This window comes from Misgurnus anguillicaudatus, chromosome 18 (assembly GCF_027580225.2).
Source record: "Misgurnus anguillicaudatus chromosome 18, ASM2758022v2, whole genome shotgun sequence".
NCBI classification, from domain to species: Eukaryota; Metazoa; Chordata; class Actinopteri; order Cypriniformes; family Cobitidae; genus Misgurnus; species Misgurnus anguillicaudatus.
In genome coordinates this window covers 8,872,927-9,161,284 of record NC_073354.2, presented here as the reverse complement: position 1 = coordinate 9,161,284, position 288,358 = coordinate 8,872,927, and the positions used below count along the sequence as shown (strand labels likewise).

The following is a 288,358-nucleotide window of genomic DNA, read 5'->3' as shown; positions in this document are numbered from 1 at the left end:
GGAAACGTGTTGGTAGGCTAGTGCTTTTTGTCCCTCTCTGCTTTTATAGTTTATCAATACGGCAGAACAACATGGAAGCCTCCTTGGACTTACCCGTTCAATGTAAGTAAAGAGAAAAGAAATTTTAAGCTTATAAAGAAAAGTCAGATCACTGGCATATGTCATTTGACACCAACGATGGCATGAATAAAGACATTTATTTTGATTAATAAAACACTTTAAACCCTACTTACTGTCACTTTAAATATTTGTGAAATATGGTTACTCTACTCGACCCTCCAATCATAAACCCGACTGCTGAAGCAATTTAACAACGTTGCAAATTTAACAATTTTTTGCAGTGCTACACTACACAAAAATGACTTTCTTACTTAGTATTTTTGTCTTGTTTTCAGTACAAATACTTAAAAATTCTTAAATCAAGATGCATTTTCTTGGTGAGCAAAATGACCTAAGAAAATAAATCTAGTTTTTAGACAAAAAATAAGCAAATTTGTGTCTAAAAGAAGCAAAAACAATCTGGCAATGGGGTAAGAAAAAATCTATAAATAATTTAAGAAAAATAAAAAATAAAAATTCTTACCTCATTGGCAGATTCTTTTGCTTGTTTTAAGCAAAGTCACTTAAATTTGATATTTGATTAAAACTAGACTTATTTTCTTGGGTCAATTTTGCTTACTAAAAAAATACATCTTGATTAAATTTTTTTTTAATATTTGTACTAAAAACGAGGCAGAAATACTAAGTAAGAAAGTCATTTTTTGCAGTGTATTGTTAGCTGATGTAATCATTTATATACAATGTGACAATATGACTATATTTAATGTTAGTCAATAATTCAGAATAAATCCAAACAGGACAATTTATTTGCCAGGTAAATGTTTCATGCCAATCACATAACCAATTCAAGGATTATGTAAGGAATAATTGACGACAGCACTACAAAAAATGACTTTCTTACTTAGTATTTTTGTCTTGTTTTCAGTAAAAATATCAAAAAATTCTTAATTTAAGATGTATTTTCTTGATGAGCAAAATGAATGAATGATGACCTAGGAAAATAAGTCTAGTTTTTAAACAAAAAATATATAAAATTTAAGTAAATTTGTGCTTAAAACAAGCAAAAAATATCTGTCAATGGAATAAGTAAAAATCTTGAATTAAGTGTTTATGAAAAAAGTAAAGTTATTTCAAGAAAATATTTCTTAATTCATTTGGCAGATTTTTTAAGCACTAATAACCTTAAATTTGATATTTTTTGTCTAAAAACTAGATTTATTATCTTAGGTCATCTTAATTTAGGAATATTAAGATATTTTTACTAAAAAACAAGACAAAAATACTAAGTAAGAAAGTCATTTTTTGCAGTGAGGCCATTAAATTATTAAAGCAATAAGCCCCAAGAAGCAGTGGGTTACCAGTGCTCTGCTTCGCGCCGTGCCTAATAACGCCCCTTAGCTGTTATAAAATGCACTGTAACCCCACTGCTTCGAGGGGTTTATTGCGTTTATAAAACGGTTACTTCATATGCATAACATTAGCGGGATTTTATTAAAATAAAACACAAATAAGTTGTAATTATATTAGTACAAACTCTTCCGCCAAACAAAGTAGTTCCTCAGAATCAAGTGTGACTGAAACAGAGCGCAGTTCACAACCAACACAGACGCAGCAAAGACACAATAAAAATATGATTTAAGACTGTGGTGTTTATTTTTATAAATCAACATTCATCTATATATACATTAACATTTATATCATGCAACTGTTGAAGTGATGATCAAATATGCTTGGAAGCATGCTGAACTCTTTCCCCGCCATCGTTTTTTTTTTTTGCCACCCAGTTTTAGTTTAATGCCTTGTAGAAAAATTGTCTTCTGTAAATAAACATAAAATATCAAATGAAAGAACAGACCATCCGCTTTCAAACAACAACAACAAAAAACCTGTTTCATCCTACCTTCATTTGTTCTCTTATCACCTCTCAAATTTTTTAGCTTAAAGCGGAGATAATTCCATTTATGTGAATAACTTTTGTAAGAGATCAGATTCAGAGCCTGATCAAAACACGCTGTTTTTAGTGTTGAGTGAATGCGTCAGTGTTTAAGTTTTGTAAGATCGCCACCCAGTGGATAGCGGAAATATGAATTTGAGTTAGAAACTCCTCAGGGAGAGTTTTATCTTTATTGATGAGATGACTCAACAATATTTATTGACATTTATCTGGATATCGCCATAATTGTTGCAATTGTATACAAATGAAAAATATGATTAAAGACTGTGGTGTTTATTTTCATAAATCAGTACGCAGCAACAGTGGCGCAGTGATATTCCTGTAATGCGGTCTGAACCGTGGGTTTACCAGGGTATCTTATCATAGCTTAGAACGCGTTTCAGAATGAAGAACCAGAACTGCCTGTTTTATAATTGAAAATAATGCACACCCAAGGTGGTAATGCAGCCCCGCAGGTTTCAATTCAAAAGATGGGAGTCAATTGTTCCTCTTATACCACGGTTACCACAGACATTACTCTGGTGGTTATCTAAGACATTTGACAGGTCAGGTGTGTGTTTTACAGAAAAATTATTTCTCAACCAATCAGAATAAAGCATTCAACAGCCCCATAGTACAACAATGAAACAAAACATCAAACACTCTAAGATGCACAACACTATGGGTTAATCTGGATACAGAATCCCCAAGTGAATAAAGAAATACTGAAAGCACTAAACAAAGCACTGTAATAATGAAAGGAATTTGGTAGTGATTGGGTCTTGTGGACCCAGGGGCTGCATCTCATGGGTGATTTGGTTTACATGTCTAAAGCGGGAGGTGTGTCCCAACATTGGGTGAAGTTTGCCTAATTTATTTCTATACTTTATTATCTGTTTCTGTTGTTATGGGAGTGAGACCATTGTACCAATCACACTGAGATGTTTTAAATGATATCAAACATGACTATTTAGATTCTTTATGCATGTCGTGCACAGTTTATGACTTATGCTACGTACACACCAAACGCGTAGCATCGCGTTGCTCGCTCTAGATTACTCGCGGGATTTAACTTTGTGGCATGCAAATTTTTTGCTTGAGTTGAATATTTTCAACTTGCGCGAAGGCGCGTTTGAGGCGAATAGCGGGTGTTTCCGCGGTAATCGCGCCCGCCCAATTCGCGTAATTCGCATCGCGCGAGGACACATCTGATCGCTTTGCATTGACTTTGTATGTAATCTACTCGCGCAAATCGTTGAACTCGCATCTGGTGTGAACTTACAGTTAAGGTGACTTTCATACTTCAGTGAATTAAGGTGTAGAGAGAAGGGAACAGATGTGGACCTGTACGTTTTGTTGGGTTGTGCTTTCTCATATAGGGGTGCGAACTTTGTGGGGAGCTCACTCCGCTCTCTGTTTCTTGCACCGTTGTGCCCCCTTGATGTGACACCATGGCTCTGGTCTTACCTTACGGGTGCACTTCTGTGCCAGACTGCGATAGGTTAAAAACATACAGAAGGTAGCTCATCAACCAATCGATGCTTTGGTACCTGACTGTGATTGTTTAATTTGCAGAGAAGGGCACGTCTGTGGTCGATCTCTCTGATGCTGGTGATATGTCATCTTACGCTACATTAGCACGTAGCGATGGGACGTCACTCTACCTCACCAGGTGTGTATCTAGCCCCCTCTTAACCCGAAATGCAGACACAGTATTGTTAAGGTTAAAGAGGTGTTTTCTTGCTGTTTATAAAGGTTGTGATGTCATTTCAGAGACATCGCAGCAGCGCTGGACAGAAAGCGGAGGTTTGACTTTGATGAGATGATCTATGTGGTGAGATTGGTAATAGATCAGAGTTACTCTTGATGTCTGTCACTGTATTTATTTACTCATGATTATTTCCTCTTTAAGACAGATAAGAGTCAGACTGTACACTTCCAACATCTCTTTCATATCCTGACAGCTATGGGACACCAGTGGGCAAACAGGTACACGTGTCATCACCTTTGTTGTTTCTCAAACAAAGACTCAGTGTTTACATTTCCTTGAAAAATTAAACACACACCTGTTTCAAATCCCAGCATAATTCTTGACTCAAGTGTGTGTGTTTTAGATGTGCTCACGTGGCATTCGGTCGGGTTCAGGGCATGAGCACACGGCGGGGTGAGGTGATTTTTCTGGAGGATGTGCTGGAGGAGGCTCGTAACAGAATGCTCGACAACATGAGACAGTCCAGCAGTAAGAAATCACATCAGGATATCACACGAAATCATTAACTCATGAGATTATCTGAGATGTATTTATCTTCGTATCTATATTGTCATTTTGTTGGTTAAGTAAAAGTGTTTGTCTATGTTGTGTAGCTTCAAAAGCTCTTGAAGATCCTGAAGAAACAGCCGAGAAGATCGGCATCAGTGCTTTAATAATACAGGTAGAGATGAAGGACCGGTTTCTCATTCTGTCGGTTTCTCATTCGACTGGTTGTTATTTACCTGTCAGGCTTGATCTCATATTCATCTTTTACGATGTGTTGTTGTTATAATTATATCTTTATTGTGTGCTAATGTGTTTGTAAGGACTTTAAAGGCCCTCTGATGTCAGATTATAAGTTTGAATGGGATAAAGTCCTTCAGGCTCAAGGAGATACAGGAGTTTTTCTACAGTATACACACGCTCGACTCTGCAGGTATTAACATAATACATCAAATCCTCTCATTGAACAACGCTCAGAGATGCTTGATTCTGATTGGTTAATCAGCAGTGGAACACATTTATAAAAGGATGCTAAACTCCTTAACTGTTGTGGTTTCATGTTTGTCATTTAAATTAGGATTCAATACACATTTATTAAAATCATAAGCTGGATTTTTGATCATAAGAGTTCCTGTGTGTCTGTGAGAGAATGAATGAATGAATGAATGAATGAATGAATGAATGAATGAATGAATGAATGAATGAATGAATGAATGAACACCTCTGAATCAATCCCATTTGTAAAACACTGTTGTTGTATGTTAGTGGATGTGTGTGAATCTGTGTGTTTGTGTTCATCAAACAGTTTGTTGAGCAAATATTCACATGAGAAGGAATGCAGTGACTTCTCACCTCTTATGGACAACAGAAGTGTTTGTATTCTTCAACACCTGCTCAGGTGAATGAGACACACACGCACACACACACACATGCACACACTTCACATACATCTGTGACAGATCTCAACAAAGCAACAATACAGGCTGTAGGTAAATGAAATATACTGGTATATAGTCCAGCCAGTAAAACTTGTCTGACAGCACACATCACACATGCAAACACACACAAACACACACACACACACACACACACACACACACACACCACACTTACACACATGCTTACATTTGTAGCTTTGTTGTATTTGATATCTGAGACAATTATAACTACAGTGGTGTGAAAAAGTGTTGGCCCCCTTTCTGATTTTTTTTTCCATGTTTGTCACACTTTAATGTTTCAGATCATCAAACACATTTAACTATTATCAAAGATAACACGAGTAAACACAACATGTGTTTTTTAATGAAGATTTTTATTATGAAGAGGAATCTAAATCCAAACCCACATGGCCCTGTGTGAAAAAGTATTTGTCCCCTAAACCTAATAACTGGTTGGGTGGGTCACTCTTAGCAGCAACAAATGCAATCTAGCATTTGCAATAACTTGTAATGAGTCTGTTACAGCGCTGTGGAGGAATTTTGGTCCACTCATATTTGCAGAATTGTTGTAATTCAGCCACACTGACCACATTTTTAAAGGGGTGGTTCAATGGTATTTCAAGCATTCTTACTTATTAACACAGTTATAGAGTTGTTTCCTCATGCTAAACGTAGGCAAAGTGTCAAAAAAGCACTTGGGCGTGTTACAGAGTATTTCTGTGCCGAATGCAGGTCGTTTACAGGTCCAGCTGACGTTTCGGGGGTTTCTATACGTATCACTGTTATATATGGGCACTTCCCCCGGAAAACCCAGCCCACCCCTCAATTAGCAGGAGACGGTAGAACTTACAAACATCTTATCACGCGACACAGTTTTGTTCAATTTCAAAACTCAACAATGGCACGAATGAAGAAGTGTGTTTTTGGATGTAAGGAGAAGAAAGCCTGCATTATGGAAACAATGAATATAGTTTGTTATCAGGGGTAGCAGCGGAGTTTTGCGTGTGTGTTTGATGCGGTGGAGTTTCCCAAACAGGTCATGAGTTGCACGCGGTAAGACAGACTTCTGTCTTATGTTGGAAATAGGCGCGTGCATATTATAAAATGACACAAACATGTAGCGAATCATAAGTTAAACAGTGTTGTATAGTGTTGCATGACTTGTACTCGCTCCTCCCGCGGTGTAACTCCTCCTTCTTCATTTTATCGTACGTTATCGGAAAGATTCGGTAAAGCTAATCTTTCTTTCATAAATCTGATTAAACTAAAGACTCTTCGGAGATATAAAGGATGTAATACTATTCTATAGGTACTCCAGATTAACATCAGAAATGCAGAAACAGCAGGTGTGTTACGTGAGCTTTAAGGTCATGCCAAAGCATCTCTCAATAGGATTGAGGTCAGGACTTTGGCTAGGCCACTCCAAAGTCTTTTTGTTTTTCTTCAGCCATTCAGAGGTGGACTTGCTGGTGTGTTTTGGATCATTTTCCTGCTGCAGAATCCAAGTTCGCTTCAGCTTGAGGTCACAAACAGATGGTTGGACACACACTTTTTAAAAAGTTAAGCTTTTGTCTCGTCAGTCCACAGAGTATTTTCCCAAAAGTCTTGGGGTTCATCAAGATGTTTTCTGGCAAAGCTGAGATGAGCCTTTATGTTCTTTTTGCTCAGCAGCGGTTTTTGTCTTGGAACTCTTCCATGCAGGCCATTTTTCCCAGTCTCTTTCTTATGGTGGAGTCATGAACGTTGATCTTAACTGAGGTAAGTTAGGCCTGCAGTTCTTTGGTTTGTTGTTGTGGGGTCTTTTGTGACCTCTTGGATGAGTCATTGCTGTGCTCTTGGTGTAAATTTGGTTGGCCGGCCACTCATGGGAAGGTTCACCACAGTTTCATGTTTTCGCCATTTGTGCATAATGGCTCTCACTGTGGTTTGCTGGAGTCCCAACGCTTTAGAAATGGCTTTATAATCTTTTCCAGACTGATAGATCATAATTACTTTCTTTCTCATTTGTTCCTGAATCTCAACATGATGGCTGTTTCTCAATTCCAAGAACGGAAAGAACAGACTTGCGTTCGCGTGAAGACCGGTCTTGCCAGGCGACCTTGGAAGAATGAACACAGAACGCACTTGTTAGAATCGAGATGTGTGCGATGTTCCTGTTGGTCACCTGACCTACCCAGATTTCAGCACGCAAGTCTGCACTCGATGCATCCTCGATATCAAGAACACATCCGGGGATTTTCATGCGTCCTCTGTACTTGTGTTCTTAAGAATTGGAATTGAGCTTCAACAGTTAATGATGACGTAGAGCGAGAACACAAAGAAGCAAGATCGCTGAAGAACACATTGAGAAACAGCCGATGTGTAGCTTTTAAGGATATTTTGGTCTACTTCACTTTGTCAGGCAGGTCCTATTTAAGTGATTTCTTGATTGCGATCAGATGTGGCAGAAATCAGGGCTGGGTGTGGCTAGAGCAATGCTTCCCAATCCTGGTCCTGCAGCACCCTCTCCCAGAAAGTTTTAGATGTCTCCTTATTTTAAACACCTGATTCAACTGATCCAAAATGATAAACCTGTCTCCCTAACACGCTGCTGAGTTGAATCAGGTGTGTTCGGTGGGGGGCCATCTGGAACTTTTTGGGGGGGGGTGCTCGGGGACCAGGATTGGGAAGCACTGGGCTAGAAAAACTGAACTCCGGTGTGATAAACCAAAGTTAAGTTTTAACCGAGGGAGCAAGCCCTTTTTTTTACACAGGGCCATGTGGGTTTTGATTCATTTAAAAACTGCATGTTGTGTTTACTTGTGTTATCCCCGACCAATATTCAAATCTGCTTTATGATCTAAAACATCAAAGTGTATCAAATATGAAAAAAAACATGTTGTTCTAAACCTGTATGAATTTCTTTTTTCTGATGAACACAAAAGAAGACACTTTGATAAACGATGGCAAGCCGACAGCTGATAGTAACCATCGACTTCCATAATAGGAAAACAAATACGATGGAATTCAATGGGTACCATCAACTGTGTGCCCACCATCATCTATCAAAATATCCTCTTAGAAAAAAATTAATTCACACAGGTCCAGAACAACACGTGGATGAGAAAATGACTTTTAATTTTTAGGTGAACTATCCCTTTAATCCTGTTCTCAGTAATAATGATGTCTGATTGTATTTTTAGATATGATGAAATTCTTCTTCAGTCAGAGACGGACCTGCAGCCCAGACATCTTGTGAACTTTCTCATGACTCTCTGGTGTGTGTTTGTGTCTTGATGATCCCTTAAAGATCAGTCCATGTTTACAGACCAGTCAAGAGAAATTCTTGGGTTGAGTTGTGACCTTTCACCAGTAATTCACCAGTACTTGTGTTTGTTCTGTGTTTGCAGTCATCTGGTGGCCTCCGCCCATCGTGAGCTGCCTGTGAAAGGAAGCTCAGCGCAGGTGGCTCAGGTAAACCAACACTTACATCTAAACCTTTGATGATATCTGTTCACCATCACTAACTCTTTCTCTTTTTCTCTCATGTCTGTCTGTGTGTTATTGTTTCCTAGGCCAGACTTTGTCTGTTCAGTGGCTGTCGCTCAGTTCTGGCGAGTGGAATGAGGATTCTGGGTATCACACCTGTGGACAAAATGTGAATTTCTTTTTCTTATTGGATGGCTCTCAATATAAAGTTGATTAACTCGCATCATTAATGTGTGTGATGATTTATTGGCCATATATACATTTACCAGGTTATTACATATGCCATGTTTCCATCACCATGATTGCATCAAAAATTAGTGATGAAAAGCCAAATTTCAATTAAAAATCCCTTAATTTGCAAAAACGTTTTTACGCTCGTTTGAGGAGTTTTTTTATTTATGCGAAAAAGAGTAAATGAATAATGGGAGATGGAAACGCATTTACCAAATTAATTCTGATGTAGCGTGACTCACGTGACTGATCGTCCAGCCGTTTTCGCTGTCGTATATGGGGCTCAACGTCATCGTAATGCCCTTGCTGCTAGTGCCTTCATAAAAATATGCTGCATTCCTTCTTCCGTGCACAGCATTTATGTAAGGAATAATTGACGACGGGCCATTGAATTATTTGAAAATAATGCACACCCAAGGTGGTAATGCGGCACAACACAGCTAAGGGGATCGCACACCGGCCGTGCAGCTCAGCGCGCGTCGAGTTGCATCTAGGACAACTCGGAGGTATTGTAAACCGGAAGTGCACATTAAATAGCGCAATAGCATCTACTTCAAAATGCAAAATATACGTTAGCAGCCAATGTTAATCGTTAATGATTTGGAACAAATATGATGTTATTTAATGTTAAACTATGTGTGTGGCGCGACACGGATTTGAGCAACTTCCTGAGTCACAGCTGGGCGGCGCCAGTGTGCGTATACTCATAGAAAACAATGTGTTAGATTTTTTTTAGAACCGCGCCGCCGGTGTGCAATCCCCTTTACACTGCAGGTGTGCATTATTTTCAATTATACCATGGGTCTGTTGAATGCTTTATTCTGATTGGTTGAGAAATGTTGCACAAGTGTTGATTATTTTGCTGTAAAACACACACCTAACCTCAAATCAAATGTCCCAAAACAACCACCATAGCAATGTCTGCGGTAACCGTGGGGAAAGAATGATTGACCCCAGTCCTTTGAATTATTCGAAAATAATTTGCACCCCACGCTTTTTTTACTATTTTGGGTGTGCATTATTTTTGAATAATTACTCCTTACATAATTTAAAGGACCAAAGTCAATTATTCCTCTTATACCACGGTTACCACAGACATTTCTCTCATGGTTGTTTTGAGACATTTGACAGGTCAGGTGTGCCCTTCACAGAAAAATAATCAAGAGGTGTAAAAACTTTATCAACCAATCAGAATAAAGGATTCAACAGACCTGTGGTATAAATTAATTTATTTTACAAATGCCTATTATCCAAAGTGACTTACAAATGAGAGCGCATTTAACATTTGTGTAGCCTTATTTTAATGGTTAATGTAAATTTAAGGTCAAGAATGATGTCACACAGTCTGTGTGTAGTTCGAGCAGCTTTTATTACATGCGTGTCCTGTGACATCATCATCAGAAGTTATGGGAATCATTTCCTCCCTATTAAAACTTCTGTTTATTTTGTAGTTGTGTATTCAGTTACATGTTGTTTGCATTCATTATTTTCCTCGCAATTCACAACCACGTTCCAACATGAAGTCCAAATTAATGCTTTACGCACATTTAATATCATAATTGGATTGAGACTCATGTGTTCATCCCTTAGTTACAAATCACCAAATTAAATAAAACCTTTGATTCCTTCAGAGATTGTCCTAAACAAAGATGTGTACCCTTACCAGAGAGCTTTACATTGTATTGATCATTTATATGGCAGTGTAATGAATGTGTTTGCTGACAGGGTTTATACGATCCAGACGCATGTGGGTCACCTTATAGAAATGTTTTTTTTTAAAAATATTCATAAACCAGGCTTTCACAAACACACATGTACAATTGTGGCATAAATGTCAGTCTGTTCATTCAAACATATAAATGAAATTATAAACCGAACTGATAAAAAACACACCTCCCAGTCCATTTCCACAGCACCCACCCTTCCTTCAAAAGATCATCTCAAGTCTTTTACTTCATTCTGATGTTGATGTTGAGTTTTCTAGCGATCTGATGGTCGTCAGTGATCATCTGCTGTAAACAGATCTATCAGAGCGTCTTCAGTGATGTTCACAGTTTTTCATTAAAGTCTCGTCAGACAGATGTGAGTTTCTGTGTTTCCTCTTTGTGTGTGCTTGTTATTTTACTGGTGTCTTGTTTTGGCAGTCCATACATGTAAATAGAGATACACACCAGCGTGGTTCCTGTCACAAACGTCATCGCTGCGGAGAACAAACATACATCAAGCAAAACAAATTTAATATATCTATACAACTACAGTCATACAATAATCACAAGAAACTCTTCTGCATTGCATTGAAATATAATACTCTGTATAATGCATTTATTACATTTCAAATATTTGACTGCTTCTACATCATGTATGTATATATATGTATATGTAAATTATATATAATATATTCTTTGGGCACCATGCTACCATTAGATTTGTTGTTTTTCCAATGTTATAGTAATCATATATAATTATTTCTCAGTCTCTTTAATAGAATACATCCAGAAAATACAGGAAATGTGTATGTAGTATTAAAAACTGTATAAAAGTATATGCTGAAGTGTCAAGTATTTAGGGTAAACACCCCTTCCACTTGAGCAATAGCAGGAAACTGCAGGATTTCTTAAATCGAAATAAAATTAAATCCTTATTTCTAATTCTAATGACTTCAGTCTCCTCAAAAAAGCTCAAGATGTGTTTCGTGCCTAGACAGGTCACTATTGACTGATACCTGAAGACGACATTTAGTTGTGAAAATTGTTTTGTTTTTAATTTTATGAACATATTTCCTGTATTTTCTGTTTGTATCTTAAAAAAAAGAGTGAAAAATAAATATTGATGGCCATTAAAACTTTGCTAAAACAACAAAGCTGCAGGTTGTGGCCTAAGACTTTTGCATAGTACTGTATGTAAATATAAAGTGATAGCTCACCCAAAAAGAAAAATTCTGTCATCATTTACTCATCCTCATGTTGTTGTAAACCTGTATGAATTTTTCTTTTTTTGATAAACACAAAAGAAGATATTTTGATAAATGATGGTAAACACACAGCTGATTGTAACCATTGACTTCCATAGTAGGAAAACAAATACGATGAAATTCAATGGGTACCGTCAAACAGTGTTGGGGAAAGTTACTTTTAAAAGTAATATTTTACAATATTAAGTTACTCCCCCAAAAAGTAACTAATCGCGTTACTTTTCATGGAAATTAATACTTTTACTTTTTTATGTTACTTTGCGTTACTTTTTCTTACTTGTCTGAGGCTTGATCTCTTTTTTGTTTTTTTATGACTAAGAAGTTCTGCATTCAGAAATTGCATATTTCCATCGCAAAAATGTCAAGCTCTGGCCTGCCATCTCGGTTTCTGACTTAAACTGTTCCCGCTCAGGCATGCACACATTGAGTGCAAGATTTGACATGAGTACATTTTGTTTAATTGAGTACATTATTATTTTTTTAAATCAAATTAAACTAAAATGTAACTCACATTACTTTTTTATAAAAGTAACTCAGATATTAATGTGTACATTTATAAAGTAATGCGCACTTTACTCGTTTCTTCGGAAAAATGTAATATTATTACGTAATGCACGTTACTTGTAATGTGTTACCAGCAACACTGCCGTCAACTGTGTGCTTACCATCATTTACCAAAATTTATACTACGGGTCCGTTGAATGCTTGAATCTGATTGGCTGATGAACGTTCTGAGGTGTGCAATTATTTTCTGGGAAACGCACGCCGAACGTAGTGCCAGGCAGCTCTCTTGACTGCATTACAGTTCCATATCACTTCACATAGTTAACTGTAATAACGGACTAACAAAAACAACATGACAGAGGATTTTCCGAGGCAGTAACAGCGCTGTTTAGAGATGCACAGAGTTGCCTCGTTCACACAGCTATCTCTCTCTAGCTTGCTCGCCCTCTCTCTCTCTCTCTCTCGCTTTAATAACTTAATTAATAACTGCATTAGAATGCTATCAACGGCTCAAGCCTCCATTGCCAGCTTTAAAATGACGTTTTGAAACAAGCAAAAGAGCCGTTGGATGAGACGCGGAAGAAATAGTACTACTCACAATAGCGATTTAAGTACAAAAACCAGACGAATCCCTTTAAATATATCATGTGATCCATGTCTTGAGGTGTCGTAAACGTAGTATAAGCGGAATAATTGACTCCGGGCTGTTGAATTATTGAAAAATAATGCACACCCTAGGGGTAATGTCCACGACGCGATTACCACCTCGGGTGTGCATTATTTTTCTAATAATTTAATTCCGCTTATACTACGGTTACCACACCTCAAGACATCTTCTTCATCATTCATCACAATACTTCAATAACTTTTGTTTTCCGTCTATGGATGTCAATGGTTACAATCAGCTGTGTGCTCACCATCATTTATCAAAATATCTTCTTTTGTGTTCATCAGAAAAAAGAAATTCATACAGGTTCAGAACAACATGAGGATGAGAAAATAATGACAGAATGTTTATTTTTGGGTGAACTATCCCTTCAAGGTTCATTGCTACTGAGAATAACTCCTCTCATACTGAGTTTAGTGAAGAAGATGAAGAACTCACTGATCTGCAGACCGAAGAGAATCACAGACGCTATGGTGGACAGAATGATAGCAGCTGCTGCAGAAAAGCCCTTCATGATGTTATCCGTGTATTTCACCACCACAGATGTGTACATTCCTCCAACACTCGCCAAAACTGCAATCACAAAACAACACAAACCTGTTTGACCACCAACGTCACATTCACAAAATCACACCTGAATGCACACAAATTAATTGTTGAATTCATGTCCTGTAAAAGTAGAAACACTGATATCATTACTCACAGACCACCATGCAGACCCAGGGCGTGTATCCGTAAAAGAATCCTTTCTCCATTATTTCAGCCCCGTCTGTCACGATGACACCAATGAACGTCACAACTATCCCCGACAGGTACATCTGAATGTTTCGGACCCACAGAGACGTATCTGCACTCTTTAGCACCTTCTCAAAGTACACACCTGATCCAAACAGAGTCTCTCATCAGAATCAACACCACCATTATCTGTGCACATATTGATGCGAGATCATACCTGCGAACCCCGAACAGACCACTGCCACAGCGATCGCCACAAAACCCAGGAGTGGATTCTGCTCCACCTGTTTCACAACAACATTAAGATTCACAGACGCAGAAACTTTCTCCAAATGTTAATGCATTGAGCTTGATATTATCAACACAAAACAGACCGCCTATAAATGTTTTTTTTTATCAGGCATTATATCCTAATGTACGGTACAGATTAATCTTTCAGTCATGTTATGAATCTGCTTAATCACAGAAGATTTCAAACTGTCTGAAAACAGAAAGATGGATGTATGCTAATCAACAAGTTAATGTTGTAAACCTCAGGTGCATGTAAACTGGATCGGATGGTTGTACCTGAACTTTAGTGGACTCAGGTGGAGTCCACTGGACCAGCGTGACGCCACCGCAGAGCAAAAAGACAGAAAACCACTGCATACGACTCAAAGAGCGATTCAACATGAGGACGGTACACAGAGCCGTACACGGGATCTTCAGCTGATACGTCACCTGAAACAAAACAACTTCACTTTATTTATGTGGCACATTTAAAACAGCCACCAGACTTAACAAAGTCACTAAAAGACAAACGTTGTGTGTGTTTTTTTTCTTCAAAATTTACATATACAGGACAAACAACAAGGATCCAAAGTTTAAAGTACAATACACCATTAAATTACATACATTGTAAAAGGGGGAAAAATTAAGCAAATAAAACAATAACAAACAAATAAAATTGGAGAGCTAGGGCTTTTGATCTAGGACATTTTCTTTAATTATGGAGAAAAGTTTAGTGGCATCTTAAAGATAAAGGGTCAGTTTCCCGGACAGGATTTAGATTAATCCAGGACTAGACTTTAGTTATATTAGGACATTTAAGTAGTTTTTACAAACAAACCTTACAAAAGACAATACTGCTGTTCATCACAAGACAAAACAATGACACTAAAATATGTTAAGATATGTCAATGCAAGGTGTTTTAAAAGAAGGCAGCCGAAATATGCATTTCAGTCTGAGACTAGAATAAACCCTGTCTGGGATAATAAACCAAAGATGACAAATAAATTTTTAGAAGAGACTTAAAAATTGTCTAATCTCTAAAGGCTGTGGCCTGATCACAGAAAAACCTCAATCTCCTCTATGCCTCTATGATGGCTTTAATGCTTTTTAAAAGAAATCTGTCATGAGCATTTGGACCAATTGAAGGCGATCAAGATGAGTTTTGGAGATTCCACAATATAATATTTATTAGCCTTTTTATTAGTCGTGACTAATTGTTTGCAGAATAAAAGTTTTTGTTTACATAATATATGTGTGTGTACTGTGTATAATAATTATGTATAAATACACACACACACGCATGTATATAATTAAGAAATGCGTATAAAAACATGTTTATATTTAAATAATTTATATTATAGCAAGAAAAATGTTTTTTGTTCTTAAAATTATACATGTATGTGCGTGTATTTATATACACATAATTATTATACACAGTACACATACACATATTATGTAAACCAAAACTTTTATTCTGCAAACGAGAGGCAGAATTAAAAATAATGAATTGCAGTAATGTAGACGAGAGGTCATTAGAACATGAACCACCATTTCTAAAGTTTGGTCGGTTAAAAAAAAATCCTTGATTTTTAATAGAAAAAAACCTGCATCCAACCACAGTGGAAGTTCATTAAGGTTTAAAGACTCGTCTAATGCTGCGTTTACACCAACTGCGTTTCAGGCGTCAAAATCGCGTCTACCGCGCCTAGTTTGCCGCTTGAACAGTTTGAATGCACTCGCAAAAATCAAGCATTTGACGCGCGTCAGAGGCAAAATCCGCTTCTTGTGGGAGCGGCAAGTGCTGTTGTCTGTTTGCAGGATGGCTGATGTTGATTGTTGTATTTGGTAGCCTTACTATAGGGGGAAAATAAATGGCGCGGGTCGATAAACGTCACGTGACTCAAAAGTGAAATGTGTATCCAGGTTGCCCAATGTCCTCACTGACACTCTTCCAAGCGAGGTCCTTTTTATTCCTGCTCCTCTATAGAATAAGAACTTGTGTCGTATCCTGGTGACTGCTTACGGACAATATCAAGCGTTCCTTCAGGTTTAATGAGTGACTCCGTGCGGGGCTGCTGCCACAGCAGCAAGCAGGCTTCTGATTGGTTAACGCGGCGCGAAATTCCGCCAAAGTTCAAATTTTTCAACTCGGGCGTCAGCCGGCAATTCGCAGCAAACTCAAAATGCACAAAAAGCACCGTTCGCGCAAACTAAATGCACGAATGAAGCGGAATCGCATCTTCCGCGCCAAACGCCTCATCCGCACCGCCAGACCTCCAGACGCATGTGAACGCGTCTTCACATTGACTTAACATTGAAATCACTCGCGCTTCACGCCTCTACCGCGGCTGGTGTAAACGCAGCATAAGAGAACACCCAAAATGTGTACCCGCCAGTGGCGCCCGGTGACTTCTTTTTTCGAGGGCACATGATGCGAAGTTCGTCACAACATGTATGTAGTCCGTCGTGTGTGGTTCCTTTTTCAAAATGTGTGTTCTGCGCTTTGAGAGATCCTATGTGCATCACGTGTCTTGTCAAAATAAGTCCCTGCTGCAGACGCGTCTAAAGGGTTTATGATAAAAGAGACGCTCGCGTTTGCCAGATACTCGCATAATCTCATGCGTAATCAGAGTTTACTGTTAAGGGAGTGTCTTGCGTGTATTTTGTGAACGTGAGTGTCTCTTATATCATAAATGGTTTTGACGGGTGTGCAGCAGGCACTTATTTTGACAAAACACGCGATGCACATGGTTCACATAACGCAACAAATGCATATTTTGCAAAAACAAGCAACACACATGACACTCCGAACACATATTTTGAATTTGCGCCCCTCTGAAGAGCAGTCACGAGCCGCCACTGGTACCCGGAGAGTCTTAAGTCAAGGCCAGTAGCTTGTGCATTGACCTCGATTTTGTCTTTATTTAAAAGTAAAACATTTTGAGCTAGCCAGGATTAAACCTCGTCTAGGCACAATACATGAGATGTAATGGACAACACACAGACAGACATCCACATCTCATCTATTAATAAATCACACACTTAACTGTTAGGAAAATCATCAGATTAGATTTAACCCTGTCTGTAACATAACATACACATGAGTACAAAAATATAGGACAGGATTTGATATTATACACGAGTCTCTACACGACAGGAAGATGTGGACAACAGGTGGTGTTGAAATATTTAAAGAATTGAATCAAGAGATGTTTAGCGTTGGTTTAACATGTATCAATGACATGTTCACAATACACTACACTTGTTTTTTCTTTCACTGCTATACATGTTGAGAACATGTGATCATGGCTGCTGCTATATACAGCATCTTCGCTATGATTCATGATACTACACATCAGTACAACACCACACAAAACCTCTTAGAGGTCACATTTGATGCCATGTTGACTTTTAACTCTTTCCCTGCCACTGACAAGTTATCTTGTTGATTAAGAGAAAACATTTCACTGCCAATGACGCTTTCCTGACGAGTTTTTACAGTAATCTGTAATCCCGCTATTATCCACTAGATGGCTCTAGCTCTTACCCAATTTATAAAAAACTGAAGCAAAAACTAATTTAATTAATTTTAAACTCCATGTATGTTTTGAACATCGCTCTAAATCTGATCTCTAACAAAATTCCTATACAAAAATGCAATTATTTCAGCTTTTTGCTCAAAATGTGGTATTTTAAGAGGTTAAACAGAGCAAAGATCTGCACTTTTAATGGTAGTTGACAAAACCACATTCACAAACTTTTCCAGCACATGTTAGTTCATCATGAGAGCGCGTTTACTTTCATCTAGGTTTATTTGTGAGTTTTAATACCTGGTACACAGCAGCATCCAGGTTACTTAAGGCTACGAAGGCCATGTTGTTTTGGATGGCGTAAACCAACGACGGGACGCTGAGCTTCAGGAGCTCCCTTGGACTTCTGAAGATGTGTTGGACCAGAGAAGCTTTACACCTCGTGACATCACCCGTCTCCCTGTGTGAGACAGGATAACCGTGACACTAAACACAGATGACAAACATCTTCAGACAGCAAAGATCTGATCTGAGGACAGACGAGTCTCCCTCACCAGCATCACCAGACTGAGCAGGAGTTTGATGACCTCATTGATGCAGACTGCAGTGGTGGAGAAGTAAAGGACTGATGATGCGGTCCTGGTGTATCTGAGCGATACTGTGTATGTGGCAGCTACCAAAGTCATGACGGTTAGACAGTAGAGCTTGAACCACGTGCTTACAGGCTCTGGAAAAACACACACATACATAAAAAAAATACTCTCATTTACTCTCTTTATTTCTCTCTGTCTCAACAGGTGTTGTCTCTAAGAAATGTTAAAACTTTGTAAGCTGAAATTAACTTTGATAAAATGGTCTTAAATGAGAGTTCCCCCCAATTCATATCAGTCATATGAATTTATTTTATTACTGTTAGCGTGTCAGCACTTACACACACACGCCCGCGCGCGCACACACATGCTGTCAATCAATGACCAACACTTAACATACTGTGCTCTCACACTTATTTCAGTGATTTCATTTATTGTCATAAACATCTGATGAAGCACATGACACGTGTTGTTATTAGTAAATGTTTTGTACTGTTACTAGTCTAATGTCAGATCGTTAAAAAAAGAATATTACATTATTTCGTTATTATAAGATAGTAAAGATTACTTACCGTTCGCCATTAGTGTATGTTGGTTAAATAATGATATTTTAAATAAAAGTAATAATCGATTAGTTATCTCGATATGGTTACGACTGTCTGCATTTCTGTTTTACAAATGGAATGAAGATCCTGGAGTAACCAGGCACAGTATACACAACACACTTCCGGGTTTACACACACGCCACGCCATATTTCAAGGTTCAAAATAAAAGTCTCTTTATTATTCCTGCCAGTATTTTACAACTTATTAAAAAACAACTATACAAATAAACTATGTAAGACATTTGACAGGTTAGGTGTGTAGTTATCGAAAAATTATACATTTTAATTTTAACAGAATAAGTTTGACCTTTAAATACAAATGCATTTTTATTCCTTAAAAATCCACAACCTTGTGAGAATACAGGGCAACATTTGAAGAGTTTCGTTGCAAAACGAGATAAATCAATATTTTTTACATTTTTGTCAAAACATGTTTATAATTATGTTTTCATGTTATCATTTTGTTTTATGGTGCTACTTAGCTGTATTTTTTAAGTTATGAAGGTTTAAATCAAAACAAACCAACTGCAGTTGCATTGATATTAATTGGAATACACAACCAAAAAAATGAGATTTCTGAAAAAAAAACGGAGTTATCTCGTTTTGCAACGAAACTCTTCATTTGTAAATACGTCTATTTAAACCCATTAGTATGGCAAGCCATTTTGACTTCCACTCGTTAAGTTCTTGATATCAACAATTACATTTTTACTAGTTAAAATTTTAATTCTTGATATCAGGAATTACATTTATACTAGTAACAATGGCAATTGTTGATATCAACAATTAAATTTTCACTAGTAAAAATGTTGATCAGAAAAAATTATTGATATCAGAAAATGGATTTCTACTAGTAACAATTGCTATTTTGATATCAATAATTGAATTTCCACTAGTAAAAACTCAAATTGTTGATTTCAACAATTTAATTTTCACTAGTCAAAAGTCACCATAGGCCACCACTCAAATAAAATTTTTGATATCAAATATTATATTTCTGATATCTAAAATTAAAATGTCTGATATCAGAAATACAATTCTTACTAGTAAAAACCTTTATTTTTGATATCAATAATTATATTGTTACTAGTAAAAATGTGAATTATTGACATAAAGAGTTCAATTGTTACTAGTTAAAAAGTTAATTCTTGATATCAATAATTGTATTTGAATGGCAGCATATGGTGACATTTCACTAGTGATAATACAATTACAGATATCAAGAATTATCATTGTTACTAGTGGAAATGTAATTCTTGATATCAAGAATTCAATTGTTGATATCAAGAACTTAATTGTTGATCAAGAATTAACATTGTTACTAGTAGAAATGTAATTTCTGATATCAAGAATTAAAATTTTAACCAGTGAAAATTGAATTGTTGATAACAAGAACTCAATGAATAAAAGTTAAAACGGCTTGCCATACATTTGTTTGTTCCGCTTTTATCAAACAAACCTTTTAATACTTTTTTAAATACTTTGCTCTGTGTGTTCATTTTGTATGAACACTGAGGTGTCCTCTGAGGTGTTCTGCTCGTGAGAAACACTTCTTACACCGTTTACACTGGTAAGGTTTCTCACCGGTGTGTAAACGCATGTGTCTAGTCAACTGTCCGCTGCGGGTGAAACTCTTTTCACATTTACCACAGTGAAAGCGCTTCTGTCCCGCATGTATGAGCGCGTGACCCTTCAGTTCACTTGTGCTTTTGAAACTCTTTCCACACTGAACACATTTATGAGGTTTTTCTCCTGTGTGAACTCTCCTGTGAACTTCAAGTCTCCCTGGTCGTAAGAAGCTCTTTCCACATTGATGGCACTCGTGTGGCTTTTCTCCGGTGTGTTTGTGCGAATGTTCCTGCAGGTTGTCTGCGGTTCTGAAGGACTTTGAACACTGGGAACACTGGAAGGGTTTATGTCCGCTGTGGATGCTCGTGTGTCTTGTTAACTGGGCTTTCAGGGTGAAACTCTTTCCACATTCTGAGCAGTAATGAGATTTCTTCCCTCTGATCTTCTGTTCCTGAATCATCACGAGCGCTTGTAAAAGTACAATATGAAAAATCTTCAATGCACAAAACTACTATTAGTTTAAAATGTAATAATACAATTAAATTGGGATATCACTGGCTACGGCCCTGTGCGTCTGATCTCACTTATAGTGATACAGAATATAACTATAAGCTGAGCAACAAACAAACTGTTGATATGTTTGAAATGTTTAATATTGAACTGATAATGTCTGATAATATTTACCCTTATCTTTACTTCTCACTTCAAACGGCTCCAGAGAATTGCCATCCTTATATTCCTCCTTTGGTTGTGTCATGATCAGTCATCAGTCTGTTTCACTGGAAATACAACCAGATTCAGAATCATTCATTTCTCTAAACACTTCTATAGAGCAGAATTCATTCATTTCTGAATGAGACATTACATTTAGTTGTAATTCTTTTATTTATAAAGCACATTTAAAATAGTCCCAAAGTACTGTACAGTATAAAACAATTATAAAACACAACAATATCAGAGAAAAAAAATCAAAGATAAAAAAAATTAAAAAAATAACACATTTTTTAAAAACGATCTCCAAAGCTACAATTTAAATGCCAAAGGCTAGAGAAAATAGATGAGTTTTTAATAGAGATTTACATTTCTTTACCAAAAGACAGCTTTATGATTTTAGAGCAACATTAGAGCGCCATCATCAGGATGAATCACGTAATGACACTACACGTCTGCAAAAAGTAACTAGCACCAACCATCACTGTCTAACACAAAGCAGATAACACACAGACATCTGACATACTGTGAATATATATATATTTAAAACACATTTAAAAGTTTACACAGGACAGATTTTTGTATCATACTGCTCACTATACAAAGAAAACAGATAAAGCCTTCAGGTAAATATCACAGGCCATTGATTCATGTATATGAAAAAAAACATTATAGAGTTTTCTTTGAACTGTCTGTCATGTTTACATCATCACTTACACCGTCACGTGACGCGCGTCAGAGTTTGTTTGAGAGAATAAAAAGTTTGTAAGTCAGACACTTCACCAATCTCGTAACTTAGTCCAATCGACCACAAACGTCAGCAGTGCCAGAGATCGCGTTTGCGTTTAGGGTTGTGAAACGTTTCTGTAAAGATTATTTAGCTCTAATAAAGGAAAGCGTAAAAATATGATGAAATGTTAATGAAGTCAGAAAAATATAAAAAGCTGATAAATATACAAACTACTATAAGCCCATTTATGAGTTTACTTTTTCTTCTTGTTAATTTTATGGCAGATTGCATCCATGACTTATCATGGCATAGCGCCACCTACTGTATCGGAGTATGTAGCATTGAAATTAATCTACTTTATATTTAATAATAGAAAAACTTCCTAAATCTTATAATACATCCACTGGTATTAAAGGGATAGTTCACCCAAAAATGAAAATTCTGTCATCGTGTTGCTACAAACCTGTACAAATTTCTTTGTTCTGATGAATTTGAAAATACTATGGAATAGGGCTGCACGATAAATCGCATGTGTTTGTCACGCGCATCACGTCAGTAAAGCCGGTTCCTTGATTAGTAATAAAGGGCCAGAGAGCGAGGGAGAGAGAGCATAGTGATTGTTGTCATATAGTATATAGATAGTATAGATATCTATCTATACTATAGTATTTGTTAACACATAGTGATTTTTATAGTATTCGTTAACACATGTGATTGTTATAGTGGGAAAACAGTCATTGTAACAGGGAAAAGAAACATTTCTACCACATTAAATGTTTTCTTTATAAATGACATATTTTGTCTAATTTCAGGTGGCAGAAGTTAAAATGTCATGCCATTGTCACAACAAAATGTTTTGTGTTATAAATTTCAAATTGATAAATATAAAGAGAAATTAATTAGATTTTAAAAATAGTTTATATAGCTGCCGTGACCGGAAGAAAAATCTCTTCAAGGGACCTCTGCCCCTGGAACCTTTCAAATTTGGGCTAAGCCTTGTCATATTTTAACTATATTTAACTTATTTGAGCACTGACTGAAGGAAAATGAAGAGAATAGGGGTACAATAAACATGAATAAATGTTAATATAAATAAAACAGTAAACAGGGTGATGAGAAATGACACACCTAACACTGATGATACATTAGCTACGTTTACATGCAATCAAATAATCTGCTTGTAATCCTATTGATGGCTCAATCGGATTGAAAAGCCTTCATGTAAACACTTATGGGAGAGGAATTGGGAAAACGGTGAGGATCAATACAATACAATACAACAGACGAGGATCGTGACAACAATACAATTGTATAAACCAATTTGGTTTATACAACCAAATTCTGAGCAATCCACTTTGCAGCATTAAAAATAATAATCATTTTTAATGTATTTTCTGTGTTAATGTATTTGTAGGTATTTTAATTTAACATTAAAATTCCTTTAGTAAAAGTATAACTCTCTAAGATATTAAATAAACACACATATATAAATATATATAAACAGTAAAACACAGTATAACTGAATATATAGAGAGAATGAATAGATGGATATATGTTTACACATTGTTTAAATGGGGGGCTTATTTCTTTCGGTTAAATTAGAGTAAATAATAAATCACATTTCCCAACAAAACTCATCGAACTTGCAGTAAACATTTAAGAACACGTGTTATGTAAATGTGCTCTATGTGTTTGCCTTATATATTGGTACCCCGCGCCATTCCTTATGAAGATCATAATAAACCATGTATTTTACCAATTATTTTTTTCATATATTTTTATTTAAAACAACGAGAGTAAAGAGAATCATAAGAATAATTTGATAATTTCAAGTCTGGGTTTTGTTCCCTTTATTCATTAACAGTTCTAGTTAAATCAACTTTAATCATGTTTGTGACGTGTCCTGTCCCTCCTCTCAGTCCAGTCAGATAGATCTGAGGTTTTGGTACATTACTCTCTCCATCTTTCTTCGTCTGGCTGCTGGCGTGTTTAGGGAGGAACGTCTGTGTGCTGTTTTGCCGTCTCATGTGACTCAGATCAGTCTGTATTGAGCGTGTCACTTTATTTCGTAGATTTGCCTAAGACACAATAACAGGGTTTGATTAAATAGTCTGGTTTGAATAGATTTTCTCCCCTTTTATATTCTGTACTTTTTAAAAAAAAATCATGATTTTATCTCTTGTAAATGTACTTGTTTTTTACAACTATATACTGTATAGGACAGGTATGTAACATGCCCTCAAAGGGATAGTTCGCTTAAAATAAAAAAATATGTAATTTACCAAACCTTATGTTGATATAATATCTTTGTGCTGCTGAATACAAATGAAGATATTTTGACGAATATCTGGGGCACTATTGACTTCCAAAGGAAAAAATAAATACTATAGAAGTGAAGAAGTGAATCAGCATTCAGGTCTGTTTGGGACATTTTTTTAAATATCTTCATTTGTGTGTAGCAGAACAAAGAACTGATGGATGTAGTTTGTTTATCCGCGGTAGCAGCAGAGTTGTGTGTTTAACACTGCATTTTGTTGAACTGAGGTGGTCCCAAACGGGTCATGAGTCACAGGTGGTAAGTAAAACCATATCAAATGTCTGTATTTTGTTGTCAATCGGCAAGCGAGTGCATATAATGTAAACAACACGAACATGTAGTGAATCATATGTTATCCAGAGATAGTGGGATCATGTTTTGTGTGTGTTGCTTGCTCGTGATTCGTTCCTCCCACGGTACGCCTCCAGAAGCTTAAAGGGTTTTATTGGAAATGATTGGTACAGCTGATCTGTCTTTTATAAATTTGATCAAACTAAAAACTCTTCAGAGATGTGAAGGATGTAATACTACTCTATTGGTACTCAAGATTAACATGAGATGAGCAGAAACACTGTGTTGTGTGAGCTTAAAACAAAATAACCTAACAGGCGCAGCTTGTCTATACTGGCAGGTGGGGCAGTGCCCCATAAAAATTGAAAATATAGAACTCTATATATAAACCTAACTCTAATAAAAATGATATATAAATCTAAACTGTTAACTCAAAAATGTGTCTAATACTTTTTGATAAATATGTTTTGTTTCTTGACTATTTTAAGTCGTAAAAGTGAGATATGTTTGGAAATTGAGCGCATGGCTCATTTGGCTACAGTATGTAATGCCCTCTCGAGCTCCACAGTGCCCCACATTTTCCCCATGTAAATTTGTGATAAAAAATGGATACGCAGCAAGCCCTAACTGAGAGCAATATGGGCAGATCTGAATCTGCCCCTCTAGCTTTTACGTTACATGAAACGTAGTTCTGGACAATGCTATATCATTCTGTGTAAGCAAAGTGTATATCAGTCTGCGTGACAACGTTAGTACGGCTGATTATATAGGCTGTGAGCATCACAACAAATCAAACCGATTGTAATAATGTAGAGTTTTTATTACAGAATTTGTTTGTCAGTTAATGAGAAATGGACATAAAAAACAACTTTGCCCTGACAAGCCAGATAAAGAAACAATTGCAACAGCCAAAAAAGCAATTGTAAGATGTTTAAAATTTAAAGACTTTTAAAGGGTCATGGCAAATGAATCAGCATTAAAGCGCCCCCGTCAGGCTAAACAATGGAAGGACAGTGTTATGCATGCGTTCAGTCATTTAAATGTAAAACTTATATTACTAGCAATTGTCCTGTGTTCCAATATAGTCACCCTAAACAGTGTTCAGTGCTATTAAATATTGCATTTGACTCTATGACATAAAGTAAGAGTGAAATCTGCTTGCAGAAAGCAGTTCAGTGATGGACAGTGTGAGCCTGATGTTTATCCTTCACCTGGACTTGACTTTGGTATTTGTTTTTTAGTTTTGTCAGTTTTCAAAAAACTTGTCAATAAATAAACCAGAACTCACAAAAGAGTATTTTAAAGACACTCTGTTGTTGTTTTTGATTTATCAACAAACTTGTGCCATCGAACTGTTGTATAAACGCAATATCGCTCTGGTAGTCGTGTGATATGTCTTTATATCAGCCTGCGGCCTCGTGCCTTTTACTTAATCATAGCCGTGCTGATATATAAAGCCATATCAGACTTCTACTCCAGTGATATTGCTTAAATGTAACTCCAAACTCACCAGTTTGATGGCTTTTCTCCTCAGTTCCCATTCATTCCACTCATAGGATTTCATGATGTTTGTTTCCAGTGGATGGATCTCCGTTTGTGTGCTGCTGTCACTTTTAAGGATGGGTTTTACCAGAAGCTTCTGTCCTGACTGCATCTAAGAAGTCAACACAACTCATTATTACACATGATTCTGAAAATGAATGCTTGCTTCTGAAGATTGGCCGGTCTCAACACTTGCAGATTTGTTGTTCCCAGATGCTCAAAACTAATAACACACGGTAACCTGGATGCTGCAAATCATTTTGACAGGTACAGCTTAATATTACACAAAAATTAAATATAAATATCTCTTTTAATAACACATATGACATTATATTTACAAATGATTAAACTAAATAGTGTGTTCATGACATTTTTAATGTCAGATAATACTGCATAGTCTTTACTGTGTAAATTGGATTCATCCTTATTAAAGTAAAGTTATTTATTCAAGACAAGGAAAATATTTTCTTTGTCTGTGGTTTGATTAACATTAAAAACAGCATCAGGTCTATACTCTAAAAATACTGGGTGTACTGTCACTTTAAATGCATGGATCCAATATATTGTTGCACACGCATTTCTTAACTGCATATATTTATTTAATGTGTAAAACACATTTTCTACTATAATCACAGCGTTTTGAGATACTTTTCTCCTCTCAAGTGCAAGAAAAAAATTACCATCTTTACCATCTGCTTGTACACTGTAAAAAATGATTCATTGAATTTAATAAATTCCCTTAAGGTAAGTGGTTGCAATCAATCCATTTAAGCTACATTTAAACAAAAGTTTTATATTTTATTTTACTTTACTAATCTTTTTTGTTTAAATTGATTGCAACCACTTACCTTAAAAAATTGATTAAATTCAATGAATACTTTTTTTTCAGTGTACTAGCAAGCTATCTGAAGCCTTGAGATGCGGGTCACGCTTTAGAGGTGCGCTCAAACAAAACTTATCAAACAACGCGTGAGTAAAGTATTGAAATCTTAAATATTTAAATTGGCCAATCGGGTCAGTGACTGTTGCATCGCTGCTAACAACACTGAGAAATCAGTTATACATACATTAATATATTCATCCATATATATATAGTTAGCATAATTAACATGAAGCTAGCATGAAGCTAACATGATTAGCATAAAGTTAGCATGATTCTAACATGATTAGCATGAAGTTAGCATGATGCTAGCATGATTAGCATGAAGCTACCACGATGCTAACATGATTAGCTTGATGCTAGCATGATTAGCATGAAGTTAGCATGATGCTAGTATGATTCGCATATATCCGGTGTTGTGGATGCTAAAAAAGTTATCGTTATAGTTAAAGTTGTAGTGTGAACGGCCCTTAAGGCCTGTGGTTTACCTCAGAGTATGGTGTTACACAGGCAAACTCTTGATGGAGTTGAAGTAGCTGTATCAGTTCAGCTGATGTCTTTGCGATCTCTGCCACAGCTGTTATATATTCATCTGCTCTAGAGGCAAACTCATATGCGGCACTCCTGGAGCTAAAGGCGTAAAACTTCTCCCTGTACTTCAGAACCCCAATGTGTGGATTGCCTGAGAAGAAGAAATAATCATCACAAAATTATATATGAATTAAGGTGATTAACTGTCGAGATGTTTTAAACAAGCCTGATTTTCTGAGGAACTTCCCAAAGGTAAAATTATGACTGTACTGCTTCATTCTCAGATTATGAAGAATAGTTATTATCTGTACCTGGCACTAACAGGCCCTTCTTCTTTACAAGGGTCCAGCCACAAACACCCTTATACTGCAGAGGAAGATCTTCAAAGTTCACTGCAGTGTCCGGAAAAATCCACTCATACCTGCTCATCTCTGACACCACCACACGCTCTGAAATGAGGATAGTCTTAACGGGCTTTACTACCCAAAACCCAAATACTTAAGTAGGAATTACAAATAAACTAAATTAGTTTGAAGAGAAACTGATAGATTATCTTCTCTTGTATTATTATAAAAAAAGTGAAAATAATAAAATTAGGGCTGGGCATAGATTAATCTAGATTAATCTCATACAAAATAAAAGTAATTTTTTGTATAATATATGAGTTTGTGCTGTGTGTAAATATATGTATATTTAAACACACACACATACACATAAATACATTTAAGAAATGTTTTATTTAAATATAGTTTTTATTTATATATAATTTAGAATATATAAAAATATAAATAAATATTTACACACATGTAAATGTTTCTTAAATACATACATGAATGTGTGGGTATTTGTATATACATAATAATTACACACAGCACAAACTCATATGTTATGCAAAAAATTACTTTTATTTTGTATGAGATTAATCTAGATTAATCTATGCCCAGCTCTAAATAAAATGAAAATCTAAAATAAAAAACAACTTAAATAATGTAATAAATATAATAAACATCACTTGCAGCTTCTTTTTTAAATTTTGGGTTTTGGTTTCAGTAGAATACAGTAGTATGTCTGTGAATACCTGCTGTCATAGAGCATCTCTCCATATCTGATGACACCTGGTGTCCCTCCAGCAGTCGCTCCAGCTGATCTGGGCTCAGCAGAGATTGTGCTGATAGAAAGGGCCTCAGACCTGACACCACATTAGTCAGCATGCTCAGTAACATCATCTCTCCCACAAGACCCGCCCAGAGTTGAGCCAAAGCTATAAAATGAGGCTAAAAACAAGTGACACAATTTACAAATCGCCATTATTATGTATGTTTATATATTTGTGAGAATGTAGTAAAAGTGTGTTTTAGATCATTAACTGGTTATTGTTTATTCTAAGCTTGTCATTAACCGTTTCACTAGTTACATTTCTTCATCATTGCAATGTGAGAAATTAATTTTCAAAGTACACTTGTGACTGTGCAAATATACCCTCATTACCTAGCCTTACAACCTGTGTACAAAACGGATGGGAAGGGGCGGTCTATAGCCATAAAGAGACTCTTTATTTAAAGAGCAAGCTACCTAAACCGGAGGCAATCTGAAACAGCTTCATTTGAGACTCAGCTCACAACAAACTGGCTGCATGCTTTATTTCTAACCTTACTGAGCTTGCAGACATGCAAAAACATAACTAAAATGTCAGGTAGGGACGTACACTCACCTAAAGGATTATTAGGAACACCATACTAATACTGTGTTTGACCCCCTTTCGCCTTCAGAACTGCCTTAATTCTATGTGGCATTGATTCAACAAGGTGCTGAAAGCATTCTTTAGAAATGTTGGCCCATATTGATAGGATACCATCTAGCAGTTGATGGAGATTTGTGGGATGCACATCCAGGGCACGAAGCTCCCGTTCCACCACATCCCAAAGATCCTCTATTGAGTTAAGATCTGGTGACTGTGGGGGCCATTTTAGTACAGTGAACTCATTGTCATGTTCAAGAAACCAATTTGAAATGATTTGAGCTTTGTGACATGGTGCATTATCCTGCTGGAAGTAGCCATCAGAGGATGTGTACGTGGTGGTCATAAAGGGATGGACATACTCAGAAACAATGCTCAGGTAGGCCGTGGCATTTAAACGATGCCCAATTGGCACTAAGGGGCCTAAAGTGTGCCAAGAAAACATCCCCCACACCATTACACCACCAGCACCAGCCTGCACAGTGGTAACAAGGCATGATGGATCCATGTTCTCATTCTGTTTATGCCAAATTCTGACTCTACCATCTGAATGACTCAACAGAAATCAAGACTCATCAGACCAGGCAACAGTTTTCCAGTCTTCGACTGTCCAATTTTGGTGAGCTTGTGCAAATTGTAGCCTCTTTTTCATATTTGTAGTGGAGATGAGTGGTACCCGGTGAGGCTTCTGCTCTTGTAGCCCTTATGCCTCAAGGTTGTGCGTGTTGTGGCTTCACAAATGCATTGCTGCATACCTCAGTACGAGTGGTTATTTCAGTCAAAGTTGCTCTTCTATCAGCTTGACTCAGTCGGCCCATTCTCCTCTGACCTCTAGCATTAACAAGGCATTTTCGCCCACAAGACTGCCGCATACTGGATGTTTTTCCCTTTTCACACCATTCTTTGTAAACCCTAGAAATGGTTGTGCGTGAAAATCCCAGTAACTGAGCAGATTGTGAAATAGTCAGACCAGTCTGTCTGGCACCAACAACCATGCTAGCCTCAAAATGGCTTAAATCACCTTTCTTTCCCATTCTGACATTCAGTTTGGAGTTCAGGAGATTGTCTTGACCAGGACGACACAACTAAATGCATTGAAGCAACTGCCATGTGATTGGTTGATTAGATAATTGCATTAATGAGAAATTGAACAGGTGTTCCTAATAATCTTTTAGGTGAGTGTATAGTTAGAGGGCTGTGTTTCTCATCACTATGCCAATGTCAGCAAGTTAGATTTGATGCAGGTAAGGAGGGAGTGAGGAGTGTTGTGGAGTGAGATCAGGAGAGGATGTAATGTGGAGTGAGATCAAGGTGTGATCTGGAGTAGTCTGATCTATCTCTATCTCTATCTGTTGAAATTGGTTAGTAGTGTTCACTGAAGACATATGAGAGATATCAGATTACATACAAACACTTGTAATGTGGGCACTGCAGCCATAGATTGCACCACGTCCTGCACAAGCTTCATTCTGGAGGTCAAATCAGACTGGAGGCGCGTCACTTCTCTCGCACACAGAATCAGGTCAGCCTGATGGAAACATCATCACCAAATTACTACTTAAGCTTTTTTGACACATTTCCTGAATTTGATCCTGCTGGAAAACCTGGATCATAACATTGCAGTATCTAAACCAGCTTAGACCAGCTGATGACTGGAAATCATATAAGTTTTCACCAGCACAGCCAGTGCTACTTTAATGCACATATGTATTAGGCATTGAATGATCTGCCACTACAGATGGTGAGCAAAAATATCATACAGTAAATAACCTGATCTGTAATGTGGAGATAATGTGATTACCCTGTCGCTTGTTGTTTAAAGATAAGAATTTGGCCACATATGTGAGTGTTCCTTGCTTGTTATTCCAACAATCTGACCTTTACTAAATGCAAGTGAGTTTGATTTTCCTACTATCAGTCACATCTTCTAACATGTCATTTCTCATCTGAGGTTTATCTGCAGGAGAACCTAAAGGTTGCTTTCCTCCACAATTCCATGATGTGTTGATTCACATAACCCACCAGTATGAGTTTGAGGAACGCTTCATGTTGCCGTGTGTTATAAAGAGCCTGTTTAAGGAGATGTGGTTGGACAGGGTTGTCTGTATCCTGGTCAATGATCTTCTCCAGCAATGCTGTGTACTTCCACGCCAATTGCTGAGATCTAGCCAGCTCATCCTCAATGTCTTTGACCGCGACTGGCAAAGTCTCATTCAGGATGACCGGCACTGCAGACAGATACACATTCCCATTAATGCATGTACATGCTACTTATCAAAAGAGTTACCAGAAAATATGAGAAATATAATGTTACAGTTAGAAGCAAAAAGAGACATCATGATTCAAAGTTAGCTGCAATGTAAAGAAATTTCTCTTCAAGAACTTCATGCAGCCAAACATGATCAGAAGTGCCATTGGATAAACGCGTCTGCAAACTACATAATTGTAGTGATATACTTTATTCCGATGCTCCACATTAGAGATTATGTTAACTATAAGTAACTCTCATAAGAGTGTTAGTTGACGGTTAGGGGTAGGTTGATACAAAGTTGTGTGTTAGAAGATATTAAGCACTACTAACTGTATATCCATACCGCCACAGACTTGAGCTTCCAAAGAAGCTCAGGCTGCCCGGTCAAGGACGCTCGTATGTTTCTCTGGAATCAGCCAGCGAAGATCGTCTAGGCTATAATCCGATTGGTTCCTGACGTTTTGCCACTGCTCGCCGCTGAACCACGTCATAGCTCATTACCATAAAGTTGAGCTTCTTTCAACTTTCTGATTGACGCTCTGGTTGCTCAAGGTGCCCAAAACGCGACTGAGAGAGACCAGCTTCCATTGTAAATGAATGACTCCCGGTAACTTTGGAAGCTCAAGTCTGCGGCGGTGTGTACGTACAGTAATACTCTAATGAAATGTTGTTGACATGTACATGCAACTTCTGTCAACAGAATATGAAAGGAAAACATCAAAGTGATAGCTAATGTAGATAAAGAGGAATTTGATTTGAGCTGGTGTACCGCTGGGAATGGCTTCTCCTCCTCTGCCGTTGTTCTTGTTGAAGAGTCGTATGCCGCTCACGATCAGTGTGAGTTCCTTTAGCTGCTGTTCTTTGTCTTGTTTCAGTAAAGACATGAAGGTGCTGAGCTCTGACTGTGGAAACACACTCTGTAGAGCGGCTGAAACCATACAGATCCATTAAAACCTAGAATCACTGTACCACTGTGACCATCTAATATCTTCACAAAGACAACATTGAGCCCTGGGAACATACAGTACAAATGACCCCTGGTGTCCCCTATCAGACTTTTAAACTAGTTTTACTAGAGTTGCTTACCTGGTCAACCAGCTTTGTTAGTCATTTTTGCTGGTGAACAGCATAGCTACTGTCTGTATGTTAGTGGACCAGCACTAACCCAGAACTAACTATCATAAACCATGCAAACATATGCTGGTCTAATTCATTTTTTGTTTTCTACAGTAAAGGACGTTATTGATTTTATTTTAATACTGTATTTGTATTTATTAATGTAAGGATGTTATGTAAATGCATGTATTAACTCTTTCCCCGCCAGCGTTTTTAAAAAAGTTGCCAGCCAGCGGCAGCATTTTTCATGATTTTCACAAAAGTTTAATGCCTTCCAGAAAATGTTCTTCTTTAAATATATAAACAAACAATATATCTGCTTTCAAACAAAAAAAACTTTCATCCTACCTTCATTAGTTCTCTTGTAATCACCTCTCAAACATGGGTAGGTTACTTAAAAAACACCCAATTTTGAGCAAGAAGCTGAGATAATTCCATTTTTGCGAAGGACTTTTGATAGAGATCAGATGCAGAGCGATCTTTAAAACATGCACAGAGTTTTTTCTCTTTCACGTGAGGCACTACTTCCGGGTTGTATAAGTTGCGGAAGTGCGCCACCTGGTGGATAATAGCGGTATTGCTGAAAGACGGAAAATCTCGTCATTGGGAAGCGTTTTCTCTTAATTGACAAAATATCTCGTCAATGGCGGCGAAAGAGTTAAAGGGACAGTTCACCCAAAAATGAAAACAATGTCATTAATGACTTTATTCAGTATTCTCTTTTCTTCTGCGTCTGTTGTGAAGCGCATGCGCGAGACTAAAATCACGTGACTTCAGTGATGGGGATGACGTGTTATCCTAAGACATGTTTGTGAAGTTTTTTTTTCAAACTTACAGCGTAGGTCTTCCTCAGATTGTAAATGAAGACGGGCGCACACAAAAAACAGCTGGGGCACACCAGATAACACCTCAGCCGCGTCACGTGACTTCACAACAGACGCGGAAAAGACGACAATGCTGAATAAAGTGGTAATTTTTTGTTATTTTTGGACCAAAATATTTTTTCATGCTTCAACACATTGTAACTGACCCACTGATGTCACATGGACAACCTTGATGATGTTTTTATTACCCCTCTGGACATGGACAGTATACCGTACTTAGATTTACAATGAAGGGCCAACAAGCTCTCGGACTAAATATAAAACATCTTCATCTACGGATGCTCCGATCAATGCCGATCTCCACTAAAAATACGTGCCTGATCACTATTCTGAATCGGACAGCCGATCTTATTCACAGCTATTTCATGTACTACGGCTTTTGATCAGTAAGTCCTTATCGATCGGAATATCACTGTAAGTTTGAGTCGTTTATAACATGCATTTGAAAAAGCAACACTCATCAAAAATAATTATTAAACATATTCTTTATTATCATGAAAATACCTGAAAAGGTTTTAAGAACAGCAATATAAATGTATCCTTAAGACATTTCCTGGAGCTGCGTGTCATCATAGCTGCGTTTGTATTGTTCTTCGTCTACAGAGTTTTTGCAAGAGAGCGCCCCCTGGCTTTTGGATGTAGCGGCATTTCGCCGTTATTCATTGAGAAGCATAGCAAGCATTATCGGCCAATCGATCGGAGCCTCCCTATCTTAAACTGTGTTCTGAAGATGAACGGAGGTCTTACGAGTTTGGAACGACATGGGGGTGAGTCATTAATGACATTTTTTTCATTTTTGGGTGAACTATCCCTCCAAAGGTCCAGTGTGTAGATCAGGGATGGGCAACTTCGGTCCCGGAGGGCCGGCGTCCCGCAGAGTTCAGCTCCAACTTGCCCAAGCACACCTGCCTAAAAGTTTCTAGTATGCCTAATAAAACCTTAATTAGCTGCTTCAGGTGTGTTTAATTATGGTTAGAGATTAAATCTGCAGGACACCGGCCCTACATGACCAAAGTTGCCCATTCCTGGTGTAGATTGTTAGTGGCATCAAGGGGTGAGATTGCAAATTGTAACCAACAGCTCAGTCCACAGCTCACCCCATAGATATACATAATAAAGGCCACAGGTACCACAGAGCCCACAGGAAAGCTTGCCTGTGACAAGATGGCCGCAGATGATGACATCAGAGACTCTGCTGTAAGACATCTAGCCTTTATTATGAATATCTATATCACTTTCGAAATGCATAGAGAAGCTATGGTAGCTCCCACAGGACAAACAAGTTGTTTTCTGTAAAGCAGTTTGTCCTTTGGGGCTACTCTAGAAACATGACGGCACGAAATGGTGACTTCCATGTAACCCATGACTTGCCTGATTTTAGAAAAAGAAATATTACATTGCATATCGAGTATCACATTATTTAGCATGCTATCGCATGTTTCCTTCAATATCACACACCCATCTCTGTGTCAATGACGAGATGTGTTGATCATTTTGTGTCCGTATGATTCAATTAAATGTAAAAGGGTTAAAATAAAAATTGTATATATACATTTTTTTTATGATTAGGCTTACATGCCATCAAGGTGGATAAAATATTTAATATTTCTCATTCTTTGACCCAATTGGCGGTTACACCATTTGACATTTTCAGGTCCATTCAGTATTAACTTAAATGCAAATGCATGAAAGTGCAAATGTAAATTTTTGTGCATTGAAATAAACCTGATGCATGCTTTTTAAAAAAAGATTTTTGAATTTCTCATCTTGCCAAACGATTTTTGTCACAATACAGATTAGCACAAAAGTTCCCAGTGTATACTATTTGAAAGGTCATATTTAAAGGGATAGTAACCCAGAAATGAAAATTCTGTCATCATTTACCCACTCTGATGTTGTTACATGCCTATAGTATATATTTCTTTGTTCTGATGAACATGTAGGAAGATATTTTGAGGAATGTTTGTAAACAAAATCGTTCATGGGCCCCATTCGCTTTCATAGTATTCTTTTTTCATATTATGAAAGTGAATGGGGCTCATGAACGATTTAGCACCTACTCAATATATATCAGCTTATATTTGACTATTTTGAGATGAGCACATCAGTTGATCTACTTCATAAGTTTAAGTATTGAGATGTCTTACCCGTGGTCTCTCTCACGTTGTCTCTCTCTGTGTCTGTATGTGAGCCCAGGTTTGAGCTCTGTATGATGTAACGGACAATCTTCCCATACAGACCCTGCAGCTCATCTCTGCTCTTCGCTCTTGTGTCTGTGATGTCTCTGCTCAGCCACTGCAGACGCGACTGCAAGGCCTTCGTCTGGACATCTGCAAACTCACCTGTCAACATAAATTCACATTCAATAACGCACTGTAAAAATGTGTTGTGAGTAATATGTGAATTCATGTGGTAAATAACATCTGAATTCATTTGTTTTGTTCAAATTAAAATATGATTGAATCAACCTGAACACATTAGGTGACATTACAGTACACAAGTGATTATTGATTTTTAAAATTCAGTTTTTTTACCAAGGTGTCAATTTTATTTAGTAGTTTGGGAAACACAACTGTTTGTAAAGAGACAGTGTGTCAGTCAAAAACACATAATAAACATTTTGTCTTTAATGTGTTTTATCTGTCACTTACGTCTAGATGTGTAGTTCATATCAAAGTAAACTTGCATCTTAATGGTGTGTAGGGTTGGACTCTCTTCATCCATCAGTCTATCAACACAAAGCTAAGAAAAACACACAAACTATTCTCACTGACTGTAGACATACTGTAACACACAGCACAACACATTACTAATATATCATAACAACACTGATATACACCAGCTCATATTTATAAACTATAGTTCTTTAAAACGATTAAAATAGTCAGTATGATTCATTTCATGTTTACCTCGATGAGTTTTTGTACGTCTTGTTTTGTGAGATTCCTGTCCTCGTTAAAATGATTCATGGGGTCTAAAACAACAGCTTTAACCTGAACACAAAGTAATGTAGCACATTTAATATTTGTATAATAATGATCTATATATTGTATAATAATAAAGGTTTTTCTTCTGTCACTCACCATGAATGCAATAAGAGTTTCACTCAGAGTTTGTCCTCTGCTCAAACATGTTTGCGCGATCTCACGGATAATGTTTTTAATAACACTTTCAGCCTGAGTACGGGACATGTTTTATCCGATGGTCTACAGTAGATGTATTTTAAGAAAACACGGTAAGGATAATTTAAGTGTACATACAGTACGTCTGTGTGTGTGTATCGCGCGCAGGTGGTTGTTGTCATGGAGATTCACTCTATGTTTTGACCCGCGCCGGAAGAGGGCGCTGCTGAAGCACAGCATAAAGAGCACTGCAGAAGAAATCGCTGTAAATAATAATTTTATCACATTATTAAAGTTTTTATTTAATATTTCGAAAATGTGCCTTTACTTACTAAGCAATTTTATTTGATGACTGATGTGCCAAAGATATATTTTTAATGTAGAATATGACTGAAAATGCACATGTTGCTGTATGTTCAGATTAATTACGACATTATTTAGCTTTTTTCCAAAATGACCCATACGGCAAAAAATATACTTTCAAACATAATTTTTAAAATATTATAAAATATACAAAAAATGGCCAAAGATTTATCTACTAAAATACATTTTGAAATATGTTTACAAAAATGAATTTTTCAACAATAAATATTTTTGTATATTTAAAAATATTTTAAAAATAAAGATATTTTAAATCATTTATATTCACGTTGTGATGTTAACAGGTTTGAAAAAATTTACATTTATTTTCAAATGCAAAATACACACTTATACATTTTATACTTACATTTTATACAAACTCTTATAATTTGGCTAGGAAAAATATATTTTTTGACATATGGGTTGTAAAAGTAGAAATGTTTTTGTTGCCCCGAAATATATTTTGAAATATATTCTCATATATGAAGGTTAAAAACTAAATATATTTTCAAATTTAAAAACATATTTAATAGGCTTTACTTTCTACAAATGTGTTTTTTATTATTATGTGAACTTCATTACATTAAATGGGACTGAACTTGTATGTTATGTATGATAAATGTACATTTATTGTATTTGTGTACTAATAGGGCTGGTATGTGAGATGTTATGGAGAGCTAATTGTTGTATGAATGTATGTTTTATGTGTTATACATTGTAAATTGTTGTTTGTATTTCTGTTTGTTTTAAGGACCCCCTCAAAAACGAGATGGTGCATCTCAAAGGGTTAACCTTTAAATAAATGTCAAATATTTAGCATATATTTCAAACATATTAATGGACCAAAAATGTATTTTGTTACCATATGGCGACTGTAAGGCACAGTACATATCATATACATTACATCTACACCATCTCAACACTGAATCTACAACATATAATCTGTATTACATCAACAACCAGTGGTAGAGATGGCAAACATTCACTGAGGTGAACAACAGAAATCATTCTGAGAAACATGAGATACATACATACATACGTTTCAGAATAACTTAATAAAGCAAGAACAATGACATTAATGAGACAACAATAAGAGAATCATGTAGAAGATTTTAGTAATTTTAATTGATAAACTGATTCATGGTTTCATTCTTTACTGATTTAATACTGTATGATGTATTCATGCCAATAAATATATATGTAAAAGAGCATTAAGTGAGAGAAAGACTGTATGTATAATGACTTTAGATAATGAATTATTATTCACAGCTCTCTGGAATAAACAGAAACATCAATAACTAACCATTCATCATCTAATACAACAGTTTTAATTGTAGTGATAAATATTTGAATTAAATCTTTCACATTTAGGATTGTAATAGTTTAGTCAAAGTTAATTTGCCATTTAAAAAAGTAAACTTTATATTTATCTAATATTTATATACTGTATACTATACATACATATAAATAATTTATACTATATACATTTCATTTTAAATACAAATTTCTTATTTTTTAGTTCTTTGACGATTAGCATACAGCATTTAGTTTTTATAACCTCAATCTGAACAGTCCTGAAACGGCAATAGATTCATTACAGAATGATCAGAAAAGACCAAATATTTAAAGTCCATATTTTCAGAATAAATGATAAATAAGGCCATTAACTATATGGTAACCGTAGGCTGTTTTCATTTGCCAAACAACACAACAACCTGATATATAACATTGTGTTCAACCTAAATAAATTCAGTTTAGTTTTGTATCGTGCTTTTTGGCATCTGACAATGCTTTTCCAAACACAGCCAATGTTTGCAATCCTTTTGACCATGTATGTAAATGTTCGAAAAACCAAAGGCAGGGTTAATCAAACAGGAGTTTACTATACTTCACATTTCAAACAAAAATCCTTCATTTTCATAAACTTGCTGTTCTCCGTCAATGTGAGAACAAAGGAAGTGTGTAGTGTTATTATCTGTTTTACAGTATATAGTCTTTGACACATACTGTACAGTAGTCAGGTGTTTTGTATAGTTTATTTTGGGTTGCTTTGGATTATAAGGCCCCAGTTTCTCTCCATCTTGGTGAAGTCATCTTCCTGCTCTGAGCTTTCCTCTGAACACTGTCTTAGGATGACATTAGGTAGAAGAATAACTTCATCTCTCTCATCTTTCTCAGTGTCTGTCTTATCTTCATCCTCTACATCTAACAGGCTCACCAGAGGGATTTTCAGTTCACGGGTGTCAGGATCCCAGTCCAAAAATATCTGCTCTTCTTCATTGTCCTCATCTTCTGTCTGTATCGGTTCAATTGTGTTGCCTTGTGACCTGTAGGTGTCGATCTCGGTCCCACGCAGACCTGTCACTTCATCTGTGCCCCGGACTACGATGCCGTAATCTCCAGCCTCATCGCTCTGGGGTTCCTCCGGCCACGGCTGCACATCTGTGCCTTCGGTCTCTGAGGATACGTCCAGTTGGTCTAAAGCAGCGTGCACTAACAGGTTCTGCTGCGCATAACATGGCTGAGGCATGTGCTGAGACGGTGCCTTTGCTTCAACCATTAACGGCAGCTGATCTACAGATGAGATAAGTTTGGATTCCTTTTGGCCCATAAATAAAAACAGGCTTAAAACGGTTGGTTCAGGTTGTAAAGTTTGAGGTTTTTCACTTAAATGAACCACATCCTAGAATGACAAAAACATTATAAGCATTTTTGTGTGTGTGTGTGTGTGTGTGAGTGTGAGTGAGAGAGAGAGAGAGAGAGAGAGAGAGAGAGAGAGAGAGAGAGAGAGAGAGAGAGAGAGAGACAAATGTACATGCGTACGTGTACTCATCTTACCATGTTCTCGGGCCTGATCTGTTTGTGATCAGTAATGTAACAGTGGATGAGACCCCCGAGAACAGCGAGCACACACAGACAGAGGGCAGAGGGCAAAACACCACCCAACATAGCAGCCAACAGCTGATCTTTAAACACATCTAGAAGAGAAAGTAAATCATCAAATAAAATCCATCATAAAGCCATTAGGTTAAACATTAACACATAGGCAGGGTCTGAAGTTTATAGACTGACACATGCATGAGGAAGTCCAGCTCAGATCACGCTGGGAAAACACCTCAGCTACAGTGAAACGGCACATGGTATCACATAATGATAAGAAGGCGTTTAAAACCATACCAAAGGTTTCCTAAACTTGTCTTGTGAGTTTACAGATGAAAGTATGAGACCAGTCCTGTCAATCAAATACTGCTCAAACTTGTTTACCTTTAGTCAGTTTAAAAGTGAAAGACTAAATGAATTTGGGTAACAGTGGTACCTTTAGGAGTTTCTGCACATGTGCGCTCGCTGGGTTTGCTGGACAAATAGAGAGACTGAGACTGAACCTGGACCACAATACAGACGTGTGTGGAGAACTCCAGAGGACCCAGTCTCAATGTAGATGTTTGAAGAGAATAAAATGTCTGGCAGAAGAAAAGATGATTTTGTTATTAGAACTGACTGTGTAATGAAATTTATGGGCAGAGTTATATCTATAAAGTTACATCTACTTTACAGAATTAGATATACTGTATAAACTAATATCCATAGCTATAGTTCTAGGCTATTATATGAAGAGTTTTGTTTCAAAACGCAATAAATCCATTTTGACTAATTTCGGTAAAAATGTATTTTCTATACCAAGAAAGTGACAAGATGAAAACCACTATTTTCTGTTACAAACTTTCACATAGTATCTTCACTTTATAATAAGATTAAAAATTCAAATCCATGATTTGATTTTCAAAGATTTATTATAGAAACTGATTATTTTTTCCACAAAATGCGATAAATTCATGACAAGTTTTTTTTCCAAAATGCGATAAATCTATTGAATCAAAATATAAATGTGCATTCATCTTTGCCATGTTACATTCATTTAGTTGACTAGTGGTATACACTGAATAAAAAACAAACATTAATGGCATTAATCAAACCTGCTGTTATCCTTGGGACGTTGTCGCTGAACTTTTTTGAAAGGGATCAGCAGTGATCCTGCTCGATTTTCGTTAACTTTGAGTGAAATAATGGAAAGTTTTTCATAAGATCCCCTGGGGTCAATGTGTCCGCATGACAGAAGCTTAATCCTGTTGTGTGAGAACAAGCAACAGCCGGCATGTTTCTGTCTCCCGAGTGCCTCTAACGTAAATTATTCGATTTTGATGGCTTGCGTTTCTTTCCTGTCGCAGAAAACCACCACAGGTTTATCAATGCCATCAAAGTATTATAGTGTTTTTGTTTGTTTGTTGATCACAAAGTACAAAGTAGATGAGGAAAACTAGGATTATGTGTGTATTCAAAGCACCGCCACTGTTGTTTACAATGCGTGGAATGATGCGCTGTGATTTGTTGAGCAGATTTATTGCATTCTGCAGAGAAAGAGGAGTGGCGTTTGTTGCGTTTTGGGATAAAAGGGATAAAGATGACAGAATAACATGGCGGATATTGGATTTTGCGTAAAATTAAGAATTTACTTTTTAATTCTGACACGATACAATACTGATTTTGGCGGTAACGCATTTTGGAACCAAACTCTTCATATGTACCTGTATAATCTTTAGAGTATTTTTTACAAACAGTTAAACAATTTTTTATAATAAGCTAGTAACATATATCAAATCGATATTTTGTGTAATTTATTTACTCATGTGACAAGTAGCCTTGTGGAATACGTGAAATAACATACAGCCAGCCGAGATGTTATCGCGAATAAATTCCTTCAGGGTGGGACAAGAGCCCTCCGCTCAGGATCATAATCACCCTGTCAGAAAAAATTCGGCAATAGCAATCGGATGGCTGTAGTTTAACCCTAACTTACATCTAAAGAAACCGATTTTTTGTGAAATACGATGAGAAAGAAGCACTAACCGTGTGATTGCTCTTGGTGTAGTAAACAGACACATTATACATCAAGTGTGGGAAGATTTTCCATAGGGATTTTCCTCCCTTTGTCTTTGTTTTGTACCTGAAGGGACCCTTCAAACTGATATCGATGGAGTTCTGCACCACATTCACTTCCACCAGCGGAGGTCCGAGAATTGCTGTGTGACAGAGATTATAAATCATTAATTTATGAATGATTTCTGTGACTGCGTCATGAGAAACAATAACAACATAGATTATACAAAACAAGAAGTACAAGAGATCAGAAAACTTATGTTTACTCCAGCACAATATAAATATGACATTCACAGATAGTATGTTTATAATCCACCCAAGCCTGGAATGTTTCCTCATTCAGAACAATACAATTTTGAAGGGTTGGGCAATACCGTAAAAACATATTTAGGTATATATGTGTCAAATATTATAAGTAGAATTCATTTGAACAATTTATCTGTGCATTTAATTCTAAATCATGCTGTAAAGTTACATTTTTTTCATGAGACAAAACAGGTTTTGTACCGTATTTTAATACACATTACTTTTAAAATGTGGTAACCTTTATTGCCTCTGAAATTACGTTTCTGCTTGTGTCACCAAATATCTAAAACGTGAGAAAAATCATATGAACCAATAATATCAGAGATGCACTGTACAATCCGATCAATGTCTTTAAGTTATGTCATGTCTTTAAGTAATATGACATCCCATTTATTAGACTGTTGGTTATGTACTGTAGTTATTGTTGCATCTTATGACAATATGTTAAATGCTCCCTTGCTCATTTGGGTAAAAGCATCTTCTGCTATATACATACATGTGATTACATTTCTGCATTTATTCAGTGACCTCTCATTGTCAAACTTACTGTCGGTCATGGGGCTGAATCTGGTGCTCTCTGTCCAGAGGGATTGTGTCTGTGGACTAATAGCCTTTACTCTGGCGTAGTATTCGTCAAGGTGGTTAAACGTCTCCTGAGACACATCACATTCTGTCTGTTGGATGAAAGTACACTGCTTCACCGGCCTCCATCTCACCTGCTCACTGTTAGTCTCTTCTGCATCACCGTAACTGTGGTAAAACAGCACATTACCCACAGTCACACACACAGAAAAATCTCCCTTAAAATGAATTTTTACACTTTTTAAATGAAACTTGTTTAATTGCTCTCTGCAACACTTCTGATTCAGAAAATAATCTTTTTCTTGTCATGAACCATTTTGAACAAATACGTGTCAACCTGAGAAGCATCGAAAATAGTCCCCAGCCTTCGAAAGTTACCAAAGGGGACTACTGCGTAATATTGCGCTTGCCGCAGCCATGGTATGGCAACAAAGTCCTTGATTATTACAGCAGAAAAAGAGTATAGTTCCTAGCCATATCGGCCTAGATAACTTTTAATTTTCAGTCGGTCTTAGTACACGATGTAACTACAGAAGAGTCAAGTTTAAATAGGAAAAATATCGAAACTCTTTGGTTATTTTTGAGCGTGATGCTAATGGTCTAATCAGATTCAATGGATTACGCTAAGCTATGCTAAAAGTGGTACCACCAGACCCGGAGATTGGCTAAATAGACTCCAAAACGCTAAAATTAAATTGTTTAACTCTAGGGGAGCTGGAAAATGAGCATAATTTAAAAGTGGAGTGTCCCTTTAAAATGCAAATGAGTTGATCTCTGCACTAAATGACAGTGCCGTGGTTGGATAGCGCGAATAAAGGGTGGTATTATTATAATAAGATCCTCTTCTGACATCACAAGGGCAGCCAAATTTGAATCACCTATCACATGGTTGCAGTGAATTAACCAAAACTAAGTTACTGGGTTGATCTTTTTCACATTTTCTAGGTTGATAGAAGCACTGAGGACCCAATTATAGCACTAAAAGGAACATGCCCACATTTTGGGAATTTAGCTTATTCACCGTATCCCCCAGAGTTAGATAAGTCCATACATACCTTTCTCATCTCCGTCCATGCTGCAACTCTATCTGACGCAGCCCCCGCAAGCTTAGCTTAGCACAAAGACCGGAAGTGAATGGCTTCAGCCAGCAAACCGCTCCCAACAAGTGACAAAAAAACGCGAACATTTTCCCATTTATGTGTTGTGACTTGTATAGTCACACCGTGTACAATTAACAAGGTGATATGAGACACAGCGATCTTTTAACAGTATACATACTGAGAACTATATTCTCAGAAGGCGCAGCACTGCTACTGGGCGGAGTGATTTGCTCGCAGCAACCGAGAAGCCCCTGGTGAGGAGCAGCGAGTTCGGTCAGAGTTGTGCAAATCACTCCGCCCATGTAGCAGTGCTTCACCCTCCGAGAACACAGCTCCCAGTATGTGCACTGCCAAAAGATGGCTGTGTCCCACATGACCCTGCCATCTGTACAAGCTGTGACCATACAAATCACAACATATAAATAGGAAAATGTTTGCGCCATTATATCACCCATTGGGAGCAGCTTGCCAGCTGGAGCCATTCACTTTCAGTCTTTGTGCTAAGCTAAGCTAGCTGGGGCTGCGTCAGACAGAGTTACAGCACGCACGGAGATGAGAAAGGTATGTATGGACTTATCTAACTCTGGGGGATACGGTGAATAAGCTAAAATCCCAAAATGTGGGTGTGTTCCTTTAAACATGATTTCATTATATGAAATCAGACATTTTGAATGTGTGATTTCTAATTAGATTTAGAGTTTGACTGATGATCTTCTCACATAGCATATTCCACAGTGTAGCTGGTTCCATTGGAAAATCCTTCTCCTGGTGTCCATCTGACCATGTTCCTGAAGTCCATTGAGTAGAAGTGGACATTTTGGGGTTCATTAAGTCGTTCACCTGATGCTACAATTATAAGAAAGAATAATTTTCTGTCAGTCAAGGAATCAGGAGTTCAGACTTACCGACACCTCATTCAGACTTTGCGTCTCAAATTGACCACTCGTGCACTATTCTACACATGTATATAATATAAATAGTCTGAGTAGAGCGTTTACACGAAAAAGTCAAATAAAAAAGAGGTGTACTTTAAATACCCGGATGATGCACTCATTCAACCGATATTTTGGAGTGTTCAAGGCTGGACACCATGGTTGCAGTTTTGCTTACGTGACAGAAGAAAGGTGGGGCTATCAAATGCCGTGAAAGGATAGCTCAACTGCAGAGATGATTACTCTTCAGTGCCTTAGGTTAGGTTGGACTAAACAGATAATACTGACATTAAAAGAACAGTGTACATTTTGATTTTAAAAGACTTTTATTGTACTATGGATTTGACGTCATCTTCCCTTGTCTGGGAAACTGTTAAATGTTTCTTTTAGGACGATACCACCTTTTCTAAAATGCATACACTAGACGGTTGAGTACATAGTGCATAGTTTAAGTGCATACTGCATAGTTTGTCATTTTAGACACAGGTTCAATTTAAACTCCACTGAATAAAGTACCTACACTGTTTGACTAATAAATTAAAGCGCTTACATTGTTTTTAAACGTTATGTTTTGAGGGCAATGATAATGTTGCATGTTGTGATATTTTTATCACACTGAAGGTTATTTCTGTATGTGACCAAATGAGGAACATGAAGTTTTAGGTACAGTGTAAGTACTGTGTTAGATGATTGAGATCATCTGTGGTTCACCCTGGCAAAAATCACACGAGAACCTACAGAGTTTAGACATCTTTTCAAGCCACAATCAGTACATTGTGAACAACATTATTTAAGTTAGCACTTACAAGATAATGTAATCAATATGCAACAATGCAAAATTTAAAGTAACGGTTAATATGCACTTTTAAAAATACAGTGGAAATACTTCACATACTGCCTTGCTTTGTGTACTCCTTTAACAGATTGTAGAATAACATATTTAGCAAATAAAAATAAATGCTAAAATAAATGAATGATCTTTGTATGATCTTTAAATGTATCTACATCACTTGATGTTTTAATGTTAAAGTGTTAACAGAAAGTAAAGAGAAGCTCATTTATAATTGTAATAAATCAGATTTTATCAAACTATAATAAAGTGCAGTGCACGAGACTGATATGCTTTATAAAGTTAACATATACAGTAAATAAATGTACAGTAGTTAGTTACATAATAACATAAACATCATATGATCTCTATGTCTAAACAGAGATCAAATCATGTAAACTGATTACAGTCAATATTTCATGAACAAATACTGACCAAATCTCTAGTCGATTATCCCGTATTTTATGAGATTAAAAAACAAACAAATGTATCAGATAAGTTCTGGGCAATAAAGAAGATATGAGACTCATAAAAACACACTAGTAAAATTTAACAAAGTTTCATGTCATGTTTCTTCTCATTATGGAAAATAAATTTCATTGAGTAACTTGCAATATAAACTTTGTTGTTTATAAAAATAGCATGTTTTTAAACTTTGCCCATTTGTGTTAATTAGTAATCAAAACTGGACTTCGCAATCGTTTCAAGAATTCAAAGAACTGAAATAAGGATTTTTTTTACCTGACGCGCTTCCAAACAGCAGACACACCGCGATCACTACAACTCCATCCATACTGGCACAATTGTCACCATTCTCTCCTCTCTCTAAATAACTTTACATTTCACTCAAAACACTCACATTTCACTCAATAACGCTACATTTCATAATGAGGAGACACAGAGCGCGCGCCTTTCGCGGTAAACTGTCTCTCTTCTGACACTTGAGTCTTGACTCATGTTTGGTGTCGCTCAGCTGCAGTGGGCGTGGCTTAATACAAAACAAGACTCATAGGACGTTACCAAGAAACGTCATCACAACCTAATTTATATTTATGAGCTTAGTTTTCACAATGATTTTGGTGTCGATTGGAGTTTTAAAGTTATTTTAGTTCTAATACTTTTTAACTACTTTAAATAAAAAGTTTGGTCGCATGAGTATTTAGTTAAGGATAGTAAATGTGTTAAAGTGTAGTTTGGTATGACAGTAGACGGGTTAAACCAGCCTGACTTCATTACCCAAATGACAATCAGTAAGTTACACGTGCTAACGTTACGAGCGTCAGTCTTCTGTCTGTTCATGCGGAAACAAATCTTTAAATTATTTCACTAGAAGGAAGATACTTCATGAAACACTCCATAACGCACTAACTTATCCTTACGAAAATGAACCACGGTTTTACTAATAGTAATCAATACAGCAAAAAAACATGGTTACTACACTTTTACCACACACACACACAAAAAAAACATGGTTAATTTTCGTACGTGTGGCGAGTCAATTATTTACAGTGATAACTTTTAGATTGATGGTAACTATCTTATGGTAGTCACTGTTTTCAGCAAATATTAACTGATAGGATTCAGGCTTTAAGTGTGAATGTGAATTAATCTCTGATATTTAGAGGGATAATTTTTCAGATAAAAAAAGATGTTGGAAAGTATAGACACCCTATGCAACCTCTATGGTGTGGTTACATAGTTTTCACGTAACCCTGATACGAACACTTGGGAGATGTGTAAAGACTGTGTATAACCCCTAGTTATTATAGAGCACTGCAGGCAATTAAAAAAATGTAGCTAAAATTGTGTGTGGGGGGTGTAAGTTCAGAAGACCCTCAAGACTTTGTTTTCATTTTCACAAAATGGCTTTATGCAAACAAACTATATAAAGTATAAAAGTATTTAAAGGGTTAAAATTCTGACCGTGAATGAATGTTTCATATTTCAGGTCTGATTCTGGGTAAAAAGCTGAAGTCGGTTAAAGTGTAAAAAAGATCATATATAATATTTTATGTCAGTTTTTGACATGGACATTTTCGTCCTCTGTTGAACTAATGTATTTTTTTAAACAAAATCTGAAACTGTTCACAAATAAAAATGCATCAAAATTAAGGTTGTTGTTAATCACATATCCAAGACTGTAATAATTAGTATATGTAAAATAATTTAAAAACATTATTAACATTATTTTCATAAACAAACAACTGTGGCATCATGTAAACAAATTGGCATTTAAAGAGTTAAAATTCTAAAAAAAATTAATGCATGTTTGGTATTTATGATCAGAAAATCATAACTATGAGAAAAATATCAATAGTGCACTGTTTTAGGGCACTGACATTTTTGTCCATTTTGAATGTAAGTATAGATTTTTAAATTGATGCACAAGCCACAAGGGTTAAAAAGAGCCCAAAATTATAGGCCTCTAGACCAAAGAATGTTATATTAATTTAAACGTGCACCACTCACACTCAAAAAGAGCCCTTTGCCAGGTAGGGGTACAAGTAAACATGTAATTCATCTGTTGAGGATCTAAAAGTAACAGCTCGTTTTACAGTACAACAGAGCTGTATTCTCTCCTCTTATGCACGCACGCACGCACGCATGCACACACACACACACACACACACACACACACACACACACACACACACACACACACACACACACACACACACACCAAGTAGTGGGGATTTTTCATGAACTTTTATTGTTTTTACACTGAGCTAATTATATGTAACCCCAAATCTAAGCATACAGATCTGTACACATTTGTAGATGTTTTTATTAGTTAAGCATGATTTAGTACATGTATTACGACTTTTCTCGTTATATAATTCTCCAAACTCTGTTGACACATTGAAAGAAAGATAGGCAACTTGCTTCAAACAGTATATTTAATATTTATTTATATATAGATCTTAGAGCACTTTTAAGAATGTCTTTATTTTAATGTAGTGAGATGAACTGAGGTAAAAAAAATAAATAACTTTATTTTATTGTGTACACTTTATTTTTATTACAGTTTTTTCAAATTGCTTACATGACTCCATTTCTCAAAACTCTACACACAATAATACCACCAAACATGCACACAAAATGCAAATTGTCACACATCTCTTTCAAACACTTCCAACACAGTTGACACTTCATTCAAAACTATTTCAACTTTTCTATAAATGGTATAAATGGTATTTCTGTGTAACTCTACACATAAGCATAACATAATTAGCCACATACACACAAACTACACACAGATGTGAAAAATGTAAATGTAACTACCCTCTTGTGTCTTTTGCTTGTGATGGGGCATGCCAGGGATGGATACTTTAGATGCTACTTTAATCAGAGAGAACAATGCTTTTAGTGTTGATGAGGTTTCATATCGAGACCCAAACAGAAAACAGCATCCAAACTATTTTTTTTATACAAAGAGCGCAAATAAGAATTCAGAGGCACCCTGATAAAGATAACTTTCCAATATAAGTGTTTTAAAATATATATATTTTTAAATATTTAAAAATATAGTGTGTTATTTTTTTATTACTGAAAAAATATCTGGGCAGGAACTTTCGCTGTGATTACTTGTTTCACACCGGACTGTTTCAGCGGCGCACCGGCTCAGTTTGCGTCTCTTCAGTTCTTCTGTTGTGTTCATGAGAGCATCAATACTGCACTAATTCATCATAAACCAACACACTTTACACATGGATGTTTAAGTTCACGATTTATTCTCCTGAGAGCATGGCGGTGCCAATGGAAAGTCAACTGCAGAGTATTTTTGAGGATGTAGTGGTGAGAGATTTTGTGTGATCATTTCATCAATTTATTCAATAGAGAACCTGATGTTTCATTTAATGTATTACAAAGAAACTTTTATGCATGTGACACTATCTGTTAAATCCAGGCTAAAGTCCCATAATCTAATTCTGTTTTTGAATTGACCCTATTAAGTCAATATTAAAGATATAAAGATTATATTTTCACAAAGTGTTCTTTACGTTATGTAAGATGATTTTATGTAGAAAACATCCACTAAAAATTGTCTTTAGCTGGGTGTTAGAACAAAAGTTTAGAAAGATCGATTTGAGTTGGTCAATGAAGAACAGAGACAGAGAATGACACAAATACAAGATGTATCAGTCAAATAAAGTCAAAGTCTTTATTTCACGGGGGTTCATTTACAGATAAAAGAGGAAATACAAACAAGTCAAAACTGATTATTTAGGAGAGAACAGGGAAGTAAAACACTAAACAAAACGGTTAATAATAAACTTATAAACTTATAATATATTTTTAGAGCCTAAACAAAAACAGCCACACATAAACACAAGACAACAAATACATAACACAAAAGACATACAAATATAAAATACAAATATCAAGTAAATGCTACCATAAAAAATGAGTTTTAAGACGAGATTTAAAAGTGCTTTATCTCATTCGGTAAAGCATTACATCGTTTTGGAGCTAATGAAGAGAAAACCCTATTGTTCATCAAGCTCAACCTGGTGGATGCAATACTTTAGATGGGGTGCATGATTTTTGAAAAACACTTTGGAACAGGGAGTCAGGTCGAGTACCAAAACACACTTGTAGCCATTCAGCAGTAAGGGGTGTGTCTACTAACCAACATCGTTGCCTGGGTTGCGTATGTGTGGGGTGGGTCTGTCAAAAGAAGGTCCAGATTCTATTGGGGTAGGGGCGTGTTTGTTTAGGTGATTTCAAATATCAACATTGGACTTCAATGATCATGCACCCCGCCTTTAAAAGACCCGTTTCAGATGAAGGTCACACACTGGACTATAGGGAATTAAAAGCTCAGATAGATATTGAGGTATGCAACCGGGCATTAGCTGGTCAGCATATGATAGACAGCAGGAAATATACTGTATTTAAGGAATAAAACTAACAGTAAAAATTCACTCAATACAATACAGTTGATATGATTCAACTTAATATGATTGTTCTTTGCTATGATGAACATCATTAATATAAGTGTGGATGAAATCTTAACACTGGGTTTTCACAGGCCTGGGTCACATACATACATACATGTGCGAAAAATAAATACATTTGTTTTGTTGTTTTTACATCAGAAAACTGAAGTGATTGACGAGGCGTTTTCTGGGTGAGTAAATGAGAGAGATTTTAAATGTCTGCCAGAATTATGAACCTGATAACTTGTGATGTATTTGTGGGTTGTGTGTTATATTGTGTATCTGTGTCGTTCACAGGATGTTTATGGACAGTCCTGAGGATGAGAGAACTAAACTAGTGAGCTGTTTAGGAGCGTTCAGACAGTACTGGAGTAGTCTGCCTCAGGTCAGTATATATAACTCATTTTCATTTAAACAGTGTCATGAAAAATATATTTGATTATACCACAGGGCTGTTGAATGCATTATTTTGATTGGTTGAGAAATGTTCCAGCGGTGTTGATTATTTTTCTGTAAAATGCACACCTGACCTGTCAAATGTTTAAGGAATGATTTCTATGTATTTATTTATCTATGGGCGGACTGAGCTGTTGGTTACAATTCACAACCTCACCACTAGATGCCGCTAAAATCTACAGAGTGCATCTAGTGCATCGCTTTAAAGACAGAAACAGCCATACATTTTAAAATAAATTTTATTTTGGCCAAAATGGTAGTCAATAAGGCATTGTTCATATATTTCCCAACATTCAGCTATACCTCAATGATTCAGTTTACTTTACTTTTCCATGTGTGATGATGTACCATTGCCGACACATTTCTATAGGGATTAATGTGTGATATCTGGAGTGTTGTGAGGTCTCTATATATGTAGTTTATCCAGGACTAATATGAAGTGTGTGTGATGTCACTACAGGAGTCACATGACCAGTGTGTGCAGTGGATTGTGCGCTTCATTCATAGTCAACACAGTCCCAAACGCATCTCCTTTCTCTATGACTGTCTGGCAATGGCGGTGGAGACCAACCTGTTGCCTCCCAGGTAAACACTGCTCGGGTCTGTTCTGATGTTACTTTAAAAATGCGGCCTCTGACCGACCTGCTTCTGTCAAAATTGATTAGACCCTGATTATAGACATGGACATTATCACAGATGAGAAGAAGGTTTGTGTACTCAAACATAATACAAGTAGAGGTTCAAATATTTTATTTATTCATTAATTCCAATCTGAAACATAATGATTCAAAAACATCTGTAAGTTAATGACAATGAAATTCCTATTCTGAATCAGGTGATCAAGAGGACAACTCATAACGATATAATTGGTTGGGTTGTATGTCTGCTGAAGTGTATGATTGTGTTTTTTCAGAATGGTTTGTCAGGCGCTCATCAGTTCAGACAGTTTGGAGTGGGAGAGAACTCAACTTTGGGCCTTGACCTTCAAGCTCATCCGCAAAATCATCGGTGGAGTCGACTACAAGGTGTCAGATATTAGTTATTAATCTGTGAACATTAACAGAGATGTCATTGAACGTAATAAAAAAACCCTGCTCATGAAGGTGCTTTTTAAAATCTCAGATTACAGAATGCTTGCATGGATCAGAGGCATTTTTAAAATAATTAATATCATGGAATTTACATGTTAATCTGTTTATCATCTTTACCGTTATCAGCCAATGATATGTTTGTTTGTATGTCTGTTCAATTATTTAAATGCTATTGTCTGTTTTTGTTTATCAGGGTGTGAGGGATTTACTAAAGGCTGTGATGGATAAGATTCAGACTGTCCCAAACTTTGTGAGCTCAGCTGTGGTTCAGCAGATGCTGGCGGCACGAGAGGTAAATAGACAGACACAGAGACACAGACAGACAGACATAGACACATTCAGACATGCAGGCAGACAGACATACATACAGACAGAGACACGCAGACAGACAGAGACACGCAGACAGACAGAGACACGCAGACAGACACACAGACACGCAGACAGACACACAGACACGCAGACAGACACACAGACACGCAGACAGACACGCAGACAGACACGCAGACACACAGACAGGTACGCAGACACACACGCAGACACACACGCAGACAGACACGCAAACACGCAGACAGACACGCAGACAGACACGCAGACAGACACGCAGACAGAAACGCAAACACGCAGACAGACACGCAGACACACACGCAGACACGCAGACACACACGCAGACACACACGCAGACACGCAGACAGACACGCAGACAGACACGCAGACAGACACGCAGACAGACACGCAGACAGACACGCAGACAGACACGCAGACAGACACGCAGACAGAAACGCAAACACGCAGACAGACACGCAGACACACACGCAGACACGCACGCAGACACGCAGACACGCAGACAGACACGCAGACAGACACGCAGACAGACACGCAGACAGACACGCAGACAGACACGCACACAGACACGCACACAGACACGCACACAGACACGCACACAGACACGCAGACACACGCAGGCAGACAGACAGAGACACAGACAGAAACACAGACAGAAACACAGACAGAAACACAGAGGCAGAAAGACAGACAGACAGACAGACAGGCAGACAGACAGACAGACAGACAGACAGACAGACAGACAGGCAGAGACACAGACAGGCAGAGACACAGACAGGCAGAGACACAGACAGGCAGAGACACAGACAGGCAGAGACACAGACAGACAGACAGACAGACAGGCAGACAGACAGAGACACAGGCAGGCAGACAGACAGACAGAGACACAGGCAGGCAGACAGACAGACAGACAGACAGACAGAGACACAGACAGACAGACAGACAGACAGACAGACAGAGACACAGACAGGCAGACAGACAGACAGAGACACAGACAGGCAGACAGACAGAGACACAGGCAGGCAGACAGGCAGAGACACAGACAGACACACAGAGGCAGGCAGACAGACAGACAGGCAGGCAGACAGACAGACAGACAGGCAGACAGACAGACAGACAGACAGACAGACAGACAGACAGAGACACAGACAGGCAGGCAGACAGGCAGGCAGGCAGGCAGACAGACAGACAGACAGAAACACAGAGACAGACAGACAGACAGACAGACAGACAGGCAGGCAGGCAGACAGACAGACAGACAGACAGACAGAGACACAGAGAGAGACACAGACAGACAGACAGAGACACAGGCAGAGAGACAGACAGACAGACAGACAGACAGACAGACAGACAGACAGAGACACAGACAGAAACACAGAGGCAGGCAGACAGACAGACAGACAGAGACACAGGCAGGCAGACAGACAGAGACACAGACAGGCAGACAGACAGAGACACAGGCAGGCAGACAGACAGAGACACAGACAGGCAGAGACACAGGCAGGCAGACAGACAGAGACACAGACAGGCAGACAGACACAGACACAGACAGGCAGACAGGCAGACAGACAGACAGACAGACAGACAGACAGACCGAGCGTTTCTGGTGTTTGGTTGTTGTGATGTTTTGTTGATGTTGTTTTGTCTTCTATAAAGGTTGTGGAATACATACTGGACCGTAACGCCTGCCTGCTTCCGGCATATTTTGCAGTAACAGAGATCAGAAAGCTGTATCCAGAGGGGGCGCTCTCACACTGGGTAAAGAGATATGTGCTTAATCAGTGTAATTCTTTCAGATGTGTTTTCCTCTAATTTTGTTTATATTTCGGTAGGCTATATTCTCTGTAGAATACATTTGTTTAATTTTTTTGTTCTCAGCTCTTGGGCAGCCTGATTTGTGACTTCGTTGATAGTTTCAGACCTACAGCCCGAATAAACTCCATTTGCGGTAAGATAAATTCATCTTACAGTTGTGGAACGCAGCCTCTCGTATCCCATTATGCCCCGGGGCAGCATGTTACATGTTTGCAGAAGGATATGTTTGTATGTTTCAGGTCGCTGCAGTCTTCTGCCAGTGGTTAATAATTCTGGAGCGATTTGTAACTCCTGGAAACTCGACCCAACCACCCTGCGTTTTCCACTGAGAGGAATGCTGCCATATGATAAGGTACAACTGATAAATGCTTTGTACTCACAACTCGAATCCTCATCTTTTTTAATAAGCTTCAGCGAAACAGATCAATCTATAAATCTAAATCTTATGCTTACAAGTTACTGTTGGATTGCATCATGTTGTTAATCACGGAGTGAACCCTTTTCTTTTATCGAAAACTTCAGAGAAAAAAATATGATTATGTGCCATGGACTTTTTATGTCTATAATTGTGTAAATACAGTGGCAAGAAAAAGTACCTTTTGGAATTTCATATTTGTTTTATAAATTTGTCATCAAATGTGATCTGATCTTCATGTAAATCAAGGGTATTGACAAACATTAAGGTGCGGTTTCCCAAACAGGGATTATCTTAAGCCAGGACTAGTTTAATTAGAAAATATAACTAGTTTTAACAAACATGCCTTACTAAAAACATTACTTGTGTGCATTTTGAGGCAAAACAAAGGGCACCGATGTATTTTAAGGTATGTTAGTGCAAGTTTGGACCTTTTATTTTAGTCTAGGACCAGTCTAATCCCTGTTCAGAAAACTGCCCCAATGTTTCTTAAAATAATAACACAAAAAATTCTGATCTTTCATGTCTTTATTGAGAACAACCAAAAAAACCTCATAGTGCTTGCGAAAAAAGTATGTGAACCCTTGAGTTAATGACCCTTAAAAAAGCTTATTGGAGTCAGGTTTTAGCACACCTTGAGTCTGGTTAAGATAATAGGTTTGGAGGTGTGGACTACAGCTACTTTATGGATAAAAACCCCTCAAGCTTTTGGAGTTTGCTCTGTACATGAAGGACACGCCTATGTGAACCATGCCTTGCCAAAAAGGAGCTTTCAGATGAGCTAACATCAAGAATTGTTGCTTAACCTAAAGCTGAAAAGGGTTACAAAGTTATTTAAAAGACTTTAGAAATTCACCAGTCTTCAGTTAGGGAAACAATCTACAAATGCTACTCTACCAATAAGTGGGTGCCCAGTCAAGATGATACCAAGAGCACAACGAAGACTCATCAATGAGTTAAAGAAACAACCCCGAATGACAGACAAAGATTTGAAGGCATCATTGGAACTTGCTAGCATCTCTGTTCATGAGTCTACAATACGCTAAACACTGAACAAGCAGGGTATCCATGGCAGGACACCACGAAGGAAGCCACTGCTTACTAAAAAGAACATTGCTGCACACCTAAAGTTTGCAAAAGAACACATTGACACTCCACAGCAGTATTGGCCAGCTTTTAATCATTAAGGGAAAGATGAATTCCCAAATATATCAGACAATTTTTCAGGATTATGTGAGAACGGCTGAAATTGTGTAGAAGGTGTGTGATTCAACAGGACAACAACCCCAAACACCACAGCAAGTCCACAACAGAATGGCTTCAGAAAAACAAAATTCGCCTTTTGGAGTGGCCAAGTCAGAGCTCAGACCTTAACCCAATAGAGATGCTATGGATTGACTTAAAGAGGGCCATACACATGAGACGTCCAAATAATATGACAGAGCTAAAGCAGTTCTGCCAGGAAGAATGGGCTAAAATTCCTCCTCGATGTGCAGGTCTGAACCACAGCGACAGGAAGTGCCTGGTTCAGGTTATTGCTGCCTGTGGTCAACCAGTTATTAATTCTAAGGGTTCACACTTTCCTTTTGTGCTAGAGTAATCAAAGTCACAAAATATCATTAACTAATTTTCAAATCACATGCTAAAGGATGAAATCAGATTCTCCAGTGAGTCTCTGTCTCTTGTGTGTAGGATCTGTTTGAGCCGCAGACGGGTCTGCTGAGATATGTCCTGGAACAGCCGTACTCGAGGGATATGGTCTGCAACATGCTCGGCCTTAACAAACAGGTAACCTCATCTCTTCTTCCCTCCTCTGCCCTGATTGTCCATCTCCTGAGGTGAACACAGAGACGTGGACAGATCAGGTCCTCGTAGTTTCAGTAGTCCCAGCAAACCAATGACCAAAGCTGCTTTGTTGTTTCTGCAAGGCTAATCGCCACAATACTCCCTGCCAAACTAGCTCCTTTATAAAGCGCTGGCTAGATCTCTTTCTCTCTTTCTTACTTTCTCTTTCTTTCTCTCAGTGTTTCTGGTAGATCATTTTGTTGTCTCTGCTGTCTGGTAGGGAGTATTGCCCCACCTATCTCTCTCTCGTCTCTGGGGGTGTGGTTTGGCTTGAATGACGGGGCCTCCTAGTCACTGTATTTGTGTTTTCTTTTCTTTCTTTCCTCCTTTATTTTTGTTCTGTCCTGTCTTGCCTGCCCATCCTCCTCCACTGCTCTAGACCCTGAACATTGCTCAGGTATGTTCACAATCTTACTGTTGTATTGTGACTAACCACAAGACATCATAGCCAAACCAAATTATTTCATCTAATTACAATTGAAAAAGGAAGAAACTCAAGTTCAAGAAGAAAAAAACAAACATAGGGCTTGAAATTACTGACTGCCACAATGACGATTTATAAACTGTCTGAATTAGTCTTCTGCACTCTTTCACATTCTTCACTATTTTCTCCACAAACTTTTTTATGTTCAATTATTTGCAATGATGGACATCAAATCTATTAAATTTTCATTTCTCTACTCTGACATCTTGGCTAAACATTTTGTTTGAGATCACAAACTCAATTCTTTCCAAGTGTGTGTTTAAAGGTCATTTTCAGGAAAACAATGTTTAATCATTTATTTAAAGATTACTTTTGAGTTCTTCCTGCTTTAGATATTGAGGAATTCATCTTTCAGGTTTGTGAGGATTTCTATGGCCAATTCTTAACCTATCTTAGCTTATTTTAACCGTTGTTTTATTTTGCATAACTAAGTCATCTTGAGGTCTCCTTGGAAAGCTGTTGAGGCTTAGATGATCCTATAGCAGCTGTCAGGTTGACTCTTACATCTTTAATGTCCCAAAGCATCATAGGCCTTTTGTGTTTTTCTAACCTTATACTTCTTCATCACTGATGTAACTGGTTGTTGCTGCTTACCACCTCTGTTTTAGGTTAGTAGGGCAAAGCTTCAGGTACATGATCATCTTCCTCACCAACACCTTTACAGTAGAGACTTGTACCTCATAAAATAAGCAGTTATTATATTAAGTATTTATTTTCTACGTTGCTAGAAGCATTGGGAACCCAATTATAGCACTTAAACATGGAAAAAGTCAGATTTTTGTGACATGTCACCTTTAAATAAATTATATATACTGCTCACACATGATATGACGCTTTCCTGAGAATGACCCTTAATCTCTCATGATTGGATTTTAACAACAGTTTCTAAAGTGGATGTCACTTAAATGATGAACATTATACTAAATCTATTTATATATTCATTTTCATCGCTCTGCACTAATATTTGGGTAATTTCCAAAATAAAGAAACAATGTAGAAGACAAAGAATAAACCATAGTCTTTTGTACTTGTAGTCTAAAACACACACACACACACACACACACACACACACACACACACACACACACACACACACACACGCACACACACGAGTGTTCCACTTTAAAGCGTACCTGAGTATGAAGACAATCTGTTAATTTCAAGCCCTGATCGGCGCATGCTGTGTGTGTTTATGCCGCTGTTGTTCTGTTTGTTTGTGTGTTTGTTGGCTCTCTGGGTGTTGTGTGGAGATAATTCACTCCCACATCCCATAAGTAACGTTACTTACACTGTCAGAATGATCCTCAGTAAACATGGCTGAATTTCACAGACATCTGATATTAAAACCCCATGAAATTATTTAGAGTTTTCTGGCTTCTAGTCCATGTCTGTTAGCTTTGTGATCATCTATAAGTACATTGGAATTATTTTGTAATAATCATGTGAACAGTCGCATTAAGTTGAGTAAAGCTTATCTGCAGTGTCCCTTCAAACCATAGTTTAATACTGAAGACCATTGGAAAAACAATCGCCCTTTACCTCCTGTTCAAAAGAAAATGTTTGTCAAGCCATTAAAAATGGTTGAAATAAATGGTTAATGAAATCTAACACCGTCAGTGTTGCTGATGCACACCCAGCAGGGACACAGACAGTAGTGCATTGATCAATCCCTGCATGTTATCTTACAGGGGAAGCTGCTGTATCAGATGGGGGTCTGTGATCTGTGATCTCTTTTATTCTGCACCTGTTGCGCATCAGTATTGACCAGCAGGAGGCATGCTTTCCTCTGCAATATAAATACAGACTGATCTGAGGCCAGACTTGGTATTATCTGTGTGTTTGAAGCACAGATTATTAGGTGATATTTTGCAGCTTTCCCTGCGATCAGGGCTTCTGTGAGCATCTTCACATCATGCGTGTCTGTTTGTTTTGTTGTGATGAGAACGACACCCGGGCGTCCCATTTGTGTTTCATCATCTCGTGTGACCTGGCTGGCTGTGATGATAATGATCTGTGTTCAGTGAGAAAACATTATTATATCCTCTGTCGGTCTCTGGATTGGCTATTACTATAGGAGACCGGAATCAGGATGGTTGTTGTCAAGTCACATTCATGTGCCTGATGCATCATAATGCTGGAGTCAATCCTAAGGCTATACAGTTTGGTCAAAAATTATACTGTGATTTATGTGTGATTTTGAATTATAAACATTTAACATATGTTGTTATGATGGTGAGATATAAGCTCCATCTGCTATATCTGTGCTTTACTCACACGTCGTCATCTTCAGCCACCTGCTATGCAGATCATGACATTAAACATCACATTATTGCTGATCTATTATTTTTGAAATCTAACTTGTGTAATGCTCGACTAATGTGACCACTGTAGCCCAGATCTTATCAAAGTTGTTATTTACTAGAGACAGCAAAAAAAAATTCACTACATGCTGTTATCTCGACTGATAACTCGTGCAAATTAAAACACAATAAAATGACACATGCTGTAAGTAAAGCACAGAAGGTAGAAACTTCTGTGTCTGCTGCAAAGCTTTGTATAAAGTCATAAATGATTCAGCTGGAGGTCTGCTGCCGACAGTTTTTCTGGTATGTGTAAACATGTGGTTCTGTTCCAGCATAAGCAGAGATGTCTGGTTCTGGAAGACCAGCTGGTAGATCTGGTGGTGTACGCCATGGAGCGGTCCGAGACGGAGGAGCAGTTTGATGACGGAGGCACCAGTCAACTCTTGTGGCAGCATCTCTCCAGCCAGCTCATCTTCTTTGTTCTGTTCCAGTTCGCAAGCTTCCCTCACATGGTGCTCTCGCTCCATCAGAAGGTGCAGCAGTCACACATCTTCGCATGTCCCAAATGGTGCCATCAGCCCTCACGGTCCAAAGTAGTAGTTCAGCCAGAAATTTAAAGGCGGAGTCCATGATGTTTGAAAGCCAATGTTAATATTTGAAATCACCTAAACAAACACGCCCCTACCCCAATAGAATCTGGACCTTCTGTTGATAGACCCGCCCCACACATACGCAACCCGGCATTTGATTTGATTTGATTGGCTATAAGTGTGTTTTGGTAGTGGGCCCGTCTCCTTTTCCAACGCGTTTTTCAAGCATCGTGGACTCCGCCTTTAAATCTTTACTCGTTCTCATGTAGTTTTAATCTGGTCTGCTGTTATTTGTAAAGTATGCTGTAGAGAGACTATCACATGATAACAGTATAAAGTAACATAGGTTGTGTCTTAATCCGCTCCCTAGCTCTGAGGTCGTAAATCAGTATATATCGTGTATGCAGGTTCGGACACTGGTAAGGACTCTAGCTCACTTCAAATTGGGACACTGTTCACTTATTTTCCTGTAACGTGGCTGCTTAGACGCATTGTGATAATTCAGAGCTGTTATTCATAAACAACCGGCAAAACCAACATTTCTTAATTTTTAAACAAGTGTTAAAGTATATTGTGAAAACGCTTTCATTATTCTCTTACATATGTGTGCTTAATATAGAGGAATATTATATTAAAATATTAAGTAGATTGAGGTCCTTTCATGTCTAGCAATGTGCGTTAATATTAAAACTTAAGCAAACATTTGTCTTTATAAACGCATTTAATGAAGTTTATTGAGTTGGCTCATCATACAGAAGATGAGCGACAGATTGCCATAGCTTTCAATTCCCAGTCCATGTGTGCATTCACACGCAATGACATACAGTATGGGACCTGTGCTGCAAAGACTCAGAATGACTCACAAATGAGTTATTTATATTTTGACATTCTCTATAAAAAACACAGCTACACCTTTTGAGAAAAATCGAGTTGAAGACTTTTTTAAAGCTCACGTAACACACGCTGTTTCTGCATTTCTGATGTTAATCTGGAGTACCTATAGAGTAGTATGACATCCTTTATATCTCCGAAGAGTCTTTAGATTAATCAGATTTATAAAAGAAAGATTAGCTTTACCGAATCTTTCCGATAACGTACGAAAAATGAAGAAGGAGGAGTTACACCGCGGGAGGAGCGAGTACGAGTCATGCAGCACTATACAACAGTGTTTAACTTATGATTCGCTACATGTTCGTGTCATTTATATAATATGCACGCGACTATTTCCAACATAAGACAGAAGTCTTACTTACCGCGTGCAACTCGTCATGACCCGGTTGGGAAAATCCAGCGCATCAAACACACACGCAAAACTCCGGATAATAAACTATATCCATTGTTTCCATAAGGCTGACTTTCTTCTCCTTACATCCAAAAACACACTTCATCTTTCGTGCCATTGTTGAGTTTTGAAATTAAACAAAGCTGTGTGGCGTGATAAGCTGTTTGCAAGCTCTAGTGTCTCCCGCTGATTGACGGGTGGGCGGAGTTTTCCTGGGGAAGTGCCCATATAAAGAAGTGATAAGTATCGGAAACCCCTGAAATTTCAGTTGGACCTGTAATCGAAAAAAAACTTTCCGAAACTTGTACGAAACCTGGCAAAGTGCATTCGGCACAGAAATACTCTGTAACACATCCAACTGCTTTTTTGACACTTCGCCTACGTTTAGCATGAGGAAACAACTCTATAACTGTGTTAATAAGTCAGAATGCTTAAAAAACCATTGAACCACCCCTATAAGGTTGAAAAACAAAATCACAGCTTAACTTAAAATCACTGGTGAAACCAATTTTACACACACAAAGTCAAAAAACATACTATAGGAAAAATATATGTTCAACTTTTTTCTTTCTTTTACTGTTTGGTTGACATTGAGACAGACAGACAGACTTTTTAAAGATGTAAATAAACTTTGTTGTCCCCAAAGTGCATATGTGAAGTTTTAGCTCAAAGTACCATATAAATAATTTATCATAGCATGTTAAAATTGCTATTTTGGGTGTGTCCTTTTAAATGCAAATTAGTTTATCTCTGCACTAAATGGCAGTCTTATGGTTGGATAGTGCAGATTAATTGGTGGTATTATCCCCACCATCACAAGGGGAGCCAAATTTCAATGATCTATTTTTTCACATGCTTGCAGAGAATGGTTTATTAAAACTAAGTTACTGGGTTGATCTTATTGACTTTTTCTAGGTTGATTCAAGCACTGGGGACCCAATATAAAGGATCTAATATAATCTTCATCAGATATTTTCTTCCAAACAGTTAATTGAACATTCACTAAAGACATAACAGATTATATTTGCGTGAATTCTTCTCAAAACAGATATTTTTAAAACTGTCATTCTTTGTTTATCTGTATATATCTGAGTCGAGCACTCGCGCATCTGTGTGGAAGTTTCAGATCTGTCAGTCAGTGCGAGGAAGTTTGTTTTCATGTCTTATCTCCCTTAATAACTCTTTTAACATCATGTCCTGCACTTTACTTTATAATTCCTGCATGTTTTATAAGATCAAGCATTTAGGACGATTCATCTCTCAAAAAACGTACAAAGAGATTTGAGATCGCTAGACGAGAGCTTAACCTCCTAAAACCTGGTGTGTCCACATACGTAGACAGGGGCGCCGTTAGGGGGGGTTCAGAGTATGCCAGGCATATGGGCCCATAAGTCCGCTAGGGGGCCCCACCGTCATCACTTTTCTGTTTTTTTTTTATTGTACACGTTTAATTATTACCACTGTAGTAAAATGTAAAGTAAATTAATATAAAACTACTGTGAATGACTTGAATTGAGACACTTTTAAAAAAACAGCGTGCAATCATGACCTAGATGCAATTACATATTTGGCGGTTCTGGTGGTTTTTAATTTGATTGTGCTGATATGGATATGGGTGAGTAGACAACATTTTTGTTTGGGATCAGTTTGGTAGGTTTGCTATGCAAAGTTACCACAAATAGTCGACAGCCCTAAAGTTTGGCATTTCAAGGTAAGATCTCACCTGCCACTAAAAGCGTTCATGCTGATCCGTAAACTGTATGTTTCATGAAAAATGAAAAATATTTGTGTTAATACAAAAGGACAGCAAGAGCTTTATTTAAGGAAATATTAGCATAGCGACTGCTGACAACTATTGCATTTCTAAGACGGACAATAACTTAATAGGCGGATCACATATTTTGTTGTTTGCACCATAATACTTAATTCTGTGTGACTGGAACCTGTTACACTGCTTCATGTTCAAAGAAAAATATTTGGTTATTATATTTATTGGTTCTTCCTAACCCCAAAATAGCTGAAAGAAATCTGTAAAAAAAGAAAAACCAGAGCTCGGGTCTTAGGAGGTTAATGTACTTAACCTCAATTTCAATCAAAATTGACAGTTATGCTTTCTTTTGGCTGTAGCTTAAATTAGATGGTGCTCATTTAGACAAATTTTGCCAGCACAGGTCACATTTGATTGTAGAAGACTTAAAATATCACTTGAAGATTTAATGGAGCCATTTGGGACAGGGACACACACACACACACACGCAGGCACGCATACGCACGCACACACACACACACACACACACACACATACACACACACAGAGACACATGAATTACATTGTACTCATCCTGTCTAGTCACCCTAGTCAGAAAGTGTCGCCTGTATTTAATTAAATACGTATTTTGTATCCGATCAGCTGGCCGGTCGAGGGTTAATAAAGGGACGTGATCATCTGATGTGGGTCCTCCTTCAGTTTATCTCGGGAAGTATTCAGAAGAACGCTCTGGCTGACTTCCTCCCCGTCATGAAACTGTTTGACCTGCTTTACCCCGAGAAAGAGGTGAGTAAACACACTGCTGAAATTGGTTTTGTCATTTACGCACTAACCTGTGAGAGTATCTGCTGTGCTCCATTAATTCATGATACATGCCGTGACTGTTGGATAAGATCACCTAATTAAAGTGTCATTTAGCTCTGTCAGAAGGTTACATATCTATTATACAGTTAAATAGCAGATGTTTTCATCTGCACTAGAGTTATAATAGATGCTGACCTGCTATAGCTCAGGTCTTTGAACTGTAGGTTTCATACCAGACCATGCATAGGCTACGTTTACATTTATGCGTTTTCATTATAAAACTACAGTTACGCCTGACATCCACAGTACTCTGGAGTTTTCGACCCTCGTTAATGGAGACTTTAAGACGAACCTAACTGGACACTTTATAAACTCTCTTATCCACCTTTTTTTTAATAAATGTGAGCGCCGCAATCTTTGAGCTTTCCTGTTTATGACTTCCGGTGAGCCACTAAAGCTAATGGTAGTCTATTGCGAAGGACACAAGTGTGCTGTTTTGACTGGCTGTTTAATGTTTATTATAAAAACCAGGAAGACCGACATAATTTGTAGAGTTAGGGGTTGCCATAATAGCTGATACACACGCAGTAAATCCCTACAAAACATTTGTTTTAACCGTAATCCATGCACAAGAACTGAATGTGTATTTGGCGCACATGCACTCATGATCTGTATTTACAAATACATCCAGTAAAACCTTTCATAGAAACTGCCAGGAAACAATAAATACAATAATTGTTTAAAAACAACTAAAATTATGCTGATAAAAATATGCTGCTACTATATATTATTACAAAAATGTGATTACAGTACAGAATATATACGACATAATCTGCTTATTTAATGTTTATAATAGTTTGTAATGTGTTTGTGTACTTTTGTTATGTTTTGACCTGATAAGGATCACTGTGCCGTACACGGCACACCCCCTCCCTTGCACGTGAGTCATTGTAACTTTGAAGCATTAAATCTTCAAAATATACAGTCATGCGGCACATCATCTTTTGAAAGCTTAGACTTTCGGGATTCCATTAAGCACACACACAAAGCATCATATGATTTATAGCAGTCATAAAACTGTTATCTAGTTGTTAGTTACCTGAACCGGACGGCGCCGATTTAGGATACTTACCTTCAAAATCTTCCCTTTATCTGCTTCGGTGTAATTGTCCAAAACAAATTGTTCATAAATCCCCAAAAGTCCAAGGAAATTGAATATCCAAGCCTTTTATTCCAAAACCATTTGTTCATCTCACAATATTGACGTTTCTGACCGAATTACGATATAAATACAATACAATACAATTACATCACTAACGGACATTCGTTCGAATCTCACTTTTCATTCACGACTTATAATGAATATGTTTGGATGTCACGTTTATTGTGCAACGTCTGAGGAACAAATACAACCCCTTGTGGAATTTTAGCCGTTCCATGAGAGGCTACATGAACAAGCAAATAATTTAAAAGTAAGCAAATAATTTTAGAAGCTCATGTCTTCACCTAGTGCGTAAGAGGCGATGTAATAATATTTTCATAAAACGAAAACAATACTCAATACATGTAGTGGTTTAATATGTTTATTATGGTTTGTTCAAATAGCTTACAGTGTGTTGAATAAGGAAGATGCCGTTGACTGTGTCGGTCCGCGTGAAGCTCGAATTGTCGCCATAAAAACTCCATTAAAAATTGCTGTTTAAACCAAAGGGACAGTTGTGACATTTTAAACCAGCCCCTGAAAAGTTAAAAACACAAAGTCTAACGTTCCCATTGTAAAGATACTGGTATGTCTCTGTGCTTTTATATTTGCGCATTGAAGACCCATCAGAAGATCAACATCACAAAATGATTGAATATATGAAGAGTTTGGTTCCAAAACGCAATAAATCCATTTTGACAAATTTCGGTAAAAACGTGTTTTCTATACCAAGAAAGTGACAAGATGAAAACCACTATTTTCTGTTACAAACTTTCACATAGCATTTTTAGGTTATAAAAACATAAAAAATTCAAATCCATAACTTGATTTTCAAAGATTTATTATAAAAACTAATTATTTTTTCCACAAAATGCAATAAATCCATGACAGTTTTTGTTTCAAAAGGCTATAAATCTATTGAATCAATGTATAAATGTGCATTCATCTTTGCCATGTTATATTCATTTAGTTGAACAGTTGTACACACTGATTAAAAAAATAAACATTAATGTCATTAATCAAAACACTTACTTTGTCATTTATCAGTGTCATTGTAGCGGTTATAATTGACGTCGTTGTTTAGCATTTTTCTCTTCGATCAGCTGTAAAATGTTTTGGTCCTGCTCGATTTTCGTTGACTTTGAATAAAATAATGTAAAGTTTTTCATAGGATCCTCTGGGGTCAATGTTTTAGCATGAGAAGCTTGATGCTGTCGGGAGAACAAGCAACCGAGTGCCTCTCGCGTAAATTATTCGATGTTGATGGCTTACGTTTCTTTCCCGTCACAGAAAACCATCACAGGTTTATCAATGCTATTAAAGTATTATTTTGTTTTGTTTGTTGATCACGAAGTACAAAGTAGATGAGGAAAACTAGGACTCCGTGTACTGAGCGCGCCGCCATTGTTTGTTTACATTGCGTGACTGGTGGGCTGTAATTTCTGGAATGGATTTATTGCGTTCTGTAAAAAAGGAGGAGTGGCGTTTATCGCATTTTGGGAAAAAGGGAGAAAATATGACAGAATAACATGGCGGATATTGGATTTTGCGTGAAATTAATTATTTACTTTTAAATACTGACCTGATATAGTACTGATTTAGGCAGTAACTCATTTTTTCAAAAATGGCGTTTATCGCGTTTTGGAACCAAACTCTTCATATATTCATATATCAAGCAACTTCATAATTTCATCCTCACACTGGTTCAAACATGGCAGCTGTAGTAAATATTAACAGTTTAAATCCTGTTTTATGTGTGCTCCCACTACACTGTTTTCTACCGGCTGGCTATTAAACCTGAAGTCTCGCACAAAGAAGGAAAATATGTCACATCACTTACTTCCGCGTTCAGGAAAAAGGTGGATTGGGTCATCTGGATCATTGTATAACCTTCCCTGATTTGTAAACCTCAGTCGTGAATTCACAGGAACCAACAAAGCTCCTAAACGATAATGTAAAAATGTTACTGTTAGAAGCTTTTTTGTGAGAAAAGCTGTTGTTGGCTTGGCTCAAAGCGTAAGTGAATAAAAAAAGAAAGAAAAAACCACCAGCTGCAGCAGAGCGGAGATAAAAGCCAAACGTCTGCGGTCTGATTCAGCCATTAGTCCAGAGGATCTGTGAATGGCAGATGTGCTAAAACTGTCCATCAAGCTTGTAGTTTAAGTAAAGATGTAAGAAGTGCAGAAGGGCTATTAACCGCTCACTCACAGGAGACTCTCAGCTTTTCATCATGTTTCTCTCTGAATGTATTGATCATGGTGTAAAGACCTTTGGGTCATTTTAAATCTTGCGGTTATTTACCAGACCATCCTTATAAAGCCTCAGCATACATCAGGCATATGTTCTGATACATTCGCTGTCTTATAACAACAAACTTTGATCGGTGTGAATGGCTCTGTGTTACTCTGTCAATGTTTAAATTTACTGTACAGGTGTGAGTCTAGAAATTTCCTGTACACACACACAATGACCAGTGGAAATCTCTTATTCACACATACTTCACACTCTAAAAACAAACGGTGCTATATAGTAGAGGTCTTCACGGGTCCACTTAGATCCGAAAACCCGAGGTCCGACCCGAGACCCGATCGGGTTCGGGTCTAAAAGTTTCACATGTGCCTCGGACATGGGTCGGGTACAAAAATAGCGGCATCGGGTCTCGGGTAATTAAAAAATGAATGTGTTTTTTCTGAACGGACCCGAGAAGACCCGAACTCTCTCGTCTGTGTGCGTCAATGTCCTTTTCAAACCTCTCATCTGTTTGCCAAGAGCGCTTGCGACATTGTGTGGTTGTCGGAAGGTTCATTTTCGTCGAGACAAGCATGTCAGTCAATTATAAATGTACATTTTAGCGGTTACGTTGGTGTCGTCGTCAGATAACAAAGTAAAACGAATGGAGCAGCTCGCCAAATTGGTGCAAGGCCACCGGAGTTTCTTTCTGTCTGACTGCTGCGCGTGGGTCTGCAGAATGCACACACATCATTGCCATTGCACGTCAAATTCACTAGTTCGGGGCGGACTCGGGTCTAATTTTCTCGGGTTTGTCTCGGGTCGGGTCTTTCTTTAAAAAAATTTTATTTATGCACGTCGGGTCGGGTATGAAGTGATTCGGGTCATTTCGGGTCGGGTACATTTCTTGGGATCCGAGAAGACCTCTACTATATAGCACCAAAAGTGGTTCTTTGCTCGTAATCATAGAAGAACCATTTTTAGTGCCATATAGCACCTGTGAAGCACCCGTGTAGAACCATGGTTGCCGTGATTTCACCAAGTAAGATGTGATCCTGGATCAACATTATTTGTTGATCCTGGATCAACGTTTTAATCAAAGATACCCCAACCTACCCTTAACTCTAACCCTAACCATTTTTAAACCCTCAAATTAGTGTGAAATAATAGTTTGAGGGGTATTTTTTAAAAGCCCCTAATTCAATCCTAAACCTAAATCTAACATAAACCCTAATCCTAATCCTGCAATCTTATTGGTTAATGAAAATGTTGATCCGGACCAACAATGGTGTTGATCCAGGATCACATCCTACTTGGTGAAATCACATTCACCGTAGAACCATATAGTGCTATGTAGAACCATATGTGGTGCTATATGGCCCTATTTGGTTCTACACAGGTGCTATACAGGTGCTTCACCGGTGCTATATGGCACTAAAAATGGTTTGTTTTTAGAGTGCACCTGTTACAATAGTGACAGACGTTAATACCAAAATTGAGCTTTTCCTCTCAACAGAAAGTATTATTTTCACATTGGACTAGTGCAGTACAACAACAACATGTGATTCTATCTTTACATTGTGCAAAATACAAACCCAACACTTAGATGCTTGCTGTTTTTTAACCGTATTAAGGAGAGGTGTGACTACCGTATTCTGTTGCTTTATGTGCTTATTATTAGATTTATGTTAATACCATCACTATAGTAATGTATGACTGTATCAGTTTGAGTTATGTGTTTAATTATGCTAGTAATGCCATATGCTAACGTTTATGCTGAAGTTCTACTATTGACGTTACAGTTACGTTTTGCAGGTCCATACTAAAAAAAACCCCCACAAACTTACCACTCAGAAACGTGCATTAACAATCTCCAAACAATTGATTATTCCTTAAAGGGGCACTTCACCCATTTACATTAAGCTGTGTATAGTTAGAAACCCAGTCATGTTTTTGAATGGTCGTGCATCATTCCCTCTGTTTCCCCTGAGACAGGAGAAATATGAATTTCAGTGTTGCACTTCCTTCTTTCAATGATGTAAAAATCATCATTTTGCATCATTGAAAGAAGGAAGTCCTATATCTTTGTAGAGGGGGTGAGACTACAAAAACTCCTTTTCTCGGTCAAATAGGCACCAAATTCAAAATTTATGTTACATTTTGACTACAAATATGATCAATTTTTAATAAAGATTAATGTTTCCACGGGTGAAATGCTTCTTTAAAACCTGAACTGAGCTGCTCTAAGAAACAGCCAATCAGAGCAGAGCTCAACATTATTATTCATGACCCTTCCAAATAAGGTAATAATAGACCATTTCATTCTGGGGATAAATCCTAGGGTTGTAAATGGACATGTAAAACCGTCTATAGATAATTTTTGCATTTAATAAAGTCACAAACTTTCTATGTAAATATTAGAGAACAATTCAACAGATTATTTCAATGCATTCGTTGGCACCTTTAAGTGTTGTAGTGGAGGGCTTCTGTGATGATGATGATTAGACGGATTTGTTTTTTTGTGTAGTGTATTCCTGTCCCAGACATCAACAAGCCTCAGTCCACACATGCCTTCGCAATGACCTGCATCTGGATCCACCTGAACTGCAAAGCTCAGAATGAAACCTCCAAACTGCAGATTCCCATCCCACACTCATTGAAGCTACATCATGAGTAAGACCATCACATTCACCCGCACGGGACTACAACATTCATAGATACAACACTTTAATCTGCTCTCTCTCTCTCTCTCTCTCTCTCTCTCTCTCTGTTCAGGTTTTTGCAGCAGAGTCTGCGCAGTAAGAGTTTGCCTATGACAGATTATAAGATCGCTCTGCTGTGTAACGCATACTCCACTAACCCTGAGTGTTTCACACTGCCCATGGGTGTACTGGTGGAGACCATTTATGGGAACGGCAGTATGCGGATTACTCTACCCGGAACAAACTGCTTGGCGTCTGGGTCTGTTACACCTCTACCCATGAACCTGCTGGATTCACTCACTGTTCATGCTAAGATGAGGTGAGGAGTCAAGCACATTTAACATAATGAAGTCTTTTCTGAAGAACTCTTCTGTTCTCACACAGACACATTATGTTAGATCGTCACAAATCATCTGGTCAGAGGCAGAAATCATGCACATTGGGTCTCATTCACTTTTTTTCTCATGAAAACTTTCCGCCTAATTCACAACATTTGCGTACGCACATTAATTTGCTCTTATACTTGTCCTTATGTTAGTTAATTTGGAGTGTTCTTCATGAGCGGCTGCGTGCACAATGTTGGTAATTTGCATGAAACACGCCCAAACCAGCTCCATATAAAGGCTTTCTGCATATAAAGGCTTTTTCGCATATAAAGGCTTTCCATATAAAGGCTTTTCCACAGTTTGTCATATTTGTCACAGTTTTTATAGAAGCAAAAGAGCTTAAAAAGAAATCCTTGATCATATTTTGTTATCGGTACAGTCCCGTTTTGCTTTGCATTTTTCATTTAAGAGGTTTTGCTGTCGCTGGAAGAAGCCAGTGCTGTGTGTCCACCGGAGTAACATTAAAGTATTGGATGCGTTTCTACAATAAAACAGACAGGAGATCAAGTGATTGACGTTTGGATTTCTCATTACATTTACATAATGTTTACATTAGGCATTAACGCTTTCATATAGAGATTTAAAAAGTGAGGAAGAAAAGTATAAGTAGGCTATAATAATGTATAATATAATGTATATAATAATAATATAGATCATGTATAATAATATATAATACAGAAAATATTATACTATAAAATATAATTATGTAAATTTTATATATCAACATTATTATACACATCATAATTATATCCTAGTAATTGATTATAGCGTAAGTGATTATTGTGTACGAGTGGTTTTAGGTTTTCTTGATTTTTTGCATACATTTAGAAGCAATTATGATACGCACGTTTTTGTTGAGTCCTTACATCTGTACGCACATCTTAAACGTGTGTTCATGTTTTCTGTGGGGGAAAAGCAATATAGTTGACACAATTTACTTATTTCTATTTCGCTGTTTTCACTGTCCTAAAAACGGTCTGATGTCTTCTTTGTTCTATGAAGTCCCTCATTCAGAAATACATAACGGGTTCTGATTGTGTAGTTTGTTTAGTGTGTTGTGATTCGACAGCAACTTAGTTTAGCAGAGCTGTTTGAGGTTAGCTAGTGACTGAAGTATTCCTGTGGGCGGAGTTTAGTCAACAAACTGTTTTAGTGATGTCATTAATGCAGGAAGTAGAGGGCTGTAGTCCAAACCGGCCGTTTGCTGTAGGCTTTGAAAGGGGACTTCTGTTAATGAAAATATATCGCCTGGCATTGAATTTTACAGCTATTATTTATGCTCTAACAACAGGAACATTACACACGAACTAAAGTTTGAAAAATGGGATCAGGAAAAACAGGATCTTTTAAAGGACAAGTTCGGTATTTTACACTTAAAGCCCTGTTTTCAGATTGTTTATGATGAAATAGAACAGTTTTGACTGAAATTTCGACATATGCGGCTGCCCCGAGAATTTTTGGGTGTTTGTGTTTCAGCTCCTACCTTTACAATGGGTTTAATGGTGCACTGGAATAATCCTTCCTAAAATGCATTAAACTTTTGTTTACAAAAACGTGAAACTCACCGAGTGGTCAGGGGTGTTCTCTGATATGCTCACACAAAAATCGCTGCAAAATACGCATTCCAACAGGTTTTATCGTAGTTTTTGCCAACTCCATTGACTTGTATTAGTTGTGCTGTGAGATACGGTATTACTCCGCGCCGGGAACTTTGTTTCTATTCTTGCAATTGGCAATGGCGGATTATCGCCATCAACTGGGCTGGAGTGTCTATTATTCAAGCTCTAAGCGGAAGAATGTACGGGTGTGGGGCGTTTGGAAAAATAGGTCCACAAGTTAACAACGAATGCTAAAACAGCTGTTGGAAAGCATCTTTTAACGCGATTTTTGTGTGAGCATATCATTAAACACCCCTGACCACTCGGGTGAGTTTCACGTCTTTGTAAACGAAAGTTCAATGCACTCCAGAAAGGACCGTTCCAGTGCACCACCAAACCCATTGTAGAGGTAGGAACCGAAACACAAACACCCAAAAAGTCTCGGGGCAGCCGCAAATGTCGAAACTTCAGTCAAAACCGTTTTATTTCATCATAAACAATCTGAAAACAGGGCTTTAAGTGTAAAATACCGAACTTGTCCTTTAAAGAACTAGATTTGTGCGTGTTGTCATAATAATGAACCCACCACATTGCCTTATTGCTATGCCCAAATATTTCATTATACATTCACATTACATTTATGCTTTTGGCTGATGCTTTTATCCAAAGTGACTCACAGTCCTTTACAAGCTAAATGTTTTTATCAGTATGTGGGTGTTCACTGGATTTGAAACATCACCTTTTACACTGCTAATGCAATGCTCTACGACTGAGCTATACAAAAAAAAGTGTGATTTTACTAGAAAATATTACCAAACAAGTCACCGTTTTTATATCTGAAGTCTCTATATACACCCTATGCAAACTGCCATGCTAGTAAAAACCCATTGAAATTGCGTTCCAAAATTATTATGCACATGCCATTTTTGTTTATTTTTCCAGTACAGTCAAGTACAAGTTTACAAATTTTATTTTACCCTCAACAGTTATAAGACGGTGTGGATGTTGTTATATTTATAGGAACAGTATGTAAGAAATTTATATCAATTAATCATAAAATGTCCCTGATATGTCACTAGACATTAAGAAATAATTTTCATTTCAAATACTTTAATCACTGACAACAGTTGTCTGGCCAGGATATTGTCGTTTAAAAAGTGGAGTTGCAGCCCTCAACTGATGTTTATGTTGTCATTTTGGGTATTGGCCACCAGTTGTGTGATTGCAGTACCAGTTTTAGCCACTAGTTTTGTTATTGCAATACCAGTTTTGGCCACAATCCTACATACTGTTCCTGTAAATGAAATAATAATGTCAAAAGATACTTTGAAAAATACGCAAAATATTCTGTTCCAAGTTATTAAGTTTGAAAAAAGGTCGTTCTAAAGACAAAAAAAGTGTGCATTTACTTAAAAAAGCAAATTATATTTGGTGGATCTAAACAGAATTTATTGAACTATTATAAGATTTGAGTGATTCACAGTATAGAAAGATTTGACTATATAAAGGCTTTTTAAAATCTTTTTTTTAAGGAAAATATTAGGAAAAGGCAGCAATAAATAGCCACAGTTAAGAAGCAAACATGTATTTAAACCTTCTGGTGTCTCTGGAATCCCAAGAACCCCTCAATACAGGATCCTTCAGTGCATAAAGCTGTATTTCTACCCATCCACCAAACCAAAACTTGCAAAAATTAAACATTTGCTGTGAGCTCAGAATACAAGACAACTATTTTCACACGGTTTTATTCATGGAAATGCCATAATACACTGAATAATGTAGATGAATGCCATTCTGGATTGTTAGTGAATAGCCACTATGTTCAAACAAGACTGTAACATTAGGGAGAGGTGCCAGAGTAATGAATTGGGCTGAAATATTGGGAAGTAAGATGGGAGGTCTCTTTAGGGTCCCGAGGGTGTCAAAAGGACATCTAGAAAATATGTACAGTTCCTAAAAGATGGTTTCTCACAATGGGATATAAAAGGAATCATGTCTTCTGAAATAAATTAACTTTTATGCAGGATAAAACACCATCCCATGCTGCAAAAAGCAGCACTGACTGTTTTAATTCATATGGGCATAAAATAAGAAAGAAATCAAGGTGTGACCACCATCATCCTCTGATCTTAGTCCCTTAGATCTTAGTTAAGTGAAATAAAAACAAAACCTATAGACGGTTTCATCGGACGCACGTGATACACGTCTGGATTCGAACTTTACTTCCAGTTTCGTTTTTTTAATGGTCTGACTAGTTGCTAAACTGATCCCGTGAACAAATGCCTCGTCGAAAATAACAAATGTTTTGGTTTCCTATAATCTATGTGTTGTTTTTGTGCTTGTAATATAAATAAACTACGTTTAAAGTACTTTGTTGTTATTAATTATTAGCGGAGTTTACCGGAAGTTACGCGCGGACCGCGACAGTCGCTTGATTGTGTTGTTACTGCTGAAACCGTCTATACTTGTATACGTACAAGTTTAATGAATGGGAGAGTTAAAGTCATGTCAAAGATATGCTCATATATTATTATGTAACTTGTGTAAATATATTATTTATTTTACAGTCCATGCAGCACATTTTACAGATATTTGTTTTTGGATCATTATAATCCAGTATATTATTATTAATTTGGTTAAACAGCTTATTGTTTGGAACAGCATATTTTGCAAAGTATTAAAATATCTTTTGACATTTTAATTTTCTTTTAAAGGTGCAGTGTGTAATTTTTAGAAGGATCTCTTGACAGAAATGCAAAATAATATACAAAACTATATTATCAGGGATATATAAAGACCTTTCATAATGAACTTTTATGTGTTTATTACCTTAGAACAAGACCTTTTTATCCACATACACGGAGGGTCCCCCTACACGGAAGTCGCCATTTTGTGACGCCATGTTTCTACAGAAGCCCTTAACGGACAAACTTTTTTTACTAAGTTGTCTCCGATGATAACATGTTTGTCCGGTGATGGCTACTGTAGCTTCTCTGTGTGTTTCAAAAGTGAGGGTTGAGAAGTGGACTGAGCCGTTGGTTACAATTCACAACATCACCACTAGATGCTGCTAAAATTTACACACTGCACCTTTAAATAGAATAACATCCACACTGTCATATAACTGTTGAGGGTTAAATAAAATTTGTAAACTTACTGACTGTATTGGAAAAAAAATGATATGTGCATAATCATTTGGATCGCGGTGTATAGCACGGTATATACTGTATATGTAATGAACTGTTAACCCTTCACAGCATTTAAATAACAAATATATTCCTCTAGCTGAGGTTATATGTGGGTTTGTACACGAGAAGAGGTTGTTTTGTCTCTAGCAGTGATTTGGATCTGAAGTCTGGCAATAGTGCTGCTCAACACAGAGACAGAGAGTTCTGGTGAATTCATTACGAGGTGATACAAAGTGTTTTTATCATTCGATCATACTGCAGTAAAACTCTCCTGACACTTTATCAAGCAGCTGTTCTCACTCTCAGGTTTATATGCAATAGTTAAAACCAGAACAAGATTGTTAGGAGGAGACACTTTCATACAAAGTGACTTACAAAGATTAGGAAACAATAAAGGGGTTTGTCATAGGGATGCAATAATACAAATTGTGCTAATACCACGTTTTTACTATTCTGAAACAATTTCTGTTGAGAGAGAAAGAAAGAGTTAATGTTTTATTTGTAATAAAAGACTGTCTTCTTTAACAATCTAGTAGTCATGCTGTCATGAGTAAAAGAGAGTACTGATACAGATAATACTGACAGCTGGAAGGACTCTGTTAGTTACAGTATGTGCGGTTCTGCTTTGTTGAGTTTGGCCATTTTATTTCGTACATTTTCCTCATTCGTGTATTTTCTCCATTGATCTTCTGTTCTTCCTGTCAGCCTGATCCACAGCATCGCCACTCGTGTGATTAAACTGGCCCATGCCAAATCTAGTCAGGCTTTGGCCCCTGCCCTGGTGGAGACCTACAGCAGACTACTGGTTTACATGGAGATTGAATCCCTGGGCATCAAGGGTTTCATAAGTAAGTTGCTGTCTCTGTCTCAAGTGTTAATAAGGATATGATTTAAAGAGCCACGATTAAACTCTTGACTGGGTTTCAGGTCAGCTCTTGCCGAATGTGTTCAAGTCTCATGCGTGGGGAATCCTGCACACGCTGCTGGAGATGTTCAGTTACCGCATGCATCACATTCAGCCTCATTACCGCGTGCAGCTTCTCTCGCATCTTCACTCGCTCGCTGCAGTTCCACAGACCAATCAGAATCAGCTGCACCTCTGGTTAGACTCCACCCACACACCCATTCACACACGTTATAAAATTGTTTGTCTTAATCCTTTGTAATAATAATAATAATAATATGCTTATCTTTGTTATTTACATTTTTTTTTTTAAATATAAGTGTGTCATGTGTTTGGTACAGTGTTGAGAGTACAGCTCTGAGGTTGATCACAGCTTTGGGGAGTTCTGAAGTTCAGCCACAGTTCACACGCTTCCTGAGTGATCCTAAAACGGTCCTGTCTGCAGAGTCAGAGGAGCTGAATCGAGCTCTCATCCTGACACTCGCTCGAGCCACACACGTTACAGGTGTTACACACACACACGCGCACACACGCGCACACTCACACACACACACACGCACGCACGCACGCACGCACGCACGCACGCACGCACGCACGCACGCACACGCAAGCACACACACACACACACACACACACACACACACACACACACACTTCACATTTACACATTACAAACGACAACTTACAGTACATTCGGCTGTTTCCTGGGGATCGAACCCATGACATGATGTGTTACAAACAACACAATCAACACTGTTAGTTTAGGGGCAACACACTAAATGCATTGTCCCAGAATCCACACATCTCTCTGTAATTATTGGAATAACACATTTTGTGATACTTTTAACACATCTTGTGTTTTATTTTAACACATAAGTGTTTTATGCTAGTTTTAGTCCGGCGCACTTATCGTTTTCACGTTCAGTGCCACGTTGATTAAATAGCAAATGCATTTGCGCCCATGAGCTTGCTGGTCTGAAAACGACGTGTTCAGACGCATTGTTGGCACGTTGCTATTTTGAGGCAGTGAAAAAAGACTATTAAAACCTGGTCTAAAGTCGCAATATTGTTTTTGATATTTAATAAGCGTGTTAGTAATATTTGCCTATAAACGGGAAGACAATGCACATGGATGCGCAGTAGCACACAAACGTTTTTAAATATACAATAAAATTTTACTTGTATGACTTCCGAACATTTACCGTTGATAAGATTTTAATATGAAATTGTTGTTAACTGAACGTTTAACGTTAACTGATAAGATTTTAATATGAAATTGTTGTTAACTGAACATTAATTTCATAACTGATAAGAGTTTATTATTAAATTGTTGATAATGAACATTATCCATTTACCGATAAGAATTTAATATTAAATTGTTGTTAACCGAACATTATCTGTTGACATTATCCGAGTTTAATATTAAATTGTTGTTAACCGAACATTATCTGTTGACATTATCCGAGTTTAATATTAAATTGTTGTTAATTGAACATTAATCGTTTACTGATAAGTTTGAGTTTAATTTTAAATTGTTGTGATAATTTGAACGTGCAACAGCAGGATTCATGCATTATCAAATTGGCACACAACATTACATTATTATTATTATTATTATTATATATTTTCTTTGTCCACTTTTTGCCTTTATTTAAAGGCACACCGTGGAACTTTTTGGCCACTAGGGGGTGCTAGACATGTATTTTTCGCGTCTAGCGCCCCTGGAGGCCACAAGCGCAGCACTGTCGCAAAGGAAAAGAAGACAACTCTTTAGGTTTTTGATTCAAGAAGTTCGATGAAATATATAATCACCTTCAGGAGAATGAATATTAACAAATAAAAGAAGATAGAAGTCAAAGTCCAATTGTAACGGTGGTCGCTTGGTTAACGTTTATATAAAAAAATTGCCTTAAAGAGAAATCGAACCCGGGTTGCTGTGACAGGACATATATGCAAGCAATATAACATTACTTACTAGTTCAAAACCATGACGGCCAAGTCAGCATCGGTCAGGAACCCCTCCTCCTTTTTAAGTTCACGCCAGCGAGCAAACACTAGCCCAATATTGATCCTCGTCCTTCCTTTAATTCTGTCACTCTCCTGTTTTCTCTTTCTGGTCTCCTCCGACAAAACCTTGACAAAAACATCAGGAAAATAAACATCCGCTCTCACATCCGAATTTGAGGTAGTGGAGGAACAGAAGGACCCACTGATACACACTACACACTACCTTCACATCTCATCTATGACATCACCACAGTCTTCACAATGCATTTTGAACATTCACTGCATGTCGTGTATGTTTGCTTGTTCTCTGTGCTGATGTGAAGTGTGTCTGGTTTATGTTTGGTGCAGATTTTTTCACTGGATCAGACTCGATTCAGGGTACCTGGTGTAAGGAGATCCTGCAAACCATCATGAACTTCACACCTCATAACTGGGCTTCTCATACGCTCAGCTGTTTTCCCGCTCCGCTACAGGTATTTACATGAAGGCTTTCAGTGAAGCTCTCAATTCAGGTGTTTGATGGTAAAAAAAATATGAGACAGATTGACATGGCATTGTGAAAAATTATATAAAAAATAAATGGGCCTTAAGATTTGTTGTACGATTTTCAACAACATAGAGGTACAATGTACTGATGTCTACCACCAACTAAATGTGGGTGTTTTCTTTTTGTGGCTGGCTTATTTTACGTTGAGTAGATAATGTCATTTTCTCTTAAAATGTTTTTGGAATGTGGCCACCTTTAAGCTGTCCAAGATGCATATGTCCATCATTTTTCAGATGAACACATTTTCAGTTATTTCAGAAAATCATACAAATTTTTTTCAAGACTGGTCACAACAATATGCGATTTGAGATGCAACTTAGTTCAGCTCAGCAACTTTGTCTAATAGGCTTTATGCCCAGCTGCACTTATTATTGGACAAACTGATTAATCCAGGTGTACCTGACCTCAGTAGTCACAACAACAATAATCAGACACACCTGGATTAATCAGTTTGTCCAATAATGGCAGACAGGAAACAAGGAGCTGGCTGAAGTTCAGGAAGTAGTGCAGCTGGGCATAAAGCCTATTGGTCCATGTGAGAACATCAGTGCAGTTCATTATGATATATCGATGTGCATTGTACTTTAAAGTGCAAATGTGTTTCATCTATAAATGTAAAGCTGCTTTGAAACAATTGAACAATTGTGAAAAGCGCCATATAAATAAAATTGAATTGAATTGAAAATTATTAAATAATGAATTATTTTTTTTCTTTTGTTTTCAGGCATTCTTCAAGCAGAACAATGTTCCTCAAGAGAGTCGTTTTAACCTGAAGAAGAACGTTGAGGAAGAGTACAGGAAGTGGAAGTCTATGACGAATGAGAATGACATCATCACACACTTCTCCATGCAGGGCTCGCCACCGCTCTTCTTGTGTCTGCTGTGGAAGATGCTGCTGGAGACGGACCACATCAACCAGATCGGCTTCAGGTGATCAAACGCTATGTGTCCTGTTTTCTATATATCATGCTTCTTTTTACATGTTAGGCATGTGCAGAACTGTGCACTACTACATGCATTAGAGAGATTTATTATGATTTATATAATAAAAATGTGAATTATCTGAACCGTATTCCAGATCAACATGGCTTTCCTGGTCTAGATCTTCCAGCAGTCCAAATTGTGTGTAATGTGTTAGGTCCATAAATTTGTTTAGTGATGATCTGCAGGGATAGTTAGTGGTGCTGGATATACATTTGTTTTTGTTGACTAATGTGTTTGATACTCTCGGAGGATATTAGTCTATTACTGCATGAGGTAGTTACAGGTCACAAGTGTAAACACCTGTAAGATGACATTGGGTAGGTAAGATGGGTCTGGTAGCGTCCTCCATTTTTAGGCTTTATAGTTTTTGATAAAACACACTGGGTCTCTTTAAATAATAATTGCGTACGTTTTTCATATTTATTCGCACAAATAAACTTCTCAAAAAAACTTGCTGCCTAATTCACAACACGTGCATACGCACAAGAATTTGTTCTTACGTTAACGAATTTTAAGTTTTCTTATTGAGCGGCCATGTACACAAGGTTGGCAATACACGCCCAAACCAGCTACATAAAAGAGCTTTCCACAGCGCTGCGCTTTTCCACAAAACATTTTAGAGAAGTTTGTCACCGAAGCAAAAGAGCTGGAAAATAAATCCATGATCATATTTATTATCGTAATGTTCTGTTTTGCTTTGCATTTTTTATTTGGGAGGTTTTGCTGTAGCTGACGCCAAATTTGCTGTATGTCTACTGGAGTAATGTTAATAAAAACGAAGTATGGGAGGTGATAACAAAGAGATTTAATATGACTTCAACAGAGATGCACATCTTTAAAATAAAACAGACAGAAGATCAAGTGCGTGAGGTTTGGACTTCTCATTACATCTACATAATGTTTACATTAGGCATAAAGACGCTTTAATATATAGAGATTTAAAAAGTGAGAAAGCAAGACGTGAAGATTTGTCATTACGCGCATATTTATATGTGTAGAAAATATAATGTAATGTATTATGTACTGACTGTATAATAATAGTATAGATAATGTATAAAATAGTATAGAATATGGAAAATTTTTATTAAAAATATATTTATGTAAATATTGTATATCGACATTATTACTTACATTATAATTATAGCACAAATTCGTGCATAGAGTACGCATACTTAGTGAATGAGGTCTTCTGACCTGTGCCGATCGGTTTTGCTTACACCGTTTATGGAATTTTCCATATAAAAAAATTATTTTAAGCATTTATATGACCCAACACGTTATCAGTTTATTAACCCTTTCCCCACCAAGTTGCCTGCCAGCATTTTTTTTGATTTTCACAAAAGTTTCACAAAATGGCTCTTATTGTATCTTCCACAAAGGTTCTCTTCTATAAATATATAAACATACAATACATCAAATAAAAGAACAACCCTCTGCTTTCAAACAAACAACAAATAAACAAAAATAATCTTCATTTGTTCTCTTTTTATTACCTCTCAAATATGGGTAAATTTCTTTAAAAATATTTTTTTTAGCAAAAGCTGAGATAATTGCATTTTTGTAAATAACTTATGTAAGAGATCAGAGTTTGAACGATGATCAAAACATATGCTTGATGCTTCAGTTATTTATAAGTTGGGTAAGAGCACCACGTAGTGGATAATAGAGGAAATATAGATTACCGTAAATACTCGGCATAATTAGCGTAAAGGGGGGTAAGTTTTCATATTTCTGCGTTGACATGCAAACACACATGGCAGTTTTTCGTGATTGCCCTCAGAGTCTCCGGCCGCCACTGCTCATGAATATTTATAAAATAATATGAACTGCAATACATCGCCATTTTACAACTTATGATGTTAACACAATGTAGATTTTTAAACCTGGAAGACAAAAGTAGAGCAAAAAGCTCAAATGTACCCACTTTTCTTCTACTGTTAAAACTAACAGATGCTATCATATGATATAAAACACAACCATACCTGTTAACATGTCAGGAAATGTTTAGTTTTTAGTGATGCTTTAAATTCTTGCCTGGCTGCCAAATCTGCACAGCGGTGATCCATGCTTACTGTCTTCCCTCGTCTTACATTTGTATTTTCCATATGCTAGGCCTATTGTTCCAGAGGTCAGTTAGTTACTAGCCAGACCAGAATTTAACTTATGGCCAGACGCGTAATGGCGTCAGCGTGCGTGTGTCCAATTGAAATCGTCTATATGACAGCTTTAAGAGATTGAAACTGAAGTCACGATGATATCTTCTAGTGAGTAATTCACTACTGTCAATGAGAACTGAATCACAACTGGTTTATTTTGTTGATAACTTTTTTGTTTTTTCATCTAAAATTATTAGGTTTATCTAGGTTCTTCAATCTGCTTATCCAATCTCAATTTTACATCCTTTTGTGCCCTTTTCTGCTTGACCCCGGTATTGCTGCTTGCAGCTATATTTAAAAAAAAATTATACAATCATGAATCTGAATCAGTTTGATGATTCTTTTACTAAATGAATCTGGTTACCGAATGAACATCTAACTGAACCTTAGATCATTATTATCTGTTATGTAAATTTAGTATGAATAGTAATATGACCTATATAGTCAGTCAGTGACTAGTTGTGTTTAGTTAAAGATTGCCAACAGTTGACTGACTGTGGATCTTAAACACAGATTACAGATTAATCACATCACACACTGCTCTTAATGTCTGTAAACTGAATTGTAAAGTTTTGCTGTGTTCAAATTATGACAAAGATTATGGGGGTCCCCTAGCTAAACCCCCCTTGTCATTATAGGGTCGCCATGAATTAAAATGTCATGATACTGGGGCAACATCTTTTGTTGGTCCTCGGTCAACGTTTTAATCAAAGAAACCCCAATTTACCCTTAACTCAAACCCCAAACATTTTTACCCCTCAAATTAGTGTGAAATAATAGTTTAAGAAGAATTTTTAATAGCCCCTTACCCAATCCCAATGTGAGGCGCACTTGAGAGTACATTTATTTCAGACAAATCTTTTTGATTGGTTTATTGCGGAATTGGGACAAATAATGGATCGCTTTGTGGCAGCGCAGCATGAAAATTTTAAGTTCATGTAGTATTTTAACTTTATTAAAAACAAGGGGACCCCCCAAATTGATATTTTTGTGCTTTATAGGGGGTCCCTCAAGGCTTATAGGAGGTCCAGGACCACCCCAGCCCCCCCCCCCCCCCATTTGAACACTGGGGTTTAGTGAACTAAACAAACAAATATATTGTGTTATTGTATTGTGTGTCAGGGTTCTGGAGAGGATCGGGGCTCGTGCGCTGGTGGCACATGTACGGACGTTTGCTGATTTTCTGGTGTATGAGTTCTCCACATCAGCAGGAGGACAGCAGCTGAACAAGTGTATTGAGATTCTGAATGACATGGTGTGGAAATACAACATTGTGACCCTGGACAGACTCATCCTTTGCCTGGCCATGAGAGAACTGACTTTCTCATATAAAAAAACAGACATGCTGTCACCCTGAAACAACTTTACGATGAGTTATAGCTCAGCACAGAGCGTCCTGTTTGTACTCGACCTTGTAAGTTTATGACCCTGCCTGTGAAAACTCAGCTATAGTCTAAAGTGATTTACTGTTTTCCACATACTACATAATGTAAAGAACATTATGTGAAAATATAAATCAGACTGAGTAAGGTCATGTCAAAGATTGAAATCGATGTGAAATTAGATGTTGCTGCTCCTGTAACCCATTATTAGACTTTAGTCTGGATTTTACAGACAGTGTCATATATTGTCCCTCACCCATAAATGAAAGTCATTATTTGCACTCCACCATGTTTTTATTTCTGTAGAACATGTGGAGTCCCTCAAGGCTCCATTCTTGGTCCCATTCTCTTTTCTTTATATTTACTTCACTAGGATCTATTTTTAAAAAACATGATCTTGTTTCATTGTTTCACAGCTTTATCTGCTGTTAAAAAGGAAAGATGCATACTCCATTACACTATTTCTTGAGTGTTGTGAGGATGTTAAAACCTGGATGGCATTCATTTTTTATAATTTAATGAGGTGAAAACAGAAGTTATATTGTTTAGGCCTGGTGGTGAGTCTGCGGATCTAGATTTGTGTGTTTTAAAACCGAATGTTTAGCCTACTGTGAAGAATTTATTATTATATGTGATGGTGATTTTAAACTGAACAAACAGATTAATTTAGTAATTAAATCCATTTTTTTCCAATTGAGGCAACTATTCAAAGTTAAGCCTTTCCTTTCGTTTAGTGATTTTGAGAGAGTTATACATGCTTTTATTTTCTACTCATCTTGACTGTTGTAATGGCCTCTTTGTGGCGTTAATCAAACTTATCATTCACATCTACATATGATACAGAATGCTGCTGCTCGCTTGTTAACTGGTACCCGTAAGCGAGAACATATCACACCTATTCTTACATCTCTACACTGGCTTCCTGTACGTTTTAGAATTGATATTAAGATTTTAGTGTTAGTTTTTAAAGCATTACAAAGGTTAGCACTAAGCGATCTTTCAGATTTAATACAGCCACATACTCCAAGAACTTGGCAAAAAAGCTTTTGGGGTGGCAGCCCCGAAACTATGGAATAGTTTGCTACTAATTGTAAGGCAGGCCCAAACACTTTCCATGTTTAAATCAAACCTTAAAACCTATTGTATAGTCTAGGATTTAATTGTTAAAGACATGAGTGAAGTGTCAGGTTGGAGGTGTTTGCTAAAAGCTCTTTTGTCTATAGAGATGTTCTTCATTGATGATTGTGTGTTTTCCTGCAGGCCATGAGAAGTCATGAGGGAAATGAAGCTCAGGTCTGTTATTTCATCATTCAACTTCTTCTCCTCAAACCCAATGACTTCCGCAATCGTGTCAGTGATTTTGTGAAGGAAAACGCTCCAGAGCACTGGCTGCAGAGTGACTGGCACACCAAACACATGACTTATCACAAGGTAACACAATCAACATTCTGCTATAATAATCATGTGATGAGCTCAGATGCAAAAGCCGCTAAACGCCACCTCCGTCAATTATGCTTAAACTGATAGCATGTGGGGTCGTGTATCCTTTTAAAAGTTACACAGTGCAGCTTTAATGCAGATTCAATGAAGATTTCCAATCACCGCAATGATTGCATATCTCTCTAAAAACTCAAGGGGGAGCTGCAGGCGCCTGTATAAACAAGACAGTATCAGATTACTTTTAAATATGTGTTATGTGTATTATTATTTACTGCCAGATAAACCTTGAAAAATATTTAATTTAAATAATCACAACAATTTGTGAAAATTATTTCATAAACAAACAAAAAAATGTTTGAGAACTAAATGTCAAAGCAAAAATATGCTGACCTCTTCACTTTCAAGACAAACACAAATACAATACCCAGTGTCATGCAATTGATTTTTTTTACCTAAATGAATGAATTTAAATGTGACTGCTAATCCCACATAGGCAGATTACAGATTGGTTAAGAAGTAAGTGTCTGAAATCGATGATGAAATGACATCAACACAACGCCGATTCAATCAAATAACAGCAGCAGCCGTCTACATGATATAAAGTACAGAAAGATCTGAGGGAAGTTATTTTATGTACATGCATTGAGACAGGCACACATCAGGAGTCAACAACCAAGAGATTTAAAGTTAAAAAAAAGTACAGTTTTTAGCAGTTTAAACACTTTTATAGGAAAAAATACTCACCATCGAGAGACTGCACTGTGTACGGCTCACCATCAGTCCTCAGACACACAGACAATTTTTATGGATTGACCTCTTAGATTTGAAAAACAAATGAATCTGAGTTCAGGACATTAAACTGAATGTGTAACGTGATGGTTCATATGCCAACAGACATTATCAGCTCACTCCATCATCTCTACATGTGTCTGTGTTATATTCAGTAAAGGTTTCTCTCTGATTGCTCTGACATTCAGATTGTGTGCTTAACATCATGATTCACTACACAGCTGCTGTTCAAACTCTCACTGAGTTTAGATGACAAATATCATTACCTGCAGAACTCAACTAAAATATTCCCATAAGTCATCTTCAGACTAAACCCTACTGGTTGGTTTACTGTAGCTGCCATATGCACACGTGTGAGATTGTCTAGTTAATGTCAATAAAGCCGTTACTGACTGTCTTTTTTAAGGGGCAGGTCTTGCTTCAGTACAGCCTACATCATTTCTCTCATTATTTCTTCTATTTTTGTAATTAGATGTGTGTTTCCACACTGATCTGAGAACAGAATGATGTAGCAGACTAAACTACTGCTGCACGCGACCATTGCACATTGAGGAATTCCACATCTATATGCTATTCTTAGCTTTGATGTAGTTTATTTTCAGTTTCATCATGTTGACGGGTTAGAAGCGAGGGGCAAACTTCCAATCTCTCCGATGAAGCCAACACAGAGTGATTTAAACTGCAATTCATCGACTGACCACTAGAGGCTGGCTCCGAAAGGGAGTCAATTCCCATAGACCCCCATGTTAAAATGGCCAACTTTACAGTAGAAAATAATATGTTTACAGCCTGGTACAAAAAGTGTTTTAGATCTATATAGCTTATTTTCCCCTTCATGACAACTGTGAGTGGGGTGATTTTTTTTGTTACTCATTCGTTTAAATATTAAGCCTTAAAGTTCTGCATAATTAAGGGCGTGGCCACTATAGTGACGGGTGAACTGCCACTGCGGTCACTTCCGTCGAGCTAGGCGGTCGTGGTTTCAGCACCCAGCCACTTCAGCTTCACTCATGTCCCGCCTCTTTAGCCATTTTTGGCTATCCGCGAGTGACGCGTTGCCAAGATGGCCGCCAACTACTGCCGTCAAAAAATCTCTCCACAAACCTATGGGGTCCATATTTTTTTAAAGTCTATGGTTTAATGTAGCCGTGCAAAAGCAAGACAGTGGTGTTCATGAAATGCAATGTGCCACATCAGATGCTTCATGTAGTTTGACACTGGCTGTGTTCAAAAACGTAGGCAGCTGACTTGTTGCCTCGCTGCCTCATGAGGCAATGACTTTGGAGACATGAAGGCAGCTCAGAGAAACGCTTTTGGACACACTTCATAGGCAGCGTGTTTGAAATATAAACAGAGAGCGCCTTTGTGAAAACTAATCACATATTTGAAAACTACAATAATAATTTCTCGCTAGAAATGCAATTTAAAAGGTGTAAAAAGTGAAAACATACATTTATTTACACTACATTTGTGCTCTAGCCGCTTTCTTGGCTGCCATTTTATTTTGTCGAACTCGACCAGGCTCGACCAATCACATTCCCCATGCGCGCACATGCATAGAATTGTGGGACAAGATCTCAGGAGTCAGGAAGTAAACCTAACATTGTATTCGGACAGGCCTTGATGCCTTCCTGCCTTGGAATGCGGCAGCAATTTAGAGTTTTCAGAAGCAGGCACTATCTCACATCTACCTGCTGAAGTCCTGTCTCTCTCTCTTTCTTTCTTTCTTTCTTTCCCTTCAGAAATATCCAGAGAAGTTGTACTTTGAAGGTCTGGCAGAACAGGTCAATCCTCCCATCCAGTTGCAGTCCCAGTACCTTCCCATTTACTTTGGTAATGTTTGTCTGCGTTTCCTGCCCGTGTTTGACATCGTCATCCATCGGTTCCTTGAGCTGTTGCCTGTTTCTAAATCTCTGGAGACATTACTCGATCATCTGGGTGGGCTCTACAAGTTTCACGGTAAGATATGTGTCACATACACCTGTGAAACTGAGATTTTCTTCCCTTCTGGTTTTAATGGCTCATCTGACTCTTTCCTGCACAGATCGACCGGTGACGTACCTGTACAACACACTCCATTATTATGAGCGACATCTACGAGATCGCACTAACCTGAAGAGAAAGTTAGTTCATGCCATCATGAGTTCACTGAAGGACAACCGTACACCCGGCTGGTGTCTCAGCGAGACGTACCTGAAGTGCGGTATGAACCCCAGAGATGACAACGTCTGGATACCGGATGACACTTATTACTGCAAACTCATTGGTCGACTCGTGGACAATATCCTTTACAGTGCACGGCAGAATCTCTTCAGATATAATACAGATACTTCGTCTGATTGTGGACAATTAAGAGTTTTGAGAAAAATTACGCAGTTATAGAAGTTATGTAGAAGTTATTGTCGATCGGTAGAAGAACTCATGAAATTGGAGATTAGGGATTTGTGGCTTTAAGTCCATGCCTGTTCTAGGGTTTTAAACAGATTACTTGCAATGCATAATTTATGACTTTGGCAAATTAACTTTTTCCCTGCCAGTGTTTTTAAAAAAGCTGACCGCCAGAATTTTTTATGATTTTCACAAAAGATGAATGCCTTCCAGAAAATGTTTCTTCTTTGGATATATAAACACACTGCTTTCAAACAAAAAAAAACTTCATCCTACCTTCATTTGTTCTCTTTTTATCACCTCTCAAATATGGGTAGGTTTCTTCAAAAATAGCAAATTTTGAACAAAAAGCTGAGATAATTGCGATCAGAGATCAGATTCAGAGCGATGATCAAAACATACATGGAGTTTGAACGGTTTTCCCTAAGGGGATACTTCCAGGTTTTAAAAGCTGGGTAAGAGCGCCACCTGGTGGATAATAAGAAATATAGATTGCCGGAAAACTTGTCATTGGCAGGGAAGTGTTTTCTTTTAATTGACGAGTTAACTCTTCAATGGCGGGGAAAGAGTTAAAGGTACACTGCAAAAAATGACTTTCTTAGTATTTTGGTCTTGTTTTCAGTACAAATACAAAAAATTCTTAAATGAAGATGCATTTTTGAGTAAAATAAACATTAAGTGAATTTAAAACAAGCAAAAAAATCTGCCAATGGGGTAAGAAAAAAATCTAGAAAATTTTTCTTAAAGGTGCAGTGTGTAAATTCTCCTCACCTCTCGCTTTTGAACTTAGTAAAAAAAGTTTATCCGTTAAGTAGGGCTGGGTATTGTTAGGAATTTTACAATTCGATTCGATTTCGATTCAATATTGATTTACTTACTTCGATATCGATTCGATAATAAGTAAATACACAAGCAATTAAGTACCTGAGTATATTTTTAAATAATGTGTGTAGTAGTACTAATGTTTGATCACGTTGATGGTGCAGGCTTGAAAGAAGTGCTGCTGTTTGCCATCTTTGATCTTTCTGTTTTGAAAAAGCGCTTCTTGTACAACGCTGAACGCTCTCACTAGAGTGTTGCCCACAGCGCCGCCACTGGCCGGGGGGGGGGCTGAATCGATTCATAGGATTTGATGAATCGATATTGAATTGAGAAACAAATAATTGCAATGCATTGATTAATTTATACACCTCTGATAATATAGTTTTGTATATTATTTAGCATTTCGGTCAAGAGATCCTTCTAAAAATTACACACTGCACCTTTAACTCTTTCCCCACCATTGACGAGTTATCTTGTCAATTATCTCGAGTTATCTCGTCAATTAAGAGAAACAATTTGCATAAAAAGTGTTCCAGATACATTCTTATGTTAATCTGCAATACCGCGATTATCCACTTACCCAATTTATGAATAAACTGAAGCCAAAACGTTATTTACTAATTTTAAACTCTTGTGTATGTTTTGATAATCATTCTGTATCTGATCTCTAACAAAATTCCTTCATAAAAATTTTATTATTTCAGCTTTTTGCTAAAAAATTTTGTTTAAAAGAAAAATACCCATATTTAAGAGTTTATAAGGAGAGAAAAAAATGAAAGTTTTTTTCCTGTTTTGTTTGTTTGTTTGTTTATTGTTTGTTTGAAAGCAGAGGGTCTGTTCTTTCTATTCATTTGATATATTTGTATGTTAATATATTTAAAGAAGAACATTTTCCTGAAAGACATTTTGTGAAACTTTGTGAAAATCACAAAAAATGTTGGCGGGCAACTTTTCGAAAAATGACTGGGGGGGAATGAGTTAAACACTTAAGTTATTTCTTAGCCCAATAGCAGATTTTTTGCTTGTTTTAAGCTCAAATTCACTTAAATTGTATTTTTTTGTCTAAAAACTAGACTTATTTTCTTAGGTCATTTTGCTCATAAAGAAAATACATCTTGATTTAAAGCTCCCGTTCTTTCTGTGTTTTTGAAGCTTTTATTTGTGTTTATAGTGGGCAATATAACATGTGTTCATGTTTCACGTGTAAAAAAAGCGGTATTTTTCACACAGTTTACTTATCTGTATAGCGCTGTTTTCACTGTCCTCAAAACAGGCTGATGTCTTCCTTGTTAGGTGAAGTCCCTCCTTCAGAAATAAGTATGGAGTTCTGATTGTGTAGTTTGTTTAGTGTGTTGTGATTCGCACAGCTTAGCTTAGCAGAGCCATTTGAGCCAAAGCTGGTGACTGACGTATTCCTGTGGGCGGAGTTTAGTCAACAAACTGTTTTACTGACGTCATTAAAGCAGGAAGTAGAGGGCTGTAGTCCAAACCAGCCGTTCGCTGTAGGTTTCGAAAGGAATTCTATTAAAGAAAATATATCACCTGGCAGTGAACTTTGAGCTTTATTGTTTTACAGGTATTATTTATGCTATTATAGCAACATTACACACTAACTAGGGTTTAAAAATGGGATCAGGAAGAACGTGACCTTTAAGTATTTTTAGATATTTGTACTGAAAACAAGACAAAAATACTAAGTAAGAAAGTCATTTTTTGCACTGTACCTTGTTTCGAAACTGTGTCTTTAGATACAGGTTAAAGCAACACTATGTAGTTTCCATGTAAAAATGACCTACAGCTCCCCCATGTGGTTGAAAAGTGCAACAGTGCCTGGTATCAGACACTCTTCTGCAGGCTGGGGGAGGGCCGGGGCTGTATGCTCTACCCTCCACTGCCACTTTCAGAGTGTGCTTGTAGCAGCTAGGAGGCTGCTCAGGTTGCAGCAACAGTATAATTTGTCCAGTTAAAAGTTGTTCTATCACTGAAATAATTTTAGAGACATTATTTAAAGGTAAAAAAACGACATAGTGTTGCTTTAATATAAGAATGGTAATTGAAGTAGATACTGTGGTGAAGTGTCATGTCAGAGGGTTTTCTTTAACTAATGTCACCCATGGCTGGTAAATCTCCAGGTCCGTTTCCTAACTGTGATTGGCGCTTTAATGAGTTTCCAAACCCTGCTGCTCACGCGTTACACGTCACCTGTGTGGAGCTCATGGCTCTTGCGGTGCCAGGCAAAGATGTGGGAAACGCTTTACTCAATGTAGTGCTAAAGAGGTTAGACTTCCTTATCTGCTGATGCTGATGGTTATCAGACTGAATTGTTATCTGTGTGAGAAGTGCCTGATGTGTATTTGTATCTGCCGTGTCGTTTTACAGTCAGCCGTTGGTTCCCCGTGAGAACATCACAGCGTGGATGAACGCTATTGGACTGGTCATCACAGCTCTCCCTGTATGCACACTTCTTTATCGTCTCTCATTATTTTATCATATAAGAGGCTTCTGTAATAACGGCCATGACTTTATGAAGTATTTAAACGATGAGTTTAATGGGCTGTCAAGGTTTATGTCTGTTGTTCAGAGCACACCGAGGTGTACTTGTATTTGACCTTCAGGTTATATTGTCATTTAATTATAAAACCTTCATTGATTTTCTTTCTTCTTGTTCTCTCTCAGGAGCCGTACTGGATCGTCCTTCACGATCGGATCGTGAGCGTGGTCAGCAGTCCGGTTCTGAGTTCAGAGACGGAGTGGGTCGGTTATCCGTTTCAGTTGTTGGATTTCACAGCCTGTCACCAGTCTTATTCAGAGATGCATTGCAGTTATGTCCTGGCGTTGGCACACGCCGTCTGGCATCACTCCAGTATCGGACAGCTCTCTCTTATACCCAAGTAAGAAGATATTTTTATTTCAGATAAACCCACCAGTACCTATGAGTCAGACAGTCTCTTTCTGTGTAAGTGGAGATTGTATTGTCAGAATATACTGCAGTATTGACCCAGCATTGTGACATTGGTCAATAGTCTGACTTTGCAATAACACTAACCGCTCATTTTACAATCTGCTTTAAACACAATTTATTATAAAACTCTTTGTGCAAGAGGTGTGAGTTACATCACAGTGCATGCATAACAAAAGAGTTGAAGAAACATTAGGATCAGATCAGATCTGTACTGTAATGTCTCAAAGACAGCTGATCTCATCTGAATGGGCCTGTAAGCAACAACCCACAACACCTCAGCAGCTGTTTAACACTTCATTAAAAACAGAACTGTGGCAGATGTATTTTTGCAAGGTTATTTATACATTTGATTTGATTTAATTCAGATGTTAAACACTAAGTTGTTTTGTAACAGTGCTGTAAGTGTGGCACACACAGATCTTGGCAGCGTGTGACAGAGCGTTCTGTAGTCACGACACGACTTAAGCAGAATGTTAAACTACCAAAGACGTGCTACTCATACCAAATCCCTTCAGATGGTTAGAAGAAACTTACAGCTGCCTAAAATACATTACAAGGGCATTGTTGCAATCCCAGAATGCACTTGGCCAAGCTCGGAGAATAAATGAAATAATGATCCTCGATGTCGAGGTTAATAAATGTCTTCTGAAGGTAAACTTTATCAACTATAATAACTAGCTTCCGTTAATTGCCAATGTGCATTAAAGGATTAGTCCATTTTCTTAAAAAAAATCCAGATAATTTACTAACCACCATGTCGTCCAAAATGTTGATGTCTTTCTTTGTTCAGTCGAGAAGAAATTATGTTTTTTGAAGAAAACATTGCAGGAGTTTTCTAATTTTAATGGACTTTAATAAAGTCCAACATTTAATACTTAACTCAACACTTAACAGTTTTTTTCAACGGAGTTTCAAAGGACTATAAACGATCCCAAACGAGGCATAAGGGTCTTGTCTAGCGAGGCGATTGTCATTTTTGACGGGAGGAATAACAAATGTACGCTTTTAAAGCACAACTTCTCGTCGTGTAGATGCGGTCGTGATGCGCCAGCTGACCCCACTACGTCACCGCAGTGCGTCATGACGTCAAGAGGTCACAGAGGACGAACGCGAATCTCCGCCCCAGTGTTTACAAGTGTTGAGAAAGAGGACCGTTCCCATGTTGTTGTATGTCAACTGATACTAATTAATGTCTTTGTGTCAGTTTATTGTTTAAAATGGTCCGCAAATGTGCGTTTTATATATGTAACACGTGACCTCCCTACGTCACTACGCATTTACGTTAGGTCGCGCTGGACCGGACCTTGACGAAAAGTTGTGGTTTAAAAGTATATATTTTTTATTTTTCTTGTCAAAAATGACAATCGTTTCGCTAGATAAGACCCTTATGCCTAGTTTGGGATTGTTTATAGTCCTTTGAAACTCCGTTGAAAAAAACTGTTAAGTATTAAATGTTGGGCTCTATTAAAATCCATTAAAATTAGAAAAATTCTGCAATGTTTTCTTCAAAAAACATAATTTCTTCTGGACTGAACAAAGAAAGACATCAACATTTTGGATGACATGGTGGTGAGTAAATTATCTGGATTTTTCTTTTAAGAAAATTGAATATTCCTTTAATGGACTTTAATGGACCCCAACACATAACAGTTTTAATGCAGTTTATAATTGCAGTTTCAAAGGACTCTAAACGATCTCAAACTTATCTAGCGGAACGATTGTCATTTTTGACAAGAAAAATAAAAAATATGGACTTTTAACTTTTTACTCCTAAAACGGCTGCTAAAAACGTTTATAAAACTTATGTTATTCTAGAATAAATACCCTTGAGGGTAATCTCCTGAGGGTTTTCAGAAAAAATACTAAGAATTGTCAACGTCTACTAAAAACTTAATATCTAAGCCTCTGTAGCACTTAGAAACATGAAATAAAATGCATTTTAAAGGTAAGAATCTCCATTGGCACTAACATAACACCACATTTTTTAAAACACTTTCTCAAATTAATGAATAAGGATGCTGAATACAAAATGCTGCGCCACGCAGCAGCCGGCAGGAGGTTCAGAGTTGTGCAATGCAGTAACCGGTGGTAGATGTAATGTTTCGGTGCGAAGCATCAGGCGCAAATGGGTTTAAACCACAATTTCTCGTCTATCTCCGGTCCTGTGACGTGCCTGCGCAACCTCAAGTAATACGTCATCACGTCAAGAGGTCACAGATGACGTATGCGAAACTACGCCCCAGTGTTTACAAGTTTGGAGAAAGAGGACCATTCGAATGATACTAATTCATGTCTTTGTGTCAGTTTATTGTTTAAAATGGTTTGCAAATGTGCGTTTCATATATGTAGCACGTGACCTTTCCACGGCATTACGCAATTACGTGAGGTCGTGCTGGCTTGTCACAGGACCGGAGATAGACAAGAAGTTGTGGTTTTTAAAGTGCATTTTTTTATTTTCTTGTCAAAAATAACAATCGTTTCGCTAGATAAGACCCTTAATCCTGTTTGGGATCGTTTAGAGTCCTTTGAAACTGCAATTTCAAACTGCATTAAAACTGTTAAGTGTTGGGGTCCATGATTAAAGTCCATTAAAATGAGAAAAATCCTAAAAATGTTTTCCTCAAAAAACAGAATTTCTTCTCGATTGAACAAAGAAAGACATCAACATTTTTGATGACATGGTGGTGAGTAAATTACCTGGATTTTTTTAAAGAAAATTGACTAATCATTTAAGCGTACTCTTGCATATCACACTAGAAAAGACTCTCGCGAGAACTGTCATTTGTTTAAGCTACAGATAGCGATATCTCAGTATCCTCTTATATCAAAATTCTCCTCCATTTTCTTTAAAGAGCACCTCTTTCATTGCTAAAAACAACATTATTTTGTGTATTTGGTATAATACTGTGTGTTTGCGTGGTTTATGGTTCAAAAACACATTATTTTCCACATACCGTACATTTTTGTTTGATTGGCCAGCTAATCTGTACGTTGTGATTGGCCTGAATACCTCTGACATCAGCCGGAAATGTGACACTCTTGTGTTTTGAAGATTAGCAATACTGAGAGTAGTTCATATGGTCTTTAATACCTTATCAATACGAGCCGAATCTGATTGGTAAGGTAAGGATACTAAAACATAAAACCATGTCTGCATTTGTGATCTGAGAGAAAAGGACAATCAACAAGTGCTACTTTGTACTGCTCAAAACTTGCGTTTGAGTCATGGTTTAGTGAGTAGGACTGTATTTTCCGGACTATAAGTCGCTCCGAAGCATAAGTCGCATCAGTCAAAAAATGCGTCATAAAGAGGAAAAAACATACGTAAGTCGCACTGGACTATAAGTCGCAATTTTTTAGAAAATAATTATTCTTTTGGGGGGCATTTTGTTTGTTAAGTCTTTCTCTGTTGTCTTTAAATTAATGTTTCAGTTAACAGTTTTTTTCAGGGGTAGGCTACAGGAGCAACATAAAGCGCCCTCTCGTGGCTGTAGACAGTAATGTTTTCCTTTGATTCATGTTAGTCAGTATGAATTCATTTTGACATAAGCCGCACCTGACTAAAGGTCGCAGGACCTGCCAAACTATATTAAAAAAGTGCAACTTATAGTCCGGAAAATACGGTAAATTTTTTTATTATAAAAACATAGACTACTTACAGGCTGAGTCAGAAGCGGGTGGGATTATGATCAGGATCCATCATGTAAACGTCAACAGGCCCAGAAAGTAAACTGTTGCCTACAATCCGCGTGTTTGTTGTAGTCCAAGAAAAGAGATTTACATCATTGTTTACTTTATGATTTGTACCTTTTGCATATCGTTAAAAAATCTACTAATACACCAAAAGAAATGTAAAATGTTGAATCGGATAATTGGTGTCCTTTAAAATCCTGGGGTTAGATTTCGTCCTATTCGCGACTGGCGTTGTTTTGGTCTCTCGCATTCGTCACTATGCATCATACGCTACGTCTACGCTGAAACTCTCTGGTGAATGCATATTGGCTAACAGAAGCTGGTTCTTATAGTTCATAAGTTTTAAATATGCATATTTTTCGTACAAAATCACATTGACTACACTCAGAAGACATTTATTAACCCCTGAAGCCGTGTAGATTACTTCTGTGAAGGATGGATGCACTTTTTGGGCTCCAAAGTCAGAAGTTGTTCCCTGGTCCCTGTTTACTGTTATAAAGCTTGAAAGATCCTGGACATTTTTTTTTATAAAACTCTAATTGTGTTCATCTGATAAAAGATTATCATGTTCATTGAGGAAGGCTTGAGGGTGAGTAAATCATGGGGTTATTTTCATTCTTGTGACGTTTATGTGGTAGATTTGCTATTTTTCTAACTCTTAGAAGATGTCGTCCAAGATGGTTGTTTGTCTTTTTTTCTTTCATCAGCCCAATACAATCAAGAGTTATTTTAAATAATATGCTGACTCGTCCTTGCTTTATAATGGCTTTGACTGGGTTCAATGTTTCGAAGCTATAAAACCATGCCTTATGTTGACTTGACAAAGCCTTGAAGTCTGAAGGTTGTTCAGTCCTGATGTGAACACTGGAGCTGTTGAATGAGACATTTAAAGTTTTAATGTTATTAGTCTTGTGTCTTTGAAGTATTTATAATGCTCTTATAAAAATACTGTCAGCACACAAACCCCTTTTTAAACTAAACAGTTGTGTGTTATGTTGATTCAGTTATTGTGTTTATAAGGTACTGGAGTCTGTGTGCTTTTATGTGTGTGTATATTTTAAAGTGACTTTTATGTCACTAATGCATTCCCTGAAAATCCAACTCATCTTTGTACTGCAGTACTCTATCAGTCACATCATGTAAAAAACATCCACACATAGTATTTGATACAGCTCCTCATTTGCAGTCTAATTGTGAAACCTTGCATCGTAATTTCATTGCTGTTGATCTCCCTTTAGATCCCCCTGTGGGTTTAAAGTATTAAAAATTAAAGTATTTACGGTCAATGAATTGTCGCACACATAAAGTCATGTTCAGTGTTTTATAATGTTTTAATCAGGCGAGCTCATTCTAATGACTGACATAACACAAATAATCATCATCATCCACTGGTCAAAAACAGTTCATCTTTCTCTAAGCTTGATTTTGTTTTATGCAAGTCACTATATATAAAAAATATCACAATATCAACTCCATCTAACTTGGTTTCGATCTAACAGCGGCAGTTTGATAATGTGTGACTGAACGTTAAATGTGATGTTGTGTGACTGTGAATGTTAAAGGAACAGTATGTAGGATTGAGGCCAAAACTGGTACTGCAATCACACAACTGGTGGCCAATACACAACATGACAACATAATCATCAGTTGAGGGCTGCAACTCCACTTTTTTAATGACAATATCCTGGCAGGACCACTGTTGTCAGTGATATAAGTATTTGAAATGAAAATGATTTCCTAATGTTTAGTGACATATCAGGGCCATTTTATGATTAATTGATATACATTTCTTACATACTGTTCCTTTAAATATAATGCTGTTTGATAGTTGATGGCTGAATCCCAAACAGCCTACTTCCATAGTACGCAAAGTAGCGCTTTTTACATACTATATAGTATGGAAGTAGGCGGTTTGGGATTCAGCCGATGTTGATTGTGTGATAGGTTCCTGTCAGAGGTTCTGAAGCCCATTGTGAAGACTGAGTTCCAGCTGTTGTATGTGTATCACCTGGTGGGTCCATTTCTTCAGCGCTTCCAACAAGAGAGAACCAGATGCATGCTGGAGGTAAAGACACACACAAACACAGACACACACAGACATGCACGCACACAGACAGACACACACGCACGCACCCACACAGGCACGCATGCATGCACACAGAAACACACACACGCACGCACACACACAGACAGACACGCACGCACGCTCAGACACACACATATGCATACACACAAACACAGAAACGCACACACACACACACACACACACACACACACACACACACATTCTGGTTTCCATGTTTTGTGGGGACATTCCATAGACGTAATGCATTTTATACTGTACAAACTGTATATTCTATTCCCCTTACCTACCCCATTACCTAACCCCAACCATCACAGAAAACCCTTCTACTACTTCACGTTTTCAAGAAACATCATTCTGTTTGATTTATAAGCTTGTTTCCTCATGGGGACATCAAAATGTCCCCACAAGGTCACAAAAATACTACACTGTAAAAAATTTCTGTAAAAATTACAGCATTACTGGGAATTACTGGCAACTAGCTGCCAGTAACTTACTGTAGATTTTACATTTATGTTATTTACTGGCAACTAGCTGCCAGTAACTTACTGTAGATTTTACATTTATGTTATTTACTGGCAACTAGCTGCCAGTAACTTACTGTAGATTTTACATTTATGTTATTTACTGGCAACATTTTGTTCAAAGTTAAATGAACATGAAACATTTTCAGACTTTATCGTCTACAGTAAGTTACTGGCAACCAGCTGCAAAATTACAGCAAATTTTTTACAGTGTAGTATTCCTATCTTTGTGGGGACAATTGGTCCCCACAACGTGATAATTACCAGGTACACACACACACACACACACACACACATGCATGCACAAAGACAGGGCATACAGACAGACACTCACACAAAACGCACACACATACAGACACGCACGCACACATGCAGACACACAAATGCAGAAACACACACAGACATGCACACACAGATACACACAAACAAAGACAGGCGCATGCACGCACACAGACACGCACACATGCACACACACAAACACGCGCACACAGACAAACGCACACAAACAGACAAGCACGCAGGCACACACACACACACACACACACACACACACACACACACGGACACACACAAACAGACACGCACGCATATACACACAAACAGACACACACACACACGCAATGTACACGCACACACACACAGACATGTACGTGTGCAGAAAGACAGATGCAAACAGACACGCACACACACAAACACGCACACACACAAACAGACAAGCACGCACACACACACGGACACACACACACACACGGACACTCACAAACAGACACGCACGCATATACACACAAACAGACACACACACACACACGCATGTACACGCACACACACACAGACATGTATGCGCACAGAAAGACAGAGGCAAACAGACACGCACACACACAAACACGCGCACACACAAACAGACAAGCACGCACACACACAGACACGCACACAGACACACACACTTACAAACACAGAAACACATGCACACACAGACACGCACGCATATACACACAAACAGACACACACACGCATGTACACACAAACAGGCACACACACACACACACACACATGCACGCACACAGACAGACAGACAAACAGACACAAACACAGACACACACCAATACACACACACAGGCACGCATGCACACAGACACGCACACGTGTACACACACAAACATGCGCACACAGACACACCCACACAAACAGACAAGCACGCACACGCACAAACACAGACACCCACACAAACACGGACACACACACAGGTACACAAACCCATGAAAACACAGACACGCACGCATGTACGCACAAACAGACACATGCACGCACGCACACACGCACGCTTACACATACATACATACATGCACGCACGCACGCACGCACGCAGACAGACACATACAAACACAGACACACGCACAAACACACACGAACACGGACACATACAGGCCCACAAACATACGCACACACAGACACACACACACGCATGTACACACACAAACACAGGCACCCATGCACACAGACACAAATCCTCTTGAGTCAGAGATGCTAAACAGGCTTGAGTTCATCTACATCAAACCTTGTGAATATAACAGAGATGGCAGTGAATCTTTCACAGCAGAAGAACACAGACTGTGAAGACATGAAACAGACAAACATTAATGTTCTGTTGCTCTCCTGAGAAACTCTTACATCTCAACTGATGAATGATTCACTTATATCAGTCTGTCTGTCTGTCTCTCTCTCTCTTCACGCTGCACTTTCACCCATAAAGCCTTTAAGCTCCTCACACCACCTCTTTCATTAATGAGTTCAGTGTCTTGAGGATCACAGAGCTGATAATATCGGTCAGATCAAATCTTGCTGGCAGAATTCTTTGAAATGCATTAAAAGACTGTTTGATAAAAAGAAACTAAGTTTTTGTTGTATTAGTTGTGATATTGTGACGGTTTATGAGTACACACAAACAGAAATGATTGACCATTAAGAGCTCTGATGCTGGTGATGTGTCGTGACCTGCGTGTGTGTGTGTTTGTATATACGGCTCTCAGCTATGGTTTGAGATGAATGTTTTCTTCTTTCAGATTGGAGTGGCGTTTTATGAAATGCTTCAGGCTGTGGATCAGCACAGTAAACATCTGGCCTTTATGGACCCCATCTGTGACTTTCTTTACCACATTAAATACATGTTTACTGGAGACAGTGTCAAAGACCAGGTAACAGACTCATTGTGTTGGACTGACCGTGAACGTCTCGTGTGTCTTATAGATGAGCTGCATTCTCTTCAGAGAGACATCTAACATACAGTACACAACTCTAGTTGACAAACTCAATTTAATCCAGTCATCATTTTATTTTTACAGCCCTCAGGTGCAGTGACATTGAGATGGACTATGAGCTCTGTTTACTGATTCTCTGTCTGTCTGTCTGTCTGTCTGTAGGTGGAGCGGATTATCTGTTCACTGAGGCCGGCCATGAGACTGCGTCTCCGCTTCATCACTCACATCAGTAAGATGGAGACCACAGCCGTCTCCACGGCGACAGCCACCCCTCAGCCGACAAGCGTCTCATCTCCAGCCCCCCAGACCGGAGCTGGACCTTCTAATATTCCTCTCTCTGTGGCACAGTAAGAGCACAGCATAGAGACAGAAGTACAGTATGATCACCTTCACCTTCAACAGCTGAAAGGTTTCGGGGGTTTTGTTGTAATACTGTTAAACGTGAAGTCAATGTTGTTGGAGAAGGAGAATCAGGAGGTTTTTTAGATTCACATGAATCCAGCTTTTCATTCTCTGAATTAAACCGACTCAATCTCAGCTGGACATCTCTGCTGCCTTCAGGAAGATCAAGGATGGACCTACCAAGGTTATAATCTTTATCCTAAAAACTTTATTCTGAACTTTCGTAGAGAAACAAACCTTTTGTATGAAATAAAAGTGTGCTTTTTGTTTTTTGAGTCATGTTTTATTTTTTTACATGTAATAAATCCAGTTATGCTGTTTGTACTGTAACTGAAGCCTGAGTTAAACTGCTAAACATTCATCCGAATAAAGCCGGTGTTTGTACTACATACAGCAGAGATTTTGGATGAGCTCATTCAGTGTGATGACATCTTCAATAAAGTTGTATAAACTCTTCTTCTTCAATGTCAGGTATAGACCACTGATCTATATAAATGACTGGATTGCGCATGATGTCACAACTGTGAAGCCACCGTGCCGCCATGTTGGTATACCCAAACATTCTATTAAATCAATGGACGCGATCAGATTTTAATGATAAAACATCACTTTACTAGTCTTCCTTTTCATATTTGAAGTTACCCTGTACATTATTACAACACAAACATCCTAAGCATGTACATAGTTATTTACTGAAAGTTGTACATTTTAGTTTTTAATCAGTTATTATACATTCATCTTCATTGCAGTATCAGATCAGCAGACAGACCGCAACATATTTAGTATTAATGACAAACGTGCTCATTCTGAAATCTAAATAAATAATCATACTTTGTACCGTATGTGCATGCAATAATTTGCTGGTTTTATGTTATCTAAACTTACAAGTTACCTAAACTTATTTAGAGAAATAACTCTGACCGTATAGCTGAATGTCAAAAAAACTTTATTTATACCCGTGTCATTAACAGAACGCAGCAGACACACTCATCTTAACGGTTTTTTATAAATCCATTTTCCTGCCTGATTAAAGCATAAACATTGCAAATAACACCAGAATTAACAGTTAATTTACTTACACATATCCTAAAAATAATCTTGTGTGACTGATATGCTGTAAAGCGGGTGAATTTAAAACATGATTTTGAATGGAAGTCAATGACGCCGTCTGCCGGTTGGGTATACCAAGATGGCGGCTCGAACTTTGCGCTGGCAGAATATCACCAAATGAACATCTCAGTAGAGCTGTCAGCTACAATGTCACATTAACAGAAAAGGTTTTTTTTTATAATCCACTGTCACTTGTATAACATTTCATTTCAATAAAAGCTTGGCGATTTCCAGTGACAGGAAGTGGGCGACGTTCTAGCGATGCTACAAGGTTGAGAAAAGTTAAACTTTATACAAATCATGAGTGACTTTCGGGACTACCAATGAAGTAAAGCAGTGGAGATCACATCATCCGTCTCTCATTTGTTACTGCACGGACGGTTACTCGTTTTTTATGACAAACAAGAATATAAGAGCGCCTCCAAATGACCTTAATGAAAGAGACGGGTGACAGTCACTGGTGGTCTGAATGGGGCTTTAGGATACAGTGACCGAGATCTGAGATTTGATTGAAGTTTAGCACATAATGAGTATTACACTGCAAACAATGACATTATTTATATCAGATTTTTTTAAAAGTGGTGTAGACAGTAAAACTGTATTTATCTAGGCATAGATGAATAATAAGAGCTCTGTACGTGGTAATGACATATCATGACACGATTGTTTCCTCCTTTTTATGTAAACCTTATGCATGCAAAAGACCGCTGAAACACTGTTGAGATGTCCGCCCCAACATTAAAATAATTACAATGTTGTTACAATGCTAAAAACAGAGTTGTGACTGTTGAGTTAGCGCTATATGCTAGTTAATGCTATATGCTTACGTTTAGGTTGAAGTTTTACTATTGACGTTACAGTTACGTTTTGCAGGTCCATACTGAAAAAAACACAAACTAACCACTCAGAAACATCCATTAACAATCTCCAAACAATTGATTATTCCTCAAAATCTGTATTTTCATCTGATACAGACTCAAACATAAGATGTGTTTACACACACAGAGAGCTACTGAAGGAGCTGCTCTTAGAAACAGCCAATCAGAGCAGAGCTCAACATTATTATTCATGACCCTTTCAAATAAGGTAATACTAGACCATTTTATTCAGAAGGCAAATCCTACGGTTGTAAATGGACAAAAATACAGTCTCCGGATCATTTTTGCACTTAATAAAGCCACAAACCTTCTGTAGATATCAAAGAAAAATTTAATAGATTATTACAATGCAATCTTTGGCACCTTTAAATATGAAATATAGACAACAAGAACATTCAAACTATAATCTTTATGACTAAAAACAAATGGTTTATCATAAAGATTGTGTGGCAGTCATATGGAGTTTGTTGCACCTCTGTCACATTGTGTCCACTAAGGACATACAGTAGGGTGTACATTAAAGTACGATAAAACCTGTTAGAATGCGTATTTTGCAGCGATTTTTGTGTGAGCATATCAGTGAACACCCCTGACCACTCGGTGAGTTTCACGTCTTTGTAAACGAAAGTTTAGCCCTTTATGGGGCAAGTGACCATATTTAGTCACTTCCGCACATATTCAAAGTGCCCTCCCCCTGCCTTCATTTGAAGTAATAGAGTAATGTAGTTTTCTCTCAGCCAAAGGTGAAAAATATTGTAAAAAATTTTTTTAAAGAATGTCCTGTAACATCCCCCATTAGCTTTCTGAGGTTAAAAATGAGAATTTCCAAAGATTTCAATGAGTGCCCTATAAAGGGTTAATGCATTTTAGGAAGGATTGTTGCACTGCACCATTAAACCCATTGTAGAGGTGGGAGGTGAAACGCAAACACCCGTAAATTCTCAGCCGCATATGTCGAAATTCAGTCAAAACCGTTCTATTTCATCATAAACAATCTGAAAACAGGACTTTAAGTGTAAAATACTGAACTTGTGCTTTAAAATCATTTCAGTTTTCTGGAAAATAAAGACAATTGTTTCTCTTACAGTCAGACATCTTTACATGCAGTGAAAAACTGTTAAATAATTTGATCAATTTTTATTTAAAAATGAAAAATACGAAACCATCCTGAAAAGAAATATGATTAATAGAAGTCATTTGTTCAGTTTCTCGTGGAATAAAGATGTTCAGCATTCAGTCTCGCTCTATCATAACCGATCATCACTCTTTCATTTAGAGAGCGTTTATATACATGCTTTGAAGTTCACCTCTTCATTGCTTTAGAGGTTTCAGATAAATGTACCGTATTGATTAGAGCAGTGGTTCCCAAACTTTTTCAGCGTGCGGCCCCCCTTGTGTATGAAGCATTCCTTTGCGGCCCCCCAAAGAAAATTTGTGACAAAAAACTTTTCTAAAACTCAACATTTTAATAAAAAAAACATTAAATTATACAAAAAAAGTATTGCTTTTGGTTAGTAGCTAGTGTTGGGCGATATGCCCTATTTTCAGATCGTCCTATCGTCAGCCTGTGAGATCGGCGATACACGATAGTATCGGGGGGGCGGGGCAGCAGTTTACTCATTTTTCTATATGTACATTTTTTACTCATTATAACAAGTCACTTGATGGGTGGACAAAAAAAAACAAGAGCAACACCGTCATGACCGCAACCTTCTTAAACCTGATGCCATTAATGCGAGCGCGTCATTAAAACCCTATCATGATTACTTAATAACTGTAAAAACATGCATCTGCGCGCACATACAAACAAGTCAATGCATTGGTTTAGTGCTGTTGCAGAAGACTACACGTGTCAAGCAGTGGTGCTCTCATGAGGTGCCTTTTTAAATGCATCGGTCCAGCGGAACGCGATCATATTTTAAACACAATCATATATTAAACACAAGGGACGTGTTGCTACAATTCCTTGAAATGCATATCATAAACAGGATTAATACCTAGTGATCTGACTTCGGACAGACCGCAGCTTTCTGCACGTACGCGAGAGTGAGGCGCTAATATGCAGCGGGTCCTATTTTAAACAAAAAGTAAAGTTTGCCTCAGCTCGCATGAAACGCATTAAACTGAACAAATACAAAAGGATTACTACTTTTATGTTTAGACTTCGGACAGACGCGAGAGCGCGTGTGTAACGGGTCAAAGAATTACATATTTTTGCAACTTTTCATTTTCTATTTGTTTGTGTAAGTTTATTTCACCAAAATAATGTATTGTTCAGGTGTTTCATGGTAGTTCATAGATATTGGGAGAGTTAGTTGTGTGAGTGCGCCCCCTAGAGTGTTGGTTATATATGGAATTTTCGCGTTCTTTTCTCAGTCTGCATTCTACTCGACTGAGAGAGGTATGTGTTCATATCAGCACTATGTAAACTTGAAAATATACCTGTTAAAACTTTAGTTTCAGTGCACATGGTAACTCATAAGTGTATTTTAGGATGAATGCACATACATTTATTCAAGATGTGTCTGAAACTTTGTTGTTTTTGAGAGTTTGAGAAATTGCTAACTTAGCTAGCCTCCTGGTTTGCCTAGCTGTATGTTAGTGATCATCATTTTATCCTCTTGTGGTGCAGCCCTCATGTTTAAGTTGTCTTTTTTTTTTATGTTAGGCTGATTCTAATCGAGGGTAGAATTTTGAACATTTGCTCTCTTTGAATTTGAACAGGTATGTACTCCCAATATCAATGTTAAAAAAATATATGATGTGTTAAAAATATAATGTGTTCATTTTCATGTATTGATTAATGTTTAATGGCACTTAAGAGCACAAACATAGAATGTGTACATGTTGCTTTATGCATAAATTTGGGTACTAACTACTGAAAAGATTTTATTTCATGTTGAATAATGTTAATGTAAAAGATAAAAACCCAGAATATAACAGGAATAACATGCAATATGACACATACATATACACCAACTGATGTAATGTTTATTTTCTATAATTCTTTTATATTTTATTTCTTTGATTTTTGAATGTGATTAAATTCAGTCTGCATTCTACTCGACTGAGAGAGGCTGATTCTAATCGAGGGTAGAATTTTGAACATTTGCTCTCTTTGAATTTGAACAGTGAGCCCTCTACTTGACTGAGAGAGTTTGTACATAATAAAGTGCCTTGAGGAACGTCAGTGTCCTGTCTTGAGTGCACCAGAACACAACGCAGTAGTCGGCAACGTGCAGACGAAGCCGGCTACATTGGTGCCGTGACCCGGATATCTTCGCTTCAGATCATCGCCATGGTGATCGCCGGTGGTTGCTGTGACGAGTAGGAACCTCCTGGGGATTTTTGACAAATATAAGGGCAAATGTTAATGTGTAAATTGTAGCTCTTAATTGCTTCTATCTCTCCTATCTATATCATTTTACTTTTATTTTTTTTCATACCATATTCACATGTTCTGGTGATTCACATATTGTATCATAGTCTACCACATTACAATTTTTTTTTTTGAAAATGACTGATGGTAGGGATGCGCAGACCCCACGTAGTATTGAAGATGTTGCAGGGGTAAGCCTAGGGAGGGGCAGGTTTATGAGTAGGGTGGAGAGCACGCCTCTTAGAGGTGCTGGTATACTAGGCAGACCTGTACTCTCGTCCACACGCTTACGCACTGATGAATATTCCCCCACACCACACATGCATAGATTAAGAGATGCTCCAGAAATTGCGAGCGGTATTAGTTCAGTGGGCTGTCCTGCATTCTCATACACCCGCAAAGATGAACATTCTCCACATCAGCCAATGTCTAGTCCAGATGTGAGTTCCGCAGACCTAGGGAATCTCATAACACAATTAGCTCATGAAATAGGAGAGAACATTGCTAGCCAATTGCAGAGATCTGTTGGTGGTGCAGGTAGTCAAACCACTCCCACACCTAGCTTGAACTTAGGATATGGGCAGTCTGACTTGAACATGACCGTGGATGTTGCGGATGAGTGTCTGAGAAGGCAGGGGCGAAACATTGAGGACCCCTCTCATGAAGTCACAATGATGTTGGTGAAACACTGCCCTGACCCCGCTCTTGCAAGCATCCTAAAGTGCAAAACAGCTGAAAAATGGACCGCAAATGAGATTCAGGAACACCTCATTGAACATCAAAGAGAAGCCAGGACAATGTCTCAAGCCAAACCTTATCGGCCAAAGAACGTTGGTGCACATGCTCAGACATTAGTGACAGAGGCAGTCACTGCTGAAAATTCGACAGACCTTAGTGGCTACCCAAAGGCAATGGGGCTTCCATCCTCTCCTCAGACTGAGAGCGTCTGCATCCAGTCTCTCATTGGCTTGCTGAACTGTGTGCTAGAGCAGACGGCACACACAACAGCAGTCGTGCCACAGAGCAGGGAGCCAGCAGCCATTGTTCCGAGTAGATGTAGAGTCTGTCAGTCTGTTGAACACTCAACTACCGCACACTGTAGACAGGCAAACCTCTGTATGGGCTGTTACAAGCCTGGCCACTGGAAGAGAGAGTGCCAACAACGCCGGCCAAGAATTAACACCCAGCCACAGGTAGCGCACCCACCGCCTAACCCTGAGCAAGGTGGAGCCAGTTTAAACTAGATAGCTCACATACGGAAAGGGGATGTGTGAGCATTAAAGAGTCAACCCTTGAAGAAAGTGAAGAATTAGAGGAGATGTATGTCAATGTCTGTAAAACAATGTCTGAAAATTGCACAGTAATCGTTCAGAATATTCACACAGTCGAGACGTTCAGTGAGTTATTTCATGCACCAGTGACAGTTAATGGCCATGCTCAGTTGCAAGGGCTCCTCGATACAGGCTCAATGGCCTGCACAATAAGTGAAGATGCAGAACAGAGACTACTATTGGATAGTGTCTTAACCCCACAGCAGGAACTCCCACAGCGCATCATCCTTGTTGGCTGTGGAGGAGTGCAGGTGAGCCCTAAGTGTATGTATGACATGGAACTAAGCTTGTATGGGATAAAGTGCATGGTCCCAGTTTTAGTGGTCACTGGTCAGAAGGACGACATAATAGTAGGCACCAACATGCTGAAACACGTGCTGCATCAGCTGAAGAACGAGAACAGTTATTGGACACTTATCTCAAGCAACACAAAAGGGTCTTCGGATGGTGAACATTTTTTAGAAATGATGACAAGTCTCACGAGGTGGAGGGGTGAAGATGTCCCAGAGAAAGTAGGGACAGTGAAGCTAACTCAGGCGGTGACTCTCCTCCCCAAACAAGAGTATCTGCTGTGGGGAAGACTGCCAAGTAATGTGCCAAAGTCACCTGGGAGCACAGTTATGGTGGAGCCTACAACCTCCAGGTGTGCACCTCGGGGCATCATGGGGGGAAGAGTGGTAACACCACTGTGGGGAGATGGCTGGACTCCCATGAAAATCACTAATATCTCAGATAAACCACTCACACTGAGAAAGAACAGCAAGCTTGCGGATGTCTCTACTTGTATTGCAACTGAAGACCTCACGCTGTTCCAGGGTTCCTGTCAGAGTGACACTGGTTCTGTTAGAGCGACTCATGTGAAACAGAACGACAGCGGTGACCTGAAAGACAGGTTGCAGAAGTGTGGTCTGGGAAATGTTGACATTGACCATTGTGAAGCGAGCCCCTCCACCAAGCTCCAACTTGTGACATTGTTGGAGAAATATCAGGATGTATTCTCAAAGCATCATCTTGACTGTGGAGAAGCCAAAGGCTTTGCACATAGGATCCGCCTCACTGACGACCGCCCCTTTCGTCTTCCATATCGCAGAGTGCCGCCAGCCCATTATCAAAAGCTGCGCCAAGTTCTTACCGAGATGGAAGAGCAGGGAATCATACGGAAATCAATGAGTGAATATGCTTCCCCACTCGTGATGGTTTGGAAGAAAAATGGCGATCTTCGTATATGCACAGACTTTCGATGGCTGAATGCAAGAACCATCAAGGATGCTCATCCTTTGCCACATCAATCGGACTGCTTGGCCGCCCTCGGCGGTAATGCTGTCTTCAGCACCATGGACCTTACGTCTGGTTTTTATAACTTGCCTATGCATGAGGAGGACAAAAAGTATACCGCCTTTACAACACCACTAGGCCTACATGAGTATAACAGAATGCCGCAGGGGCTTTGCAACAGTCCAGCGTCCTTCATGAGGATGATGCTGAGTATCTTTGGTGATCTTAATTTTAGCAGTCTCTTGTGTTATCTAGATGATCTTTTGATTTTTGCCCCCGACGAACAACAGGCACTCAGCAGATTGGAAGTTGTTTTCCAGAGGCTGCGGGAGCACAACCTGAAGTTTAGTCCGAAAAAGTGCCATCTGATGCGGAGGTCTGTGAAGTTCCTCGGACATGTCATTGACAGTGACGGTGTTGCTGTTGACCCGGAAAAGGTTGAGGTCATCACCAAAATGTCTAAGAGAGACTTGATGGAAGACGATGGCTTCACCCCTTCAGTCCACAGAGTGAAGTCATTCCTGGGAATGGTATTTTATTATCAACACTACATACCAAATTGCTCTTCCATCGCAAAACCCTGTTTGCCCTTACAGCTGGCCAGAAACGGAGAGGAAAGACAGGGAAGAACAGTCAGAATCCAGGAGTCTATAGAAAGCTCAAACCTGCGGATTGGACCCTTGACTGCGAATCCGCTTTCAACGGTCTTAAGGAGAAGCTCCTGAATTGTGTGGTCCTTAGCCATCCAGACTTTTCTAAGCCCTTGGTTCTGTCCATTGATGCATCTCTTGACGGCCTTGGGGCAGTACTGTCCCAGATACCAGAAGGAGAAACAAAGGCACGCCCGATCGCCTTTGCCAGCAAGACCCTCACTGGTTCACAAAAGAGGTATCCTGCCCACCGACTGGAGTTCCTGGCGCTCAAATGGAGTATTTGTGAAAAATTCAGCCACTGGTTGAAGGGCCATACTTTTACAGTGTGGACCGACAATAATCCTTTGACTTATATAATGACAAAACCAAAACTTGACGCTTGCGAACAGAGGTGGGTGGCAAAGCTTTCCCCATACACCTTCAGCATCAAACACATTCCTGGGGTAAAGAACATCGTGGCAGATGCTCTAAGTAGAGATCCTTTTGCTAAATCAGTGAGCCAAAGGTTGATCAGTGAGCCGTATGAAAGTCTTTTGGCAGAGGCAGAGGGAACCAAGGAGGAAAAAGTCCAGGATCTCTTCCGGCGTAAGACCCAGTGTCTTCAGGCACACGATGAAGGGTGCTCTGTAACTATGGACACTACTCAAGACGGGCTGGCTGGCAGTCAAGAACCCTCTCATGTAAAATCTGCTTGTGAAGCTCATGTAGAATGGGAAAGGGGAGCAGAGATAAGAGCAACACAGTTTCTCAATGCTCTTCCACAAACGGTGCCCTCAGAACAAGACACATTTCCAGCCCTCTGCATCAGCGAGCTAAGGCACAGCCAGGAAACTGACTCAGTTATCAGGGAGGTCCTGCCACTCATTCAGAGGGGTGAGCCACCATCTAGGCGAGGGAGAAGTAGGTTAGCTCTTCAGGCCCAGACACTGTGCAAGCAGTGGCATCATCTTAAAGTTCAGGACGGAGTCCTATACAGGGTAACCAAAGACCCATTAAGTAGAGAGAAGAGGTATCAGTTTGTGCTGCCTGCTAGCTTAAAGGCCAAGGCTCTCGCTGGCGTGCATGACCTCGCTGGGCATCAAGGGCAGGCTAGAACAGCACACCTCGCCCGACAGCGTTTCTACTGGCCGCAAATGGGAAGAGACATCAAAGAATATGTGAAATGCTGCCAACGCTGCATACTTGCAAAGACCCCTGAACCAGCTGCCCGAGCCCCCTTGGAGAGCATTCACACTTCGGCACCCATGGAACTGGTGTGCATTGATTTTTGGAGTGCTGAGGACTGTAAGCAAAGATCTGTTGATGTTTTAGTCATAACAGACCACTTTACAAAATTGGCTCATGCATTTCCCTGCATCAACCAAACTGCAAAGCAAATAGCAAAGAAGTTATGGGATAATGTATTCTGCATCTACGGTTTCCCAGAGCGAATACATTCTGACCAGGGGGCCAATTTTGAAAGTAAACTCATAGCCGAACTTCTCAGCCTCACAGGAATTAAAAAAACACACACAACAGCATACCATCCCATGGGGAATGGGCAAACTGAAAGGTTCAATAGGACGCTTGGCAGTATGTTACGTGCCCTACCCCTGACAGCTAAACAACACTGGGTCCAACAGATACAGACTTTGACTTTCGCCTATAATGCCACCACTCATGAAACAACTGGATATCCTCCATTCTATTTGATGTATGGTCGAGTCCCCAGACTCCCGGTAGATATGGTCTTCAAACAAGTCTTGAAGGATCCAGTGGTGGTGAATTATAAAACGTATGCAGAGAAATTGATGGCAAACCTCCATGTGGCTGCCGGCATAGCTCAGCAGCATGCGAGGAAAGAACAGCAACATCAAGCTGATGGCTACAACAAGAGAGTACGTGGAACCCACTTGAACGTTGGTGACCGAGTTTTGCTAGCTAATAAAGCAGAGAGAGGGAAGAGAAAGTTAGCGGATAAGTGGGAGCCCACAATGTATACCATCATAGACCGAGACCCTCAGACTCATGTGTACAAAGTCAGAGATGAGAGTGGGAAAACCAAAGTTGTTCATCGGAATTTGATGTTGGATGTGAGCTTTTTGCCTGTGCCAGAACTGAGCAGGGAGGAGATGAATGAAGCTGCCTCAGATGTGGCCAGTGAGTTTCAGCCTCCTTCTGTTGATGCCTTGAGTGGTCTAGCAGTTGATGCTTCTGAGGACCGTACAAGCTTGTGGTTAAACGCATCCTCCAATGCTGAGTTTGAGTCTGAGAGAGAAGCTGATGAGTCTGAAGGGGAGAGTGAGATACCCCACTCTCTGTCCAGAAAGTCTGTTCAACTGACACCCACGAGAGCCCAATCTAAAGAGGTTAGAGGCCAAGGGGAAAATAAATACTCACCTGTGAGAGGCTTGTCGGATACCAGTGAACCCCCTAACTTGCACATGAATGACACTGACTCCTTTGCCACAATTGATGTTCCTGATTTAGATGAAACAGAGTCCTCGAATGTCACCTCCCCTGTTACAATGACTGATAGTCAGATGCCCTCACAAGCACAAGGGTTTGACAGACAGGTTGTCAGGACACGTACTGGCAGGGTTGTTAAGGCAGTCAATCGCTTGATAGAGAACATGGTTCAAAAACCACTCACTAAGGGTTTTGTAAAAGGGGCCAATAAAAGGTCACTGTCTTTACTTTCTTTATTTTAAAATTTTTTTTCATTAAGATTTCGATATTTTCTTTATAACCAGTAGCATTACTTGAGTCATGAGATGTTCATATTGGAGGGAAAGTGTTCCAAGATCTCATATGGTGTAAAAGGCATCATATTCACTAGAAGGGGCAGTAGCCTGATCAACTGCTGTTTTCTTTGAACTTACTTTGTAAGTAGCTTATACGCTGTGTAAGGGAAATGGAGTCCCAGGGCTATCTTGGACTGAGTGAACAAGAGTTTTGTTCTGTAATTTTTTTTGACACCCTCTACTTGCAAAGGATTTTGGTGAAATTAAAGAGGGGTGAATGTAACGGGTCAAAGAATTAAATATTTTTGCAACTTTTCATTTTCTATTTGTTTATGTAAGTTTATTTCACCAAAATAATGTATTGTTCAGGTGTTTCATGGTAGTTCATAGATATTGGGAGAGTTAGTTGTGTGAGTGCGCCCCCTAGAGTGTTGGTTATATATGGAATTTTCGCGTTCTTTTCTCAGTCTGCATTCTACTCGACTGAGAGAGGTATGTGTTCATATCAGCACTATGTAAACTTGAAAATATACCTGTTAAAACTTTAGTTTCAGTGCACATGGTAACTCATAAGTGTATTTTAGGATGAATGCACATACATTTATTCAAGATGTGTCTGAAACTTTGTTGTTTTTGAGAGTTTGAGAAATTGCTAACTTAGCTAGCCTCCTGGTTTGCCTAGCTGTATGTTAGTGATCATCATTTTATCCTCTTGTGGTGCAGCCCTCATGTTTAAGTTGTCTTTTTTTTATGTTAGGCTGATTCTAATCGAGGGTAGAATTTTGAACATTTGCTCTCTTTGAATTTGAACAGGTATGTACTCCCAATATCAATGTTAAAAAAATATATGATGTGTTAAAAATATAATGTGTTCATTTTCATGTATTGATTAATGTTTAATGGCACTTAAGAGCACAAACATAGAATGTGTACATGTTGCTTTATGCATAAATTTGGGTACTAACTACTGAAAAGATTTTATTTCATGTTGCATAATGTTAATGTAAAAGATAAAAACCCAGAATATAACAGGAATAACATGCAATATGACACATACATATACACCAACTGATGTAATGTTTATTTTCTATAATTCTTTTATATTTTATTTCTTTGATTTTTGAATGTGATTAAATTCAGTCTGCATTCTACTCGACTGAGAGAGGCTGATTCTAATCGAGGGTAGAATTTTGAACATTTGCTCTCTTTGAATTTGAACAGTGAGCCTTCTACTTGACTGAGAGAGTTTGTACATAATAAAGTGCCTTGAGGAACGTCAGTGTCCTGTCTTGAGTGCACCAGAACACAACGCAGTAGTCGGCAACGTGCAGACGAAGCCGGCTACACGTGCACGTGAGACAGAGAGAAGCGCAGCTGCTCATGACGCGGCGCGCTGGATTTAGTGGTAGAAGGAGACCAAGACGCGCGCATTAATGCAGGTACGTGCAAGAAGGAATTATCTCTTTACAAGCTCTCCACGTAAAGGGAAGCCAAACCCTCATGTGAGGAAAAGCATGCATTGTGGGTGTTAATATAAAACTATGATGATGATAATAATAATAATAACCATTCGCCAACTATCGTCATGACTATCGCCATGAAAGCCTGCCATTGGTGATATGTCTGAAGATCGTCGATACACGATATCGTCTATCGGCACAACCCTATTAGTAGCCTTATTTTTTTAGGTTTAATTACACAGAATTCTTGATAAATTAATGTATTTCATAAAATGTCATAAAACTGGGGCCCCCCTGGCACCATCTCGCGGCCCCCAGTTTGAAAACCACTGGATTAGAGGATGAAATACAGTCACTCCTTTCCTCAAGGGTTGGACCAATGTTTAGGAGCTAGGGCAGAAAACTCTAGAAAAGATTATACTGTACAGTAAATACTCAGATCAAGTGACAGTAAAAAACACACTCAGCATCTTACGGTAAGTGTAAACTGGCCAGCATGTCAGGAGAAGACAAATGACCTCCAGATTAATGTTCAGGGAAATACAATCTGGAGAAGTTAACTGAGGTATTTCTATGTTTTAGACCAATTTTACATTTGTGATAAGTGGCCGGTGAATCATCATACAGTTCATACAGTGCTGATAGTTTTCGGTTCTTAACTCCTGCTGGACTTTTAATAAAGAGCACAGAAGTCACTTAAGATCACTTTAACATTGTGTGTGAATTTAGTCCTGAGAGCTCCCACATGAGAAATAAATGTGATGATGCAGTCAGAATCTCACTAATATGGTTGATATTTTACCTGTGACTTATCTGAATCTTTGCTACAGATTCATTCAGCAGAGATTTATTCATTTACTACATCATAAACTCATTTGCCTTTCATCAAACTGATCATTTCTTAGCGTTTCTTCAGTCCGAGGTTCTTTCAAGGTTCGTTCGAACAAATGCTCAAAACTAATAACACACTGTAACCTGGATGCTGCAAATCATTTTGACAGGTAACTTACAGTTTAATGCACATATATGACATTATATTTACAAATGATTAAACCAAATAGTTTTTAATTCATAAAAAATAAGAAAATAAAATATTTATAATCAATATTAAAGGAAAACACCACAGTTTTTCAATATTTTACTATGTTCTTACCTCAAATTAGATGAATTAATACATACCTCTCTTTTTTCAATGTGTGCACTTAATCTTTGTACAGCGCGTCGTGAATGTGTTAGCATTTAGCCTAGCCCCATTCATTCCTTAGGATCCAAACAGTTGTTTTTCCTATTTAAAGACTGTTACATGAGTATGAGTAATTATGGTGGCACAAAATAATACGTGTCGATTTCTTAAGCAGATAAAAATGAGAACTATATTGTATGGTGGAAGAGCACTTACTTTGCAGCACTTCAACCTCGGTGCAGTAATATTGATGGAAGTTTGAGCGAGAGTGGGAGAAGTCAGGAGTGATGATGCACTGCAAAAAATGATGTGTTAATTTTTTACACATTGTATGTGTCATGCCATTTAAGGCGTTATTTCATGTTAAAATAAATGAAAGGGACAACACAAGTTGTGTTAAATACAGTGATGGGAGTAACGGGTTACAATTAATTCTGTTACTGTAATTCCACTACTTTTAGCGGTAATAAACATGTAACAAAGTATATTTTTTTAATCAAGTAACGCAGTTACAATTAGTGAATTTTGTGGTAAATGAACACTTGCAGACAAGACATTTCTGATCTAACGTCGCAGGACCATGGGGGGCGGCACAATGAATAATAACACAGAAGGTGTGTTAGTTCAGGTACAACACATTAAATGAAAAAACTTGTGTTGTCCCTTTCATTTATTTTAACATGAAATAACACATTAAATAGCATGACACACACAATGTGTAAAAAAATTAACACATCATTTCTTGTAGTGTGTTACCGCGAGCCAAGGTCAATATTGTGGAGTTTTCCTTTAAATTATCGTTACCTTACTTATGAGGTAAATAGTCGTGTAATAAGCGAGATGTACAATGTAGAGTCAGCAGGTTGTTATCGCTAAAACCCTCCACTTTTTCATGATCACACTGTTGGGGCTTATTTCTGCTATAACAACTGGCTGCCTATAAATGATCCCTTTATTAATTCGCAATTTTTTTAATGCTTTGCCCCTGTGACCTTGGGCTTATTATTATTGTTTTATACCACGGGTCTGTTGAATGCTGTATTCTGATTGGCTGAGAAATGTTCCGTGGGTATGCATTAATTTCTGATAACCGCACACCTAACTTGTTAAATGTCTTAAAAATAGGCAACAGAGCAATGTTTTTGGTAACCGTGGTATAAGAGGAATAATTGACTCCGGTCCTTTGAAATATTTGAAAATAATGCACACCTGTGGTGTTTCTTATAATTCAATGGCCCGTCGTCAATTATTCCTTCACTTCATTTAATACGAATTAGCCAACTCGCAAAATATGTACGAATTCTCATGAGATCAGCCTGGAAAATCATCATGTGTTCCTGCAAGCAAACATCTAAAGACCTCGTACACCCACAGATGTCACAGTCAGATAAGAACCGAAAACAAGGTAACAGGCACAACTCTGAGTATACAGTATGATGACTGTTAGGCAAAATTTACACAGCAAATCTTGATGTCCAATTCTGATTTGTTGCTTGAATCCAATTTTTTTGACGACCCACTTATAAAAGCGACTGGTACACGATATATGTAGTCACATCAAACACTTGGCAAAACAATTCAAGGTAGACATACTGACCCAGAAGTTAGTCACTTCAAACAGGCAGAGTAAATGTGGCCTAAGAAAAAATACCTATAGAAAATAAATGGTCAGTTTTTGAAGATGGATTGCATGATAATGTGGACGTGGGATAAAACATCACATTACAGAGAGACTTTTCTGAATAGTTTCTGTCTCCAGTGTATATCTGCACTGACTGTGAATGATGTCTGCTTACAAAGTGAAATTAAACCTTTAGCACTGGAAAATGTCAGAGTCTCTGTTCTCTGTCCTCCCCCCAAATAAACTCTTGTGTTTTTCAAGTCTAAAAGTCTCCAGCTCTTCTCTTTTTGTCTGTATTGAACTCTTCTCTGTTTGATGTCTGACAGGTGGATAATATCATCATTTATGAATCCTTCTGCTATTCAGAGTCTTTCTACAGTCATGAATGAGATTATAACACATGTGTCTGGCTCTACCTTCAGCCTTGATGGATTAAAGAAGCCACCATCTCTATTTTACAGCCAGTCACAGTAACCATGGCAACACAGAACATCAAGCTGTATGTGCATGTGTGTGCTTGTCTTTATTGTATATTGTGTGTATTGTGTGAGTTAATCTGTCTCATTGATTGTAAACACACAGTATATTCTCTCTGCAGTTTTTCCGACGCCGCTGTTGATTTATAAATCGCTTCCTTCATTTAAACATGAACTCTGTGCTCCTGACATTTCTTTTAGCAGGGCATCATTCACGTGATATTGACTCTTGCTTTACTTTTGCAAGAGGGTTTGACTTTATCAGGACCTCAGGGAGCAGCTGGTGATTGTGTTCAAGCGTGTAAAAACACACACAGGTCAGTGGGACAGAGAGGAATGTTTAAAACAGCGGACATGATCGCTGGTGATGGTAGAAGGTGGAGGTTTCTGCTTTAGTTTCAGTCAGTTGAGCTCATGTTATCTTCTGTCTGATACAAACAGACAGCAGGTGACATTTAGTAAAGATCTGCTTTAATGCATTTATAAAGAGTACTGGAAATAAAAACACCAGCCAGAGTGCAGCTATCGAAACCCAACATCTATCTATCTATCTATATATCCATCCATCCATCCATCCATCTACTGTATATCTATCTACTCTATCCATCTGTCCGTCCGCCCATCCGTCTATCTATCTGTCTGTCTGTCTATCTACACTCATATGTTTCTGTTTCCTCTTCTGATTGTGTTCAATTGTTTTTATGTTGATTTTGTCTTGATGTTGCGTTTATAGCACTCTCACATCCCCCTGTGTACCAGTAAGCATCTTTCTTTGTATGAAGCAGTCTGTCACATGAATCCTCTGTACACTTTTGCCATGGATCAACTTCTAAAAACATTTAAAAATAGCAGCGTGCACTCAAGAGTGTTTCAGAACAAGACTAATGCAGATTTCGCCTACAGCATTTTAGTTTTTACGTGAATTGAAATGCCCAGGGTTTGACACTATTGCCTGTCACAATCTACAGGAGCTTCTTCTGAGGAATGAAACGTTTCCTAAAGCTCAGTGTTTAATGAAAGTGTGAACCCGTCCACAGGCAGGGATGGGCAGTATTTCAGATACATTTATTAAAATATTGAAATATATAGATTTTTGGTTGCTTGATCTTATTTTTTATCCTAGGGCTTGGTAATATGACAATACATACCAGCAATTATATAATAAAAGTGTAAAATAATTTTTCATACACTAACTAAAATTATAAAAAGCAACACTTTTGTTTTTGCTCCCATTTTTCATGAGCTGAACTCAAAGATCCAACATCCAAGACTTTTTCTATGTACACAAAAGGCCTTTTTTTTCTCAAATATTGTTCACAAATCTGTCTGAATCTGTGTTAGTGAGCATTTCTCTTTTGGCGGGGTGGTCCATCCGCCTCGCGGGTGTGGCATGTCGGCATGCTGATTGGACAGCACGGTTGTTGCGCAGGTGTGCCTTGGGCTGGCCACAATGGAGGGCCACTCTAAAATGTGCAGTTTTATGCTGCGTCCGAAACCGCCTACTACATACTATAAAGTACGCGAAAAGCAGTAGGCGAGGCGAGTAGTATGTCCGAATACATAGTATTCGAAAAACAGTATGCGAAAAGTACCCGGATGACCTACTACTTCCGGTTAGATTTTGCAGTGTGCATACAATGGACGCTTCACTATCCCATGATGCCCCGGACGAGGAGTTATCCAACGAAGAAGAGGCACGCGGCTGTTTTCGCGCTGAAATGACACGATGTGATGACGACGTATGTCACGTGATGTAGCAACATGGCGGATGTAGTACGTCCGAATCTCATTCATACTACCAGGATTCATACTATACAGTGCCTACTGTTTTAACGCCAAGTAAGTAGGTACTTCATCTAATTCAGTGCCTACTATACAGTGTGCGGTTTCGGACGCAGCCTCACTGTATTGGGGGTCTGAAAACCAGTCAGTTTCTGGTGTCATGCAGTGCAACACATCTCCTTCGCATAGAGTTGATCAGGTTGTTGATTGTGGAATGTTTGTCCACTCCTTTGTGCAAAGTTGCTGGATATTGGCAGGAACTGGAAAGCGCTGTTGTATACGCCGTTCCAGAGCATACTGAATCGAATGCGAGCCATCAAATGTGAGCATTTGCTGACTCAAATCTACATAACTATATTATTAGTGTTGTATAAAGACCTAACATAATGAACTGTATTGTTTTTATTACCTTAGAATGAGTCATTTTTATCTACATACATCACATGTCTCTTTACTGTACATGTTTTTACAGTAGCCATAAAAGTGTATCACATGTATTTTCAAAATACTGTATTTGTATTTAAATATATTTTCCCACACAGTATTTTATACAACTTTTTAAATACATTTGCATGTATTTATGCCCAGATGAGATGAATTAGATTTTTCCATAGTGTTGATGTTTTTGTAGTGTGAACAGATCTGTGATAATAAAGTCAACAGACTGCCAGTGATGTGAAACAGAGACTGACCTCTCAGACGCCGGACAGTAAAACAGACATAGACTGACTTCACTGTTTGTCTCTCAACACAAGAGTAAAACTGAGATATAAATACACACAGATGCATTGAGCTATATTAATAAAGCGTACACAACACGTATGATCTTATGTAGTGTGTTTATATTATGAATGACTTCACTAAATCCTGCTGACTTAAATGATTCATTGCTCTGTTTTTTAAATCATCCGTCATTCTGAAGACGCTTCAGGGAGTCATAAAGATTTAAATAAGATTCAGTCAGTCTCATGTTATAACACAAGATGTATGTGAAAAACATAAACAGTATTCAGTCTTATATACACTGCCAATGACTAAGGATATCATTCTTAGTTTGAGCTCATTTTTGATGTATGACGTGGGTCTAAATCTGACAGAAGGGTCTGATTACATTTAAGTTACATGTATTCATTTATACAAAACAAAGACTTGAGACCTAATGGTAAATGATGTTTATTTTATATGTGCATGCATATGTATGTGTTTCACATCAGCTGAAATCTAAACTGATATTGATCTGTTAAAGCCCAGGATATTTCAGAAGCTTGTGTTCAGACTGATCAAACTACAACACTTTATGGATTTTAAGGGAATGGCAGGACTTTAATGACACATTAATTATACAGTTATAATGAAGAGGATTAGACGTCCTCATCATGTGTGTTTTTAAATGAAGTCTTTGGGTTTTAATGGATCACATGAAAACAACAGAGAGCTCTGTATAGCCAACGTGACTACTGCTTTGCAACACTAAGATGAAGTGTTATAGACATAAAATAATATTGAATGACCTGCTGTTTCATGACAGAAGCAGAGAGAAACATTAAGAAACTTTATATTTTGAATCATAATGAACTAATGATGAGTTAAGGCATAAACTAATCAAGAGTCATCATTAACTACAAAACAAATTCATTGTTGATTAATACATTAACTAACAATTAACAAACATGTCATGATGTAGTTATTGATTCATTAGTTTATGCCTCAACTCATCATTAGTTCATATTTAAAAGGGACATATCATGAAAATCTGACTTTTCATGTTTAAGTGCTATAATTGGGTCCCCAGTGCGTCTATCAACCCAGAAAATGTGAAAAAGATCAACCCAGTAACTTAGTTTTGGTAAACCATTCTTTGCAAGCACGTGAAAAATGGGTCATTGAAATTTGGCTCCCTTTGTGATGTCAGGAGGGGATAATACCACCCCTAATCTGCACTATTCAATCGCAGCACTGCCATTTAGTGCATAGATCAGCTCATTTGCATTTTAAAGGACATGCCCAAAACGGCACATTTTTGCTCACACCTACAAAGTGTCAATTTTAACATGCTATAATAAATTATCTATATATAGAGCTAAAACTTCACATATGAACTCTGAGGACACCAAAGATCACATGAAACGTCCCCTTTAAGTAAAAATTAAATTGAGCTCTGGTTCGTTCTGATTCATGGACCCTGATTATAAAGTGTAAACTAGATATTATTTCCTTTTTGATGATCAAGTGAATAAATATAAATTGTTTTAAAAATAAACTGTCATTTTAGTTTTCAACCAAAACAACAGTAAGCGTTTCCCACAAAACAGCAGATTTATGAAGAAATGAAAGTTTAAGTATTTCTGTAACTTTATCAACATCCGCAATAACTGAATTGTTTAGTCATGATCTGATGTTTGGAGTTCATATAAATGACATTCATGAACACATGGATTAGCTCTATACATTCATCTTTCTGCTTTATTATTTCATTGTTTAAATGGCAAAAATCCCCGAGTCAGACTGGAAGCCCAAATTAAATCAGGCGGTGTTTGTGTGATTCATGCCTCATTTTCAGCAAAATGTGTGATTTGTGTCCTTGTGACTGACTGATATTTAAAGAACAATGAAGAGTCACATAATATAATAAAATAATCTTGTTTACTTCCCCATCTGCTGAGACACTTTCTCCTATGAAAATCCTTTGATATTATTTCATATTGGCCATAGCAGTTAGTTTACAATCACAGTCTAAAATGATTACTCCACTTTCATTTAAAAAATCCAAATAATTTACTCACCACCATGTCATCCAAGATGTTTATGTCTTTCTTTGTTCAGTCCAGAAGAAATTAAGTTTTTTGAGGAAAACAGTCCAGGGTTTTTCTCCATATAGTGGACTTTAGTGAACTTCAATAGTTTACGTTTCAATGCAGCTTCAAAGGGCTCTAAACGATCCCAACCGAGGCATAAGGGTCTTATCTAACCAAACCATCCTCCTTTTTACACACAAAAAATGCACTTTTTAAACCACAACTTCTTGTCTTGCATTAGCCATGAGACGCATTACTTTCTCCACACTTGTAAAGAATGGAGCGGTAGTTTTAAATTACGATGGTTTCACTAGATAATTCCCCCATGCCTCCGCTGGGATCGCCCAGAGCCCTTTAAGGGGGGGGGGGGCTTTTGTCATTGCTGGCCCTAAATTAAGGAACAGCATGCCATTTTTAAAACCTAGTTAAAATCCTACTTTTTCTCTCTGGCTTTTAATACTGTGTGATGCTTATCAACTCTCTTTTTAATTATCATTTTACCTTCTTTTAATCTTTTAACTTTATTATTACTATTATTATTATTATTTTATGTTTTTTTTCTTCTCTCTTTTTGGTATTATTCTTATTTTTGCCTTTTGTTTTTTTATGCATTTCTGTACAGCACTTTGCGTCAGCCTGTGCGCTTTTTTAAATGTGCTATATAAATCAATAAACTTTAAATCTTAATTAAAACTGCACTGTAAAAAATTACTCTGGAGGGTGTTAAATTTAACCCATGAAAATTAGTTATAATTTAATTAAATATATAAGCTAGCAAGTAAAATAAAAAATAATGGGTATACTCTATCCAATTTTTAACAGTAATAACTGCAATACTAAAAAAATAAGTAACATATACCCCAAAATATTGGCCTTAGCACCGCAAAGTGCGCATGAATCAATATCCAGTCGGGACTCGAGTCACCATTTTTCATATCATATCGGCGGGAGAACTGCGGTTTGTTGACAGGTAAGTTTTTATTTAACTTGTTGATATCATCATGAATGGAAATGTTAAGTTGGTTAACTGTAAAATCTACCAGAAGTTTAGTCATTTGCGTCCTTCTCTGTCTCTGTTGTTGACAGATTGATATAGAATATGTCAGTCAGGTTAGCTTTGAATGAAACATCGCCCAGTTCTTGCACCTGCGAATAAAAATCCATATTTATGATTAAAATATTAACTTCCATTATTATTATTTACATGTCTGAATCTCGTGAACGGCGGAGCTGCTCAATATGAGTGGTTGAACTTGAGCAAGCCACGTGACGAGAGAGAGCAGCGGACGGTACAGACGGGAGGGCGTCGAGCAGACAAACAAACAAGCTGTCGATGCTAGATAATTACTGTAAAAGTGTTCTTGCATTTATCTGTTAATATATTGAGTTTTGTTTTAGAAGGGATCCATTTATGAAGCCATTTTATTATTATTATTAACATTTACGGATATATAATTAACGTTGCCTTTCGCTTTTTAATGTCTGTTCAAAAAAAGTATTTCGGAGTTCATATGTTATATATGTGACTTGTATATTAAGTTGAATCACTTAAAATTGAATGTAAGTACTTCTTGTTAGTGTTCAATGTTTTATGCACGTGTACTGTGAGTTATAGCATAATATGAAGTTGTATTTTTGCACTTAATAAGTTTTAAATGAAGTTGAAATGTTTGTTTGTATCGATATAGCATGCTAGTCTACTGAGGTAAATGAGATCAGTTTTTTCTCTCATATTATTGTCTTCTTTATTTTTCTAATGATAACGTGAAGAACAGTATTTAGGAATCTTGCTTTTAATGGTTTTTTAACATCTCATGATGAAGACTTTGGTTTTTTTTATGAAATAATATGTTCAAGAAGCTTTATGTAAAACTATGATATGTTGTATTTCACTTGAAATGTATTGGGGTTATTTTGTACTTCCAATAATTAGTTTTAAATGTTTACAGAATGTTATTTGGTCAATAAAGCAAGCAATTATGCAATCTTGTGTATGACTATTTTCTTATTCAACCCTCTCTGAATAAGTAATATGTAATGTTTCTTAATGGCTTATCATTATTAATAATAATTTAATAGATCTGTGCCTTAATACCAATAGGGTTAATGTTATTAATTTTTTTATAAGTAATTAGTTATGAAAAAATAGGTAGACCTTACCTAATTTTTTTACTTTATCATAGTAATTAAATTTAGGTACTCTTTAATCAAATATATAGGATATAATTTACTCAAACAAAGTGAGTGCAAATTGTTACAACAATTTTTTTGAGTAAATTCTATAGGTTGTTTTTTACAGTGTGTACACTGTTGAGGTCCAATAAAGTCCACTATATGGAGAAAAATCCTGTAACTTAATTTCTTCTCAACTAAACAAAGAAAGACATAAACATCTTGGATGACATAGAGGTATATGGGTGATTCTCGCAAAATTAGACTTATGAGGTGTCATGAAACATTTTGATTAAAAAATTAAATGCAAAGTAAGAGTATCAAAATAAGAAGCATACAGTTACAAACCTCTCTTCATGTACTATTTTGCACATGATTTCAAATGACATCATACAAACCAATTTTGTTGTTTTTTACACATTTATGGGGAACATTCTCATTACCGCAACGTGTCCATGACTGGATTTGGGTTCTTTGACATGGAAATATTTATCATTAAAAAATCTAAAAAAAATGTAAAGCTTCAGTGCATGTTATACTATAAACATTTACAGTAAAGAAACATGTGGGATTTGGTGATCATTGGTAAATGTAGAGACATTAATAAGGAATATAAATGTGTCCAAGACCAATTTTCTCATCCTCCACAACAATTTTTTATTTTTGTTTAAGCCCTCAAGGAACTAACATTTTCAAAAAACAAATTGCTGGAAGGGACATAATTGACTGTGACACTCAAGATGGCTACCAGGTAAGTTTACTTATTTTTTATCTCCAGATAAAAGTTGAAATTTTGTTTGTCATAGTACCTAGACAACTTTTTAGTTCTCATTCCCGAAACATGAGTTTGTAAATGCATATATTTAATGTAATATCATGTTGCGCTAATGATAATTGTTTTTTGCTATGAAATGTAAATAATTCTATAGGAAATATTTTTTAAATCCTCTAAAAATAATGGTTATAGTAAGTTCAGACCTTAATCTTATACATGCAAAAAATAATTGGCTTCAAGGGCTTTTTTTAAAAAATCGTATGCTGGACACCTTCTAAATCTGGATTTCGTGACAATCACCCATATGGGAGTAAATTATCGCGATTTTTGTAAAGAAAGTGGACTATTTCTTTCAGACTTTTATTTCCCCCAATCTGATGACTGATGATGCTTTTATTAGCCACCTTCTATAATGTTCAACCAAAAAATTAATGATCAACTTTCTATTTTACTGCGTGACGGGCTACACACATTTATATGCCTATAATAAAAACACTTTATCAATGCAGCAACATGAGGGTTAAAAAAACACCCACACAGTTTATAATCTTTCTAATAAAAGTGACATTTCTCTTACATAAGTAGTATATCTTCATGATTGTTTTATTAGCATCAGTTAAAGCTCCTAATATCATTTTAAGTAATGACTACTTAAGGGAATCATTAGACAGACTTGACTAATACGACTGAAGCTGCTGTCACATACGATTGAATCTGCAGATCTCCAGAGCAAACCTGAGCGGGATCACGCTCTTCATCAGTCATATTAATAAAGAGCTAAAACACTTCACCAATAAACAAAAAACAGCCGAGCATCACACATTATTTATTTAGTGTTAAAAAGTGAACACAGATGAGAAAAATTGATGACTCTACAGTTTTATTAAATCGACCCTGCTTTAACATGGCCCAATGTATTTCATACGCATGGCCAGATGACATCATCAGTATGGGTTAACAGAACAAAAATGACTTTATAGACGCATAAAAAGATGCATTTTAAGGTTCTGGTGAAGATATGAATCCTAACTAAATGTCTAAAACAGCGTACTGTACTGTACGTGATGTCTGATTTCTCTGTAAGGCCACTCTGGAAGTTCGAGAAATCAAATGAACTTAAATAGACTTATACTTTTTAATAATCAACATTAATAAGAATAACATCAAATCTTTATCTTTCCTGGGTTACGTGAGATTTGTTTTGGTGTGTGTGTGTACACAGACTGTCATGCGTGGTCAGTGTTGTTCAGGTTCAGCTCCTGTATGATTTTAGCTTGGATGTGTGTTTGTGTTAACAGCATTTTAATAGCCTGTACTTTCATCCGCGTGTGAAGTCTCTCCGAGTCGAGTCGGCTCTGAGCGTACAAACGGCCTGTAAAACAAACATAAAGAAACACAATACTGTCAGATCCTCCACTCGTCTCTTCTGTACATGTCCACGACGTGCGTCGGGTTTAAAGGAAGTTTGCCTTTGGGTTGGCCTGCAGTTTATATCCACAGTGAATCACTGATCAGATTGTCATTAAAGCATCAAATGTGACAGACAGAAACCTCTCCAGATATTTGTCTGCAGGAATGAACCTTTGGACTCAGTTCATATCATCCTCTCTCTTAATGTTGTGTCATAAATGTAAAGAAGGAGTGATTTAGAGAGGAAGTAAAGAATAAAGAGTCAACATTGAATCATCATTTTGATTTTGAGTCCTGTGAGAGAACGAGGAGATGTTTATCATCATCATCATCGTCTACACTTCATCTCTGTTCACACACTGCACAAATCCGCTGTCGTTTGACGCCCCCCTGGCATGTGGAGGGGTGTCACGGCTCACCGCCCGGTCGGGTCAGGGTACAGGGCGAGGCTCGATGGGTCATTTAGTGGAATTTTGTTTGTCTGCGCGCCCCGGCGGACCCTCGTCTTTTGGTGGCGTGCCGTTCTGTTGAGTTTCCTCCATATACTGCTGCACAGCCCGTAACACAGCATCTTCAACCAGACGTTTACTCAGACTCACTAACTCATCATCATCCGGCGGTGGAGCTTTCTTAACACCTACACACACACATACAGAGCTGTCAATAAAAGCTAAACCCTCCAAACACACATCAGTCACTCATGACCCTGCAGTTTAATCAGTGAGAATACATGAGGCAGCGTAATATGATGCTAATGATCTGGCAACGCTATTAACCAGCTCATTTATCATCTTCCTCATCTAACATTCAAACAGAAACAATAACATCATCAGGAATAATGTAGGGATGCACTGATACAGAAAGTCTGGCCGATAGTGCCGAATATTTAGGCATTCATCAGGCAATACAATGATGGCCAATATTATTTATTCATGCTGTTGCCGTTTAATTAATCGAATATCAAAATACTGTAAAGTAAATAGAGAGATTGATACCTGAATCATTATTTATAGACAACTTTAGGTTCAAAATTTGAATTTAGATTCATCTTTGAATTTGAAAATAAAACTGAACGATTTTAATAGTGGCCTAATCAAAAAGATGCAACAATTACAAAAAGAAAAGGTTAATACTACTCATAATTATTATAGGGGTCATATACATATATAGGGGTCTTGTTAGGGGTTTATCTATAATTGTACATGATTTACCTGAAACCATCAGGCATTAAAACAATATAATGTACAGGTAACACACTTAGTACTTTTGTTTTCTGAGACAGAAAGGTGTTTATGGAGAAAAAAATTTATATTTGTGACCCGTGCTGGCAAAATGAGTCAGAATGAGCAAATTTTCAAAAATTTGTTATTGATATTCTGACATTCTCTATAAAAAAAAGTCAAATGATGTACAATTTGTTGATATCTGACAAAAAATGACTGAGCAACACCTGCTTGAATATAATAGAGTCAGCAAAGTCAATTTTGAGAAAAATCCAGTTTAAAGGGACACTCCACTTTTTTTTATTTTTAAATATGCTCATTTTCAAGCGTCCCTAGATAAAGATTAAAGATTTGATTTTTACCATTTTGGTATCTATTCAGTCAATCTCCAGGGGCCTCATTTATCAACATTGCGCAGAAAATGTTCTATATTTGTACCTACGAATGAAATTCAGAATGTGCCTAAGTACAAAAAAATCGGGATTTATCAAACGTGCGCACGTGGTTCGTACACACATCAGTAAGTAATCCTTGATGATAAATCCCACTTGTTCTTAAGCACCATGCTCGTGCACGTTCATAGTCATTTGCATTCCGAAACACCTCCAATGAACCATATATGGTGACAACACCTCCCGTTATATGTCACGTGGTTGTGCTTTTTCCCTCATCGCAATAATGACAAAGAGAGCGTAAAAGAGGAATTTTACAGACACAGAAATTGAGGTACTGGTGGATGAGGTTAAATCCTAATAACACATCCTGTTTGGTTTACTTAGTGCGGGAGGAATGACTAACAAAAGAAAACAAATCTACATGGGAACATGTTACCAGTGAGTTTAATTCCGTTGAATATGAGGAGAGAACACTTCCAGAAATAAAAAAAGTGGTTTGACATTAAATTATCAGCAAAAAAAAAAAAAACGCGTCACAGAACACCGTGAAACGAGTGCAACTGGAGGAGGACAGACAACTTTCCACCTTGGACAGCAGCATATATAACCAGCATCATTGGCGCGATCTTTGAAAACGCGCTACCGGCGGAATGGATTATTTGCCAAGTCTTCCAATAACGCAAGATAAGCCATTGCACTGTGTCAAGCATTTGTCGGAGACTTCATTTATACAAATCACATGAAGAGCTTTCACAGTTACAGATACATATCACAAATAAATCATTATAATTATTTGCTGTTACCATACTGACATTAATCATTTTTAACACCTGCTTGTGGATAAAAAATAGACACTTCTTTACTCACTGGAACAGGGTCCTATATGTAGTATCGCTATTCTACCACTAGATGCTCTGCGTACGCATACTCAGAGGTGTGCGTATATTTACACACATTTCTACGTATAAGTGCAATTTGATAAATTTCACACTTTGCGTAAAACTGTTCCTACGCACACTTTACGCACACTTCTGTGCGTACGCACGTTTGATAAATGAGGCCCCAGGTCTGGTGATACCACTTTTAGCATATAGCATAATCCATTAAATCTGATGAGACCATTTAGCATAGCTAAAAATAACCAAAGATTTTCTATATTTTTCCTATTTAAAAATCGACTCTTCTGTAGTTACATTGTGTACTAAGACCGACAGAAAATTAAAAGTTGTGATTTTCTAGGCAGATATGGCTAGGACTATACTCTCATTCTGCCGTAATAATCAAGGACTTTGCTGCCGTAACATGGCTGCAGCAGGCGTAGTGATATTACGCACTGCCCGAAAATAGTCCCCTGCTATAAAAAGTTACTAAGGGGACTATTTTCGGCTGCTGCGTAATATCATTGCACAAAAATATCGATACATTAATCGAAGTGTTTGTATCGGCAAAAATCGCATTGCTGGAGGAGAAAATGTAGTTTTTTAATTTTTTTAAATCGAATCGTAATGAACTGTTCGATTTACACCCCTAGTTAACATGTACTAATACACACTTACACACTGAAGGAAATGTAAAACCGTGAATCGGACAATAGGTGCTCTTTAAAACCGAAACCAAAATGTCAGACATGCATCTGGATGGAGACGCATCTTTGTATTAGATTAGGCATTAAGGACGATACACCTCTCAGGAAAGTATAAATAAAGATCATTTTAGATGTTTAATGACTATTCAAAGCATTGGGATCACTAGATCGCTTAATGTACTTATTTTTATGAAAACCTCAATTTCCACCAAAATCGATATTTATACTTTCTTTCCCCTGTAGCTTAAAATTATACAGTGAGCATTGCGACTCACTTTGCCAGCACGGGTCACATTTTCTCCTTCCAATCAATATTATACTGATGATTGAATAAAAACAGTAATATGAGCTGATATGCTGACTGATATATAGTGCATCCCTAAGGTAACATGATAGTATTTGTTATTCTGTAAACAGAGTTGTGAAGAGATTTAAAGATGGGTGAGCTCTCACAGTGTAACATACTTGCTCGTACAGCATGCTGTCTGCTTTGCAGAAGAGCTGCAAGATAAACAACACATTTATCAACCAGTTGCATGACTCAATTTAATCTTCAGTCTGGAGTGATTTCCCCCATCATCATCATCATCATAATCATCATACAGATGGTCAGTGATGATCTCTGCCCACTAATCATGTGGAATCATAAACACAACATGCTTCATTGTGTAATTCATGTGATTTAATTCGATTGTGTTGTGTGGATTTAAACAATCAGAAGCAGCGTGCATGACTTTCATTCTTTCCATTAACTCATGAACTGATAAAGTCATTCAGTCATTCTGTTTGATTGTGGATTGCAGCAGAAAATGACTAAACAGCTCCATAACATTTGATTCTCATCAGTACACAACTCATAAGATTTTCATTTTTAGGTGAACAATTCCTTAAAAACCCCTACAAAGTCCTTTACGGTAGATTTGTAGATGGCAAGCTGAGGAACGTCACACTCCCGGTTTCTCTGCCTGTCTGTCTTCCTCACCTTCTAGCGATCATCTTCATCATCTCCTACCTATTTAAGCTGCCTGTTATGCCCAGTATTTTGTCCAGTCTCCATTACATTAAGTGTATGTTTCCATGCCTTTCTCTTTGTGTCATTGTAATTAAAGTTTATCATTTGGACATCTTCTCCAGTCTTCTCACTCCACACACACCGCTGACAGAAAACCAATACACCTGCCTGCTGGACTAACTGAGTCAATTTCAATTCCTCAGCACATGTAAATTTTTTAAATCAAAATGTAATATCTTCCTTTGTCATCAGGCGCTCTTATTTTCAACCCCTTGCATCCAATAAGCTTTCATATAAATATGCTGTTCACCAGCCAATCAGCAACATACTTAACAACATACCTGTAGATGTTTAAAGCGTTGTGAACATATTGTCTCTCTGATTATACACACTATTAATACTACTCCCACTATTTATTGACATGAACTTTACCTCTGAACTGAGTGAAGAGTTTACGGGTTAATCATTCATCATTACACATCAACAGCACAGATCTGAGATTAGACACAATACAGCTGACACCTTTATCTTATACAAAGTCTTTCTGTCTTTGGGAAGTACAAACATTTTCTTGTTAAATCTAAACTAATAAACAAACTATCCATGATTTTGCTGGTTTGTTTAAAGCAAAAATCATATACAGTGTGTGTGTGTGTGTGTGTGTGTGTGTGTGTGTGTGTGTGTGTGTGTGTGTGTTATGTGTGTCTGTCTGTGTGTGTGTGTGTGTGTGTGTGTGTGTTTGCTTACATACTGTATGATACATCAGTCCTTTCTGTTCACCCAATATGTGCATCTTTTAGTGTCGTTTTATGTATTGGTTTCTCTTTATTTTTCTGTTTTTTTTCCATGGTCCCTTGGGTTTAAGGTTAGATTTGGGATTTGCTTTAGGATGTAATTTAAAGAGCACCTACTGTCTGATTCACGTTTTTGCGTTTCCTTTGGTGTGTATTAGTACATGTTAACGATATAAAAGGTACAAACCCCAAAGTAAACGATGACGTGAGTTATGGATTCCAACGTAAATCTCTTTTCTTGGACTATAACAAACGCACGGATTGTAGGCAACAGTTTACTTCCTGGGATTGGTGATGTAGACAAGACCGACATTATCATAATTCCTCCCGCTTCGGACTCACAGCCTGTAAGTTAACTCCTGTTAGCAACCGAATCTTTCAAACATGAACGAGTTCAATGATTTGCGCGAGTACATTACATTTAAAGTCAATGCAAAGACCCGGTCAGACGCGTCCTCGTCTGGGGCGATGCTAATGACGCTATATGAGCGAAGCGTGCACCGCGAAAACACGCGCTATTCGCTTTAAACGCGTCTTCGCCCAAGTTGAAAATATTCAACTCGAGGGAAAAATTAGCATGACACGAAGTTAAATTCTGAAGTAACGCGATGCCCCGGGTTTGGTGTGTATGTAGCATTAGAGGTATTTAGGCCAATCACAACATACACATTAGCTGGCCAATCAGGTACACAGAGCTTTTCAAATGCATTGGTTTCAGGAATAATGTTTTTTTTTGGTTTGGTTTATGGTTTTTTATAAACCATGCAAACACATTGCATTATAACACATACACAAAATAATGTTTTTTAGCAATGAAATAGGTGCTCAATAATATATATTTTTAAATCATGGTCGCTTGGAGTTGGGTTTAGAATTGGGGTTTGGGTGTCATTTTATGTAACAAAAAGTTGCTCTAACTCCAAACCCAAGCGACAATAGTAAAACACAGAAAACTAAAGAGAAACCAACACACAAAACAACACGAAAAGATGAGGCGCATCAAGAAAACGGGAAGGGCTGGCGCACCAAATGCAAGCAAAATTGGAATTTGGCATTGTATTGCACGACTTCCACACTGCATGCTATTTATACGCACTTAATGAGAATGGGTTGGTGTGTGTGTTTCTGTGTTTTTAAGTGTGTGTGTGTGTGTGTGTGTGTGTGTGTGTAAGTGTATGTGCCTGTTTGTGGGTGTGTTTCTGTATATGCGTGTGTCTGTGTGTAAGTGTATGTGCCTGTGTGTTTCTGTGTATGTATGTGTTTCTCTCTGTGTTGGTGTGTGAGTGTGTTTCTCTCTCTCTCTGTGTGTGTAAGTGTGTGTTACTGTTGGCATTTCCTCAGGAAGTTTCAGTTCCATTAAGGAAGATTGTGTTCTGTGTTCCTCACTGAAGATCTCCAGCTGTCTACCTCAAGTAACCTCAACACAAATCCTGCTGGCGTCTCAACCAGAGAATCTCTGAACATCTTTTACTCACATTATCTACTGACCTAAATGATTATATAACCTGACCTTAAACAAACAAAAACATTTCCATCTCTATGAATCCATCGGCATGCGTCTGTCAACCAATGAGAAGTGGGATTTGTGCCATCAGAAATTCAATTCACCATTTACCTTCCTTCTTGGTTAAATTCAAACGGTCATAACCTCAAACCTGAACATACACATCTTCAAACGCTTACTCACTGGGCTTTTGGTGTAAAGTTGGCTTGGATTTTCACAATGTTAAGAAAATCATTAACAGAACAAATGGCTGATTCCCGCGAAATTAGACTTATGAGGTGTCATGAAACATTTTGATTAAAAAAGTAAATGCAAAGTAAGAGTATCAAAATAAGAAGCATACAGTTACAAACATCTCTTCATGTACTATTTTGCACATGATTTCAAATGACATTATACGGGCGATTCTCACGAAATCCAGATCTAGAAGGTGTCCAGCATTAGATTTTTAAAAAAGCCCTTGAAGCCAATTCCCCCGCACATTTAAGATTAAGGTCCGAACTTACTATAACCATTATTTTTTAGAGGATTTAAAACATATTTAATATAGAATTATTTATATTCATTAGATTATCATCATCAAAAATGATCACCAGCACAACATGACACCACACTAAATATATGCATCCACAAACTCATGCTTCGGCAATGAGAACCAAAAAGCCGTCTAGGCACCACGACAAACACAATTTCAACTTTTATCTGGAGAGAAAAAATAAGAACTGCTTAAATGTTAGTTCCTTAAGGGCTTAAACAATGATTGAAAATTGTTGCTGAGGATGATAAAATTTTCTTGGACACATTTATATTCCTTATTATTGTCTCCACACCTACCAACGACCACCAAATACCACACCCCTCCTCACCGTAAATGTTTATTGTACAACATGCACCGAAGCTTTTTATTTTTTAGATTTTTTAATTATAAATATTTCAGTGTCAAAGAACCCAAATCCAGTCATGGACACGTTGCGGCAACGAAAATTTTCCCCTCAAATGTTGAAAAAATGACAAAAAGCATTTACTTTTTTATCAAAATGTTTCATGACACCTCATAAGTCAAATTTTGCGAGAATCACCCATACAAACCAATTTTGTTTTTTCCCACATTTAAGGGGAAAACCTTCACCACCGCAACGTGTCCATGACTGGACCCCGGCTCCTCGACACGGAAATATTTATAATAAAAAAATCCAAAAAATAAAAAGCTTCAGTGCATGCTACACCATAAACATCCACAGCAAAGAAACATGTGGTATTTGGTGATCCTTGTTAAATGTAGAGACAACAATAAGGGAATAAAAATGTGTCTCATCCTCCGCAACAATTTTCAATCATTTAAAAAAAAATTGGTTGGAAGGTACATAATTGACTGTGACACTCAAGATGGCTACCAGGTAAGCAGCTCTTATGTTTTCTCTCCAGATAAAAGTTCACATTTTGTTTGTTATAGTACCTAGACAACTTTTTAGTTCTCATTACCGAAACATGAGTTTGTAAATGCATATATTTAATGTAATATTATGTTGCGGTAATGACAATCTTTGATAAGGATAGTCCAAAAAATTTAAATAATTCTATAGGAAATATTTTTTACATTTAGTTCAGACCTTAATCTTATATGTGCAAACAAAATTGGCCCCAATGGCCCCCTAAACAAATCTGATGCTGGAAGTCTGGATTTCGTGAGAATCACCCGTGAAAAATCCAACAAAAACCGACAGCAGTCTTGTATAACTGTACTGTACTGTATGTACTGCTGATATCGCTTCTGACCGGAGAAGAGCTGAAATATAAACACGGCCTGCAGACACTTCAATGTCCTTCATATTAACTCACACAAACATTAAAGTCCTGTGTCTCTGTGTCTCTAACGTCTATTATTTATGGATTCCACTGCTTTAACACGACTGTTACATGCTTCACATCATCCCGCGTATTTAAAGAACCCTTCAGACCTTAAAACAAGCTTTAATGCTTTATATTCATCGTCTTCGTCCTGATCTGAGCTCACACAACACTAGAATCTCATCTCTCCTGGCGTCTTTAAAGAAACAGTTCAACTACAAATGACCCGATTCTGTCTTCATTTGTTCACTTGCGTGTCCTTTCAAACCCATGTGCTGTTGGTGATTTATTTATATTTCAGTGGAAAGTTTTGCGTTTAAAATCCTCTTGACAGAACATTGTTCACATTCACATCCAGAAATAAAACTAGGGCAGAATGCTGGATGTCATTGATGTGACTGACACTGATTATTGTGATTATTCACTGATAAAAATCACATCCAGCCTGATGAAAGCCAAGATTCTTCTCAGTTCGCTCTGTTCCTCAAACAAATCTATTGTGTGACATCACGAGCGCACGAGTCGTGTCAGCAGATAAACTGCAATGAAGAGCTGTGTAACAAACATTTCAAATCATCTGTCTGTGTGTTCTCCTGACACCACCACAGCATATGAGTTTAAAATGACATGAAGAGGAGTCACATAATCAAAAATTGGATTTTGGGTGAACTGTATCTTTAAACTGAAGCGGTACAGATTTCCACCCCAGCGTCTGTGCAGCGTTCAGCTTGTTCTTATTCATCCAGCTGAAAACTGACAGTCATTTTCCTTTAGAGAGAGAAAGAGAGAGAGACAGAATCACAGCGCTCCGGTGAACGCAGCCCTGATCACACACACACACACACACACACACACACACACACACATACACACCGGTAATCTCCCATAACAAACACATGACATAAAACACTTACTGAGCTTATCATCTGGACGTGAGAGAGGAAAACAACACAACTGCCCCATGATGAATGTGCGCTTTATCTCTTCAAACACACACTGCTATAATCCAGCACACATGATGATGTGAGAACACACGGAGCTCACCACCGTCTCCTTCATCCACTGAGTGCACAAGCGTGTGTGTGTGTGTCTGTGGGTGTCTGTGTGTGTAGGAGTGGGTGGGAGATCGGGCGACTGTAGCTCCGCCTCCATCCTCATGCCAGCGTGAATAATTGCTTTAGAATGGACAACAGCTTACTGATACACACAGACACACACTCCACACACCATTTCACCATGTACAGACATAAAGCAGCAATGTGTGTGCGTGTGTGTCTGTATGTATGTGTGCTTGTCTAGTGGGTGGACAAGGACCTTGTGGTAGTTACAGTAATTTGATTAACTGTGTTTTGTCTTTAATCCGGTTTGTAAGACTAAATGCATTAAATACCACAAATCTTTTCAAGAGCTTTTACTCCAAAATGAAAATATAACAAAAATATATAAAAGACTCTTTGTTGGGGAACTACTTTCTTCCGCCACGGATTTGAAGGCCAAAATGACCGGTTACCCTTTCGGTTGTTTGTTTTGAATGTCATAATAACTCAATAGACGAAATTTCTCAATATTAGCGTTTCGTGGTCACAAACTGTAGTTTTAAGATTAGTTCAGGCAAGGATATATATGTATAATATACAAATTTGCAATAGATTAGTAAAGATAGTGCCTATTTGAATATTTGCTCAGTGAGATGTCGTTTTTGCGTGATGCTTATAACTTCCTAAAAACACACGCTTCTTTGTGTGTGATATACACCTTCATATTTCATTCTGTTGTTTCTGGGGTAAAATCTGACCTGGACATTCACCTTGTCAAAGAGTAAAATATAGTCTCTAGCAATAGCAGCAACTGGTAAACATGCTCTATCTCACACGCACACACAATTATACACACACACACACACAAACGCACGCACGTACGCACCCACACAAAGGTTCATTAGAACACACACGTACATGCTCGTAGTTTGTCTCCAAGTCCAAAGGTGCAATAGCAGCACTGATAACAATGTGTCAGATACAGTGTGTTCACATGTAAAACACATTCTGAGCTGTCTGTAAAGCTTTGTAAATTATTATATGATTAACTGTATGATTTTTATCTGCATATTTCAAAATATACTCCTAAAACTAAACACAACAACAATTAGTACTTCAGTTTTACATTACATCACTCATCTGTGTAACTATTATCATTAAATCCCCATTAGCACATTTATTAGTCTGTCATAATTATACCTCTGATTTAATCCAGTCTGATCATTAGTCCAGTCCGGTCTTTAGTCCAATCAAATCATCAGCCCAGTCTGATCATCAAGTCCAATCAGATCATCAGCCCAGTCCGATCATCAAGTCCAATCAGATCATCAGTCCAATCAGATCATCAGCCCAATCAGATCATCAGCCCAGTCCGATCATCAAGTCCAATCAGATCATCAGTCCAATCAGATCATCAGTCCAATCAGATCATCAAGTCCAATCAGATCATCAGTCCAATCAGATCATCAGCCCAGTCCGATCATCAGTCCAATCACATCATCAGCCCAGTCTGATCATCAAGTCCAATCAGATCATCAGCCCAGTCTGATCATAAGTCCAATCAGATCATCAGTCCAATCAGATCATCAGTCCAATCAGATCATCAGTCCAATCAGATCATCAGCCCAGTCCGATCATCAGCCCAGTCCGATCATCAGCCCAGTCCGATCATCAGCCCAGTCCGATCATCATTCCAATCCGATCATCAGTCCAATCCGATCATCAGCCCAATCAGATCATCAGCCCAGTCCGATCATCAAGTCCAATCAGAAAAACAGTCCAATCCGATCATCAGACCAAACAGAGCATCAGCCCAGTCCGATCATCAGTCCAATCAGATCATCAGTCCAATCAGATCATCAGTCCAATCAGATCATCAGCCCAGTCCGATCATCAAGTCCAATCAGATCATCAGTCCAATCAGATCATCAGCCCAGTCCGATCATCAGTCCAATCAGATCATCAGTCCAGTACGATTATCAGTCAAGTACGATTATCAGTCCAGTCCGATCATCAGTCCAATCAGATCATCATTCCAATCAGATCATCAGCCCAGTCCGATCATCAGTCCAATCAGATCATCAGCCCAGTCCGATCATCAGTCCAATCAGATCATCAGCCCAGTCCGATCATCAGTCCAATCAGATCATCAGCCCAGTCCGATCATCAAGTCTAATCAGATCATCAGTCCAATCAGATCATCAGCCCAGTCCGATCATCAAGTCCAATCAGATCATCAGTCCAATCAGATCATCAGCCCAGTCCGATCATTAGTCCAATCAGATCATCAGTCCAATCAGAAAGTCTAATCAGATCATCAGTCCAATCAGATCATCAGCCCAGTCCGATCATCAGTCCAATCAGATCATCAGTCCAATCAGATCATCAGTCAAATCAGATCATCAGCCCAGTCCGATCATCAAGTCCAATCAGATCATCAGTCCAATCAGATCATCAGCCCAGTCCGATCATCAGTCCAATCAGATCATCAGTCCAGTACGATTATCAGTCAAGTACGATTATCAGTCCAGTCCGATCATCAGTCCAATCAGATCATCAGCCCAATCATATCATCAATCCAATCAGATCATTGGTCCAGTCCGATCAAGCGGTCCAGACAATCACCAGTCCAGATCAAGCGGTCCAGACAATCACCAGTCCAGTCCGATCATCAGTCCAATCAGATCATCAGTCCGGTACAATTATCAGTCAAGTACGATTATCAGTCCAGTCCGATCTTCAGTCCATTCAGATCATCATTCCAATCAGATCATCAGCCCAGTCCGATCATCAGTCCAATCAGATCATCAGTCCAATCAGATCATCAGCCCAGTCCGATCATCAGTCCAATCAGATCATCAGCCCAGTCCGATCATCAGTCCAATCAGATCATCAGCCCAGTCCGATCATCAGTCCAATCAGATCATCAGCCCAGTCCGATCATCAGCCCAGTCCGATCATCAGCCCAGTCCGATCATCAAGTCTAATCAGATCATCAGTCCAATCAGATCATCAGCCCAGTCCGATCATCAAGTCCAATCAGATCATCAGTCCAATCAGATCATCAGCCCAGTCCGATCATCAGTCCAATCAGATCATCAGTCCAATCAGATCATCAGCCCAGTCCGATCATCAGTCCAGTCTGGTCTTCAGTCCAATCAGATCATCAGTCCAATCAGATCATCAGCCCAGTCCGATCATCAGTCCAGTCTGGTCTTCAGTCCAATCAGATCATCAGTCTGGTCCGATCTGAAGTCCTATCTGATCTTTGGTCTGGTTTGATCACCAGCCCAGTCCGATCTTCAGTCCAGTTTGGTCTTCAGTCCACTTCGATCATCAGTCCAGTCCGATCTTCAATCCAGACCGATCACCGGTCCAGTCCCATCATAGGTCCGGTCACATCATCGGTCCGGTGTTCGGTCCAATCATTATGGACTGATCATCGGTCCAGTCTGATCATTGGTCCAGTCCTCACTCAGTCTAGTCTGATTATGTTACATCACCCCTGAGCTTTCTACAGTCCTGCTCCACTAACACACATGATCATCAATACTGCCCAGAGTGCAGTTTTCATTAAACAAACACAGTTTTGGCCAAGCTCTCTGATCTGATATTATGATCTGATCTGAGTATAAAAGAACAAATATAAAGACCTGATCTGATCAAAACACAACATCTGATTGATGAAACACTGATCAATGTGAGAGGTTTCCCTGATAACATAAGTCACATTTACTATCAAGTCTTTATAAAAGTGTTGTACATGTTAGACACGCATCACATGGACAAAACAAAAATCTAAATTTTTGTGATTCAGTGAGTACGTCTAAATTCTGTCTGTGGTCTTAATAAAGAAAACAGCGCTCGTGCATGTCTGTGTTTGTGTCTCACTGCTGTGTGTGTGTGTTAGTCTATAAAAGCAGTGTGATTGTGCAGTAAAAGCATTGTAATCAGGTCACTATAGTATGTGTAACACGCAGTAGAGAGTGAGCTTAAGGCTGAATGTTTAAAACAGAGCGCACACAACCCCTCATTCTGCACCTACACATCACAAACACTGTGCTTCAATACTGAATATAATTCAGCATTTAAAACACTTGAAAATTACACACGATTTAAATGTCAAACACTATGAGAATGTCATGCAAAATAAGAGTATTCTTAGTAGAATGTACATGGCCTTTTAAAAATGACACAGAAACAAAGCATATGTTACCCAAAAAGATTTTCTATTTTCAATGTTTGGAGGAAAGGAGCTGAAAGAAGCTGATTGGAAGATTATTTACACAAGCTTCTTAGAAATGCATTTAATTCAACTGTTGAGTATTACTGAGCTCCTCTTATCTTAAATGAACAGTGATCACTCAGTCACCATCAAATGTTATCAGTGTTTCTCTCCACTGCAGCCAATCAAAAACAGTCATGTGTTCTGATCAAATATAATGTAGTGTGAGTCACATTTAAATTACAATATTATAATTGTATTACTAAATAATAATGGGATTTTAAAAGCATGAAATTGATTTATATTTTGTCTTGTCTGTTGCAAGCACTTTCGCTAAAAACAAAATTAGATGTCCTAGTTTATACCGACAACACATTAAACCATTAAAAGGTTATATGTCAGTTATAGGGCGTTTTAACTTGGTGTAAGTGATTTAAGAGAAAGAGCAAAGGACATTAGACGAGTGCTAGACTACAATTAGACATTCAACCATCAATCTGCCTCTTAATGTATTGATCACAGCAGCTCACTGTTTATTTTAAGATATACTACGATGCACGATTGATCCTGCTTCTACCAAGCAGATGAAAATGCTGTACACCAGTACATGAGAAGAGTAAAATATAATTTATATGTGAAGATTACATGTCAAACATAGTCTCATCTCACACTTATACACCTGACACTACACACAAACCATCATAGATATCAGTCTAAAGAAACATCAGACTGATCTCAGCTCAGCCTCACAGACCCCACTTCAAATATGAACAATTCATCAGTTATTACTACAATTAAACATATTTATTTAGATATAGTCACATTTTTGTTATAGCAACTCTAATAATTGCATTGTGTCAGAAACTACTGACAGCTAATCTCTCAGAGCTTTAGAGAATCAATGACAGAAAATCAACACTGACCTCTGCTGGAACATCACTGATGCTGAAATCATTTACAGCTAAATACACTTTATTATAATCAAATACTGTAAGTTACAGTATGTGACACTGTTCTCTACTCTACATTAATGCATCAGGTCTATTTCTCATTTAGACGATAGCAGTTAACCAAAGTCACGTTTCCATTGTATTTTTCCTACCAAAAGAAAATTAAAACTGACATTCTAATAATATTTAAACTAAGATATAATTGGAAATCACAAATAATGACTTCTGAACTAATGTCAAGATAAGCCTAAATAAATGACATTTGAAAATGATGTAAACAAACAAACAACATATTTTTTTAGGATTCATTCTGAAAAATGTATGTTTTGATGAAACATATTTTAACATTGAAACTTTTTTTAACTGTTGTTTGGTGCTTTTATGTGGAAAAAAAACTACAAGTGCAATTACACATCTAATTAAGTCATTTCCTTAAGTAAATTGCTTGAATATATTGTTCATTTGGTCATATAATTTATAATCTATTCAATAACGTATAATAAAATTATATATTCATATTAAAATTAAACGCATATTTCTTTATAAGTTTATCTTTTATGTTACTAGTAAGGAGACGGAGCTGAGCTCCGGCAGGGTGTGTTGTGGACCCGAGGAGGCGGAGCTGTGCTCCGGTGTGCTCCGGCCCAATTTAACCCATGCTAGTACGTTTGGACCAGAGTCATATAAAGAGAGAGTTACGAAACGCTTTAATCTCGCCGCCGCGCGGTCACGTGATTCATGTAACGTTCTACAGTTCCTAACCAAGCAGGGCTGTCAATCTGTTTGCATAGGTTTTCAGCTATTTTAGGTAAATATTAGCTTGTAATGTGAATTGATCACTATACTTACTTATAACGTTTTTTTTTACTAGGAAGTGATGGAAATACAGTAAATTAGTTAATAAAGATAAATGATGACCAAAAGATAACTGTGGTTATCTATACCAACTACAGCAACACAGTTTATCTTTTATTTTTATAGCAAAAATATGGCTATATAAATGGCTATCAATCTGCTAAAAACATAATTACTACACTTTTACTATATTAAAATCACAAAAAAGATCGCCAACACGGTTATTTGTAACAGTGAAGCATAACAGAAACACACTAAATTCATATTTAATTGTATTTATAGTAGACATTAAATGTTAATATACATGATTTTCGAGGATACATCACTCGTATTACTTACCAAACACAATGAAACACATAGCAGCATTGTGAAGCAGTGTGACTTTCTTATGAGGCATTAGCTTGTCGCTGTTGCCCCCTAGTGTTACTCGTAATATATAAAAAAAAGATAAGTATAAAGTAGATGGCCACCAGTAATAAAATATTAAACCATTAAATCTATATTATTCACACATTATACACAACTCATTAAAATATAAAAAAAAATTCTAGTTATTATTAACGATAATCATTACCTACAGCAGAGTTCATAAAATATCACTGTTGACTATATTCATAAAATGTCTGAAAATGTAAAGAGAAACGGTAATTTCATCGATTTACCAGCAGGTGTCATTGAAATGAATGGGCTTCAGTGCTGCGTTTGTAACTATGCGTCACTACATGACACGCTGTTACTTCCGCATTCCATTCTTACAACGGTCGTCTATGTGAGTGTCGTAACTCTATTTTTATACGACTCTGGTTTGGACACATTTACTTTTATCACACTATATAACAGTACTGAAGGAATCTGTACTAAATCACAAACTTTACAGATTGACAAACTTGCTAAATTTGCATTTTTGCTGTGGATTGCAGGCTGTGTCGTAGTGCTGTCAAACGATTAATCGTATACAAAATAAAAGTTTGCATTTGCATAATATATGTGTGTGTACTTTGTGTAATTATATACTTGAGGTAAATGTCATTTATTTATTTATTTATATATATATATATATATATATATATATATATATATATATATATATATATATATATATATATATATATATATATATATATATATATCACATAATAATTACAGACAGTACACACACATATATTATGCAAACACAAACTTTTATTTTGTATATGATTAAACCCTACTGCATGGTCTGTGAAAGACTCAAATAAATAAATAAACTGGAACATTTGAGTCAGACCCCATCACCCAATAATAAATCAACCAAACATCTCTTTGTTAAACCCTATTTTGTGTATAGGGTCTTACTGGAATAGAAATCAGTGCTCATAATTGGAAGCTATGGCAAATAGAATGAACAGGATATGAATTTCAATTTTCAAAAGTTAAAATGATTCTTTGCAGTTTTAATATTAGAAGTAAATTTTTGAATATCAGAAATAATATTTAGTTTTCTAATGTTATTAACAATAACATTAAAAGAAATCTGAAATTAACAATGTCACTACTGAATCCATCATTATTACTCATATTGCTGATATCAAGAATAGAAATCTGCACAAGTAATCACATAATTAAAAAAGAAGAAGTTTCTACTCGTAAAAAGTTTTTGACATATGGGGGCGATTTCCCGGACAGTGATTAGACTAGTCCATCTTAAATTACATCAGTGCCTTTGTTCAAAATGCACACAAGTAATGTTTTCAGTAAGGCCTGTTTGTTAAAACTAGTTATATTTCCTAATTAAACTAAGGCCTATTCCTGGTTTAAGCTAATCCCTGTCCGGGAAACCACCCCATAAAACTGGAACTTAAACTAATAAGAAATATGAATGATAGACTGCGTGATGTAATATTTAATTAGTGAAAATGCAATTACAGATCAAGAATTACGGTTATAGCTACTCAAAATAAAATATTTAATATTAAGAATATTTTATTCCTGCAAATAAAAGTGACTGCTAATATCAAAAATTTATATTTTTAGTCGAGGCTCTGATGTTAAAGCAGGTGATATCAAAAGGAGAATTATGCCCAAACTTCTGATCATTATGGACATCCATTCTCAACCCCTGCATGCTATGTAAATATGTTAATGGTACTGTAACCCTCTATCTAATATTGATGTGTTCATGTTCAGCAGTGTTATGTTAATGTATTGGTTGAGTCTGGTTTCTCCCAAGATTTTCTGTCCATTGGAGTTTTGGTTCCTTGCTCCTAAGGATGGGACGAGTACCGGCTTCACAATTAACCACAATAAAATGTCCTGACAGTTAGTATTATCGTTTAAAATGTAATTATCATTACAACCGGGTTTGTTAACCGTGATTTTGAAAACTTGCGGTAAATCCTGTCCAGCCAGAATCAGTTTGACGCAGGCGCGCACATGCAACATAGTTTTTTGCACAAGAAGGCATTTAAGGGATAATGTATTGTATTCATTCACGGTAAACTTATTAGACAGATTTGTTTATTTTTACCACAGAAATAATTTCAGGGACATAAAATATAAAATAGTGATTTTCAAAAATAAAACTTGTTCAAATGTTTTCAGTGTGTATCAGTTCTTTTTGAACATTTCCATCTCATTTTAACAAAACCATGATAATATTGATAACCGTGATAACTTTGGTCACTATAATCATGATATGAAATTTTCATCCCGTCCCATCACTGTTTCCTACTGTCACATTTGGCTTGATCACTTAACCTAATAATTAGGTTAAGGTTTAGAAAGCTTTTATAATTTGCTAATAAGTGTTCATATACTGTAATGGTCTCGTCACAACCTTATAGTCACTTTACTATTTTTTCTTATTATTAATGTACAAGCTAAATGTACAAGCCATCTGTATTTTTTTTAATTATTGCACGTACATCAAAGCTTACTTTTCAAAATAAGTTTAGAATTGTAAAAGGTATATGCATATTTTGTAAATATCATCACTAAAATAACATTTCAATTAGTAAATGACGTTAATACAGGTATATAGTCTGGATTGAAGTACTTAATACATTATTTTAATAAGAAGTACATTTGATGCATGTACTGTAACTTCAACTTCTTCATCCTAAACTATATTTGAAAACTGCTATGCTTTGTTGTTCTTTGCTTTTCTGTGTTTTTTTTTATTTCGATTTCATGTGAAGCTGCTTTGGAGCTGTAAGCAATTGTGAAAGCGCTATATAAATAAAACCAAACTGAATTACAGTCCTACAGACAATAATTTTGTTTTAGTATCATTAAATTTGCTTAATATCATTTTTATAACTTTCCAATGACATTTCTGCTAAAAATTAATTTTACAGTTAGTGTTTCATTGTTGTATACGCTTTTGTTTATATACTTTTGTTTTATATACTTTTACATTGATTGTTAAAAAAAACATAATTTTTCACATATTTTAGATTATTGTTGCACTTCTCTTTCCAATCGGTTTCAAATGCTCTGTTACTTCTGGACTCTTTCCGCTCCTCCTAAAACCCCTCCTTCTAAAATGCTCTGATTGGTCAAGCTGGGCCAGTATGTTGTGATTGGCTCAGTCAGTTGTCACTCAGAGCGTGTATTAAAAATGTCCTGCCTCTTAACAGGAGGCACGTGCTGTAGCTTCTTAGCTGTAAACAATGGCATCAGTCCAACACGCAAAGCGATATTGACATAGAGTCCCACTCAGACCAGTTTTACCATTAACGCATGGGTCGAGCTTTCCTTACACAATGTAATCGGTTTGGGATTAAAGCAGGAATGGGTTACACAATGTTTCAAAGGTTTATTTTTCTTTTTGTAGTGAAAGTGACATGATTGTAAGGTATGGTAACCCATACTCGAAATCCAATCTCTGGTTAAATTTGAACCCATTTCAGTAAGTATTGAACTATTACACATGTAAAGTCATGAACACACACACACACACAATATCTGATTGTTATACAGAACAGCTTACACATAAAAGTCTTTAAAGCTTGCGTGTCTTTGGTATTATTAGGTCACAGGGCTGATTACTACATAATGAAATGCACTGCTAGTTAGTTACTGCTAGTATGGAGTGGTGAACAGAGACTTCTCAGCTCTACCTGATGTAGACCAGATTTACTGATGTGAAATAAGAGAGCAGGAAACAGCACTGATGATGTTAAAGCTTCACTTACTGAATGTGACGCTCTTCTCACAGTGATAGTAGCCATCTGCAGTCTTTTTCTTCAGCATGGAGCACAGGTCCACTCTACAAACACATTCGTCTCCAAAAACACGACTCTCAAACTCTGAGAAGAGCGCAGGATCCAGCTTTTTAACGCCCTGCACAAACACACACACACGCACACATATCACGAAAACATTCAGAGGAAACACACAAACACACACTGAAGGAGGATGACAGTATACAGTCACACGTAACAAATGTCTGTTGTGACCGATAACCTCAACAGGAAGTTCTGTATGTCCCGAGGGAAGACTATAGATGCAACTCCTATCTTTGTCCTTCACAGTGTGAAAAAAAACATCCACATCCAATACTGTCTGTCTGTCACGTCCTCACATCTGCTGCTGTAATCAGTCAAAAACTCATCCACTCGGATGGTGCTGCAGTGAATTATGGGTAGGTTAAAGCTGTGTAATGTGTTTTTGATTTGATTGTGGTGAAGTGATGGGAGACTGTGGAGTGATATTATAATAGTACATTTAGTCTCTCTCTCTCTCTCTTTCAACAGACAACATTATTCTTGAGACCTCAAACCACATCTGACAGATTCAACAAAAACACTGTCAAATTGTATTATGTTTATTCAAGAAGTACACACAAACGTAGATTTGTACAAAAGTGTTGTTTTTCTGGTTATTATGGGAGTGGATGTGTAAATATACTATGTACATATACAGTATATAAATAAGAAAGAATTAAAACCTGACTGTTGAAATATTGAAAATGAATGCACACAGTGAAATCTTTTTAAAACAATGTTTAACTCTACAGCTAATAGATAATAAAGTGTAACGTCTGTGTGTTGTTTACACATGCACAGGTTCATCATGCAGCATCAACTGTAAGGGAAATACAAGAAAACGAATATATATATAGCCTACAATTTATTTTATTATTCACTAATATTTCTACATCATATGTAGTTATTATGTTTATGCATTTCTTTTGAAAATATTAGTTATTGAACTTCTTTGGTTGTATTTGACCACCCTGGTCTCAGTTTAATCTGTGTCATGTTTTCTGGATGGATGCTTTAATTTTGTTGGCCAATTTCTTTTTGTCTCAAAATGACAACAATGAACTGTTGTTTAGTTCTGTTAAGGCTTGCTTAGTGATTTTTCATCTGTCCTTAGAATTCTGGAACCATGGGCCAGTTGTTCAAAAGTAATCCATTTGGATTTCAGCTATCAGATTAGATAAAAATTTCAAAATAGGTTATTCAAAATAAAACAATTTTTTTATTCTGAATTCATTTAAAATGAGGTCATCGAGGAGATTTTGGATTTAGGTTATCAAATTAGATTAAAAAAAAAATTATTCTAAATTTGGATTGGATCAAAAAATACAATCTAGATTTGATCTTTTTAGTAAAATTGGGATTTGTTTGAGCTCAAAAAGTAGATTTAATCTGATCCCATGCAGATGGGTGGATTTCAGAAACAAAAATTTAATAAAACTTCTAAAAGAAATTGACTAAAACTTAGTTTAGGGGCAGTTTCCCGGACAGGGATTAGACTAGTCCTAGACTAAAATAAATGTAAGAGCTGTCCAAACTGAAAACAACTTGCACTGACATATCTTACAATACATCAGTGATCTTTGTTTTGCCTCAAAATGTACACAAATAATGTTTTTAGTAAGGCATGTTTGTTAAAACTAGTTATATTTCCTAATTAACTTGTTTGACTCTGTGGACCCTGTACCGGGTCCAGAATTATATTATTTTGACTTAATATAAAATATTCCTTTAATTTTTAATGGTCTGTCATGGACCCAGTACCACATATGAGATACTGTTTGAAAGCTTAGACTCTCTACTTTCTGCAGATATGCATCACTTTGAGATATGTTTCACTGTAAGAAAGTTAGTTACACTTAATTTACACTATCACCCCCCCCCCCATAATTTTTAATATCATTTAATATTCACATATTTCATATTTTTCAAGTATGACAAACATGGGCAAGTCTTATATCAAATGAAAGCTCTCACTCTCAGGAATAAGGCTGCAGTGTTATTTTTGTCCTATTTTTATCACATATCCTACAATCGTTGAATGAATAATGATGTAAAAAATCGTCTTTTGTAAACATATGGGATAATTGAGTGTGGACTGCCTCAGATAGCACAGATAGCCACAAATGCTACACCATCTTTTCTCTTAGGTCCTACTCTAAAAAATGAGTCCATTCACAGCATTTTCTTTGGTTGTGTTTATTAATAATCCCTTGCTTTTTATTATATGTGCAAAACAAAAAATTAATATTTATATGAAAAATGTATTTTCGCACACTTCAGTAAAATGAGAATAACTTTTGAATGCGACATGCTAAAGAGTTCATTCTTTTTTTGGGTGTTTACTGTCTGCTGCTGTTAACAACCAGAACTGTTTGCAGTCTGCTAGAGCACACATAACCAGAGTTATACACTATCAGAGGCAGTATTTACAACATAAAAAAAGAAAATTTGGTGTTTATCATATGAAAAACCACATAAATAACAATATTTGTCACAAACAGCAGCTTTTTATGTAACTTCAAAGGGTTTTCTGCAAAATGATATAAAGATATTGCATTTATTCCACTGTATGTGGTTATGGGAGCACTTCAAATGTTTTTTGGCAGAAATTGTACTCCATAAGCGTATTATTCCTCCCATCAGTTGGAGTAAAATAACTTTTGCAATTATTATGATAGAGAAAAAATTCCTTTTTCCTCTGTAAGCTGGCAATTGCTGGAATCAAATAAAACTGTCTGCAGGGAGCTGAGGCACTCAGGGCCAGAGTTATACACTTTTAAATACAGACTTTAGAAAAAAACATCAAAAAGCGCCTATTTATTTTTGTGTTTATTAGAGGACTGACAACACATACAACCATGTTGAGCACTTTTAACAGTGTTTTATGTAATTTCAGAGGGTTTCCTGTAAAATGATACCACTTTTGTATGTGCACCTCTGCTTGTGGGTATGAGAAGCTTTTGAAATTGGGTAGGCCAAATCCAGACGAAAATTCCCAAAATAGCCTCAGAGTGTAAGAGGTTAAACTAAGGACTAGTCCTGGATTAAGATAATCCCTGTCCGGAAAACCGCCCCATAGGACCTTGACAGGGTTTAGTTTAATCCAGGACTAGGCCTTAGTTATTTTAGGACATTTAAGAAGTTTTTACAAACAAACCTTACAAAAAACTATTCTGGTGTGTATCTTGAGACAAAATAATATGTTAAAATATGCCAGTACAAGGTGTTTTGAAGTATTAAAGTGCATTTTGGTCTGGGACTAGGATAAGCCCTGTCCGGAAAACCACCCCATAAACCTACAGTTAGTCTACAATACAACATTTCTATCATGTAATATTTATACATTTTCTTGAACTTTTGCTCTTGATTAGTTCAATTCCTATAATGCTAAAGTATTCAAAGTATAACATTAGACTACATTTAAACCAGTGAATTAAAAAAGAAAAAACTCAAGTCATGTAAATCCCTGGATCATTTTGAAAAGTGTTCATGATCGGTTGAAACTAACAGTGAGTGTGGGGTTTAGATGAAACTTTCTTTACAGCTGTATGAGATTCCCCTCGATGAGCTCATTTTAAATGAATCCTTGTATAAACAGCAGTTAAAGGAAAACACCACAGTTTTTCAATATTTTACTATGTTCTTACCTCAACTTAGATGAACTAATACATACCCATCTTTTTTCAATGCATGCACTTTTAATCTTTGTACAGCGCTTTGTGAATGTGTTAGCCTTTAGCCTAGCCCCATTCATTCCTATGGCTCCAAACAAAAGTTTTTATTTTGTGCCACTATACTTACTCGTGTATCTACTCATGTAACAGTCTTTAAATAGGAAAAACATGGAAATGTTTGGTGGCTTCTAAATTTGTTTTGTCTAAATTTTTTTGGATCCTAAGGAATGAATGAGGCTAGGCTAAATGCTAACACATTCATGATGCGCTGTACAAAGACGAAGTGCACGCATTGAATAAAGATAGGGATGTATTAATTTGTCTAAGTTGAGGTAAGAACATAGTAAAATATTGAAAAAGGTGTTTTTTCCCTTTAAATATTCTTCCGTAGTCAGACTTTAATGGCTTAGAATCTGTACACACAAACAGTCCTGCATGTGAGGATGCTAACAGAAGATCTTACCTGCTTACGTAGTTTGGGTGCTCGCGAAAGTTTCAGAAATGTCAGATGAGGTTTGAATGCTTTATCATCTGCAGATGCGATGCCTTTCTCCTCAAATGTCTTCCTCACACACTCTGGGCGGAGAGAAAACGGCATGAGAGCTCAAAGACAGATGCATCATGGGATAGTCTATTTACAGTCTCTCATCACCAGGCCCAAAACCACTCAACTGAACTCAGTGTAAGACAAGAACATAATCAATACACAGAGAGTAAAAGAGGAGGAGAGAGAGAGAGAGCGAGATAGATAGATAGAGAAAGAGAGAGCGAGCGAGCGAGTGAAAAATCGGTAGGAAGAGAGGGAGATATAATACAACTTAAATTGAAAATATTCGAAATATAACAAAAAATATACAAAATAGAAAGAAATAAAAAAAGTGCATGTATTTTAAAAGCTATTGAAACCATTGTTTATATTTGTTAAGTATGACAAAAATATGTTAAGCAATAAAAAAAGTACATTTTCAGAAACATTGTGGTTGTACTTCAATATTGAAATCCTAATCTCAGTAACGAGTTTGAGACCTCTACTTTATTAAGTGTGACATTTAGGCTGCGTTCGAAATCGCATACTGTAAAAGTAGGTACTGAATTAGATGAAGTATCTACTCATTGACCGTAAAACAGTATGTACTATATAGTATGAATATGGATAGTATAAATGAATTCGGACGTACTACATCCGGGTGATTCTCACGAAAACTTGGTTTTAAAAATGTCAAGCATGAAAATGTAAAAATTGCTTAAATGTACTTTTTTTCCCACCAGACATTGAAAAAACAAAGTCTGGAGTAAACAGGAACATTAATTTAAAAACTTTTACTTATCATTTAACACTTTTTGTAACATAATTTTAAAAATTAGTCCTAAAAAATCTCATTACCGCAACAGTCAGAAAACACCAACACTGACATATTTTCAAAATGACATGACAAACCTGAAAGAACATAATTTGGAGATTCTGCACATGCATTTAAAATCAAAGTATTATGCTTCTATTAATTAAATTAACATTTAATAAGCATCTGTTGCGGTAATGATAATCAAAATGTCGTGTAAGTATTCTGACAAGACAATATTTCAAATTAACTGTAAAAAAATGATCTTACCTGGTAGCCATCTTGAAGTAACTGGTCCATGTGTTTGGTCACTCAAAATCAAACTTTATTAAAATTCTGTATGTGTGCTTAAACTGTTCTCAAAAAGTGTTGCGGAGGATGAGAACATCAGGCATGGACACATCATTTTCCTAATTTTTCTTCATTATTATTATACATGAATATTCAGTAAATATTTTTTCTGTCATCTAAAGTAGTCTAGCAAAACATCCATTTATTTTTTTTCTTAATATTTTTGTGTTAATTTGATTAAATTACAACATAACGCATGTTCAAACACAGCCGGACACATTGCGGTAATGAGAATTTCAGCAGAAAATGAGATAAAATTTATAATTATAAATTCTTATGTTGAAATCACAACACATTGTGCAAGGTAGAACACAGTATTGTGTTAATTCTGATGCTTTTTAATGTTAATATATTACACATTTTAAAGCTAAAATCATTAGTGCCGTGGTGTTTCAATGGTTTCGTGAGAATCACCCATCCGCTATGTTGATACATCATGTGACAAACGAGAACAAGTTAGTCGTTAACTGGAATGATGTTAAACAAGCTCAACTTAAACACAAGGAACAGCTGTTTAATGTATTTGCATTTGAATAGAGCCGCGTTACCTCTTTAAGGCATTTTTTAATAAAAAAACGCCTCTCCGTCGTCTTCTTCGTTGGATAACTTGTCTCTTGGGGATCATGGGATAGCAAACTGTCTATGAATGAAAACTTCAGGATCTTGCCGGAAGTAGTAGGTAATCCCGGTACTTTCCACCTACTGTTTTTCGAATATTATGAATTCGGACATACTAGTACTCGCCTCGCCTACTGCTTTTCGCCTACTATGTAGTATGGAAGTAGGGGGTTTCTAGCACTTATGGTACATTCACACAGGGCGTAAGCGTTAACGCTTGACGGAGGACGTGTCTGATGCGTGGCCAACAGCCAATCAAGTGGCCACAATACTTGCTCCTCAGTTCTCCGGTCTTGAACTAAATTGGCTGGTTCTGCACTAGGTTGTTTGCATAAGGCGATCTTTTTTTGTTTGTTTGTTTGTTTTGTTAAACAAGGACAATGAACATTAAAGGGGACATTTCACAAGACGTTTTTAAGATGTCAAATAAATCTTTGTTATCACCAGAGTACATATGTGAAGTTCTAGCTCAAAATATTATATAGATAATTTATTATAGCATGTTAAAATTGACACTTTGTAGGTGTGAGCAAAAATGTGCTTTAAAATGCAAATGAGCTGATCTATGCAATAAATGGCTGTGTCGGGGTTGGTTTTCCTCAATTATGAACACGATTTGCCTAGCTTCTCTGTGAACTACGGCTCTGTGTAGTAAATGCCGCTATATCTGAAAGCAGCTGATGGCGATTTACTTCTAATCACCGAACCGGCTTTACTGATGAAACACACATGAGAATCGCAGGTGATTTTTTGAACAGCCCTACACTGGGAACCCAATTATAGCACTTAAACATGGAAAAAGTATTTAATTATATGTCCCCTTTAACAAACATGACTGTAAATGTGCCAGAATTAGCCAGAATTGTGATTGGCTGACACACACGTGACATTGGTGCTTGAAAAGTTGAGCAATGTTCAACTTCTGCCGCGAGCAACGGCAGGGACGCAACGCTGACGGATCCACAATTCAGCAACGTCACCCATTCAAAGTAAATGAGAAGCGTTAATGCTTACGCACCGTTTAAATCTACCGTTAGTGATTCAATGAAAATACAGCTCCTTCAACAGCCCAGCAGCACAACGACATCACCTCAACTCATGCTGTGAGTTTACAGCAGGCCTATCTGTTTTTCCACCAATGGAAAATTGGGGACATTTGTTTGAAAACATTTTTGCAATTCAGTCTGCTGTGCTGATGGTGAAGAAGTTGAAGGCATTCGAACTGTACAAACATCTTTCAACTGTAATGTATAGAGAATGAGTGTTTACCTGCCATCTGTGTAAGCGTGCTCAGATGATCTCCTTCTGCTATCTGAATAAATGCCACCTCTTGTTTAAAATGTCCAACACCACAGAAGGGTAAAATAAAACTTCTGCCGCCCAGCAGTGCATTCAGTGGTTTCTCCAGCTCGGATAATGCAGACACAGCACTAACACACACACAAAATAAAAGCATTAAAATTCATTACTTACATTAATCAACTGTTTACCAGATACGACACGCACACCCGCACGCACGCACACACACACACAGTAGTAAATCAGAGCTCTTACACTTCAACCTGTTCCTGTGTATTCAGGTGTGTAACTAGTAAGGTGATGTGTAAGGTGTCCACAGGTATGAGAGCTCGGGACAGTCGTGAATCTTTCTCCAGCACCAATTTCTGAACGTCCTTCACGGCCTGTTTGATCTGACACACATACACACACATACAGTATACTGTAAATTAGCACAGTGTCATCTGCAGACTTCTTCTACGAGGGGCGCAAATACAAAATATGTGTTTGGAGTGTCATGTGTGTGGGCTCGTCATGTCAAAAAAATATGTGTTTGTTGCGTTATGTCAACGTATGTGCATCAAGCATCATTTTAAAATAAGTGCCTGCCGCAGACGCATCGAAAGGGTTTATGATAAAAGACACCCTCACATTCACAAAATACTTGCAAGACAGTAACTTAACACTAAACTCTGATTACTGTATTTTCACACTTTTTTTCATAGTTTGGCTGGTTCGGTGACTTATTGTCAGGCGTGACTTTTAAGTAAGTATGAATTAATTTTGACATAAATGAACCAAAAGTCAACATTACCATCTACATCCGCGAGAGTCCGCTATATGCTGCTCCTGTATTTATGTAATTCAATGGATTCAGTGATGTGGAATGACGAGCCAGCGAACTTAAAGGAGCATTTCACCCATAGAAACATTAATCTTTATTAAAAGTGGATCATATTTGTAGTCGAAATGTAACATACATTTCGAATTTGGTGCCTATTTGAGTGAGAAAAGGAGTGTTTGTAGTCTCACCCCCTCAACAAAGATATTGGACTTCCTTCTTTCAATGATGCAAAATGATGATTTTTACATCATTGAAAGAAGGAAGTGCAAGACTGAAATCCATATTTCTCCTGTCTCAGGGGAAACAGAGGGAATGATGCACGACCATTCAAAAACATGATTGGGGTTTCTAACTATACACCGCTTAATGCAAATGGGTGAAGTGTCCCTTTAATGATCGTGGCTTGTTCTGTTCATTTAGCCCAGTGGTTCCCAAACTTTTTCAGTGTGCGGCCCCCCCTTGTGTACAGTGCATTTTTTCGCGGCCCCCCGAAAGAAAATTTATGACAGAAACAGTTTTAAAATGTAATATTTTAATTAAACAAAACATATAAAATTATAGCTAGTAGTGCTGTTGGTAAGTTGGCTTGTTATTTTTTAGGTTTAATTACACAGAATTCATGATAAATGAATGTATTTTATAAAATGACATAAATCTGGGGCCCCCCTGGCACCATCTTGTGGACCCCTTTGAAAACCACTGATTTAGCCTATTCAGCCTTCCAGGTAAGATTTGTATGCTAATTGTGTATCGTATAAATAACTGATAATGTTACGTTAACGTAAAGACATATATTCAGCATTCTGCTAGTGTTTTTTGTTAACTGAATAACTTGCCTTTCCAGATTAAATCTGTTCTTCGACTTGGATTTTGTGAAATAATTTTCTTAATAAACGCGACGTGTAGTCCATTGCGACTTATGTATGTTTTTTCGTCTTCATGACGCATTTTTTATTGATGCGATTTATACTCCGGAGCGACTTATAGTCCGTAAATACGGTACACATGAGATGAAGCTAGTATCTGGCAAACGTAAGCGTCTCTTTATCATAAATCCCTTCGATGAGTGTGCAGCAGGCACTTATTCTGACATGACACGTGATGCACATAACGTGCCGAACATATATTTTGACATGACGAGCCACACACACGACAGGCTAAATGCATGTTGTGATGAGCTTCGCTTCGTGCGCCTTTGAAAAAGAAGTCACCGGCCACCACTGGTCATCTGCTGAATAACAGCTATGTTCTTATAGGATCATGGACAGCTGAGAAGAAGAAACATGCTCCATGTAATACATTCCAAATGACTATAGAGATGCAGAAAACTTAAAGGGTCAATTCATGTGATGTCACACTGATAAAGCCCCGCCCACAGCCACTGACTGGTTAATTTTACCCAAATGCAAGGGCACAGTATCTATAGCAGCGTTCAAAATGAAAGTGAACACCTGAATTAGGTGTGAAATTCACCCTACACATTTATGCATTTGGTAAACATTTTTATATGACCAAAGCAATAACATAAAAGCTACAGATTCAGGCTATAGATTTTATCAGAATGTGTGCACAATGCTCTACCAATCCACATTTTTAATAACTATTAGTTATATTTTGCTGACATGACCCAATATCAAATCAAAATACAACATTATTTCTTATTTCCGATTTCTTATTTCCGTACCTTTAGGTTGGTGATTGGCACCGAGACAAAGTAGTTTGGGCGCGACGTCTCCTTCTTCTGTTTCTTTTTATCTCCATCTTCCTCACTTTCCACTCGTCCACTTTCTCCTCTCTTACGTTTTTTCTTTACACTTGATTCTGTGCTGGTAACTGAAAGTGTAAAAAACATCAGTCATGACACTCAGTCTAAATCTCATGACAAAAAAAGAAATAAATTGAGGAAAGATTTTTAAGTCACCAATTGAGTAAATGTATTTGTGACCATGTTATCCTCTTGCTACAGACGGTCAGATTTTCATGCTTTCAGTGAAGCTGTTAAAACTAACTGAAGTTCTTATGCTGATAATTCAATTTATAATTCAATTTAAAAAATCACCCAGCAAGCAATTCGGGGTTTAAAAGATGTCTAATAGCCATCCAAAGACGTCTAGGCAAGGCACAATTTGAGCTGTCCGTAGCCACCATAGCCCACAAATAAATGACTTAAAATAAATAAATAAATGAAAGCAAACAGCTTGTAATCCCTGTTGATTTACATGTTGGCATACATGATGGAATATCTTACATGTTATTTTGGCAAAAAACACATGTAACCAAAATCAAGTTTATTTTGACAAGAAGTGGGTTACTCATAGTGGGTCTATAGTTAACCTACAGTAAACCGTAAAATGGCAGCTAATGCTTGCCGTGTTAAACCCATTTAAAAAAACGAGCATTTCTAAAGTCTTTCAGAGATACGACGTTATGATTTCGTAGGCACAGGGAGGCAAAGAAAAAAACTGTGAAAGCCCCAACAAATGTTTTATTCATAGAAAGTAGCCAGCTGGGATATTTGAATGCAGGGCAGCTGTGGTACAAGGCCGATCCACGTATCACTTGGCAAGCGAACATCACCCTTCAGTTTAACATCATTCTGCCTTAAAGACTTCACACAATGATTCCACCTCCTGGACGATGACTTTAGCTTACATCCGGACGCGAGACTTTAACTTTAAAAGGTAAGCGTGTCTGCTTTTGTTTTACATAGGAATGCTGCTGATGAAGGAGAAACGACTCACAGTCCAGATCCTTCCAGATCTTAATGTTAGTAAAGGGAAGTTCGGACATCAGACTCTCTGTGCATTCTGCATCTTGTCTTTTCTTCTTCTTCTTGTTCTTCTTTGGATCTTTCTTCGTTTGTTTTACCTTCTTTCCTCCTACTAACAAAAAACAGAGAAACAGAAGTAACAGGGAGAGTTTTCGTATTATGTTATAGTATTATATGATAACAGAGTTTCTCAACATGATTTGCTAAAGGAATTAATTTTTACATTTCACAAAAAGTGATGACACAATCTCAAACATTAAATGTATTAATATTACACTGAATTAGACAAACCAAACTCAAAATGCATCTGATTTCCAAATGTCTATTTACCTTTGATGGTTTTATGCTCTCAGCTGCCAAACATTCATCAGTTACCATGATTCAAACAAGATACTGAATTGATTTCATGTAATCTAGGCTAGTTTCTTTCATCTTGTGTAGTTTTGTAAGGATGGAGGCATCACATCACATCTTTTAAAAAGTGACACGTGAATTTATTAATTTTATAAGAATTACTCCACATCCCTACTGGTTAGTCACAGATACTTGCATTTTACTATTGCACAGTTTTTGAGTCACAACAGAACAGATGTGTAACTCATTTTTGGAGAGAGAACTACTGACAAACATCACATTGATCATTTGATTTTATACTTGCCTTTAAAAATATATATATTTGGACACAACTTTCTGAATGTCTTTGCATTAAATGATAAAATATCAGTGCAATGGGTATTAAAATAATAGCACAAGCACACTATTTAAAACTTTTAACTTTGTTTATTTACAGTACTTTGCAGAAGTCTTAGGCCACCTTTAGATTTGTTGTTTTTGCAATGTTATAATAACCATATATAACCATTTTCAGTATCTTTATAGTGATAAAACCAGAAAATGCAGGAAATTCATATGCAATATTATAAAAAATATATATTTAATCTATGGTGTCAAGTATTTAGTGTGATCTCCTCTTACACTAGATCAATAACTTGACCCTGCAGGATCTCTTGAAATGAAATCATAATCTCGAAATCAAATCGAATGACGTCAGAACGTCTCACCGAAAGAGTTTAAAGGGGCCATGGCATGAAAATCTGACTTTTTCCATGTATAAGTGCTATGATTGGGTCCCCAGTGCTTCTATCAACCTAGAAAATGTGAAAAAGATCAACCCAGTAACTTAGTTTTGGTAAACCATTCTTTACAAGCACATGAAAAAATAGGTTGTTGAAATTTGGATCCCCTTGTGATGTCATAAGGAGCTCTTATTATAATAATACCACCCCTTAATCTGCACTATCCAAACACAGCAATGCCATTTAGTGCAGAGAAAACCACAATTGAGTTTTAATTGCAACAAACCACCATCATTGAGATTCAGTGTTTGAATTTCATCAGCTCATTTGCATTTTAAAGGACACACCCAAAATGGCACATTTTTGCTTACACCTACAAAGTGGCAATTTTAACATGCTATAATAAATTATTTATATGGTATTTTGAGCTAAAACTTCACATATGTGCTCTGGGGACACCAAAGATTTATTTGACATCTTAAAAAAGTCTTGTGCCATGGCCACTTTAAGGTGTTTTGTGCCAAGAGAGATCACACTAATTACTGACTTTTACCTTTTTGTTATGAACATTTTTAGATTTTGTGTACATATTTACTGTTTATCGTAATACAGAAAGTGATGCTCATACAACAAAGCTAGTGATGGAGACTTTTGCACCAAAATCTATATTTACCCATCGCATTGAGACTAAAATTGCATTTGTGCTAATACATGTCACTTGCTCTGTTTTTAGTATTACAATTCAATGTTATCTTTGTGAAGTTGTCAAAATACTTTTGGGAGGCCAATGCCGATAATTTCACATTAGCCTTATAAAACAAGTTCACATGACACATATTGTAGTGCGCATGTCTCACCCTTGTTAGTGTTGACTTGTTGAGTTTCAGCACCTCGTGCAGTCTGTTGTTTTGGTAGTGCAACACTTGACTCGTGTTCACTGCTTTTCTCTGAAGCATACTGCATACTCACAAAACACTTTTCAAGATGAGATGACTGACAAACGACACGTTTCACTCGATACGTGTCAATAACTTTGCAATAAAACTGTCTCGACAAGCTGTTCAGTATTCTAGTGAACACGAAGTGACGTACGATCATGACAAACCGAGACTGATGGATCGCAGTTCACTTTAAAAAACACAACTATATTTGTATTGTGTAACACAATTTTCTTAAGGTGAATGTACTTAAACCGTCGCAAGTGTTTTAGTGTTTCCTCGTCGGGTGTATAAATGCATTGAATAACGTTACACACGTGAATCAAGTGTTCGTGTTAACTGCAACGCTATGTATGGAGATAACGTGAAACCGATAGTACGGAAAGTCAGAGGGGACACGCGGTGCATATTAAAACGCGTTAGTAATATTGCAAAAATCACAAAATCAGTGTCCCTTTGATTTGAGTCAACGTAAATAGGAGCTCAAGTAGCCTATATTCACAAAATGTTCATCCAACAGGTTCACATGTCGGTAAGTTTCAGTCATTAGTTCAAAATCACCTTGTGTTGAAACCTTAGTTAAATTGTGAACATTTTTCAAAATGTACTCACCTTTGTGCCATCCCAAATTAAGTTAAACATTGATAATATTAATAGTACATTCCATCATATTATAAAGTAGGGGAGAGCGGGGCACAACCTACTGCTTTTTGGCTTTGGCTCTGTCATTCAAAAAATATTTAAGTTAGATTCATAATTGTTTTACACAGTCAACACACAAATTTCTGGTGCAAATAAACAGTTAAAGTTTGTTGTAATACCTACTAGAAAATTTAGTTTAATCACAAATAATTCACTAAAATACTGTCTATATACTAAAGATGGATATTGTTTATATATCTGCCTATAATAGATAGATATCCCCTACTGAAAAATCCAGCTAAGACCAGCATAAGCTGGTAGATGGTTTTAGCTGGCTTAAGGTGGCACTAGCTGTTTACGCTGGTCCTCCCAGCCTGACAAAGCTGGTCATGCTGGTGGGTCAGCTGGTCGTCCAGCCTGACCAGCTAAGTCTAGCTTAAAAAGTGACCAAAACACAGCTAGACCAGCTTGCACACCAGCTAGACCAGCTTGCTACACCAGCTAAAACCAAGCTGGGAGACCAGCTAAAACCAGCTCACCAGCTTATGCGGGTCTTAGCTGGATTTTTCAGTAGGGTCCACACATTCATCCATCCATGACCCTTTTATCTAACCATCCTTGTATTAAGCATCAATGCATATAAATCGATTTTTTTAAATGGCCGCAAAATTAAGTAAAAAAAATATAATTGTGAGTTATTTCCCTTGATATTGTATTAACAGTTATGTCTGTGGTAACCGTGGAATAATTGACGATGGGCCATTAAATTATTTGAAGATTATGCACATCCGTGGTTACAAGAGTGTACACCTGCTTCGTGTCGTAAGTTACCTCAGAACCACTTTGGGTGTACATTATTTTTGAATATTTCAACAGCCCATCATCAATTATTCTTTACATAGGACCTACTGATTTGCTTTTAAAAAGTAAAAACTGTAGGGATTTGAATGGAAGTTTCTGTTTAGATGTCGTAATCAAACTCTTGAAGTGTAATTTTTCCTGCATGACTGTCACCGACAGAGAATTCAAACAGGTATAAGGTTTACCGAACACACCTGTCTGCCAGTGGTCTTCCAAACAAATAATCCCACCCAAAACACATGCTCTTACCAGGCAGATCACCGTGTCAGACTGGTCTGGTCTCTCACATTTAAACACAGCAAACAATCACAGTGCACACATTCTTAGAAAGTCACTCTTACACTTGTGTCTGCACATTAAATGTATAATAACAATATTCAAACATTTCTGTGCGGTTGGGGGCTTTAACCAGGCAAAAGCAAAACAAAATAATGCTGTTGTGACCTTAAACCTTCTAAGTGATTATTTTCACTTTCACAGACTATATATATATATGTGGGAAGAAACCAACAGTGAGCACATATTCTGGTAACACAACTATTGTTTACAGTGCTGTACAAAGGTAGGAGTGCTGCGTTTGCTTTTCTTTCACACCCTTGTTTGTGTTGTGTAACGTTAGACTGCCGGTTGGGTTTCAGAGCGAGGAGGGTAAACACAACTATCTGGGCCAAGTTCACAGGAGTTAACAGGTGTAAAGTAAAGAGAAGTTCTCGGGTCTGTTCATGCAGGTGAAACCAACGCTCTGCACCCTGAGAACTTTCAGCCTGAGGTGAGCCAATCAAACTCTTCCATCGCGGGGGCTGAGGGCCTTTATAATGGGGTGAGGGGTCGAGTTACACATTATTCACTCTTTATGAATGTAGTGCTTGTTGTGTAATAAAGCTAAAGAAAAAACCTTTTCAGTAGCAACAACCAACATAATAACAAAGCTCCAAATACTGTGCATGAGGTTCTGTTCTAATATTTTCAGAATGACATTTAGGTTCACAAACACGCTTGCTAAATATGCCATTTATTTCAATGCGATTATAGATCTCTTTAGATTGTTTATCTGCATGCTTTCATAATCTATGCAATAGTGAGAATGCAGGTAATTTCGGTAATTTAAATTTTTTTTACTCGGTCCAGACTTTGAAAACCAGAACAACAACGAACCAGCTGGTTATGATGTCAGAATAAATCCTGACTAATAGTCAGGCTTTAGGAATTACAGACGTTTAATATGCAACTCCCCCTTTTTAAAGAGGCCAAAACTAATAGGACAGTTGACTCAAAAGCTGTTTTATGGACAGATATTGTCTATTTGTTAAGTAATTTCCTCAAAAATAACCAAATTAAATCTGTTATGATGACTCACAGTACCTGGATCAGGCTGTGGGAATTACAAACCTTAAAATGACACATTTGGCCAATCAGGATCAAGGATTTCAGAGAATTATTAGTATAATAATAATCAGTAAAAAAAAAAAATTCACAACGAATGAATATAATTAACATTTATCCATAAATAATGATATGTTATTATTAGCAATTAAAACAGATGCTCTCCCTGCATCAGAGCTTGCAGTGTACACAGGCCTGTTTGTTTTTGCACCTGCGCATGTGTATGTGACTAAATTTAGCATCAAGAGAATCTGTGTATCCTCTCTGTCCATCACAAATCCTCATTAACGTTAACCCCTTCATTAAAACTAGTCAGCAGTCAGAGCAGCAATAGTCGGATATTTATTTTGTGTAAAATCTGTGAGTTTGTCTTCTGTTCTTCTGCCGGAATTCTGTCCAGAATCCGTACAGCCGTGCTTTGGATTCGATCAGAAATGCTAGCACTCACCGGTAAAGCGAGATCTTTGAAATGTAAAGATACTTCATGCTAATACATTTTTTTCAGGTTATATTTCAGGACTTTTCTGTCTCAGATGTATTGATGGGATTATAACACAACCACAAAGGTACATATTCTAAATTTTCTTTTGTGTAAATGTGCAAAAATGTACAAAGCGAGACACTAAAACTTTTTCATCTCCTCTGTTCCTCTGTCTTCTAATGGTGTGGATGGATTGTGGCCATATTCTCTGGTGGATATCCGTTCATCCTCTGGTGAGTGACAAGTTTTGCTTCAATAGTTCCTGAAAATTATTCACAATTAAATCTTTAGAGAATTATGTAGGCTAAAAAGTTTTTCGTAGTATGAATACAGTTGCAGGTATGTGAAACTTTTTTATATATATATATATATAAAAAAAACATTGATCATAACATTTGATCCGAACTGAACGTTTAAAGGTGCAGTGTGTAATATTCAGAAGGATCTTTTGACAGAAATGCAAAATAATATACAAAACTATATTATCAGGGGTGTACAAAGACCTTTCATAATGAACCGTTATGAGTTTATTACCTTAGAACGAGACCTTTTTATCTACATATTTGTAGCAGAGATGTGTGTGTTGATTGTGTAAAAATTATTAATCTAACTTAAATATTTTTTGAACGATAGAGCCAAAGTCAAAAAGCTTTACTTTGTGCACCGCTCTCCCCTATCAGCAGGCCTTATATTATCTACAATAAAGAATTTCACTTTTCTGTCAATGATAGTCACAGACAAACCCCACCATCTTAATTATGTTATGTTGTTGATGTTGCTGCGCCATGATTTTTCTGCACTTATAACTCATTTGTGGTTTAATCTTCTGTACACATAAACGTTATGTCAGCAGTGCTGTGGAATGTTCAAGTGATGATTTATAAACTTAAACAGATGTCCAGTCATTTTTTTTTGTTTTTTTAATGTGCACGGTTCTTGTTCAGACACATCAGCAGAGATGTTTGCAGGTGTTCACCACCTGACACTGTAAATCTGTATTGAGTGTTATGGTTTTGGGTGCCAAATGTGGTAAGACCAGTGCGGTGCTGAGACTCCTACCAAATGATGACCCCCCTCATTCCCCAATATGGGCAGCAGTTTTAACTAGAAAACTTTGAATTTGGCAGAGAGTCCAAATTTTCCACTACTCTGACATGGCTAAACGATTCTTCAGATTTCCTCTTTTTCCTATAATTTTTTTTATCCAAAATACCACATTTATTACAGCTGTAATAGCCTGATGCTCAGTTAAACATAACATATGATTTAAGATGGTGGTATAGGATCAGTTGTTTTTCTGTCTTTAAATTAGTGTGGTTTTGAATAAATCCACTAGTCAGCGCTGTTTAACCAGTCAACAGTGCTCGCTGCTGCTCCTTTTGTCCGAGGTTGGATGGTCAACATCCTTATTACGCTCTGCGTTCACAATCCACCAATAGCGACGCGTATCTTATACAGACAAGCGAGCCAAACCAATTACCGTTCCGGTTACAGGTCCGTTAGCCAATCGGAAAGCAGAGGCGGGCTTTCAAGGCGACTGTGGAGGGGAGGGTTCGCCTGTTTCACTACGTTGGCTTTTCTCCCAGAAAGATTTCGGTGTGGGAATTTCAATTGTACAGTTCTGCGGCGTTTTTACTGTAAACCGCATCCTGAAAGTTTTGCTGAGTGCGTCTAGACTGAAAAAGGTACGTTGATAATGTCTGGAATTTATAAGTGTAAACATTGTCTGTATTTACTCTGAATGGTGATCACGCGTGGAGCTGATTCTGAAGTAGAGCAACTTTATTTATCACACGACCCTCAAGATTATCTTTTTCATAAGACAAATCTGATAGTTTGAATTAATATAACCGATTATTGTGTATATTTGTCTTTATCGTTAATCTCGATGGTTGGATGTTGACTAAAATGCTTGATGTGATGTGAATACGTGTCTAATGAGTCGTGTAATGATGGTTTGCACTCGTTTGGTCCGTGGCGTGTGCGTGCTGTGCTTTAGGTGTGTTGCGTTTTAACAACTAAGTTAAACTGAATTAAACACGTTTAACGGTGTTGATGATAGAAGCTTAGACGTGTTTGTGTATGAATATATTCTTGCAGGACGCGTGAAATCTACCCATCCTCTCTCCATGTGTTTGTGTGTCGCGCTTTTATGTAACGCTATAATCTCCAGTCGTGATGTTTACACTGACCGCTTCTGTCTACAACACTTTACCCGTCCTAAATCCATATGTGCCACTTTTAAACCTGCATATCAAAACATCAGCACATTACACATGCGATAATAATCACGTTTAGCGCGTAGTGTTGTTGATTTGAGGTGAATTTAACTGGCACGTGCCGTGGTTGGCGCCAGTTAACAGCCCGGTGTGTGTGTGTGTGTGTGTGTGTGTGTGTGTGTGTGTTACACACCCCATCACATCAGCATGTGCGGTGTTGTAAAATTTAAGATGAACACGCAGCACATATATATGTGTGTGTACGTACGACGCCATCTTCTGCCGCGCTGCGGTCCAGCTGTGTGCTCACACCGCGAGCGACCCGATCTCTTGGACCCCTTTTTACAGACGTTTATAATAGTAACTAAGGCAACCATCATAATACCTTAGTTGCTACAGATATTGATAATGTCTAAAAAGCCAGTCCCCTACATAGACAACATGGTCCAGTTTTGGTTCAGAATACTGGGTGTAGGTTTAAAGAGCTTCTTTACAATAACCTGCTAATATAAACACTCAGTGTTTGACTATATATGTAATTAATAAACTTCTGACTTAGACTAGCTTATTGGGTCTAAAAGGACATTGATCCACAACCATTTCTTCATCAAGGACACAGTTGTTCATGTAACAATCCTTGTGGGATTTAAACCTACAACCTTTTGGATACCAGCTCAAATCTGTATTGCCCTCAGCAGGAGTTTGTTTTTGCGGTGGTTAAATGGACAGAGTAAAATGATTCCTAATAGGGAATTACACAGAGGGGGCATTTCAATGTTTCCAACCGAAACCAGGAACGGTTTTTGTGGTTTGGCTGTTCGTTTACACGACAACAGTGTTTTGGGGTCCTGAAAAAGCAAGCATTTGAGGAAGTTTGACAAAACATTTTTAATCTGTGATAACAGTGATATGATACACATGTGTTAATTCAGTCTATAGGCATGTGTGAGTATGGGCGCACTCACACTATCCAAACCAAACCGCGCTCGGGCGCGTTTGACCCCCAAAGCCTGGTTTGTTTGACAAGTGTGATCGCTCTGTTCCGCGCCCGGGCGCGGATTGGTTAATCGCGCCGCGGCCGGGTTGCAGAGGTGGGCCGGAGCGCGGTTCACTTGGGCTCAGGCGCGGAAGGCTGTGGTGTGAGCGCATTCGCGCCTGAGCGCGATTCAAAAGGCGAAGACGTCAGCTGCGCGACCACTCACCTTCATCTGCCGCCGTAAAAACCTTTTGATGCGCGCAGCGGGTTACCTGAATGTCCGAGCTGCGCACGTGACAGATCAACTAAGCAATATGATGACATGTGAGAAGGCTGTCTGTAATCGCGCACCAAACGACTCCAAATAAAAAACACAGACTTATCATTACGGTGGGTTCCAGTGTTAAGAGAGAGCTTTACTTCCTGCTTTTTTCAAAACAATCGCATCTTAATGACGAAAGCGCGCCCGGACTCGGATCGATAAAAAGTACAGTGTGAGTGCGTGCACATGGGGGAGTAGGGAGGGGTGACAATCGCGCTGGGGCATGGTTTGGTTTGGTTTGGATAATGTGAGTGCGCCCTATAACCTAAACAACAATGTTGGCCTACAGGACGCTGAGTTGGCTTTTCCAACAAACTTCACAAAATTGTAAAGTCCATGGTCACCTTTAGTAATAAACCTACCACAATGTCTGTCTACTCAGTGATTTTGCGGTCTTGATCTGTAGAAGACGAGTGCATATATGCGCAGGCTTGTAGTGTTTCTTTACAAGGATACATCGCCATCTACTGACCTGGAAATTAGGGCTGCACGATAAATCGTATGTGTTTGTCACGCGCATCTCGTCAGTAATGCCGGTTCCTTGATTAGTAGTAAATCGCTATCAGCTGTTTTCAGATGGAGCAGCTTTAACTACACAGAGCCGTAGTTCACTGACAATCGGGGCAATTTTGCATTAATTATTGGGGACGTATCGCTTGCGATATGTATGCGATATGGCCCAGCTTGTCAGGGAATTACGGCTCTGTGCAGTTAATGTCGCGCCATCTGAAAACAGCTGTTGGCGATTTAATACTAATCAAGGAACCGGCATTACTGACGTGATGCGCGTGGTATCGCATGCGATTTATCGTGCAGCCCTACTGGAAATCCGGAACAGCAGATTTAGTATTTTTCGTGGATCCATGTAAACGCATATGTTTTTGACAGCGTTGTCGTGTTTACGTGAAATTTTTCAAAGACGCCATGGAAAACCTTTTCTGTTTTTTGCTACGTCGTTGTAAAAATTGCCTAAAAGACTAGCAACATTATAATACACATATAACTCAAACTTGTGAAATAATTAATATGATAATACACACACAGTTGTACATTACTTTCAAGCATCAGCCACATTTGATATTACGCAGATCAGGCTCAGTTTTAGATATATAGTCGGGCAGTAGTTTAATAAATGAGTAAACTTCTGCCCCGCCCCCCGATACTATTGTGTATCGGCGATCTCACGGGCTGATGATAGGACGATCTCAAAATGGAGCATATCGCCCAACACTAATCCCTATTATATAATTTAACATTAGCAATAAATACAAATAGCAAAAGTTCATTTCATTTTTGGTGTGTAATGAACATTTTTACACAGAAAGCAGCAGGCTCCTGTCACTTTAAGACCCAAGCCAGACTGCTTTAAGTTTCAACATACTGGTAAACATCCAGCTGTTTATGTTCACTTAAACAAGAAATAAAACTTATTTCAGTGTTGTTGACTGCTCTTGGGTGCGCACTTCGTAAGCCCTCACGTCTGAGTAAAATATATGAGTTATACAGCCTGGTAAACAGATGTCAAGAGTGTCGCGGTGTGGGAACACACAGTCACACACTCATACAGTAATTCATTGCCGTGGTGGATTCGCTACTTTTTTTACTTCGTGACATTTCGTGTTGTACAATAAATTCCATTTTTATGCCTGGATTCCTTGATTCTGTATGTGTTTTCCGCATCACGGAAATCATACGGCCAATTGCAGGATGTGTTTGTATTCACACAGAAGGCACTTCTGGAATTGATGCAGTGTGCGAATTGGGTTAGTGAGGATTCATTTAGTGCAGGGTCACCAATCCTGATCCTGGAGGGCCGTTGTCTCTGCAGAGTTTTAGGACGACCCTAATCAAACACACGTGAAGCAGCTAATTAAGGGGCTTCAGGTGTGTTTAATTAGTGTTGGAGCTAAACTGAGTGGTACATAGACCCTTCATAACTCGGACAGGGCTTAGCGTAGTCCCAGATTAAAATGCATGTTTGAGCTGCCTTCATTTATAACATCTTTTACTGACATATATTAGTGCCATTGTTTTGTTTCAAGATGCACACTAGTAATGTTTTTTTTTTAAGGTATATTTGTAAAAATGTCCTACTGTAACTAAGGCCTGGATTAATTTAAACCTTGTCCTGGAAACTGCCTCTTGATGTTCTTTGTAGTTTTAGTTCATGAGTAGCTACAGTTGCAGTGTGAAATCCTTTACAATGATTCTGTGTCTGGTTGTCATTATCATTTTTTCTTTTTTTTCTCTGGTACAGTCTGATTTGTTTTTGTTTTTGTTACACATCACTTTTGATAAAAATCTGAGTATGACACACATGCTGCATTGTAGGGCTGCACGATTAGTCGTTTTTAAACCGAAATCGCGATTTGGATGGGTGCGATTTTCGAATCGCAAAAGCTGCGATTATTTCGATTCAGTAATATCAAATATAACAATCATCTAGTAAGCAGTTTTTGACAGTTCGCTTCATGCGCATTTTACGTTTGATGCAGTTTAAACCAATAGAGGGCATTAACACTGAGGTGCTGACTGAACGTCAGATAACGCCATTGCGCGAGCAGCAGTTCAACTCCCCAACAAAGTGTACGGCCATATGATTTCCGCGATGCGGAAAACACGGACAGAATCGCGAAATGCATACAAATGGAATTAACTGCACAACGCGGAATGTCATGGAAGTTGGCAGATTTATTTTTAAAACCCATTATAACTCATTAACCGGCAAATCAGAGTACAGAAATGCGCGAAAACATTTCCGTTTTGTGTAATGTTGGAATGTATATACGTCCGTTTCTCGTCATGCATCGCAAACAATGACAAGCGCCTCATCAGACTATAAGCAGGTTTCATTAAAGCTCGGAACACAGCAGACGAAAGAGGTACAGTATACTTTCTTGCACGCACACATCCGCACCGTTTTGAAAGTATATTTACATGCATGAGGGTTCATGGAGCGCACACAGAGAGCAGTCAGCACACGCGTGATCACTAAACTTAAGTTTTCCTTCTTGTCTAATTGAACATAAACAGCTGGATGTTTATCAGTACATTAAAGCAGGGCAGTTTTAAAGCTGTCTTGGGTTTTAAAGTGACAGTAACCTGGTGCTTTCTGTGTCAGAAATGTTTATTACACACCAAAAATTAAAATCAGTCCTTACTCTTAACTGAACAAGCTTCTGCAGCTCCACATTTAAAATCCTACAGTGAGGACTGTGCAGTGTTTTATTTGTATTTTTTGCTTATGTTAAATCATAGATTCTAATAACTACTATATTTACATTTATTACATATGCCTGAAAAGTAAAACAAGATGAGTATAGTCTTTTGATTAAAAGAAAAAACTAAACATTTGCTTGTCAGAAGCATTGTTGTAGTGACAGCCAAGATACATTGGCCTATAGCCCTATATGTTATTTAAAAAAAAAATTTTAATACATTTTTGTTAAACTGTATTTTTTTTAATGTTCTTAGATTTAAAAAAAAGTGTGTCTGCAGAAGAGCAAAGTCTTGCAGACACCTTGGTACAATGTTTCAGAGGTCTTAAATAAACAGTAGCACAGCATCTTTCTTTGGTGCTATTAAAACCACCACAACAAACCTGGATGTAGCTCTTTTATTATATACTAATGAATCGCACTTTAAATCGCGAATCGCAATTTTGATCAGAAAAATCGCAATTAGATTTTTTCTCTGAATCGTGCAGCCCTACTGCATTGTTTGGGTTTCCTACATGTCGCTGTGTTAGTTTTGTGTCTAGAATACTCCTTCAGTTTTATTATCAGTGGCTAAAATTCATCTTGGCAGAGACATCTTAACAAATATAAGCAGCTAAACAGTATCCAGTGACAGACGTTTTACACATTAAAGGCGGGGTGAATGATCTCTGAAAGCCAATGTTGACTTAGAAATCACCTAAACAAACACGCCCCTACCCCAAGAATCTGGACCCTCTTTTGACCCTCTTTTTGACCTTACTGCTGATTGGCTACAAGTGTGTTTCCAAAGTGTTTTTCAAAAATCATGCACCCCGCCTTTAATCAGCTGCAAATGTAGAAAAATTAAATGGATGTATTATTATGACACACCTACTTTTGATTTTCACCTGATAATGATAAGAACGGGTACAAAAAATCTCACAAAGCAGTACATCTCTTTTGGTATCGTGTAAGCATCCTTTTAGCAACCACCCAGAACAAAATGTCCCACACTCAGGGCTGAAAATAAACTTTTTTTAGTATGAAGCATTGGTGCTCCCAAATTTAAAATTTAGGAGCATCCATTGAAAATTATAGGAGCACCACAACTTCATCATCCTGAAGATTAAAAGTTTGAACAATCAAACTTGATCTTAAATTATTTACACACACTTGACTTGTGCTTGGCCCATTTTTAAACAAGCTTCTGTGTAGATTCGTGGGGCCCTTCATGTTTTTTTAATTGATTTATTTTCAATTCAGTTTTTTTATTTTCACAAATTAAATTTTCTTCCCAATTTTATTTTTCTGTATTTTCAGTTTAAATTTTCTTTAATTACATTTCACTTTTTAAACAGCATGGTTATTAAATCGATTTTATAAAAATTTAACAATTTCTCTTTTGCATAGCAAAACCTTTTAAATTAAAAATGAAAGTACAATTCTTTTGAGGGGGATTTTATCAAAATCATTATTTTTATTATTTTAAAGGGGTCATACTATGAGTTTTTTTTAAAGATGTAAAATAAATCTTTAGTGTTCCCACAGTAAATATGTGACAATCTGAACGACCTAATATTTCACATGCATGCAAAAAACAGTTTACCAAAACTAAGTTACTGGGTTGTTTTTTTTCACGTTTTCTAGTTTGATAGAAGCACTGGGGACCCAATTACAATCTGTCCACTTCATTATGTTTGACAGACTTTTATTTTGTTGCGTTGTAAGTGTATTTGACAATCTTTCGCCATGTTTAAGCAAGGTACGTCTGGCGCTTAAAATGTTTTGATTAACGCCGTTTTACAGGATTTACAGTAAACACAGTAAGTTACATTTTCATAGCGGAGACACTCGAAATCTTTAAGCCACTCTCTCTGAAAGGTTTAACGTCAACTCGTATTTTCCGGTGGTGGAGTTACATTTGAATCCGGGTCGTCGTCAAAAAATACAGTAATAACCTTGGCTGTAATCGGCTCGCTCTCGTCATGCTCGCGACGCGTTCGTCTTTTCACATTTCCGCGCTTCACGGCAACAAGGAATGACTGACGCTCATTTTAGCCAATCTGCGGTCTTTATTAAACGCAAGAACTTAATGGTGAAATTTGATTGGTTATGTATCGTTGGAGAGAACACTGAACCTGGGACAGCGCCAGCACGCAGGATCACAATCAACTTGCGTCACAACAAAATGGGCAGTCGCACAAATGCTCCCAAATATATTTTAAGGTCGCACAGATTAAATTTCGGTCGCATATGCGACCAAAATGGTCGCAATTTTGAGCCCTGCATGTCCTCGGATACTAAAACAACACGTTTTTTTGGTTCGTTAATTATTCCATATAGTATTGTAAATGTTTCGTAAAGAAATTAAAACGGTTTGCACCACAACAATGATTTGCACTTGATGAAACCCTCCCAAATATATTTTGAGGTCCTGCATCAAAATTTTATTACATTTCAGTAGCATATGTGACCAAAATGTTCGCAATTTCGAGCCCTGACACTTAAAATACTCAGAAAAGCTTAGCAAGCACATAGCAACACCCTGTCAACCACCTACAATGTCTCGGCATCACACACTATGACCTTTACTTGGACAAACCTCACTATTGAAGACATTTATCTGCTGATGAAAATGGTTTGTATTGTTTAACGGATTTGGTTGACCTAAATATGTATGGCATATAAAAGGAAAACCATCTAAAGGCAAAGCATTTTTATCAGCTATTGTTGTTAGGTAAGTACATTTTATATGAGTTTTAAAATGAGGGTGTTTGTTTGTTGGATGTATATGGGCGTTCTTTTCTCCAGGGTAAAGTTAAGCCGTGCGTAAAAGGTATTGAGTTGTTTTTCTTGATGTTCCCTCTAGAGTTGTTGTCTCTGTTGAGTTCATCATCCTTACTTAATTCTCATCATAGAGAGATATTCAGATACACTACTAATGGAATAAATAAAGGTTCCTGTTTACCCTTATCTTATAGTTGTGATTGTAAAAGCAGATGTTTTGTTTTATAGGATACATAGGGCTTGAACTTGCAGACCACTTGACTGCAGCATTATGTGGTTAGATAAAACGGCAGAGAAACACAGTGGGATATTGAGGTTGTTCTTCCTACTGGAACCCTGTTGTTCTGTCTCTGCCCTCTTAATTCTGTGGCATGCTGGGATGGGATTGCTTATCCATTCGGAAGGGTTGTGGGAATATCTGTTGCTAGAACAACATTCACTCAGAGACTGAAGCTGTGGGTTACATCAGCGTACCTTTATAGAGACACAACCCGCTACATCACACACATGAAGCTGCTGAATCACACAATATCTACTTGAGATGAACTGATCAAATCAGCCTTATAACATTGATGGTGCACAAGGCTGACTATAAATTCTGTTTTTGAATAATTTGTTTTGATGATTGTTAACAGTTTTTTATGTTAAAAAAAAAAAAAACAGAACAGTTTGCCATGATGATGCGAAGGCATTGCTGTGTGGTTTTAAGTGTTGCAAGTTGCTACAGTTTCTTGGGTTGTCTAGATGGTTGTCAAAAACGCGTCCACATAAGTAAGTGCACACGGCGAACATGATGTCATCGCGGAGCAGCCGGTTAAGGGCTCGTTAGAGTTGTGCGTAGGTCCTGCGGCGTAGGTTCTGCGTCGGTTTTCATTTATACTTTTGCGTCGTCCTCCACGTCGACGTGCAACCACACGCGCAAACCGCTGGTAAGCAGTATCCACGCGTGTAACCACAGTAGCAGCGCGACCATCAGAGAAGAAGAAGCTTGGCAAGTTAACCCACAAACGAAGAAGAAACAGCAACTTGTTGTGTATGATTTGAGAGGACCAGCAATGATGGAAGTAAATAAACAGTGACTTTTGTTGCAGTTTGAGTTAAATCACTCACAATTCTTTGTTTTCACCGCCGCAAACGGAAATACCTAGGATGCAGTTTTTTTACCTGACGGGAGGGGTTCTGGTGGACCAATCACAGCGCTTGCGGTCCACGTAGAACTGACGTGCTGTTAAAATTTTTGCGAGGTGCACGTCAGGCTACGCAGAGCTACGCACAGGCTACGGATAGCCTACGCCGTAGCTACGCGGTAGAACTTACGCATGACTATAAATTGGGCTATATACTCGTTGAGTCCGCAACACCCCATTTTGCATGGCAGTGTGTACAGCATTTTTGTAAACTTTGCGCCAGGCTCTGCATCCGCAAACATTCAACCTCAAGTCAAGACGATTCTGTCCAAGCAGGCATGTTTGTGCCATATCTCTTTGATCAATCCCTGCAAAAATGCATAGAGACTTTATCTATCACTTTTGAAGTAGAGTTTATAAAAGTCCACTAGTTAAAACAAGAATTCTTTTACACAGGCTTCAGAATTATTAGAACAGTTTTTTTTATATTTAGCACCATAAAACAACGGGTGTTGACCATAGTACGGTACATATCTGATAAAATAAATAAATACATAAAGCCAGTGCTAAACTGTTCGCTTTAAAGGACAAGTTCGGTATTTTACACTTAAAGCCCTGTTTTCAGATTGTTTATCATGAAATAGAACGGTTTTGACTGAATTTTCGACATATGCGGCTTAGAGCTGAAGATCTTTGCCCGAACCTGACGGGACCCGTCGGAACCCGACGGGCTCGGGCGGGTTCGGGCTTTATTTCTAACATTTTACACGGGCTCGGGGCGGGCTCGGGCTTCCGCTCCGGCTTTGTGAGGTAAATGAGCAGTCAAGTTCAGTAGCGCAGGACCGCGCTGAAGCCATTTATTTAATAATTTTCCTAATCAAAAACATGTAGCCTAATCTTGGTGAGTAAAGGTTTTTCAATGTATAACTAAATATTAATTGAGTCTTAAATACATAATTTAGACAAAGGATATAGACTAATGTTAGCAGTAATGGAGAGAAGTGCCGACGCAAATCCCACGGAGCCTTTCTCTTAATTTCGTTATTGCCAAATACCCATCTTAAAGCTGCCGTCGGCAACTCTGGAGGATTGAGCAGTTTCCAAATGTTTACAATTTCATGTCCCTCCCCCATTACCTCCGAGCAACCTCCCTCAGAGCACGTTCTCGTCAGCGCGTGTGCAAAAGTATTATTGTGAACGCATACTTAGCAAGAATACTTAGATTACTTACATAACACTCCGAAATACAATCAATGGTTGATAAAGCACAATTACCTGTTGAGAAGAAATGTGGCAAGCTCTGCCTCCAGCTTGAAATCTCGTAGATTCCTTTCAAATGCCGGTCCGATATTGATCCTAGTTTTTATACGGTCACAGTCGCTTTCTATCTTTGTTTCCCTCTTTTAATTGGTTGTTTTACTAGCTCTAGTTGTTAACCGAGAAATCGGAAGTTTGTTACTGAAAGTTCTCTCCGCCATCACGCTGTTCAAACCAAAACAACTATGAATTCAGGCGGATGCACGTGATATTGTAACGCGCGAGGGGGATGGGGATCTGTGGCGCGTGCAGGTACTGTGATTTGACAGGCAGATTTTACACAGCCCTGCGCTGATTGGACCAAATGAACCAGCCTGCGCTGATTGGACCAAATGAACCGGGAGCGGTGGATTTTTGCAAAACAAATAACAGGCTCCAGGTGGAGCTAGAAGCGCGGGGTTTTTTCTTAAACAGTCTAATTGGTTTCAGTGAATATGATCAAAAAATATGATTAAATAAGTTGCCGACCGCAGCTTTAATTCAGAATGTATTATCTTAATTTAATTCGTTAAGAAATAATATTTTTTATTGGCATATTTATAGTGTATTGCATAGGCCTATTTAGAATGAGATGTTACAATGTTACAGATGACTTATTTTATTTCTTTGTTTCAACTTCCAAGTTTGCGTGTAGATTATTAGTCATGAATAAATAATGTTAAAACCTGTGTAAATTACTCATTCTTGACAAAAGCTGTGTGTGTGCGCTGCGAATACAGTCTGGGGTTTGGCATGTTTCCAAACATAGTTAAAAACAGCTTATCTGCAGGAGGCCAATTTAGTGACTAAAGCTGTCACCTAAACTCCAGGAGAAATCATTCGGATAAAGTGTGTTACTCTTAAAATCTGAGTGATTGTTTGGATTTGAATGAGGAACTTGGTGGGATACAAGCAGATCTCTGTGTCCTGTGCAGGGATTTTACTCTGTACTGCCAGTTAACACACCGGATTCATTTTTGTACTCGCTGTGCACTTGTGAGTTCAGGAAAGCTTCTCTAATCATTCTGAATGACTTCGGTTGATTTTTCCCTATGGAAAAATCTCCAATACAGTGTTTGTCTAGAAATCGAACATCAGGAGCCAATTGCACCAGCTAGATGTAAAAAAGTTGGGTGTAAACTGGCCTATTACTCGTCATATTTCATTACACGATAAGTTGACGATTTTATCAAAACAACATTTACATTGACTCATATTACAATCCCACTAGAATGTTATTTAGACAAAATAAAATCTTTTAATTCGTGTGAGAAAGCTGGCCTTTTTCAGCACACTTTTATGTCACTGGCTGTATACCACTGCAGTAAAGGCTTATTGCAATATTACAGGTAACAATTATATGATTGATTGATTGTTAATTTAAACGATCTCAGAATATAGTAAATTGTTTAAATCCCTAGCCTGAAGGTTTGGCTGTTTACAGTGGCCAGTGTTGTTCATAAAAGTGAAAAGATTTTTTTTATCCAAACAACTTTTGACTTTGACCTCACAGTAGGGGTGTGCAAAAAAATCGATTCACATTTGAATCGCGATTCAAGCATTGCCGATTCAGAATCGATTCATAGAATTCCAAAAATCGATTCATATATATTTTTTTAACGTCGTGTTACTATCGTCCTGAAATGAATTTATCTCAGTATTCCCATAGATGGCGCGTCGAAGTCACACTGACGCCTGCACACTCTTGTCACAGTGTTTCCCCACACATTGCTGTGCAGCGCTGCACAGGTTAACAAGTGCCCAAGTAAATCTGGCATCAAATGTTGTCTTTTTTGTTTTTCCGTGATGATGACACTCTTTAATAATGACATTTTGTGTGCGACATAATGAGTTCGGTGTGCGTTCACGTGCTCTGTTTCTCAATGAATTGGGATGCTACGCGAACAAGCTCGTGTCACATTGTATCCTTTATTTTTCTGAACTTGAGAAAAGTTTTACCATTAGAGGACTTCACGGAGCACCCGCGGCCCATATGGTTCCGGGTTTGTATTTGAAATGGTCAGTCTGGTCCGGGTCAGTCATAGTTAATTACTCCGGGTCCCGAGTCTGATTAATATTGTGTAAAACCCGAGTCGAACGGAGAGTGGCCGTAAGCACTACCGCGCTAAAGCTAGCTCTTTTCTATTATTATTAATAAACCATATATTTTCTAAAACCTATTGCAATGAACGAGAAAAGCTCAAGCTGACTCAATATTTACAAAACGCAAAGCTGTAATGTAAAATCCCCTGTCACTGGGACAGCAAGTAGACTTTTGAATCTGAAATAATGAGTGGATTTAGCTTTTTTTTTAATAGACAAGAGAGAAATAGAAAGAGAGGCACTTTTCCTGCTTCTGCTCTATCTAATAGAAATAATAATCATTATAACACCTTTATTACATTTATAATCTATAGACCTGCACTGTCTATCATTAATATACTATATTATTGTATTTAATAGAGTTTGATAAAAGGGGTCATCTAATTGCTTCATAACAGTTTTTATTTTTGCATAAAGACAAAAAGTAATATCAAACTACATTTAATTTGTTGTGTTTCTTTTTTTATTGTATATCTTCTACAATCAGTCACATAGGAAAAAGTAAACTACATTTACATACTGTGAATCGTTTTTGAATCGAAAATCGATTCTGAATCGAATCTTGAGCCTAAAAATCGGAATCGAATCGGATCGTGAAATTTTCTGAATCGTGCACCCCTACCTCACAGCTCATTGGCTGCGGCACCGAAGGGAGGCGTCACATAATATTTAGTTTAAGCTGATTGGCTGCACACAATCCAACGTGAACACAGAGAGTACAAATTCCATCAAAACTAAATTTCATTTTTCTGTAAGTGTCCTTTAAGAGTCTACACATCTGTCCTGAATGATACCGGATGTGACACAATCTGAATGTCATTTTCTAGTCTGTTGGGAAAGAATTCATCTTCTGTTGGCTTCATCTACTGCCAGTAAACTTTGCGGGAAGTCTCTGTGTCGTTCTTAGGGATCCTGTTTCTGGCTGCCCTTACACATGCCTGTTTATATCAGAAATGTTTGTGGAGTCGTCCTGGCTGATCTTCTTGACTGTATACTTGATTGCTAACTAGATTAAAACCTGCCAAACTTTACATCCTGAAATCGGGTAATCGTGAGGATGTTTTTCTGTTTATTAGAACAATTTTACCCATCTAGCGCATTCTTTAATAAAGCCAGTCAGATCACTAGGTATTAATCCCGTTTATGATATGCATTTCAAGGAGTTGTAGCAACACCATCCCTCGTGTTTAAAATATGATTCTGTTTAAAATGTGATCGCGTTCCGCTGGACCGATGTGTTTAAAAAGGCACATCTGAGAGCACAACTGCTTGACACGTGTAGCCTTCTGCAACAGCACCAAACAAATGCATTCATTGAATTGTTTGTATGTGCGCGTGCGCAAATGCATGTTTTTTACAGTTATTAAGTAATCATGGTTAGGGTTTTAATGACGCGCTCGCATTAATGGCATTAGTTTTAAGAAGGTTGCGGTCATGACGGTGTTGCTCTTGTTCTTTTTTTGTCCACCAATCAAGTGACTTGTTATAATGAGTAAAAAATTAAGAAATAAAACAATTAGAAAACTACTGCCCCTATCGTGTATTGCCGATCTCACAGGCTGACGATAGGACGATCTCAAAATGGGGCATATCGCCCAACACTATTATGACATGCGCAGAAGGCACACCGACTTAAACAACGGCAAGCCCTCAGGGACAACCTTAATGCACATTTTAATTGTATTAAATACACCACACTTTTTCACCTAAATTCATTGGTTAAAAAATACTTTTTTAATAAAATTGACTTAAACTTGACTAAAACCTTTTTGCGTTTTTGTTGACTAAAATTTGACTAAAACCTTTTTGTGTTTTCGTCAACTAAAACTTGACTAAAACGATACATTTTATAAGTGACTAAAATGTGACTAAAACTAAAAGCATTTTCGTCCATAAGACTAAAACTAAAACTAAAAGGGCTGCCAAAAACAACACTGGTGACAGGTGAACTCCCACTGCTGTCACTACAGTCAAGCTAGGTGGGCGGGGTTTCAGCAACCAGCCACTTCAGCTACTTCCATCTCTCTCTCTCTCTCTCTCTCTCTCTCTCTCTCTCTCTCTCTCTCTCTCTCTCTCTCTCTCTCTCTCTCTCTCTCTCTCTCTCTCTCTCCCTCTCTCCCTCCCTCTCCCTCTCCCTCTCGTGTTGGTTTACTGTGTAATCTCCTAATCAGATGGAACAGCAGAGGGATGCTATGACCATTTTGAACAGAGATTTATTCTGCACCCAAAAATACAAATCTGTTTGGACAGATGGCAGTAAAGATTACATAGGCCATCAGTTTTTAGCAGTTTTTCATAGGATTTTTTTTTTGTGTGATTCTGACCTCATTAACAAATCAAATTTAATGTTCATCTTAACTCAGCAGTGTTATAAAGACGACGTTATTTTCTTCACCTATTTACTGTTTTCTTTGATCATGGGCTCTAAATGTCACATGATCAGGTTCTCTGATTGGCTAATTGCACCACTGTGTTCTTGAATTGCTTTTGGCACGACCTTTAGAGGACAACAGCCAGTGGCGATAAATGTGTCTGTCTGTAATTTAGTGACAGCATTTCTGTGTGAGTTTTGTTCATGCTCATGTAAGCACTTAAAAGAACTAATTTAATGCTAGTCAACTTCTAATCAAACCTATTAGACAACTAATTCAACTCTAAATGTTGCTTGCAAAAAATGTGTTCTAGAGCCGAATGTAGTTTCAGATTAACATCAGGAGGTAGGCGGTCAAACCCTGAGCACTAGGATCCACATGTGTTCTGTGTCCTTTTTGTCTGGATTGGATGGGTGGAAATGCATGATGTCATATTTAGTCCAGATCCAATCTACAGTTACATCAGATCTTTCTCTATCCAAACAGCTGGAAACATTTGTCTGGTTATCACAAACACTCGGTTGTGAAGCTGAAGTGATGATGGTGTGATGTAACGAGTTGTGTTTGTGTGTGATTGGATGATAAAATCGACATTTGTACAGTTTCTGTCAATGTTAACCTGAAGATGTTCAGAGAGGTCAGCCCAGCTGTCTGGTGTACTACTTAAGTCCTGTCTCCATTTTTTTTTTTAGTTCTTTGTTTTATTTACTGTTGGTTACCAATACCTCCATCATTTGCTCGGCCAACTTGACGGAAACGCACCTAATTCACATTTGCTTGTTCTTTTTTTGTCATGTTTGGATGGAAAATCCACTACTGAGAGTTTTGATGCTCTTCCTGTAGTGTGCTTGTGTCAGTATATGCAGAGCAGTGATTCGTTCAGGTTTCCCTCAGCTCCTGGCTGTGAAATACTTTTTTCAACATCATGTTATGTTTAGACATGTGCCTGTTTTAAAGCGCTTCATGAATAATTCATTAATTCACTAAAGTACAGTACATTCAGGGTTGCTCCAGTTTATTTAAAACTCTTAATTGAGGGCAATTTGTTCCCCTCCACCGGCTGCTATCAAAGACATCACATCTCTTTCTCACTCTCACTCTTTCTCTCTCTCATTCTCTTTGTGTTCATGCTTCTCTCTCTTTCTCTCTTTGACCTTCTTTTATTGCTGCTGAGTTGACACGATGAACTGCGTGCGTAACCAGGAACTGCCGGTCTCCATAGCAACCTCGAGCACCAGGATGGGCAGCAGTGCAAACCTTTCTTTCGTTGTTTCACATCAGCCTGAGCTTTTAAACTGCTGCACTCTTATGCTGCGTTTGTTCCCTGAGAATCAAACACATGACCTTGCCGGACTCCACCTACTTTAAAGTGCCTGTATTATGCTATTAGAAAGGTTAATATGTGTTTTTGGGAGTGCCCAACAGCTGGTATGCAAGACCAAAAACAATTTAGTTTAGTTTAAAATAAAGATGCCAATTAACTATTTAAAACAATTACTACTTTTAAAAAATGCGGGTGCGGGGGGGTTAGTTGAAAACGTCGGTCGGGTGCGGATGTTTATACATTGACCCGCGCACCACTGATTCTTACACATATATACTACAGTAACAGTACTGTACTTTACAGTTCCAATCAAAAGTTTGGACACAAATTGAAAGTGTCTTCTAACGTTTGACTGGTACTATACATAGATTACACTATATACATTAACAGAATGCATGCGCGTATGTGCATTGATGCATGCATTGATGCATAGGCTTATTTATAATGCATACATATATTTTAAAATATAAAAATGTAAACGATGATCAGATGTGTTTCTTAACAAACGTGCATGTTCACAGGCGCCAGATTCTTTTTCTGCTGGTTAGTACTTGTCACAACTTCAAGCAATTCTTAGGTTATTTAGCAACGACAGACGCTCTGGAGCGGCCACGCACTTTGAAAAGGAGGAAAACGGCACAGTCACGTTTTCCACATGGTTTTATATGCGAAATGTGAAGCAAATGAGCACATGTGCTTGGCCATTTTGGTGGGTGCACGAGCCCAGCCCCTTAGCACCCACGGGATCGGCGCCTATGTGCGTGCTGTAGCACTTCCATCCATAAAACACTTGGTTCAAGTGAGAAATCTTTTTGGGGTTATAATATTTCCAGCCGCACTAAAACGCATTCAGATGGTGCGTTGGTAGCGCAGATTGCTTTTTCGCAACCTTGAGTGACCAAGAAAGAATATCTTGCCTCATTGTTCCGTCCCCAAGCAGCGGGTCATCATCACTGATATCAGTTGCCTCTCCTTGCAGATAGTCCACTTACTCTGAGTCTGCTGGCCGTTTGCGTTCACACAAACTTGAAGACATCTTGCTGTGTGAGATTGTAATTAATATTTTCCATTTTTTGTTACGTGCACAACACCGCAGTTCCCACTTCTTCACCACTGCGGCTCGCACTTCACCACCGTGGTTGTGCTGTGTTTATGGCAACTGTCACAGCCCAAGGTATCACATTAAAAATAAAACAACTTGGATTTTTGTCAAACATAATGTCGTCAAATATCTCACTGTTGTGCATCTTATAGAAAGATTTTTTTGTGTCTCATTGTGATGCCTAAGGGAAATGCCCTCATGTGTGAGTGTGCGTGTGTGTGTTCCCACAGTCATTAGATGATCAGGTTTGACCTCATCTGTGTTTTCCTCAGACACACACACACAAAAGTGTCTTTGTGGACTTTTGTCATTTGTGGAAAAATGTATGTCTGGTTTTAGGCTCATGATCTTGGGTGGGCTGAAATTCCCACACTCACTGTATTAGTCTTTAATAACTAATTTTCTTCATAAATTTTACTGAATAACAGCACGAACTGGTCAGATTATCTCATAGTAAACAAACAGTATAGTAGGATTCATCTTATATGAAAGCATTAAGGACCGTTCACACTTTAGCATTTACTATAACGATAACTTTATTAGCGTCCACACTAGGGATGTCAATTTATGCAATTTCCCATATTGATGATCGTTTAAATTAACGATGAATCTATCGAATAATCATTAACAGTACGCAATAAGCTTATTATTGCTTAACAGTGCAATAAGCCTTTACTGCAGTGGCATATACCATATAGCCAATGACATTAAAGTGTGTGTAAAAACGCCAGCTTCCTCGCGCAAATAATTAGATTATTTTGTCTAAATAACATGCTAGTGGGATTGTTAAATGAGTCAATGTAGTTGGTGTTTTGATAAAATCATCAATTTATAATGAAACATAATGACTAACAATGTATAAATCCACTTCACGTGGGCACTCTGCAACAGTCGCATGTAAGTCCATGCGTCCATGACATGTCAAAATAAATGTTTTATTATCATCAAGTGTTATTTTTTTAGTTGTTCAGAATGTAACGACAGTCAGTTACAGTTTACATTTTACAGTTTCTTGTCAGAGTTGAAGATTTCTCGTTAAGTTTTATTGATTTAATTCTTATCGACAATTAATCAAAGATCGTTTAATTCTTAACATCCCTAGTCCACACACAAAGTTATTTGACCTTTTTTGTCCAGTCGTGTGTTAAGTGTTTTATTAACATGTTATTATGTAAGTTGGTGGGTGTTAGGTGTTGTCTGTCTCCATGTCTCTCTCTTTCTCTCTCTTTCTCTCTCTCTCTCTCTCTCTCTCTCTCTCTCTCTCTCTCTCTCTCTCTCTCTCTCTCTGTAATGTGCAGTAGTATACTGCGGTAGACTGTGGGTAATGACTTTCTGAGGTTATATTGGCGTCACAGGAGGACTGTGGTCATATTGGCGCATGCAGAGATTACTTGCGTGTTTTATCCTGTCTGTGTGTGTTAAAAGCTGCTAATAGTTGATGATTTTTCTGCAGTATTACATCAGTACTGTCTTACTCCTGCACACCAGTAATGATTTATCTTTAACATGGCAGCCAGCATTTCTTATGATGTTTTGGTTTAATATGACTAAAATTCAGAATTTGTCTTGATTTCAAGGTCGTGTAACTGTCCTAACAGATCTCGATGGATGAACAGTAGGGATGGGCGATATGGCCTAAAATCCATATTGCATTATACATTGCAGCCTCTTGCGATAGCGATATGTATTGCGATATAATAATTTCAATATACTTGTTTCAGAACAGGTTATATAGACCCTTACAAAAGCCAAACTGCTAAAAAAGTAAGTAAAAGTAAACCGTTATGGCCAGATTAGTCTTGTTACCTCTCTTAGCTGGAACTTTTGCCTGACACACTCTACAGCAGGGATGTCCAGACTTTTTTGTGTGGTGATCTACTTTTAAAATGATAAAGCCGACAAGATCTATCTGCTAAAAACACAGTTAATTATTTTTATAACACTAAACACTTTAAATGCTTGTGGGGACTATACTGCATATATACAGTATATATTGCATGTTTCACAATTACTAGACCATAATGCCAATTTCGCACATGGAGCAGCAGTTAACTTATGTAACTTATGGCTTAAATCCAAAAAATAGATGTTGCATCTGTCTTTTTCACGAGTTCCTCTGTTTCGCTGACGCTTTCATCCATGTTTATTCGGCTGCAGCTCGTGGCTCTAAAGTTCGCGGGTAGATTGTGTCATCAACACGCATTATCGCGATAGTGCAATAGATTTAAAATCTCTATCGTATGCCAATTTTCTATCGTTTATATTGCATATCGTTTATATTGCCCATCCCTAATGAACAGCTTTATTTCTCTAACATTAAATAAATGTAATATTATGCAGATTTGAAAACAACAATTCGGTGAAATGCTGTTGAAATTCCTCTTTGAGAATTCCCACTGTAAAGCAAAATAAACCTTTGTTATTTCTGCTCTTATTACGCTCTTGTGGTCTTCTTATTGTAGAAGAGGAAAGTTATTAGACTTACAGGATTGTGACTCTGTAAATCAGTCTGAACTGTTTAGACCCAGATGTGCTTGTGTGTGTGCATTTGTGGTGATGCGAGTAAATTATTGGACATCAACAGCTGTTATGCAATGGTCATAATGTTTGTTGCATTATTGTCTCCCATAAAAAATGTCTTCTGACTAAAAAAGACAAGAGAGATACTAGAAATGACTCGTGACTTTATATGGACTGAAGTTTTCAGTGTTTGTTAGGGCTGTGAGGGTTGTAATGATCACCGCACCACCGTGGTGGTGGAGTGCGCCCTGCGGTGGTGTGCACGTCACAAATTATGAAAAATATAAACTACAATCTCGCCCAGTGAGATGTCTTCAGGTTCGTGTTAACGCAAACATCCAATGCGCTTTTTGCAAGGGAAGGCAACTGATATCAGTGATGGCTTGGGGGCGAAACAATGAGGCAAGATATTGGCTATTTCTCAATCCAGCACTTTTCAGTTCGGGCAGCCCGCCTAAGCTGGGAAACCCTACTGCCTTAACTAGGTATTAGTTTAGTATTAGCCTATAGTTCTTGCAAATTTAAAGTAAATTAGCAGGTGATTTTGTTGTTTGAGCAACCTGCGTGAGGCGCTTGCTGTTTTTTGTTTCCCATGTAAAGAGCAGCTTGCATTGTGTCTCCTGCATCTGCCATGCTATCTTTTAACTAGCTGTAGCTAGCAAGTTAGAGGAGGTTGACTCGCAGCACTGAACATGTGTGTTTTTTTTCCACTTGGCAAGCAGACCGGATGTGACATGGGGGCGTGACAGCATAGACGATTCCATTTTTTTAATTCAAAGTTCGAGGTTGTGACTTAATTTCGATTTCGAAATCGTGACACCCTTGGTGTGTATATGTATATACAGCTGTATATACTACTAGCACTGTATGAACTGATATATAACTATTTTATGTTGTACTACTTTAAGTCCAAAAAACAATTTTGTTAAATAAAAGGTATTTTTATAAATACAAAAGCACAAAAAAGGCCCTTTAAAATCACCAAGTGTAGCCACAATGTAGTGAAATAAGAGACTTGATTGTAACTGAGTGTGATTCTAACTTAGTGTTGTGTGTCTCATGGAATGAGATTAGTTTTGACAGCTTGTGTTGATCGTCATCTGCAAGCGTTGCACTTTGAGGATTAATGTAAACGCACACACACAACACAAGTAGGGCCCTATGAAATCTGTTTTATTCTTTCCAAATTCCATTTTATTTTTTCTCAAATTCTGTGTTTTACGTTTAAATTTTTCTGGCTTCTGGTTTTAATGATTAAATTAAATTTCAGTAATCAAAAAGCTTATCTTATCATCTAAAAAAACAAATGGATACAATTGAAAACAATTTATTGAAAGTTTTATTTAAAATTACATGTAGGCAGATGTATTTTGACTGTCACTACAACAATGCTACTGACAAGCAACCAAATTTGCTTTCTTTTACTCATAAGACTATACTCATTTTATTATACTCAGTTAAATGGGTTTTAAATTTGACTAAATCCAAAATTTGCGTTGTTCAGTAAATTCCATTTTTATGCTTGGATTCCATGATTCTGTCCCCGTTTTCCACATTGCGGAAATTACGCAATCAATTAGGCCAGGTTGTCAGCCCATACATAATGAAAATATTATTTATATTTAATGTTTGATTAATGAGGAACCTAACACTTTAGATGATGTCAGTGTCTCCCTCTCTCTCTCTTTCTCTGTCTTTCTCATTCTCTCTCTCTGTCTCTCTGTGTGTGTGTTTTTAGCAGTGGTTTTCCCCTGGCCATGTCTCAACCTCCTGTCACTCTCTCTGTGTTGTGTTGTGTGTTGCAGCTGTGTGCTCTTCCAGCATTCCTGCTTTAACATGTGCTTTCACTGTTTGTATGTGTCTAGATATATAGAGGGTTTCCAAACATGGAGAAGCTGTCTGTAAGCTGTCCTCTGGTAGAATGCATTGAAAAAATAAATCTGTTCAACATGTTTATATTCTAGTAAACATTTGTAGTGTAAAGCATTACATACTAGACTAAGCTTCAGATGATGACGATGACTTTGAAACTCTTATTCATCAGACGTTTAGCTAACATGACATCTGAGACTGAGCTGGCAATAACTAAATACTTGGATCACTTTAAAAGGTTTTGCATTAAATATATATTTTGTTCACATGCAAACTCAGATGTTTTCATTTTCAACAATGTTTGAATTAAGAGAATTTGCCATTTTCAAAAGCATTACATCCCTGTTTATGAGGTCGCTAGTCAATGGTGTCTGTGGTTATCATCGCTTTTTGCTTTAACTGCCATAGAAACCATTGGTGTGTTTGACTTTGAATGTATCTGAGTGTTTTACTTATATGATGAAAATGTTATCAGGACAGGTGAACTCTGACAAGCCCATCTTCTTCTTCTGCGGGCAAAAAAATTAACTGCGATTCTCATGCGATCTCATCAGTAAGGCCGGTTCGATGATTAGTAGTCGGTTATTAATTTATTCTTCTTATATATGGTATGGACTAGGGCTGTAACGATAAATCGCATGTCCCATTAAAAAGACCTGTCTAAAATCGATTCTGCATCGCAAGGTTGCGATTCTGTGTTTCATGCGCAGCTTGTGCGTGTAGTATGGCGTTTTGGTCAGAAGAAGTCCTTATCAATCTAAAATCATTATGAGTCGGAGGCGTTTATAACATGCATTTAGATAAGCAATACTTAAATAAAATCTTTCAAAATATTCTTTATTATCATGAAAATACCTGAAACAATCTGAAGAGCGGCAATATAAATATCCTTCTAGACATTTCCTGGAATAGCGTCCGTAATGCTACTTCTTCTGTGGCACAATTGGAGTTTCTGCACGAGAGCGCCCTCTGGCTTTTGGATATGGCGGCATTTCACCGTAATTCATTCAAATTCATTAATTGAGAAAACGCGCATTTGCGCGATAAATCGTTACAGCACTATTATGGACTTCTTATTATTTTTAGGTATCCAGTCGTAGTGGACTATGATTCATAGGTATTCTGTGTATATTGTGTCATTTATTAATGTATGATGTTTTTATGTAGTTTATATTGTTTGCGTAACTGTATGTGGCTTTGTGAGTTGCCCCCTTGGGGATAAATAAAGTGTTTGAAACTTGAAACCTGCTTTCAGATGGAGTGGCATTTACTACACAGAGCTGTATTTCATCGAGAAGATAGACAAAATTGCATGCATTATCGGAGGCGATTTTCCACGATTATGATTTTTTCCTTGCTTCTTTGTGAAATTAGATTTTTTTTTGCCCAGCTCTACCATCCAGTCCTGTTCTTGTGTTAATGTTTGGGGGATGTGTACAGGTAATATAATAATCCCACAAAACCAGTTTAAATCCCCTCTTTAGGAATCGCTGGGAATGTGTATGATGTAATAAAACTCAGCGAGCCTGACAATGTTCTTTAGTTATATGACTATATATTCAGGACAAAGGACAGCTTAATGAGAAACGTGACCCATTGAGGGCCCAAACGTTTCGTGTCTCTCTGTGAGTGAGAGTGGTGCACGCACGCCACAGTGTTCCTCCTTCACATTGAAGCATGTTTGCATTGATTATTGTGTATTTTCAGGTTATTATTGTGTGAATGTGGAGCTCAGACAGACAGATGTTCTCATGTGACACACCTCACCGATTGAATGCTGTGTGTTTGCACATGGTGGGGTTTTGATGGGGGTCATTGATGTAAATAAAAGCCACTGGAGCTCTTTTCTTTTGATTTGAGAAGATGAAAGAAGGGTTTGATGCTTTGACTCTTAAACCCCATTCACACAGACTTTTGGTCCAATTAAATACCCCTAAAATTGCCAGACAAGCTTCTGCGTGAACGCAAACACATCTCGCAAATCGTCTGGGATCGCTGCCGGAAAGAGGACCTAGTAAGATACACGGAAAAACTGTGCCGTAATGGGCGTGTCCTAGCAACAAATGTTATGGTTCAGCTCTTTAAAACGAGAGATTTACATGCAGATCTACATTCAGGACGACATTTAGGATTCATGCGCTCCTTTATAGTCTTATAATAAACAAAAAATGCACGCGAGTGGTTTCTGGAGAGCGAAATAATAAATAATCTGCAAACTTCGGCCGCTGCGTAGAAGATAGTGCAGGACTTTAATCAGGTCACGTGTCTTTCCGGGACCATGCAGATTCCGGCAAATCATTGGCAGTGTGAATGAACAAAAAATCAAACAATCCCGGAAAAATCCAGGGTTCATTTTCCGTGTATTTTTCGGAATGTCTGTATGAAAAGGGCTCAAGATACGTTGATGCGTCTTTTTTTTGTTTCTGCTGAAGAGCATTGGTTGTAGTGCACTTTTTTAATCTTCTTCTTCTTCTGCGTCTCTCAGTGTGACCGGGCGTAATGACGACAGAGGTCGGAACAGAGACTGACGTGAAGAAGGAACCAGAGAAGGTTCAAGAAGTTCAGCAGCAAACGGACCAGCCTGATAAAACATCTGACGGCGCCGCCCCGGCAAACGCCGAGGAACATCAGGTAGAAATAAAACAAAAGATTGCTTCGGACATGATGAGATGGCACGGATGTTGCATGTTTATTAACACAGGCTGACCTGCAACTAATTTTATCATGCTTCCATACTACATACTTCTGTGTGCAATAAAATGCAAAACAACATAATGAGGTCATGTGACAACACTAAAACAGTACAATTCACACTTATCATTACATATTCATGCTGTATTTGAGAAGTGGTCTATACAGTAGTGTAGTAGTATGCAGTCTTTACCATCATACTGATGCATGTGAATGTTTCTATATATTTTCTAATGTGACCTCCTGACCAGCAGGGGAGCCAAAGCGCAGAGGCCCCGACCGAACAGGAAGAATCTCCTGAACCCAGGAGCCCGACTCCAGCCGGTGAGCAGAAGAAAGAGAAGGGCATCTCTCGCTTTCTGCCTCCATGGCTTAAACGACAGAAATCACAGAGTCAGGAGAAAGAAAGTGAGAGTGCTGCAGCGAACGTGAAAGACGAGGAACAGGAGGAGAAAGGGATTAAAGAGACGAGCGAAGACCAGCCGGCGGAGGTGAAGGAGGTGACGGGAGAAAAGAGCAAGCCAGAGGAGGTGCAGGTGGAGGAGAAAGATCGTGAGGAGCAGAAGTCTGTCGGCAGTGCAGACACACAGCCTGTTAGAGAAGAGAACATGATGTCTCACAGTATCATCATGTGACTGACTAATCGTTTTTCTCAGAAAAACAACTAGTTCTTCCTAATTAAGACAAAAGATCAAGCAGAGAGAGCACAGACACATTCTGCCTCCGTGTTTCCATGTAGGTAGGGCTGTGACGATAACCGCGTCACCGCATCACTGCAGTAATGAGATGACTACCGCGGTGCTGAGGTCATCATCGTCATCACCGCACTTTTTTATATTTTCATTATTTATTTATTTTGCTGGTGAAAGTTACAGAAGTCATATTCTGTATGATATGAACTATACACAAAAGTCATTGTTAATCATAATTTACTGTCTTCCATCCTGTGTTCAGGGCTTCTAGAGAAAAAAACAGCTTTCCGCGCAAGGGGGAGGGATTAAACATATATAGGGGTTTATTATGTGCGCGTGTCTGATTATTGTTATTTAATCACTTAGTTTCAGTACTTGGTGTCTACAGAAAATGTTCAATGAAATACACACACATAGCCTACTGTCACAGCTGCAACCTTCTTAAACATGAAGCCATTAATTTAAGCGCGTCATGCCCAGGTGCTCTGATATTTATTGCATGCCATGGAACCGTACCAACTCACTCACTGCGCGAATAACTAAATCTCAAGTGCATCTCACAGCCACGCGCATTACATTATTCAGGTGCAAGAAGGTGTCCGGGCAGAATGAAATGCGCGTTGGTAATGATAAGAATAGCATAATTATTTAAAACTATAATGGGCAAACATGCCAACTATAGTTATGAAGGCTAGCGCGATCGGCTGTAGACCTATATGTCTGACTATCGTAGCGAGGAAATGCCACTATCTAAAATCACATCTTTTGATGATTAACTATTATGTGGCGTTTGTCGGACTTGGGAGCACCAAACATACCTTTAGTAAAGCATAAAACTTCAGCCCAGCAACGACAGTTGGAAATCTCCAAGACTTTTGCGAGATGAGCGAAGTACCAAAGGGACAGCACTGCAGTCAGGCAGGTGAGCGCTAACATACTGACAGCGTGACTCGCTAATGGTTTAAACTAATTTCTCCAGCTCAGGATAAAAAAACTCTTATTATGTTCTTGATTATGTAAATGGGCAGCAGAAATTTAAAGCATTGATTGGAGTATCTATAAGTTTTGCGCAGTTATTTACGGGATGATGCAATAGGCTATTTCGTTTCGTATCTGCTTTGAAAAATTCTAATGAAACATATTAACTATAGTAACATGAAATAGTATTTATTTTCGATATCTTTTGAGTTTAATATGAATTATGGAACAGTTTTTGTCATTGGTTGTAACCCATTTTATTGTGCAATAAATTATTTAACGTTCAAACAGTTGCGTTTGGAGGAATGCGTTATATGCACGGAGTGTTACCCGAAAAATACTTTAAAAATGTCTAAAGAAATTGGAATCAAGGTTTTGCTTACAAGAAACAATGTTAAGCTCGACATGTTCCGTCTAGTTTTTTTTCTAGTTGCTATTTTATGATATGTATTGTACAAAATGGGTTATAAACAATGACAAAAAATTATATAATTCCTATTACGTTCAAAACATGTATATAAAAAGCTATGGAAATACATATTATTTCATGTTTTTAATAATAAATAAGAATACTGTTCCCCGATGCTTTGCCGGGGGGTGCGGGGGGGGGTCTGGTTTGGGGTCGCTTGGGCTTTGGGGGGTTACTGTTGTGCGGTTAACCGCATAACCGCGTGATTTTTTGATGCTTCACCGCGGTGAGAAAAAAATCCTAACCGTCACAGCCCTACATGTAGGTCATATTTATTATAGACAATGTTTTAATTATTAACTGTTTTGGATTTAAATATTAAGATTGACTTCAAAACAAATAATTCATGCTATGCTGCCTTAAACCCAAGTCCCCTGTTGTCTATGTAGGTTGCTCAGTAGTGTTGGGCGATATGCCCTATTTTCAGATCGTCCTATCGTCAGCCTGTGAGATCGGCGATACACGATATTATCGGGGGGCGGGGCAGTAGTTTACAAATTTTTTTAAATTTGTTAATTTTTTACTCATTATAACAAGTCACTTGATGGGTGGACAAAAAAAACAAGAGCAACACCGTCATGACCGCAACCTTCTTAAAACTGATGCCATTAATGCGAGCGCGTCATTAAAACCCTATCATGATGATTACTTAATAACTGTAAAAACATGCATCTGCGCACCAACACACACGTGCGCGCACATACAAACAATTAAATGCATTTTTGTTTAGTGCTGTTGCAGAAGACTACACGTGTCAAGCAGTGGTGCTCTCATGAGGTGCCTTTTTAAACGCATCAGTCCAGCGGAACGCGATCATATTTTAAACACAATCATATATTAAACACGAGGGACGTGTTGCTACAACTCATTGAAATGCATATCATAAACAGGATTAATACCTAGTGATCTGACTTCGGACAGAGCGCAGGTCTCTGCACGTACGCGAGAGTGAGAAAGAGGCGCTATGCAGTGGGTCATATTTTAAGTTTGCCTCAGCTCGCATGAAACGCATTAAACTGAACAAATACATAAGGATTACTACTTTAGTTTATGTTTAGACTGCGGACAGACGCGAGAGCGCGTGCACGTGAGGCAGAGAGAAGCGCAGCTGCTCATGACGCGGCGCGCTGGATTTAGTGGTAGAATGAGACCAAGACGCGGCATTAAGTGCAGGTACGTGCAAGAAGGAATTCTCTCTTTACAAGCTCTCCGCGTAAGGTGAAGCCCACAAACCCTCATGTGAGGAAAAGCATGCATTGTGGGTGTTAATGTAAAACTATGAGGATAATAATAATAATAACCATTCGCCAACTATCGTCATGACTATCGCCATGAAAGCCTGCCATTTGCAATATGTCTGAAGATCGTCGATACACGATACCATCGTCTATCGACACAACCCTATTGCTCAGTAGGTTTTGTTACAGAGCAGAGAAGGTTATGTTCAACTCTTTCCCTGCCAGCGTTTTTTTTTACAAGTTGCCAGCCAGCACCAACATTTTTTATGATTTTCGCAAAAGTTTAATGCTTGGTAACAAAAACACATGTTGTATGTGAGCACACTCTCTGATTTCTCTCTTATCCTTCATTGTACAGGTAATAAAATGAGAGGCATTTTCAGAGAAGTTTTACAACCTCCTTCACATTATATACAGGCCATGCATTTATCAGACACAGAAACCTGTCATTCTCGCTGTCATCAGTTCTTGCCCTCTTTGCAAAAAAAGATGTGTTTTTACCAGGTTTTGAGTGACTGATGGACAGACGTCTCACGAGTTCAGTGTTGCACAGATCAGTAGTTTCAATCAAATTATTAAACTAATTAATCAGTTCAGATGAGTAATTAGTTCGTGTTTTTGGCGAAAATAGACAAGTTGTGTAGTACTAATCCAATCTGGACATCGCAAAACACTTGTGTAAATGAGACGGAAAACATTTCCTCTCTGGATAGGGTTTGATCTTCCGACCTTTTAACATTGCGTATCTGTGTTGATGAATACGCGTGTGAGCGCGAGAAAGAGGGAGAGAGCAAGAGTAGATACTGGCCGTTTCTCAATCCAAAGGCTGCAGCCTGCTTAGGTCGCATATGCAGACTGCATGCGTCATCAAGCCTGGATTATTTAAGTTAACTGGACATTGCATTCACCAAGTAAGCATGTTACACTAATTTACTATCAACTAAAAATAATAGTCAACTTTATACGACTTGATGACGTATGCAGCCTAGAAATGCGACCTCCGGAGGCTGCAGCCTTCAGATTGAGAAACGGCCACTGTGCTTAGTTTGGAGAGTGCACGCGTGCGGGGCGGGGATCTCTGCTCGTTCTCTCACCTGCAATCAACAACATTATCACTCCTAATTACAATAAATTATTAAAATAGACTTTGGTTCCCACGGGTCCTTGAAATCCTTGAAAGTTTGTGAATCTGGGGGAAAAAAATCAAGGCCCTAGGAAGTTTTTGAAAATATCCATACATAGAATACAGGTCATTGAAAGTGCTTGAATCTATTTTATGGGAAAAATTCCATATTATTCCCTATGTGGTGTAAAATAATACCATACAAATTCTAGACTTTTTAAGCACACAATTGTTCGCTTTAAATGCTTATATCTTCTGTATGCGAATGTTGATTCATACCAAAATGCTTTGTGGCATAGTTGTGTTTGACACATGAAAACGTCTCTGGTTACGTATGTAACTGTTGTTCCCTGAGAAGGGAACGAGGCACTGCGTCTCCCTTGCCATACTTCCTGTGTCTCTGTAACTCCGCCTTTGGCAATATTTCAGATAGCGATATACTTCCTGGCTTTCACATCACCCTTTTTTTTGATGTTAAGCGCCACCATTGGTTGAATTTGATATACACATTCAGACACACTTACCACTGGAGGCATCCCCAAAGTGTCACCGCAGTGACGCAGCGTGAGTTCCCTAGAAAGGAAACTGTAACAATCTATCTTAAAAGGTAACATGATGTAACATTCTCTCACTTGAAATGTGTCCCCACATTTAGTCCTTGAATTTGAGGGTATTGGACCTTGAAATGTCCTTGAATTTGAAGTTAACTAAGGTGTGGGAACCCTTAAAAAACAATGCAGGAAATAACCTGAAAAAAACGCATAATACAACAAAATAATTTGTAAGCTCTCATGGGCCAGATAAAATGAGGGGGCGGGCCGGATTTGGCCCGCGGGCCTTGAGTTAGACACCCCTGCTTTAGCCTCTCACCGATTAGATCACTTGCCCACCACTGCACCGTCTTCCACAGTCGTTTTGATTTTTTTCTTATTATAAAACCATAGTTTCGTTAGAGAGAGTAGACACTAAAAATTTAATGTGTCTACTGCTTGAATTCAGTGAGAGCTGAATTTTTATGCTTTCCATGCCTTTTTGCACCTCATTTTCTTTTGGGAGTCCAATACTTTTGCCTGTGTCATTACATGTAATTTAATTTATGGACATTTTGTGGTTCGATGTATTTGCATGTGACGTGTTCAATAGTAATTGTCCCCGCTGTAATTACATAATCAGTCGAATAAGTCGAGCTTTAGACGTATTGGCCCGTCTCACTGCTAAACTAAACCCTTCCTCTCGCTCAATACTTCAGCCAGAAAATATTCACATCCACCCACTGACATCATACATCAGTGAGCCTTCATCACATGAGTGTGTGTTTGTTCGTGTGTTCACAGCCTGTTAGAGAAGAGACGGAGGGAGAACCGGACGAGAAACACAAGCAGCAGGTGAACGCACAGGAGACTCCATCCAAACTCACCAAGAAGATGAAGATGGTGGTGTGTCACGTCACCTTACTGGACGGCAGCCAGTTCACCTGTGACGTGGAGGTAAGATCGTGGTCTCTGTGTCTGTATGTGCCTGTCTATGTTTGTGTTTGTCTGAAAATTGACCCTTTCCAAATGTTGAAATGTGTGTATGATGTTGGGAAGGAAAAGTTTAACTCTTTGTAGTCTTTCATTGTAATGACGTTCTCATGTCATGTTCCTGATAAATCTAATCCAATTTTCATTAAACTATTTTAAATGTGTCAGTATCAAGGCAGTATAAAACATCAACAGAGTCTTGAGTAGCTGTTTGTTTTGTATTAGTTTTGAGTCATCGATGAAGTTTACAGATGAGGAACTCCCATTCTCCAGTGGATTCCTGAGGGTTTTTTGTGTCCAGCTGTTTAGTTCACTTCTCACACATATATTGGTTAAGGCTCGGTCCCATTGTGCTGTGGAGTTTATTGTCCCCCTGGTTGGATTTGTTTTCTTGTTGGGTTAATCAGATTAAATAAAATCACAATGCTGGAGGAATCGGACACGCACATCCGCTCATCACAGTAAAGCCTTGAATCCCTTATAAAAACATGGTCTGTTTATGTAAGCCTCACAAGGCAACAATTGTTCATTCATGAAAACTTGATTAAAATGATAACATCATCATTTAAAGTTCATGATGAGTCTAAGTGATGATCTGATGGGTTCGGGTTGTTTTATTGATGAGACTTTAACGAGTTGAAGTTCAGTAGTAATGATGTCATTGGATCAGACAGTGCTCTGATGGGGCGTATGCTGATGACCTGTGACCCTGCTGTGATTTGAAGGGTGTGTTGAATATTTTGTATGGGTTGTTTAGGGTCAGATTAGTAGAGGTCTGTTGATCTGCCACAGGTTTAGCCCCTGACATCTGCTGTTGTGACTGACTCAGTGTGTCTACACATGAACTTGCAGAGAATACTAATGCAATCAACACAATAGGATCGGTGCTGCCAGGAATGATAATACTGTTTGTTTTGCATTATAGCTGATACACTAATAAAAATACAATGAAGAGTTTTGTCTTTGTGTTTTTCAGTCGATATCAGATATTCTTTGGTGTTATCACAATATCTGATTACTTTTTTTGCAAGAAAGAAACACTGGACAATACATTGCCATCTTTGATATTTCCTATGCATACTGTATATGCCAGAATATCGTTGTGTCCGAAATTCGCATGCTTCTATTAGAGTTGCAAAATTGGGGGAATTTTCAAGGCGGTAAACTTTCCATGGGAATTAAAGGGATAGTTCATCATTCATCGTTCAATCATTTTCTCACTCTCATGTTGTTACAAACCTGTATAAATGTCTTTGTTTTGATGAACACGAAGGAAGATATTTTGAGGAATGTTTGTAACCAAACTGTTTATGAGCCCCATTCACTTCCATAATAGGAAAAAAAGGGGGAGAGCAGGGCACAACCTTTTTGGTTTTTTGGTTTTGGCTCAATCATGAAAAAAATATTTGAGTTTGATTAATTATATTTTTGTACAAGCATCACACACATCTCTGCTACGAATTAACATTTGAAGTTTGTTTCTAGTACTTACAAGTCTTGGACAATTACACCAAACGTGACAGAAGTGCAAACGTTACAACTTACCCCCATAGGTGGGGTTATTTGTAACAGGCAGGGGGTTTGTTTTAACACTTGCTAAAAATGAAGTTTCCAGGCAAATATTTCAATACTATTTTGTCTATATGCTTGAAGTGGATATTGTTATATCTGTTTATAATAGACAGTATCTTCACACTTCATCTCTCATCTAACCATAGTTCATTAATAAATGGATACAAATGTCTAAATATGTGAGAAAAAGCAGCACAATTATGACAAACATTTTTTTTATGTTACCCAGTTTGTTAAAACCTTATTAAAGTCTCAACATCTGAGATAATGAAAATCTGATTTTAGCCATTCATTTCATTATGATTTTAATCTTTGACATGACCGTATTCAATCAATATTAAAGATATGAACAAAAATAAATTTTGGCCACAATGTTTGATAAGAATTTATTTTGTTGGCAGCCAGCAATCATTAGTGTGTAGCCTATTTAAAACAACGGCAAGAATTATGCTAACTTTAGCTGTTTTCATATCGTTAGTGCTGAGGGGTTACCAAAAAAGTTGCTAAGAGCTGCAGACAAATTTCAAAATGATGTTTTTGTCAACAAGACACTGATTAAGATGACATAACATTGGTTTTGGTATCTTACACACCCAACTTAGAAACTGAAAAAAAACTGATGACACATGATGAAAAAATGTACTTGCATTACTCTTTCATCAATAACTCTCTGGAAAAACATTATACATTTCCATAAATTTGCGTGAGACCATCTTTTGGCAGCGTGAAAACAATACTGAAAAAACAAATCGCTCAACCCTGTGCAACAATGTAACTGGTCCATGTTACAACTAACCCCGTTGTTGCCCCGCACACCCCTACTATGAAATGAATGGAGCTCACGAACGGTTTGATTACGAAAATTCCTCAATATCTTGCTTCGTGTTCTTCAGAACAAAGAAATTAATACAGGTTTGGAACAACATAAGATTGAGTAAATGATGACAGAATTTTCTTTTCGGGTGAACTATACCTTACCAGGAATATATGGGAATTAACGGGAATATTTGGGAATTAATGGAAATAAACTGGGAATTTAAAAATTGCAGGGTGGTCTTAAACAGGGAACTTAAATGTAGTTAAAAAATCATGCAGTATTTGTTTAAAACAACAAGATTGAATGCAGTTTCAGTTGAATTCCTACCTGAAATGCATTCCTCTGTCGCATACACACAGCACACTGCTTACTAGAATGATTTCCGAAGGATTTTTGATCAAATAAATTCAGGCTTTATGAGTGCAAGTATCAGGATTCATTAATGAATAAAAAGTTCAAAAAGAACAGATTTATTAAAACAAAAAACAATTTATTTTAAAAAAATATTTTGTAACAGTACACACTTACTATTGTTCTATATACTATTTTATCTTTCCTTTTCCTTGAAACTACATTTTTTATTCCCTTTAATGCTGGGGTGTCCAATACGTCGATCGCGATCGACCAGTCGATGGCAAAGGCAATGCCGGTACATCGCCCATAAGTTAACTGTGTATCCTCATGCTGCTCCATGCCTCCACACGAGCTTCAAAAAACCGAGCGCGAAATTATAATATATGGTATTTATATAATAAATTATAATATATAAATAATGGTCTTAGAGTAATTGTGAAACACGTAAGTCTTTTTGAGTTGCTGTGCCTTTCTTTCACAAATGTGTGTTATAAATCTTATGCCTGCCCACTGCAGCTCAGTCATGTAAACTTCCGAAATTTACGAGGATGCAATCGCATGGCATTCTTGCCTTCATGCACGTGCTGATCCACGCGCCCTGTGTGTGTGTGTGTGTGTGTGTATGTGTGTGCGCGCGAGCGAGCAAGCAAACGAAAAAGAGAGAGAGCAAGCATTGTGCTGATTTATATGCTTCTGATACTATTGTAATTTTATTTCTAGTTTGTTTCACTAAACCGAATCTCCGCTATTTTAACTCCTCAAAAAAAATAGAGTAATGGTGACAGCCCTAAATCCAATGTAGAGATATATGCAGTATAGTCCACGCATTTAAAGTGTTTTTAAGCATGTAGATCTTGTCGGCTTTATCATTTTAAAAGTAGATCACCACACAAAAAAGTCTGGACAGCCCTGCTTTAATGCATGTCTGCTTATGACCAAAATAATGTTTATTTATGTTTTTATATGATATAGTTTGTATAAATTTCCCAAAATTTCCAAATAATTTCCAAAATTCCCCAGAATATGTCCCCATGGAAACTTTCCAGAAATTTCCCGAAACTTTCCGCCCCTTTGCAACCCTAACACTTCTATACTATATGGCAGGTGAAAATGAGTTGGCGAGGCAAGCAGTAGGGCTGTGTATCACCGACAATTTCCCGATACGATACAAGATCATTTTGAATGACATTTTTGTTCAGAATTTAGTAACACGTTACTATTATTATCTGTTTATTGTACATTGCATAAGCAGTGTTGTAACCGTTGTGTTTTTGCCATTCATTTATTAGCTTTTGGGGGAACTCTTGGAAAGACATAACATCCCAGAGCTACAGTACTCAACTCATGTTGTTTCAAAGCAGTTTTAGAAGATTGTGCCTTATACTAGGCATTATATTCTTCCCTCATATAATTCTTCTATATATATCTATGAATATATGTATAAACATGCAGTCAGACTAAATACTATTTCTCTATACAAATCAGATTATTTGTCGTCTTTCTTCCCAAATCCTTTACTGTATTATAAGAGAGCGGCTAATTATGCAGCGCGCGCTTCATTGCTTTTAAATGCGCGAAATAGATTTATTATAGATTGCTTGCAAGACGACATGCAACGCTACTTCAACATCACTTTCCAGCAGTTTAGGATAAGATATCTGTGCTTGTGTCATTGTATCGATATTTTTAACACAGCACTAGTGAGTAGTGTGTTAGAATTCATAGTATTCAAAAAACTGATGACCTACTACTGCCGTAGATCTATAAGTGTGTATTCGATGGACACTTCACTATCCTGAGAGCTAAGGAGACACCAAATTTCAAAAGGTGAAGAAAATAAAAAAGGGAAATCCATGCATTCACAGCTTTAGGGATTTAGGTACCAAGAAATGTATTCCTCATTATACTTGTTCAACAACACACACATAAGTTACAGTCAGTCTGCTTATGTCATCATAGGTCAAAGGACAATAAAAACATGGTGGATGCAAAATGTCCAAAATATATTTATACTGCTCCCACACATACTATTAGGAACATAGTATTTTTACTTTACAGCAGTTGATACTTCATCTAATTTAGTACGTACTGTCACAAGTGAGGTTTCCATCCAAACGTGAAGCAAATCTTTTCAAAATTCACAAGAAAAGAAAAACAAACACATGTGAATGAGGTGCATTTCCATTAAGTTGTACGAGCAAATAACGGTGATATAGGTCAGTGGTTCTCAAACTTTTTCATGCTTGCGGCCCCCCTTGTGTACGGTGCATTCTTTCGCAGCCCCCCGAAAGAAAATTTGACAAAAACAGTTCTAAAATGTAAACTAAACATATTAAATTATACCTAGTAGTGCTGTTGGTTAGTTGGCTTATTATTTTTTAGGTTTAATTACACAGAATTCATGATCAATGAATGTATTTTATAAAATGTCATAAAACTGGGGCCCCCCTGGCACCATCTCGCGGCCCCCGGTTTGAGAACCAAGGCACGCTTAGAAGGAATGCAGCATTTTTGATGCAGGCACTAGCAGCAAGGGCATTACGACGACGTCCAGCCTCAAATATTATAAAGACAACGTCAGCTGATACAGCTAGATCAGTGATTCCCAACCAGGGGTACGCGTACCCCAGGGGGTACGTGTACCCCAGGGGGTACGTGAAGAGTTTCCAGGGGGTACGCGAAAAGATTTAGATTTTGCTTTGATCTCATTTACTTTTAATAAAAATGTCTTTCGTTTGTCCAGTCATTGATATACGATTGATTTTTGTGATGAAAGAATTGTAAAAAGGACAACTTTAGTCCTAAATGTAATTTAAATCTTATCATTAATATTATACGCCGTCGTGAGTAAATGCGCTGCATGCTCCATAACGCAATAGCGATGTCTAACTCAAGAACGATTTGCGTGTGATTTACTACAAAGGCGCAAATAAAATACACAGGCACAATAATGACATAAGCATATTTCCACAATGACCATTGCAATCTACTAAGAGCAGCGCAAATTAGTACAGAAACTTCGGCAGGACATCGCAATGAAAATGCGGACTGCGGAGTGTGAAATTCCACCCAAATAAAAGCACTTGGAGGACGCAAGATGAAGGGTTAAAGAAGTTTTGAAAAACCTGATTTGACTTCTTCTCGTGACTTCTCCTCCTCTTTTCTTCAGCAAATTAAACATAGCATAGGTTTGGCAAAACTATATATTTTTTATATTTGTAAAAAAGTATGTTCCTCTGGCAAAATTTAATACTCTCCTCCCATTGCTTCTAAAAGGAAAACTTCTACAAATGCATATGCAATAAGGTCGCAAAAATAACACCCTTTCAGAGCTAAATATCTACTGCGTGTCTTTAGTAAGTTCAGTCGGCTTTTAACGGCAAAATTATGGTTTGCGCAGCTGGAGCTATTAGTTAAAGGGGTCATATGATGAAATTTTTTTAATTTGTAAAATAAGTCTTTGGCATTCCCATAGTCCGTATGTAAAGTTTTATCTCAAAACACCATACAGATAATTAATTATAGCATGTCAAAGTTGACATTTTGTAGGCCTGAGCAAAAATTTGCAATTTTTGTGTGTGTCTTTTAAAATGTAAATGAGCTGATAAAATCCAAACACTGATGATGGTGGTTTGTTGAAATAAACATGCTTCATCAGTCAGTGATTTTTACTTTAAGGTTTAAAATTAATTAGTTAATTAATATTACTAATTATTTGTCTTTAAAACACAACTTTGGTTTAGTTTCGATGAAGGGGTACTTGAGCCTTAATGATAGGGCTGTGGGGGTACTTAGGGATAAAAAGGTTGGGAACCACTGAGCTAGATGATCAGTCACGTGGGTTTAACGTTCGCTACGTCAGAATTTATTCGGCAAATGCGTTTCCATTTACTTCTTTTCGCATAAGTCAGAAACCACTCAAGCGAGCATAAAAACTTTTTGCAAATTAAGGGATTTTTATTTGATTCCATCAATCGTTTCTTATACGATACTTCAACATGCACATAAAAGCAGTGTGATGGAAACCCAGCTACAGATACATCTCTTACCGAGTTGCCCCAATGCATTGTGGGTTTTGCCTTATCCAGAGAGGATCGTTTAAAACATTTGCCTAATTGAGTTCTTATAGAGAGTAGTGTGACATAATGCTTGGATAGGAAGCTCAGAAGGATGAGCTGTGATTTGTTAAGATATTTCCAGGTCCGGTTCTAATTACTGTCCGCTCTGGTGTTTAAACAGAACCTCGACTATGTCCTGCCAGCAGAAAATGCTGAGCGTTAGCTGACCTCCATTGTTCTGGTGTATTCATGCAGAAGACGGAGGCATGTTTACTCAAAGATGAACGTTGGCCGTCTGCGTGTAAGCCGCACCATAAAACAAAGCATTCCAGACGTGATTTTTCGTTTAAACAGCACTGACAATGAGCTCTCTCATGACTACAGAACAACTCTTCTGTTCAGACGCTCACGCTGTCCTTCAGCAGAGTAAGAGTGGATCAGTACTGTCAGTTCAGCCAATCACAGCACACTTGCACTCAACCAATCACAGGGCAGTGACCTATATAACAACAGAGCGCAAGTTGTTATATGTGTAGAGTTTATAAAGAGAAGAGAGCCATGCTTTGCTATTTCAAAGGAAATTTTCCTAGAAACAGAGTCCGGATGTTACAAAATGTCTGAGTTTAAAAGCATCAGAGTTGGATTGAATTACGAGACCATCAAGACTAAATGATTGTGGGGAAATCTCTCTCTCTCTCTCTCTCTCTCTCTCTCTCTCTCTCTCTCTCTCTCTTTTTTTCTCTCTCATGGATTAGTTTGATGGTAATGCTTTAGGACAGGTCTGTTGGTCTTCACTGTAGGGACATGACATATTATCAGTCTCATGCACATGGGCAGGTAACATGGTGGTGAATGCTAATATTTTATGTAATGGGTGTAATAATATTAATTTGTCATTTGTGGTGTGGGAATCAATAGGCACAGGCCTGGAGTGCCTGAGTGCCTAAAATGATTCTTGTCAGATAATTAATGAATATCATGTGATGCTTTATTACCCTGTGTGTAGATCTACTGAACAGAAGTTTGATGGCAAGAGAAGCATGGAGGATGTCTTTTATACAGTCACACTTCTGTCCTCACTGTTTTTACCCACAATGCACTTTTTTGCTTTAATGCGCAACGTCTCACTATTGATCCAGTGCAAACTGAAATCCATTACGTGTGTGTGTGTCTGTGTGTTAACGGCTGGTCATACCGTCAGTGTTCAGATGGCAGCTGTGCAGTTTTCTATGCGTAACACTCATCAGTAAATCTGGCTTATAGTGTGAACGACAGCTCAGATTACATACATCAGCTTATGGTCATGTCACAGGCAAACAGATTTAATATCTTAAATCTGTCATGATGATGATGAAAATTTTTCTTTTGTTAATTTTAATGAGTTTAATATAGACACACAGAATTTTAATTAAAACCAAACTGGTTTTTTAATTTTATTAAAATAAGATTTCATCAGCAGGCTTTCACACCTCAGCTTTAAAAAAAAATGTATTTGTCTTTTTCTTCACTGGTTTGTTGTTAAGAGACTAGTCGACCTTTTGGAGCCATATACAGTACAGTGCAAAAGTCTTAGGCCACCATGCCTGAATCTGATTTGTTGTTTTTGCAATGTTATAGTGATCATATATAATTGTTTCTCACTTTCTCTTAAATAGAATACAGCCAGAAAATACAGGAAATGTGTATATAGTATTAAAAACTATAAAAATATAAACTGATGTGTCAAGTTTTTAGGGTAAACTCCTTTTCCACTTGAGCAATAGCAGGAAAAATAGCAGGAAAGTGCAGGATCTCTTTTTTTTTACTTCATTCTGCTCAAAAACGCTCAAGATGTGTTTAGTGTCAAGAGAGGTCACACTAAACACAGATGATGCCTAAAGACGCCATTTAGTCTTAAAAATGTCATTTTAATTTTTTTGTACATATTTCCTGTAATTTCTGTTTGTATCTTAATAAAATAGATAGAAGTATAAATATGGATGGACATTAACCTCTCGACGCGCACTAGTTCGTGTGCGGGATGATGTCATTTTTTTTAACGCTGCTAACAATATCATCTAGCCTACTGTCTATAAACATTAATAATATTAACATTACTATACATCGTTTAAAAGGTCTATGGGTTTAGCATCAGTGTATGGTCTCTGTTTTGAGATTCAGATGCTTTAGCATCAGAAATATAGTATTTTGTGGTAGAAGTCCAGATGACAACATGCAAAATATGAACATGACTTCTTACCTTTGTGTTGATATAACAATCTCAAGTCAAATCGAGTCAGTTTCAGATGTGTGAATAACCCATGAAAACGGTCTAATACAATACATCCAATGACCATTTTTGTCCACAAATGCGTATAATCCATTAAATATAGATATATAGTCTGTTGTTTACATCAGATTTTACATGAACATCTTGAAATAGAATGTAATATACAATCCGTGGACTATTTGCGTCGTAACACTGTATATGAGATTAAACTTTAGGTTCCGTTAAACACATAAACCAGCGGTCAAACTTTGTTTCTAAAAGTAGGCGGAAGTATAATACATAATATCCAAACAGCGCTGTCAACTATCGTGACGGCATCTGACTCGCCTGTTCCTCCAATGACTTAATGGAAAATATTGATAGACAGGCCGTATAGCCAATTAGATAACAAATCCAACGATTTTTGTGTGACGTTTTATTTCCTGGTGTGGAAACGGCATTTTATATGCTAACATAAGGATAAATAATAATATGAACGAATGTGTATGAATGTAAACAAAGACTTTAATTTTGGTGTGGAAACGGCATTTTATATGCTAACATAAGGATAAATAATAATATGAACGAATGTGTATGAATGTAAACAAAGACTTTAATTTTGGTGTGGAAACGGCATTTTATATGCTAACATAAGGATAAATAATAATATGAACGAATGTGTATGAATGTAAACAAAGACTTTAAAAAATGGCGCTTTTCCATTGAATAGTACCCCACGGTTTAGTTTAGTTTGGGTCGGGTCAGCTCACCTCACTTTGGCGTGGTTAGCTTTTCCATCAAGTTTGGTATCACTTCGCAGTGGGAGGGATTATAGGCGGGTCGTTATATTTGCGCTGCCTACTGCTGTGACATCATACAAGTGAGAGCGTCCTCGTACATTCCCATACATTCATTTATTTATCAGTCTGCCACAAAATTAAAATTAGCCAACACAAATAGATGTTTGCACATAGCGTTTATCACTACCTCTGTCTTACGTGACCGTTTCCGTGGCGTCAGTAGTTGACGCACTCCGCTGAGCCTCATTGAAGTTGCATTTAAGCATATAATGCTGACGTGCTCATCGCGAATGTTCCGCCACAAATTGCAAGTTTGGAAAAAACTTGTATGATGTTCCTGATTCTCAACCTGTGGATGTTTTTCATCACTTAAAGGGAGTTTGGGAACTTATAGCAAAGCACAGATGACAACATGTTTGCTCGAGACGGCGCAAGCTAGCACTAAAGGAAATAAAGCAAATTTTTTACATTATAGCGATAAAGCTGTAGTGACGATTCTCTCAGACCAATCAGTGATCTACTGTATTTTCGCATCACGTTTGGTATTAGCTCAGGTCGCTTGGAACCCCAACCGAGGTGGTACGAAAAAAAGTATCGGGTACTGCACCCAATGGGAAAGCTCCCAAAAGTAAGCTGACCCGACCCAAACTAAACTAAACCAAACCAAACCAAACCGTGGGTTACTATGCAATGGAAAAGCGCCATTAGAAAAGCACTATTCTTACAAAAACCCTTGCAAGAACCTAAATTTTAGACCTATTGACTTCAAACGTGAAACATAACCTTGTTAGACTTGTGGCTTTGGGATCATTGCATTTCTAGGTTTCACACACATATTTATCATTAAGTTTTTTTATTAATAAAGTACTTCAGCCTCTCTAACTTTTGTAAATTTTAACTTAAAATAATGTTGAAACCTGGAAAATGAAGCACAAAGTGTCTTCTCTCTAATGATACCAGTTATGCGTATACTCTAAATGGTTTAGTAAAAACAACCATTTTAGGGAAAGTGTGTCTTTTCATGGTTTGTGCCAGAGTGGGGGTGCTTTTCAAGAGGTTAAAACTTCTAAAACAACAAGTCTGCTGGTGGTTGCCTAAGACATTTGCACAGAAATAAGTATTGAACACGTCAACCTTTTTTTTAGAACATATATTTCCAATGAGGATGTTCAAATGAAATTTTCACCTGACATCAGTATAAACTTAAGAAATCCACAAATATAAAGGATTCACAACATTACAGTCTATAAAGTTACATGCCATAAAGTTGAATTACACAGGGAACAAGTATTGAACACGTTAAGAAAAAGCTAGTCATCAAGGCAAGGAACCAGCTGAAATCCATAAGTATTTAGAAAGTAATTATATTTCCTATTTTTGCAAACTATTATTAGCTGGGTTAGTAAATATTAAAACCTCTGCGTGGTTATTTGGGCCGACTTTCCTTTTTACGCTGGGATAAGTAACCTCAAGTATCGCCACATTATAATGTTCAAGTCTCGAATCTAGCACGCAGGGTCCGAAATGAACACCCGCCAAGCGCCGAATGCGGGTAGATTTTCCGTTTGGCGACTAAATTCAAAAGGCTACCCGCCACACTGGCGGGTGATTTTCATACCAAAATATTAATGCAATATAATGTGTTTGCCAGTAACTAATCTGGGAACGAGGTGAGCTAGCCACAGAACGTCTCTACGCTCCAAGTCTCGCACTAGAGACGGTCTGTTGCTGGTTAGTACTGCAGGTAACTTGCGGTCTGCAGCTATCTGCTGCATATTAGCTATCAAAATGCATCCCCGCCCTGACCGTCGGGCTATCTTGACTTATAGGGAGGAAAAATATATATTTAAATGCTTATGCATTCTTTCACAGATTTGGGTAATAATGGTGTATTAAATTCAGGCATTGGGTATTTAAATTAAGGCGGGCGTACACGGTGCGATTTTTGTTGTCGTAGGAGCTCGCATGCGATTTTTTTTTTCTCGGGACCAAATCGTTCATGCTCGTATGGTCGCGGCTCGCACCGTGTGAGAAGAATTACGAGCCGAGCCGAGCAGGTTACGAGCACCTTACGACCTCCCGATAATTTTTAAACATTTAAAAAGTTCGGGAGCTGTCGGTATAAATTCGTAGTGTTGGTGCGGGTGAACGAGACGATCTGGCAAAGCACTTGAAGTTGACCAATCAGAATGTACAAAACACAGAAGAAGAAAGACAAATGTGGCACTGCTACCTCAAATCTGGACGACAACTCTATAGCTGGCTATATGTTTCGCGCACAAACACACTCCGGAGACCGGACATCATGACAAATATGACAGGTCCTTTCAGTGACGACCTCTTGATCAGCTTCTTTGCCTGAAAAACCTGTCATACGTGTTTTTGTGATGTCCGGTCACAGCTTTGGATGTGTGCGGAAACAGGAGAGAGTGTAGATTAAGCTATAAAACGAGGGCTACTTTTTGATATTAAAACTTTTTTGTTTTACTTTGTAATACTGTTGATTTTTCTTTACTTGTTGATATGTTTATCATTATTTACAATCTAAACATAAAATAAGCCAACTAAAATATGTAATAAATAAATATAAAAGTTATTAGACTCCGTGCAGAGACCACTGGTTTAAACAGATGGACAAAGAATGTCGCAATTTTGTGTGATCCAAGCTGTGCCAAAGTCGCTGTAGTACAGTTTCATAAATGAATGGATATTAAAAGGGCTGGCGTGACAGAGAATAAAAAGCAACGGAATCCATGTTTAATAGGCTATAAGATATGCATTTATTGTTTTACACTTTTTACTCATATAATAAATGCAAAATAAATTGTCAATGAACAAGAGACTATATTAAACATGATGATCATACGCGGAGACGACGTTTTCCAGATTATTATGGAGCTTCTGCTTTAACAAGAGCTTAAACGTTTTTGTTCGGTGTTTTTTACCCATATATATATTTTTTACGTATTTTCGACCAAAGGAACACATGATATAGCCCAATGTACGTTGTTATGGTAGCCTAAGCTTGTTCTGAAATTATGAGAATATTTAAATGACTAAAAATGTAGGCTATCTCTGAAACTTTATTTAAATAATGATTAATTTGTTTTCATACTATATTGGTATTGCTATGTATTAATTTACATAGGCCTACTGAAAAAATGGCATATATTAATATGCAATGCCTTCTGTATGGCATTTATTTTGTACATTTACATGATCACAAATGCTGCGTGCTCACTTTTACTTCAAGACCCCGCATTGACCGAGGGTCCGCGTACATTTGCACTAGACAATGCAAACAAGCCTAGACAATGTGCTTAATATTACATTAAATAATTTTCGTTTTACAAATTAATATTTGGCTGTAGATGTATTGTCTAAATAATTTAAACTATATATTTTTTATATTTGTAAAAAAGTATGTTCCTCTGGCAAAATGTAATACTCTCCTCCCATTGCTTCTAAAAGGAAAACTTCTACAAATGCATATGCAATAAGGTCGCAAAAATAACACCCTTTCAGAGCTTAATATCTACTGCGTGTCTTTAGTAAGTTCAGTCGTCTTTTAACGGCAAAATTATGGTTTGCGCAGCTGGAGCTATTAGTTAAAGGGGTCATATGATGAAATTTTTTTAATTTGTAAAATAAGTCTTTGGCATTCCCATAGTCCGTATGTAAAGTTTTATCTCAAAACACCATACAGATAATTAATTATAGCATGTCAAAGTTGACATTTTGTAGGCCTGAGCAAAAATTTGCAATTTTTGTGTGTGTCTTTTAAAATGTAAATGAGCTGATAAAATCCAAACACTGATGATGGTGGTTTGTTGAAATAAACATGCTTCATCAGTCAGTGATTTTTACTTTAAGGTTTAAAATTAATTAGTTAATTAATATTACTAATTATTTGTCTTTAAAACACAACTTTGGTTTAGTTTCGATGAAGGGGTACTTGAGCCTTAATGATAGGGCTGTGGGGGTACTTAGGGATAAAAAGGTTGGGAACCACTGAGCTAGATGATCAGTCACGTGGGTTTAACGTTCGCTACGTCAGAATTTATTCGGCAAATGCGTTTCCATTTACTTCTTTTCGCATAAGTCAGAAACCACTCAAGCGAGCATAAAAACTTTTTGCAAATTAAGGGATTTTTATTTGATTCCATCAATCGTTTCTTATACGATACTTCAACATGCACATAAAAGCAGTGTGATGGAAACCCAGCTACAGATACATCTCTTACCGAGTTGCCCCAATGCATTGTGGGTTTTGCCTTATCCAGAGAGGATCGTTTAAAACATTTGCCTAATTGAGTTCTTATAGAGAGTAGTGTGACATAATGCTTGGATAGGAAGCTCAGAAGGATGAGCTGTGATTTGTTAAGATATTTCCAGGTCCGGTTCTAATTACTGTCCGCTCTGGTGTTTAAACAGAACCTCGACTATGTCCTGCCAGCAGAAAATGCTGAGCGTTAGCTGACCTCCATTGTTCTGGTGTATTCATGCAGAAGACGGAGGCATGTTTACTCAAAGATGAACGTTGGCCGTCTGCGTGTAAGCCGCACCATAAAACAAAGCATTCCAGACGTGATTTTTCGTTTAAACAGCACTGACAATGAGCTCTCTCATGACTACAGAACAACTCTTCTGTTCAGACGCTCACGCTGTCCTTCAGCAGAGTAAGAGTGGATCAGTACTGTCAGTTCAGCCAATCACAGCACACTTGCACTCAACCAATCACAGGGCAGTGACCTATATAACAACAGAGCGCAAGTTGTTATATGTGTAATTTTGGTGTGGAAACGGCATTTTATATGCTAACATAAGGATAAATAATAATATGAACGAATGTGTATGAATGTAAACAAAGACTTTAAAAAATGGCGCTTTTCCATTGAATAGTACCCCACGGTTTAGTTTAGTTTGGGTCGGGTCAGCTCACCTCACTTTGGCGTGGTTAGCTTTTCCATCAAGTTTGGTATCACTTCGCAGTGGGAGGGATTATAGGCGGGTCGTTATATTTGCGCTGCCTACTGCTGTGACATCATACAAGTGAGAGCGTCCTCGTACATTCCCATACATTCATTTATTTATCAGTCTGCCACAAAATTAAAATTAGCCAACACAAATAGATGTTTGCACATAGCGTTTATCACTACCTCTGTCTTACGTGACCGTTTCCGTGGCGTCAGTAGTTGACGCACTCCGCTGAGCCTCATTGAAGTTGCATTTAAGCATATAATGCTGACGTGCTCATCGCGAATGTTCCGCCACAAATTGCAAGTTTGGAAAAAACTTGTATGATGTTCCTGATTCTCAACCTGTGGATGTTTTTCATCACTTAAAGGGAGTTTGGGAACTTATAGCAAAGCACAGATGACAACATGTTTGCTCGAGACGGCGCAAGCTAGCACTAAAGGAAATAAAGCAAATTTTTTACATTATAGCGATAAAGCTGTAGTGACGATTCTCTCAGACCAATCAGTGATCTACTGTATTTTCGCATCACGTTTGGTATTAGCTCAGGTCGCTTGGAACCCCAACCGAGGTGGTACGAAAAAAAGTATCGGGTACTGCACCCAATGGGAAAGCTCCCAAAAGTAAGCTGACCCGACCCAAACTAAACTAAACCAAACCAAACCAAACCGTGGGTTACTATGCAATGGAAAAGCGCCATTAGAAAAGCACTATTCTTACAAAAACCCTTGCAAGAACCTAAATTTTAGACCTATTGACTTCAAACGTGAAACATAACCTTGTTAGACTTGTGGCTTTGGGATCATTGCATTTCTAGGTTTCACACACATATTTATCATTAAGTTTTTTTATTAATAAAGTACTTCAGCCTCTCTAACTTTTGTAAATTTTAACTTAAAATAATGTTGAAACCTGGAAAATGAAGCACAAAGTGTCTTCTCTCTAATGATACCAGTTATGCGTATACTCTAAATGGTTTAGTAAAAACAACCATTTTAGGGAAAGTGTGTCTTTTCATGGTTTGTGCCAGAGTGGGGGTGCTTTTCAAGAGGTTAAAACTTCTAAAACAACAAGTCTGCTGGTGGTTGCCTAAGACATTTGCACAGAAATAAGTATTGAACACGTCAACCTTTTTTTTAGAACATATATTTCCAATGAGGATGTTCAAATGAAATTTTCACCTGACATCAGTATAAACTTAAGAAATCCACAAATATAAAGGATTCACAACATTACAGTCTATAAAGTTACATGCCATAAAGTTGAATTACACAGGGAACAAGTATTGAACACGTTAAGAAAAAGCTAGTCATCAAGGCAAGGAACCAGCTGAAATCCATACGTATTTAGAAAGTAATTATATTTCCTATTTTTGCAAACTATTATTAGCTGGGTTAGTAAATATTAAAACCTCTGCGTGGTTATTTGGGCCGACTTTCCTTTTTACGCTGGGATAAGTAACCTCAAGTATCGCCACATTATAATGTTCAAGTCTCGAATCTAGCACGCAGGGTCCGAAATGAACACCCGCCAAGCGCCGAATGCGGGTAGATTTTCCGTTTGGCGACTAAATTCAAAAGGCTACCCGCCACACTGGCGGGTGATTTTCATACCAAAATATTAATGCAATATAATGTGTTTGCCAGTAACTAATCTGGGAACGAGGTGAGCTAGCCACAGAACGTCTCTACGCTCCAAGTCTCGCACTAGAGACGGTCTGTTGCTGGTTAGTACTGCAGGTAACTTGCGGTCTGCAGCTATCTGCTGCATATTAGCTATCAAAATGCATCCCCGCCCTGACCGTCGGGCTATCTTGACTTATAGGGAGGAAAAATATATATTTAAATGCTTATGCATTCTTTCACAGATTTGGGTAATAATGGTGTATTAAATTCAGGCATTGGGTATTTAAATTAAGGCGGGCGTACACGGTGCGATTTTTGTTGTCGTAGGAGCTCGCATGCGATTTTTTTTTCTCGGGACCAAATCGTTCATGCTCGTATGGTCGCGGCTCGCACCGTGTGAGAAGAATTACGAGCCGAGCCGAGCAGGTTACGAGCACCTTACGACCTCCCGATAATTTTTAAACATGTCAAAAAAGTTCGGGAGCTGTCGGTATAAATTCGTAGTGTTGGTGCGGGTGAACGAGACGATCTGGCAAAGCACTTGAAGTTGACCAATCAGAATGTACAAAACACAGAAGAAGAAAGACAAATGTGGCACTGCTACCTCAAATCTGGACGACAACTCTATAGCTGGCTATATGTTTCGCGCACACACACACTCCGGTGACCGGACATCATGACAAATATGACAGGTCCTTTCAGTGACGACCTCTTGATCAGCTTCTTTGCCTGAAAAACCTGTCATACGTGTTTTTGTGATGTCCGGTCACAGCTTTGGATGTGTGCGGAAACAGGAGAGAGTGTAGATTAAGCTATAAAACGAGGGCTACTTTTTGATATTAAAACTTTTTTGTTTTACTTTGTAATACTGTTGATTTTTCTTTACTTGTTGATATGTTTATCATTATTTACAATCTAAACATAAAATAAGCCAACTAAAATATGTAATAAATAAATATAAAAATTATTAGACTCCGTGCAGAGACCACTGGTTTAAACAGATGGACAAAGAATGTCGCAATTTTGTGTAATCCAAGCTGTGCCAAAGTCGCTGTAGTACAGTTTCATAAATGAATGGATATTAAAAGGGCTGGCGTGACAGAGAATAAAAAGCAACGGAATCCATGTTTAATAGGCTATAAGATATGCATTTATTGTTTTACACTTTTTACTCATATAATAAATGCAAAATAAATTGTCAATGAACAAGAGACTATATTAAACATGATGATCATACGCGGAGACGACGTTTTCCAGATTATTATGGAGCTTCTGCTTTAACAAGAGCTTAAACGTTTTTGTTCGGTGTTTTTTACCCATTTTTTTTTACATATTTTCGACCAAAGGAACACATGATATAGCCCAATGTACGTTGTTATGGTAGCCTAAGCTTGTTCTGAAATGATGAGAATATTTAAATGACTAAAAATGTAGGCTATCTCTGAAACTTTATTTAAATAATGATTAATTTGTTTTCATACTATATTGGTATTGCTATGTATTAATTTACATAGGCCTACTGAAAAAATGGCATATATTAATATGCAATGCCTTCTGTATGGCATTTATTTTGTACATTTACATGATCACAAATGCTTCGTGCTCACTTTTACTTCAAGACCCCGCATTGACCGAGGGTCCGCGTACATTTGCACTAGACAATGCAAACAAGCCTAGACAATGTGCTTAATATTACATTAAATAATTTTCGTTTTACAAATTAATATTTGGCTGTAGATGTATTGTCTAAATAATTTAATCATAAAGTGAAAGACGTGTTACGTTATCTTACCTTGCGTTTTACCTCAATTGCTCCTCATTCTGCATTTTCCAATAAATAAATATGTCCACTGAATTTGTTTTTAAACGTCATATTTATAAAAAAGCAACAATATATGTAACATCAATAATACCAATATAGATATTTACTTGGCACTACAATCATGATATATTAAGAAGATAAAACCGCATATGCGCTAGCAAGAAAAAACACTGCCAGAGAAATTCCTTCACCGCCACAGCACTAGACCTATATTGCAATTTCGGAATGCATAAACAGAAATACAAAAAAACAGAAACAGTTTTCTGCACAAAAGCCAATATCGTTGCCGTATTCTTCTTGTTTTATTTTTTGTACATTCTGCCACTCACAGGTGCGAAATTGCTTACGTCAGAATTCCTCAAGTCCTACAGTAAAATCTTGTCGTGTGTGACTGCGTACGAATTATTTTCGCATAAACTCACTCGTGTCGTGTGCGAGAGCTCACGACGTTCCGACCGTCAGAATTCGCACCGTGTACGCCCAGCTTTACGTTTGAGCGCGCCCGAGTTTTACTTTCACTTTCGCGATTGCGCGAAAAGACGCAGTACAGGCAGCAATCCGTAATGATTTGTCATGGATTTGTTGGGTAAATCCTCCAACTCCGTCCTGTCAGTCATTACTATCCTCACGTAAGAAAATTAAATCTCTCGCAGCAAGCTTTAAAGTATAGATTGTACGGGCAGTGAAGAGAGTGACTCTGTGCAGAATCGCTCTTAAAGCGACAGTAGCCCCTGTTTTTCTGATCGAAAAAATGCTCCAATCTGTAACTGGATGATCCAAACTGTGAGTTTTGTGACCCACTAAACCACTTTTAAATGGTGAGTATATCTGATGTGGGGATGAGCAGGAAAAGTTGGTTTACATGGAAATCCGTCTTTTTGTTTGTTAAAAAAACAACAGCATCAAAACAACAACAAGTATAGCAGATTAAACATTGTGGTTAGAGGCCCTATCGGCTTTGTATTGGCAAAATTTGGCCTGTGGTAAAACTAATTGAATAAGCCTGTGCTATGCACACAAAGTCAAGTGGCATTTTCTTATCTGTGACTTCAGTTAATATTTCAGATTCAGAATCTGATAGATATTTCACTTTGGTTAGAAGAAAAATTTGTACTGATGATTGATATGTACTGAAAATTGATATGTGTTATTTGTGTTTTGATAGATGTTTTAACTTAATATTCTACATTAAAAGTAATTTATTTTTTATTCGGGCTACTTGCATTCATTTCGAGCTACCAAAAACCGAAGAGTGCCTGCCCGAAGGGCTACCAGGGATTTTGAAATTTTGCTTGCCCTGCCATGAATACAGCAAATGAAATTAATGTACATGTGAAAAAAAAGGCTGTTTATTATTCTGGCCGGTAAAAAATATGCTTGGCTGGTGGATTTTTTCATCTACCAGTCCCTGTGGCAGGTGAGCCAAAAAGTTAATTTCGGACCCTGCTAGCACGCCATTGTTTGTTGTGTCGTGTAATGTCAGGTGTGTTCAAGTAAGCCAGAGATATGCAGATGCTGCAAAATAATGCTGTATTTAATATACAGATGACTAACAATTTGTTTGAGCAGATATTGGCTTACGTGAGCTTTCAAGAAATTAGCGATTGAACTGAAAAAAAGTAACCCGCCACATTGGCTAGTGATATGACAACGTTACCCGCCACAGTTGATTTTTATCCGCATTTGGTGGTTGTTAGTTTCAAAGCATGGTGATAAGTATCGCAAGTGGATCTGTAGAAGGATTGGTTTTGAGATATTTGTGCCCCATCTCAAGTTAGCAAAGCTTATTATTCATAGTGTCTGTAGAATAAGAACTCAAAATCGAACCGTCTGTCTGTCTCATTCCTTGAGAGTCACTCACAAGTGTTCATTTGTGTCCAGAGTGAGTGGTATGGCTCATATAGTCTCGGCGCCTGCTCGTGGCATATGTCCATCTGTCCTTTTCCAACGCCAGCATTCCAAGGAATAGTTCACTCAAATTCTGGAAATTCTTTTCACTGTTTCTCACTCTCATTCCAAACTTTTATGACTTTTTGTCTTTTGTGAAAAGCACTGCAGAATGTCAAGTGGCTTTTCTGACAGCGATCATGTTTGTCATCTGTACATAGTCAGTAAATATGAGTGAAAAAGTTGTACTAGACGCCTGGTTTTGTTCAATACATCATATCATTTATGCGTTGTATCTTTTCTCTTTCCAGAAACGAGCTAAAGGACAGTACCTGTTTTTTGAAGTCTGTAAGCATCTGAATCTGATGGAGAAAGATTATTTCAGTCTGAGCTTTAAAGACAGTGCTGATCAGAGGGTAAGATACACAATCATAAATGACTCAAGCAAATGTTTATCGGAAAATTGAAATAAGTTTGTCATTTGTTCACTGTCATGTCTGTCATCATATTCAGTTTCAGTTTCTCTCTGGATTTGTTCTTTACTTTAGCTAATGCACCAATTATTGGCTTGAGTGATTTCCTGCTGCTATTGATCTGTTATTTGGGTGTGATCAATAAAAGCCACAGATCAATCCTTTAATAGCCATGAGAAGCTAAAAGCTTCAGTACGAATGTTTATCTCACAGATTGGATGATTGGAGTGCATGATGGGATATAGGGTGTGCTGTTGTTGATGTGTGTGTGTGTCAGAGAGATCAGCTTTAGTCTTTCAACATAAACTGTATGTGTTATCATGTTTATCAGTGATAGATCTGTACTGTTATGAATATTTATTTATATCTAAGCTCACATACACAAGTGAGAGCTGCATTTAAGTGCAGAAGTGAATCCTCTTCATCATTTTTCTCTGTGTGTACACAGCACTGTATTACAGAGCGAACTCTGTTTGAAAAAAAATGATTAAAATGCCCAGTACATGCTGTTTCTTTATCACCAGTATGAATGTAAAATATATAACTACACATAGAAATGTGTTAAAAGTTTACTTATTCCCTCATTGGTTGTGTTTTGTGTGATTTTAGTGCTGGCTGGACCCAACAAAGGAGATTAAACGACAGATCCGCAGTAAGTGTCTGATCACATTCTGTCTAAAGATTTTATGATGATGAATGTGATATTTTATGATGAAAGCAATTGTTGTGATGATGATGATGATGATGGTAACGTGTCTGCAGGAGTTGTGGTTTGGGTGGTTTTGAATAGTTGTCAAAAGCTGTTCACGCGCACACACACATACACAAACGATAGGAATGATCATAGTTATTAGACAGAATGACGCACACAGGGAGGAAGATGACCGGATCATTGCAGTACAATTCCACAAGAAAACAGTAACAAAAATTGTGTTGTTATAATAAATGACTACTGACTGTGTGGTATGAATTGACTGTGTGTATAGACACCTATATGACAGTTAACAAAATGACAAGGCCAGACTGCAGAGAGTGATGTATCCCACAATGCAATGTGCTCAACTTAATCTTAAATTACTATTGTATAAAAATTAGGAAAAACTACAATGAAATTTAACATCTACTTATTGCATTCATTTTATCCAAGATCTTACACTCACCGGCCACTTTATTAGGTACACCTGTCCAACAATCAGCCAATCACATGGCAGCAACTCAATGCATTTAGTCATGTAGACATGGTCAAGACGATCTCCTGCAGTTCAAACCAAGTGTCAGAATTAGGGCTGTCAAAATTAACGCGTTAATTACGCGTTAACGCAAATTCATTTTAACGCCACTAATTTTATTAACGGAGATTAACGCAACGCGCAATTTCTGTTTGACCCTTGGTCCAGCCCATAGTTGAATGAACAGAGACGCAGACAAATGTGACTCTCTCTTAATGAGTAAAAGGTTTTTATAGAAATAAGAACATTAAGCAAATCGTCTACCAAATCCAATGCTCTAAATGCTCGTTGGACATCTGATATGATCTTTATTTATACGTCTGAGAGGTGAAACGTTACCGTCCTCCTAATGCATAATCTAATACAAAAATGCGTCTCAATTCATTTTGGTTTCGCTTTTATGCATGATTTATAAAATAGACTGCAGGACTTGCTTGATGTTAAAAGAGTCATTAAGAGAGATAAAGTTCGGTACCTGATTAATGTTAAAGAGTTATTAAGAGCGACAAGACTCAAAAGCGATCCCCTCACGCTGACTGACTGATATCTGAAGCGCGTGCACACAGACGCGCAAGTGCGCGACCCGGATATATAGACATCTACACAAAATTACAGTTTTACAAATATCTGCTTTGATAAGAATTCACGTTCTATAATCTGTTATGTCTTAAGTAAATGTTTGGTTAACTGTTGGTTAAAAATATCTGATGTGTAACATTATATTAGATCAGTTAGATTTTAAGCAGTCTGTCTCAATGTCAATCAAACAAAAGGAAAAAAAGTTGAACATACATTGATGATGTTTTTGCTTTGTGTGTGCTAAATCTATTAGTTTTACCAGTGATTTTAAGGTATTGATGTGGTAATATAATGTATGGATGTGGACATTTTTGTGGTAATTTGACTCTTTCAACTTCAAACACGTGTAGTTCTGTCATATTTTGTTATATTTCAACAAATCATGCATTGTTCTATGTTTTAATAGAGAATGTCAAAATATGAACAACTATTTTTTTTTTATTTGCTAATTCCGACTCAACTTGCCAGCACAGGTCACAAATTATGCAGCAGCAAACAAAAATGGAGAAAGAAAAATCTTCTGAAAGGAAAATTCATATACAAAACAATGGCTGGTGATTCTGTTAAAATGTAAACAGGCTGTTGTTAACATACATTTGCATAAAGCATCTATATATGTATATATGATTAGAATATTAAAAACTTGAAAAGTGTTAAATTATGGTAAATTTAGAATGGATAAAAATGTGCGATTAATTTGCGATTAATCGCAGTTAACTCATGAAATCATGCGATTAATCTAGATTAATTTTTTTAATCTATTGACAGCCCTAGTCAGAATGGCGAAGAAAGGTGATTTTAAATGACTTTGAACGTGGCATGGTTGTTGGTGCCAGACGGGCTGGTCTAAGTATTTCAGAAACTGCTGATCTACCGAGATTTCTAGGGTTTACAGAGAATGGTTCAAAAAAGAGAAAATATCCAGTGAGTGGCAGTTCTGTGGGCGCAAATGCCTGGTTGATGCCAGAGGTCAGAGGAGAATGGCCAGACTGGTTCGAGCTGATAGAAAGGCAACAGTAACTCAAATAACCACTTGTTACAACCAAGGTATGCAGAAGAGCATCTCTGGACGCACAACACGTCGAACCTTGAGCGCGGATGGGCTACTGCATTTAAAATCAGAGTCAGAACAGAAATAAGCAACCGTTGTGTGTTTGTGATGCAACAATTTTCCTCTTCTGAAACACATATTTACCATGAACACAGAATTACCTACCGTTGTGTTTGTATAAGAAATGATAAGCTATCCATAGTTTTAGTTGAAGTTTTGTTTCCATGTTAAACATAAAGCACTGCAATAATTATCCAATCCCAGATGTTAAAATATTTACTTCTCAATTCAAACACAGACTTTTGTTTAACCTGGAGAGTTTGTTGTCTGCACGATGTATGATTATATGATTACATGTTATTATTTACACTATTATTTACACTTTACCCAACACTACTCTTAAAACCCTTTACTATGACTGTGTGTGCCTGTGTAAGCAAAACATTTCTTATTTTTCCTAAAATATGTCTTATTTATATTTTTATGAAATGTATTGTTTCATGTTCATTATTGCCAAAGCCCCTTTAGGGAGGTAAACAGGCAGCCTTGTTTGTAATGCCTCAGGGCAGTTATTTTATACATATAAGAAAAGTCAAAAATATGAATAACAGAAGGACAGATATCTCTAAAATCATGTGCTAAAATCTCATTATTATGATCCACATTTCAGACCTGCAAACTTGTCGCTTTTCGGCGACAATCGCCGTTTTCTTGGTCAATTGGGTCATTCACGTGAATCGCGTAGAACCGGAGAGTTTTTTTTTTAGGTGGGGGGGGGTCGGGAGGCTGCCCTTTATCTGAATGCCATGCGGGCTAGAATTGCCAAACATTATTGGATAATTCTTATAATTGACACTTCTCTGGGCCAATCGGAATCTTGGCATTTGCTTTTCTCTGGGCCAATCGGAATCTTGGCACTTCCTTCAGAATCTTGAAGACAGCGCGCCAGCGCGCCGCGGTCCTTTGGATGAGAGACACACCTGGCCACCACCACGCGAGTCTGATGGACACTTTTAACCTGAAGGAACCATCTTATTCAAGGTAAGTCAACTTTTTTGGACCAAAAACAACAACTTTTTGTTTGCTTGATTTAAATTAGCGTTAGCTACCGCTTATATTGTATTTTTAGGAACGAGTCTACGCCGAGTAATGCACAAACGTAGACCTTGCATAAAGTTTGCCTATGCTTCGAGCAAAATGACTAATGTTAGCTAACTTAGCAAGACGATTGTTAACTAGGCTTATCGTTACCCGGGTGCTCTGCCCTGAGTTCCGAGATATACGGCTACTACTCGAATTCTGAGCTAACGTTACCCTGAATAACTTCATTACGGTGGCTGTGGTGCGCGCTTGCGCAGGCCAGGCAGTCATTCGTGATGTGGGTAAATGTTTACACAATAGCTGATGCGAGAGTAATGTTAAAGGAAAACCCACCGTTTTTCAATATTTTACTATGTTCTTACCTCAACTTAAACTATTTAAAACATACCTATCTTTTTTAAATGCATGCACTTAATCTTTGTACATCGCGTTGTGAATGTGATTTAGCCTAGCCCCGTTCATTCCTGGTGGCTGTATACCTGGTAAACAGTAATTTTTAACAACAGGGCTATTTAGACAAAACAATCTGGCGAGCGTGTTGTCCTAGGCTAATACACCAACAGCAAATTTCTGTATAATAAAGGGCTACATTTTGCATCAAAGTCTGTCAATTAAATCTTTACATTGTGTTGTAAGTTGAATTTACATTATGAACACTAGCACTTTGAGATTGTTTATTCAATGTAAGAAGCCCTACATATAAAATGCATTATTATTATAATTATTGAACAGAAATGTATGTTGATAATCACTGCATATCAGCCATACAGTATGGAGACACGTTGTTTTATCATATTAGTCCTATGTATGATAGTTTGCAAGGTTATATTTTAGAGATTTTATTTACTTTCAGGCAATGGTTCTGGGCACTTTGGTGGAGCACTCACTGCCATTCACAATGGCCCGTCATCGTCATCCTTGCACAGATGCTGGCTGAGGACAAAGTGGCTCTGTCGCACGAACATCGGCAAAATATATATATATTTTTTTATTTCTGTCTGTCTCTTGTTATTTTTTATTTCAGTGTCATGCTTCACAACACTTCCAGGCGTTTCCGTGAGTTGTAAATAAAAACATTTGTAAAATATTAAATGTGTCATTCTCCTTAAGCTTCAACGATGTTTTAACATTGATTTTTGATTAAAGTATGCTGATTTTTGTTAAGTCACATCCAGAATCATATGCTGGGGTAACCGCCCCAAAAGTACCCCCCCCCTGCGTGTGACACTGTCACCTTTTTTTCTCTGAGGAGTTTGCAGGTCTGACATTTACATGCACCCTTACCATGCGATTATAATGGGATTTTGGTGATATCACGAATATACTTTGCCTCATGTAAACAAGATACTTAGATAAAAAAATTGTATTAACCTCATAGTCGCAGCAAGTATAATCGCTTTAAAACGGGTGGCGTACGCAGTTTTTAATCACAGTATGCCGCTATGTAAACACTTCTATACCGCATTAACTGAAGTACATGTGTGTTTTTGTTATGCCTTAAAGCATGAATTGGTTTTAAACTTGAAATTAGGAAGTTTTTCCTAAACTCTGTCAACATGACTCGCTGTCAGCAGTCTGCCTTCATCCAGAAACAGCTCAAATAACGCCACAGCAGCATATAAAATCGTTACAGGCACTTCATTTATGTCTTCATCATGGCACCGAATAACGAAATGCGTCTATAAGAACATGTTTGTCATTTAAGGGCTGATTCACACTGGCTGCGTGGCGTGTCCGTTTTTATTTAGGCTCCCATGTTAGCAGGTTTGACCATGCACACCGCCTGCATGACACGCACGTGCATGCTAGGAATAGGACCGACACCTATTTTTCACGCCACGCGCAAGCGTCTTGGAAGCATCAGGTCAGTTTATCAATAGGAAACGTACGTGTATACAGAATAGGCTAGCAGCAGCAGTAGAGCCGCGTAAGAAACGCTTCTGGTAAGCAAGGGCATAGAAAACGCCACACAGCTGCCGTGCGAAAGACAAGCAACAGACACGCCACGCAGCCGGTGTGAATCGGCCCTAACGTAAGTAAATAAAACAGTGGACAGTAGATGTGCTCTGCATAGGGCTATGAGTAAATAAGCAGAAAATAAATTCTGCATGTAAACAGGTTTTGGCTCCAGTCATGTAAACATCTTAATGCCATTAAGTTCTTACTCTGATTATTGGAAATAATCGCATTATTGGTGTACGTGTAAACGCAGTTAATGTTAACGTGTGCGCACACCCAGGTGAATCAGATCTGTTGTGATGACTCAGATGTGCGTCTGGAGGACGACTAAAATAGAGGAAGAGGACAGTGAGAGGAAATGTGCATTAAAATAGAAACTGTGTCCTCATTAATGTAACCGAGTGGAGGGGAGGAAAGGAGAGTTTATATATTGATGTTATACCGTAGCTGATGAAAGATTGTTTCGTGTCATACTTACTACATTATATAAACCGGTTAGTTCCAATCCTTGATTCTGATTGGTCAATAGGTGTGCTTTATTCACGATAAAACACTGCTATGACCGCTTCACCCAACTGTTCTATTTAATATCACTGCGCCCTTAGCAACACCCTTAGCAACACATAAACATATAATGAGGCAAAGTCTGAAAACAGTTTGTTGTTTTTATTTGAGCTTTCATGTTGTTGTTCGCAGTCAGGGACTATTTTTTCTAGCGGAAGGAATGCTTTTATTGATTTAACTTCATGAAAGTTGCACTAATATTTTTTTTACTTTAATATTGTGTGGTAACCGTTTTATAAAAGCAATAAGGTACTCGAGGCAAGTGCTGCATCGTGAATAAGCAACGGCCGAAGGGGTTGCAGGCACTCCGCTTCGCGTCGTGCCTAACAACGCCCTTCAGCCGTTACTTATTCACGATACAGCACAGCCTCTTGTACCTTATTGCTTACGTATATCTTAACATCTGACCAATCAGCATCCAGAACCTTTATCCTTTATGCAGGTCCATTGGAAATTAGGCGATGCATTCTCAATATCCTGATCAGAGACACACAAGTTTCTTGAGGAAAAAATTCTAATGTGATTTATTCTTCTCTGTGTGTTTTTGTCAGACTCTCAATGGCAGTTTGCCTTCAGTGTGAAGTTTTACCCACCCGACCCATCCCAACTGACTGAAGACATAACCAGGTATAAACAACAACGCCATATTTACCATATTAGTGCGTCTCTCCAGGTTGATCTCATCTCTGTTTCATGTGTTGTCTGCAGGTACCTTCTGTGTCTTCAGCTCAGACAGGACATTGCATCAGGACGGTTACCCTGTTCTTTTGTCACGCATGCTCTTCTGGGCTCATACGCCCTACAGGCTGAACTGGGTGACTATGACACAGAAGAACATCGAGTGGACTACATCGCCGACTTCCAGTTCGCTCCAAACCAGACCAAGGAGCTTGAGGAGAAAGTGGTGGAGCTTCACAAATCCCACAGGTCAGAAAAATCTGCACCAATTAAAAAAAAGGAAACTCCAGTGATGGCTTTTTTACCATGTTGTTTATATTAGTAGCTCAAATAAAATGTTTAGACATATTTGTCTCAACATCTTGTTTACTTTTGTGCATAAAATATAGCTGCTTGGACCCAAAACGTAGATCAATGGTTTGTTAGTTTACAATTAAAGTTTGTATATGAAGAAACAGTTTGTCAGACTGAGGGTTTTTAGATTTTTAGTAAAGCCCTGATGTTAAAGTTAAATATTAACCCTTCTGTCGTCATGTGTTTCAGGGGTATGACTCCAGCTCAAGCTGATATTCAGTTTCTGGAAAATGCTAAGAAGCTCTCCATGTACGGTGTAGACCTGCATCACGCCAAGGTAAAAGATCTGCAGATGATAATGATACCTGATATTAACTTTATCATCTATAAGAGACATTTCATCCCAGCGTGAGGTCATCATTGTGTGAGACCTCTACTCATTTAATCTTCATCTGTTGACCTGTAGAGCTCATGAGAACAGCACAGTGTGACATCAGCTGAACAAACACTTATAGTGTGTGTCTGTTTGTTTCAGTATGTGTGTGTGTGTGTCTCTGTCTGTAAGTGTGTGTGTGTATACAGTGGAGGGGTTGAGGTCTGGGAAAAATGTGTTTCCATTTTTAAACTCGCACAGGAATCTAAATTCTACAAGTGTTTCCCAGTGGGTCTCAAATGCAAACTGTACATCATATCCTCATGTAAGAAGTTGTAATCTTTAGTAAGGATAGTGTGTTTTTTTCTTCAGCCGAGATCTCATGACCTTTAAAGGGACATTGCACTTTTTTTTTAAATGCTCATTTTCCAGCTCCCTTAGGGGCTGTTTACACTTGGTATTACGATGTGTTTTCATCGATTGGATCACAAGTGGACGAGAGAGACACATTACGTTTACACCTGGTATTTAAATCCGTATCTTTTGTCCACTATCGAACGCTTCTGTGCTGAATACTATCATGAGGGGGTGGTCTGTGAGACGGTGGGCGAGTCTCTCTGCTGTCATTCAAACCCGAGCGGGAGTAATTATGAGTTTATATGGACGCAAACTAATATTATGTCGGAGTGCACTGCTTTTTTAGCAAGTAAACATGCTGCACAGTGTTTTGTACATGAGTATGTAAGAGCTTTCTTTGAATTTTCAGTACAATTGATGAAATAGGATCGCGCAACTTTCACACGCTTTCAAAACGAAACTACGGAGATCAGCCGCTTAGTTTTATCAATGAAAGGCTAAAAATAGCGCTGTACACGTGTGTTCACGCCAGAAGTCAAAAAAGACGTAAAACTTGTGTTTAATACCTCAGATTAGATAAATGGCGTGGAGAAGGCGGTCGCGTGTGGCTGTTCGAACGCATTCAACCACATATGCGTTCCGCAACTCCAAAGCGATCCGATCGAAAGTGGTTTCGACCACCTCTGGATGTGGTTGAAAGTGGTCGAAAGTGGACGAGCTCAAAACGTTTTGAACACCGTTTACACCTGGCATTAACGTCATCCACTTGTGATCCGATCGACGAAAACACATGTTAATACCAAGTGTAAACAGCCTCTTAGAGTATTTGATTCTTTTGGAATCCATTCAGCCGATCTCCGGGTCCGGCAGCACCACTTTTAGCATAGCTTAGCACAGTCCATTGAATCTGATTAGACCATTAGCATCGCGCTTAAAAATAAACAAAGAAATTTGATATTTCTCTCCGTTTGTTTGGTCATACAGTATTTACATGAATCATTTGCTATTACAAATAACATTTGTTATCTCGGTTATTTACGTAAATGAAGCTAAGTGACATGATGTACAACGCAGCTAGAAGCTAACGTATACGTTTTCTAATGTTAGGCTAACGTTACGTTAAAGATGTTAAAGATAACTTTCAAATACGTTGTTGACTTAGCTTAGAACAGATGTAGACATCCTTGTTTAATTTATCCACGTTTAGTTGATGTTGTGGTCTACCGCATAACTTAATCCAGAGAAGACACTTAGCGTTATCTCGGTAAAATACACGTTGCCCAGCCTCTCGGGATACATAGTGTCGGAGTTACATGTACCCCATGCACGCCGTCTGACCATTTTAAACTTAAAATGACAAGAAAAAACATATAAAAATGCAATGCATTTCAATGGACTTGTAAGCAGAGAATGTCCGAGTGTATTGTGTTAGCAATGCGCACTGTGATTGGCTCATCGCGTTTAGGGGTGTGGCTTAGCCATAGGTCAATTGGTTGCAAGGCCACCAGGGTTTCTGTCTGTCTGACTAGTGTGGGGCAGCAGACTGCACACACATCGGTGACGTTTACATTTGGGTTAAAAAATATTGCCATAGGTCGGGTCGGACTTGTGTCTAATTTTCTCAAGTTTGTCTAGGGCCGGGTTTTTCTTAAAAAAAAGATTTTTGCACGTCAGGTTCAGAGAAAATTTAATTTGGGTCATTTCGGGTTGGGTACATTTCTTTGGACCTGAAAAGACCTCTAACACAGACACACATCAGTAATCTGTGTCTGATATCCTGAAAGCGTCAGCAATACAGATCTGATATCTTTCATTGAATGTTGTGATGTTTAAAGTACTATAGCTTGATAAACTGAGCTGTAAGTTTAGTGGTGCCGTATGTGATTGTGTTTATGATTCTTTGTTCATGCATCTCTCTCTCTCTTTATGTGAAGTTTTTCTTCACACAAATATGCAATAGATTTTGAGATGTTTGTTTTTGTTTTGAGCAGGATTCTGATGGGGTGGACATCATGTTGGGTGTTTGTGCAAACGGCTTGTTGATCTATAAGGATCGACTGAGGATAAATCGCTTTGCTTGGCCCAAAATCCTCAAGATCTCCTATAAACGCAGCAATTTCTACATCAAGATCAGACCTGGAGAGGTACAAAATATCAACACAAGCTGTCCTGCAGAAAACACACATGGCATAAAATAAAACACATGATTTCACACAGCTGCTATTCTGTCTGTGATACGCAACAACAATATCACAGGGATGATCCTGTCCAAAAACACACAAAGATTTAAGTTTCTGTCCGTGCATAAGGAGGCGTATAGAGATTTGAAGTCAATTATTCATTGATAATCTTGATATAATCTAGATCACACTGGGGTGAATATTTATAGTGAATGTCATCAAAAGGTTTGCTGGTTTATGGTGTTTTTGGAGCACAACACATTCTGATCTCCATTGACTGTAAAACTAAAGTCATACGTGTTTGAAATATGAGAGTCTGTTAATAATGAAATAATGACAATGTTCATTTCCCAGTGAACAAAACAAGTTTGATATCGAAACAAAACTTCACCTCTCATCTTATCTCTCTGAGGTGACTCTGAAAAGCAGATGAATATTAAATATTGATGAATATAATAACAGCAGCATGTCTGTCAATGGCTCTCTGTTTCAGACGGAGCAGTTTGAGAGCTCTGTTGGATTCAAGCTGCCCAACCATCGTGCTGCCAAAAGAGTTTGGAAAGTCTGCGTTGAGCACCACACCTTCTTCAGGTAAACACAGTGTTGTTGATTGTGTCTTTTGAAGCTCATGTGACCTTGTGTGTTTTACTGTCATCAGTCTGGTTACTGCAGTATGTTAAAGGCGGAGTCCACGATGTTTGAAAAACGCTTTGGAAAAGGAGACGGGCCGACTACCAAAACACACTTATAGCCAATCAGCAGAAAGGAGTGTGTCTACTAACCGACATCCTTGCCGGGTTGCGTATGTGTGGGACGGGTTTATCAACAGAAGGTCCAGATTTTATTGGGGTAGAGGCGTGTTTGTTTAGGTGATTTCAAATATCAACATTGGCTTTCAAACATCATGGACTCCGCCTTTAAGCAAGTGTACAGTGAGTTGTGTGTAATTCAGGGGCTGTTTATACCTGCTATTAAGATGTGTTTTGGTCGATTGGATTACAAGAAGACGGTGCTTAACACAGGTGTAAACGACGTGGGGAAACATTATGAGATTTCAACCACTTTCAGAAGTAGCAGAGGAACATTCGGCCAGCCACAAAAGACGGCCTACTATCCACCTATTGCTCTAATGTAACATACCGAGCACAATGTTTTTACATCAGTCCTGACTTTTACCTTGAATCCACAGTGTTCAGTACGATCTTTAGACTTTCATTGATAAAGCTGAAGCGGCCTCTTTCATTTTCGTTTAATTTTGCGAACGTGTTAAGGCACTGTCCAGCATGTTTACTAACAACACACACAGTAGACTGTATTAGTATTTTGGTCCAAAAATAACAAAAAAATATGACTTTATTAAGTATTGTCTTCTCTTCCGCGTCTGTTGTGAAGCGCATGCGCGAGACTAAAGTCACGTGACTGCAGTGACGCGGCTGACGTGTTATCTGGTTTGCCCCAGCTATTTTTTTTTGTGCGGCCGGCTTCGTTTACAGTCTGAGGGAGACGCACGCTGTAAGTTTGGAAAAAAAACTTCGCAAACATGTCTTAGGATAACATGTCATCCGTGTCACTGCAGTCATGTGACTTTAGCGTACGTAGATTTTCAATGAAGGGTCAGAAAGCTCTAGCCTGGTCCAACCAGACTCTCGTACATTCATTTCATTTGTACAGAGAGTCTGGCCACGCCCCATTGTAAAGCTTTACTTCCGTTAAGGCGGGTCCTCTGTTGAAGTTTAAAACTATTGGATCTGCCCAGAGTCACTCAGGATCTGCCATAGGCGATCGCTAACGTGTGGTCGTGACGTATGTCATGCACCGAAACCGGCCGGAAACAACAAGTCCGAATAATCAGACAAACAAAACTTAGCAAACCTGGTTCTTGCTCCGGCTTTAACTTCTGTATATTTGGCAGTTTTGCAACAACGGACCGAATAGCTTTTCTCACGTCTTTCTCCGCTGCCATTACTGAACTACAACTCAAACTGACGCTCGACCTCAATGTCATCGTTTTAGCCACCCCCATCTGTTCACTGATTGGTCCTGCAGATTTTTGCAGGAGAAAACGAAACTTTACAGAGCAGTCCCAAACGTAGTACTGAAGTGAAATGAAAATTAAGTGGAAGCACGTAGGAGGGCAGAGCCAGGCTAAGAAAGCTCTCAGACTAAATATAAAACATCTTAAATTGTGTTTCGAAGATGAACGGAGGTCTTATGAGTTTGGACGACATGAGGGTTATTTTCTTTTTTGGTTGAACTATCCCTTTAAGATTCATTTATGCTATTCATACAGAATTTATTAGCATTGCATTTGTCTGCAGAAAAAAAATAGACAAGCAGGTGGACAGGAGTTGATATGTTGTCTATTCCTGCAATGGTTTAGTTTTTCCAACATATCTTTGAGTCTGCACAGAAGCAACAGACAGTATGTGACGTTGACATGTTATATGAAAGAAACAAAAAACAGACTGATTATTAGTTTTGTCCGTTTTTATGAATGAGATGATTTCACTAAAGAATAAATTTACTGTTTTACTTTTATCTGTGTGTGTATGTGTGATGTGTTTGATTTTGCTCAATCACACAGTAGAGAATGAGATTGTTATAATGTGACACTGGATAAATGTTAACATTATAAAAGAGATGAACACTTAACATTATTTCATGAATTTCAGGTATAAGCTATGTCTAATATAACACAGACAGATCATGTTCATCCTGCAGTGTGTAAACAGTGTTGTGTGTGTTTGCAGGTTGACGTCCCCCGAGCAGCCCACCAAGACCAAGTTCTTGACTTTGGGTTCTAAGTTTCGTTACAGCGGTCGAACGCAAGCGCAGACGCGACAGGCCAGCACCCTGATTGATCGTCCTGCACCGTACTTCGAGCGCACCTCCAGCAAACGCATCTCTCGCAGTCTTGACGGAGGTTTGTGATGAATTACTGATGTTATATGTAAATGGATTGAGTTCTTCTATAGCGTTTTCAATCAGTCGGGTTATCCAGGAGTCAGATGTTTCTGAATATTGAGTTTAGTGTAATAGACAGCTCGTGAGTTATAAGTAGTTTTTTGGCTTCATCTCAAAATTGTTGTAGTAAAACTGTTGTTGTAATGCAGACTTTTAAGGCATGAAGGCTAAAATATCACAAGTTTACCATTATAGAAATAAAAACATTATTGAGAGGAATGTAAGAGACACAAAGAGCTGAAGAGAGAAACGAAAGAGCAGTAATTTAGTGATGTTGAAAGTGTTTTTTTAAGATGTTATCGTATATGTGGAGTTGTGAAGTGTTTGTGCTTAATTCAGGCTGGTGAAGTGTTGACATGTCTGTCTCTCATAAACATCTGAACTAGTCATTGTGCTGATCTGTGATCAGCCACAGGAAGTCTAGTCTCTGGTCTTTATCACAAATGACACTTTGAAAAGCAGTGAGGCAGAACTTAAGTTCATGAGCATCAGCTAAAGAGACAACAAGACCACCGCTGTATACATGAGGAAGCGCGTTTATTGTGTTGTGTTCCAGGTTATGAACTTCTTATCTACAGGAGAGATCTGACTGTGCTGAATTGAGTCCATTCATTTAACTGTGTGTGTGTGTGTGTGTGTGTGTGTGTGTGTGTATGCGTAGGTGGTTGACAGATCACTGATGATTGTAAATGTATTGCTTGTGCTTAGTCTACTCTGTTGTAGTGTTATGATGAAAATGAAGTTTATTTGGTTCAGTTCCAGACTCTAGTGACTAGGGCTGTCACTTTTGAGAAAAATCAAATTCGAACGGATTTCGAATATCATGCAATGTATCCAAATATATTTGAATATCTGCGACACCCCCCCCCCCCCCCCCCGCGCATAAAAAAATCCCACTGTAATGGAGATTCAATCACAAAATTATTAAAAGTGACTGTCATAAACAGGGCTGTCTGGATTACTTTTTTAACTTAATGTTTGAAACAGCATGTTATCAACTTATGAAAAACAAACTACATATATATAAAAAACGATTCAGAACAGTTACAAACAATAACGTGACAACTTAAACAGCAGCAGGAGTATATAGGCAGACGCAAACGGAATTTGCGCCCGCAGATTTCGGCAGAAAACTCCGCGGATTTTATGCCCGTCATTGACAAACACGCATATCCCGCGCTTGAGGGTGTTAGTGAGAAGAAATCTCATTGACAACACGCACACATACATACATATCCTATCCAGCGCATTTGTGAGCCGTCATTGACAAGTACATTAACCCTGCGCATGCTGTTTGCTTGCCCGTTTTCAATGATAGAGAGCACAAACCCTTTGATACTTGATATGAAATTAAACTTACAGCTGAGTTAAGCAGATCTCACTCGACTCTCTCATCTATGTGACGCGCGACAGTCAGCACATGATCATTTCACATCCGTTTACAAGACAAATGCTGTTGTTGTTTAATATAAAGTTTACATTGCGTTGTAAAAATTAAGAAAGTATCTTCATACATGCTAATTTCATAATGCGAACGTATTAACAAAAGCTTTTTATTCTGCTATAATATTTAACACTATAAACAATATGTCATCTATAATTCTATCTTGACATGCACATGAGGTGAATTTTTGTTCCAATCTGATTTCCTCTCTTGCGCACAGTTGCCGTCATCGTTCTCACTCTCAGCCTCCTTCCTATACGAGGTGTTACTGTAAAAAATGCGCTACACATGGCATTTAAAAAACCGGATGGTTTATTTATAGTTCGAATACGGATATTTCACGTCATGTTCGAATGCATATTCAAATATCGAATAAAAAGTGACAGCCCTACTGGTGACTGCATAGACAATTATGCTTTGAAGATAAGCACTAAACTAGTCCTGGATTAATTTAAACCCTGTCCGGAAAACCGCCAAATAGTGTTTGATATTTTCCACAATGCATTCTGGGATAGCATTGCCCATAAAAGGAATATTCCAATTTCATAAAAAAATAATTCAGATAATTTACTCACCCCATGTCATCCAAGACATCTATTCGACTGAACAAAGAAAGACTGTAAAACTAAAGTTGTTTTTGAGGAAAACAATCCAGGAGTCGTATTTAGGGCCCGTTTACATGAGAACGCTCGAGGGTGAAAACGTAAAAAAATGTTATTAGATGTGCCTTTTGTTTACACGGCGACGGCGTTTTTGGGGCTTAAAAACACAAAAAAGTGAAACCACCCTCCAGAGTGGAAATCTTAAAAACGATCTACAGTCGCGTTCTCGTCTAAAGAGTAAAAATGCAAAAGTCTGCTCATGGTGGCTCTCGTCGCGTACGCGTTTACGTCACAGGCATGCGCCAGTTCAGGAAAATAACAACAAACATGTCGGATTATTTCCATACGTCGGACCTTCAAGTTGCCATAGCAGCTCTGATAAATATACATACAATATAAAGTCTTTCCAGCAGTTGTACGAATTATTCACAGCTAGTATTACTGATCAGAGAAGGCGCATTAATTACCTCAGTGAAACTGTTGATGCGCCAATTCGTCGGAGGCTAGCCAGACGGCTTTGAAAGAGACCTGGGAGAACCAGAAAGAAGGTTGTACGCAAGCACATGGACTTGGTGTTGTTGTGTGTCAGTGCTTCACATTGCCACCTAGCCGCCTCGTATAAACGCGGAATAAAAAGTGATAACGCAACGCCACTTTTGCGGTTTCTTTTCAGATCGTTTCCATGTAAACGTAGCCTTAGTGAAACCATCATCATTTACCCCCCCAAATAAAAAAGTACTTTTAAACCACAACTTCTCATCTTGCACTAGCTTTATGATACACTAGCGTGACCTTGCGTATTACGCAATCCCGTTGAAAGGTCACTCATGACGTATGCGAAACTACCGCTCCAGTGTTAACAAGTGTGGAGAAAGTCAAGAGGACCATTCCAATTTTGTTGTATGTGGAATGATACTTAATAATGTCTTTGTATCAGTTTATTGTTTAAAACTGAGGTCTTCAACCTTTTTCAGGCCAAGTAGCACTTTAATCGATAGAGAGGAGAAGCAGGGACCCCCAGTACATGTATCAAATTAAGACTGGGTTTCCATCTTTGGTATGATGGTCACATAACAAGGATATTAAAATAATCATTTTGGTATACACAGTCTCATACTGTTAACATAATACGTAACATTTTAAATGTACTGAATAAATATGAATGTGGAAACTTTAATTTTTATCAAGTTTGAATTAGTCTATTAATGCATTTTTTAATTGAAACATTATTTGGAGGACCCCTGATAATACCACCAGGGACCCCCAAAGGGCCCCGGACCCCCTGTTAAAATGGTCCGCAAGTGTGCACATATGAGAAGTTAAAGGGGTGGTTTAATGGTATTTCATGCTTTCTGACTTATTAACACGGTTATAGAGTTGTTTCCTCATGCTAAATGTAGGCAAAGTGTCAAAAAAGCAGTTGGGCGTGTTACAGAGTATTTTTGTGCCGAATGCACTTCGCCAGGTTTCGTACAAGTTTCGGAAAGTTTTTTTCGATTATGGGTCCAGCTGACGTTTCAGGCGTTTCTATACGTATCACTTCTTTTTATGGGCACTTCCCCTGGAAAACCACGCCCACCTGTTAATCAGCGGGAGACGCTAGAACTTACAAACATCACATCACGTGACAGCTTTGTTTAATTTCAAAACTCAACAATGGCACGAATGAAGAAAAGTGTTTTTAGATGTAAGGAGAAGAAAGCCAGCATTATGGAAACAATAGATATAGTTTAATATCCGGGGTAGCAGCGGAGTTTTGCTTGTGTGTTTGATCCGCTGGATTTCATTGAAAGTCCCAACCGGGACATGAGTTGCATGCGGTAAGACTTCTGTCTTATGTTGGAAATAGGCGCGTGCATATTATATAAATGACACAAACATGTAGTGAATCATAAGTTAAACAGTGTTGTATGAAGTGTTGCATCACTCGCACTCGCTCCTCCCGCGGTAGTAACTCCTCCTCCTTCATTTTTTCGTACGTTATCGGAAGGATTCCGTAAAGCTAATCTTTCTTTTATAAATCTGATTAAACTAAAGACTCTTTCGGAGATATAAAGGATGTAATACTACTCTATACGTACTCCAGATTAACATCAGAAATGCAGAAACGTATGTGTTATGTGAGCTTTAAGATATAATACAAATGGTGCGTCACACCACATTTTTTTGTAAAATGACGATGTTTTCGCTAGACCCTTATGCCTCATTTGGGATCATTTAGAGCCCTTTGAAGCTGCGTTGAAACTGTAAACTGTTGGGGTCCAGTAAAGTCCACTATATGAAAAAAATCCTGGAATGTTTTCCTTAAATAATAATTTCTTCTCGACTGAACAAACAAAGAAGGATGTAAACATCTTGGATGACATGGGGGTGAGTAAATTATAGTTTTTTTTTTAATGAAAGTGGAGTAATCCTTTAAGGATATTGGTTATACAGTCTAGTCTTTGAAGAGTCTTTGTGAGGATCATTTCTCATGATGCTGTCTTCAAAGATCGGTTCTCTTTAAAGTATGACAAAGTGTTATTTGCTTATTCAAAAAAAAACACAATCATATTGAACAGAAGAAGACTGTCTGTCACAGCCACTTCCTGATCTCCTTGGATTGTGCCTTCAGGATGGTTTTTGAGAAGGTTTCACACAGAAACGTCTCAAAAATGACCAAGCGCATACATTTTCTCGAGAAACCATGCGTGTGCATTTTAGTTTATGACAAGATCATGAGGAGCATGTGATGTGCTGTTCAGTTATGCTGGTGAATGATCTCAGCTTCAGTGCTGATAGTAAGCTCCCTGATCTCTGCTTCAGTCCAGTTTGCAGACATTTCTCGTCGTGAATGTTGATCTGTGTTTAAATCCCTGCTGAACCAAACTTCTTCTTGCAACGACACGCACGTCCTCACTACGGCACGTCTCTTACGACATCGTTTCTGCCTCTTGTTCACACAGAATGCTTTCCGGCAATGTTATTGGTTCCTCCTTGCGGGAACGATCCCAGAACATTTATGGGATGTTTTTGTGTCTCTCTGACCATTTCCAGAAATTTTCAAGGACTAAAGTGCTGTGTGAATGGGATTATTGTAATCTTTCATATCAGAATACAGTCATTGTGGTTCAGATGTGCAGATCTTGCTGTTCTAGTATTGTATTGGAGGAATGTATGGAAACATGGAGGAGAATGAGTGGACAGAGACAAAGGAAATGAGGCAGACATCTGTTTCCTGTCTGTGTGTGTAGAGATGAGCTCATACTGTGTCAATGAGGAAATTATAGAAATAAAATGAAAGCTTTAACAGTCAGGTGTTTGTATGCATGTATGCATGCAGCAGATTCATCAGTACATAACACACAATACTGCATGAGAGTCAGAGATCAACACTGTGACCGCTCAAGCTAAAGATTGTTATAGCAGTGGATGCTTTCGTCTGTTTCCATTAAACACTGTTATGATATAAATCGGTTCAGATTGACCCAGTTAGTTATAAAAGCGTCCTGTTTATATGAGAATATCTTCAGCAATAAGCAAGCACAGTTGTTTTGCTAAAACCTGGGATTGATAATCAAACCAGTCTTGTTTAGTGATTGTAAAGTGAATGTGACCTGAACATGTCTTTCCTCTTTACTCGTTATATTGTTTCTAAATTCGACGTGTTAAGTTATCACTCCGGTCTCTGTTTACTTCAGAAAAAGGAAACATTTTGTGACACATCAGCAGGATCATGTGACAAGAGACTGTATTTGATGAACCCTCTGTGACAGCACATTGCAGTCCTGCATTGAGTCATGTTAGAGTTGGCATGTGTGCAGATAAAAGCTTTCCAGCTCTCTCTCATCTATTAACATGACCCTGTTTTTCCCTCTGATGGGAATCCAGCCCAGCCTCTTTACATCCATATAAAGCTGAGATCGCCCCCTGGTGGACACTGCGAGCATTGTCAGATGGCCCAGTTCTGCATGAGTTTAGTGTTGTTACACACTGATGGGATGACGGACGTCCCAGCCATACAGCCACATTAGCCTACTTTCTCTTAAACAGGGTCATACTGATGAGATGCTCACGTGTTTCTCTCCTCTTTATATCTGTTAGAGGTGCTGTTGGGCTCACGTTTGCTTTTTGGCCGCACGTAAACTTTAGTAAGGATCCTACGCAGTTTTATAAATGAGACCCCTGATGTGTAGATTGTATTGTGGTGTACTTCATACTTACTTCTACTAAATCTAAAGTATGCAGTAAGTGTGGAGTAGTATGTATGATTTTAACATGTTAATAGATTAATACAGTATGTGTTTATGATATGTGTGTGTCCAGCTCCTGTTGTGAATGTTGCTGGTGGAGATTCGATGGGTGTTGGTGAGAACGGTCCGACTCTTGAGCTCAACTCTGATACAAAGGTGAGAGAGACCTTATTACATGATGTATATGAACACATGCACTGTTTATTTGACTCTAGTACTGTAACGCACTGCACATTACTCTGTTATGGGTTTTTATGAAGTGATAAAGTAATATTAATACTGATGTCTTCTGTAGAAATGACTCATCATTGACCTAGACAATGTTTTTTATCATTCTGTTGGTTTCCTTTTGGACACACAGGCAGAATTGGTTTCTTATTCACAGATTGACTTTTTATTCTGGAGGGTTCAATCAGTCTCTGTTATGATGTCTGTTAAAGAGCTGTATTATTCATTCGATTTGTCAGCTCTGAGAGAGCGTTGACCTTTTTACTGTACCAAGTTACTTTACAGAGAGCCCTTTATATACACCCAACAGAAAAACACATTTAGGGATGCACCAATAGGAATTTTTTGGACGGTACCGGTTTTAACAAACAACTATTGGCCGATTCTGATATCCATACAAATTTTGTCATTAAAGGGGACATATCATGAACATATGACTTTTAGATGCTATAACTGGGTTCCCAGTGCTTCCGTCAACCTAGAAAATGTGAAAAACCCAGTAACTTAGTTTTGGTAAACCATTCTCTGCAAGCATGTGAAAAAATAGCTAATTAAAATTTGGCTCCCATTGTGAAGTCAGAAGGGGATAATACCGTTCCTTAATCTGCACTATCCAACCACAGCAGTGCCATTTAATGCAGAGACCAACTCATTTGCATTTAAAAAGACAAACCAAAAAAGGGCACATTTTTGCTCACACTCTTTTTAAGATGCTAAAACTTCACATATGTACTCTGGGGACACCAAAGATTTATTTCACATCTTAAAAATGTCTTGTGAAATGTCTCCTTTAAAATAGATGACTGTCTTGATCATGTTTCAAATGCAAAGTTGAAAAAAACACGCGTTTAGGTAAATTACGTAGTTTATTGCTGCATTATCAACTCAACGCGGATTGGATGTTCAGCAGGCCACTGTTATGGCGCTTTTCCATTGCATGGTGCCCCACGGTTTGGTTTGGTTTGGGTCAGGTCAGCTTACTTTGGGAGCTTTTCCATCAGGTGCAGTACGTGGTACCCGACACTTTTTTCGTACCACCTCGGTTGGGGTTCCAAGCGACCCGAGCTGATACCAAACGTGACGCGAAAACACTGTAGATCACTGATTGGTCTGAGAGAATCGTCACTACCAGCGTCACCGCTATAATGTTAGCTTTACCTTTAGTGCTAGCTTGCGCAAACATGTTGTCATCTGTGCTCTGCTATAAGGTCCCAAACTCTGTTTTAGCGATGAAAAACATCCACATGTTGAGAATCAGGGACACCATAATAGTTTTTTCCAGACTTGCAGTTTGTGGCGGAACATTCGCGACGAGCACGTCAGCATTATATATGCTTAAATGCAACTCAATGAGGGTCAGCGGAGCGCCGTCGGCTAACGCCACAGGTGTTTGAACAGAAACTGTCATGTTATACAGAGGTAGTGATAAACGCGATGTGCAAACATCTATTTGTGGTGGCACATTTTAATTTTGTGGCGGACTGAGAAATAAATAAATGTATGGGAATGTACAACAACGCTCTCCTCTCAGTTGTATGATGTCACAGCAGTAAGCAGAGCAAATATAACGACACGCCTATAATCACCCCCAATACGAAGTGATACTGAACTCGATGGAAAAGCTAACCACGCCAAAGTGAGGTGAGCTGACCCGACCCAAACTTGACTAGACCGTGGGGTGCTATGCAATGGAAAAGCGCCATTATAAGAGAGGCACTTAAATGTAGCAACAGTGAACCAAAGCAAGTGACAGATTGTCTTTGTTGTGCGTCTTCAGGACAAAAAGTCTACATTAACTGATTTTGTTTACATACCCATGTGATTCCTTGACACCAATCAAACTAACTGAACTCTATACTGGTTTATAAGCTCAAATAAAAAACACTCATGGTGTGTTCATACTTGTATTTCGGTTCTTTTGGTTCGACCAAAAAAGAAAACCTGGTTCGCTTTGCGTTCATACTGCCATTTTATCAGCGAAACTAAAGATAACGAACCTTAAAGGGACACTACACTTTTTTTGAAAATATGCTCATTTTCCAGCATTTTCCAACATTTTGATTTTTGCCGTTTTGGAATCCATTGGGCTGACCTCCTGGTCGGGCGGTACCACTTTTGGCGTGGCTTGGCATGATCCATTGGATCTGGTTGGACTATTAGCATCACGCTCAAAAATAATGATATTACGCAGCGCCTGAAAATAGTCCACTGCTATTGAAAGTTACCAAGTGGACTATTTTCAGGCGCTGTGTAATATCATTGGTAAAATCCTTGATTATTACGCCAGAATGAGAATATAGTTCATAAGCCATATCTGCCTAGAAAATCACAACTTTTAATTTTCTGTCGGTCTTAGTTCACAATGTAACTACAGAAGAGTCAAGTTTTAAATAGGAAAAATATCAAAACTGTTTGGTTATTTTTGAGCGCGATGCTAATGGTCTAATCAGATTCAATGGATTGCGCTAAGCTATGCTAAAAGTGCTAGCGCCAGATCAGCTGAATGGATTCCAAGACAGTAAAAATCAAATGTTTAACTCTAGGGGAGCTGGAAAATGAGCATGTTTTCGAAGAGTGGAGTGTCCCTTTAATGCGTAAGGATAAGGTCACTCAACGTGAGTGGTCGGTTTTGATGACGCATTTTATGAGACAGAACTTCGATCATCCACAACAACAATGCTGCATGCTGGAGTACACATGCATGTCTTTATATGAAGGTTTTATTAACAAATCAGAGCTTATGAAGAAATTTTACTATCACCAAACATTTGATAAACTTAAGCATGTTGTGCATTTTTTCACTATATGCTCGATGGACCAAATGTTAATGAGGCTCTTTATGTCTCCATTGCTCCACGTTTGTCCTCTGCTCATTATGTTTATGCATACACCGCTCATCCCGCTGTAAAATCAGGATTGCATCGTGTGATATCACATCCTGTTTCTGGTTCGTTGCACTGTCTCTGATTCAAGTGCGTTTACATATAAGTCGAACCGCACCAGAGTTAGTTTAGAAGGGGACCGAGGCCCACCTTTTCAGCGGTCACGGTTCGCTTGTTAAGTGCACACCAGAGTTCGCGTGGCAGCATTCACATTTACTTAAATAAACCGCACCAGAGTTCGTTTTAATCGAACCAAACATGACAAGTATGAACACGCCCTCAAGTTTCTTCCTCTGTTTTCCTGAGCTCCAACACTGCATCTTTACTTTGTGAAGTTGTCTAATCCTCACGCACGCACACATTCAGTGGTCAATATTCCCGAGTCTTTCCTAATATGTGCTTCCTCACACCAATCCCTCACTGCTCACAGACTAATGTTGTGTTTCTCTCTCCCCCTCTCTTTCCCTGTGCACTCCCTCACGTCCCCACGCACATTTCTCCTCCGTCGCATTCGTCTCTGTCCGCACACGATCACGCACAGTCTCTATTCATGTTTCCATTTTCTCCATCCTCATCCACCCTCTCTTCCCTCCCTCCCACCCTCGACACCATCTCTGAGCTGGACGTGTTGTCCGACATCTCCGAGGACGACCTTCGTCTCGAACCCGAATCCGACTCTTTGACCTGTGTGGCCGATCCCGCCGACAGGGAGGGCGAGTGCGACCCGTCCTACATGCCCACGGAGCACGTCACAGGGTCCGAAGAACCCCATCAACCCTCGCTGTCCGGCTCTGTCCTGCCCAAGCTGGGCCTGACCGTGCTGGGATTCTGTAAGGGTCTGCGTCTGCCGTCTCTGTTGGACGAGGACGGTTACATCAGTCTGCCGTGCCTGCCGGAAGACTGCGCCGCTCTGCTGCTTCCCGCCGGACTGCACCGTCACCTACCCCTCACCTCTCCTTCCCTTCTGCCCTCCTTCCTCCTCATCTTCGCCGTCTTCCTCTCCGCCTGTCGGTCGGTGGTGCTGTCTCTGCTGTTGGCGCTACCTCTGGCCGTATCGCTGTGTTACCTGGAGCCAAAAGCCATTGCGCGCTTCAGACCGACAGAGTCTGTGGCTAAGATGACCTCGGCAGAGGAGATGCAGTGTGACCCCGCTGCCTAAACTGACCCTTGACCCCTCCCTCCTCGTCTCTCTGTGCCTACCCGTCTCCTAAAACGCTGCTGCGTGCACTTTATGTTGCTGTTTGCTTTCTACCTTTCCTATTGGTCCTTATCAGATGCCTTCATGTCTGTAAACCCTTTCGCCACCTATTAATGTTTTATATGGTCATACAGCCAGTTATATAATTAACCCTAGAGTTCAATAGAAACCAGTATAGCGTGAACGCTCGTCTTTAATTTGAAACGGCACGTTTTTAAGATGTTAGGCTGTCACCTGAGATGAGTTATTTTATAAGATTAGTCTGTAAGAAGGGTCTTGTGCTTTCTCTAACTTACATGTGCATCCAATCACAACCGTTTTAAATCTCGCTGTGCTTGGCCTCGCTCGTTTAGACATCACATCCTGTGTGCACTTTTATTGGGTATTCCCATCATGCACTTCACATTTTTCTTTTTTGACAATTTTATCCATAATCCCATCAATTGGAGTCTACAGGTGGTTGATGTGGAGAAGCCCAGCGTGGATGTGGACACATCTGTCTCTGAGGTCTGCTAACATCTGTACTCATATTCAGATGATTATTATCACACAGTCCTGTGATGTTTTTAACTAATCTTGATCTTTTATCTCTGACGACATAAGCAGACTGCGACACACGTGGCTGATTCTGCCGTGATAAAGGTCTTTTACTCTTACATGCGGATTGTTTGATTTCACTTGTTTTTGTCAAATCGGGTTGATTGTTGTGAAATCTTCCTCTTCATTGCTTTGGTTATGGTGATTTATTTATTTTTTGTTTGTCTGCAGATGTTTTTGTGCTTTAGTTAATATGATTTTTTCATTTCTTTACTTTGAGAAATCACCAGGCAGCCGTTGATTGGTTGATCAATGCTTTGATTGCAATCAATAGGATGTGAATGTACCTGTTGATTTGTTATTTTAAAAAAAACTGTGATCATCTGTAATGTCATACATAACAAAACATGAACATACAGTGATGTTCAAAAGCCTGAGACTACAGTAATTCAATGACGCATGCAGTGCTAAAGTGATGAAGATTAAATATTAGGGCTGTCACGGTTATGAAATTTGGCGGTTAATTGTCTAATAAATTGTGACTATTATGACGATTAATTGCCTGTTTTAGGACTTTGACGTTTTATTCTCATAGATTTTTTTTGTTTGTTCATTAAATAATTTTTTACACATCATTGTGATTATTTAAATAAATTTTTTGCAAAGTTTAACTGGCAGTAAATATTAATACACATATTTAAAAGTAATTATTTAATGAATATATTTCAAAAACTGAAAATTCTTCATAAGAAATACAAAAGTCTCTAAAAAATAACTAAAAATAAAATAAAAATGCAATCAAAATAACCTGACTATACCAGAACAGGCCTTAAATAGTAGCCAAGCCTACTAAGGTCATATTAGCACTGGACCACATGTCTGTAGTGACTGCAAAAAAATTAATTCCTTACAGATCCTTAAGAATAGCATCCTTCACCTCCCTAAATTTGGAATCGCTGCTCTGAAAATTTCGGCTATGTCCACACGAAGCCGGTGCATCCCCTATCCGATCATTTTTTTACCTTGCTCTAAAAAAAATAATCCGTACACACGAAACCACTGAAACCGACTGAAAGCGGTGTAGTATATATGCCGGACCAGTATGGGGCGCTGTAATTCTGCCACAGATATACACTATACACGGAGAAGAAGACTTTGAGCATGCGCATAACCAACGTATGGTGTTGTCTATTATCGATTGTTGGTCACCACAATTGCATAGAAGCAATAGATTTTGCTGTAATAAAGCTAGTAGGCTTTAGTAGCTTCTGTAGCACGAACACAATCACGTAGTCCACCGTTATTGTTGCTGCTGTTACGTGTGACGCTTCCGACACGTGATGTGATGACGTTTTCGCTTCACAAAATATACGGATTGGCTATACAGACGAAACCGCAAGGGTGTCGGTTTCAGATTTATCCACTTTAGGACCCGGTTTCAAAAAATAGCGGATTCAGTCTCCCAAAACGCCGGATCCGTGTGGATGTAACGCCAATACGATAACAAATTTATACGTATGCAGTGATACGCGTCTCCGTGTGGACAGCCCCTTATATTCATACTGCTTATCAAAGGTTTGCGCCATTTCTTTAAATGGTGTTTTTTCACTGTATTAAATGGCTTTGCAATGTATCGCATTAAGCACCATTACATACTCTCTCGTTTATATAGGCGCTGCAGCTCCCCCTTGTGTTTTTTAAGAGATGTGCAATCATTGCGGTGAGGTCAACGATTATTTAATAATGGTGACAGCCCTATTAAATATTAAAACATACTTTTAAGAAATTAGATAAAATGTGAATTGTAAGCAGGTGGTCTCAGACTATTGGACCTCGCTGTGCATGCATTATAATATTGTGTCATTATGAAACATTTTATTAATGTTGTGCATTAGATTTTGGCCAGTTAAGTTTCCATCTGTTTTTTTTTTCTTTTTCCAAATGTTTTTTTCCATCTTTTGATTCCACAGAGCAAGTTGAGAGTGCAGGGAGAAAATATTTATGTCAGACATAGCAATTTAATGTTGGAGGTTTGTATGTCGATTCATTGAAAACAAACGAAAGATCAGACGTGTAATGATAGTGTATGCGTGTCCTCTCTCAGACTGATGTTGTGGGCTGCTGTTTCTCACTGTTACTCTTAGCAGGCTGTGTGTGCGTGTGCATGTGTGTGTTGTGTGTGCACCCGTGCATGGGTTGCATGACATACTGGGTGCTTGTCTGTGGGATTTTTTCATGTTTGTATGAATGTTATTTGGGATTGTTGGTGTTTATAACACTACTAATGTTATTTCTCTAACCTGACAGGTTTTTTCCTGCTTTGGTTGCTGTGTTGTTTGTTTCATTTATATGTTTGATGTTTTAACGAAATAAAACTCACACAGAGTTAAATGCGTCAGTGCTGAAGACACACTGAGTTTTGAGATGATCACATTATTATCATCATCATCATCACACAAGCTGGTGGTTGTGTTCAGAATAGATCATATTTACTGATCCATAGTGTACATACGTACACACTGCAGTGGTGGTATGGTAGTGTGCTTTATTTGAACATAGCCAAACAGGTTACATTCCCAGACCATTCCAATGGTCTGAGATGGGTAGCCACACCCCCAGACTCATGCCATTGGTTGAGCCAGAGGTTGACATGTCAGACCACTCAAACAAAGAGAGCAATGTTTGGATCAACCAACCACTGATGGTTGTGAGAGAAAATATTTCAACATTCAGAAACTGACACAGTTATTTTCAGGGAAATTATCATTAAACACTCCCAGTTAACATATCATCTCAGAAACAGTGTGACATCAGAACTGAAGCTCCGCCTCAAGGCTGCTTACCATCAGTGACCTCTGAACCTGAACCCTGTAATCCCACTGTTTCACTCTGATCGACACATTTGTGGGGTTTACTGGGTTCACACATACGTTATAAGACGCCATATTTAATTTGATGTAAATGTTACGTTCCAATATGATGTACAGTATATAAAGTCTATGTAATCCATTAGGGCTGCAACTAAAGCCACCTTTGCGCTGCACACGACATACAGACACGATTATCGGACTTCGCCCCCTAATGGCAGTCGTAATGAAGTTTCAATTTAATCGTAACATGAGAGAGAAGCTCATTCCAGCGCAAGAGGCTTCATTCTAATATTAACAATAGTGGAAAAAATAAATGAATGAAACAATAAACAGTTATGCATATATGAACAAAGACTGACAATATTTTTTGGAGAGAACATATGGAGACAAGATTAAAATAACGTATACATATTAAATTTGTAAGATATTACTTATCCGCAATCAATTGTTTTTTTTTAAAGGATTCAAATGTTACTAATAAAGTTAAACAAAAAGGATGAATAATTTTCACCTCACACACAGTTTTTGAGATCAGTGATTATATAACGGCTACCGTAGTTGCAACACACATTTGGAAAAGCGAGGCGCTAGAGAGCACTACTCGTTTGAATGCAAAATACAATTTCACCACTAGATGGGGGTAAATCCTACTTATTGTCCCTTTAATTATAAGTGCACAGCTCGCGATATATGAAGCCAACGCGTCTCCGCACTGTCTGACGGTGGTGATGTCACAGACGAACAAATTGTTGACAACAACGTTTATTATTGATACTTTTTGATTTAATTGATTAGTTGTTGCAGCCCTATAATCCACATTGATTTTCTTTGTTCAATAAGACGTCTTTTAAGTTTACAATGCTAGTAAAATGACTCCAGAACAGCAAATTTCTGTTCCAGATACTCGTTGCCTATTGCCTACATACGTCACGCAGACTCTCTCTGTGTAACGGAGTAAAACAAACAAACAAACAAACAAAGTAAGCTATGAGCTTGAGAGTAATGTTACCGCTCGTCTATTTCGATATCTTTCGCTGCCTGTGATTCAGGTAGGCTGCACACACAACAGGTTTTGAAATCGAGGTCACTGAGGTGAGCAGTGAGGATCACGTTTTGTGTATGACTTTCTGTATGTGTTGGTTGTCTCTTTACCCTGACCCTTGCCTGTCTCTCCCTGGTGCCGTGGGCTCTTCAGGACTTGGATAAAACCCAGGAGGATGTGTTGAAACATCAGGCTAGCATTAGCGAGCTAAAGCGCAGTTTTATGGAGGCTACGCCTGAGCCCAGGCCCAGTCAATGGGAGAAACGGCTAACAGGCAGCCCTGCCACCACACTTCGCCTGCAGGTTTCAGGGGTACGTGTGCTTGTGGCTGGGATTCAAACCCCTGCACGTATCTGCTCTCCTCTACTCGCCGATGCTCTCTTCTTCTTCTTCTTCTTCTCTGGTTCTGTTGGGTTTGTGTGACATTTGGGACGCCTTAAGGAAGTGATGGGTCGCTTAACATGGCAGATGTAGTCTTCATGACAGACCAGTGTTCAAGTCTTCTCTAGCTTTTATGTTATTTATTATTTTTTCTTTAAAGGTGAAGTGTGTAATTTTTAGAAAGATCTCTCGACAGAAATGCAAAATAATATACTAAACTATATTATCAGGGGGTTATAAAGACATTTTATAATGAACCGTTATGTTTTTATTACCTTAGAATGAGACGTTTTTATCTACATACACAGAGGGTCCCCTTACATGGAAGTCGCCATTTTGTGCCGCTCTTAATGGACAAACTTTTTTACTAAGTTATCTTCAACGGTGATATTTTCCCTGTGGCGGCTACCGTAGCTTCTCTATGCATTTCAAAAGCGAAGGGTGAGCTGAGTTTTTGGTTGCAGTTTGCAACCTCACCACTAGATGCCACTAAAATTTACACACTCCACCTTTAAAGGGACTTTTTTTGAAAACAGGCTCATTTTATAGGCTACCACTTTTAGCATAGCTTAGCATAATCCATTGAATCTGATTAGACCATTAGCATTGCGCTAAAAAATAACCAAAGAGTTTATTTAAACTTGACTCTTCTTTAGTTACATTGGCCCTCATTTATCAAAAGTGCGTACACCAAATTTCCAGCGTACACCCAAAACCACTGTGACTTTGAGATTTATCAATATGGACGTTGGCGTACGGCAGGCTCAAATCCTACGCACATTTTGAGTTAGTGCGGAAGTGCGCAAACAATTCCTAACACCACAAAACGCACTGACAAACTAAAATATATGATATATTATGACCCACAGTAAAAAAACACAGAGAGACTGTAAAATTTAACAAATATTCATTTTGGAATCTGAATCGGCATATTGCAAGAAAGCACAAGGATGTGCTACGAAAACATGGTAATGCATCAAAATGTAAGCTAGTTAAATTCCATTCGATGATAAATTAATACACATGAATAGGTAAGGTGCTTGTGTTGAATGGAGCCGTGAATCCGATAATGATGACATGCGGACAAAATCATGGCCACGAATGATCGTTTATGCTACATTATGGACACAAATTAACAATTATTTTTCTTATTTAGTCTAAAGTATGGCCATAAATTTAGAATTTGTTCCCAATATTCAACAGTTTGTTCCTTGGAATGAATTATTATAATATTTCGTAATTACTATTACAATTATTATTACTTCAAATTATGAATTAGCTGGATGTTGTGGAAACAAATTGTTAATTTGAATTATATCCGGAGCTCCGTATCAAACTGGATCTAAAATATAGCTAACAAACAACTGTATGTAAATACAGAACAACACACTAAAAAAGTTACTACATCATTTTAAAATATTATTTAAAAAAAAAACTTAACCGAACCATTAAGCAGACATATAATTTAGATGTAGGCAACGGTAAATAATAATAATAATAAATAATTATTCTTTTAAATATCAATAAGCGTCATTAATTATAAAAATAATAATACAAATATTACAAATTGTCATGCAATTATTAAAGTGTTTTTAATTCCACTCTTTAAACTCCCACAATTTTGTTCTTTCCACTTTCCCGGTTTTTCTACTTTGCCGTCTTCTGTGTCCATGGCGTAAAATGAGGGCGTGGGGGAAGCGAAAACTTGAATTTATATGGGCGTGTTATTCTAATGACGATCGTTTTCAGCCGCGGCATTTATGAAGGGCAGGTATTGCTTACACCTGAATATCAAAGGTACGCACAGCTTCATAAATCAGGCGGTGAGAGGAGTGTAAGCATAATCTTACGCCAACATCTACGCCTGTTTCTACGCAAGAATGATAAATGAGGGCCAATGTGTACTAAGACCGAAAATTAAAGTTGCCATTTTCTATGCAGATATGGCTAGGAACTATACTCTCATTCTGGCGTAATAATCAAGAACTTTGCTGCTGTAACATGGCTGCAGCAGGCGTAGTGAAATTGCGCAGCGCCCAAAAATAGTCCCCTTGGTTACTTTCAATAGCGTAATATCATTGCACCTGAAAATAACTTGCATCCAAACTCAGATTACATTTCTGGCAGAGCATCTGTTGCAATCGTACCGATATAGGCGCTATTGTGTCATCTCGTATCCCGCTGGTATAAAATAGCAACGTATTAACAAAACTCCGCCCTAACCATTAGTTAATGTGAGATGATGTGTTGAATAACACAATAGAGTCTTAATAAAACACCTGTCACTCCTTCTGTCACATTGACTAAACTTTAGATTAAGTAGTGGATTAAATACTGCTCATAATCCTGACTGTCACGCACAAACACTGCTGCGTTTATTTGTTTTTGAGCATGTTTTTTTACTTAAGCATTGTGTATTGTTTGTTTTTCATACTGTTATTTGATGGTTTGATCAGTGTTTATATATTTCTCTTTCTTTTCTTTGTACTGCTATCATTTGTTTCTGCATGGGTTTTGTTTTTCACTGCGTGTTTCTCACTATGATTGATGTTTCTTACTGAACTCAACACCTGCTGAATACTGAATCTCTTGATTTTAAATTTCTGCTTAAGTTTTATTTTCTCCACTGCACACAAGTTCTTATTTAAATGCTTTAAAGTCTTTATTGTCTTATTATCTATTCAAGTGAATTGATTGAGTTTTATGTATATATGAGTGATGTTATTTGTTGTATCCCCCTCAGACACACCTCATGTCGCTCACCTTGTGTTTTCGCAGATCTTTTTCTTTTGTGTGCTAATACCGAAATGATTTTTCTGGTTATGGCTACACCCAAAATTGAAATTTGATTGACTTAAAACCTATAAGAGTTTCTCTCTTCTGTTGAGCACAAGAGGAGATGAATACTAACTAAAAATCACACAACAAATCGTATGGACATAACTTCTCCATCTGTGTTCCTCAGTAGAAAGACACTCATGTGGGTTTATAACATCATGATAGTTTTGGGTGAACTTTAGTGTCGTTCATCTTATAGGAGTTCTCATCTCTGAATGAAATGCTTTTGTTTCTCTGTCCCTCTTCTCGCTTTAGTTTCTTCTTTTCCCACCCATTCATTTGATTTCTTGTCTTTGGTGTGATTCTGTAACCCTCTCTGTAGAGTTTGGAGGAGGAGTTAACCTCTCTCTTTTTGAGTAAGGCCTGTTTCTCTGGTCTGACTCGCTCCTGCAGTACCACTGCTGCTCCAGTAGAGGGCAGTAAACTCTCAGCTTTACCTGAGGTGTCTTTCTCTCGCTCGCTCTCTTTCTCACTTCTGTCTCTCTCATCATGACTCCATCAGTCAAAACAAAAGCAAGTTCATGTCCAGTTCTGGCAGCTTGTATTGATCCATGTCTGAAGAGTTTTGCGTCATGATATCAGTGGTTCAGTACCAATAAAACTTTACTATTATTCTCCATACTAGTTTTAATGAAGCCAATGCTGGTTTACTAATATGTGCTATTTTATGTAAAAGCCTAATATAAACATTAGATTTTTTCAGATCGATCTTTTTTCTCTTAATTGATGAGATAACTCGTCAATGGCGGGGAAAGAGTTAATACTCATGGGATCAGATCTGATCCAGTGACAGCAGACGTCATTACTTCTGTTTGACCAGTCACAGCATGACATGTTTGAATAGGTCACATCATGTTAAATCAGATGATGTTTGTACGGGTTGTTGTGGTTTTTGGATATGTCTGATTTTGGTACTGAGGTGATGCTGGTGTGATTCACTGCGAATCAATACTGCAGACTTAAATGAAGTTACTCTACTGATGCCTCAGAACCACTCAGTTACTTTTTGAAGAGTTTGGTTCCAAAACGCAATAAATCCATTTTGACTAATTTCGGTAAAAACGTGTTTTCTATACCAAGAAAGTGACAAGATGAAAAACCACTATTTTCTGTCACATGGCATCTTTAGGTTATAACAACATGAAAAATTAAAATCCATAACTTGATTTTCAAAGATTTATTATAAAAACAAATTATTTTTTCCACAAAATGCAATATATCCATACGTTTTGTTTTTCAAAATGCTATAAATCTATTGAATTAATATATAAATGTGCATTCATCTTTGCCATTTTATATTCATTTAGTTGACTACTATTGGTATACACTGATTAAAAATAAACATTAATGGCATTAATCAAAACACTTACTTTGTCATATTAAGAACACTGTCATTGCTACGGTTATACTTGAGCTTAACATTTTTCGCAGCGATCATCTGTAAAATGTTTTGGTCCTGCTCGATTTTCGTTGACTTCGAGTAAAATAATGGAAAGTTTTTCATAAGATCCCCTGGGGTCAATGTGTAAATTATTAGTTGTTGATGGCTTAAGTTTCTTTCCCATCACAGAAAACTACCACAGGTTTATCAATGCCACTAAAGTATTATTTTGTTTTTGTTTGTTTGTTGATCACGAAGTACAAAGTAGATGAGGAAAACTAGGATTCCGTGTACTCAACGCGCCATCATTGTTTACAATGCGTGAAATGGTGTGCTGTGATTTGTTGAGTGGATTTATTGCATTCTGCATTAAAGGAAAAAAATGACAGAATAACACGGCGGATATTGTATTTTGCGTAAAATTAAGAATTTACTTTTAAATACTGACCAGATATAATACTGATATTGGCAGTAACACGTTTTTAAAAAAAAATGGCGTTTATCGCGTTTTGGAACCAAACTCTTCATTTTTACATGCATTTTGTCAATCCGACTAAATTTTATTCAATTGCAGGTTTTGTCAGTGCAGTTTACATAGCCTAAACATTGCAATCTGATTAAAATGTTGGTTTACATGTACATTCTATATAATCCGAACCTTACATCTGCACAAAAGCACAGCCAGGGTTGCCAGATTTGTGTATCAAACCCATCCCAATGGCCATTTAAAACTAGCCTAAAGCATCCAAAGACTATAAATCCTTTCATCTTTAAAGGAATAGTCTACTCATTTTCCATATTGAACTATGTTGTTGCCTTGGCTGGGAATTGTTGATGTATCCCTCTATCATCTGTGTGCGTGCACGTAAGCACTGGAGCGCGCTGCGACACTTCGATGGCATTTGGCTTGGCCCCGTTCATTCGGTGGTGCCGTTTGGAGATGGGGTTGGAGGTGGCCAGGCACATCAACGTTTTTCCTATTTGGGACGAGTAGTTGATTTAAAGGAGGAACTTTATTTTGTGCCGTGGTGGCGCTTTTGGGAGTACTTCGACTCGGTGCAGTAACACCCTCCCTCTCCCATTCTGAGAGTGAGAAGGGGAGCGGACTTTTCAGGCGAGTCGAAGTGCTCCCAAGGGTGCTGTTGCGCCATAAAATATGGTTCCTCTTTTAAATCCGCTTAGAAAAGCGCTACGTTTTATTTTGTACCACCAAACTTGCTCGTATAACTACTCGTCTTGGGTGGGAGGGGCGTTGATGTGTTTGGTCGCTTCTGGCTTTGTCTCTGGTTGGTGCCGTTGAATGAATGGGGCTGGGCTAGGTGCTATCAAAGTGTCGCATTCCTCTTTTAAATCCGCTTAGAAAAGCGCTACGTTTTATTTTGTACCACCAAACTTGCTCGTATAACTACTCGTCTTAAATAGGAAAAACGTTGATGTGTTTGGTCACTTCTAACTTTATCTCTGATTGCTACCATTGAATGAATGGGGCTAAGCTAAATGCTATCGAAGTGTCGCAGCGCACGCACACAGATGATGGAGGGATGTATCAGCAATTCTTGGTTGGGTTAGTGACATATTTTAATGTTGAAAATGAGTAGACTATTCCTTTAACCCGCAAAAAAATCTACTTGCTGAAACCCAAATCTGAAGTGCGCAAAAAAGCAGAGGACTTGGCAACGCAGCACACAGCATCTCCTGTCGAGTTCACGCTTTATCTCTGGATAAATGTACAAAGTCAAAGTTGAGTTGGAGAAAATTGTTCTTAAGAAGTTTTCAGATATAGGCAAAGAAAACACTTTTCAAAAAACACAATGCTTATTTTATTTCTTTATGTAATGTTATGAAAGAAATTAACACCACAGCCTGTACAGTGCGTGACCCCATTACCTTAATAATGTGTGTTGCCATTGCCTTGCTATTGCATGTTTCTGTAAAGAGAATCATGTGAGACGTAAATAAGAGGTAAATATAAGACGTGAACTTAAGCACAATTCTTCTGTGCATGTGCACAATATATTTTTACATATGATTGAGAAAATACTACAATTCACGCGTTTACATGCATACTTTACTCCTGATGATCGGATCACAGATCAGACTATACCACCCCTCTCAATACGATTGAAATTTGCATCTGATCGACTTCAATCGTATCGATTAAGATGTTTACATGAAGGCTGATTGAGCCATCAATACGATTACAAACGCATTATTTGGTTGCATGTAAACATACCTACTGTGTTTCTGATCTTACTTTAGATTTACAAGAATATACATGATTGCCAGACTGGCCATAAACTTAAACCTGTCATTAACCAATCATCTCTATCTTTACTGTCACGTGTTTGAGGTGTCTTCTACTGATCTTTGTGTCGATCTCTCTGTTCACGTGGAGACTGTAGCACTGCTGATGTTCATCTGATAACATCTGGCCCTGTTTACATCTGATGTTAGCATCCCATCACCTGTGCTTAGGTGAAGCACATCTCAAATGAGCTTCATGACCGCACTCGGTGTACAGTATTTCTGGATGTTAATTTCAGATATAAACAGGGTCTCATTTATTTCATGCAGCGCTACAGACCAAGTGACTGTGAGTGTCTTTAAATGACTGTGATGTCCTGTGATTTATCTTTAGGATCCACAGAAAACCTCTCCCCATCCTGAGAATGACAGCAGAGATGGCAGCAAGGTGCTCAATGTCCTCGTATATAACCACAACCTTAACACCTAACACCACCTGAACACATCCACACCTAACACTACACGCAGATCTCATCAGCTTTCATTGCAGCCGTTCATCTCCTCCAGATCATCCATCATCATTCTCTGTCCTTCTCCTTATGTTGCTTGTTGATTATTTATATGTGTTGTTTCCTTCAGTTTTTCTCTGGTCATCGTTTTATGTTTTTGCTTCTCTTTCTCCATCCCTCGTGTGCGTGTGTGTGTGTCATTGTCTGGTGTAGAGTTCAGAGGTCATACCTGATGTTAACGGCCAGATGGAGGTTGTAGAAGTCCTGGAGGAGACCGTTGTCATCGAGGAAGTCGTCAAAGCCAAACCCAAAAGTCCAGCTCCCGAGGTTACTACAGAAATCGGTACAGCTCCGGAGGTCAAAGAGGAGCAGAGTTTATCATCTGACAGCGAGAGCGAGGACGAGGCGGAGTACCACGCTCAGACGCCCAGTGCGAGCTTTTGTGTTCAGCAAATCAAAGAAGAACCAGAGGAAGAGGAGGCGGAGCTTAATCAACAAGCCCCACCTTCTGATGCAGAGCCAATCAGAGAAACAGAATCTTCCGCCATAGAGGAAGAATCGTCGTCCGCACAGCCCGATGAGGGAATCTCGACAGAAGAGGTATCGATGACACCAGACGAAGCTTCAAACGGACACGTCCTCGACACGGAAGACCCACCCGCTACCGAAGGGGAGGAGCCTCACATCGTCAACGGCAACGTCTCTCGCGTGGAAACGGAGCGCCTGCCTCAGGTTATTTGTTGTTCGGAGGTAATTGACGTCTTTGGTGGAGATGTTTCCTTCGCCTTCATTCTTCTTCTCCATTTTTCACATTTCTCCGGATCAAGATCCTGCTCTAGTCGGGGTTAAAGGAGCCTGATAGTCTAAATTAAGCAGCGTGCTCTCTATTTAAACATCAGTCATTTCATGCTCGCACATCTTTAAGTTGATTTTTATATTGCATCTACACACACAAACACTTATACACAAAAGTTTATGAATAGATGTATAACTGTAGCGTCAAAGTGAGCGTTGCATGGGGAAGCAAAAGATTGCATGTGTGTGTCTTTGACGGGGTGTGTTGTATTTTTCACATCATAGTTCTGTGTGTAAGTTGAACACTTGATGTGTTATTGATTTAAGAAGTTCGTTGTGCTCCACATCACAATTCAAAACATTGCAATGATTGATGATTTTGAATTTGAGGTTAAAAATTGATTTATTCTTCATCAGTTCATCAGTCATTTAAATGCACACATAAATACAAAGAACTGAACTATTGAAACAGTATTGTGAATGATGAGAATTGTGATGGTTTTGTGTGTGTTTGAGCTTTCGCATGTGTGTGTGTGTTTTATTATCACTGCCAAAGAGACAAAAACCAAAACCGTTTGTTATAATGGCTTCAAACTATTTTTGCTTTATTAGTCTTTTTAGTTTATTTAGTCTTGCATGTGTTGACTGCATGTCTTATACCAAAGAATTCTAGTTGATTGTGTTTTCTTGCCTGCCAGTGCATGCATCTGTTGTGTAGAAGAGTTTGTGTTGAATACAGATTGTGTTTGTGTTGTATTAACTGTTGTACATCTCTTTAGCCTCCGGTTGTCAAGACTGAGATGGTGACGATTTCAGATACATTTGCTGCTCAGAAGACGGAGATTTCCACTAAAGAAGTTCCCATCGTTCACACTGAAACCAAGACCATCACATACGAGGCTGCTCAGGTAAAAACTTTGCTTTAAATTTTGGATTTCTGTTGCGATTTGTGCTGTGTTTTGGGTCGTTGTCCTGTTGCATCACCCACCTTCTACACAGTTTCAGCTGACGTACAGACATTCTCACGTTATCCTGAAGAATTGTCTGATATAGTTGGGAATTCATCTTCCCCTCGATGATTGCAAGCTGGCCAGGCCCTGATGCAGCAAAGCAGGCCCAATTTATGATGTTTCCTCCACCATACTTTACAGTTGGGATGATGTTTTCATGATATGCCGTGCCCTTTCTACGCCAGATGTAGTGCTGTGTGTTCAATCTTAGTTTCATCAGTCCACAAAACATTTTGCCAATACCGCTGTGAAATGTCAATGTGCTCTTTTGCAAAATTTAGGTGTGCAGCACTCTTCTATTTAGTAAGCACTGCAGTGGCTTTCTTCATGGTGTCCTGCCGTGGATACTCTGCTTGTTCGGTGTTTCACATGTTTTAGACTCATGAACAGAGATGTTAGCAAGTTCCAATGATGCCTTTAAATCTTTGGCTGTCGTTTGGGGTTGTTTCTTTACCTCATTGAGTCTTTGTTGTGCTCTTGGTGTCATTTTGACTGGGTGCCCACTTCTTGGTAGAGTAGCAACAGTCCCAAACGAGGCATAAGGGTCAACGGAGTTTCAAAGGTCTATAAACGATCCCAAACGAGGCATAAGGGTCTTGTCTGGCGAAACGATTGTCATTTTTGACAGGAAAAGTAAAAAATATGCTATTTTAAACCACAACTTTTCGTTTAGGTCCGGTCCAGCGCAACCTAACGTAAATGCGTAGTGACGTAGGGAGGTCACGTGTTACATATATGAAATGCACATTTGCGGACCATTTTAAACAATAAACTGACACAAAGACATTAATTAGTATCAGTTTACATACAACAATGTAGGAACGGTCCTCTTTCAACACACTTGTAAACACTGGGGTGGAGTTATTGCATGATATTGCATGGGGTCACGCTGGCGCATCACGATTGGATCTAGACGAGAAGTTGTGGTTTAAAAGTGGATATTTTTTATTTTCTTGTCAAAAATGAAAATCGTTTCGCTAGATAAGACCTTTATGCCTCGTTTGGAATTGTTTAGAGTCATTTAAAACTCAGTTGAAAAAAACTGTTACGTGTTGAGTTAAGTATTAAGTGTTGGGCTCTATTAAAGTCCATTAAAATGAGAAAAATCCTGCAATGTTTTTCTCAAAAACATAATTTCTTCTCGACTGAACAAAGAAAGACATCAACATTTTGTAAGTCCTGTACTTTATTTTCTAATTCCTGGATGTTTTAAAACCGAAACCAAAATGTCAGACGCACATGTGGATGGAAACGCATTCTTGTATTAGATTAATTCAAATAAACATGTTTAATGACTTTTTAGAGCATTGGATTTGCTAGGCAAAGGCTTGTAATTATTTTTATAAAAGCCTAAATTTCGACCAAAATAAACATTTATACTTTCTGTTGCCTGTATCTCAAAATTAGACGGTGCCCTTTCAGACTCATTTTGCCAGCACGGGTCACATTTGTTGTCAAGACATTTAATATGCAAATGATTGAGAATAACAGAACAAAACGATACTATTTTAATATTAAAAGAGATGAACACAGCTGTGTGAAATTTCAATAACTCTCCTTACGAGTCAGATTAATAATTAGAAGATTGAAAAATGCTGAAAGAAATATAAACAAAGCTGGAATGTAAATGACTAATAATAATTGAACATCCTCTGTGTATCGCATAAACCCACACACACAGTTTTTTTTCTCGCAGGCCATTTTAACAAAAGTGTTGTAGTTTAATGCATGTTTTATTGTGTTCTCTGTGTGATTGACAGTTGGATGGGAATGGAGACGGGGAGCCCGGTGTACTGATGACAGCACAAACCATCACCTCTGAATCACTCTGTACAACCACAACCACACACATCACTAAGGTAACACAACACACAATATACAGTATACTTCTGATCTGGATTTGATATTGGACTGTGATTTAATTTTTGTTTTTATGAATAAATGAATTATATGAATGAATGTGGGTGAGGTTCAACTGCAGCTATTTCAAGCTTAAGCCTGTTTCATCTCTTCTGCACATGATGATATATCATACTGTTTGAATGATTGACAGACACTGAAGGGAGGACTGTCAGAAACTCGCATTGAGAAACGCATCGTCATTACAGGAGACTCTGACATTGACCATGATCAGGTAAGATACACACACACACACCTGTCAACATCATCTGTGTTTGTCATAAAAACAAACTCTTAACTATTATCTGAGTTACACAACATTAATGGGATATCTCACAGACATTGAACTCTTGTTATACGCGTCTGCTGTTTTTGTCTGTGTAGCGTGACACAATCTTGCACACAACAGTTGGGTTGTCTGATAGGTCAGGAGCATGCACGCTGGTTTCCATAGCGATGTGACATTTGTGATTTTCCCAGACATTGGAGTTGTGGTTTTTGGCAGCTTCCAAGCATCCATGAGATGTGTCATAGTGTTAATCTTGTGTTGTGTGTTTCCATCTCATCTCATTCATGTGTTCAGTTGTTTATTTTTCCTTTTAATTTCGTTTTGTTTTGTTTTGTTTGATTTGTGTTGATGGTCGGGGTTCAGGCATTGGCCCAGGCTATAAAGGAGGCTAAAGAACAGCATCCTGACATGTCTGTCACTCGTGTGGTCGTACACAAAGAGACCGAACTGGCTGAAGATGAAGACTAAAGGACAGGTGAGCACACGGCCATTTTCTCCATGACAACCGGATCTCCCTGCTCCGACCTGACGTTTTCATTCACTTTTTCTCTCATTTTATTTTTCATTTTCTTTCTTTTATTCATCTTTTCTCATTTTGTGTTTGTCTTAAGTTATTGTCTTGGGTTTGACACAGTGTTTCATGTTATGCAACACTCGCTTGGTGGTAGTGAAAAATGAAGACTTGCTGAAAACATATTAATCCTCCTCTATCTGCCTCTTAAACCAAATATATAGTACGACTGAACAAATAAACAAAAGTGAAGTGTTGTTTGCAACAGTACATTTAAACATCTCTTGACAGAAATGCAATATAATATATACACTCACCTAAAGGATTATTAGGAAAACCTGTTCAATTTCTCATTAATGCAATTATGTAATCAACCAATCACATGGCAGTTGCTTCAATGCATTTAGGGGTGTGGTCCTGGTCAAGACAATCTCCTGAGCTCCAAACTTAATGTCAGAATGGGAAAGAAAGGTGATTTAAGCAATTTTGAGCGTGGCATGGTTGTTGGTGCCAGACGGGCCGTTCTGCGTATTTCACAATCGGCTTAGTTACTGGGATTTTCATGCACAAAACATCCAGTATGCGGCAGTCCTGTGGCCGAAAATGCCAAGCTGATAGAAGAGCAACTTTGACTGAAATAACCACTCGTTACATCCGAGGTATGCAGCAAAGCATTTGTGAAGCCACAACACGCCCAACCTTGAGGCGGATGGGCTACAACAGCAGAAGACCCCACCGGGTACCACTCATCTCCACTACAAATAGGAAAAAGAGGCTAGAATTTGCACAAGTTCACCAAAATTGGACAGTTGAAGACTGAAAAAATGTTACCTGGTCTGATGAGTTTCGATTTCTGTTGAGACATTCAGATGGTAGAGTCAGAATTTGGTGTAGACAGAATGAGAACATGGATCCATCATGCCTTGTTACTACTGTGCAGGCTGGTGGTGGTGGTGTAATGATGTGGGGGATGTTTTGTTGGCACACTTTAGGCCCCTTAGTGCCAATTGGGCATCGTTTAAATGCCACGGCCTACCTGAGCATTGTTTCTAAACATGTCCATCTCTTTATGACCACCATGTACTCATCCTCTGATGGCTACTTCCAGCAGGATAATGCACCATGTCACAAAGCTCGAATCATTTCAAATTGGTTTCTTGAACATGACAATGAGTTCACTGTACTAAAATGGCCCCCACAGTCACCAGATCTCAACCCAATAGAGCATCTTTAGGATGTGGTGGAACAGGAGCTTCGTGCACTGGATGTGCATCCCACAAATCTCCATCAACTGCAAGATGCTATCCTATCAATATGGGCCAACATTTCTAAAGAATGCTTTCAGCACCTTGTTGAATCAATGCCACGTAGAATTAAGGCAGTTCTGAAGGTGAAAGGGGGTCAAACACAGTATTAGTATGGTGTTCCTAATAATCCTTTAGGTGAGTGTATAACTATATTATCAGTGGTGTATAAAGACCTTAGATAATGAACTTTATTGTTTTTATTACCTTAGAATGAGAAATTTTTAGCGCCATACATCGCAGGTCTCCTTACATGGAAGTCGCCGTCATGTTTCTACAGTAGCCCTAAACGAACAAACTGCTCTACAGAGCGCGTCACTGAATAAAAGCCATAATCAAAACTGACACTTATCCATACTCCTGTTGGCTTTTTTTCTCCGGATTAATTCTGGAATCTCTTATAGCTGAAGGGTAAAATGCTTTAGGAATGATTTAGGTCACATGCGGTGACGTGATTACACGGCTGGTCCGAACTTTACTTCCGGTCTCTGTTTGTTTAATGGTCTGACTAGTTGTTAAACTGAACTCTGAAACAAATATCTCGTAGAAAATAACAAATGTTTTGGTCCCCTAATAATGTGGGAAGACTGATATCATGGATTACCGCTATTTGATGGGAGGTTTAGCAGCCGATTTGTAGTTATTGCATACATTATATAGTACACATTTTACAAGAACGTTAGCTCTGTGTCTTTTTTGATGCGCTTTAGCTATATTTTTAAAGGTAATCTACTTGTTGTTTATTTTGCTTGTTATCAGAAATAAACGACTCTTAAAGGACTTTGTTGTTATTGATTCTTTGCGGAGTTTACCGGAAATTAGGTTTGTTCCACGAAAGCTGTTTGTTTATGTTGATACTGCTGAAACCGTCTATATTGTATGTTAAATTGGCCTCTGATTCATTCACTCGGGGTTGAACAGTTTCTTTTATTTTCTCTTTTTCACAGAGCTGAAGTCTGAAGCGTTCATCTGCGGGTCATCTGCTGGGTCGTTCTGATCTTCTGATCCTACGTCAAAACAACTTCTTTTTCTATCATTCACAACCACTTGTCTAACATTTGTAGCATTTTATTTTTTAAGTGTTTGTTTTATCTTTGTCTTTACCAGACCAGATTTTTATTGTATAAACATAGTCCTTCACATTCCTAGTTTGAGGAGAATCACGGATGGCTTTTTAAAATGGAATCATGCATTTCGTCGTATGTTATGTTGGGAGTGTTTTTAATGAGGCCAGTGAGCGTCTACATAGAAACGGTTTTTAGGGGCGGGAGTAAAGATTCATTTTCATGATGTCATAACTTAAGGGACCAGCACAGGACAAATGGCGCTGTGTGAGTTTTCATTGGGGGAGAGCAGTGCCAATCATTCCTCTATGCAGTCAAACATTCCACCGAGGGGAGGAGCTTCAGTAACTCTCACTACCTCTCATCAGAACAAACAGATGAAACCTCGGCAGCTCTTTCAAAACGTACATTTCCACCAGTAATCTGATATATATTTGTAGAAAACCTGTTGTTATTCATATCTTTGTCCTTATCTCTAAACTCATGATGTAGATGAGTTCAGAGTTTGTTTATTAAATGTTTTTAAAGTAATTCATTAGATGAAACGATCAAACAGCTGCAGTGATTGGCTGTCCTGTGCTGATTCTCCTCTGACTGTCTGTCGTCTGATGCTTCTGCTCGGCTTACTTTCATAATGTCTGCTGCAGTTCAGCTTACAGTTGTTTCTTAAGCAGATTTGGGTAATCTGTAATGTTTTTATGGCCCCCACCCCATTGTGTAACACTCTTCAAATAAAAAATGTTGTTTATTATCTAATTTTCGTGTGTGTGCGTGTGCATTACATTTACATTTCGTAATTTAGCAGACACTTTTATCCAAAGCGACTTACAAATGAGGTAAACAACACTAGCAGGAGTACATACAGTGAGGAAAATAAGTATGGGGTGGACAGGTGTCTTTATGCAGCTAATGACCTCAAACAAGTGCTTCTAATTTAGGATAATAAATGGAGTGGAGGTGGACATTTTAAAGGCAGACTAACAGGTATTTGAGGGTCAGAATTCTAGCTGATAGACAGATGTTCAAATACTTATTTGCAGCTGTATTATAGTAAATAGTTTTAAAAATCATAGATTTTAAGATTATGTCTCTGGACATGCACCTACGATGACAATTTCAGAACCCTACATGATTTCTAAGTGGGAGAACTTGCAAAATAGCAGGGTGTTCAAATACTTATTTTCCTCACTGTAAGTCTCATGAAGCCTAACACAGTATACAAAGCAAAGTTTTAGTTTTTTTTAGGACAAAAGAGAAAAGGTAGAAGGAAAGATATTAGCGAGACAGGTTGTTTCCGAAAGAGACGGGTTTTTAGACGATTCTTAAAGACGACTACAGAGTCAGTAGATCTTTTCACAGATTTGAAACCGATCCAGAGAAGATTCCTGATTGCGTTTTCCTTTCTGAAATGGTTCGTCACTCGTTGGCAGAGTGCAGGGATTTAGGAAGTACATAAGTCTGTATAAGCGAGTGAAGGAAAGGGGGTGCTGACCTAGTTGTGGTTTTAAAGGCCAGGAGCAAAGCTTTGCATTTGATACGAGCTGCAATAGGAAGCCAGTGTAACCTGACGAAAAGAAGTGATGTGCGCCCTCTTTGGCTCATTGAAGACCACTATACGGACTACCGGCACATCCGGGAACTTGACTGTAAATTTCGTAACCGCCCCTTTTTGGGGGATTAAAAGCAGACATTCCATTGACTTCCATTCAAAATAGCGGAACAAAGCAACGTTTTTACACAGCCGGCAGGCGTAATTAACTTATGAAATCACTCAGATTAAACATGTCGAGTATTTATCTGTCCACCCTGCCTGCCATAGAGCCCGAAAGATACATTAACACATTTAATTTGGTCAATATAAAAACATGTCCCTTTTAATTCTCACAGCGTCAAATTTGTGTAACAACGCCATCCAGTGATTGCTAGAAATATCGCTAAGCCAGTTAGTTGTATGACGTACGAGTAAATGTCCGGGTAAGACACCTCTGCCTCTGGCCAATGCTGCTTTCTGGATTATCTGTAGGGGTTTGGTTGTGCATGTTGGGAGTCCAGCAAGTAACGCATTGCAATAGTCCAGTCTGGACAGGACAACAGCGTAACATGCCGAGATAGGAAAGGACTTATTTTTGTAATGTTGTAGAGGATGAATCTACAGGAGCGGGTGGTGCTGGCAGCATATGATCTATGAAGCTAAGCTCATCATCAAATTCCACTCTTGAGGTTTTTGTCTGTCCTGGGAGGTGTTATGGTCGATGAGACTAGTTAAATGGAAAGGTTGTGATGAATGTCAAGATCACAAACAGTTCAGTGTTTGCAAGGTTCAGCTGCAGATGATGATCCTTCATCTAGAGTGAAATGTCACTCAGGCATGCTGAGATGCGGGCAGAAACCATTGGATTTTCAGGCCGGAATGACAAGTGGAGTGTTGTTGTCTGCATAGCAATGATAGAAGCAGCCATGTTTCCGAATGACAGAACCTATGGATGTGATGGATATAACGAGAAGAGCAGTGGCCCAAGCATTGAGCCCTGAGGTACCCCGGTATTGAGACGTTGGGGTTCAGAGACATCACCTCTCCAGGATACACTAAATGATCTACCTGAGAGGTAATACTTGAACCAAAGTAAGCTGTTCCAGAGACAGCCATAGCCTCGAGGGTCGACAGGAGGATGTATTGATTGACAGTGTCAAAAGTGGCAGATAGAATCCTGTAGGATCAGAACAGATGATTTGGAGGCTGCACTTGTATGCCTTAGGGCTTCAATGACTGAGAAGAGTGACTGCTCTTGAAACCAGACTAATTCCTGTCCAGGAGGTTATTTTGTGTGAAGGAGGAAAGCTGGTCAAAAACTACATGCTTGAGAGTTGGGAAGGATGAAGGGAAGGAGAGATACTGTAGCCTGTAGTTATCTAACATTGCATGTTTGATTTTATAAAATGTGATGTTCCTGAATCCAGGGCATCTAAACTGATTCATCAAATTCAAGTTAAAGTATCAAATCACTGGCAAACTGACAAATTCATTTGACTTTGAACTTGATCGGAGTATTTTATTTACAGAAATTTAATCAAATGACCATACAATTGTTTTTTCATTCATTCAAACCTTTATTTAACCAGAATAAAAAAAATCTCTTTTACAAGAGTGTCCTGGCAAGTGGCAGCAATGCGGTTACAAATAAATACATAAACACACTTTCACTCATCATACTCAAACAACATTGTCATCATTAAAATACCTGGTTCCTAATTCAACTTTAAAACAATGACAGACAGACTTCCTTTACTGCAAGATCCTTTAAAAAGCCTTTAAAATAATTAAATAAGACCAACTCCTTCAACTGTAGCTCATTCTGAAGCTGATCCCATGCAGATGCTGCTGCATAACTAAAGGCCTTTTTCCCCAAAATCAGCGCAGGCTTTAGGAACTGTCAATAAAAACAGATCATGTGAACGCAGATGGTATGATCCTGCAGATCTCGGGAGAATGTAAGTGTTCAGATAAGTAGGAAGAAGGCCTAATACTGCTTTATAAATAAAAAGATGCCAATGCATCCAACGCCGAATGGAAAGGGAGAACCACTCGACCCGAGAATATAACAAACAGTGAGTGAGAGATTTTAAATTTGTGATAAATCTTAAGGCTCTGTGAAATACTGTGTGCAAAGCATGAAGACACTGGGAGGATGAATATCACCATAATCCAAGACAGACAGAAATGTTGCATTTACAAGTTGTTTTTTTGCTACAAAAGATAAACAACCTAACTTTAATCTCAGTTTTTTTAACCAAGTCTTGGACATGCAATGCAAAAGACAATGATTGATCAATAGTAATGCCCAAGTATCTTTAATGTGACACTTCTTCAATTTCTGTTCCAGAAAGTTTACAAATAGCTGCAACATAGTTTTTAATTGATTTTCCACCAGTGAAAGTCATGACTTTAGTTTTTTAGCATTTAGAACCAATTTTGAAGTAGCCAGATTATATTGCAAAATGTTTAAGGCAAATTGTACATTTGTACAGTAATTGCTTGACATAATGTGGACTTAGAACAATAGAGAACAGTATCATCAGCATAATAATGATAGTTTGTATTATTTATATTATAGCATTTATTTTATAGCAGGTTGTTTGTATAAATAATAAAAAGAAGAGGCCCAAGGATTGAGCCTTGAGGCACCCCTTTTAAAATATTTATGGAGACAGAAGTGAGGCCGTCTACTCGCACACATTTTGTTCTCCCTAATAAATAACTGTTGAACCATCCCACTGCTTGTTCAGATAGTCCATAATTATTTATGTTTGCAGGATCACCACCTTTGAAGGGGGAAAACATTGGCAGATTTCCAGATGGCTGGTACTTGATTTGTAGCTAAAGAAGATTAATTAAATATGCAACTATTTGCTATCAAATTTGCAGATATTTTTAGAAATTTGGTTTCAATTTGTCTGGACCTGATGATTTTTTTTATTTAGATCTTTCAGGGCCTTCCTTAATTCTGTTACAGTTAATGTCTTGAAATGAAATGGTTGAGCTGATGGTAACTGATCAACAGGACATGCAGTGGAAAAACTGGTAATTGGATTATGTTGTGTTTCATAAAGAGAACTAGCAGCAATAAAATTATTATTAAAACTATTTATTAAGGCTGAATAAGTTAAAGATGGTACACATGGAATAAGCCTATATATTTTACTCTAAATCACCAAAACAAAAATATAAGAAACAAAATCCTGATAGATTCTGGTGTTTTTGTTCATTTTGTATGCCTGAATGTGACACAATAATATTCTGTTTGTTGCAGTTTTGATACTAGTAAACAATGCTGAAACAGTGCTGTTTTATACAGAGAACTATTGAAGACATTCAAAACCAGAGTATTAAAACCAGACCATTACAGATTATACAACAATATATAGGGTTACAAATACAATCTCCCAAATAGTCGACATGCTTTATAAGAAGCAAATGCTACAATTTCATACTTAAATATAGCTCACACACAAACTTGAGTTACAAATCTGCCATCATTCATTCATGATCGTCTAAAACGACTTCTGTTAAACACGACAGGGGTTTTCTCTTTTCTTACCAAAACAAAGTATGTCTGTTGCGCTCTATAATTTAACATGCAGTCATGCATATGTGTGTTATAAATAAAGCTTTCGGAAGAAAAGACAAAAAGTCCATTAGTTTCTCAGTGATAATCCTCTCAAGTCAAATATGGTTTAACAGCACGACTTCAGACCATGATGAGATCCAATTTTGTTTTAAAGTTTTTGTTGAAAACTTGAAAACATTTTCAGAATCATTTAAATACAGAAAGTGAGTACTTGAAAGTGTTTTTTGCATTCGCATCCATTTCAGCTGAGCTGTATTTGCACTGTAAAATGATGATTGAGATTCTGGAGTCCTGCAGTCTCTGATTCAGATGATGATGATGTTTGAGTGCTTGAGTTTGTTCATGGTCTTTCACAGGGGGGCGTCTGGCACCATTTTTTTAAGGGGGCACTGTGTACACAGCTCACAGAAATGTGTGCATATAAACAGACATTAAAAGAAATATTATAGAGCCTTCACTATTTTCCTTGGCACTACCACCATGCCTTCATGTAAAAAACACCTAAATAAATGTGTTGACTAACTTTTATGTCAAGTACTACAATTAATTAAATTAGAATAAGACATATTATATTGCCATCATATTTACATCGGAAATGGCATTTTTTTGTTTATATACGTTCTGTTTAATGACTTCTGTAAAGAAATCTATGATGTATATACTGTAATAAACAATGACAACGATCACATGATTGATTTTTTATTTATTTTCAACTTTTAATTGCAAATATTAAAAACTTAAAAAATATGTTAGTTATATAAAAGGAACACACTAAATTTTAACCTTATATGAGAGTATGTGATTCCGTGCCCCCGCCAACTCTGGCGTTGTACCTATCTAGAAATCTACTAATATAAAGTTGAGACTGTCACTTTTAAACCATTCTCTACACAGCGGAGGTTAACTGCACATTACCCTCTTGTGGTTTGGAAATGTTGTGAGTGTTTTGACAATGTTTTAATTCTTTAAATTGTAAAATGCAGCAGCAAGGAACCTGCGACCACGCACAGATGCTGATGACATCTGCGGCCCTGTCCCAAATGGGGCACTTCATGTGGGCTTTCGGTCTCGTGGCCGTAATTTGCGAGTGGTCGCTTAGTCTACAAGTCCGTAGGGTGTCCCATTTGTAATTTTTACGCTTTGAAGTATGCTCATCAGCTTTGCCAAAGAGTTTATATTGACTTCTTATATTGTTCTTCTATAATCTTTGGCTTTGCACCGTTGATGAGGTCCAGCCTGATCTCACGAGAATTCCTACATATTTTACGAGTTGGCTAATTCGTATGAGTTCCTATGAAGTTAATCGTGCAAAAATGTACGATTCTCATAAAAAAATAAACAACGAAACCGAACCCATAACCCCAACATCACAGGGGTCAAGGCAAATCGTACAAAAACTTACGAATGTGGTCGTATAAATTTATACGAATTAGCCAACTCGTAAAATATTTACGAATTCTTGTGAGATAGCGTTGTGTGGTCTTGGGCGAAGCCCGCACCGCAGCAGGCTTCAAGCACTTTACCAACCCAGAAATCCTTGCGAAAGAGCAATCAGACCAATCAGATGACGGAAGGGAGGAGTTTACAGTGATGGGCAACTTCTCTTCCTATTTCCGACATGACGCTTGAGTCTATCCCAAAATACAATTCCGGTGTGCCCTTGTGGACTTGCCTCAAGGGTCCCTAACATCTGCACTACATGATGTCATCAAAGTGTGGACTCTGAGGAAGTCCATAAGTCCGGAGTGTGCCATTTGGGACAGGGTCTGCGACTGCAGTGGCTTCCTCATGAACAAAGTAAAATCTTTTGAAAGCTACAAAGGTTGTAACAGATTAATGGACGTTTCTTTGATTTGGAGGTTGCATGCAAAATCCATTTGGCTAAAAAACAAACAAACAAAAAAAACTAGGCCAGGCCCCTTCAGTTTGAATGGGCACGATGCCTCTGGTCTCTCAGCATAGGTTCTCTTGTGTTTTTCATCTGTGTGTTCTGTGTTTTGCTCTGTGTCTGTACCACGGCCCATAACACAGTTGAGATGCTGTTTCACGAGGGTCTGGCGCCATTGCCAACTCTTCTTCCACTGAAGGAGAGAGAGAAAGAGAGATTAATACTACTACTACTACTTCATCCCAGTGCTTTGATTCTTGTGTTCTTGTCCCTGCTCATCCACACTCAGTTGTTTTATATTTAATGACAAATGCACATGCTCAGTAAAGTGCCTGAAGAAAAGCTTTTTTTACTGATAAGGTTTAAAACTGTTTGTTGGATGACCTGCTTTCTAAAGGTTTACAACACAAGTTTCTATAGCTGGTCCCATGCAGTCTCCTCCAGTTGATCTGTAGTCTACGTGAAGCTCTTACCTTCCTGAAGTTTCCATCTGAGAGCAGTGATGACCAGCAGCAGTAAAGCGGTCACGGGTACGAAGACTCCGGTCCACAAAAACCATCCTGGAAGTTCATTTACAAACACAGCCAATGTGGACATCACAACTGTGAGTTGAATACCAGAGTCACCTGCTAGACTTTGAGCCGCTGGTTAAATCTGATTTACTGCTGTTGGTTAATACTTCACCACGTGACCTTTGAACTACATGTACACAAAAGATTGACTGTTTTTCTGTTTGTGTGTTTGATGACTTCATCATAACAGATTACATCAACAGAGAAAACAAATACATGGGAATATTTGCTCTTGGGTTTGAATGTTAATGGAGTGAGACTGAGAAAATACTGAGAAGCCTTCCAAAACCAGATAATTTTTCTAAATCTTGTTTTTTGATTAAGTAACAAAAAAATAGCTAATGCCGAGTTCAGACTTGACGATTTTCAAAGTAGTCGGGTCACAGGATCTTTTCACAGCATGACTTGACCATAGGAAGAATCGCAGGCAACTTTATTCCAGTCTGCAAACTATATCTCGCAACCCAAGGTCACGCGTGCAAGACCGGAGTTCTCCCGTGAGACTGGGATTATTATTAAAAATGGTTGCCCGTAAAAAGCTTGCCCTACAAATTGCGCTATGTGCGCTCATTTGCAGTGAAAAGAAGAAAAAGAAAAGATGATTAGGAGGAGAAATAGGTTGGGGAGACTCATGATTTTCAATCATGATTTTAAATCGCCGACAACCGTGAGGTTTTGTCTGCGATTCTCTCAGATTGCGTGTCTTTGATAGTTCACACTGCGATGAATCAGGGCTAAAATCATGCAGTCTGATCTCGCACAATAAAACATAATAAAAACATGACAATAAACGTTTTGACAAAAGTTAGCAATATTCAGTGTTATTTTCTTTCATCTGAGTTTTATTCGGAACAAATTAGGAATCAATTTATTTCAGAAGCAGTTCTTATAAAAAACATTATATGCCTCTGTCAGTCACTGAAAATGATTTTTCTTGTTATTTTATGATCTTCTAAATAATGATTGGTCATTTACCTGAATGCCACAGAAAGACAGAAATGTGTGCTTGAATTGAACATGTACACATGAGGGCTTGCTGTTAGCAGAAAGTTTGTTTGTCTCTTGTGTATTGTGAACCAATGTTTCCACCTGCACACAGATCAGAGATGTTTGCTCAAGTTCCTGCTCTTTTAAATGTCTCTTTGATCAATCTGTTTGATTTCCAATCAGTCCAGTTGCTCTCATTACATGAATCATAATGCTAAATTTAAACCATTGGTCTTCAACAGGGGAAAGAAATGTAGGTATTTGGAGAGTGGTGGAAGTACTGGCAGTGAACTTTGAGCTTTATCATTTTATAGGTATTTTTTATGCAACATTACACACTAAATAGGGTTTAAAATGGGATCAGAAAAAATGTGACCTTTAATATTTATTTTTAATGTCCTTTCTAATGCTTATATACACATAAATTCACAAAATGTATCATTAAAGTAGTGATGTGAGCAGTTTCCCATATCCAGTGAAATGAATGGGTCTCTATGGCCCTCTGCTGGTCAAATCTATTTCTTTCTTAAACTGTAATTCCTTTAGGTTTATCTCTAACCAGCAAAAGGTGGAATTCTACACCTAACATCTAGATCAATATCCAGAAACAATTTAAATTACATTTATACAATCATTTGATTTTTCATTAAAAAATCTAAATTTTACATGCAGGCTAATGGTGTAGTTGAAGATTTTTGTGGCAAATGGGTACAAAAGTTCTTCAAATCGCTCAAAACACAGCTTTATTGTATAGATGAGAAGTAAACTAAATATTATTTGTATTATTGAAAATTTATATTTTTCTTAAAATTATGCTTTCAGTTTTGGGGTCATATATACAGTAGACCCCAAGGGCTAGTAGTGTAAACAGGAAACAAGGAGCGTTTGAGGGTTAAACGAGGCGGTCTAATAAATGTCCATGGTTCTTTTCCCTATGGGCTTGTCATGAAAACTTTAAAGTGAGAAGTTGAGGATAATGCAGTGTATCAACACAAAAAGTTATTATAACTTTCCAATAATTTAGTCCTGAGAATGATAATTATATATCAACTGTTTGTGGTCTTCCAGTCCTATACAGACTTTGCAGTTTAACATTGTGATTAATTTACAAAAAATCTAAGAAAACATAAATGCGTAAAACATGTTTTTGTCTTACATTTCATACTAAAATTGAGTGAGCTCTGTGCCCACTCTTTTCCTACCAATGTTTGGCTTATATTTTAGAATGATATTGGGTGATGAAAGTGCCAATTTGTTTCTCGCTATGTTTTTTGAATGTGTGCAAAGGATTGTGAATGATTTGAGGGCATGGATGATACAGTTCATAAAAGTGGCCTCCAAACGAAGGGCACGAAACGATATGCAGCCTTCCTAGGACACATCCTCACGTTTGAGAAATACCCAAAGTATGTAAATCCAGTCTTAATATGATGTTCTCGGGGTCCCAGCTCCTACCTCTCTATCTGTTAAAGCGTAACTAAACCCCTGGTCAGAGCCTGACTCCGCCCTCTGGCAATATTTGAAAAATGCAAGAAAAGTGGGCAGATCCCAACGGAGATAGAGGGGACGAACTAAGCTCGCACCAAGTGTGTGGTGAGATCGTAACAAGTGTGTGGTGAGCTTGATCCTGCTTACGTCAGGAGTTACTTTTTGGACCCAACATCCAATAGAAAAATTCAACTGCAGTAGCCACCGTTCAACCTGAAGAGGGCAGCACTCAGACGTTTTTACACCATATATTGTAGTATTAAAACACTTTATATCCAAATGTCAAAAAAGTTACCAAAATCAATGAACGGCACTAGTAAAGCATCATTCTTGCAGATCATTAACTAAAAAAAGTTGGTTTAGGGTTTAGTTACTCTTTAAGGGGTTCTTGGCCTGAAAGGGTTGAAGGCCTCTGATTTGGACCATAACAATAATGCTTAAGGAGAGAGTGAGCATTTTATTTTTTCCTTACTTCATCAGAAACCATTCAGTTTCATAACACTTCTGATGTATAACTGATGCTGGTGTGATAACTACAACTGAAATAAGCGTAAATAAATGCGTGAGTAATAATGCTACTCAATACACAGCGCTTCAAACAGACTTTGGGTGTATTATGATAAAGATCAGACGTATTGTGATATAACAGTGATATCAGATCTCAGAGCAAGACAAAAATACATAATTTACTGAAACATCAGAGAGACTCTTAAAATGATCCTAAATAGTTCATAATCCTCATTCATGTTTAAAGCTGTTAGTGTTTGCGTTACAGACAGATATTACACTTTGATCTGTTACAGTATAAATACACTGAACAAAATTATTCTTTCAATTTACTAAATTTTTTGAGTAACAAAAAAAATGAGAAAACAAAACAAAAAACTTTTGTTAACATGTAGCTTAAATAAATTGATTGCAAAAAATTAGTAAATTGAATGAATCCTTTTTTCAATGTAACATTACAAACAAAAGATGAGTTTTCAGATTTGTCTGTTAGCTGAATTGTTAAACTTTTGTTATTGTAGAATAAGTAAATAAGTTTTGTGCAGATTATACTGCTTTTTACATTTATCTGCTTCTCTCTCTCTCTCTCTCTCTCTCTCTCTCTCTCTCTCTCTCTCTCTCTCTCTCTCTCTGTGTGTGTGTGTGTGTGTGTGTGTGTGCGTGCGTGCGTGTGTGTGTGTTTCTGCTGTGTGTTACTGTAGTCTCTTAATCCCTAAGGGTCTCATTACTGTATTTCTGTGAGAGGCTGTCGTCTAATGTCTAATTCTCTTTCTCTCTCTGATCTGATTGGTTTTGGGAGCAGCTTTGCTCTCTATGCAGTCATATTAATTTAAAGTTTAATTTAAAGGTCCACATTCAATTGAACACTCTTCTCATTTATATCAGGTGAAGACTGTGAGTTGTTTAGTGAAAGTAAATGAATAAAGGTTTGCAGCAATAGGACAGATTTCATCAAATGATGTGATGCCTCTGTGGCTCCTGCTGTTCATCTCCACCAAAACAATTATATTGGACAGAATAGTGTCAAAACAGAAAAACACCTGAAAATAAAACTGTAAATTATCTCCATAGTGAAAATGTTTAGTCTGGCATTTAAGTGTAACTCATGAAATTAAGGTTATTTATGGGATCTTGCGAGGGTTTTCCCAAATGCCCATTTTATTGCAAATGTCTAACCGTTAGAGAAATTCAGATTTATTGATAGCCCTCATGACCTGCTCTTATTTGACTTTATTATTTTATTAAATGCCATTATGAAGATGCTTTCAGTGAAGTAAATGATCAACAGTAAAGACATGAAACTGATGTTTGGGTTCTTAAGACTGTAATATTGAAATGTGTCTGACTCTCTTCATGTTTACTACATTCTCAGAAAAAAATACAACAGTTGGCAATGGGATGGTACCTTTTAAAAAGGTCCTAATACGTACCATTTTTGTACAGATATAGCTGATATGTACAAGTGACAACGGTTGTACCTTTTCTCTGAGAGTGCCTCTTTAAAATTAGGACTTTAAAGTAGTTTTTACAGGCAAATCTTACAATAAACATTACAGGTGTGCGTCTTGGTACAAAATAACAGCACTGATATATGTGAAAATATCAATCACTTATTAAATGTATTAATTCAGTATTCAGGCAATATAGTCTTCCTTTTCACAGGTAATTTTAGCAGGGGTGCACATTGATTTTTCACCAGGAGCAAGACCATATGGGTGATTCTCACAAAATCCAGACTGAAAAGGTGTCCAGCATCAGATTTTTTTATAAAAGCCATTAAAGGCAATTTTTGCACATATAAGATTAAGGTCTGAATTTACTATAACCATTATTTTTAGAGGATTTAAAAATGATTTACATTTTTTAGATTATCATTATCAAAAATTATCATTAGCGCAACATGATATTACATTAAATATATGCATTTACAAACTCATGTTTCGGTAATGAGAACTAAAAGTTGTCTAGGTACTATGACAAACCAAATTTCAACTTTTATCTGGAGAGAAAAAGTAAGAAATGCTTACCTGGTAGCCATGTTGAGTGTCACAGTCAATTATGTCCCTTCAAACAATTTTTTTTAAATGTTAGCTCCTTGAGGGCTTAAACAATGATTGAAAATTGTTGCGGAGGATGACACATTTATATTCCTTATTATTGTCTCTACATTTACCAGTGATCACCAAATCCCACATGTTTCTTTACTGTAAATGTTTATAGTATAACATGCACCTAAACTTTTTATTTTTTAAATTTTTTAATTATAAATATTTCCATGTCAAAGAACCCAAATCCAGTCATGGACATGTTGCGGTAATGAAAAGTTACCACTTAAATTTGAAAAAAACCTAAATTGTTTTTGATGATGTCATTTAAAATCATGTGCAAAATAGTACATGAAGAGATATTTGTAACTTTATGCTTCTTATTTTGATACTCTTACTTTGCATTTACTTTTTTTTATAAAAATGTTTCATGACACCTCAGAAGTCTAATTAGAATCACCCACATGTGTACTTAAAGGTGCCAAAGAATGCATTGTAATAATCTGTTAAATTGTTCTCCGTTATCTACAGAAGGTTTGTGGCTTTAAGTGCAAAAATGATCCAGAGATGGTTTACATGTCCATTTACACCTCTAGGATTTGCCTTTGAACTTTTGTAAAATTGTACTTAATTTAATGTGTGATTTAATGTTGGGGCGTACATCATGATGCTGCTTTGCTTTGTCATTTGTATACTTTATGCATTGAAATGACATTTATTTTATTTTCGTAATAATTTTTAATAATTTAATAATGACATTATAGCATTATGCAATTGTTGTGCAGATATTTTTCTAGTAGTGTCAGCTGCATTTCTTGACATTTCAGGAGATGTGGGTTTGCAGCGGGTTTGTTATTATACGACTCTGGTCCCGCACTGATAAATTGACAGAAGATGCATTTGCCCAGCCATGTCCCCTGTTGCCATGGGAATGTTATGAGGTGAGGTGATTATGTGACGTGAACATCATTGAAAAGTTCCCGCAATTTTTGCAAGTTCCCGAAATTTTTGCAAGTTCCTCTAATTTCATTGCATAAAATTGCATAAATATCCTGCATATTACATCGCATTTTTTAAGAAAATGTGGCGCAAGATTAAGGATTTTTGCCCGTAACAATAATAAAAAAAGTCCTTTGGGCGGTGCAAGTAAACAGCTCATCTGTGCGCTATCCAGACTGTTGTGCTGCTCTGTCCATTGTGCCGAACATATAATTGGTCCGCGCAGGGTAACTCAATTGAGTGGTGTGGTTTTGTCCCTCTTTTGATGTGTTTGGCTACCCATACATGAGGCTTACAAGGAGGAGGAAAGTTTGAGGCTCACGATATGACATTACAATGTACAGAACTTTATGCCTAGATAAATACAGTTTTACAGTCTACGGCACCTTTAAGGATACTCTCTTCAAACGTATTCTATTTTCAAATACTATTTAGGGCAGATCGTTTATCTAGTAAAATATATAAATTATTCATAAGATGTACTTTAGTGTTAGTAACTGTGAAAATAATTATCTGTAGAATTGCTGTTGGGCTGTTATATTCAAAGTGCTATTAATCGTGTGCGTGTGCAGGAGAAGATCATAATGAAAATTATGTCTTTACAATTTACGTTATCTGATCATTTATGAATATTGTGTTTACATCAACTACCAGCAGGAGTGAATCTGAACCATTTAAACCAATTAAACCATAATCTCCTCTTTAGTATCCCTCTCTCCTGTAATATCTTTCATGTTGATGATAGGACAGCATTATAATGAATACAGCTCTCTCTCTGCACCTCTAGTGGATGTAAATGTTTTATTTATTTTCTCTATTGCTCCATCAGACTAATGAATAAAGACAGGCTGGAGCTCATGGGAGACCGCAGGACAGCGGTTCAGTAGATGACAGAAGATGCAGAATTACAGCAGACTGAATTATGATCCTTTTATCTCTGTTATATTATTCATCAACATTGACTCTTGTTTCCAGACCTATCACACCCTAAAGGGGATTTTCACTCAAACATTACTAAGACTCACTATATTGGCTTTCAGACGTTCAATTTTTTTCTATATGACAAAACTAAAATAAAATCATGCATTTATATTTAACTCTAAATAAAAAATGTAATTCAATCAGTTTGAGCACCAAAACACAAATCCTCAAAATAATCTGACAAATTTGCTGAATATTTTTGACATGCAGCCTTAATTTATAAAGGAAAAGTGAATGTTAATACACTCTAAAAACAAACGGTGCTATATAGCACCAAAAGTGGTTCTTTGCTCGTAATCATAGAAGAACCGTTTTTAGTGCCATATAGCACCGGTGAAGCACCTGTGTAGAACCATATAGAGCTATGTAGAACCATATTTGGTGCTATAGTGGTTCTATATGGCCCCTATATGGTTCTACACAGGTGCTTCACCGGTGCTTTACCGGTGCTATATGGCACTAAAAACGGTTCTTCTATGATTACGATCCAAAGCAACAGTTTTGGTTCTATATAGCACCGTTTGTTTTTTTAGAGTGTACAGATATAAGCTCAATTATAAGCTAATGGTAAAGGCTGTAGGGCAAAATCCCTTCTGGAAGGAGAGGAGGCATAAACGGTCACTCCAGATAAAGAGAAAACAAGGTTGTTTTTATTGCTCCATTCACCAAGTGTATTTTAATCGGCCACAGTATGAGACACAATGGCACAACTCCCTCCAGACTTTACACATCAATAGTTTTGAACTTCAAAGGGAATAGGGCATAGAGATGATCACTTCATATTGGAGTGTGGTTATTCAGTTCACTCTTATCGGGAATCTCATTGTTTCTCAGTTGTTGTCATGGTAACAGTGCACGAAGGTAGACCAGGGGTCTCATTTCTAAAGTGCGTGTATGCACAGATTTGATCATATAGTGTGCGTACACAAAAATCCATAGCAATCAATGGTCATATTCAGAGCCGGATTAAATAAATGGACTACACTAGGCAGGCTGCATTTTTTGGGCCCCCCCCCATCGAGGTTATTTATGAAATGAAATCTGAAACTTACCAAAGTTACTAATAAAAGTGAATTCACATTTTACATAGCCTAGTCTTTGGTTACAAATTGGTTGTTTGTATACCAAATTAAGTCATGTGTTGTATATTAACCAGTCTATCAGACAATTTTTTGCTAAATGTATTATTTATACGTCATTACACGGCTCTATTAAATGCTATTAAATTATCCTCACCTTATCCATTGGGAGTGTCATTGTTAAGGCAGTAGTACAAGTAAATAACCAATAGGTGTCAGTAATCCGCGGGAGAGCTTCGCTGCATATTTCTCTTCAAGATTGAGAATCGCAACGAAATCCTCGTCGAGCAACACGTCCACTGAGGTAAATGTCCTCAAAACACTGGTTATTTATGTTTCAGTTATACGAATTATATAATAACAGTTTTTATATTATGTATAACAGTTTTATCTCGAAGTAATGGTAGTGCTAAACTCTAATGTATCGTTTCTGAGGCTGCTAGATTTTTCTTTACGCTATTCACGTTTGTGAAGTGAATTTAAAGCACAGATTGCTTGCATTTGACTTAGTTAGCCACTATCCATTGGTTTTGTTATCATGTTTGGTATCTAACGTGATTTTTGTGGGGCTTAAAGAAACCCCGCTCTGCCATTGGTTTTGCAGTCATTATGCAAGGAACTGTTTTTTTTTTGCCTCGTTATTATACGCAAACATGCCTTATATAACGTAGGGAAATGATCGTTTGTACTTTATTTATTTATTTTTTGCAGCAACCATGTCTGTGTCCTTAAAGGAACTCTGTCAGGTACAGATTAGAACTATGAACTTGAAAATCAACCATTCTGATGACTGGCGTCCCCATCCGAGTCACCACCTCAGACAACAACAGTCATAAACTCACAAACATAAATACTACACTCAGTAATGGGCTTAATAAAGAAAGACTTAACTATGATTTTATCTGTGTTAACCTATGATATCAGTTATTGATGTATTTTAAATATTTACGTATTACTAGGCTTATCATACATGCATTGAAGTTTTAAAATGTATCTAATATAATACTTTAATTAATTTGAATGTTTTGGATACTACCATTAAATTATTTTGTGCGTGTAAAACACAAGCAGCAATGTTTTATTGAATTCAATTTTGAATTAAATTGAATGTTTTGCATACCACCATTAAATTATTTTGTGAATGTTAAACACAAGTAAATGTTTTATTTATTGAAGATAAAATGGCTGTTTAATTAATATAATACTTCTGTTTGTTAGGCACTAACAAGTGAAAATAGTTAGGTTTAAGTACATTTATTAAAACTCGATAGCTGTAATGCTGCAGAAGGAAGCCCGTGAGCCACGAAGGTAAGTTTGCGAGCAGATTCATTTCCACTTATTAGACAGCAGTCCGCTCATCGTGTTTTGTATTGCATCACTTATAGATCGTAAACCTTTAAAATCGAGTTTAGTAAGATGTATACTACAGTCAGCTTTGGTTAACTATTGAAGCATCGTCTTTAAGGCTCAATGTGACCGCAGTATTTGTTGAACACTGCTGGCAGCGGCGACGTCTGTGTCCGTACCATTTTATCAATGAGAGCATAAGTTCGTATCTCTCTGCTCCCGAGCCATAAAGCTCGTCTTTAATTGAAATAATGTTTAATAACTTAAAAAATACGGCGTTTTTTTTAATTTCCTGGAAAATAATGGTTTTGGAGATACGGGGATCCCGCCCGACAGCGGCGAAATTGTAGATGGGACATTTGTAAAAAAAAAAAAATTCCCCCTCTGTCTGGGCCCCATCCCGCCAATCGGGCCCTAGGCACGTGCCTAGTTTGCCTTTGGGTTAATCCGGCTCTGGTCATATTTATGAAACTGATCTTTGACGTTAAAAAGTGTTTAAAGGAATAGTCAATTTTCTTAAAAGAAAAATCCAGATAATTTACTCACCACCATGTCATCCAAAATGTTGATGTCTTTCTTTGTTCAGTCCAGAAGAAATTATGTTTTTTGAGGAAAACATTGCAGGATTTTTCTCATTTTAATGGACTTTAATAAAGCCCAACGCTTAACACTTAACTCAACACGTAACAGAGTTTCAAAGGACTATAAACAATCCCAAACGAGGCATAAGGGTCTTATCTAGCAAAACGATTGTCATTTTTGACAAGAAAAATAAAAAATATACACTTTTAAACTACAACTTCTCATATTCCTCCGGTCCTGAAAGCGTCAGCGTGACCTCACGCAATACGTAATGACGTCAAGAGGTCACAGAGGACGAACGCGAAACTCCGCCCCAGTGTTTTCAAGTGTGTTGAAAGAGTACCGTTGTCGTGAACAATTGAGAGGCATCCAGCTGCAGCCCCGCAGACTCACCTCCGGCTAGACACCAGTGGCTGGACACCGGTGGATAGACAGCCTACGTCATTTCCGTTTCACCGCTAATTTCCGTTTTCACCGCTGGATGAACAGCAATTTTATTTCATATTTTCACCTCTGGATAGACAGCATATTTATTTTATATTTTCACCTCTGGATAGACAGCATATTTATTTTATATTTTCACCTCTGGATAGACAGCATATTTATTTTATATTTTCACCTCTGGATAGACAGCATATTTATTTTATTTTTTCACCTCTGGATAGACAGCATATTTATTTTATTTTTTCATCTCTGGATAGACAGCATATTTATTTTCGGTTTTCACCAGTGGATAGACATTCTTTGCAGGCTTAATTGCACACGTCTTTTCCGTATTGTCATTTTACTTTAATGACTTAAAATATATAATATAAAATCTGTGTGCAAATTGAAATATGATCTTTATCATATCTCTTTACATAAAACAATTCTCAATAATATGCTTAATATTATAACATCAACAATTCATGCAAACTGCATTCACAAGAACCACCTTGAAAATATATATTGTTCAGATCATTTCACATTTTTTGTGACTTAAATTCAGCCTAGATCAATGGACTATAACGTTTTGTCATTACAACAGACTTGCACATGTTAATTGACCACAGTTGTTTTGTTTTTTTGTAAATGTAACCGTCTGTTTTTAAAATATACGTAAATTCACATGATCAGACAATTTACCAAACAATCCAGATCAAATTAACACTTTGTGGTTTTGCAATATTTATTAGAAATTACAAACATTTTAGTAAAATTAGACAAATCTGACCATCAGAATAAAGATGCAACAGTCAAGCCCGTAAGGTTGTGGGGGAAGTCCCGATTTCAAGAGAAAATAAAAAATGAACAGTTCCAAATAAACTATGGCACACTGTGCACACCACACCTCATTACTGCCCCCTTAAACTGGCTAGCTAGTTTGTGCATTTGAATTCTGACATGACCTATAAATCATCGACAGTTTATTATTTTTTCTTACCGCTGACATGTGCATGGCGCGTCAAATTTGAAAACTGAATGACGATAGGGAAATGACGTCAGCTGTCCATCCACTGGTGTCCAGCCACTGGTGTCTAGCAAGAGGTGAGTCTGCGGGGGTGCAGCTGGATGCTATTGAATCAATGTAGGGAATGAAGTTGTTCACTCAAGTTTAGGACACCACTACAAAATGGCCGACACCCGATATAGTGCACTATATAGTGGATAGGGAGCGGTTTCAGACACAGCTCTCGTCTGCATACGCGGCTAGCAAGCTAATTATGTTGTACAAAATAGAAGCATAACATTTTTTAAAAATAAAAGTTAACTAAAAAATAATATAATAAACTAATATTCATGTTGCAGACACGTCAGTACTTTTGTGTCATCATCTGCTTTACAAAAACAATACTTTTATTTTTTGTAAATTATTAACATACCTTACGGCAGTGTTTCCCAACCCTGGTCCTCGGGCACCCCCTCCCAGAAAGTTTTAGATGTCTCCTTATTAAACACACCTGATTTAACTCATCAGCTTGTTAGGGACACGTCTTTACCATTTTGGAAGGAGGCTGATGAGTTGAATCAGGTGTTTTAAATAAGGAGACATCTAAAACTTTCTGGAAGGGGGTGCCCGAGGACCAGGGTTGGGAAACACTGCCTTACGGAATATATTTTTTAATAGTAAAAGTGTAGTAATCATGGCTTATAATTATAATTTAAATGTGTGATTCAACTATGTAGTAATCATGTTTTGTATAAGTAATTATTGAGTAAGTAATTCTATAAGTAGACAGTTAAAAGTGGAAATGGTACAGTATAATAATCTAAATAATAAAATGACACAAGCAATTTGTAGATCTCATACCTATAGCCTCATTTATCTACTACTATATGAAACATATAATTTAAAAGACATCAATTGTAAGTTTAACAACGTTCTAACTACATAAATCATAACGCGATTTTGTAGGAATTGTAATAAGGCGCTAAGAAAACTACCCATGAGGAGTTTTTCAGCCAATGGAATCACGCGGGGTCCTAGGGGAGACCGAATTGCCCGGGGGACCGAATTGCTCATGACACCGTTCCGACCATAGATATGTATAAAGGCTAGATGGCTTACCGGCGCTGAGAGCCAATGAGACCCGACGACGTCACACGACGGCCATCTTAGGACAGGACCGCTCGTCCAGTTATAACATTAAAGTGTATTGTGCATGTAGTGCTGAAATAACTATATTTTGCTAAATTTTCAACCGATTTTCAAACGGCTTGGTGTGTCATAAACGTCAGGGATGCGGCTATTTAACTGCATACTTGTGAAAAAATTATACATCGAAACATCGGCATCAGCACAAATCATAGCCACGTTAATAAGGTTTGTAATACACCAAACCGTTCAAGAATTCAGCAAGTTACGAGCATTTTAGTTGGCGTATGTCACTCACCTTCCGTCCACAGCAGCAGGGAGCAGCACTATGGCAGCACTGACCTAAGATGGCCGCCAAGTGACGACACAGCTGACTCCGCCTTGAGCCATCTAGCCTTTATACATATCTATGGTTCCGACGTTGTATGTGGAATGATACTAATTAATGTCTTTGTGGCAGTTTATTGTTTAAAATGGTCCGCAAATGTGCATTTTATATATGTAACACGTGACCTCTCTACGTCACTACGCATTTACGTTAGGTCGCGCTGGACCGGATCTAGAAGAGAAGTTGTGGTTTAAAAGTGCATATTCTTTACCCTTCCTGTCAAAAATGACAATCGCCCCGCCAGACAAGACCCCCACGCCTCGCCTGGGATCGTTTACAGTCCATTGAAACTCCGTTGAAAAAACACTGTTACGTGTTGAGTCAAGTGTTAAGTGTTGGTGTCCATTAAAGTCCATTAAAATTAGAAAAATCCTGCAAGGTTTTCCTCAAAAAACATAATTTCTTCTGGACTGAACAAAGAAAGACATCAACATTTTGGATGACTTGGTGGTGAGTAAATTATCTTTTTCTTTTGAGAAAATTGACTAATCCTTTAACGTCACGTCAGGGTCTGAGCAGACGTAGACTACGCACTTTTGCTTGTCCGACTGATGCAGTCTTTTGGAAATATAAGCTATTCTTGCTGCTAAAAATGGATTTGGATGTTGACAGGTGCTCTTTTATATGTTAATGACATTAAGTGGGCATCATTTACAAGGCAAAGATCAGAAACCGGTTAACTGCACACAATTTCAAGATTATTTGCAATTAATAGATTAAAGACGGAGTCCACGATGCTTGAAAAACGCTTTGGAAAAGGAGACGGGCCGACTACCAAAACACACTTATAGCCAATCAGCAGTAAGGAGCGTGTCTACTAACCGAGATCCTTGCCGGGTTGCGTATGTGTGGGGCGGGTCTATCAACAGAAGGTCCAGATTCTATTGGGGTAGGGGCGTGTTTGTTTAGGTGATTTCAAATATCAACATTGGCTTTCAAACATCGTGGACTCCGCCTTTAATTTTACATCTGATAGTAAGTACTCACATTTTCTTTGCATATGTTCGTTCTATGAATACACACTTTTGAGAAATAATCATAAGTTCAAATTGGTTTCTACACAGTGACAGCATTTTATATTAATGAGACCTCAGCATTGCTCAGCATTCTTGCTTTATCACGCCTAATTTTCATTTTCATTAATAAGACAAATTTACATTTGCAATCATTCTAATTCTGGGGGCAGACCTAAAAACTTTGGACTGAACACACATAAACAGTGTTTCTTGCATAAATTATTTTTATCTGTGATTGTAAATGAAGACTCAGCACAACTGGAAGAGACTGGGCATGATCAGTCATTATGATCAATTACATTTATAATCTGTGCGGAAATCATTAGGTGTGTCCCCAGCTTAACAGATCTGCAATCATTTTTATCCCAGAATCTTTCTCTTTCACTCAAGCCTTGTTGCACCGTTGATCATTGCGGTCAAATGAACAATTTTGAAAAAGTCGCCTTTGCGACTATAAGGACAGCCTCAGCCCTTTTCCAGAAGCACTGGAGCCAATCTTTTTCGGATGTGAAGAGTCTGACACAATGTCAACGGAAGCACTGACGGACAAGGCAGCACCATGGGTCTACCTGGATGAGGAGCTCCTGAAAATCCTCCCAGAAGCTTTGAAAGACATGGGCCTGGAATTGTCAGCCCCACTGGACCCAGCACATACCTTAATGCAGACTGCCAATCGCCATGCCTCAAAGATGCCTCAGAACTGCATAAGAAGACAAAGTGTTCAAGGTGCTTCCCTCATTCAGCCTGGAAGGTGCAGACAATCGCAGCCTGGTGGATGTCCTTTAAGAAAGCCATCATGCCACATCTATGCCTGACCCGGTGATGAAAATCTACCGCTCTGCTTTCTCAGCCAGGTAAGGCTACTGCCCACACCGCACAGAAAGCATATCTCTGGACATGCATCATCCACTCTTCATTCAAAGGTGGTCCTGCTGGTTTTCCAGACGTAACTCATAGAAGCCATGGACGATAAAGGCCCAAAGTCACTTCGAAAGCTACGCACGGCATCCAACCTCACCCTGCGAGCTGCCAAAAACTCACAAGGTGTCCGGTGAAGCAAGGCAGCCTTATTGTGCCGCTGAGGCACCTGTGGCTGACTCTTAATGAGATGCAAAACAAACTGCTGTTCCTCACCACTCCGTTCAACCCCCAAGGCCTCTTCGGTCAATCCATTCTTTAACAAATTCCAAGAAACAAGCAGAAGATGACGACTCAACTCCTCGCCAAGAGAATCATCACTGTGCTTTAGCCACGATCTAGATTGTATTTACCGGCCGGACAAGAACTTCATCCAGCCTCAGCCCCCCAGAGCAAGTACAGACAGACAGATATCCTGACGGCCCGATCACGAAAAGGTGCTTGTCTTCAGAAAATGGTGGACTCCCCATCTAGTGCCCCAATCTGACGCTTCCTTTGTCAGTTGCAAATTAATGTTGTGTAATAAAGGCAAAACACTCAGAGCGCTTTTATTCCCTCTATATCACCTCTATCAATGCGTTAAACAAAACCTTCCTTCAAAGCACTGTCTTGCTCAGAGCACGCCTCGTTCCACACGACACAACAGATATATTCTTATTTCACCGGTGTGATTAAGTTGTTAGAGGTGTTAGAGGCGCTCCGCTTTTAAGAGCCAAGATTTATTCTCTTCTCACAAAACAAGGGATAGAGATGTGGGCCCACATCTCTATCACTTGTTTTGTGAGAAGAGAATGAATCTTGAACGTAATTCGTAGTTCTGAATGTGTTTAAAACTGCTAAAACGTTCACTAGTCAAGTGATAATCCTCTTGAATATTCAGCCAGAGGACAAGCCAGAGGACGGATTTGAAAGAACTTCACTTTACTTGCACATTCAAAACATTTCTCTGAGGTTCAAGTTCATTCATTGTGCTTCAGTTTGGTCTGCCTATAGCCCCTCACACGTTCACAATGTGTATGAATGTGTCACTCTATCCTCTGAGAAGAGTCACCAAAGGAAGAAGAAAGAGAGGTGTTATCATATTCAAAAATGTTGGAAAGCAGCAACACAGCTCTATTCAACTGTACATACTTAAAGGGACATTCCACTTTTTTGAAAATATGCTCATTTTCCAGCTCCCCTAAACATTTGATTTTTATCGTTTTGGAATCCATTTAGCTGATCTCCGGGTCTGGCGCTATCACTTTTAGCATAGCTTAGCATAATCAATCTTATTAGACCATTAGCATTGCGCCTAAATAGCAGTTTAAACTTATTTGTGTTGGTTTGCTGTGAGGTTTGCTGCACACTCTTGTCACAAATTAATAAATTACAGTCACTGCATTATTATTACTGCTAAGGTTTTGAAGTGTGAAAACTACATTATTAGACCTTTCCAACAATATGTGATAGATTAACATTTACATGAAAATGTTTACTCTGTTGATATAAACTGTTAAGCAGGTGTACAAGAAACAATATATCATAAGAACGCACCAACAAAAGAGGTGTAATAATAACCGCAGGTAGTAATAATAACCAACAAATAAGTCATAAAAACAGGCGTAAATGTCTGGAGCCCTCTGGCTAAGCTGAATTACAGGAATCAGCTGCCAGTGTCAATGAATGCAACGTGACATTTCCACAACATCTCCTGCTACAACACCCTAAACGCCTCTTCTGTTCCACCTGACCATTTCTTCATTTTCTCCACTGACCTTTCATCACAGCTTGTGTTCAAACAGCATTCATATATAATCTTTCCGCTGGCATTAATTGTGTTTTGATTCTTGATGATAATGAGAGCCCCGCAGAGTTGAAGCTGAGTGTGATAGAGCGCTCAGAAGTGAGGAGAGGGCTTTTCTGTTTTTAGTTGAGCTTAATTGGATGCATGAAAAAAATCAGCTGTTAAATGTAGGGTTCTTCTGTTAAAATGACAGTGTTTGGGCCTTTTGCCCTGCAAGGGGTCGCCTGACATGCGCCATAACCATAAAAAAACATGAAAGGGAAATAAGGCATAATTATTTTATAGCTGGGGATGAAAAACAGCGAAAGGTGGGAGTAGGGATAGGAGACACTGTCTGGCAGAGTCTCCATGGAAACAAAAGATGCAGAAAAAACATTAAAGACTGTGTGTGTCATCCACAGCCCTTTCCTTTAATTAATTTGTGCTCAAAAAAGGTGCTTCCAAAAGGTGCTAATTTGTGCTTCCAAAATCTGTCTCCGGAAACTCAGGAATTGGCACTTACAAAGGAGAGCATCTTCATTAATGGTAGTGACAGCAATGCTTTACTACTCAGGAAATATGCTGTATAGTACTGGCGTGATGCTTTCCTCCTTGGGAGTAGATTTGGGTATCGAGAACCGATTCCATTTTAGAACCGGTTCCAAAAAAACCATCAACAACTGGGGAATCGATATGACGCACCCATTTTAATTCTGTTTATCAATTCCTGACTTTTTCAGTCATTCTCACACGGCGAACAGCAGTGAGCGTTTTACAGTCGTATCTATCTGCCAGGACCTGTCACAAGAACCTTCTCTCATTATGCACATGCACAGTACAATACACTCGATACTATGACCGCAGCAAACATTCAAATGTTTGGTTAAACTTTGTAAAAAAGACATGTGGCAAGGATATTTTGGGAATATAAGGGAAGCTATACCTCTATGATGATGAAACATTTCCTTTAACACAGCGTTAATCTGAAGGAATGTAAATTACCGTGTTTAAATCTCTCAGCTGCGAGTCCTCCTACAGCACACCAGATGCAGATAATATTAGCAATAGCAGCATCTCACACTCGGGTACACGAGTCTTATTTCAAAATGCTCTAGCACTACTCTAAAGTCACACGAACACACATGGCAAGTTCTGCTTGCGCTGGAGTGATGCTTTCCTCCTCAGCAGTGATGCCTTTCATCGCTGGAGCGATGCTTTCCTCATCAGGAGTGATGCTGTGCATCACTGGAGTGATGCTTTCCTCATCAGGAGTGATGCTGTGCAATGCTGGAGCGACGCTTTCCTTCTCAAGGAGTGATGCTGTACAGCGCTGGAGTGATGCTTTCCTTCTCAGGAGTGATGCTGTACAGTGCTGGAGCGATGCTTTCCTTTTTCAGGAGTGATGCTGTACAGTGCTGGAGCGATGCTTTCCTTTTTCAGGAGTGATGCTATGCAATGCTGGAGCGACGCTTTCCTTCTCAAGGAGTGATGCTGTACAGCGCTGGAGTGATGCTTTCCTTCTCAGGAGTGATCCTGTACAGTGCTGGAGCGATGCTTTCCTTTTTCAGGAGTGATGCTGTACAGTGCTGGAGCGATGCTTTCCTTTTTCAGGAGTGATGCTGTGCAATGCTGGAGCGACGCTTTCCTTCTCAAGGAGTGATGCTGTACAGCGCTGGAGTGATGCTTTCCTTCTCAGGAGTGATGCTGTACAGTGCTGGAGCGATGCTTTCCTTTTTCAGGAGTGATGCTGTACAGTGCTGGAGCGATGCTTTCCTTTTTCAGGAGTGATGCTGTGCAGCGCTGGAGTGATGCTTTCCTTCTCAGAGTGATGCTGTGCAGCGCTGGAGCGATGCTTTCCTTCTCAGGAGTGATGCCTTTCATCGCTGGAGCGATGCTTTCCTCATCAGGAGTGATGCTGTGCATCGCTGGAATGATGCTTTCCTCATCAGGAGTGATGCTATGCAATGCTGGAGCGATGCTTTCCTTCTCAGGAGTGATGCCTTATATCGCTGGAGCGATGCTTTCCTCATCAGGAGTGATGCTGTGCATCGCTGGAGTGATGCTTTCCTTCTCAGGAGTGATGCTTTACAGTGCTGGAGCGATGCTTTCCTTTTTCAGGAGTGATGCTGTACAGTGCTGGAGCGATGCTTTCCTTTTTCAGGAGTGATGCTGTGCAGCGCTGGAGTGATGCTTTCCTTCTCAGGAGTGATGCTGTACAGCACTGGAGCGATGCTTTCCTTCTCAGGAGTGATGCTGTACAGCGCTGGAGCGATGCTTTCCTTTTTTAGAAGTGATGCTGTACAGCGCTGGAGCGATGCTTTCCTTCTCAGGAGTGATGCTGTACAGCGCTGGAGTGATGCTTTCCTTCTCAGGAGTGATGCTGTACAGTGCTGGAGTGATGCTTTCCTTTTTCAGGAGTGATGCTTTGCAGCGCTGGAGCGATGCTTTTCTCCTCAGGAGTGATGCTGTGCAGCGCTGGAGCGATGCTTTCCTTCTCAGGAGTGATGCTGTGCAATGCTGGAGTGATGCTTTCCTTCTTAGGAGTGATGCTTTGCAGCGCTGGAGCGATGCTTTTCTCCTCAGGAGTGATGCTGTGCAGCGCTGGAGCGATGCTTTCCTTCTCAGGAGTGATGCTGTGCAATGCTGGAGTGATGCTTTCCTTCTTAGGAGTGATGCTGTGCAACTCTGGAGTGATGCTTTCCTTTTTCAGGAGTGATGCTTTGCAGCGCTGGAGCGATGCTTTTCTCCTCAGGAGTGATGCTGTGCAGCGCTGGAGCAATGCTTTTCTCCTCAGGAGTGATGCTGTGCAATGCTGGAGTGATGCTTTTCTCCTCACGAGTGATGCTGTGCAGCGCTGGAGCGTTGCTTTCCTCCTCAGGAACAGTGTTGGGAACGTTACTTAAAAAAAGTAATTAGTTATAGTTACTTACTACTTGTTCCAAAAAGTAACTGAGTTAGTAACTGAATTACTCTATAATAAAAGTAACTCGTTACCAGGGAAAGTAACTATTTGCGTTACTGTTAACAAAAAGTTGCTATATGTCAAAGAATTTGTATTTTTTTGAGCAGTTTTCACAGTTGAAATGAGTAGAACAGACAGGTGTTCATACATAACTTTCCATATTTATTGCACGTCAACAGACAGCAAGAGTTTTATCCTACACTTCAAGTATTATTTTTCTCAAGAATTATCTTTGTAAGAAAAGTAAACAGTTACACCATATAAAGTGCATTTAACTTCAGCAAATTAAATTAAATCAAACTCTCTCAACCTGAGACAACTGGTCAAGTAATTAACCTGTACTTCCAAGTGTTTTGTTCACAAAAAAGTTAACTTTTAAACAACAAAAAGTGTCTTTGCTCTGTAGTCGTATACCTAATTAAATAAATCAAATTCCCAATGTCAGACTGGAGTGATGCTTTCCTCCTCAGGAGTGATGCTGTGCAACGCTGGAGCGATGCTTTCCTCCTCAGGAGTGATACTGTACAGCACTGGAGCAACGCTTTCCTCCTCAGGAGTGATGCTGTACAGCGCTGGAGAGATGTTTTCCTTCTCAAGAAGTGATGCTTTCCTTCTCAGGAGTGATGCTGTACAGTGCTGGAGCGATGCTTTCCTTTTTCAGGAGTGATGCTTTGCAGTGCTGGAGCGATGCTTTCCTTTTTCAGGAGTGATGCTTTGCAGTGCTGGAGTGATGCTTTTCTCCTCAGGAGTGATGCTGTGCAGCGCTGGAGCGATGTTTTCCTTCTCAGGAATGATGCTGTACAACGCTGGAGCAATGCTTTCCTTCTCAAGAGTGAAGCTGTATAGCGCTGGAGCGATGCTTTCCTCCTCAGGAGTGATACTGTACAGCGCTGGAGCGACGCATTCCTTCTCGGGAGTGATGCTGTGCAACGCTGGAGCGACGCTTTCCCCCGCTAGATTGATGCTGTATAGCGCTGGAGCGATGTTTTCCTTTTCAGGAATGATGCTGTACAGCGCTGGATTGATGCTTTCCTTCTCAGGAGTGAAGCTGTACAGCACTGAAGCGATGCTTTACTCCTCAGGAGTGATGCTGTACAGCGCTGGAGCGATGCTTTCCCCCTCGGGATGGATGCTGTACAGCGCTTGAGCAATGTTTTCCTTCTCAGGAATGATGCTGTACAGCGCTGGAGTGATGCTTTCCTCCTCTGGAGTGATGTTGTACAGCGCTGGAGCAACGCTTTCCTCTTCGAGAGTGATGCTGTACAGTGCTGAAGCGATGCTTTCCTCCTCGGGAGTGATGTTGTACCATGCTGGAGCAACGCTTTCCTCATCGGGAGTGATGCTGTACAGTGCTGGAGCGACCCTTTCCTCCTCGGGAGAGATGCTGTACAGTGCTGGAGCGATGCTTTCCTCCTCGGGAGTGATGTTGTACAGCGCTGGAGCGATGCTTTCCTCATCGGGACTGATGCTGTACAGGGCTGGAGCGATGCTTTCCACCTCGGGAGTGATGTTGTACAGCGCTGGAGTAACGATTTCCTCATCGGGAGTGATGCTGTACAGTGTTGTAGCGACGCTTTCCTCCACGGGAATGATGCTGTACAGTGCTGGAGCGATGCTTTCCTACTCAGGAGTGATGTTGTACAGTGCTGGAGCGATGCTTTCCTACTCGGGAGTGATGTTGTACAGTGCTGTAGCGACGCTTTCCTCCTCGGGAAAGATGCTGTACAGTGCTGGAGCGATGCTTTCCTACTCGGGAGTGATGTTGTACAGCGCTGGAGCAACGCTTTCCTCATCGGGAGTGATGCTGTACAGTGCTGGAGCGATGCTTTCCTACTCTGGGGTGATGTTGTACAGGGCTGGAGCGACGCTTTCCTCCTCGGGCGTGATGTGGTACAGGGCTGGAGCAACGCTTTCCTCATAGGGAGTGATGCTGTACAGCGCTGGAGCGATGCTTTCCTACTCGGGAGTGATGTTGTACAGTGCTGGAGCGACGCTTTCCTCCTCGGGCGTGATGTGGTACAGGGCTGGAGCAACGCTTTCCTCATAGGGAGTGATGTTGTACAGCGCTGGAGCGATGCTTTCCTACTCGGGAGTGATGTTGTACAGCGCTGGAGCGACGCTTTCCACCTCGGGAGTGATGTTGTACAGCGCTGGAGCGACGCTTTCCTCCTCGGGAGTGATGTTGTACAGCGCTGGAGTAACGGTTTCCTCATCGGGAGTGATGCTGTACAGTGCTGTAGCGACGCTTTCCTCCTCGGGAATGATGCTGTACAGTGCTGGAGCAACGCTTTCCTCATCGGGAGTGATGCTGTACAGTGCTGGAGTAACGGTTTCCTCATCGGGAGTGATGCTGTACAGTGTTGTAGCAACGCTTTCCTCCTCGGGAATGATGCTGTACAGTGCTGGAGCGATGCTTTCCTACTCGGGAGTGATGTTGTACAGTTCTGGAGCGATGCTTTCCTCCTCGGGAGTGATGTTGTACAGTGCTGTAGCGACGCTTTCCTCCTCGGGAAAGATGCTGTACAGTGCTGGAGCGATGCTTTCCTACTCGGGAGTGATGTTGTACAGCGCTGGAGCAACGCTTTCCTCATCAGGAGTGATGTTGTACAGTGCTGGAGCGATGCTTTCCTACTCGGGAGTGATGTTGTACAGTGCTGTAGCAACGCTTTCCTCCTCGGGAAAGATGCTGTACAGTGCTGGAGCGATGCTTTCCTACTCAGGAGTGATGTTGTACAGCGCTGGAGCAAGGCTTTCCTCATCAGGAGTGATGTTGTACAGCGCTGGAGCAACGCTTTCCTACTCGGGAGTGATGTTGTACAGTGCTGGAGTGACACTTTCCTCCTCGGGCGTGATGTGGTACAGGGCTGGAGCAACGCTTTCCTCATAGGGAGTGATGTTGTACAGCGCTGGAGCGATGCTTTCCTACTCGGGAGTGATGTTGTACAGCGCTGGAGCGACGCTTTCCACCTCGGGAGTGATGTTGTACAGCGCTGGAGCGACGCTTTCCTCCTCGGGAATGATGCTGTACAGTGCTGGAGCAACGCTTTCCTCATCGGGAGTGATGCTGTACAGTGCTGGAGCGATGCTTTCCTCCTCGGGATTGATGTTGTACAGCGCTGGAGTAACGGTTTCCTCATCGGGAGTGATGTTGTACAGTGCTGTAGCGACGCTTTCCTCCTCGGGAATGATGCTGTACAGTGCTGGAGCGATGCTTTCCTACTCGGGAGTGATGTTGTACAGCGCTGGAGCAACGCTTTCCTCCTCAGGAGTGATGCTGTACAGTGCTGGAGCGATGCTTTCCTACTCTGGAGTGATGTTGTACAGCGCTGGAGCGATGCTTTCCTCCTCGGGCATGATGTGGTACAGGGCTGGAGCAACGCTTTCCTCATAGGGAGTGATGCTGTACAGTGCTGGAGCGATGCTTTTCTCCTCCGGAGTGATGTTGTACAGCGCTGGAGCGACGCTTTCCTCCTCGGGAGTGATGCTGTACAGTGCTGGAGCAACACTTTCCTCCTCAGGCGTGATGTGGTACAGTGCTGGAGCAACGCTTTCCTCCTCAGGAGTGATGCTGTACAGTGCTGGAGTGACGCTTTCCTCCTTGGGAGTGATGCTGATGTACAGTCCGTAGAAATGCTTTACTGCCCCTCAGTGATGCTTTACTTGTCAGGAGAAATGCTGTACAGTATGCTACATTTGCCATAGTCTCAGCTTCAGACGTCACTGCCATAGACAATTGTCTAAACATCTGATACAAAAGGCAATGTTGGAAACACTTCAGGAATATTTTAGGTGGTAAGCTGAATGGATTTAATTCTACAGGATTTCTGGGAGACGTTCTGTCATAGGTGTTCTGTAAGGAAGTATCTCTCATAATGGGCTGCATGGAAATAAAGCTGAGCTGTGATTGGTTGCTTTACATATCAGTCAGACGTACTCTTGGATCTGCTAAGTCTAGACTTTCTGCCATTATCAACAACTCCAAACAAATTGCATTAAAAAAGTTTTGGTGGTCAGAATCTTTCAAAATAAACTAAGATTTAGCAGATGCAATTAATTCTTAGTAAGTTTTGTTTATATGTTATTGGTAGAACGAGCCTAAAGAGTTTTGACATTGGAGCTTTCAGTAATGAGCTAACTACTCTTTATGCACCGGTGTGCTGTGGATCATTGTCTCCTAGGCTTGTTTATGACCATTGAGTCGATAAAGACCCTCTCACTGTCTCTCACAGTTAAAATCATAGCTACCTGCAGCAATGTTACATTTAGGAATGCATCATATTCAGTATGTTTGTGTGGTACCTGGGACTCACAATGTGCAGTCAAAATCAAAATGATTGTATTTATGAGATAAGCATACACAAACCCCACCACAAAGTCAATTTCACAAAGTGAGCCCCAATTTCAGAAAGTGACCCTGACACTGTATTACATGCAAAAAATTATATTGTTCCAGATGTGAGATGTACTTCACTTGCTAACACAAGCGGGTGTCATTGTTCATTATTACAGCAGTTGGCTGTACTTCTATGGCTTTTGTTAAGCAGGAACTGAACGTATAAGCCAGTGTGACAAAGTGATCATGAGTGCTGGTATGACTGCAGCCAGTAATACACGGTCATCAAATACTCCCAAATCTCATTTAGACGGCTGCCTGTTTCTCAGACTACAGACACAATTTCTCTCTTCCCATCTAAACTGACCAACGGAGATGAAGATGAGTATCTATGTGTAGGTGTATGTGTGTGTGCCTTTATATGTTTATGTGTTCC

At 38.2% G+C, this 288,358-nt stretch overlaps 8 protein-coding genes across 36 annotated transcripts in view; 3 read left to right on the top strand and 5 right to left on the bottom strand.

Moving 5' to 3' along the window:
- The window catches only part of rars2 (arginyl-tRNA synthetase 2, mitochondrial), a 14,602-nt gene extending 5,726 nt beyond the window's left edge, over window positions 1-8,876 (top strand). Inside the window, exons 11-20 of one of the 2 annotated variants that reach the window (XM_073855820.1) lie at window positions 3,571-3,665; window positions 3,767-3,827; window positions 3,906-3,982; window positions 4,108-4,232; window positions 4,358-4,425; window positions 4,571-4,680; window positions 5,053-5,145; window positions 8,368-8,442; window positions 8,575-8,638; window positions 8,740-8,876. In XM_073855820.1, coding sequence (XP_073711921.1) covers window positions 3,571-3,665; window positions 3,767-3,827; window positions 3,906-3,982; window positions 4,108-4,232; window positions 4,358-4,425; window positions 4,571-4,680; window positions 5,053-5,145; window positions 8,368-8,442; window positions 8,575-8,638; window positions 8,740-8,826 — 855 coding nt within the window. In that variant the 3' untranslated portion in view covers window positions 8,827-8,876. The remainder of the gene's footprint in view (window positions 1-3,570; window positions 3,666-3,766; window positions 3,828-3,905; window positions 3,983-4,107; window positions 4,233-4,357; window positions 4,426-4,570; window positions 4,681-5,052; window positions 5,146-8,367; window positions 8,443-8,574; window positions 8,639-8,739) is intronic. The other variant, XM_073855821.1, reaches the window with a different exon arrangement.
- Window positions 8,877-10,234: 1,358 nt separating this feature from the next.
- Window positions 10,235-18,884, bottom strand: slc35a1 (solute carrier family 35 member A1). The gene is made up of 8 exons (XM_073855822.1): window positions 18,725-18,884; window positions 18,114-18,289; window positions 17,863-18,024; window positions 14,329-14,481; window positions 13,979-14,045; window positions 13,730-13,906; window positions 13,465-13,599; window positions 10,235-11,084 (listed from the first exon to the last, which is right to left on the bottom strand). The coding sequence occupies exons 1-8, from the start codon at window positions 18,732-18,734 to the stop codon at window positions 10,957-10,959; spliced, it is 1,008 nt and encodes a 335-aa protein (XP_073711923.1). The 5' UTR covers window positions 18,735-18,884; the 3' UTR covers window positions 10,235-10,956.
- A 22-nt stretch (window positions 18,885-18,906) lies between these two features.
- Window positions 18,907-22,077, bottom strand: LOC129429715 (uncharacterized). Of its 2 annotated transcripts, XM_073855823.1 has the most exons (4): window positions 21,755-22,077; window positions 21,417-21,521; window positions 21,011-21,105; window positions 18,907-20,794 (listed from the first exon to the last, which is right to left on the bottom strand). In XM_073855823.1, the coding sequence occupies exons 3-4, from the start codon at window positions 21,081-21,083 to the stop codon at window positions 20,253-20,255; spliced, it is 615 nt and encodes a 204-aa protein (XP_073711924.1). In that variant the 5' UTR covers window positions 21,084-21,105; window positions 21,417-21,521; window positions 21,755-22,077; the 3' UTR covers window positions 18,907-20,252. The 2 variants fall into 2 exon arrangements, with proteins under 2 accessions (XP_073711924.1, XP_055042544.2); XM_055186569.2 differs by lacking the exon at window positions 21,417-21,521 and having other exon boundaries at window positions 21,755-22,072.
- A 1,508-nt stretch (window positions 22,078-23,585) lies between these two features.
- cfap206 (cilia and flagella associated protein 206) lies at window positions 23,586-36,642 on the bottom strand. 2 transcript variants are annotated; one of them, XM_055187024.2, is made up of 12 exons: window positions 36,401-36,640; window positions 36,227-36,310; window positions 35,969-36,059; window positions 35,465-35,659; window positions 32,087-32,245; window positions 31,089-31,294; window positions 30,475-30,594; window positions 28,407-28,602; window positions 27,640-27,777; window positions 27,286-27,479; window positions 25,886-26,029; window positions 23,586-23,845 (listed from the first exon to the last, which is right to left on the bottom strand). In XM_055187024.2, exons 1-12 carry the CDS (start codon window positions 36,506-36,508, stop codon window positions 23,618-23,620), a joined length of 1,863 nt encoding a protein of 620 aa, XP_055042999.2. In that variant the 5' UTR covers window positions 36,509-36,640; the 3' UTR covers window positions 23,586-23,617. The 2 variants fall into 2 exon arrangements, with proteins under 2 accessions (XP_055042999.2, XP_055043000.2); XM_055187025.2 differs by lacking the exon at window positions 32,087-32,245 and having other exon boundaries at window positions 36,401-36,642.
- Window positions 36,643-37,578: 936 nt separating this feature from the next.
- On the bottom strand, window positions 37,579-46,434 carry il20ra (interleukin 20 receptor, alpha). The gene is made up of 7 exons (XM_055186757.2): window positions 46,225-46,434; window positions 44,442-44,568; window positions 42,588-42,790; window positions 41,705-41,877; window positions 40,116-40,260; window positions 39,638-39,777; window positions 37,579-39,482 (listed from the first exon to the last, which is right to left on the bottom strand). Exons 1-7 carry the CDS (start codon window positions 46,274-46,276, stop codon window positions 38,835-38,837), a joined length of 1,488 nt encoding a protein of 495 aa, XP_055042732.2. The 5' UTR covers window positions 46,277-46,434; the 3' UTR covers window positions 37,579-38,834.
- Window positions 46,435-49,065: 2,631 nt separating this feature from the next.
- med23 (mediator complex subunit 23) lies at window positions 49,066-100,649 on the top strand. 2 transcript variants are annotated; one of them, XM_073855818.1, is made up of 30 exons: window positions 49,066-49,278; window positions 50,583-50,614; window positions 50,721-50,808; window positions 51,340-51,464; window positions 51,793-51,904; window positions 52,164-52,262; window positions 53,969-54,070; window positions 54,191-54,260; window positions 54,367-54,479; window positions 56,235-56,330; window positions 56,767-56,784; window positions 59,507-59,707; window positions 63,457-63,600; window positions 69,576-69,721; window positions 69,824-70,069; window positions 75,628-75,770; window positions 75,850-76,024; window positions 76,168-76,331; window positions 78,182-78,306; window positions 79,105-79,310; window positions 82,643-82,823; window positions 84,163-84,333; window positions 86,874-87,090; window positions 87,176-87,412; window positions 90,453-90,618; window positions 90,721-90,793; window positions 91,018-91,232; window positions 96,941-97,061; window positions 99,664-99,795; window positions 100,021-100,649. In XM_073855818.1, exons 1-30 carry the CDS (start codon window positions 49,195-49,197, stop codon window positions 100,207-100,209), a joined length of 4,191 nt encoding a protein of 1,396 aa, XP_073711919.1. In that variant the 5' UTR covers window positions 49,066-49,194; the 3' UTR covers window positions 100,210-100,649. The 2 variants fall into 2 exon arrangements, with proteins under 2 accessions (XP_073711919.1, XP_073711920.1); XM_073855819.1 differs by lacking the exon at window positions 56,767-56,784 and having other exon boundaries at window positions 49,067-49,278.
- A 24,034-nt stretch (window positions 100,650-124,683) lies between these two features.
- Window positions 124,684-158,228, bottom strand: LOC141350533 (A-kinase anchor protein 7-like). 5 transcript variants are annotated; one of them, XM_073855814.1, is made up of 9 exons: window positions 157,764-158,227; window positions 155,802-155,939; window positions 154,745-154,893; window positions 152,493-152,629; window positions 152,208-152,368; window positions 149,093-149,205; window positions 144,884-145,031; window positions 128,940-128,987; window positions 125,206-125,920 (listed from the first exon to the last, which is right to left on the bottom strand). In XM_073855814.1, exons 1-9 carry the CDS (start codon window positions 158,002-158,004, stop codon window positions 125,742-125,744), a joined length of 1,314 nt encoding a protein of 437 aa, XP_073711915.1. In that variant the 5' UTR covers window positions 158,005-158,227; the 3' UTR covers window positions 125,206-125,741. The 5 variants fall into 5 exon arrangements, with proteins under 5 accessions (XP_073711918.1, XP_073711915.1, XP_073711914.1 ...); XM_073855813.1 differs by having other exon boundaries at window positions 155,802-155,942; window positions 157,764-158,226; XM_073855815.1 differs by having other exon boundaries at window positions 128,952-128,987; window positions 155,802-155,942; window positions 157,764-158,226.
- A 4,508-nt stretch (window positions 158,229-162,736) lies between these two features.
- Window positions 162,737-257,120, top strand: epb41l2 (erythrocyte membrane protein band 4.1 like 2). 21 transcript variants are annotated; one of them, XM_073855794.1, is made up of 25 exons: window positions 162,737-162,896; window positions 186,914-187,059; window positions 187,374-187,710; window positions 192,955-193,106; window positions 213,614-213,718; window positions 214,385-214,427; window positions 220,810-220,885; window positions 220,967-221,185; window positions 221,480-221,567; window positions 223,952-224,104; window positions 224,634-224,731; window positions 226,891-227,063; window positions 233,456-233,538; window positions 238,147-238,197; window positions 238,294-238,332; window positions 240,198-240,257; window positions 242,293-242,451; window positions 245,681-245,800; window positions 249,378-249,431; window positions 249,706-250,242; window positions 251,067-251,195; window positions 253,058-253,156; window positions 253,351-253,431; window positions 253,849-253,960; window positions 256,248-257,120. In XM_073855794.1, exons 2-24 carry the CDS (start codon window positions 186,928-186,930, stop codon window positions 253,951-253,953), a joined length of 3,093 nt encoding a protein of 1,030 aa, XP_073711895.1. In that variant the 5' UTR covers window positions 162,737-162,896; window positions 186,914-186,927; the 3' UTR covers window positions 253,954-253,960; window positions 256,248-257,120. The 21 variants fall into 21 exon arrangements, with proteins under 21 accessions (XP_073711895.1, XP_073711894.1, XP_073711893.1 ...); XM_073855793.1 differs by having other exon boundaries at window positions 187,371-187,710; window positions 238,297-238,332; XM_073855792.1 differs by having other exon boundaries at window positions 187,371-187,710.
- Window positions 257,121-288,358: the final 31,238 nt, after the last annotated feature.

What these genes read in the sequence shown, in the direction of transcription:
- cfap206 (XM_055187024.2), bottom strand. Translation starts at nt 36,508, where the DNA reads ATGTCCCGTACTCAGGCTGAAAGTGTTATTAAAAACATTATCCGTGAG. An exon ending in TATGAACTACACATCTAGAC is followed by an intron (nt 35,660 to 35,968) that starts GTAAGTGACAGA and finishes TTATGTTGACAG; the next exon opens with GTGAGTTTGCAGATGTCCAG. An exon ending in GGAGAAAAGCCATCAAACTG is followed by an intron (nt 23,846 to 25,885) that starts GTGAGTTTGGAG and finishes ATTGTGTCTTAG; the next exon opens with GCAAATCTACGAAATAAAGT.
- med23 (XM_073855818.1), top strand. Translation starts at nt 49,195, where the DNA reads ATGTTTAAGTTCACGATTTATTCTCCTGAGAGCATGGCGGTGCCAATG. An exon ending in ATTGACGAGGCGTTTTCTGG is followed by an intron (nt 50,615 to 50,720) that starts GTGAGTAAATGA and finishes TGTCGTTCACAG; the next exon opens with GATGTTTATGGACAGTCCTG. An exon ending in TGGTCATCACAGCTCTCCCT is followed by an intron (nt 90,794 to 91,017) that starts GTATGCACACTT and finishes GTTCTCTCTCAG; the next exon opens with GAGCCGTACTGGATCGTCCT.
- LOC129429715 (XM_073855823.1), bottom strand. Translation starts at nt 21,083, where the DNA reads ATGACACAACCAAAGGAGGAATATAAGGATGGCAATTCTCTGGAGCCG. An exon ending in AGTGAGAAGTAAAGATAAGG is followed by an intron (nt 20,795 to 21,010) that starts GTAAATATTATC and finishes TACTTTTACAAG; the next exon opens with CGCTCGTGATGATTCAGGAA.
- il20ra (XM_055186757.2), bottom strand. Translation starts at nt 46,276, where the DNA reads ATGGATGGAGTTGTAGTGATCGCGGTGTGTCTGCTGTTTGGAAGCGCG. An exon ending in ATTCAGCCCCATGACCGACA is followed by an intron (nt 41,878 to 42,587) that starts GTAAGTTTGACA and finishes TCTGTCACACAG; the next exon opens with CAATTCTCGGACCTCCGCTG. An exon ending in ATGTGCAGAAACTCCTAAAG is followed by an intron (nt 39,778 to 40,115) that starts GTACCACTGTTA and finishes TTTCTCTTCTAG; the next exon opens with ATGTGTTTAAAGATCAGCTG.
- slc35a1 (XM_073855822.1), bottom strand. An exon ending in TCAGTCTGGTGATGCTGGTG is followed by an intron (nt 18,025 to 18,113) that starts AGGGAGACTCGT and finishes CCTGTCTCACAC; the next exon opens with AGGGAGACGGGTGATGTCAC. An exon ending in CTGAGTCCACTAAAGTTCAG is followed by an intron (nt 14,046 to 14,328) that starts GTACAACCATCC and finishes GTTGTGAAACAG; the next exon opens with GTGGAGCAGAATCCACTCCT.
- epb41l2 (XM_073855792.1), top strand. Translation starts at nt 186,928, where the DNA reads ATGACGACAGAGGTCGGAACAGAGACTGACGTGAAGAAGGAACCAGAG. An exon ending in CTGATTCTGCCGTGATAAAG is followed by an intron (nt 238,333 to 240,197) that starts GTCTTTTACTCT and finishes TTGATTCCACAG; the next exon opens with AGCAAGTTGAGAGTGCAGGG. An exon ending in TTCGCCTGCAGGTTTCAGGG is followed by an intron (nt 242,452 to 245,680) that starts GTACGTGTGCTT and finishes CCCTCTCTGTAG; the next exon opens with AGTTTGGAGGAGGAGTTAAC.
- LOC141350533 (XM_073855813.1), bottom strand. Translation starts at nt 158,004, where the DNA reads ATGATCGTACGTCACTTCGTGTTCACTAGAATACTGAACAGCTTGTCG. An exon ending in GATCTGGAAGGATCTGGACT is followed by an intron (nt 154,894 to 155,801) that starts GTGAGTCGTTTC and finishes TTACACTTTCAG; the next exon opens with TTACCAGCACAGAATCAAGT. An exon ending in ACACAGGAACAGGTTGAAGT is followed by an intron (nt 152,369 to 152,492) that starts GTAAGAGCTCTG and finishes TGTGTGTGTTAG; the next exon opens with TGCTGTGTCTGCATTATCCG.